This window comes from Ciconia boyciana, chromosome 9 (assembly GCF_034638445.1).
Source record: "Ciconia boyciana chromosome 9, ASM3463844v1, whole genome shotgun sequence".
Taxonomy (NCBI): domain Eukaryota; kingdom Metazoa; phylum Chordata; class Aves; order Ciconiiformes; family Ciconiidae; genus Ciconia; species Ciconia boyciana.
Genome location: NC_132942.1, coordinates 25,217,143 through 25,504,188, shown reverse-complemented (window position 1 = coordinate 25,504,188; position 287,046 = coordinate 25,217,143). Strand labels below are relative to the sequence as shown.

General features: G+C 47.7%; 4 protein-coding genes across 6 annotated transcripts; 2 read left to right on the top strand and 2 right to left on the bottom strand.

Annotated features, from left to right (window-relative positions):
* The first annotated feature begins 78,687 nt into the window (after positions 1 to 78,687).
* Positions 78,688 to 225,575, top strand: GNAO1 (G protein subunit alpha o1). Of its 2 annotated transcripts, none has more exons than XM_072872415.1 (8): positions 78,688 to 79,363; positions 79,459 to 79,501; positions 129,635 to 129,776; positions 175,708 to 175,868; positions 199,918 to 200,046; positions 200,753 to 200,882; positions 223,255 to 223,408; positions 225,341 to 225,575. In XM_072872415.1, the coding sequence occupies exons 1-8, from the start codon at positions 79,246 to 79,248 to the stop codon at positions 225,526 to 225,528; spliced, it is 1,065 nt and encodes a 354-aa protein (XP_072728516.1). In that variant the 5' UTR covers positions 78,688 to 79,245; the 3' UTR covers positions 225,529 to 225,575. The 2 variants fall into 2 exon arrangements, with proteins under 2 accessions (XP_072728516.1, XP_072728515.1); XM_072872414.1 differs by lacking the exons at positions 223,255 to 223,408; positions 225,341 to 225,575 and adding exons at positions 208,910 to 209,063; positions 213,043 to 220,280.
* A 4,137-nt stretch (positions 225,576 to 229,712) lies between these two features.
* AMFR (autocrine motility factor receptor) lies at positions 229,713 to 266,933 on the bottom strand. 2 transcript variants are annotated; one of them, XM_072872231.1, is made up of 14 exons: positions 266,611 to 266,931; positions 264,865 to 264,957; positions 262,790 to 262,954; positions 260,820 to 260,972; positions 249,517 to 249,557; positions 248,585 to 248,717; positions 247,922 to 248,055; positions 246,124 to 246,234; positions 242,912 to 243,102; positions 241,123 to 241,226; positions 238,948 to 239,082; positions 237,803 to 237,886; positions 232,835 to 233,019; positions 229,714 to 231,312 (listed from the first exon to the last, which is right to left on the bottom strand). In XM_072872231.1, the coding sequence occupies exons 1-14, from the start codon at positions 266,848 to 266,850 to the stop codon at positions 231,162 to 231,164; spliced, it is 1,920 nt and encodes a 639-aa protein (XP_072728332.1). In that variant the 5' UTR covers positions 266,851 to 266,931; the 3' UTR covers positions 229,714 to 231,161. The 2 variants fall into 2 exon arrangements, with proteins under 2 accessions (XP_072728333.1, XP_072728332.1); XM_072872232.1 differs by lacking the exon at positions 237,803 to 237,886 and having other exon boundaries at positions 229,713 to 231,312; positions 266,611 to 266,933.
* A 1,652-nt stretch (positions 266,934 to 268,585) lies between these two features.
* NUDT21 (nudix hydrolase 21) lies at positions 268,586 to 276,295 on the bottom strand. Its single transcript, XM_072871870.1, has 7 exons — positions 276,043 to 276,295; positions 273,557 to 273,757; positions 272,208 to 272,271; positions 271,435 to 271,524; positions 270,696 to 270,771; positions 270,201 to 270,315; positions 268,586 to 268,871 (listed from the first exon to the last, which is right to left on the bottom strand). The coding sequence occupies exons 1-7, from the start codon at positions 276,156 to 276,158 to the stop codon at positions 268,850 to 268,852; spliced, it is 684 nt and encodes a 227-aa protein (XP_072727971.1). The 5' UTR covers positions 276,159 to 276,295; the 3' UTR covers positions 268,586 to 268,849.
* A 186-nt stretch (positions 276,296 to 276,481) lies between these two features.
* OGFOD1 (2-oxoglutarate and iron dependent oxygenase domain containing 1) lies at positions 276,482 to 286,815 on the top strand. The gene is made up of 13 exons (XM_072871869.1): positions 276,482 to 276,666; positions 276,758 to 276,903; positions 277,005 to 277,051; positions 277,560 to 277,660; positions 278,514 to 278,630; positions 279,118 to 279,209; positions 281,505 to 281,633; positions 281,996 to 282,109; positions 282,830 to 282,909; positions 283,044 to 283,339; positions 284,674 to 284,796; positions 285,642 to 285,700; positions 286,227 to 286,815. The coding sequence occupies exons 1-13, from the start codon at positions 276,516 to 276,518 to the stop codon at positions 286,386 to 286,388; spliced, it is 1,617 nt and encodes a 538-aa protein (XP_072727970.1). The 5' UTR covers positions 276,482 to 276,515; the 3' UTR covers positions 286,389 to 286,815.
* The last annotated feature ends 231 nt before the right edge of the window (positions 286,816 to 287,046 follow it).

Below are 287,046 nucleotides of genomic sequence, written 5' to 3'. Positions count from 1 at the left end.
AGCAGAACATAAGCTTCAGCCTCATTTTTCTTTCACAGTTTCATTACTCCTGTGGTGTTTTCTTGCAAAGCGTACTGTCCTAGCCCTGAAGGGTTGGCTTGTCAAGCACAGCTTTATCCTGACTTGTAAAGGCAGAAATACTAGATCAAGAGCAGCTGCTTTCTTTACATTGCCAATATGTTTCCAATGACTGGTGCTCATGCTGTGCTCACAAGTACAGCCCTGGTTCAGGAAGACATTTATTCAGCACATGCTAAAAGCCATTGACCTGAATGGACTCAAGCTTGTGCTTCAGATTTGTTCTGAATCAAGGCCTGAAAGACGGGATATTTTTTCTGCTCATTTAAACACTGAAACCTAAGACTGTAACACAGTATATTGAAATGTCCCTCTACCACTGTTCCATCAGCTCATGAATCTTGTGGAAAGGCCATCAGTTACAGGTTGCTGCAACTGTGGTAAAAACTGAACCTTACATTTATCTTTCCACAGCATACATTAGTGACTAAGATGTACGATGTTTTCGTGCTATCAGATTTAGAAAAGTCTTGGAAGCTTGTCGCATATGATGGACTCTTAGAAGTGTTTTCCTTGGATTGAATATCAGGTTGCATTTTGATTAGGAGAAATATATACCAGAGGAAGGCAGGCAGTGATGAATTAACAATTTCCTATCGCTTTCTCAGGCTTACTATTCATTTTAGGTGGAACAAATTTGTGTCAATTGAATAATTCCATAGAGGCATTGATTTAGTTGGAATTTAAAGGTATAGTAAAATAAACATTCAAAGTCTTAATCATGAAGAGTATAGTTTTGATTAACCCTAGGATTTTAAAAAAGGACCAATTATTTTCCAAGCTGTGGCAATTTCCAAAAAGCTTTCTGTTTATATCAACAGTTTAGGTTGAGGCATGTTGTTTCTAAAAACCAGAACAGCACTTTTTGGGTTTCTACCATGCAGCACTAACACCAAACTAGCCTCATCTGTCATGTTCTGTTGCCATTTGCCTATGGGCATTTCTAATTAAAATAATCATAAAGGGGCCAACATTGGACCCCACCCACACCAAAGTGGGGAAGCTTAAGACAAACACAAAGTTACCCACTGGAACAAGTGCTTGCTTCCCTGATAGCTATTACCCTCTCAATAAGGTTTTGGAAAATGCAGCTTACAATAAAATTCTTCATCACTCTAAGGGAAAAACAACTGGTCTATATTTAGGATGAAAAATTAAACAGTAGTAACACCAGTGAATTAAGCAAGCCTGACAGTTGTGCTCAGAGGAATATAGCCACAGATGAAGGGTCATGCCAGTGGTCTGCCTGTGCTGGGCACTGTCATGAAGATGTCCGAGCAGGCTGGTACCCACAACCACATTTCCAACACCAGAAAAGCACAAGCAAAAGCCCCAGTGGTGCTGACAGTGTCTCGCTCTTTGGAGGTACTAACCCAGCTGAAGCCATGCGTTCAGTCGCATGGAGGGGATGATTTACAGCCTGAGCTGTTTTAGGGGCTGGCTGCTGGAGACTATCTCCTGCAGGGCAGGGGGCTGAGAGAAGGGAGCTGTGACCCTCTATGGGGGCAGAGAACTGCTGCTTCCAACAATGCTCCAGCCTGTTCCCAAGCCCATGCAATGAGACACCCAACCACCACCCGCTGCACCTGTGCCACAGCATCTGCACATGCCAGACCTCTGGAAACTTGGAGTCACTCTCCCAAATGGTGTAAAACCCACTGGTGACTCACAGCCATCCTGAAGTAATTCAAAGTTCAGACTAATGCTATGTTCAAACTAATGTATGTATTCCCATACACTACCAGCAAACAGATATGCAGGAACACAAATTTAAATGAGGAAAGGGGTTGTGAATCTTTTAGATTTAAATGAAGAATTGAATCATGTGTGATAATTACAGCCTTTGCAGGCAGCAAATGCTTCAGTCAAGTTCACGCTCCTTTAGTTAAAAGGGCTATATCTCCTTCCTTGTTAAATATCCTCATCTAAATAATAAGGTTTCAATACACACTACCCAGTAAATAGTGCCTCCAAATTGCATATTTAGTATCTTCAATAAATAAGGCTATAATTTCAACTACTAGCTAGTTATGAATAGCAGTTTAAAATAACAAAGCAACCATTCAAATGGGAAGTTAAAATGGCATTTCAAGTTCTAAAATTGTTTGAAATTGTCACTAACAGGAGCTATTCTCCTCCAGTCAGCAGCCTGTTATCACAGTGCTGGATGCCCCAGAGAATCCTACCTCTTCATCAAGCTAGGCTCAACTTGGCCCTTGGGCTCAAGCTAATTGGAGCAGGCAATGGACAGCCAGAGCACCACCTCTTCAGCTTTGTTTACAGAGAAGGCTCTTCTCATTAGATAGCTGGACAGGTCTGCACATTGCTGGGAGACAAATATATGCACTTTCACTTGTAGGTCAGCAGTTCAGATTTGATGGGGATGAGTAATGACAAGCTAATTGATCTCAGATGGCCGTTTGGTGGTCTCTGCAAAATGAATTTGGTGGTCTGGGTTCAGGTCTCAGGGGACAAACATCCATGTCAGAAAAACTGGCACTGCACAGCTCCTCTGCAGGGGCAAGGTCTGGAAGAAGACATGAAAAACACCCTCTTTTCTCATTCTTAGAGGGGGTCCCTTCACAGCAGGGCTGGAGCACGCTGACAGCTGGAGTTGAAAATTTGGCTCTTGCTGAGAAACTTCACAGGGGCTCTGAAGAGATGGGCTGCGTTTTCTCAGCCCACTCCTCTGCTCCCAGCAGAGGAGACGAAGGTTTGCTAACAGCCCCTCTGCGTGCCATGGAACTTGATGCCCATGCCTAATTGGAGAAACACTGACAATATTCTCTTCTAATCAGAAACTACTGTTTTCATGATGGCTCTCTAATAATATATCCTCTGTCCTTCCAGCATACGAGGAAAAACATGACCCTTTGCAACTCATCTGCTGGCTAAAATTAGTGATTTTCAGCAGTAATGCATTTCTTAAGTTATGTCCAGTGGGGCAGAAAGAGCCTCAAAAAAATCCTTCTCTCAGGAGGGTCATTTATTCTGACAGAAATGCTAGAGCATATATCTTTCTGTCACAGCTCTGGCCCTCAGAAGAATTTCTAGATACAGTATTGCTTTTTTTATTTCTTTCGTTTAAACATTATTAATTGCCTCCCCAGCCCTCTTCACTGAAAACAATTGTCTGGGGTCAGACTTGAGGGCTGTTGTTTCCATTCCTGCTATGCACAAAGGACCACTTCATTACAGAGCCTTTCTGGAGGAGCTGCAGACAGACTGATCCTGCTCTCCCACTGCTTAATCCTGGACTAGCTGTTTTAATACCAAAGTTGCTCAGCAGGTTTGCTCCTGATTTGCAGGGACAGGCAACCCTCAGCCTCTCCAACAGGATTGACCTAAAGCCAGTGGTACCAAGGCTGAGGTGTGCCTCCCAAAAGGGCTCCAGAACAAGGGGAGGGTCAGTGCATCCCCCATTTTATAGCTGGGCTCCTCAGAGGCAGCAGTTCCACCAGGTAAATGAGAACACCTCCTCCCCAGTGCCCACGGCCAGCTCCACGGGTGTTTCTGCTTGGCTTGTCCCCATGGGAAGCTGCCTTGGAAAAATGGTAAATACTCCAAGGAGGAAGTCTGCTCGGGTCGGCAGGGAGGTGAAGCACCAGCTTTGTTCTCCATCCCAGACAGCGTGTGGCCTCAGGCAAGCCCATGAGCCCCAGGGTTCCCACGCAGCCATGCAGGCAGGTGTGGGCACTGGCTCTGCCCACACACAGCCCCAGGTGCCCAGGCAGGTCCGGCCAGGCAGACACAGGGATGGAGACACCCAGCACTGCTGGCACCTGCAGCAGGGATAGGATGGCACAAGCTGCCCTTCTGCCCACCAAGACCTTTGCACCCCAAAATGTGCAGAACCACCACCAGTTTGTTAGCGGTGGGAAAATACAGGGAGGCGCTCAGAAGGAAAGCACTAGAGAACCAGAAAGTACTGTATTTGCATGTATAATGGCCATGTTTGCTGCTCCCTCCCCTACTCCCCCTCACCTTCCCCTCCCTGCTTCTGCTGCCATAAATTAGGGAACAGGCAGGAGGTGCGCCTGTGCTCATCTGCTGGTAATTTGATTGAGGCAGGGCGTAGCTGCAGCATGCAAATGCGCTCCTGCTTCCTCTTCTGCCTCGAAGAGGGCACCTTTGCACCCAGCTCTGCTGGCGAGGCCTGCAGCGGGGAGCTACATGCCCAGTGCCAGATGCTGCGCCCTGGCCACCGTGATTCCTCGTGGCTGACCTCGGCTGGGACAAAGCCAGCTGAGGAGGATCCTCTGGTGGCATCAGGCCAACATACCAGGTCCTGTGTTGCTTCCCATCCCGTGGCAAGCGCACTGGGGCTTCCCAACAGCTCCTGCTCCTCCAGGAGGGTACTGGCAGGATTTCACTATTCACATAATTTTGGCCTGCTTTAGATTAGGAGGAGGGCCTGGCTGGGGCACAGTGTGGGAGCACTGAGGCCATTCCTCCCAGTGCTTCCTGAGCCTCCCCGCCTGCTTTTGGGGCACACAGGGACAAACAGGAGGGCGGCCCCACACTCAAGTCACAAGCTGCCCAGCTCTCAGCCCACTTCCCTCAGGTGGTCAGGGCCACCACACTCCCTGTGTGTATGCTTGGTTCCCATGCCAGCTCTGCACAGGATTTACACTGGAAGCAGCTTATTCTGAGTTAGAAAACCTCATGCTTTCTAGGAGGGTGCCAGCACAGCTCTCAGCAGGGGGAGGACTAACCAAGCCCAGGCATCAGCACATAGCCCTGCAGATCTCATTGCAGTGGCTGTGCCCAGGTAGGACCAGGACCCTTTTGGGGGGTGCAGCAGGCTGCAAGGACCAGGCAGAGGAGACCCAAGCTCCCAGCAGGCAGCAGGCACAAAAAGCAATGCAGGGAGTGGTAATCACTCTCTAGATCTACTACCACAGCTCCTCGCCTTCCTGCTGCTGTGGTTGTTGTTGTATTCAAATCAAGACACGACATCAAAAATAACCACGGCTAATGCCACTTGGTCCTCCTCAGCCCTTTTGGCGTATTTGTTTCAGCCAGCAGAGACCACATCCCCCCCAGGCACCCCACAGGCTATGGTCTAAGCAAGGACCCTCTCCTGAGCTGCTGCACCCTCCTCCTGGGTGCACCAGCCTCATGCAGCTGGTGCTGGGGTCAAGCAGAGCCTCAGCCTTTTCTCTTCTCTTTCCAGCATGCAAGGGGTGAGTTGGACTAACTCCCAAACAGCCTGGCAGGGGAATATTAAATTTGTTTCCCCTCAACCCCCCCAGACAAACCCTCCTGTAACAGTGGCTCTTCAGTCCCCCATCCCAAAGCACCCAGCAGCACACATGGGGAGACCATCTGCAACATCTATGATGTCTAGTAGGAGAGAGCATATAGACATACATGCTCTTTACTCTCCTACCTTTCTGTAAAATGCACAGCCTTCCTGCGAGGCCATGTTCACTCACCTCAGTGTCGCTGGCGAGCTTGTGGTGCAGCAGCACACGTGGTTCACCACATGAAGAGGAAGATGCATGCCTGGTCCTCCTCCATGGCAGGAGGGGAGTTTGAAGAGGTGTTTGATAACCCACAGGGTTTGTGGCTCTCAAAACCCCCACAAATCTCAGCTGAGAGTCTGCCAGTGCATTTGCTCCAGTGTTGGCTTCAGGACCAAAAGCTTTTACCCCATCCCTTTCATGCAACATCTTGTACTCCTTCCACCAAAGCTTGTCTCTCAGAGCCCCTGGTTCAGCACCAGGTGACACCAGTCAGTGAAGAGCTGCCCTCTGGTTTCAAAACCTTTCTCTACACACACGCTCTTGCATTCGTGCTTCCAGGCCCTGCTCACCCCTGCAATCAAACAACACATTTCTAAAATATTAGAGAGCAGAGTTGCATTTAACTCTTAGCAAAGCCTCCACACACAGACCCCAGGGACTCCTCAGACAACTCTGTCACTACCTCCAGGCTTCTGGACCAGAAAGAAAATCCTCCCTCTAAGATCCATAAGTGACACCTGCAGTTGCTGAGAGCCCCAGCTTCCTTTTTCCCAGGAGACACTCCTGTTTTAACATCTCCCTGCTCCTTGCTTTGACACCCAGATCCACATCACAGCCCCACAGAGCAGAACACCCCACAGGAAGCAATGCCCCCCCCACTGCTTCATATTTACCTGTTTTGCAGCATTTCTTCTGTTTCTGCAAGGAGCAGAGGCTCAAGCAGCTCCCCAGCCTGAAATCAGGTGTACAAACCCTTTCTCTTTACAGGAGCATCATAAACACCCCTATAAGGGCATACTGAGCCTGGCTGCAGCCTTTTATAGTCCTGTAGGCAAATGCCTGATGCTCCTCAGGTGTGGGGCTCCACAGGTGGCTAGGACGAGCCCTTCCCCATGCTGTTTCCTGGGGCCAGGAGGGGGTCCCGCCTGCCTCTCCAGAACCAAACCCATGGGCCACCCTCCCACTGCCCACCTCCCTGTTCCCAAAGGGACCCCGCCCCCCTGCCACATCCCACTGTCCCTTCCCACCTCATTCTCTTTGGCCTCAGCGGCCCCATCTGTAAAATGGGGCTGTTGTAGCTCCCTTGCGGAGCTGGATGCGGCCCCAGGGCATGCCAAGAGGCTTACCGCCAGCCTGCCTGCCTCCGTGACCCTGCGCCCAAGCCCACTGCCCTGCTGGTCAGGAGGGCAGGACCCCCGAGGAGATGCCCCTGGGGGCTGCACGTCCCCTGGGGGAGGATTCAAGGGTTGATTTTCCCCTTGAGTATGGGAAGCTCTGGGTTTGGTACGAGGGAAAAGGGTGCCCACATGAGCAGGGTTAGCCTCGTGTTTGAAGGAAAGCCATTGTCTGGAAAATAAATATAATACAATAAGCAGGTTTACTATTTTTGTACTATACATTTTTCGTAATAAATCCAGGGGTACATTTTCCATGCATTGTAGAGAGGCAGATTTTGAGATCTGATGTTTGGAGACATTGAAAACTTACACTTCTCAAGAGAAGGTGGGAATTTCTGTGGTGTAAGAGCTCGAGCCCTCCCCGCAGGGCGAGGGAGGGGGCTGGCAAGGTCTTCCCCACACTTCCCAGCAGCTCTTGGAGCTGGTGCCTGCTGGAGCTAACTGGGCAGCTTATGCTCCTTTGGGATGATCAGCATCGGCTCTCCGAAGGCTCATGGGCCAGATCCAGGCTGTCTAACATTAAGCATGTAATGGCGGAGCCTACGTTAGCTGGGTGCCCCGTTTCCCCCCGGAGACATGGGATGCAAGGGAGGAGGGAAAAGGCTCTGTGGGTCACTCCTGCCTCCGATGTTTTCCAACCGCTTTTCCTGCCTGGCCAAATGAAAAGAGCTCGTTTCTAAATGATAACACGTGGCAAATGATCCCGACAACAGATGGGAAGAGCCCAGCGCGATTTTCCACAGGACGCAAGCCTTCTCCAGGTGTTTCCCAGCGATGGAAATATCAGCTTCAGATCAAAAAACCAAACTTGCAGCAGAACGCAACCCAATGGTTGATTTATATCGTGGAAAAGCCAGAGGTGCTCGTCAAAAAACAAACTTATAAATAACATTGTGGTTGATGTTCTCTCAGTTCATAAATATGCCCACTCACTCCACAATCTGGGGGGGGGGCTTTTTTTTTTTTGGAGGGGAGGGGGAAAAATGCAGGAGACAGGGATTGTGAGCTCTCTTTTTGTGTTGAATGCAAGGGGAAAAAAAAAACCAACTCTACATATGGGGCTGCCTGGGCTTAGCTGTTGCAGGAGAAAACAGCTCTGCCCTTTGCTCCAGTGTCGTCGTGCCAGGCTCCTCACAGCTGCCTGCCTTTGCAGGCTCAGCAGCAAGCCCCGGAGCCCATCGCTGTTGCATTTTTCACCAGAGCACTCCCAGAGCAGGCAAGCTGTGCTGGCTCTGCCTGTACTGCATGGTGTGCCCTGGTGTCTGGCTAGGTTTTAGCCCTGGATAAAAATCGATTGTTATTTTATATCAGAAATCCCCTGGGCTGCAGCTCGCCACCTTCCCACGGGCGAAATAAATCACGCCTTAACCTTCCTCGCACGCGTATGGATGCATTTGCACAGCAGGGAGTAAGTCAGAGGAGAAGGTGAGCTGCGTTTGGCCACCGACACATGTGGCCATGGTGTGCTGGCTCCTAAACCACTTGGCACTTCAGGTGCTAACGCACATTACCTTGCTGGGCAGCTGATGGCAATGGCTGCTTGTTTAATTAAGAATAGCAACTGCCTTGTTCCATGCTGGAGAGGAACAAAACAAGGCAAGAAGTCCTGCTTATCATGTGGTGACTTATGTGCTCCCAGACGTACGGGATGGGAGGTCCCCGGGGTGGGCCTGGGGGTGCATGCAGAGCAGCTTTGCCAGTCTGGTAGAGGATCTCAGAAGAAACATAAAAATCTGCATGTGTGACTTGGAAGAAGAGACCCGGTTGCATCACAGCCCAGACCAGCTATGTGTTGTGAAACCGAGCCGTGATTAAAACAACAGACGTGTTTTGGTTTGTCTTTTTTTTTTTTTAAAGCGCTTTAGATCTCTCATTGAGGAAAGCTGGGAGATGACTCACCCTCGGCTTGCAGACCCAGGGGAAAAAAAGAAAGAAAAAAGAAAAAAAAAAACCCAAACCATTTTCTAACCAAATGTTTCAATGCATTTGTTTTCGGCGTGCCCGTGGGCAGGCTGCAAGACCAGCCCTGAGAAGCCTGCCTGCCCGCCCGCCACCGCATGCAGCTTGACTTGAGTTTTGAGTAATCTGCACGGGCTGTATGATGTGGTTGAGCCTGGCATGAAATGGGTTTGATACAGGTGAACGGCTGCGCTCTCTCTTTCTTCCTCTTCTACACAAACTTGCCACCATCTGATGGGCGAGACCTGGGCATCTCACTGCCATGGACCGGGGTAACATGGCCATCCCCGCCGTGAGCCTCAGGGAGGTCAGGATCTGCCCGAGGAGGTCTCTGTAGAGGACAGGTGGATCTTGATGTTGTTTACTGGGAGCTCGGGGAGGCACCTTTGGCGAATGCATGAGTAAACATGTCTAATCGTCGGTTGCAAAGTCCCCCAGAGCACCGTTCACGCTTAGACGGGACGGACCCCGGGCTCCATCTCTGCACAGGCACGCTGGGCACGTCCCTGCCTGTCCCCGTCTCCCTCGTGCTTGGGGGGGACACAGGGTACCCCCCAAAAAGAGCAGCTTCAAATGGGCTGCATGAGAGTTAACACCGAAAGGGAGAGCAGAAAAAAGCTCAGATACTTCAAAAGCCTCTGGAAGGCTTCCGAACATCTTATACCAGTAATCTAATAGAAAATTATAGGAATTACCTCCAGTAATGGGTTGATCTTGGCTTTGACATTGCTTTTAGCCCCAAGCTCTGTATTAAGTAGGCCAAAGCCCACAGAAGCACTCTTAATAGATTATTGCTTAATAAAGCAACCCAATGTATTTTCTCTATAGATTTTGGCGTCCTCGGCTTCAGCCCACATTCCTGGAGAGAGCTGGGGTGTGCGCGGGGCTGCGCGCTTCTGTGGGCAGCCAAGGAGCCCAGTTCTGCGCTCAAACACCCCTTTCCTGCAGTGGAAGTTGGGGTTTTTTTGGATGCACAGGTGGGTTGTACAAGCGGGGGAAAAGGAGGGTTGAGAGGAAATCAAAGCTCTTCGAGGGGTGGGAGCGGATTCTGTGTCTCGTGGTGTTTGACCCACCACCATTCATTAGAAAGTGATTTTGGAGGAGAAAGGTGAGGGCGATGCTCAAGGGTTGCTGAGGGCTGGGGGGAAAAATCATCTTACAAACCCTCCAAACCCCCGAGAGGGTTTTGTGGAGGGAGGAGGTGCCGTGCAGGGCCAGAAATGGGGAATGAGCAGGAACCCCAGCGAGCCAGCATACTGGGGGAACTACCAGCAAGTGAGTGGGATGCTTCACGAGCCAAAATCTTTCTTTTCTACACAAAAAAACACCTCAGAAGCTCTACCCTGCTTCTGAGCCCGATGCCTTTGTGTGCTGGATTGCTATCAGAAAAATATAGCATTCACCCAGGGGTTTTTATTTAGCGTCCCTGCCTTTGTGCCAGCAGACCTTGCATGGCAGGTTCAGTGAGTTTCCATGGGGCCTTAAGAATTCAATTTTGCTTTTAAATTTGCTGCCTCTAGGCAAGATGTAGCAAGTTTTTATGTGCATGGTGCCTCTTTGTCTGTGTAGTGGTCTCATGCATAACAAGGAGAAGAAAAACAAAAAATCTATCTATATAAAGGATGCTATTGTATGAAATTATTAAGTAAACAGGGGAGCTGGGGCGGGATTTGCCCACACCCATGCGCTGTCAGTGACTGGGCTGGCTGCAGCAGAGCTGGGGTGGGCTGCACCGTGAGCTTTAGTCCCCCTTTTCCAGCAACTTCGCTTGCCAGGCCCGCCTTTCACAAGAGTTTATTTTCGGAGTTGCTGCCTCCGAGCAGAGAGGAGCGGGAATGCTCTGGCCCTGCATCCCACTCCCGGCACCATCCACCTTCCCCGCAGGGAGGTTTTGGCATGAGCTACCCAACTCATTTCTCTCTTTACTGCTGCCAGAGACTCAGCCAGCGATAAACAGCAGCGGGTGCCTTTTAATTAACATCCTCATTCAAGGCAACATATTATTTTCATTAAAATCAATAAATAGTCTCTGCTTGGACTTTTTCATATGCCTTATATTTAAAGCAAACCAAACCCTACTCCTGGCATCTGGATCCCATACTTCCTCCACGGGATGCTGCGCCACTGAGGCCGCACCTGAGCAGGCTCCACTCGCGGGACGGGGATTTTCCGGTAGGAAACGCAGCCATGGGTCGGATGCCTTTGGGGATGCTTCTCCCTGGGTGAGGAAATTATTTCAGATACAACAGAGGGCAGAGCCGGTGAGCGATGGAGTGCAGCATCCCTGGCAGCGTCCCGCCCCGGACTGCATCCCTTCCTGCCCCGCATGGACCTTCCTGCCCAGAGTGGACGGACCGGGGCAGCTCCGGACTCGTATGGAAGTGACCCTTTCCTTCTAAAAATGGGTGCTGTTAAACTAGGCTGGCTGAGCCAGGTTAGCTGAACCAGCTTAGGCCAGGCCTAGTTCTGCAGTAGTTTGGGATCTGGGCTGAATAAGTGGTTTAAGTGGAAAATCACCCTGCAAAAAGCAGGCATGGGGTCACCGCGTTGGTGAGAGGTGGGTCCCAGTGTGCTGGGCTGGGTGCGGGGGTGCACGTGGGTGCGGGGGTGCACATATGAGCAGAGGTGTGCATGGGCACAGGACTGTGCATGGGCACAGGGGTGTGCGTAGGGGCAGGGGTACACATGGGTGCAGGGGTGCGTGCATGGATGGGAGCTCTCCTTTGCAAAGCAGAAAAAGGGCTGAGTGGGTTTTTGTCCCACAACAAGCCAGCCAGCACAACTCATCTCTCTCCAACACGCTCGCAATATGTTCCCAGCATTACGTCCCCAGTGTGATCTGGGCAGGCCTGCCCGGGCACAAAGAGGCCTCAGTCCCCTTTCTGTTTCCTACCAGCAATTCTTCAGTCCCTTTTCTCCCCATACTGAAGTCCACTTCTACACACAAAGCCTCAGTTTGACCTCAAAAGTCCCTGGTGCAGAAGCGCTGCTGTCCTTTCCTACAGCCAAGGGGCCAAAGCACCACGCTGAGAGATTTCCCCGGGTTGAGATTAGCACCATGCTAAGAGGTTTCCCATTGCCACGCAGCAAACCGACAGCCACGCTGAGCCGTACCGCTCCCGTCTCCTCCCCGGCTCAGCCCTGACCCCCGGGCTCATCCTTGCCCTCTCCGCTGTGCCGGAGAGAGATGCCTTTGTTGCAGTGGCTTTGGCAACGGCTTTTATCCCAATGACTTTTCCAGGGGAGCTGGTGAATGGGATGTTTGTCTCCCGGTTCTTCACAGTTTATCCAGCCAGGTTTATTCTCAGGGAGTGGCCGGGGTTTGTGCTGCCCGAGCCTGGGAGCCAGCTCGAAGGGATCCAGTTCCCGGGGACAAAATAAATCCATTAGTTGAACATGATCTGTGTGCAATGCAGCACCGTTGGACTCCACCCAGCACAGAATTTTCCTCCAGTTTGGGGCTTTCTTGCAAACCTGTGACAAAGCCTGGATTTGTCGGACGATTAATTTTGACTCCAGTAACAAAAAACCCCAAACACAGAACCCACCCCTGAGCTGATCTACCAGGCAGTCTCAAAGTCCTGCCATGCCGGGGCAGATGTTGGTTTAACGAGGGGACCGCGGTGGTTTGGCATGAGTTGCTTGGGCATTTTGTGGAGGGGAATAAATAAATGCAGGGCACCCGCAGGCTGTCCCCAGGTGACTGCTGCAGCACCTCCGGGTGAAGGCATCCTTCCAGACCTCCCGAAAGGCTTGCGGAGCTGCTCTGTTTAACGGCTGGTAAATGGGAGAAGCCCCTGTCCCTTGTCCCTTGCTGCTGGTGGGGACACGTCCTGCCACCCCTTTCGGCAGGCACGTTCCCAGGAGTGCTGATGGCCTCAGTCTGCCCTCAACAGGTCTGATGTCTTTGAAAAAGGTGTCCCAGAGCCTGCCTTGAGTTACATCCCAAACTTGAGCACATGGGAGCTTATTTTGCCTTTGCTTTCATATTTTGACCAAATCAAAGCTTCAGAGACCTCCAGACCCTGGTAGCTGGAGATGACGGCTCACCGCCATGCTCCAAAACCCAACTGCAAGACCCAACCCACGGCTCCTGCAGAGCCGTGTCCTCCTGCAGCCAGGGCACCCCTGTGCCCAGCACCCTGGGCCGCCATCAGCGACAGAGAGGAGGAAAATCCGGTTGTTTGTCACCGAGCAGCTCAAAAAAATGGATTTTTATTAAGTGCACCCACTCCATTCACAGCCTTGATCAGCAGCCGGCTGCCCGCCTGGGAAATGATGTGCTGTGATAACCATGTTTGCTAGCTTGGATTTAAACCAAATGATCACCTGCATGTAGAAATAATGATCCCAGGACAATCTGGTGCCCCTTAAAAACTCCCAGCTAAAATCAAACCCCGGGAGAGCCCGGCACGCAGAAGTGACACGTCCTGGCTGCGGCTACGCTGGAGGCTGACAGCTGAGCCCCGCAGCTATAAAACACGCCTTGCTGTCAGTTTCTTGGCTGGGCTTTTCTTGAGCAAGGAGTGTCTGAAGTGGGATTTCTCGCTGTGCTATTGTCCCTTGAAAGTCACCATCCAGCCTTAGTCTGGGGACGCCGCTCGCCGGGGCGGGCAGCCCTCACCCCCAGCAGGCAGGGATCTCAAAGCCCTGCCAGACAAGCCCTGCCTGCTTACATGCTCCCCGCTTCCCGCTCGGGGATGAGTGAGGGAAGAGGGATGTCTTCTGGAGCAGCAAACTGAAATGTATCTGATGTTCAAAACAAAGTCTGGAGTTCATTAAAGCAGCAATCCACAGATTGGGAATCGGGCACTTCTAAGGGATCACACAAAGGCGCTTCACGGGGGTGTTAGCTCGCATCGGCGCGTTTTCTTCATGGCCCAAATTATTAGAGGATCCAGATGTGCTCAAAGGCGCATCCGCAGCGCGCGTAAGCCTGAAGGCAGGCTGGGCACCCGCAGAGGCTCCTGATCCCTTTTATAACCCCACTGATGCAACTCACGCCTGCTGTGCAGCCCAGCGCCTGAGCCTTCCTCCTGCCTGAGCCCTGGGGAAAAGCAACAGGACCTGAGGACGCGTCACCTCAGGAGTAAACACTTTTTTGAGCAGAGACAGTCTTCAACCCAGGCTTAAAGTTAAGCCTGTGCTTGAATGTGTCGTGGCCAGGTACCGGCCCTTGGCTGGTGGTGGAGGGGCTGATTCATTGCCTGGCTGCACCCTGCCGCAGGGCTTAATTGAATTACAGCAATTAAGGGACATGAGTGCTGCTGCTCCCAATAGTCCCAAGCTCAGTCCTTCGGCTGGGCGATGGGAACGCTGGTTCCTTCCCAGCAGAAACCCATTTTACGGGCAAGATGGTCTGCACATATGCTGGTCTATGCAAAATCACTACAAGCTGCTGAGCAGCCCTGGAGTCCCCTCCAAAAGAAAGGAGGGACAGCTTCACCTCCAAAGCAGGGCTCCACTTCTCCTCCCATCCTTGGCAAAAAACCCTGACCACCCCATCTGCTCACCGGGCTGCGGCGTCCTTGTGCACCTAATGATGCTTGTATAACGAGGGCCGAACACGTCCCGTCCTTGTCAACAGGTTAAGTCATGAGAAATTTAGTGATGTTGGAAAAAAGCTGCTTGTGAGCAGAGCCCCATCAGATTAGTCCAAACAAAACATATGTGATGGATTAAAAATAAAAATGCTATTAAATTCTTTCAGGATGTGAAATTTAACAAAAGGCCTGTTGTGCGCGGAACGGAGGGAAATGCCGGAGTCAGGACCAGGAACTCACTTAGCAAGGCAGTTTTGGAAGGACCACCTCGGATTTATTTTATCCCGCTATTTTTGGCCTTTGCATGCGGATTTTGTTCATGAGGTGATCTATTAATGCCTCCGTCTCCTCTTCTCAGGTTCCCTCTGCCCCATGCCTCCGCAGCGGGCTGCGGGCGAGCTTGGGCAGCCAGGCTCCCAAATGACAGGGCAGGCTGGGAGCGAAGGGCTGTGTCGGAAAGCAGAGCTCTCCCTCCCTGCCCGGGAAGCCGTGACCTTTCCCAGCAAGCAGAAACAAAACCCGACAAATTCCAGAAAGTTTCAAAATCACAACGGCAAAACCCCAGAGCATCGCCTGGGAGCGGAAAAGCCCTTTTCAGATCAATGCTGGAAGCTTTTTGGCTTTGATTCCCAAATGCTTTGGTCTAAAAATTCACTTTATTTTTCCTTTTTTTCCCCCTCCAAGAGGAAAATTTTAACTCCACCAAAGCCACATGTTGCACAAGGGTTTTGTTAACCATCGCAGCTTAGAAAGCAGGATGGAGATAAGCCATCGCTGCCCCGGCAATTGCTACAGGCCTGCGTTTCTCGCTCCCCCCCGGGGCTGCTTTCTGCCCTTTGCTGCTCTGCGCCCAGCTTGCATAATCCGTGCTTCTTCTGCCGGCCGGCCGAGAAGAGCCTGCCAAGCTGGAGGAGGGCCCGGAGCCCTGGCCCACCGCAGCTAATGCAAAATTTACTGCTGCAGAGCGGTGCTGGAAGCTGCCGAGAATGAGCTGCTTTGTGCGGGGCGGCTGCGGGAGGGTGGGGGTGCCCGGGGGGGCACAGGGGTCCCCCCACCATCCTGCCTGCTTGTGGCATCTGGGGTGAAACCAGGCTTCCCAGGGCACGGTGGACCTCAGACGTGGGCATGGTCTGTAGGTTGGGCAGGGCAGACGTGCACATGAGAGCATCAGTGTGTCCAAAAAGATCCCCCACGGTGCTCCGGGGCCATCTGGGGACACCGGGACAGTCCTTGTGGCCGTGAGGCAGCCTGGTTACTGCTTCTGCCAGGACGGCTGGTCAAATCCTTTCTTTTTGGAAAATTGTCCTGAGGATCTTGATTTGCAGGAACAAGCAACCGTGCAGTGTGCCCTGCTGCAGGTGGGGCTGCTGGGGAGATGGCCCTGCCGCTTGCCGAGAGCCCTGCACATGGGCTGTTTTGGTTAATAAAGTGCCGGTTTTGTGCAACCTCCTGCTTTTTCATCAAGAGAATGGAAAGCACTTTCCAACAGCAGCAGGTAGAACTCTGCAACCCCTACTCTTTCTGGGTAGATTTATTTTATTGACCCATTTTACTGAGAGTTTACCCGCAGGACCGAATCTGGAGCGGCTCCAGTGACCTCCATGGGAGCACCACCAGAGATACCTTTGGCCCCAAGAGCAAAAGCATCGCATTTTCATTGAGGACTCAGCTGCTGATGAGGCTTTGAGCCGGGGAAGGTGCTGGGCTGATGTCCGAGGAAAATCCAGGCTGGCGGAGCCGAGGTGCCTTGGGAAAACCTGGCTGGGACGCATGCTGCTCTTTGCAAACTTGGCATGGTGCTTCTCCAAAAATCTCGCTCCGGGACATATCTGAGGTCAGCCAGGGAGGCAATTATGGAATAGGAAAGGCCATCTCTCCATGGTGTCTCTGGGGCAGGAGGTGTGTGGGGCACGAGGGGGCCGGGCACCTGCAGTGAGATGCTCGTGCGAGAGCTTTGGAGGCGGTGGGACCATCTGCATCCTCGCTGTGGGACGGCTGCATGGGTCAGGCTTCCCATACCCACCGCTTAAGCAGCTGGTTAGTGCCAAACAGTTAAACCTACATGAGAAATAAAGGTGGGTGGTACGGATGGCCGAGCCTCCATCCATATTCTTCTGTGGTCAATGGCTATTATTCCTCATACAATAGCCGCCCTGCTCTGCCCGGAGTAAGAGGGCAGTTAGGCACAGGCAGGGTATTCATTTGCAAAATGATTAACAGTGCGTTAATAATTTAATTCTGCCTCCCAGTCCCCGATTCGCAGGCGTGTTTGCCAGCGGGGCAGGCTGGCCGCTTTAGCCTTTCCAGTTACTTCTGCCGTGGGCGGAGGGGAATGATTTCTCCAGCACAAGTCCATTTGGTGTTAAAAACGGGAAATCAGTTTTCTATCGATTGGCGTTTCTCTTAACGTATTCTCGCAAGTGCTCATTAAATTTTCATTCAATTATCCCAGGCCGCGTTGTATTTTTTTTCCCCCATCCTTTTCAGAGGGAATAGGCGATAATGGACGCATCCATCCCTCCTGCAGAAGCAAGGCGTTCAACGTGCGGCTAATTTAATCGAGGAGAGGCAAATCTTAATAAAGGAGGAGGGAAGAGCAGTACTCGTACCAGGATGGCTGATGGTATAATGACCCGTCTTCTGAAGAAGCAGAGCAGCTGAAGCTCTCCCGGTGCCATTAACGTTCAATATGTCAGAGCTGAAGGTACCAGCAAGAGGAAAACAACATCATTAAGCAGGACACTCTCATGCTGGAAGGGGAGGCACATTTATATTCTGACAGGGAATTATCTAGGCAGCAATAATAATAGCAGGAGTAATAATAATAATAATAAATCATTATTGCTTGGCATTGCTGGCTGTAGTGGGACCCAAGGGTGTGAAATGGCTCCAGTAGAGTTAAAAGGGCGAGTGGTAGACACGAGCATCAGCAAGAGAAGATGGGTTTGCAGGGTGATCTGGGACAAGTCCCTGCCTGCTCCTGCCTCAGTTTTCCCAGCTGCAAAGCCAGGCAGTGATACCTGCTCAGCTGGGTACCACTATTTATTCTTATGCATTTCCATCTGTTCTTCTCTACCAAGACAAAATGGTACAATGTCCACCCAACATCATCATATTTTTGGGGGGGAGAGCTGCAGCCTGAGCTCAGCTCTTGCTGTCATGGCCATCCCCAAGTCCCCCAACCTCTCCCATCTCCAGACAGGGGATATTAAGTCTGGATTTGCCTCTGCTCTGCCCAGAGGAGCTTTTCCCCACAGGAGCATCCTGGCACAGAGGCCCTGAGGATACACCGGCCCTTGCTCAGCCCTTTACACAGGAACAGGAGGGATGATGCCAAATCCAGACCTCATCTGAGCTTGAAGGTGGGCTTGTTCTTGGATCCTTTTCAGATCTTCACATTCAGACTCATGCGAGCATTTGTCGTAAGGCTTGTGACAACAGCTCATCCATCTGCAATGCTGACAAGCCCGGCCACTATCCAAAATATATTCCAGATTTGGCTCCAAATACTGTGTGCTTGACCTGTCTCTGAGGACCATACATCTCAGATAGACGTGTTGTTCCTATAGCACGTTACCAGTGGTAATGTCTGTGTGGCACGGTTGTGCACGTCATTTGCTAATGTGCGAGCAAGTGTTCAGTCTCAGGGAGACACACTTGCTGTTATCACTAGCTTAAGTAGGTAGGGCTCTTGGCAGAGCCGTGCAAGCAGAGGAAAGCTGGGCTCTGGCTAATCTCTCCAGCATGTCTGAGCAGTTATGTGCAAGGTTGGGAGCCTCGCTGCATACGCCACTGTTTATCTGGGTTTCAAGACAGCCTTTGATAAAGAACCACAAGGCAGACAGCGGCGGCAGCTGAAAGGGATTGGGGATCAAGGTAGCGAAGAAAGACCTGGCTCCGAATCAGAAGGATCTCGGTGGCTGTGCTGAGGGGGCCCGCTCCCACTCGGGGTGGGATGGGAATGCTCCCTCCTCTTCAGAGGAGGGGAATGGAAAGGGAGAGGGGGAGCGAGGGCCTGTAATTTAAACCCGGCCGGGGCACAGAGAAAGGCGTGCCATGTGTATCACAGGTGTTAGATGCTGCCCCATTGCCTGACACCCGTGCAGCTCAGCCTCCCCTTTGCCATCACCCTGCACCATCCCAGGTGTGCTCTTGGCAAACGTGTGCCTTTGAAAGGAGGGAAGAGATTCAGAAACTCAGGATGTGCTTAAAGCAAGTAAGTGTATTAGCTGAAGCAATGAGAGCTTGTTTCCTGAGTGCTTGCGGTAAGCTCCATTACAGCCACCGCGCCACGCACCAGGGCTCGATACCTTCGGTGCTGTGCAGTTGGGGAGAAGCGCTCCTTAATGCCAGATTGGAGATGTCTTTCATAATGCAATTATTCCGCAATAATCTTGAAATGGAATACAATTAGGAAAGGAGGGAGGGGAGAGTGTGCAAACGTAGTTGGGAGCTGTAATGCATGGGTTATGCTGGCTCTGTGGGGAAGCTGGACGCAGCCCCTGGCCAGGGCCGTTGGCTGCGGGGCATCCTCTCCCTGCGGAGCTGGCTGAAGCCTTCACCTCAAAAATGAGGAGTAAAGAGGAGGGTTTGGGGATTTTTTTCCTTTTATCTTGAAAAATAATTATTACGCTGAAAAGTGTTTTGGAAGAGGCTCGCAAGCTTTAAATCAAGCTTCTGAAGAGCCTGATCAAAGCAGTGGCATCTCCATCTTCAGAACCCCACCAGGTTACGGGGCTGTGCTGTCGTCCCCGGATAACCCCTCCCAGCCAGAGGGATCCGCGTCCAGGACGCAGGGATGGGGGGGGATGCTCGTTGCAGACAGTCCATACGGGGGTGGAAGTACCCCAACACCCAACAGAGAATTTGCTTCCTAGCACCGACTCTGAAGCCCTTGATGGTCCGTGTGGTCCCTCTCTTGTACCGCTGTAGGCAAAAGGTTTATTTAAACTGATGATTAAATGCAGCCGGTGTCAGGAGCTGAAGGATGACGGGGTGTCTGCAGGGTTTGTGAGGGCTCCAGATCCCTGGGGATGGGTGCAGAGAACACCCCCAGACCCCCTGCTGCCTTTATAGCTTTAGGGCTTTTGCTGTCTGGGGGGGCCCATGGAGCCCCTGGGCGACAGCTGGCTTTGCTTCACCCATTCCTGGACAGACACCCCCCAGACAGACACCCCCCAGACAGACGGCTCACGCATTTCTGGGAACTCTTAGCCATGGAAAAAAAGTTCCCAGCCCTCTGAGTGACTCACAGGGGAGATAATTGAACACAACACTTATTTTTCTTCCTCCTTCTGCCTAAAGAAACCATCATCTCCAGTGCCTGGCACTGGGACACCACGACTTTTGCCATTCCCCTTTGTTTTGTTTGACTTATTCACTCCTGGGGGGGTTTCTCCCACTGCCAGAGACCCCGGCGGTGGAGCAGGGCTGGGGATGTGCCCAGTCCCCAGAGGAGCCACCCCGCTGTGGGGATTCTCCAGTGGCTAGAAAGGGTTGTGCTCGTGGTGCAAGTCCCTCCCTTTACTGCAGCCAGTGATTTCTTGAAACCTGCAGGAGCACAATCACCTCTGGGGCCTGATCCCGTACCCCACTGGGCTGATACCTTGTGCAGAAGTCAGGGCAAGACCCACAAACGCCATACACATTCCTCCCCGTGAAGGCACTGGCCTTATTTTCTGCAGGAATGAGGCTGGAGAAAAAAAATAAAGGCTTTACAAGCAGCCCAGGGCTCACATGTCAACCTCTCCTACCTAGGGGCTCCCTATGGAGAGCCTGGCCCAAGCGCCCTGGCCCGGGCGGGGGCTGTCGCACCCCGGCAGCTCCTGCGGCCCCGGCTCCACCGCATGCCCCGTGCTGTTATAAAAGCTTTGCTGAATCAGATCTAAACCAGGCCTGGAAATTCCTTTGGCATGAGCCAAGCTGGGGATTTCAAACCACATATAGCTTTTTCATTACAACACCTGTGCTTTTATATATATATATATGTATATATAAAAAAAATTTATATGTTTTTGGTTTTGGTTTTTTTGATTTTTGGAGGGCAGGGGGTTTGCTGCTTTCCCAGCCTGCAGGTTTGGTTGGGTCCCCGTCTTGAGGCTGCTCAGCATCCTGGGGCCGCCCTGCTCCCATGCTAAAAGCTTTTGCCTTCCAGCTGCCGGCTCATTAATACAGCTCAATTAACGCTTACTCCCCTATTGTCCAAAGGTATTGGATTTCCACTCCCTTCTCACGAGGGCAGGCCAAGCTGCTGGAGCACTGCCCCTCAGCATGCACGGTGCTGGAGAGCCAGGACCGTCACCCCTCTTTGAGGTTAAAAGTGTTTTTATGGAGATTTTCCCCTTTCTGCCCTGGGGAGGGGGGATTTATTGCAGGTCACTGCGAGCAACACAGCTGCAGAAGGACGAGACGGGGAAATAGAGACACATAACCTTCATCTTGGCTCTATCTCATGACCTGTAGAGGGCATTTAAACATATATCCTGGTTAAGCAAAGAACACAGAGTCGGTCCCACAACCACCACCCTATTTTGCAGGGTAAGACCCTCCCCGTGCTGCCACCGGGGCATGAACCAGCTCCAAAACCATGAGAGATGGAAACTGGGCAGGCAGAATAGTTTTTCCAGGGTGGGATTAAGACAAAACGAGCTCCATCTGAGCCCCTGCCCACCGTGGCTGGGCAGGGCTCCTGTCCCAACCCCTCCATCCCCCTTCCCCTTCCCACCTTCATGGAAAACACCTTCGTGGGGAGATGCTTCAAGCTTTTAATAGAAAATCAGAAGTTTAAGTTGGCACAGCAGCGTCTGAAGCAGTGATTGGAGCCACGCTGTGCTCACAGTTTATTTAACAAAAAAATAAAATAATAATGATGATATTATAGATGCAAAATTGAGCGAGGGAGAAGGGGACTGTTCTAGCAATGTTTTGCGTCTCTGTTTGGGGACACTAAGGAAATGTCGCTCCTGGGCTCAGTGTAGGCAGCACATTTAATGCTTAAATCGCATTTCTTTGCTGTTTGGCTAGCAGAGGTGATTTGGTTTTGGGGACCAGGCAAGGCTTTAGAGGTGGCACTGCTCCCTGAGCTGGGGCCTGGAGAAAACCCAGTGAAAGACCCCAAACCGCGGGGGCTTCTCCAGGATGCTCTGCCACGGCTCTCGGGGCACTGACGTGAAATATTTCACTTCCTCCATGGGGGAAGGTGGCAGGGAGTCCCCAGCAGCAGGATTTATCCCCTTCCCTCATTTCCTAGACTGCCCAGGCAGACTTCTGATACCAGAGGGTTTCTTTTGAACAATTTCTCATTGCACCACCAACAAAAAAGAAGCAAGGGGGATAGAAGGGATGAACTGCTTCATTTGCTTTGCCAGCACAAGGGTTTCCTGGTTGGGGCAGGTTGGAGGCTGGAGAGGTGGCAGGGAAGGATGGGGCTGGGTCCCCCCGCTCTGCGGCGATGCTGGGCACTTTCCTCTGGCAGCCAGCAAGGTCCCGGGCAGAGCAGCGAGCAGCTGTGCTCCCCGTGGAGGTAAAAGAGCCTTCAAAGGGATTTCTTTTGGAAAGGGGGCTATAATTACCTGTTTATGGTTATAATGATTTCCTACCGTCCCTCGCAGCCCTGCCCCAGTGCTAAAGAAAGCATCCCCCCCCCGCCCCGGGCATGGGCTACAAAGTGCCTGGAGGTCTCCATCCCAAATATTTAACATCCAGCCTGTGACCGCTTTTCTGGTAGCAAATTCCTTTCCAAATCTCCCCTGCAATTTGTGGCGGGCAAACCTTGTTTGAGTTTGAGGATTTAGCACATTTTTGCCACACCGTTTTTCACAGGGAGGGCTCGGGGCCGTCCGGGCTGCGTTTTGTGTGGTCTGGCCACCCCCGAGCATGGCATCCCACACCCCGCCTCGCCAGAGGCACACTGGCACCCATCCTGTCCAGCCCCCGGCAGCGGGGGCGCACCGGACCCCCCCACTGAGGGATCGTCCCCACACCCCATTCCCTCCGCCTGCGCCCCTGCACAGCTGGGGCCGCCGCCGAGGCTCAAGGTCGTCGGGCTTTTTTGTTGTTCTTTTTCCATTTTATGTGGTTTGTGGGCACATAATGGAAGGTGGATTCTGGAAGGTTTTGTTCTCTTGCCAGCCTGAATTATTAATCCGGTTGGGCTTCTTTCTTTCTGTTTTTCATTTTTTTTTCTCCTGGATTTTATTTTAGGCAATGGCAAAGTCACCAGCTGGCAATGCCGGCCCTTGCACCAGCCTCCAATAGCATCGCTCACCAAAGCGCAGCCACGCTCTGGCCCGTGGCAGCAAGGAGCTGCGGCCCTGGGAAGCATCCAGGGTCGGCATGGCCAGTGGGGAGGACCCATGGGTGGCCATGTACCGGCGTGTGGCAGCCCTGCGCCTCTGCCCCCGTGTAATCTATAGGGTTTTGCTGGAAGAGTGGATTTAAGGACCACGCTAGCCATCCCCTCTCACCCTCAACATCTGCACTGTGGGGGCTGCGGGTCAGCTGAAGCCTCCTCCTGTGAGGGGAGACGCTGCCCGTGCTGGAGAAGATGGGCACGCAGGGCTGGGCTACCATCCTCACCAAACGGCACAGCGCTGGGGTGGTGAGAAATTAAAAGCCTTGGCTGAGGCGGTTCAGGACCAGAGCATTGGAGGGACCAGCTCCCCGCAGCCTCCATCAGCATCCTCAGCCACCCCTCTGCTCCCCCAGGCAGGTCCCTAAGGGGCTGCAGACCCCCGGGTGCTCCCCACCCTGCACAGGGGGAGCGTGCTTGCTCCCCATCTGCCCCAGTGCAGAGTCGCACTGCCCCGAGCCCGCCGGGGCAGGGACATCCCCGTCCCAGCCCACGTACCCCAAGCTGGAGGGGCCTGCCCCAGCCCTCCCCCACCATGGGCAGCATTGGGGGCCCCCCACCCCCTTGCCTTCGTGGCGGGGCAGTTGCCGGCAGGAGGCAGGTGGGGAGGCAGCATGGCAGCTCTGCTCCCCAGGGCGCTGGTGGCCTTGGCACCCGCCGCGGCGGCTTTGGGTGGCCCTGGCCCACCCAGCCACACCCGGGGCTGCTGCCCGCCCACCAGACACCGTGCTCTGCTTTAATTAGCCGGGTGGTTTAATGAACCACAGCTCGGCTGTGACCGCGGAGCCTTCCTGGCTGAGCAGCTGCGGTTTGTTATGGCTGTGTCTGCTTGTCCCCCTTTACACCCCGTGTGCCTCCTCCTCTTCCTCATGCAGAGCAGGGCACTGGGGAGGAGGCTGCAGTGGGGACCCAACCCTTATTATACATCAGAGAATCCACATCAGAGGGAGCGGGTGGGAGCGCCCTGGCACGCGGGAGCAATGCAAGGGTGCTGGGGATGCCTGGCTTTGCCAGCTCTCTGCTGGAGGCTGCCTGGGTTGCAGCTCCCCCCAAGAGATGCTGCTGTTGGCACCAGCCGAGGGGTCATGGATGCTTCTGGGTTTGCTGCTTTGCCCTCCTGCTGCCCCATCCATGGGCAGGCATTGAGGCATCAAGCTGCTGGCTTGGGACTGGAGGCATTTATTTATACTGGGAAGACCGGGAGAGCGATATTAAATCGAGCATCGCCACATGGCTGCATCTTCCGATGCTCCCTGCCATTGCTGGGGCTGACTTTGCTATTCCCATCACACGGTGCTGGGCGAGCAGTCTCGGCCTTTAGAGGGGGAACATGCCTTCCCATGCTTGTGGCGCTAACAAAGCCCCCGGGAGCTGGGGCAGTGTTCTTGCAAGCGTGCAAGCCTGCAGCAAAGAGACAAAAGCACTTGTTGAAAGGGCCGGCCAGGCGGGAGCAGCCCTGGGCACCTCGCTGTCTCATCACGGCATCACAGCACGGCAGTGGGGTGCTCAGCCACGTGGCACCGCTGGCACCTTGCCGCCTAATTGGTGACCCCCGGCCGGCGGCATCAATTAGAGCCCCAGCCCTCCCCGCCGACAGGGACTCTCATTAACCACCTCCGGCTTCACCCCACAGGGAGTCAGGGCACAAGAGGCTGGGGCTGCGGCGAGCACCACCCTCACTGGAGCAGGAGCAGGGTGACAATTTACAGCTGCACTAATTGGCCTCACTGCTGCTGAGCTGTGCCGAGTGGGGAGCAGGGAGGTCAGTGGATACGGGGTCATCATCCTCCTCTTCCTCCTCCTCCCCCAGAGCGGGCCCCCTGCTTGGAGCAGAGGGTACCCGTCCCCAGGGGCTTCTCCTTTGCTTTTATTCCCTTCCCCAAAGCAGGTTTTGAGGCCAGATACTCACATTTTTGTTTACACTGAAGGCTATTTTACCCCCATCTGGCTTAAGGTTATTTTCCATGCCTTACAGCTAAGCAGAATTGGGATGCAAGTCATTAAAATCACCTTCTGAACCTCTCATTTCATGAGACCTGAAACGGGAAAATCAGTAAAAACCACAAGTGTGGAGACAGCCTCTGTGCATCAGGTTGGGCAGCTGGAGACAGCCTCACCCGCTGCCGGTGCAGAGCTGAGGCTTTGCTGAAAAATAGGGATGTTGGTGTAGAAACCCGGGTCTGTGGGCGGCCAGCAAGGGCCCAGCCCTGAAATTACGGCGCTGATGCAGCGGGCTTGGAAAGCACGGTGAAACACAGCGTCTGTCTGTCCCCTCCACCCAGACATCGAATGGCTCCTCTCGCCAAGATGAGATACCCAGCTCGCCGTGGGAAGCCGGCGGCTGCTGAGGACGGATCCTGGCAGCAAACACAGCATCTTTGATCTTGCCTTGGCCGGCGCTGGCGAGGCTGCCCCGCAGGGTCAGCTGCGAACACGGCGCAGCAGGCTCCCCGCTCCCAGCCTCAAATATCTGTCTGCTCCGCTCCGGCCACAAACCCTCCCCCGGACTAGAAAGAGGGAAAATTACATGCCTCGATTTGCAGATTTGGCGGAGATAAATCCTCCCCAGAAGGCACGGCTGGAGATGCCGGGGCCGATAGCGCTGGGCTGTGCATGCCGCGGGAGCGCCCTGTCTCCCGCTGTGCCTGGTGCCCCGGCACCAGGGCTGCCCCACTCCCAGGGAGAAGCTGGGAAATTCCCTCCTGCCCTGCTCAGGGTGGCAGAGGGCCAGGCTGATCCTGTAAAACCCCGAGGGTGGATCGCTCCATGGGCAAAATCATCTTGGATTAAGCACGGGAGGAAAAGCGGAGCAGTGATGCATATGGGGTGGCCGCTCATGTAGCGAGAAGATTTGGCCTCAGCTGCTGGGGAGGGCAGCCAGGCTCAGCGGCATCCCTTTGCTCTGGAAGGGGCAGAGGGGATGTTGCGGACAGCCAGCTCCCCGGAGACCACCAGCAGGGAGTGATGTGGTGGGTACCGGCCCCTCTGGGATGATGCTGGGAGGGATGCTGGGCGGAAGGGCCGCTGGCTCTTGCAGGAGGTGAGCTGAAAGCTGAGAGGAGCCCAGGAAGGGGAAAAAAACCTCCAACATGTGCCATATTTCATAACATGAGATGTGAGACTTTAATGGGCTCTGAGATATCAAAGAGAACAGGAAGCCTAAACCTGTAAGTGGCACGTAAAACCCAACAGCAACACGCAATACGATCACCATGCTCCTTCGACTGCGGCGTCTGCGTGCGGCCCTTGAGGACAGACCCCGCTCGTCCACCGAGCACCAGATTTCTTGCTTAGCTCAAAGACATATCAGTACAAGAGATCCTGACCTGAAGAACTGTGCCAAAGTGGTAAAAAAGTTGTAAATAAAAAGTGATGCTGCCCGAGACTGGGCTCTGGCGGGAGAGGCGAGCTGGGAAAGCATCCCAGCGGTGCGGGGCCGGCAGGTACATCACCGTGAGTTGTGGCCAGCGTCGTATTTCTCTGTTACAAAGTTGAGCAGTAAATCCCGGCCAGGGGATCTCTTGGAGGTACTGAGGGACAGTCACCACCAAAATTTATGGCTTAGAGGCGGCAGAGCGGTGCCATAAATACAAGAGGTGTGCAGAAGAGCTGGCCCCTGCGCTTCCCCAAGGGGAAGTTCATCCCCTTGCCCGTCCTCTCCTGCAGCCCAGTTTTCTCTTGTTTGGTTTCACAGCAAGCACTGTTCATTGCTGTTAAACGTCCTTGTCTCTGGAAGGAGCTGGTACCTGTCTCTGGCAGTGCTGGGGATGGCCATCATGGATAACAACCACCGTGACTCACACCAGCGGCATTAGGAATAAGAGGGAGCCAAGATTTGGGGTGGTCATGTCTGCAAACCCTCTGCTCTGCAGCAGCAACCTCTCCCCATCACCACCACACCACCATCCAGGCTTTGCAGCCGGTGGTCGGCCTCTCCCGGGGTTTAACCCCCCCAGCTGCATCCCACGGGCTCACTCCCCATCGACCTCCACCGGGACTGAACCCTGCGGCTGCTCCCACCTCCTGTTTAAGGCCAGAAAAGATTATTTCAGCTGCACTAGTACTTATTCCGGCTAATAAGTCTGCGGCAGTCACAACTTCTCTGCCAAGTGACGCTGACGGTGGCTGGCCAGGGGGTCTCAGCTGAATGTGCCAGCCCGTGATGGGTGGTGCTGGGATGCAGGCTGGTGGGCTGCGAGCATGCTGGGCTTTCATTGCAGGTAGGGGAAAATTATCATCTGTACTTCTGAACAGCGGCCAAGGAATCAGAGAACATTATAAATGGGCTGGAGAAGGGAAGGGAAAGGTCTCCCGGGAGGATTAACCTGGCATATGATCCCATGGCAATGATTATACCCCAGGTATGCTGAGTCTGCCGGCACGGGAAGAGAGCCCAAAAACAGGGTCAAAGGGACAAGGCAGAAAATCCTGTCAGAAATGTGAAAGAGTAAAAGCAGCCAAAGGGGGAGCTAATAAACATGTATCCAGGAATTAAAAATAATAAACTAATATAATATAAATATTATATTATTCAAATAATACAATTTATTATAGATAAATATAACAAAAATAAAAATATATAATTATATAAATAAATAATATACTATAACATACTATTTTCTAAAATATCAAATAATAAACTAAGGTACTCCCGTTGACTTCACTTTGGGATTTTGCCCTGATGGGGGATTTATAAGCCACGCATCCTTCTCATTTTGGGGAAGGATTTGCCAACCTGTGCCCTTATCCATCACATAAGGCAGCCGTGGGTACCATGCACCTGGCTTTCCTGGGCACGGCTGATGCTTCTGCCTGGAAACTGCATCAGGAGCAAAATCTGCGCCTGGGATGAGAGGTGATCCCGTCCGGTGGGGACAGCCACCGCAGCAGATGGGGCAGCTGCGGCTGTGACCTCGAGCTGACAGCGTGTTGGTGGGGAGAGCGGTGTTTCAGGTAGGAAAGCGCTCCTCCGGCCTGGCCAAGCTCCGGAGGAGAACAGGCAGCCGAGCCCTACTAAGCTCATTACGGCAAACCCATTTTTGTCCAAAGGCGGAGGTTCGTTCTAAGGGGCTGCACATTAGGAGGTCCCAGCGAGGAAGTCAATAAAGACATGGAAGAGTTTCAAAGGAGACTGCAGGCAGGGCTGCCTGCTTTTACTGCAGGGACTGGGAGAAACGCGCGTTTGGCATTTGCAGGCAGCTGTTTACCTCCAGCATTAAAACCTATTTGAGGTAGAAGAGCAGCAGGGCTCCGTTTCCAAAAATGACGAGTATCATCCCCTGGCTGGCAGTGAGAGAAAATACCCCCGGGCAGAGAGAGGCGCAGCCCCCCGGCCCCCTCCCTCTGCCTGCGTCCCGCTCTGCGCCGCCGGGCACAATACAGCCTTCGGGGGGGGGATTAACTGAGCGAATAAAACCAAACACAAAGGCGATTAAGAACCCTCTCCCGCCCCTGCTTTGCCCCGCGGGGGCCGCGGGCCTGGCCCCGTGGCGGCCCCCCCGGCCCCTCCACCCGCGCTGCCCGGCGCGGCCTGGCCTGGCCTGCACCGCGGCGCCCCCTGGCGGCCGCGCGGGGCGGCGGGCGGGCGGGGCGGGGGGGCGGCGTCCCCCCCGGGCGGGGGCAGCTGGGGCCGCGCAGCCCGGAGAGGCCGGAGCTGCCCGCTGCTGATACACGCCGCAGCCCGAGCTCTGAGGAGGCGGGGGCGGTCAGGTTTGCAGCCTGACCCCGCGAATGTCGCATGAAAGGGTAAGGCAAAGGAGGGCATCTGGGCAGGAGAAAGTCCTGCGAAAGTTGCCGGGCTGTCCCAGCTAACTCCATGCTGCAGGAGGCGATGGCCTGCGGCCCCGAGCAAGGTGTCCTCTCCAAATCGCTGTCACCCGCAGCTTTGCTCCCTGCAGTCTGGAGCATTCGATCCAATGGTTTCAAATCCTACTGGGCTTTTAGAAAAGGTGCCGTTTTCTCTTAAATCCCACAGCATTTAAAAGCTATTTAATGTCTGGGCTACTCCCTGCTGAGTTGTAAATAATTTTTTCCAGCACTGAAAGTTGTTTACTAACATTTTATTGAGGCCTTATTTTCCGAAGAGGGGATGCGGCTTGGAAACAAATGGCGAATAGCTCAGTCGGGGCTCCGGTCACATGCAACGGGCTGATCAAAACAATCTTTGAAACTTATTTGCAAAACTCAGAGTGAAACTTTACACAGTTTGGAAACAAAACATTGTCTCCCCTCTGTCTCAACGTTTTATTCACTGTTTTCCTATACTCTATCCCAATTCCATGTACCAACCCCTAATCTATCCAGCTGACCAGGGTTTTGAATCTGGATTTAATGCACACATTGCAATGTATCAATATTTACAGTATTACACATCAGCGTGTCTGCTGGGATGTCTCCAGCCACCTCGGGAGAGTAATAACAGCAGAGGGCTTGGCCCACCGATTTTGTCTGGAAACCCATGACGTGTGAGCCTCCCTGGCCAGGCCCCTCCAGAGAAAAACACTGTAAGACCTGGCGCCAAGCTCACGGACTCCAGCCCAAACCTCTTCCTCCCACCAGTGATTTCTGTATAGGGCCTTGGCTCTGTTATTGAAAACATCCTGCTAGTGCCAACCCTGGAGTCAGGAATGGAAATAAAAGTCCTCCCTGGGAGGGACACCCCATGCAGGGAGCTCTTCTCTGACTACTTATAGCTTTGGCGTTGGAAAATGGCCGGGTGCAGCAGTGTGGGCGTGGGACATGCCAGCCCGTGGTGCATGCAGTGCTGCCAGGTTTTCGAGTGCTCAGCCCGTGGCTGCTGTCGGAGCTGGGAGAAGTGCTGCACCACACACCCGTGTGTTGTCACCCACATTTCTGGGCTAAAACCTCACCAGCGACTGCCCGGGTGTCGCTTCCTCGTACCTCAAGCCAGCCATTTGACATGCTGCCGAGGAGGCGCTGGGCTCTGCAAGTGCAGGCAGGTGGCTGGCGGGGACCTCCGCCTGGGGACCCATGTCACCACCCGCCCGCACACCAATATGACTAAGCCCAGCAGCAGTGCCAAGGCGAGTTCCTCTCTCTGTTCCCTGTTTCAGCTCTGCTCTGCACCTTTCCTGTTTGACTAGAAGTAGTGTCGGGGTGTTCGAGGCCTTTGCAGCACCGAGTGGCTCTGGCAGTGCTGCAACGCAAATGGATGCTCATTTGCATAGAAAGCAATCGCAGACAGGGCAGGTGCCGGCATGAGGTGAAGTTAGAGCAGCTAGAGAGAGGCATCACCCTGCGGCAGGGGTTAGACCCTGTTACACCACCCCTAACCCCCTGCGCTCCTTGGCCTTGCCCTCACTCTTTGAAAGGATCACTGAGATGCTCTGTATGTGGGGCAGGTAAGCAGCTGGATAACAGGGCAGCCAGCAGGGTCAGTGATGCTCATGGTCCACCAAAGGACCTGTGAGAGCCTATCCAAGACACCCATGGTACTGTAGGGAGGAGGATGGGAAAGTATCGAGATACTGCTTTCCAGGAGAGAATGATGTCAGCAAATGATTGGTTTTGAGTGCATTGCACAATGTATACGTAAAATTATCGACTGATTAAAAAGCCCGTGCTAGAGACAGTGCAGAAGCTGGTGGACACGATTGCATACATCGGAAATGCACAGCACGGTGGAGAAAAGGGAGTGGGGGCTCGGGGCTCGGGACTGGACCCTGCTGGGTGGCTGTCTGGTGCCACAACATGCTCTTGTGTCCCACCGAAAGGTGACAGCCAAGGGGCGAGCAGAGCCTGCAGCCGAGCCAGGGCTCAGGTGGGGCCTTAGGCGCACCGCAGCCCCAAAAGCAGACCCTTTGATGAGCAAGCCCTGATGCCTGGAGCAGCCGCATCAGGCTGGGGATTTGGAGATGGCTGGTGGGGACACGGCTGGGGCAGGAGGGGATGGTGGGGAAGGACGTGCTCCCCTGGCCTCCTGGGATCCAGAGAAACCCTCAGGAGGCAAACTGAGTTTTTTCCCTGTGGAAAGCAGAGCCTCGATGCTCAGACACACAAACCCCGGCTGCTGGGGTGGCGTCCGAGAAGTGGCAGGGCTGCAACATGACACTGAGAAATTATACAGTTAACGGAGCTGCTCTAATGAGAAAATGAACCAGACATCATATGGTGCCGATTTAGTGCTCGAATATGAAGAATAGGGAGGAAGAAAGGGAGGAAAATAATGCCAAACAAACCTCAAACCCCCACAAGTTTATAAAGGTGCTTTGTGCAAACATGCTGCTTTTACCCCGAGAAGCAAGCAGCGTTCCTCCCGGTGCTTGTTCAGGGCTGCAATTAATCTGGTTTTGGCAAACCAGAAACAAAGTCCCCAACACTATTAAGAGCCACCTCTTGTGGAGTCTTAAACGTCTGAGCAACTCAATGCTGCTTTGTAAAATGCTGTTGAAGATTAAGAAAATTAAAGCATTGTTCAGGATTACACCATTCAGCTTTTCCCCACAACAGTTTTAATTATGTTTTTATCATTTGAGGCACCTGATCATCTTCCAGAAGTGTGGGCCAGCGTCACCCTTGGAACTCTTTGAAGCCTTCCTGCTGTTTTCGAAAAATTGTGGTTTTGGGATGCGGTGAGAGGTGCTTTTGCTGGGGGATGCTACAGACTGTGACCATCTTTCATGTCCTATGGCTACAAAAACTAAACACCCCTTGTAAGAAGTCCCAGGGCTGGTGTCTAAAGCAAAAATGAAGCCTACCTGGCTTTCTTTTAGAAATCTGAATGCCAGCTGTTAGCAAAGCAAACACACCCCACAGCCAAGCTCCAGGCTGTTAAACCGAAGTAGGTTTCCTGGGTGATGCAACCCCAAATATGCCTCGTATCAGGGTGGCTCTGTGCTCTCCAGGGCTATGGCTGCAAGGAGCTGCAGATGGCTCTGGATTTTAATCAGATGCCCAAGTTTGGACTGAATTACTTTTTGCAAACCACTCTATTAAAAATTTGACACAAATACAAGTCTCCCTTGAAATGCTCTGTGACTAAGGGTGTCCTGCTGCCTGGTCAGCCTGCTTGGGGGAAACGCGGGAGTTCAGCTAAGACCATCCTGTAAACCAAAGCCAATTTAGAAATCTGAGCCATCAGTAGCGTGCGGAGTTTGAATCACCCACATTGAGTCCCCTCAGCGAAGGCAGAGGCAGACCTGTGTTTGGGGAAGACATAATTAGGAGAGATCCCAGACCATTAACTTCATTCACTGCAGCTGTGATTAATAGCAGCAGAAGCAGCATGGAGCATTGCCAGGGAGGATGGATGCAGGATCCTAGCCCGTCGGTGATTTCCCACCTCCAGGAGCTGCTCTCGGTGGCTGAAAAGGGAATCAAAATTAATTTCCAGCCACTGCTCCACAAAGCACATACCTCCAAAAAGCAAGTAGTTCAAGCCTGCATTGGGGCAAGGAGCTGCAGAGCTCCATGGCTTCGTCCCAGGATTGTAGAGTCAATTGAGCGATGCTGGGGATACGGCAGCTTCGAGTCTGGGGCTGTTGGGTTTACGGACACTGCCTGTCTGTACTGCACCATCACCTGTGCTTGCCTACTATAAACACCACTTGATTTACTCCATATAGACAGACATAGCAATGCTTGGTTAGTGTATGAGATGCTCCATCTAATATATGATACCCCAGTAATGTCACATTAATCTGCTTGGGATTTTTTTTTACTTGTTACATAGCTGTGCTGTGTTTGTCACCCACCAACTCTTGGCTGGGACACCAGCGAGCGGCTGCCATTACACAGCTCCTGCTACTCCTGCCGCCGCCGGCGGCTCCTGTTCCCCCTCCCCAGCCCGTGCGTGGCCAAGTGTACGTCCTGATGGGATTTCTTCTTTAATAACTAAATTAACATGCCAGCAGCAAATGCTACTAAGTAATAGTCGGAAGAAGCCGGAGAGCCTGTTCTTTCAGCTGGAGGAGCCAAGTGATGAGGCTGGCTCAGCTACAGGCAGAGCTGGCTCCTCCTGTAAGATGCTGAAGATGGCAGCATGTACCGGCAAAAGCGAACTGGCTAGCAGCAAACCTCTTCTCCCTGCATAAAGAATCATGAATTTATACGTTTTTCTCGCTATAGGCCAGGAGCAAAAATAAATAAACCCCAAAGCTCACAAACTCTGGTCTTACAAACCCTGAGAAAAGCCATGCATGTGCATGTGTATACACTCGTGGGGAAGAGCAGGGTTTGATGCAGCTCATTTATGCCCACACAAGCCATGTGTGGAGCTTGTGTTGATGTTCATCTTCCTACCCTGAAGAGGATATACTTTGGATATACTTTTGCCTCAGAGTATTTCACCTGGACAACTTTCAGACACTTCGCTCTGGACCACACCGTGGTGGCTCCTGGTCAACCCGGCTACTCCCTCCCTTGCACAAGCCTCGTGGGCAGAGGTTTTGGGTGATGAGAGTCTCCCTGAAAGGGAGACCCAGGGAAAGCACCCTACATCCCAGCTGGCAGACAGACAGCCGCATAGCCAATGCCACCAGGGAGCTGCTGCTGGCACGCTGGCTGTGGCTCGGCGGGTGAAGGGGTGAGTGAGGGTAACAAGAAGCGATGCTTCTGGCCCATAGAGCAATCAGGGAGGCAATTAGGCACATAACGAGAGGCACTCATGTCACACCTGCCAGGCTGGCCTGGAAAATGGCCGTGCTGCAAAAGTTATGGAGAATATGGTTTGGGCTTGGAATTGGCTTTTTTTTTTTTTCCCCACAGAGTTAAGTTCAAACCTGGGAGATTTGCTTTGTCAGATGGGAAGCACTTCATTTCAGAAAGAATTGGTTTCAGTTCTGAGCTGTTTAAAGGCATATGTGGAGTTTTAAAGGGGGGAAAAAATAGAAATGAAGGCATCTTGGAGAGCAGAAATGAAGAAAACAAAAAATAGTCATTTCAGAGGCTTATTTCTAAATGAATAATGCACCAGAGCCGACACATTCATTTTTCTTTCTGTTGTTCCCAGAACAAAGTATTTTCCCTGTTGATAAAGTCTCCAAGACTCAGGAATAGGAACCACCCAGGTTGGAAGCAGCAGCAAAGGTGTATAGAAGCCCAGAGTGCGGAGAAAATCAAATGAGCATCACTCAAAATGTGCAAGGGAGGCAGCGTGTCCTGGTGGGCCGTGGCCGGGCACATGCCCAAATCCCGGCTCTTCTGAGTGCTGCAAAATCGCGGAGTATCCTGACTGCAGCAGCCCTGGGGTTCCTGGGACTTGGGAGACCTTGCGACCACCACATACGCAGCAAGGATACTCACTCACAGGGTTTGAACTCCAAGAGATTAAACACCAGCCAACAAAACCTCACCCTAAAATCCAAGTATAATCCAGAGAGCAAGGATTCAGAGGATGGAATCAAACCCATGCAAAAGCCGTCTCTAACCAGTGAAACTGCAGTTTCAAGGTGATCCCAAATGCCTGGGCTTCATGAGGTCATTAAAAATGTTTAGCCTGACTTTCTCCAGGAGCCGGGACTAGGCGGCTAGCAAAGCTGTCCCCTGCCTTTGCACGCACAGCAAGCGCCAGAGGCCAACGCGCAGGGTGGATTTGGTGCTTAACGGTGATTTGGTGGCAGGAGCACACAGGGCTGCTGCAGCGGGTGGGCAATTTTCCCTAAGGAAAGCCTATCTGGTGATTCACAGCAGTAATTTATTGCGAGCTGTCGCAGGCGAGGATGCTTTCTTGAGCCTGAAGATGCAAAACCATGATGGACCATGCGGATGCAAAATCTGGATTCTGTAAAACCAGGGCTCTGCGGTAGGACTTATGAGAGCTGATGGACAAAATGGCTCTTAATTACCAAAAGTTCCATTAGAGCTGGTTACCACCTTCACCCCCTCCTGGGGCCGGTGTGACGCTGGGCAGTGGCGGTGTGCAGGGGACAGCCACGGCCAAGGCTGGGGAAGGTGGGTCCCACCTGCGCCTCTGCATTCACTTACTTTAGCAAAAATAATGATGTCTTTACTGTTTTATTGTTTATCCTCCTGCTTGTAACTTTGGGGGGTAGGGGCAGTTTTGCCTGGGAAGGCACTGCTCCTGTGCCAGCTGCGCAGCCCCCGGCGTGGCCTCGCAGCCACCGCCTGCTGCAGAAGTCCCTGGTACTTCGCAGGGGGGGCCGAAAGTGGATCTAAGGGCAGCTCCACTCACCTCAAAATCATCTGGTTCATCTGGAAAAGGCATTGCAGGTGCCACTTCCCAGCCGGGTCCTTCATCCAGAAATGCTCCTTCCCCCCTGCCCCCAGGGCAGATATTGGGCATTTGTTTGATGCTATAACCACCCTCAGCGATTGTGCAGCACACAATGACGGAGAAAGGGAGGAAGCTGGGCTAAAGAAAATGGAAGCAAATAAGTGGGTTCCTGCAAAGGGACGGGGCTGCTGCTGGAAGGAGAGGCATGGCCTGAGGGCACGACAGGAACACCCCGGGGAGACTGGAGCATCCCCCACGGTCCTGGCTGTCAGCACCGCGGGCTCATGGCAAACGGGAAACACGGAAAGAAATGCAAGGCAGCCGCTAATTTCCCTGACATTGAGTGGCAGAGATGAAGCCATCCTCCTGATTAATTGCAATTGTTTTTGGACAAAGCAGGAGGGAGGGAGAGCAGCGTCTGCCCACTGAAGTGGGAAGCAAGAGCCTCTGGATGGAAATTTGGGTGCTGAAGGAGCTGCAGCTGTGGCTCGGGCTCAGGTGCCGCTGGACCCCAGGGAAGGGGCCGGAGCCAGAGGTGAGGGCTGAGAGACAGGAAGGAACTGGCCGGCACCTCTCACCCCAGCTGGACGCGGGTGGCTGGGGGATGCCCCGCACATTGTTCCCCGGATCCGGCTGGGGCCGCAGGATATCCTGGAGGAGCTGCCAGACGCTGCGGCTGTGGGGATGGGGGGTGGGGGCTGGATTGGGCCCTCCACCAACAGGATGCTTGGTTTTATTTCATCTTGTCCCCGAGAAAAATTGCGTGTAGATGATGCCGAGGTTGCAAGGACATCGTAGCAATTTGGAGTGGAGCGAGGAACCGGCTTTATTTGCTCTCACCCGTTGAAAAGTTAAACCCAAGGAGTTACAGTGACCTGTAATGTTATGTGGGTGTTGGGTGAAGGGGTTGGGTGGAAAAAGCACAGCCAGCAAGCGGCCGGCTGGACGCAGGGGAAGTTTCCCAAGGTCTGATAAGCCCCGGGAATGTGGCGGTCCCGCTCTATCTGCCACACCGATAAACTGGGGCCGGCTGGCGCCTGCTGCACCCTGGCAAGGCCACCCGCCCCTGCCAGCGCCACTGGCCCCCAAGCCCCTGGAAGGTCTTCTGCAGCACCCATGGGTGCCCGGCAGCACCAGCAGCCCTCGGGCTGGAGACGGACCCAGCCTCGCCGCGTGTCGCTTTGGTTTCTTGCCATTTTCCCAGTATCGAGCTGCTAAAAATAATCTGGAGACAGCAAAGAGAAGGCGACAAGTACCCAAGCCTTCACAGCTTTGCTTCACAGCGCTTTTTCATTTTGGCAGATGGGGTTGGATGGGCTGACGTGGCTGCACCCTCGTCCCAAGGGGCTCTGGGAGCCCAGGGGGGGATCTGCCTTTCCCCAGCCGCACCCCAATTAGGGCTAGAGAAGCTCCACTGAGGTTCCAGACCCAGTTTGTTTTCCTCCCATCTGCTTTCCCAGCAATGGGAGACTGCTCACAGCAATGGCTCTGATCCTGCCACTGACTCCCCTAATGGCCCTGGTCCCATCCCTGTACGCTCACTGCCCCCTGCAAACCAGTGGACCCCTTGACTCACGCCAGCAGGTGGGGAGCCGTGAAAACTCTGTCCCCGCCACCTGCATGGTTTCCTTTAGGGTTTTTTTTGTGTTTTTTGGCTTTTTATCAGGGCTCAGGAGGCAGATGGGAGGGGGAGGACCGCAACCCCATGCTCGCGCCTTCGTGCGAGCACCCGCAGTCTGGGTGCGCAGCTCGCGCCTGCCCATGCGCTGGCGAGCTCCCCGCTGGCTCCTGCTCCAGGAGGTGTCACAGCTCCACTGAAACACCGGGATAATATTCCTCGGGTTTTCCTCTATCTCTATCACTGGCTGACTGAAACTGCTGAGAGGTCTCAAATACTGAAAAAGTCCCAGCGAGCACCAGAAATATGTATTTTTATCCTATCTGGGTGATTACTCGGTTGCTCATGTGTTATATTTGCACCCCAAATATACGCACCGGGAGCTGAAGGGAGAGCAGCAACCAGAATGGGTTTCTCCAGACCAAGAAAAACCATCAAGAAAGGAGTTTCTTTTGGGGGAAATGGAGATATAAAAAGTTCAGTTTGGCTTGGTATGAGAAAAGGGCAACTGAATTGGGTGAAATGTTTCATTTTGGTGCCTGAATTACTCCTTTAAACTGCACAGGGGTACATTTGGCAAGGAAATGCCAGCACAGAAAAAGTGTCAAATACTTCTGAGACAACTGGTGTGAAAGAGTCTGACTTGGGAAAAAAAAAAAAGGACTTTTTTTTTCCCTTCCTAAAAAATGTGATGAACAAACCAGGAATTCATGAAATGTTCGACTTGACATGACTCTGCCTATTTCTGTGTGAGAAAAAAAGAGAAAACCCACGACGCTGTGACTCAAAAATGCTGCCCGGTGTCGGCAGCAGCTCCCATGCTGCTCACTGCCAGCGCGCCTGGCTCCACGCCGCCCCAAGCATCGCCAGCGGCTATCGGTCAGGCCACCATCTCCCATGCAGGATGTCTGTCCTGCCGCTCGCCCGGCTCAGCATCACCTGGCGGCACGGCATCAGCCACCGACTCCTGCCAGCAGTAATGGGGATAATACCCAGCTTTTAAGGGATGAAACGCGTTGGGCAGAGGAGCTGGTCCCGGCTGCTGGAGCAATTCCTCGTCAGCATCTGTCAGGGAAGATTAATGCCTAAGTAGGTTGTGGGCTGGCTGCCAGCAGCATTTTTAATAATCAGATGCTGCGTGCTGTTCGAGCAACCCGCAGAAATGAAGTTGGCTCGTTACAAAAAATAAATAAATATGTTGACATGAAGTAGCTCATTTGCTGAGGATGTTAAAGCTGGTGACAACCCCAATTCACGCCTGGGGGCCTGGCACCCCTAAACCCTCTCCCGGGCTGCAGCATTGCCTGTGCTGGCCCCGTGGACTGCAGCTGGACCAGCCGGCTGAGGAGGGCTGTGCAACCAGCACAGCTCCTGAAAAAAATGTAAATAAGGCCCCAAGCTGGCACTTGCAAGGTCTTGCAGATAAAAAAGGGCAAATTCCTGCCTCCCGGGGAAGAAGCTGGACTGGGTTTGGGTTTTGGGGCTGGGAGTCCACGCGCCAGGGTCACACCTTGGGGCATGGCCATGTCTGCGTTGGCACCGCTGGGGGAAGTGTCATCCTGTGCCTCATCGGCGACGTCACCGATCCCCAGCATTTAGGATAGGGTGGAAAACAGCTCTTTTCCATCTGCCGGCACTCAGCGCCAAACTGCTGCCTGATTCTGCCATAAAATCCAGGTTGCTTTGGAGTTTGCACTTCATTTTCCTCTACCTGCAGAGAAAAGTAGTTGTTTTAGGAATAAATTACAGATATATAAATGTACAGTCCTCTTGCACCAGATCATCAGTCCTAATCCTGTGGGTGCTGTACCGCTGGCAGTACAGAGGGGAGGGGAGCAGAGGGGAGGACCTCATGCACCCAGCCAGCCCCACCTAGCCCATGGGGGCTGAAGGGGGTCGGACAGGTCCTGAAGCTTCATCGGGGCTGGCAACCCCGACCAGCTGCCAAACCATCCTCATCCTCATCCTCATCCTCATCCTCATCCTCATCCTCATCCTCATCCTCCTGGAGGCTCACTTGGCGCCAGCCCAGCATTAAGTGGGAGCTTAATCGCCCAGAGAGGCTGGACAGGATAGCGGCGTTATTAATAGAGTTGGGGCGGAGTGTGCCCGAAATAGGCTGCCAAGGCAAGGGGATGCCTGCATGGGAGCTGCCCTTGCGAGGGAGCTCCCTGAAAGGGCAGCGAGGGCAGGGGCCGGCATGGCTGAAGCCGGGATGCACCAGGAGCAGCTGTGGGCACAGGGCAGCTCCGGGCACCATCCCGCTCCCGTCCCGGGGCAGCGGCAGCCAGCAAGCACCGGCGTTCCACTGCTGCAGTGAAAATGCATTTCTCCTCCCCGGCATTACACAAAGGCTCCTACAGGCGACCCAGGCTGACGCCCGTAAGAGGATTACTGGGCTTTTAGCAGATTGGGACCATGGGGAGGATGTTTGGAGAAATTTTCTCTCCCACCCCTTGGGAAGGGATGCTCGCAGTCCCCGGTGGGTGCCTTCCTGCACACAGAGCCGTGGGTGATGCCGGGGCTGCGCTCCCCATCCCTGCCCCTGTCCCTCTGAGCCAAAGGCCACTGGCAGAGATGGGGACAACCACAGGGTGAAGACACCTGGTCAGGCTGCAGCGGGCACTTGGAGCCCTGGATGGGCTCACAGAGACGATTTGTCGAGGTTAGGATTTGCACTGGGCAAGTTGCAATTGCAATTTGCAATTTGCACCAGTGCTGGCCACTGATCGCGGGACACAGCTGGCTCACCCAGGAAGGCTCCTTCCCCTGGAGCTGGAGGGATCCCAAAGACTTACACTTATTTAACCTGAAAACGTAGCAGGGTGGAAAGAAATCCAGGAGCGGTATCGACAGCAAAATCCCATTACTAGCCATGAAATATGCATGCACTGTAACTGCGTGGGAAGGGCATGGGTTGCATCCCCAGCAGCCTCTGCCACTGACCCCTGGCCGAGCATCCTCACCCACTGTTGAGGGCAGGGAGGCAGGCAGCACAGGCAGCTCAGCAGATCCCCATTTTACGTGCCAGGGCACAGAACGAATCCCTCCTTGTGCTCCCGGGGAGTAGCCCCATGCCAACATGCTGTGTTGCAGCACTTATCAGGCTGGCAGAAGCAAAGTGTGCCTAAATATACTCCGTAGTATTTATAATTCAAGGAACAAGTCGAAGCCATGCTGCCTCTGTGCTTGCTATGTGCGATGCCCTTTGCATTTCTTCCCTCGTGTCGCTCCCATCCAGCTCCTGGAATCCCCTTCTTGACCTGTTGATATTTGGGTCATTTGGGGATATTTTCCCATCAGCTTTAAGGGGGAAATTCCAGGTTAATTAACTTTTGCTCACTGGTGCTCCCACCACCAGTTCCCATTGCTCTCAGGAGGGCAAAAATGGAGCTGCAAAGCTGAAAAACCCAGTGAAAATTGTCCCCGGTGGAAAGCCCTCAGGAAGGGTGGGAATACCCCAGAGTGGGCCTTAATTATGGCTCCAATTAATTGTCAGTGGCTGCTGGAATCAGAGCAGGCTCTGCAGGAGCGAGACCTCGGCTGTGAGACCACAGAAATGGAGTGCCCCCTTGCCCAGCCGGCTCCTGCCCCAAAACCGGGGTGCTGCAGGGTTTGCGAGGGGCTGCCTGGCTGTGCTTCTTGCCAGGAGATGGTGCTGCCTGTTCTGCCGGTGCCGCAGAGCTGCCTGCGAGGAGAGGCAGGGGCCCGGGGAGCATCCTGCACACTGCTGCTCAGCATCAGCTCAGAGCGTCCCACCCGGGGTGCAAAGCAAAGCACCTGGCTCCAGCCTGCTGGGGGATTCGCGGCCAGATCCGGCTCCCCACGCCTCCGCCGAAACACATCCCGTGGGATGTTTTGCTGGAATATTGTGGAAATGGTTTGGTTTTACAACCCAGGGGCAGGAGGCTCCTGCCTTGGGTGAGGGTGCAGATAGGGCCCCGCAGGGTACATCAGGCTGCGTCACACGGCCGCTTCGCCTATATTATTTATCACCCCTTTTCTCACCAAGCTGTGCTCCGGCACCAGGCTCAGGCAGCACCAGGCTCAGGCACGTCTCCATCCCTCTTCCCAGCAGCCCTGGTGAGACACTGTGCTGCCAAAACACCCTTTGGGGTAAAACAGACCCCGCCCCAAGCCCAAAGAGGAGAAGTTTCACCCCAAAAGCAGCGCCATCAGCTCAGCGCATCCCAGGAGCCGCTCCACACTCACAAACACATTTTAAATCAGCACCCAGCTAATTACCTCCAGCAATAAGGAAACCCCATGTTTGTCAGGAGTATCTGCTTTAAAATGATGTTTTACACAACATAAAAGGATTATTTTATAATTAGTTGTCTTCTAAACCCTGGCCTATTGAAATTATGATATTAAACCATACACTCTTCTCTGCTTTTTAAATATCATCTGGAAGTTGATTAGTTTTGCATTACTAAAGAGCAACCCATTGAAATATTTAATCATCATTAGACCTTTTTCATATAAATGTTAACATTTGATTTTTTAAAATTTTTTTTCCCCCCAGTAATTACTCTAGCTTTGCTTACACCAAAAAAAAAAAAAAAAAATTGTCAAAGCAATTTTCCCACAACGAAGGGATCAAAATAGTCCTGTGATTAACACCTGGAGCATCCTTCGGTGTTCGTTGCCTGGCACAGCTCCAGGTGGGAGTTAGTTCTGCCGCTGCAAGCTCAGCTACCACCCTTAGGACCAGTGTAATGGCGTGCGATGCCCCAGGGGGGATTTTCCTTTCCCAAGGGATTGACTCTGGCTCTGGGAGGAGTAGATGGGAACAGGGCGGGTGAGATCAGGTGATCTGCCCCAGGTGATGTATGATTTTATACAGGGTGACGAGAGATTAAGACAGACAGGGCTGAACTGCAAACCATGACACCAGGATGCTCAGAGCCTGGGGCAGGGACCCAGCACTTGGCAGTCAGTGAGCTGGAGCATCACCTGCGGACACCCAAAACAGTGTGGGGATGCGGGGCCACGCGGACAGGGACGATGGGAGCTTCTGGGACCTTAGATCCAAAAGGAGAAGCTTTTTGGGGGCTTATTGCCTTTAAAACCACGTAGAAATGCATGTGGACATCAAGGCCTGAAGCGTCATCACATGTGCTCGGGGACAGGCAGGTGCCAAACTGTGCTGCTCCGTGCGGGGACGAGCGCAGGGGACAAACGACCAGACAACCTCATCCCTTCTGGTCGCAAATGCAAAGAAAAGGAGCAAAGCCTGAGCCGGGAGGCCCAGAAGTCGCTGGGAGGAGCAGGATCCATCCCGCAGCTGGGCTCTGCCCCTGGCACGAGGAGCAGCAGGCTCGGCTCGGCTTTCCCGGCCATGTCCGCACCCGCACGGGGAATAAACCATCTGGATTTAGACACACTTGAAATTCAGCTCCTGCTCCATGCCAGTCATCGGAAATGATGCATTTGTTGTGAAATGAAGCCAAGAGAGTAGTATAGAAAGCTTTTTTTCAATATGCCTTAAATAGCCAGAACGTTTATTCTATAGGCAATGAAATTCTTACACGTTTCGGTCAAATAATGAGGATAATGTTTCTGGCTTAAGGAAAACACTCCTAACATCAGCAAAGGGGAAATGCACATTTAAATTTATAATTTTAAGTTACAAATTTGCATGCAAATGTATATTTAGAAATTTGAAAGAGCTAAATCATACATTTTTGGCAGGCTTTTACTTGCAAAAGAAATTTCCAGTGCAGATATGGCATTGTATTAAATTCCATTATGTTGCTTAGAAAAAAGAAACAAAAGCTACAGAAAAGCAAAGAATCTCTGTGAAACGCAGTCGGGCTTTTCCCTACAGCACGTCTCATCGTGCAGCTGCACTGGTGGGACCTGGGAGCATTTGGTCCCTGCCAGAAAAATGGTCCCAAATTGACATTTGTGGATTGGTTTTTGCAGCCTGTGCATGTTGCATTTGCCCCTAGATTTGGGGTTTTTTGGGAGTTGGGGACCCCCAAAACCTCTTTGTAGAAATCAGGCAGAGGTGGGTCCATCTCTCCCTGCCCACGGAGTGGGGTGCATTCCTGGGTTTTTGGGTGGATACCACACTGAAAAGCCCTGAAATATTTGTTTTCTTGCAGTTTGCCTTTCTAAACAATATTGGGAGAGTTTTCTTCATGTTTGACCTAAAGGACCCCAAAAACATTTGTCCTCATCAGACTTTTATTTATTTTCCCCATGGAAAGCATTCACCCCGTGTGACCCAAACCCGCAAAGCATGAAACCACCATTTCCAGCAAAGAGCCACCCTAACCAGTAACGACACATATTTCTGCCCCACCACTGTGAGGAAACTCTCCTCCAAGCAGTGGCACACTTTTAAATAACTTTAAATATGCCTTTAAAATTCTTCCCCTCCTTGTTTAAGTACATAATTGTTTTTACTTGCAGTAATCTTCTCTGAGATGTTCATGGCTGATTTATTGAATAATTCCTCCTGTGCGCATGGACAATCACCCATTAGTCGTGGAGAGCTTGGTGCTCCATTAAGCACCATCATTTTTCCTGCGTTTTGATTTGACATCATCACCCAGCACCCAGCACCCACAGGGCTGGGGAGGGCACTGGCGTATGTTTCCCCATGGTTACACGCTCTCACAAATGCCATTTGTTTTGAAGAACAGGCGGCTTGGGTTGCAAAAGGAGGGCAGTGTGTCTTGGAACCCATTGCAGTGATGTTTGCCTCCAAGCCCTGCCTGCCCCTGGCCGTGCCGTGGACGCGCCAGTGCTGGCCGCCTGCCCGGGTTCTCCTACGCTCCGGGGATGGTGCGTTTCTGTGGCTCAGAGCACAACACGTGAAGGATCCCCCAAAAGAAAAAAAATAATCAGGAATTAGAAACAGCAGTGTTGCTAGGGAACCAGACGTGAGTGCTCAGCTCCTTTTTCTCCTAAAGGAGTCCAAGAGAAATCCCTGAATTTCAGGTCATGTGCAAAGAGATGCTTGGCCGGCGGCTTCTGAGCCTCTGCACGGGTCCTCTGGGATGTCGGTATTTGTTGGAGCCAAGGGCTGCTCCTGCATCCAGGGTGCAACGATGCTGCAATCCCCTACAGCTGCCTGGTGCATGGAGAGGGCAGCAATGGAGGGTGGAGAGGGCAGCAATGGAAGATGGAGAAGGAGATGATGGAGGATGGGAAGGACAACAATGGAGGATGGAGAAGGAGATGATGGAGAATGGGAAGGAGATGATGGAGGATGGGAAGGGAAATGATGGAGAATGGAGTGGACAGTGATGGAGGATGGAGAGGGCAATAAAGGAGGATGGAGAGGGCAGCGGTGGAAGATGGAGAAGGAGATGATGGAGGATGGGAAGGACAGCGATGGATGATGCAGAGCAACTCATCGGGGGTAGCGGAGTTGAGTCAGGAATGACCAAGGGCTGCGGTTGTGGCCACTTGCTCGACCCAGAAGAAAGTTCGTTAAGCTTTAATGCAGTCTTGCACCAGTGGATATTATTTATGAACCTCCAGCATTCCTGTATCATTAGGCTTGAAAAAGGTATAAAATATGAATGATGCTCATGAGCAACACAAGGCTAAGGGCCCTCCAGGCTGCTGGGGAGGAGCGCGCTTCATTGCCCCACTAGCGACCACCCGCGTTTCGCCCATGCGTCCCAGGGTTGCTGCCGGGACCAGGAGCACCGTGTGTCCCCACCACAGCTACTCTGATCCCAAACTTAGTCTGCAAAGCACGGATCCCCCGTCCTCTGCAGGGTGCTCTTCCTTGCGGAGCTTGAAACCAAATCCCGGTGTGCAGCCACGTGTGATTTCAGAGCACTGAAATGACTTTTACCCACATTGTCTTCCAGCTTGGGAGCCAACCGGCTTCTGTTACTAAACATAACTCTGGCTTTTCCTATTTTTTTTTCTGAAAATATTCCAAATATTTTCCAAAGAAAAGACCCAGAGGATGCTATTTTCATCTCCCCAGTGGGCTGAGAAGCTAGCTCATTTTCCACCCACCAAAATAGCCATGATTTTACATGGATTCATCATTTCTTTTCACGTTGCTTCCCATCAGGATCCCCAAGCAGCCAGCGAAAGCAGGCTCCCCCGGTGCTGCCCTGTGCCTGGGCTAACACATCTCAGACTTTATGGAGTTGCTGGTGCACTGCTTTTTTCCCTCTTCCCTGCAAAGATTTTGATTTTCTAAAACTTCTTATTTCTTTAGCATCGACAGTTGCAGAGCTGACAGTCTCATCTTTTCGAGGAATGTCGAACTGAAGGGAGTTTAAAAGACGCAGCCAGGATAACAGGATTGTTGCTAGCGCTGCAAAATGCCACCTGTATCTCTCTCCATGCAAAGTCAGCCGAGAGATTGCAGTATTTCCCAGATTAAGCCATTTTAAAGAATTCAGTGGCACGGGGGATGCTGGCAACAAGCAGTCCTGAGATTCAGCTTGCCATCACCCAGGGTTGCTAGCAAAGGCTGAAATTTCGGGTGTTCTGGTTTAATTCAGAGCAAAAACATTTATTTACGGTCCCCATGGGGTTACTGGCTCCGGAGAAGGCATGGGAGACTTCAGCTCCAGGAGATGGGCGGTGGGCAGAGAAAGAGATGGATGTGCACGCTGGAGGCTGAGCAGGTTGATTTTGGAAGAAGAGCCCTGCTAAAGCAGAGCAGACCTCGCCTTGCACCATCAGGGATATGAAGGATGCTCTTTGCTATGAAACCAGAGTGACAGTGCACTGAGCCCAGCTCCCGGGCTCCCGGCTGCTGCATTAAACATGAGCGGAGAAATCCCCATGAGCAGCCCACCAGCTGCTGCTCATCCTTCAATTTAAGGGCCAAATTCAAACCCTTCAAACTGGGGGGTTTTAATGGGTGGACTGGATTAGGCTGCTGCTAACTGGGAGCTGAAGCCCTCCGCCCTGAGAGCTCTCAAGCAGAGTCATGGGCTATACTGAACCACTGTCTTTTATATTTCTATGGCATTCAGGGCTCGACTTCATTTGCCCACAGTAAAAGCTGTTTTGTTCGAGAGGTGTCTTATCGCAGCTGAGCCCCGTCGGGTGGATGCTCGGAGGGGGATCTGACATCTGGCTAAGACCCAAGGACTTTAAATAAGATTTTCATCTAAAACTCTATGTAATCCTACGATAACATAACCTGAACTTGCTCTCTGAGTCACCCTTTTGCTACTAAACCAACCCAAACTTCACTAATGACCTGTAAGCCCCCTAGACCAGCTCAGTGCTGGGAAAACAAGGGGATGTTTGTACATACCCAGAGCTGCAATTTAATCCTGCCTGGCTGGGGGAAGAGTGCAAGGCACCGGCTTTTCTCGGGAAATATGAACCAGCTCCTTCTTCCTTTGGCATCCCTCTTCTAAATTAGAAGTTGGATAAGTTCAGCCTTTAGGGAGGACAATGCTGGGGAGGACCCCATGTCCAGGTCCCAGCCAGAGACCTGATACACAGGCATCTTCCAGCCCTTTCTACCCACCTTCAGCCCACCATGATCTTCCTCTGAACCAGACCCAAGCTTTCCCACATGGCAGCTTCTACCCCACGATTCATGGTCCACGGGTAGCTTTTGTCATCGGAAAGGGTGAGGGACCCAGATCCCTCTTAGCTACACCAACTCTTTCTCTCCCTCTCCTGCCACAGCCACTTCATTGAATGTCTCCAGCCCTTCTCCAGTCCCAGTGCCCTGTCAGACCCTGCCTCCCTCCCCGTGCCAGGCACCTGCCTGCTCAGACACTGGCTTAGCCCTGCCAAGGGATTAGGATTACACACACTGTCAGGCAAAAACATGCCTGCGGAAGAAAGCACTTAGTGTTGGATAATTTTTTTCCTAAGTAGGTAAATATCCCTGTTGAGTGAAATATGAATATCCATCTTCAGGGTCAGGATGGGATTTGGTGCTATAAATCTCTCTCTGGGCCAGCTCGCTCCATGAGGTTTAACCTGGGGTCACCCAGGCTGGAGCATGAGATCTGTGTCTCAGGTGTGGATGAGGCCATCCCATCTATCCCATCCATCCTGTGCATCACAAAAAGCAAAGGGACTGAAGGGAAGGGAAAAACCTGCTGTGAAACTTGGCTGCTGAACATCAACAAGGTACCGGGTCGGCAGCCACCCCGGGAGCCGCCTGGGCTATTCCGGAGGGTAATTCACGGAACTGTTTCCTATCAGGTGGATAGGAAGGTCAATAGCCACTTCAAGTGCCATTTTATTCATGGGGTATTTAAATGTGCTGATTTTTCAGCATCCCAAAGGGAAAACCAACAAAGCAGCGATGTAGAATAAATAATACAATAAAACAATAAATGCGCCAATGTAGGCAAAGTCCAGGGAACAGCAAGGATTTGGCTCCGGACCTTGCAGTGGCCACGGGGCCATCTCAGATGCTACAGCCATCATCTGTCCCAGGCTTACGAGGCACAAAAAGCAACTAGGCACACAAATAACAACCCGTGCAAAACCCGGGGACACTTAAACTTTGCACTAGCATTTTCCCAAGTGGAAATGTTTGTCTTGGGCAGGGGAAGCTGTGAAAGGCACCCAAAGGCTCGCAGAGCACAGAGGATGGGTGGGGAGCACGCAGGTCAGCGCACAGCACTTTTTAATGTCGCAAGCAGCGGGATTAGTGCTGGGCACACTGATTTCACTGTCGGGGCCGGAGGAGAGGGGCACAATCTGAGCAATAACAGGTCTTGGCAGCAGCCTGGGCAGAGGCCAGGGGATGATGGAGCCAGAAGTGCTGCTACACGCTGCTCACATTCACAAGGTGGTTTGGGTCCGGAAGAAGCAACACATCACTAGTCAAAATTTCTCAGAATCTCCCTTCATTTCATTTCATTTCTGTGGCTATGCATTTGCATCTCAGCTTTAACACTAGTTAATTTTTCTATTTGATTGCTGATCTTACAGTATTTCTTCTTTGGGTTTTTTTTTCTGTCCATTTAAGCTTGACTGCAAAGCCACAAAAACTACAAACATTAAGAAAGGAAGATGAGTAAGATTAGATAATCTTATAAATCACTGGACTCCAGGAGCAAAGGGTTAAAGGAAAAAAAAAACAACCCCAGTCTCCGGAGGATCACAATTCCCACCGCAAAGAGATCCACACCCACGGGGACCCTGCCGCAGGCTCTCTACAGGCTGGGAGGCCCTGTCATGTCAGCCCCACCAGTTTTGTAGGTCTAACTACGGTCCAACATCATGCACTGATCTTCCCTAGTCTCAGCAAAAAGAAATAACCACCTAAATCCCAGCAGAAGTGGTGATGGGGAGATGCATTTTCATGTCATAAAAATGCTCTTCAAATAATTGCTCTTCTTCATTTGCTGACATTTAATGATGGGAAGCCAGAATAAAAATTCATTTCAGGGTGAGCCAATGTGACATTGGGTTTTCAGTTTTTCCACTGAAGTAAAAAAAAAACACCTCCCCTTAGGTGGAGCAAAACAATTCATTCCACACTCAGGACTTTTTGTTTGTTTTTGATATTCAATTGAGGCGAGGTAATTTCATGACCAAAGGTCAGTTCAAGGCCAACATTTGCAGCGTTTCACTTAGAAAATGGTGAAACTAAAGTCTTTGTCATTTTGGGAAGGCGTGTTGCTGGTTTTCCTGCTGCTCTGTGCTAAAGTATTGGTGTGAGAGCCCCCCGCGCCGGGGTCTGCCTCCTCCTGCTCTTCCTAATGGCACGGGTGGCCAAGGCAGCTCCCAGCGGAGGTGCCAGCCTTGCCTGGAACAGGCTGGCACATTAGCCCTCACGCAGAAGAGATTTTATGCCATATTAAGCCCCCCCCAAATGCAGCTTTGATCCCCAGAGCCCAGTTGAGGGTATCTGAGCCTTGCAGCAATGTCTGCACAGAGACATCACTCCAAACCACAGGAAAAAAAAAAGTCTTAACCCTTATTTTCAGCGTAGTCCCCAAAATATCTTCCTCAGTGACTCCTGTTTCACAGGCTGATGATGTGACGGACATCTCCACTTACATTGTGGTGGCTATTCCCAGCAGCATCCTGCTGCCCAGCCTCTGCCCCTTGTCCCCGCGTGCTGGGACAGATGGTCCCCCTTCCCCAGTTCAGAACAGACTACGATGCTATATGGCACTTTTTTTGCCATATACTTTTTTTAAAAGTCTTGTTTAAACTCAAGGGTTTCAAGGCTTGGCGGGGGTTTCCTTCTGAATTAAATTCTCAAACCCCGTGTGCCCAGCAGGACCCTCAGCATGGAGAGCTCAGAATAAAGCCTGCTTATTCCTCAAGAGAGGAAATAGCCACACCGTGCACCCTCTTTTTCTCTCCCTTAATAATATGGTGATAAGAGCGAGCAGGAGAAGCAGGAGAATGCTCCCAAAGAAATCAAACTCTAGGTATACATCGTCACAGCCCCCTTTAGAAAAGAAATCAGCCGGGTATTTGTGCTGGAGATGGGGTCTTCACAATCATAGCAGAGGGCAGCGTCTGATGGCAGTGTCCTCAGTGGGGGACGGGGTCCGTGACAAGCACGTCTAAGGGCCGTCGAGATGCTCCGGCAATGGGCTGGCCACCGGCCACACACAGCGCCCAGCCCTTTGGTGGTGTCCAGCTGCCTCTTGCAGTGTCTGTCCTCCCACTGCCTGACACAGTCTCCTTCCCATCATATATCCAGTTGCCTAAAGTATCCGCTCACCGGAAAAAGGACAACATTTTAGAGGCAATTAATATCCAGGGAATATATATCTTTGCTTCCTATGCTTGTACATTTGTAATCCGAGTCTCTCCGCTCACTTCTTCACCTCCTCTGCAATGCCCTCTGGGGACAGCCGAGGCCACAGGGGGATGCAGGGGGTGCCTGCCCCCTCCCCAGCCCAGCCCCGCGGCTTGGAACCCACGTGTCCTCCTGGGCCCATCCTTGTTGCGGAAGGGCCGACCCCAAAATCTGCCAAAGGCCATGGGCAGCATCCCAGGGAGAGCTGCCTTTCTCCTCCCCGTGGCTTGGTTTTCCCTGGGGAGTTGTGCCTTTGCCTTAAATCTGAAAGGCATTACAAGGGCTGAATCGGGATTAGCTGAGAAACCCAAAAAAGGTCGGGAGATTATGTTTCCATTTAATTAGCCACACGGCTCTGCTTTACCTCCAAAGACAAAACGCACAAGCAACGCCGAGGAGACGCCTGGGCACCACGTGTCCCTCACACTCATTTGAAATAAGTGCATCTCCCACAGCCCATTTCATTACTCCTTGTCTGCTCCGAGCAGGGTGATTAATTTGAGCAGGGGGCTCATCAGAGGTCGCCAGCGTTGCACCCTGGGCTGTACACGGCCTCGAGTGATTTTCCATCCTGAACTCAGAGAAACCCACCAGCAGCTAGGACAGGCAGAGCCAGCTGCCACCTGCGTTCACTTCCATCAAGGTTATTTTCTTCAAAACCCTCCCCTATCCAGCTGTCAGACACCTAAGCCTGCAGTCGCAGCTGATGGAAACCTGGGCACTGAAACTAATGGCCATGAGCAGCAGCGTCCTGGGAATTATGTCAGCGAAGGCTGAGAGATGGTCGAAATCCTCACAGCATCCTCAGGTGGAGAGGAGGAGGAATGAAAAAGTTCTGCTGGAGCTGCGGAAAAGATCCCGTCCCACCCAGAAAATACTTAGAAAAAAATTTCCGTTGAATATGACAGCTACATCATGGTCATCTTTCACAGAACAAGCAAAGCCCCTTCCAGCCTAGCTAACAGCCTTGCAGCTAGGGCACTAAGCAGGGAGGTATTTAAAAGACGTGCAGATGTGGCGCTTAGGGACATGGTTTAGTGGTGGACTTGGAAGTGCTAGGTTAATGGTTGGACTCGATGATCTTAGAGGTCTTTTCCAACCTAAATGATTCTATGATTCTATGATAGGGGAAAACAGTGTTGAGGAGCTTCTGAATCAGGGAGCAGGGGGTGAAGACAAGCACCAATCCGCAACTGAGGCTCTCGGAGGATGAATGCATTGCTGAGCTGGTTCTGGTTCCTGGTCCAAGCACAGGACCAGAGGAGACCCTGGGAAAGGCAGCACTGTGGAGCCAAGAGCATGGCCACAGCCACAGCTTCTCCGTCCCCGCACACCGCGGCCAGCCCAGTGGTGTGCAACACCAGCGCTCCCAGACCTCACCCGCTAAAAGTACTGCCTCTGCACCAACACGTAGTTCAACACTAGCACAGCGCATAGTCCATATTATAACCTTGAAGAGCATCCTCATTAGGTGCTCTCCTTCCTTGCGGACACTGGAGGGTGTCAGAGCAAGTACTGCTCCCTGCAGGCAGGTTTTCCACTGGGAACCAGCAATCCTGGGCAATGGGAGGATCAAGTCCCAGGAAACAGAGAGAGGGGGATGTACAGCACGGGGGGCCAGGAGGAGCCCAGGTTTGTAAGGAAGGGTGGGGAAGCAGCAAGGTCCCTGGGCTGGATGTCATAATGCTTAGGTCCTCCTCCTGGCAGTTTGCTTTCTGGTTTTAGGATGTGATGCACCCATTTGTAGTGTGACTGGGTGCTGTGCTCTGGCCATGTAGGATGGTCATAGGCTCAGCTCAGCTGAATCCCAGTGCCTGAAAGTTGGATTTCTACTCCCAAGCCCTATGGTCCTTTGTAAAGCATATAGCCAGAAGAGAGCCCCAGGCAGCATAAGGTACAGCAGCCACCCTCGCACACCTCTGTCTTCAGATGCGATGATTCACACTGCTTTCCTCCCATGACAATAAAATAAGCCTGAAGTGACTAATCCCAGCCGTGGCCGTTGGCTTCCAGCTGCTGGTGTGGGGGGCCATGGTACCTGTGGGCCGAATCCTGCCTCCCTCCTCCACCAACCCAAGCTGCCTTCTACAAGAGCAGTTCAGCCGCTGCGCCTTGCAGAAGAAATGAGGCAGGAGAAATCCCTTTTTTTGCTACATCTCCCAGATAGTGTTGTCACAGGCAGCTCAAAGCCATTGAGCTAGGGCTGTTGCATCTCCAATAGCTGGATGTCTCACCTGCACCAGGGCTGATGGAGATATCCAGGACGTGGCTCTTGCTACCTGGCTCTGGACGGGATGAATCGCCTCCTGGAGATGCTGTGCTCTCTCCATTGGCCATGGAGAGAAAATTGCAATGCAACTTAATGAAATATTAAAATCTGAGCAGCCCTTAGAAGAAGGAAAAAGAGACACCCTGAAAACCCCATGAAGCAGCCTGGCTTCTCCTCTTCGGTAGCCTGGGAAGCCTGTCTGGGACCCGCTCCAATTTCAGCCAGGGCCTGAGCATCCCCGGGACATGTCAGGGCTTCCCTCTGCATCCCCAGGGTGACCCCCCCACCCCTCTGAAACCCTGTGGCACACCCTGCAATTCCCGAGCACACCCCAGGTGGGGAATAAATCACAGCAACATCCCCCTCCCTCCAGGGCAGCACCCCCAAAGGCATCATGGCGCACCTGCTCCAGAGTGGCTCATCCCAAAGCAGGTTCACGTGTCCCCTCTGTCCTACAGTCCCCCGCCCCGTGCCACTGAAGCGGGGACTAGAGGCCATCCTGCGGTCCACCCTGCCTCACTGGTGGCTTCTCTGTGGAAGCACATCGTTTGCTGGGTTTCCATGGAAACCAGCAATGGTGCCAGCCAGGCCGGGTGGCTCCCATGGGAGATGCCCCATGTCAGACCCCACATCTCCGTGGGCACCTCTCCCCCCCGCCCCAGCTCTGGCATCGCCCCGAGCCCGTCGCTGCTCGTTGTATTTTCTGGCTGGCGGCAGCGGTGAGGAGCGGTGGGGCAGGGAGCAAACCCATCTGCTCCGTAATTGAGAGGATCCTGTGGGCTTACAGCGCGTGCCCACTGGCATGCCTCGCTCTGCGCGATGCGCTTGCAGGTGGCACATTGGAAATGCCTGGCTCCTGGCCTGGGGTGATGCAAAGTAATGCAAGAGATGCATTCCCAACAGAGGAATAAGGTCCACACACGAGGCTTTTTCTTATCGTAACTTGCTGCCTGTGGGTCTCAAACAGATTTCTGGCAAATAATCACAGCCCTACTATCCTCGCCCCGACACTTCTCTCTCCTACATATATCTCCTTGCAGCTCAGCTCCCTGCTTCTTCTCCCAGGCTGTTATTTAACGGCGTCATGCCAGCATCTCAGCTGCGTAAGGAGGGACATGCGCTTCGAGCAGCTCGGGGGAGATGCTGCACCGGCTCTCCTCCGTCCAGCGCTGCGGAAGGGATTGAATTGCTCCATGGAGCCTGGCTTGTGAAAGAGCGAGAGCTTGTTCCCACTGTGCCAGGCTGGCAGGCAGCATGCAGAGCTCTTCTTACTGCTTTCCACCTTCTCTCCTCCAGGACCTGGAAGCTCTGTAGTTCCCCTATGCTATTAAACCCTTTATGAAACAGAAATTCTGACAATTATGCAGTTTATCAAACTAATCGCTCTCTCCCCATCTTTCCAGACACATTGCTCTGGTCACTCTCCTCCGCACCTTCCCCACTATTAAATCACAAATAATTCTGCAAATGCAGGCGAAGCATCCACCACCTTCCCTGGGCTATGACACCTGCCAGACAAAAACCACCACTGAAAAGTGATTTCTTGCCCTTGCCCCTCACTAGCAGTGATGCTCACAGTTAGCAGGACATGTTTACCCAATTCCCACCGCAGGAGCGAGAAGACAAGAGCTCTGCCAGTAAATACAGCCCCAGGAAAAGGAGGAAAGAACAACAGCCCACAGCCAACGGCCACGTGGAGCTGCAGTGATCCCCGGCAGTGATTTGTGGCAGTGTTAGCAGCCGTAGCAATGCTGATAAGGATTTTTAAACCCTCTTACAAATCCTGTGGGTATCCCTGGGTAAGTTATCTCTAAGAAGAACATCCAAATTCAAGAAAGGGCATGAAAAAGGCCATAACACTTTCAAAAAGGAGATATTGTTTCCAGCTACATCCAGCTGTGGGCCTGGTTTCATTTTGAATTTAAATCATGAGGTTATGGTGGGGGATGCAGAAAAGTGGTACTCTTAGGTGATGTATCAACGCATTTACTCATAATAAAAGGCAGGGGGTTTTTTATTTGGTTTGCCAGTTTCTTGACTGGGGAAGGAATTTGGAGACAGCCTCTACTCCCGACACACAACATTTCGTACCCGTGTGTGTTCCCACATCACATCCATGACCAGCACCACCTGAAACTCACTGGCATCAGCGAGACTTGCCCTGTTTGGGCATGGCTGCTCTGCAAATCCCCAGCACCCCACTATTTAAGCAGGTACTTATCCCTAGACATGTGGCTAATACTATTGACTGGAACAAAACTTGGGCAAGTCTCCTTGTCAAGCACGCAGCCAAGTGCTTACTTCCTCTAACACGATCTTGAAAATACTCTGTTTACTAAAGCAAAAGTAGATTTTAATTTTTTTAATGCAGCCTTGAGCTTACAAGCTCCTGAAATCCAGACTTTTTGTGTTGCTTCACTGCTGTCTTTGCTTTCTGGTTGCATACTATGCAGAAAGGATGCCACGTCCTTGTCCCCATGAGCACTGAACCTTGTATTTATCTCCCTAAAATTGCTATGCAATGCGAATTACTCCATTTCCAAGAGTGCCGGACGGATGGAGCACATTTTCAATGCACAGGGCAGAGGATTAGGAACAGCCTCCATCATTCGCAACTGCTCTACGCCAAGCAGGAATAAAAGTTTCATACTGAATTAGAAACATGGCTCCCATGCCTGCATGCAGATTTGTGTTCTGTGAACACAGCCAAAAAGAATGAAAAAAAAAGAAACTTGGCATGCACTCATTCACTTTGAATGAATTTGCTTTGACTGACCGCACGAGGTTTCCACATTTGCAGCCTCGCCAAAAAAATGCTCCGTGCTCGGTCAGCAAGGCAAAGTCCCTGGGGGGCAGCGGGGAAGCCCCAGCACCATGGGGAAGACAAAGCCCCTGGAGAAAAAGTGGGTACCATGATATTCTGGTGCATACAAAATGCCTGGTGATGCTCAGCTGGCCGTGGCACTGAGGATCGTGCTGCATACCTGCATTTTCTGGTGTTCCCTGCTTCTCCATCATGAATCCATCTGTATCCATTGGTTCTCCTGGTTTATACAGGGACTGCAGACTCCATTTCTGAAGCAGTGGGATGCTAATCTATAATCAATGCTCCGGAAACCCAATGCTCTGGGATCTTATCTTAATGCACTGATTGCAATATACTCCTGAGTGATTTCTCTATTTGAACAGCGCTAGTCAAAACACTTCACGTCTTGAATTTCATCTGGTGGATATCGCTAATGAACTTACTTCTGCATTTTCTGTAGTTCAAAAATTGTCTGCTGAAGGGTGAAGGGAATCATAACGTCTTCCCTGCAACCTGCAGAGAGAGAAAAGGAAAGAGCTCTCTCAAATAAATGATTCATTACTCAGCCTTCTCCCAGGCTAGGTGCTCATGTTAGCATCTTAAGAAGCCGTCTCCACATATGGCTTCTCTAATTGCACGGTCAGTGGTGCCCTGCCAGGGCACACAATGCCTTGGGGCTGGCACTGCACGGGCAAGGTGTCCCCCCTGCTGCTGGGGACACCCTCAGTGCCACCGGCTTTGAGGGGAGCAGCACTTCTCCTTAACCTTAAGTAAAAAGCCCTGCTTCTACGAGACACCCCGAAACCCCAATCTCATACCAAGTTAAAGGGACGGGAAGGAGAAACAAATACACATTATATCGCTCCACAGGCCAAATATATGTATTATTGACACCAGCAAGATGCCAGCATCTACTGGTGGGCTGTTGTATGGGTGTTCCTGAAAGAGTAATTATCCCATTGAGTTTCCAGCTCTTGATGACGCAGAGGATGAACAGAAGTTTCCTGTTCGGGGCTTCATAAACACCCTGAGCAGATAAATGCTCATAAGCAAGGGGCTTGGGATGGGGAGGCAACGGGCAGCAATCCTCTTTTCTGAGAAATGAGATTGGAAAAATGGTAATCTCCTAAATGGGCATGGCTGGTGGGCTGATAAACAGAGCTCCTGGTTATTACGGTGATGAGCTCAATAGAAAAAGTGTAATCCCAGCCCAACTGTTCGGGAGATGGCTGCCCAGCCTCTTCCCCCCTCTCCCAAATCATCACATTAGGCTGATGGGAGAAAATAAATGAGATCTCTTTGCGCTAGGTTGTATAACGTCATTGAACAGAAGCATCGAGCTTTGCACTTTTATCTGGGGACATCGGTGACTTCCTACCCTGGATCAGGGAAAAGAGCCTCAATCTCCCTGGGTGCCACTTGTGTCCTCTGGTTCCCTCCTTTCACTGAGCATCTCTGACGGGTCTGGCTCCATCTTCTGCACCGAGCAGCAGTGACCATAGCTCTCTTTCCTGGACCATTTTTGTGGCGTCCGTTTCCACGGCGGAGCTGAGCGCCAGGGCTGCCTGGCTGCCCAGGGCAGGCTGCTGGGCACTGGTACCTTCTGCCTCCCAGCAGCAGCTTCACCGCCAGACAAGCCTCGCCGAGAGGACCAACACCCCCCTTACTGCTGTGTGCAGAGGGAGAGGTGTCAGGGGAAGCCCAAAAGCCATCCTTACAGTTCAAGGATGTAAATCCACAGGTTATGGGGCTTTTTTTCACAGCTCCCTTGGTAGGATCGCAGAGGAAGGCTTTGCATCCCAGTGCATACGGAAACCCTCTCCTGACTGCCAAAACTGCAGGCGGGGACCAAATTAAAGACAAAGGACAAAATGCCATTTGATGTATTTTTGTTTAGTCTTAAAATGGGGGGGGGGGGGAGGGGAAGGCAGGGGAAGGCCACGTAAAAAGCTGTAGGCAGCATGACAATTAGTGACAGGATAATGGCTACCCAGCAGCACCAAAAAGCCGTATGAACATCACAGACGCACAGCACCAGCCACATCAAAGAAATATAAACAGTACTAAATTAAATCAGCCAAACAGCAAATCAAAGCAAAGGGACAAGCTCCCCGTTTCTGGGAACATACCCTCAGTCTTTCCTCCAAGTCTTTGCAAACAAAGAGCTTTCTGCAGTTGACTTGGAAGGTCATAAGGTTTGTGCTAATGCAAGCGGAGTCAGAGGGATGGCAAGCGAAGGGCAAACGCAGACAGTCCGGGGAAGTTAGTTTTTAAGGCGATAGTTTTTAAGAAATAGTTTGGAACACAGAGAACAACAAACAGACCTCAAGCATTCATGGCATTTTTTTTAATGTATTTTACATTAAATGGAAAACTAAAACAACAAGTGGTATATACAGTAACAGTAAACAGTGCAAAAATACAACAAAAAGAGGATTATCATTTCAAATCAGCATGCCCTGCATACACAGCACTTCAAGTGCTAGGGAGCAGATCTGCCCTTATTTCTGCTGTCTGCAAGGCCAGGTATAAAAGATGTCAAATTGCAGATAAAACTGAGTGTGCTGGGATAACGATAAGGTAAAAAGATGAAAAGGAGGTTTCATGTGGCTAAACCCATGATTCACATTCAAGCATTAGGCTCTAAAAATAATCCCAAAAATCGTGTTTGAAAAAAAATTGCTTATTTTTTTTTTTCCCCTTTTCCCCACCTGAACAACTCCCGACTCTGCAGTTGGTTGTGGGGTGGACATGGGTATTTAGGTTCATGATTTACAGACAAGCAGCAGGAAGACGGGATGGTTTTGAGGTCCCCCAGGACAGGTTCTGGCTGATCTCGGGTTACCAGCTGGGAGAGACTGCATGATGCATGGCCATCATCTGCTTGGGAGGTGGTCAAAGACATGGGAAGGTGGAAGGAGTGGGCATGATTCACCCTGGACTTCAGAAAAGCTTTTGATGCCTCAGCACATGAAAGCTTTGCTACAGGAGTAGTAAAATAGGATTAGAAAAGAGCGATTCTTGGAAAGGTAAAAAAGCTGAAAACAGGAGTGCGGATTTCAAAGGCTGCAGGGATCGCACACGCTTCTGTGTGCCAGGGAAACATCGCTGCCACGAATGCTGTGGGCTGCGGGGCAGTGCAGTCTCCGTTGGAAATCTGTAGGCACGGTGGCAATGAAGTTGTCAGCATGGATTTGTAACTACAGGAAAACCTCAACAGGGCTCCGACCCCTGAAACACGGGTCTTTAAGGATCCTGTGCACCATGCAAAAAGCCTCAGCATCCATTTTTCTCCTCTCTCCTGCTTTCCCCAGGAATATCCATCCCTCCTCCCTCCGCCTTTAGCAGAGTACCCCGAGGGGGAGTGGGAAATGTCCCTTGCTGGGAGTCAGGGACAAGGAGTGATCCCCACAGAGCCTTATTCCCCAAAGGAGTGCAAGACGTCTTATTAAGAAACATCAACAAGTTTCAACCCACCAGTCTGATATAACTCAAACATTGTTTGGCTGGTCTGGGAAGGGGAAGGGGTGGGTTTAGAGAAAAAAAATATGATTCTCCATGCATTTAATTGGTTGAGAAAAAGAAAATTCCACATTTTCCCTCCTAGCAGGCAGACCCTTTTCTACAAACATTTTCAGCCCACCACAAGCCCAACACAACACCCAACACCAGAGCCCGTGGCTGTCCGATGGCCACTGCCAGAGCTGGGAAGAGCAGCCACAGCTCCTAAAATAAATGTTCTCCATCCTGCCTCTCCCTGAGGCTTGGAAGAGGTCCCAAGGGCTCTGGTTTGCTCTCTCCCATCCCTGCTCTTCCTCGCTTTGAGTCCATCAGAGGACGTGGGGAGGCAATGCTGCTGGTTGCTCTAAGAGCCGGCCAAGCCTCTCCCCCAGGGCAGGGGCCTGGGGCGCTCCGCAGCGCCGTGGGGTGAGCAGCCAGAATGCTCTGCCGCTCTGCGCTGCTCCCGTCCCGCTCCTTCAAAGCTTTTAAAAAGCATCTAGTAAGAAATGGTATATTTCAAGGACACTTGATGCAAAAAAAAATAAGCCCTTGAAAGCCTGCTCAGTACATGGGGTTGTGTTGGAGGCTTTTATACAGATGCTGAATCCTTTTCGCCTGTTTTTGCGGGGATGAAATGCTGCAAGGACAGTTGGGGAGCCTGAGATGGGTCTGTATGTCTGCACCAGCCTGCACACGGGGTTGTTGTATCACTGTTCTGCCGAATCAGACATGGGAATCATCCCCTCTTCCACTGAAATGCAACCTGTTCTGGGGAAAAAAACTAATTTTAACATATTCTAATTTGGGGGGGATCCTGGATTAAGCCCTGGCTGTGCCCAGTGCTGTACAAAAATTAAAGAAGGTGAGCTTGCCTATTGCAATTGACATATGAGATGGGAGCCGGGGGAGGATGCAGACAGGGGCAGCACGGGACCACACCTCCTAATTTAGGACAAGAAATAGAGTTTTTGCTCCAGCTGGGATCTGGCAGACGGCAAGCCGCGGCTCAAATCCCCTCATATCCCTTCTTGTCTTGCAGGACCTCGCGGTGTCAGAGGCTGTACAAAACCCAGAACAAGCAACAGTCCTTCCTCCGCAGGGCATACCAATAATGATACCCAGTGCTTCCTTCCCGAGGAAGCCGGGAAGCTTCATTAATTGAGAATTTCAAGGATCTTTGAAATCAGCAGCTGAAAGATGCTCCAGAAATACAGAGCAGTTTTATTTTTAGAATGGATGTACAGTAAAATGTCTCCCCTTATTTTCTGAAAAGGGCTTTTTCCCAGTCTGGAAAGGCCAGCTGGACTATGTGAGCAAAACGGCAGTGCAGTGCGAGGAGAGGGAAGGGAAGAAGAGAAAACACAGAAGAATACACCCAAGGTGAGATGGACAAAGGTTTTTTTCTTTTTATTAAGAAGGACGATATTAAAATGCTGAAAAATACTGTCAGGGTACCATAAACCAGAAGGCCACGAGAAGACCTGGATTACTGGAGCGTCTTCTGCCAGGTGAGCAACAGCAAGAGGAGCCGAACCTCTCCGAGCATCCCTGCGCCACACCCCACATGCACTGGCATCGCTGCGGCAGGTACAGCAACGGTGAGCTCCTGCCAAGCACTGTGCCAGCCCTGCGGGGAGCCCAGGTCCTTGCTGGGAGCAGCTGAAGTAGGAGGGCTTTGCTGAAGACGGGTCTTGAAATGAGACGGGTAATCCGGTCAGACCGAGCACCTTCTGGGGATAAGACCGGCCTCCAAGCACAGCCGGAGCAGGAGGGATGCAGCTCTGCCCTGGACGGAGGGTTTATCCCAAGCCTTGCTCTGCTCCAGTCATCACCCCGTCCTCCACAAGGCCATGTGTTTCCCTGGGGAGCTCTGCTCCCTCCAAAAGCCTCTAGAAACGAATACTTACCCCTATAATCTACTTCTGCTCATCATTTCCATTGACCTATTGCATTCTCTTTTCAGGGTATAATTTAGATCTGGTTTATTCATAGAGGGATGAAAGGAAGCAACACAAAGAAGAAAGATAAAATGGGCTGAACAGAGCACAAATGAGATCTGTTTGGCCTTCAGAAAGGTACAATTCCTGTTACAGATGGGACTGAATAACTGTTTGGACATATTTGAAAGGGACTAAAACTATTTCCTGTAAACCTGAGATTAAGCAAAGCTTAGGTGCCAAATGATGAGCCAGGCTGAGTCCTGCATAAAACCTCTACCAGCCAGACACAGCCAGGATTCATCCGTCATTCATTCAGCACTTTTGAAGTCATTTGTGTTTATCTCTCCTTTTCCATAAGACACAAAAGCCTTGGAAGAACATCTTCTCCAAAACACCCATTTCTACATAACCGGAGCCTAAAAATAGGGAGCTATCAAAGTGAGATGCTTTGGTCAGGGCATCCAAGCATGCTTTGCCCAGATGTTGCCACAACTTAGCATGTCACCTGGGGATTAGTTTCGGAAGGTAGCAGTGGATTTTGGGTGCCCAATGGATGTAAGGACAGGCAGAGGAGAGAGCAGGGAGGGAGCATCTCTCCCCTCCTCTGCAGCCTTACTGTTCCTCGTAAATGGCTGCCGTGGCAGGATGGAGAGAGGGGTGTGCCAAAAATGGGGCGAAGCAGCACCTGGGAGCTGAACCCTTCATCCCACAGCCAGTGGATCCCACTCCCTCACTGGTGTGGGACCGGGAAGGAAGGAAGCGCGGCCGAACAATGAGCTGCAGGAAGCGGCAGTGGCCGCCCCGACCGAAACCAAGGGCCTGACTCAGCAAACATCGACTCGAGATGAAGCTCCTGCCAGCCAAGGCAGCGGCCTCGGGGAGCTGCAGCCTGTGGTTCCCCTCGTGGCGATGCCCAGGGCTGAGCTGGGTGGGGGGGGCTCGGCCACGATGCACCCGGTCCATCTTCCTCGTGGGAGACGTGCCCTCCGCATCCAGCACGTGAACAAAAAGGTCCTGCGACAGCAGCCTGAGGGGTCAGATCCCACCCTCAGCCATAGAGCAAGTGCATGTCATGCCCTGGATGTTGGGGTTTTAGCTCAGAGACAGATAGGAAGAAAATGGCTTTTTAAAACACCCAGGTCTGAGGAAGGTGGTGCAGAAACGGGTGTCTTCTCGGCTCTCATCCAGGGGGTGTTTTCCTCCCATCCTGGCTTTCCATCTGTGCAGCTTCCAGTGGCTCACTGGGCTGCTCAAATGCCATCTCCGCTCCGGGACTTTGGGAAAGTTCCCTTTTTTTCACTTTCCTTTAAAATTTGGCTTTTGGCTCCGAGAGCGTTCAGGAGAGCCCTGCGCTGAGGCACGCAGCTGGGACCCAGCCCTTAGCAAAGCACAGCACACAGCGCACGTCCCCACACTGACCCACGTACTGACATGGGAACCAACCAGAAATATAAAGAAATAATAAATTATTACTAAATTATTACTAAATAATGCCTTTTTCCTGTCTTCTTGTGCTTGCTCCATGCTCAACTGCTAAGTGATCTGGAGGTCCTTGGATTATAGGTGCCCTCATGTACAAATAGAGGATCATTCTGATTTTTATTAACTGCCTAAAATGTTATTCCATTGCAACCCAGTGGCCACGTATTGCCCTGTGTGCCGGTCCCCCTGCGGGAGCCTTGCAGTGTCCCTGGGGTCCTGGGTTACAGCATCCCCTCCTCAGGGGCTGCCGGGTGGCCAGAGCACCCCTGTCTGCTGCCGGAGCACCAGTCACGGGGACAGCGGTGGGGTTCGGAGCATGGGAGGAGGAGAGAAGATGGGGAGAAAGCCGGCTCCCACCGCTCAGCTGCTGCCGTTGAGCTGCTGCCTGCATGGTGCCCGCTGCTGCAGTGCACGAGCACACACCTTCCAACAGCTTGCCTGGGAGGGAAAAAAAGCCAAGCTCATCTGCTGCCAACCAACACCCTCTCTCCTCTCTTTAAAAAAGCCATTTGCTGTATTAATGCTGATAGCCCAGTCCCCCTCTGCGCACCTTTTCCGCTCCCCTGCCCCAAAAGGCAGACGTTGGTTCTAGGAGATCAACGCTGCCTTCAGGGAGCTTCACCTCTCAGGCTGGACCCAGCCCCGGTGCTGTGCGGCAGCGCTCGTCCAGGGCTGCGGTTCACAGGGCAGAGCCCGTCCTGCTAAGCCTCTTCAGAAGCTCACCGCTGGGGCCCTGAATTGTTTAGCTCCAAAAGGCAGAAATAGCATTTTTCTATTCTGTGAATTTTCCCTGTGGATTCATCTGACTGATTCCTTTGCTTTGCCAGCCCGATACCAGGATTTCCAGGAGGAAGGAAGTCTCATTCCCAGTGAGAGTAATCAAGCATCTCACCGGCAAAGGCACAAAGCGGCCATTCACATGCCCAGAGCATCGCACCAGCTCCACGTGAGCAGAGGTGCCTCCCCTGCTCCCTCCGGCCACGCTCCCTGCACCCGTCTTAAGGGCTTCAGCACAACAAGTCAGGCCCCCACGTAGACAAGACAACCTTGATTTTGCAGGGCGTTACTGCAAACCCAGCAATGACCTGTGCCTGTTCCCGTGCCGAAAGGCAAAGCTGCAGGCTAGCCTGGATCTCTGTTACCCATCCCGAGTTTATGGGGAAACACAGACAGCAAAGCAGCATGTGAGAAGCAGCTGTTCACCCCCGACAGGATGGTTCACTCACATCCACATACAGAAGTTGTTGCCCTCTGAAACAGAGCAGAGCCTGGCTCAAGGGGCAGGTTTAGCTCTTAAAACTCAGTACCACTGGGCCAGGAAAGGCAAGAATTTGCACTTAGTCACCCATGCCAAAATCATCGTATGCCCAAGGCCATGCTTCTGTTTGGGGCAGGACAGTGTCTCAAGGTAATGCCTTCCACATGGAGAACTTCTTCACCACCTTCCAACATGAAATCTGTCCCCAGCTAGCCCCCTATATCGACAGACACATGGCTCAAATATGGCATCAATTAAAGCAGTGGGCGACAAGGTCCTAAGCAGCCACTTCTTTACAGTGGATCTAAAAAGTCAGAGGCAGAAGAGGCTGGAAGAAGACAGCGCTAAGGAGATGTGGATTCAGGAGACCTGCAAGCAAAATACAGCTGCAGCTTAGAGGCTGCAACAGCAAATGTGGGGCAATAAATTTATAGAGTGAAAGCAACTTGAACATTGATCAAAAGTACAGAGAAAGCATCAGGGAGATGGGGAAAAAACAGAAACTTTAATTCAGGATCCTACCTGCCAGTGCAATAAATATTAATGGAATAAGTTGGAGAAAGGGGAGGCTTCCTTGGAAAAGCAATAGCAAAAACACTGAGATTGATTTCCCATCAAACAATACTTGACAAAGTAAAGCAATTAAAGGCTGAGAAACAAAATCTAATTTTAGGGGGGTGATAGGCAGGATAAATGTGTTTCCAAAGAACCAATAACCAAAGCTTTCGACTTCACTTCAGGCCCACTGACGCTGGCTTGAATTAAAGTGCCCAGCACTTCTTTGGGCTGTACCCTTTGAGCACCCTCTGTCCAGAGGGTCTCTCCTGCTGTTCAAGAATCAACAAAACACATTTCTAACCTCAAGGCTCTCTTGGCCCATAAAACTCAGAGCCATCCACAGAATTGACTTGCACTCCATATAATGAGCCACATCCACATGTTGAGCACTGCCATCAGCCTCCTGTCCCACAGCCACCAGCTCCAGAGACAAAAGCAGTGAGGAAATACAACTGTCCTCTTCTTTTTGGCCTCATGGGCCACTGGAAACTATTCCCGTTCCCCACCGGTTCCTCTGGCAGGATAGGTACCTAAAAATGTTCCTTCTTAGCCTTGACACATGTCCATGCACATACTCCCAAGCCATCGTATAAGCCTGAGGACTGCTGCTCTTCCAGTTACCTTGGCCAGTTTTTGTCCAATTTACACTAGGAGATATGCACAATGGTCTGAAGGCACCACTGAAAACGGCCCTGGATCTTTCTCTTTCAGAGAAGCTCATTGTTGCCCATGAAAAATCTCCTCCCGTTGATTCCCAGTGAGCTTATCTGAGTGGGGAAACTGGGAGGCTTCTGCCTAGTTGGATGGTTGATGATGTGAGTCCCTCCTGTGAGAGACTCCCTGGGACTCCCACTGGCATCAATAATGTTGCAAGTAATGAGTTCATTCAGTGCCTCAAGCCAACTTTTTACTCCAACAGAAACTTGCTATTGCTTGTTATCTTCAGCTTTCCAAGTGCTGGTAAATCACCAGCATACAAATTCATGTGGGGTCTTCCACTGCCGGGATGAGAGCCCTCCTCTCCATACCTTTGGTGGTCCCTCAGCGAGGCAGAAAGCAAAGCCCCTTTGTCAATTCACCACCCACCACATGCAAACCTTGCTGAGCAGTCTCTGCCATGCCATGCACTGCAAGAGGAGCTCATCAAAGCAGCCTTTTAATTGCTACAGTAATGATTTAGACGTACAAAAATTCCAGTGAAATTTGCATGACTAATTAAATATACACAGCCTGACAACTGAGGAACACAATCACACATCTGAAAATCAAAAACACCTCCTAAGCATCAGCAGCAAGAAATAGGAAGGGATTCACCACCCTGTGCATCCCGTCAGCGAGACTTGCTGACGGTTTGTGCCACTTTGATGAGAGACCACGCGTAAGTAACGGCACCACCATTCTCTGATGAAGCCTTTGATCTCTGCCCACAGCGTTGCTGAATCCTGAGCTCAAGTTAGCAGCCGCATCATTAAAGCAAGGCTAAATCTGGCCGTGCTGCTGATGCTGGTGGAGCGAGGACTGGGTGCTGCATGCAGCTCTGTGAAGACCCCTGTGTAGGGTCTGCTAGCCCAGCCTTCAGTGGAAAACGTTCGAGGCTGCACACCATGATACTGGTCAGCCTTGGTGTGCTGACCCAGCACCCCATTGTGAACCTGGTATGGAAAAGGCCAGACTCGTGTCTCATCTCCCACGCACCTCTCAAATTTAACTTCAGTCTTCAGCAAAAACCAAATCCCACTCCCTCCAGCCACATGTACTGGACCCAAAGGGTTAAACAGTGTCCTTTTCCAGCAAGGAGAAGGTGATCTATCCCACCTCCTTCAGCCCCACTTTTTCAAGCAAGCTTATAAAACCCACTTAAAATATTAATACGGAGATGGTCAGAACTGCACAGGCTAAAGGGGAATTTGAAAAGATTAATTCTCTATTACAATCCGAGCCTTGATTTCATAACCTTAGAAAGCAGATTCCCTGAGACTCTCCTGGGCTGCAGCACAGCATCCCGCCAGGACACCGGGTTTGACAACACCAAGACCTGACAGAAGCCAGAATCTGACATACTTTTAATTCTTAAAAAAAGAGCAGCAGCAACACGGGTTTGAGGAAGGAGGGAGAGGAGACGGGAAATCCAGCCCTAACGGAAAGGCCTGGGACGCTGCCAATATTATACATTCTTCGTGACACAGTTTGCTGCTGGCTCCATTGCCTGATGTGATTAGTGCGAGAAAAAATTGGCTGGTGCCTTCCCAGACCAGTGCTGTCAAGGTGGCTCTTGATTCCCACTCCACCCACAGCCAGTGTCCTTGCAGCCACCAGGAGCCCTGCAAGCCCTTGGGTACCCATGCGGGAAGTTCATTATTTCTTTCATCTGCATTTGGTGATATTATCTGGAAGAGCACCAGCACACTTTCAGTCCAGATCTTATCGACACACAGACACAGAAGGGAAAAATATCTTCCTAGAGGAGTAGAGAAGGTCTAACATGCATTTTAGTTCTAGAATAGCTCTGCTAAATGATTGCACCTTGCAGCACTGGCCACTAGAAGAGCAAAGTACTTCCTGCCTATCCCCAGCTTCTCACAAACCCTGCACCAGGTTAACAGAAACTCTTCTGAGTCAACATGGTTAAACTAGTGCAAAACCTCTACATGCCCAACCTTGCATATGTTTCCACCATGCTTATATAAAATGATTAGTGATAAACTGATAAAAATCCAGTGCGTGGATGAAGCGAAATAACTGGATGAGCCCATCACAGGGCTCCGCTGGAGCAGCTGTACTGCGCACACCAAATGTAGAGCAGCTCCTTGCCACTGAAAGCTGAGAATCAAACCAGAAAATCACATTGATTTCTCCCTGCCCCAGCATTTGAAACTAAACCCTCTCCCCTGGGCTTGCTGCTAAATGCCAGGTCCTAGAGCTGAGCATGCATGAGCCTGCTGTGCTGCTCTGGGGGGGGGAAGATTGCACAGCCTGGGTTATCCATGGCAAGAACAGATCCCCCAAATGGCAGCACTGCTATAAATGGTGATGGTGCCATTGGCTTGCCTCTTTGCTAACTGTGCAAATAATTTCTGTGCAGTGGAAGTGTAAGTAAATAGATGAGAAACATAGAAGAGAATGTATTTCTCTAATATACTGAAGTAGCTGAGAAGCATCAGGGCAATTTTTAAAAACTGCTCAAGCAATCGGGCGCTTAAATTCTGTCTGTCTCTAAAAAGTTTATTATTTCTGGCTGTATTTACAAATCCGGGTAAGAGACTATCTAGAAAAGCAGATCCATTCAGCCTCTGTAGCAGAACTGTATTGGGGACTCAGAGCACATAGTGGGGACCCAGAGCAACCATGCTACTGCATTTGCCATAGTTCAGAGTGCATCACGTCACCAAGCCCAGATGTCCAAAAATGTAAAAAAGCACCCAAAACCAGGCCCAGAGAAACAAGTTTCCCACATCTGTGCTGCACTGGCACAACGAGAGCTCTTGTTTGCTGAATAATTGTAAAAAACACTGCTCATTTTTCATGTCTCTGAGCAATTTAATAAATTTGGCCCCAGAAGATGGCGTTGGAAAAGCCAGGACCCTTTGAACCACGCAGAAACCCGTGCTCAGGTTCCCTGACGCATGCTCAAGCAATACTCCACTGCTAGAGCTGCTGGCAGGGCTGGCTCCAGCCTCTATTTTCTCAGCACCTCAGTTTGTTGATTTGTAAAGCTGGTAAATAAAGACCCACCTCCAGGCTTGCAGAGCTCCTGCGTGGCTTAACCATTTGTCATATCAGTGATGTCGGAGCTGCGATGGGCTAAGGGTACAAGAGAGACCAATAGAGGAGAGCTACAGCCACAAAGGCAACGATTGCTGTGTTAATAATTAGCATCTGTTGCCATCAGAGCCTGTAAGGCAGATCCAAGCAGGGATGAAAATGCTGTGCGCTGAGCCAGCACCTCCAGAGGGTTTGTGGCTGGTCACTGAGACTCTCCAGCTTCCCAGCACCCGCAGGGACTGGTGCAGCCTCTTGGAGACAGTGAAAATTGTGTGTTTAGAGCAGGGTCTATATGTCTGGCAACAGGAGCTGGTCCTCTTTCTTGCCAGATGAGAGCCCAGAGACTTTGCTCAGCCCTTTTGCACAAACCTATTTTGGAAAAGAGAGAAAAACACCACCCCGCAATGAAACCTCGTGCTTCTTGCACTGAAAAGCACTTTGTTCCCAAAGCACAAAGCTAAACACAGCCTGCACTGGCTCCTGAAGAAGACCTCGCTCAGTTGATTCACTGAGCAATGTACACACTTGCTGCCTGAGGGATTTCCAGCACCTGCCTGAGCAATGGGCTCTGGGACGTGGTTACACTCCTGCTGCTTCGGGGGCTGGTGTTTTCCACCTGCACCTTGAAAAGCCCTCCCTTGCCATCACTCCTTGCAGCTCAGGAGCTGAGCTGGGCAGCGGCTTTCATAGGGGCCCCAGCACACGCCTGCCAAATCACCCTGATGTCTGCCTAAACGGTGGCGATGAATAGCAACGCTCCCACCCTGGTCCTCTCATATTTTAATGAACGCATAACATCTCAGTGAACCTTAGAAAACATGCTCTGGAGTCACCTTCGCCACCAGGAATCTTTTTCCATCTCAGTGGTCCCCTGACAATCCGGCCAGGATTCCAGATCCAGCTGCAAAGGTGCCTTCCCCCACAGCCAGCCCCTTCCTCACCACCTCTTCCCTCGGCAGACGGAGCAGCGCCGGGCAGGAGGTTTGCAGAGAAACCAGGAGTTCCGAAGCGTAATCCCGAACAGATGGCAGCTCTAGCCGTGCTGCCTCAGAAGGGCACTTTTAAAAGTAAATAGCAACAAATGTTTTGGTGTGTAATGCGTTGAAATCTTGATCTCACACAGAGCTTCTTTTCTTTTTTTTTTCCCTCTCCCAGCAGTGGCAAATGGCTGAGGACAAACGCTACTGAAAAGAAAGAAGAAGGAAAAAAACCTCAATCAATTAAATGTTTTAGAAACAATTGTGTTTCAAAATCAAAAAGAAGAATTCATGAAAATCAATCCTAATTCAAGAGGGCTGTACTGATTTTTTCATCCTTCTCTTTCCCTGCCTAAGCAACCAAAGCAATAAAAATGATAGCTCCATCTCAGGCAAGGAAGCAATTGAAACTTCAAAAATGTTCAACATCGGCTGATGAAGCTTGATGCAGTCTCCATGGCCTGAAAGCTAAATATTCTGCAAGAGAAGCAATGTACTAGGCGGGTGAGTGGGAGTTTCAGATAACTCCTACCCCTTCAGCTTCTTTCTCTCAACAAAGCCGAGCAAACCAAGGTAAGATTGTCCTGCCACAGGGGAAAAGCAAAACTGTTTGTATCAGCAAAGGCACTGCACAGACGGGAGCTGCCTCAGTTGCTCTTTGCCAGTAGGAAACGGCCGCTCCGCTCTTACACAGTGCCCACCCAGGGCCACCACCACAGGGACGGCAACAGGGCAAATCTCCTGACGAGGAAATGTAGGACTTGCAATGCAGCTGCTGCTACGCCTTCCCAAAACGCCACAGCCACAGGAACACAGTCAGCATGCCACAAACCTGCAGTTCTTCATCTCATTGCACAACGGTGGCCCAGAGGACAGGCTTCTCAGGAAACCCAAAGTGGGGGGTTTGGGCACCTTGGGGAGCTGCTGCTCCCCAGACCTGGTCCCACCTCAGTGTCACACAAGCAGAAAGGCACTTTTCAGGATGTCACCCTGGCAGGGAGGGTCCCTGGGAGATCACTATGAGATGTGACAATGTTGCCCCAAATAAATGACATTTCCACCAGAATTTTCCACTCGAACATGGGGTGGGGGGACATGTCCCTCTGCCAGTGTTTGCCCTGCTCTAAGCTGACCTGAAGTCATGTGAATGTGATTCCCGCAGCACCCAGCCTTGTGCAAATAAACTGTGTCTAACCACCTTCACACAGCTTCCTGGCAGTGCAGAAAGCAAGCAGAACTGGAGCAGGGCACTGGCACCCGCACTCACGTCATCTTGCCTTGGCATCACTGACAACATCTACTGAGTTTTGTCGTGAGGCAGGCAAACTCAGACTCAAGCGTGGTTTTGAAGCTATTTGGAAGATAAAAGCTTTCTAGATAGCAAGGACACACTCACAAAGGAGGGTTTCTGTTTAACAGGCAGCGACAGTACCCCGTGTCACTGCGTTGCAAGAGCTGAAATAGTTACTCGCAGTGGAGATTGTTTATCTGTGGGTCGCAGACATCTTCCCAGCTATCCCCAAAGCTCTCTAAAGGGGAGCAGGAATTTGAGCCAGAAAACAAACCTGGGAATAACAGTGTGGAATGAAATGAGGAAAGGGAGTGAGGAGAGAAAACCTGGGGACAAAACATAGCAGGAAGAAAAGAGGAAATGTAAAACACAGTCTGGAGAAGGATCTCAGACATCTGAGATTTGCACAGGTTAAGATTTCCTTCAGACAAGGCCTTTCCAGTTCTCTCTATAAAGTAACGAATTTTGTTAGACTTCCATCTGCCCAGGACAATCACAAAAGTTACTCAGAGACACTCCATCCTTCTTCCTACATGTCTAGTTGAACCAGACCTGACAGATTTTAGGAGGGAGCCAGTAGGGTCTTATATGTCCTGCTATGGTCATAACGGAAGGGATTTAGACACCACTTGATAACTCTGTATATGCTTAAGGATTCAGTGTCCTATTCTGCTATTTCCTGCAATGTATTCTCATTACTGCACCTTGAGCAAATGCTTCTTTGAGGACTTGGCATGTATTTCTCTGTAGCACTGAAACAGAAATTGTAAAGAATATTTTAGGGAAGCAGCCCCTTTCAAGACAGCACCCAGGATTTGGGGTTCTCTTTGTCACCCTCCTGGCAGTAAGGTACAGCTCAATTTCCTTTTTGTCCTCTGTTCCATGGGAAAACACACTGCAGTTTCACTGTGGCTCAGCAGAGGCCAGGGTCCAAGAATTAAGACATGGGGCTGAAGTTCTTACAAGGAAAGAGAAAAACAGGCAGAGCTTTATGCTCTGCCAGCCACTGCCTGGACCAGCCCAGTGACACAAGCATGTGTTTGTACTGCTGTTCAGTGCTGGCATCACCCAGCAACCAACGATGCCATTCACTCGCCAGAGAAGGTGCAAGAAGGTGACCGAGTACCCCAGGATGGTCTCCTGCCAGGATGGCAGGATGGCCTCCCGGGGCTGTTCCTGCCATGGTGCAATCAAGGGGTGCATCATCGGCACAGCCTAGCCCTGATTGACTGAAGGGTCGCCGTCAGAGTTGGCTGGCTCACCTGGGCACACGGGAACGGTCCTGCCTGTTGCATTGAGCCTTGTCCTGGGTCAGAGGGTGAGCAGAGCAACCCATTTACCCAGCAGCGTACCCACATTTGCAAGCAGATCTTTCCTTCCTCAAATATATCCATTATATCTGTTCATTTAGCTGGGATTCACTAGGAATGATTTGCTGTAGGCTTCGGTAAGAGATTAAAACTATTTATTCCTGAGCCAGACAGTCATATGACCCATTTGCTACAATGGATAGAGGAATTACATGACCTCACTATTTTTTTATGTCAAAACTGCCCAGGATATATCCTCAGCTGCTTGTTGGGCTTTGGTTTGATTATTTTGTAATCACATGCTAAGGTACACAAGGCTGATGTGAGGGCAAGGCACGCTTTATTTGCCTGACACCACTTCTGGAGCTGAGCAGCCAGAGATCCCTCCTGAACCACCCTCCTCTTGCTAGGAGTACAGGTGCAACTGTGATCTGGCTTCTGAGATATACATGCCTCCAGTGTTAAGTTCATGCAGGTCAGGGCTGCCCCGGGACAGAGAAGATCTATGGTTGTCACATTAATCTCCAAACCCTCCACAATCACTGATTATTATCAAGAAGAAGAAATGGCTGCTAAGACCCTTAGTGTCTGCCTTAGAGAAAACACATTTTAATTCTACCTTGGCATCAGCCTGTTGAAGGCAGTGGACTTACATCCAGCCTGAATTTTCTCTCGGTACCTTCATCCAAACAAGCTCCAGCTTTGCACACAGAGGTTAAATCTTACCACATTTATCTTCAGTACTTAAGTACTTAAAAAGCCCTCTCATTGACCTCTTTTGTTCTTCATATCAAGCAAAGCAAAGGACAGAGGGTAGAAAGAAACATCATTCTTGTGTATATGCTAAGGGATCATCTACCTTTTTCCAAAGGTGGTCTACTCAAAAATCAAGAACCTGTTAATATCTGACATTTACACAATGCTGTTCATCCCAAATATGAACACTAAACTATAGGACTATCTGTGTCTCATGTCACCTCCTGCTGAAAGATGGAATAGGGCAGGTATTTAATTAGTCAGTGTAATTGTCCCCAACAGTGTACGAGGTGAAGAAAAGAACACGACATTCCACGAAGAATTCAAGGACAGAGAAAGCAAGGGGCAGCCAGCTTAATACTCACGTGAGCTATCGATGCAGGTTGCCAGAGATCCCACCCCAGCATCCAAAGCTCCTGGAAACAATTTTGTTGGGAGATCAGGGAATCCATGCAGTACATTTGAAAAACACTTCTTCAGCCACAGAATAAGCATTTTCAGCCAAACCTGGGATCTTCTGGTCCAGGCAGCAGTCAAATATATCTCAGATAAGCTGGACTACTAAAGTCTGGATTCCTCATGCTATGACGATGCATTTTTCAATATTTTAATCATTAATGCAGAACTCTCTTGAGCTGGCCAGGTGCTCAGTTTCTGACACCACTGAAATCAAGGGGAGTTTCGCTGCTGCCTGGTGAAGCCATGAGGAACAGCCAACAGCAGCCCTCTAGGGAAATGCACTCCTCTTGGTCAGTTTGGTGTTTCCCAGCTGTGGTCAAACTTGGCAGGTAAGTATGGCTACACCAGGCTGGACCGATGGGCTGCCCAGCCCAGTCTCCTCGATTCTCACCGAGGCCAATGGAAGCTGCGGTAGGAGGGTATATGAGTAAGGCACGCGTACAGCAGCCCTCTCCTCTCGCACTCGCAGCTCCTGACAGCCTGTCACCTGGGGACATTTTTAGCCAGAGGCACTAATTTTGTGTATTTAATAATATTTGATGGATCTTTTCTTCATGACTTTTTTCTTCCTGCTTTTTGAACCTGGATCAGGTTTACCATCCAGACAGTATTTTGATATTAACTGAGTGCACTGATACTCCAAATATGGAGTTTGCTTCAGGTACTGTTTCATCCTTGAATAAGATGTCATTTCCCCCAATATGACCTTCTCAGAATAACACTGCCTCTTTCACACGTGCAGAATTTGTTCTCCCCCATTCCCTCCCAGTGAAAGCAAGTCCTTGGCTTAGAGCATTGTGAGGGATGCCCATGAAGGTTAACTTCAGCCAAGGACAGCCAGTCTCTACAGGCTCTCTTCAAAATCAAAGGTGAGAGATGATTCCCATTATTCATTCTCCGCTGGAGGAGTGTCTCTTTTCCTACACTGATCTGTCAGCTAAAGCTCGCCTTCGGGAATCACATCAGCACTCACAATCAGGAAGTGCTGCATGACACTGAAATAACACTTGATAAAGCTGATGCTTATTTTAAATATTCTAACACGTATTTCTAATAGAAGAACAATGTGATAATTCCGTACAAAAAAACACTGAAAGGTTTTTGCAGAGAAAAAGAGCAGGAGTTGTATGTAACTAATGGTATATTTGTACTTGGAGTTAGCTTCTGAGAGCTGTGAAGTAAGTATACACTTGTATTTTCAGGGACTGAATTAGCATTCCTCAAAAAGATCACTCATCAGGACTACTTGTGTGAATGAGAGCTGCAAGGCTTCTGGATAGCATTTATATAAAAACAGGAATGTTCCTGAAGTGCTGTAAATGGAGCTGCTTAAATTGTCTGTCCAAATCTTGCATCTGATGACAGTAGCTGAATGAAGTGACACTTGTATGCAACCAGTTGCATGTTTGAGCTTGAATGCCTAATGCAGAAGGTTAAGCATGGTTTCACCAGTGGCTGATTTTCCTACACAGAGGAATCAAGACTATGCCTCTAACCAGCGTTCCTGGATCGTGGCAGGAATTGTTTCATTCCTACTAAATCATCACCCTTGATACTGGGGAAACAGGAATGGTAAAGTGCTGATGGGGTCCTTGTCCTCCTTAAGCCCCAAGCCAAGGTCAGCTACCCTGTCTCATTTTTGGCACTATCTCACCCTTGCCTGAAGGACAAGATTGTATAGCTTCAGTTTCGTGGCTTTTCAAGGTTACTAGTGCACCTGCTGAATCATTCATGCTATTATATGCTTCTTACTGGAGAAAGTGGATAGAAATAAGCTTCTTCCCCACTTCCAGTTCTGTTCCATTTAGGTTCTCTCATCACCACCGAAGTATGGATATCCATGCTACCATACAAGCAGAAATTGGATCGGATGAAGGGACAGAAAATAGTGCATCTTTATGTAAACCTGTCCCCAACAACGAAAATGCCCACAAGGGAATCTGTACTGATTTCCTCTCAATGACCAGCAGCAAAATAGTTAATCATTTAGCTTCTGATTTTTTTTGTAGTCCTACAAGCCTTTCTCTTTATCTGCCATGTGTCCCTGAACCACTAGAAAATGGAAAACATTGACACTGAAAAGTCTCCTTAGAGCTGGGAGTTGAAAGTCACTGCAGAAAAGGGAGAGGAGTTCACACCTCATTAAGGATTATTGACAAGCTCTTTCTCACTTTGAGAAACCATAACTCAGGGCCCTCTGCAGACTTAGGTAATGTCCTATTTCAGGCCACACAATAAATTTCTTTTCACAATAAGTAGTAGAAACCTTTAATTTTATATTAAAAAACCCTTTATTGTGCAGAAATGGATGTGGATCCTTGGGAAATCGTTGGTGCAAACCACAGTACTGAGCAGTACTTTCACTCAGCTGCTGTCTTCTGCGGCTGGTAGACAGACCCGCTCCAAGAGCTCCTCCAGCCCTGGTACATGCAATTCTCCTCAGCTTCCCCGGCAGATCTTCTATCTGGCATTTGTTACTGTCCCCTGAATACATCCTGATCTCTCTCTGTTCTCCTCTCTGTGGCATGAGAGACTTGAACACAAAACTTTCTAAGGTTAGTTCTAAGTACTTTGAAGACAATCTGTTGTATCTCTCTGTCATGCAAATGTTAACCACTGCCACTCCAGATGGCAAACATTTCTAGCCCCATAACCCCTAGCCCAAAAACTTCACCTAATTCCAAGACAGGAGCTGTCAGTGACTCCCAGGTCCTGTAGTTATCCTTGTCCACCCAGATAGCCATGAAAAACTAATAACAAAAGTAGGATTTTCAGCATTTCTCTAAACTTGGTCAGGCTGTCCAACCTCTTGACGCCAAGTATATTGCAGGTCATATTCTTAACCACAGGGGTTTTTTTTGTTGTTTTTTTTTTTAAATATTGATATCTCGTTCTTGTTTTGATGCCAATTTTCCATACAGTAAACCCACCCCACGCCTTCTCTTCCCTTAATACTGGTCTCTACTTCTCCAAGTCACTAGTCAAATTCTAAGGTGCTTCCTCATTTGATTTGCTGGAGTAGAACATATTTGTGGGGTATGGAGTGAGTAAGAGTGAAGTAAGAATATTTGCAATTTGACCTAGTAGCTGTGCATTTCATTAATCCTTCCTCCATCAACCACTTAACCTTTATGGGCGTTCTTATTGCCTCTCATTGTATTGATTTCTGTCCATTTCTCCAATTTAGTGAGATCATTCAGTATTTTAAACCTGTCTTCCACTGCATAACTAGGTTTAGCTGGGGGGTAATTGACATCAATTTAAAGAATGAAAAATTAGGCTGAATATCTGGGGAAAACTTCCTAATGGTGAGACCTGCTAGAATGCATTGCTGTCTCTCCACGGGATTGGTGGCCGTTCCATTAGTATGTGCATTAAAACCGTACTGAAGGAATATAAGATTATAGATTGGACAGAACAATCCTGAGTAGGAAGGGAAAGACAAGCTGCAAAGCATTGCAGCTTGCCTCCTATGGTCATCTCATCCTGGATTTGCCCCACTCTCTCTTCACACCACCCACCAGTTCACTGAGGATATGCTGAACCAGCAATATCAGCTAATTATGGGGACAGGATCCAATGTGCTGCTCCCTCCGATATTAATGCAATTTCATTTGTGGTGGTGGGAGTGTTGAGGTAGCTGCGGGACTTTAAGTCAAAAATTCATCTTTCCTAAGGCCCACTGGATAGTTTCCCGCCCACTGTTTTATCACCTCCTGGCAAGCTGTGAGGCATGCACTGGGGCTTCCAAGAACACATGCTGGCATCGGTGGCAGGGGTTTGCAACTGCTCCCCGAGGCCGTGTCTGGACTGTGAGACCCAGATGGGCTTCCCAAGCCCTGGGTCCAGATGTAGTCCCTGGCTCCCACCTCATCCCACCACCTCCTACGTTTCTTTCTACGAAAGAAAACAAGATGCCTGGGCTGGAAGAAAGCCAGAGCACTCTACAAACCCCTGACCTGGGTAGTCAAGAGACTGAGACGGTGAGGTGGGATGGAGTGCAAATCTCTCCCCAGTCTGGATGTAGCCAGGAGAATCATTAGAGATACCCATCACGAGCAAGAAGACAACACACCTGAGATCACAAAGTCATAATCTATCCCATAACATCACTTTGGCACAGTCTGTTTCAAGGGCATCCATCAGTTCTGTTACCATCCTTCACTTCTTAAAGAAATTACTGTATCTGATTAATTTTTCTAGCAGAATGGTTGCAAACTGATTGCAGAAAGAAGCCTGTTTGTGCCGAGGCACAGGAGAATAAGGACTTTGGTTTAAAATACACTGCTGACTCTTAGGTTTGTAAAGATAACAGTCCAAGCAGAAACAAGTGTGTTCTTTATGCACCTCGAGTGAAATAGTTTAATTGCAGGAATGGCCAGAAAAAAGGTTCTCCTCCCCACCTTTTATGGAGAGGTTCTGTCATATTTAAGAAAAAAAAAAAAGCCTATTTTCATCTGAGGTTGTTACTGCCACCAACCACTTTTTATTAAAAGACGACTTCTGTCAGCTCCTGAAAAATGGAAACATCATTTTCAGCAACAAAACCCAACATATTTATCTCAAAAGCCAAGTAGGCTGATATGTATTTTGATTGTTTGGTGGGGGAGGCAGGCTTTTTTCTTTTCAGGTTCTTGAAATTCGTCTGCCATGAATAAGCAGATTTTTCAAAAAATGAAATTTTCCTCTAAGAAAATTTCAGAGGAAACATTTCCATCAGCTCCGCTCAATTAGCAGCAGCATAAAAATGGCTCAAAAATGGCTCAATTTCACAGCTGCTCCCCTGAATCTTTCTGAGAGGTGAGAGAGCAAGGAGAAGACTTGCCCATTTCTGATTTTCCCTTAAGAAAGAAATTAGCAGATATTTGTGTAGTGACGGGGATGTACATGGGACAAAGGGCTGAGTGCAGACTCTGCACTGGTCAAGCAGAAGAGAAATCATTTTCTCCATGGCAGGAGGTGCAGGCTACAAATTTGTCAGATAACAAGTAGTCAGAGGCTGATACAAAAGACTAATTCTCTTAGTAAAACCCTTGGAGAGTATCCCAATATGACTCCGAGGCTGGCAAGCTGCTGGAGAAGATGGGAAGTAAATGCAGCCATCTCATGAGGACACTGCCTCTGGATTTCTTGATTGTGCTTTTCCTATACAGCACTTTTCATAATGCCCTCTGGCTAGAACCATTGAAATGAAACTTATTGATTGAAATTCTGATCCTATTGATTTTACACAAGAGATTTGCGTGAGTATGAAAGAGCAGGAACTGCTCTGCAACCACTCCCATCTCCATTTATTCCCTGCTGAACACATGCGGTAGGCTTGCTTGTCCATCTCAGTCCCCTGAGCTTCCAGAAATAAATTACCCAAAACTCAAATATACAGTACCTATTAGCTCACAAATGTGCGGTAAATATTACTGGTCCCTGAATACACTAACCTTATTTATGAGTTTCCTTTTGCTTTCTTTTGTCTGCTTCTGCCTCACCCCCTTCGTTTCAGAGGTGTGGAGGGAAAATGGGAAGAACATGTTCTGGGAGGACGGCGGTATGGGAAACAGTGCTGAGAGGAGATGATGTTTGGTTGGAAGGAAAGCGCCAGGGAAGTCATGCTTAAAATACTGTAGGTGCTATTAGAAATTGTATTTCTACCCCTAATTGAATGGTCCTGGATATAGGAACCGCAGAACTCAGGGCAGCAGGTCAGAAGATCCCAGAAGAGGCCATGAACGGAGGTCCTAAGTGGAAGACCAGCACAGCGTGAGCACACAGTCACCCACATCCAACACCACAAATGGCAGCCCGCTGCCTTCCCCAAGCCCCTGCGAGGCAGCCCCAGTGCAGCCTGGACCCAGCATTTCCTTCCCACAACACGGGATGTTCCTGTCAAGCCTCCTGTAGCCATTTGCTTTTTGGCAGGGAGGTGGAATGGGCTTTACAGGCAAAATCAGCTGCCTCGCCTTTCACATCTACTTCCTAAGAACCAAACCTCCCTTTGCAGACTTTGTTAATTGGAAGTGGTGGGTGTCCTTTCTATGTATCAGGCAGTGGTCCTTGGTTGTGTTCATTTTAGTTTGATGCATTTTAGCTTGCTGTGCTCAATGCTTCATTCTTTCCTCTCCAGATCTTTTTATAGTGAGACTGTCACATATCAATCAATGTTATGGATTAAAGTTGAATATATCGTGACTTGTCTGGGCCAGTAGGAAAGCATTTTGAACAAAGTCCTATTTATTTTATTTTCCCCATTGACATTTGTTTTCTTCTCTATTTCCAACCTTGCGAAATGGCAAAACCCGCCAGGAAAATTGCAGGATTTTAACACGCTAGAATTCCTAAATAATTGTTAGATGTTGTGGAATGGTTATGACAAGAAGGCAGGTCATCTGGTGAGAAGAGATCTGTGATTGCACTGCAACACAAAAAAACCCCCCAACCTTGTTAATTACAGATGGGAAACATAATCCAAAATGGTGGTGAAACTTGATGCCTTGCATCAAGCATGTAAATGATTCGCATTGCAAGTGCCTGTCGAAATGATTTAACTGCGAAGAGCTCGAGAAGGGCTCCCCGCAGGCTACACACGCCGCACCGTGGGGCGGATGCAAGCGCAGTGCACGGGCGCAGAAGCTGCGGAGGACCCGCAAGGCACGCGGGGAGCCAGGGCCTCCACACTGCGTGGGGCTGGGGTACGGCAGCCCGGGCCTTCGGGGAGCCCAACGCCCACATAAACAAGCTGCTGTTGCCCGACCCGAGCTGCACCGCACTGCTGGGCCATGGCTGACCCCAGCCCCGAGTGACCGGGAAGGCGGAGGCAGAAGCCCGAGTCACGGCCTCTCCCGTCCGACTGCGGGCAGCGGCCCGGGGGAAGGCGCGGGACACTGGGTCACGGCCTCCCCCTGACCCGGGGCGAGGGGGGCGGGCACCCAGGCCGCGACCTCTCTCCCTGCCGGGCACGGGCAGGGTGCGCAGCCCGGGCCTGACCCGGTCGCGGCGCCTCCCCTCAGGAGAGCCGCGGAGGGGCCACGGGCCCAGGCGCGCCCTCGCCGGGACCCCGCTCCGGCGGCGCCTCGCGGGCAGCGGCGCCCAGGCTCGGCCGCGGGGAACAGAGCGGCCGGCGGGGCCGGGCCGGGGCCGGGGCCGAGGCGGGGGCCGCGCCGCGGCCGCCGCGAGCATGCGCGAGCCGCGCGCGTCACGGGAGCGGGCGAGGCCGGCGGGAGCGCGGAGCCCCGGCGCGCCCCCTCCCTCTCGCCGCCGCCGCCGCCGCTCCCGCGCCTCCATTCGGCTCCGCCGAGCGCTGCCAGCGCGCCCCGCCGCCGCCGCCCGTTGGAGACCCGCCGCAGAGGGGAGAGCGCGACAGCCGGGAGCACGGGAGAGGGAAGGACCCTCCCCCCGCCGCGAACCCTCTTCCTCCTCCTCCTCCTCCTCCTCCTCCTCCTCCTCCCCCGCCTCCGCCTCCCGGCCGGGAAGAGCTCGCCGTGCCCGCAGCAGCCCCGCTGGATGCACTGAGCGCTCGGGCGCGGGGAGAGGGGCAGGAGGGAGCCGGGAGCCCCGCCGCGGAGGCGCTGCGCTGCCCGGAGGCTCACGGCCATCTGCTTTAATTCTTTTATTCCCCCCCCCCCGCCCGCCGGTGGCTGGCTTTGCCCCTGCCTCCTCCTCTCTGCCCGCGGAAGCCAGCCGAGGCGGCGGCGGCGGGGGCTGCATTTTTTTACCCCCCCCTTTTTTTTATATTTTTTTTTTTTTAATTTTCGTCGCCGCCATGGGATGTACCCTGAGCGCCGAGGAAAGAGCCGCCCTGGAGCGGAGCAAGGCCATCGAGAAGAACCTGAAGGAGGACGGGATCAGCGCCGCCAAAGACGTGAAACTCCTCCTGCTCGGTGAGAACCCGCCGGTGGCCCGGTCGCCCCCCCCTGCCCCGCGCCCCCTTATCCGCCTCCCCCGCGCTTATCCCCCCTCATCTCTCTTTCAACAGGGGCCGGAGAGTCGGGGAAAAGCACCATCGTGAAGCAAATGAAGTAAGTCCCGCGGGGGAACCGGGGGGGGGGGGGCGAGTAAACGGCGTTAATGGGAGGGAGAACGGGGCGGGGGCTCGCTGAGGTGAGTGAGGGCCGCGGGCGCCATGTTTACCTGAGGGGACCGCGAGGGCGGGAAGGCAAACGGCGGGGGGAAGGCCCCGCCGCCGCCGCTCCCGCTGCTGTTCAGGGCCGATGTGGTGCTGAAGTGTCGCCCGGCGGCCTCGCCCCGCGGCGGGGGGAGGTGGGCCGCTCGCAGCCCACCTTCCTCCCCCCCGCCGCAGGGCGAGGCCGCGCAGATGTCCCCGTGAAGCGGACCGCTGTCAGTTAAGCTTAATGTCGGTGTGTTATGTGCCGGCTCTGCGGATTTAAATCAAGGCTCCCTACCACTCGAAGCCCCTTTTATGGAGATTTTAGCCTCTCCTTTTCATTAATGAAAGACGAGCTTGGCCGCCCAGCACCAATTAAACTCAAACCCCTCCTGGCCAACCGCTGCGCTGGGGTCCGGGTCTCCCGAGGCTGCCCAACAGGGACCGAGGCGGCCTCCAGAGCGCCGGGCTGCCCCTCGCTGGGGCGCCCCTACACACCCTCTCCCTGTGCTTCATTAGACATTACTGTGCGATAAACAGCCGTGAAACCCCCCCCGCACGGTCTCTTCCAACGCGTCTCCGTGGCTGGAGTAATTGCATCCCATAGGAAAGCAGGTGCAGGGGAAGGCTAATGAAGGGGTGGAAGTACTCCCGGGGCAGGGTTATTCTTTTTTTTTTTCCTTCCTCCTTTTTAATTAAAATACAATGAAATACCCCGGTCTCCCACCGAAACAGACATGACGGGCAGGTTCGAGGCGGGCGCCATCACGGAACAAGCCCGGGCGCTGGTTCAGGATCTGGTTTTCAGTGAGGGACAGGCACGGAGCGGTTGCTGCTTCGCGATGCCGGTGGTTGCAGAGGGAGCCGTGGCTGGGAGGGGCCCCCCGGGGACCGGGGTTGCTTAGCGAAGGGGAGAGGCAGCAGAGCTGGGTGTGGATGGGGTGCAGGGAGGGGGGTGCAGGCTGCGCTCCGCAGTCCCGGGAGCGGGTGCCTTTGCCGGGGGCCCAGGCGGTGAGCTGGCCGCCACGGGGGCAGGGGCCGTGCCGGCCGGCGGGCAGGTCCCGGCGCGGCGCGGCTGCGGCTTTCAGGCGGTTCGCGTGGTGGACAGCGCCCAGCGGGGACTCGAACCGCCGGCAGCGCTGCCGCTTCGGCACCGCTCGGCTCCTCCCGGCGGCGGCCGAGCGCCGCGCTCGGCTGCCTTCGGAGAGCGCTCGGAGGCGATCGGGGAGAAGCCGAACGGGCTCGGAAATAGCCGAAGGGGCTTGTCGCCGCTCGGCAATCTGTTGCCCTGCACTCCCGTAGCCGCCCCGGGTGTGCGTGTGGGGGAGTGTGCGAGTGAGTGCGCGGGCGCCAGGGTGGCAGATCCGGGCCTTCAGCTCAGCTCCTCTCCAGCCAGAGTGGCTTTGCGGGTGACCCGGATATTTCTGTATCAACTCTGTGGCCGCTGTGTCCAGCCCTCGGGGGCTCACAGGGGACTAAACTATGATCTCCGCCTGAGGCAATGCTTTTCCGAAGGCAATGCGGGTCCGGGAGGTCTCACTGCGAGGAGGCTCGCCTCCAGTGCACGGCAGTCTCCACAGCTTTTCCCACCGACATTTGTCTACCCTACTTCTGTAAAGCCTCCGAGCTTCCCCTTTCACGGTTTGAAAGGGGGCTTTCCACCCCGACAGTTTGATTTGGGGCTGGGGTAGGGTGGGTTTGGTTTGTACTTGTTTGTGTGCGAAAGGTGGATCAGGGGATATGTTACTGCAGATGAACACCAATAAATTATTTAATCTCTAGGAACTGCTTCTGCAGAAGCATGCTGGAATGGTGGGCGATGGGGTTTGGTTGAAGGGAGAGGCTGTAGGTACGACAATAGCAGTGCAGCAGTGCATACACACAGAGCCCATTGGCGGGAGGGCAGGCGGTGACCACGCTGGCTTACACAATTAGTGTACAGTGACTCTTGTTTTCCAAAGAGCAGAGCTCTTGTTTTTTTGAAGCAAATTGCATCAAGTTAATACCCTGTTCGCTGGGTGAGGATCAGTATATTGAGGACTGAAATATACCCTGTTATAGATATATATTTTTTATTTTTATATATAGATATATGCGTTTATATATATTTTCCATGAAGCAGTCTTAAAGTAACGCATGCTAGGCTTGCAGCTTTGTACCTGACTTGAAAATGCCAAGAAGGCTGCTATAGTGAAAGGGCTCATAGTGTCGGAAACTGGGAGGCATCCGTCAGTGTGGAAACTCCAGTGAACTGTGCGGAGGCTGGGGTGGGGACAGTGGTGTTGCTATGAGCACGACAGCAGGCATCTGGAGAGAGCCGCGCAGCCGCGGGTACCGGGGAGAGTGATGTGCAGGGAACAACTCAGGGAAATTAACATTTCTGAAAATTAATTTAAATATAATGTAGGCATTAGCATTTCACCTGGTCAAGCTCCATTAGACAGGCTTGCTGAGAACCTAATGAATTCTTAATAAAGATTAAATCGCATGTTCATTAGATTTTGATGAAAGAGACTGCTATTTTATTTTTATAATACTGTGTTATTGGTGTGCTTCTAGATAATAAATCTCATCCTCATGAATGGCTAAAGCAGCTTCACACTTGGATATTTCCTTGAAAAGAAGCACAGGAATCTGTAGACAGATGAGAAAACGCTAAGACAAAGGAACAGAGAGCAGATATTGTTACAGAGGACTAAGAAGAGGTTACATGCTGTCCAGTTAATCCTTGAAATATTAGGTAGCAGGAGAAGAAGTGACAGGTAGAAATTACAATCATTTGAGAGTGTAGCCAGGATAGGGATTAGGATTTGTAAAATTAATTAAGGATGTTTTAGTGAAATATTTGGAGATACCTTTCAGCTGGTGAGCAGGGAGTTATCCAGCAAAGAAAGAGATACTGGTGGATGGCAGAGAGGTGGAACTGGAGGCCAGTGTGTACATCTCAAACAGTGGCAACACAGGCTAGGAATGGCACTTTTCTTGGCACACAAGGTCATTCTGACACCCTTAAACCTTGCACTTTGACTGCACTCATCATGGCTGATTAGGTTTGCTTGTTATTTTTTCACAACCAGTCCTGCAGTCCAGATACTTTCACCCATGCCTCAAAATGCAGGGTCAGGGCCAAGCTAGCCAGGGGAACAGTCCCGAAAGGCGCTGTTGTGCCATGCAAGCCAATGAGACTCCAGAGTGTGCCACAGTGTTTGGAATCAGGCTGTGACCGGGTTCTATTTTCACTCAGCTTAAACTAAAAACCAGCTTTAACCAAGCAAATCTGGAGCCTCCTTTGAAGATCCAAGCCAGAGGGTGAGACTTACCGGACGAGAGAAATTCATCTTCCGCTCCCACCACCCCATCTCAGCAAATTCACTTTGATGTAAGACTGCAATGGATGTCAACATTTTTCAGATCTTATATCTTGAAATAAATGTTGAGCACATGCAGAATTTGGAATATGTGATCTTCTTTTCTGGAATACCTGGATTGTAGCATGGAATCAAGACTGCTGTTATTCTAGGATATTTTTGTGGGGACTTATAACTCTAGTAAATGTGTTTGCTCATTAAAAGCCCCAGCCTAGGAAGACACCAAGCATGTGTCTGTCCATTACTGCTCAGCAGAATACTTAAATACATGCAACGGTCCAGTGGTGAGCAGGGGTGGACTACTTGGGTGGGGACACCATCCGCTGCCATCAGCATGAAGCTTCTAGGGAATTCAGTGTTTAATCACGCTAACGCAGAGAGGCTGAGTTAGCTGGCGTGGCTTCAAAAACAGGGTCCTGCCACCTACTCAGCAGCAGCCGTTCTGGATGGTGAGCTGGGGCAACACTGCACCTTCCCAAACAAGGAGTTAGTGGTGGCTGTGGCATTCAGGAGAAGACATGGCTTCACCTGCCCACAGGAAAAATCTTGGGTTTGGGGGTTTTGTTTTGGACTTTGCCTCTGCAGAAGCAGCAGTTTCTGTCCCTTGCTGAGCTGGGAGCAGAGAGCTGGGTCCGACTCCCTTTCACAAGATGCCGGAGCTTCCAGCCCTGCATGTCCTCCAAAACAGCCATGTCTCACCTCACCAGCAATGCTGGCAGTACCTCAGTCGATAGGCTGCTTTGCTGTGCCGTTTTTTGCAAAACGTTTTTATGTTATGTATGAGAAGGATGGGAATATGCAATCAGGAGAAAAATACAGTAGTGTACAGTGCTTATCTTTAAATATCTACTATCTTCTCCCCAACAGCCATCAGTCCCAATAGCCGTCCACTATATTGTTTTGACCTTTTTCAAAAAGCCCCTCAAAACAGCTCCAGGCTCTACTTGCTCTCTGTGTAACTGAATTACTTATAATCTAATGAACTTCCTCAGAGTGAGAAGCAGTCCCCGCCCACTGGTTTTACAGCCCATCTCAGCAATTTGATGGTAAATGCCACTGAAACGAAACGATGTGTTGTGAACACCCACTTGAGTGCTCTTTGCCGCATGTCTGTGTCTCAAAGCTGTAGCGATTTCACACTTGCAGCCCCTTCCCCCGGGAATACCTCGCCCCATGGGGGCTTATAGCGTGGGGCTGCTTCGCCTCTGCGGCGTGTTCCTGGGGAGACAACTGCAGACTGCATCTTCGTGGTCTGTCCCACTCCTCAGCGCAGCTTTTCTGCCCTGCGGCACTGGGTGTGGACCCTCACTCGGCCCCACTGCCTTGCTCCCATCTGGGAACTCTTTGATCACGGTGTGAGCTGGCAGCCCAGAGGCACAAACCTCACTAGAGCATCAGGTCAGGCAGAGCCATCCTTATCTTTACTTGTCTCCTGCTGTTTTCCAGGATTTCTGTGACTTAAGGCCCAAAGTAGGGCAGTGACAGGCTGTGCCTGGGCAGTATTTGAAGTGGGTTTCAATAAGCAGGGGAAAGAGCTGCAGCCTTTCTGATGAAGTTGTGTGATTCTCCCAAGACCTGCTCCAGCGCACTCTGCCCTGGGTGTGGATTTGGCACAGTACGTATGGCATACTGTTGCTCTTCAGACCCCAGCAGAGAGGCAACTCTGGTGGGGCTGTTTTGGCAGTGAAACCTGTATCTGGTAGTAAACCACCTGCTGTGGCAGTTCTGGGGTGTAGGGATGGCAGCTAATCAGTGCATTGCCTGCCTTGAGGAAGGCAGAGTCTCCTGCCAGGGCATGAGCAATCATCCCAGTGGGAGTCTGCTGCAGGAGGGAGCTTTCCCTTGCTGCAGCTTTTTTCCCCACCTCCTTCCCAGATGCTTTCTTGCATCCCTGGATACTGTGGGTACCACTTTCCATGCCTTGCAATGGCACAGTGCAGGGAGATTGCCTCTGAACCAGGCAGCAATAAGACCTGGGAACAGAGGAAAGTGAGGCTGTTCATTTTGGCTTGTAATTGCAAAGGGTAATCATGTTTTCAGCACTTATTTCCTTCCTTTTGGATTATTAATTGTGCTTATAAGCCAAAACATTAACAACCGTAGTTAGTTCTTTTATACTTAAGGTTCTTGTCATTAGACTGAGAGAGGTTTCAGAGAAAAGCAGTAACAATATTAGGAGGCAAGATGGAATACATTTTGGGTTTGGGATTTTTCTTTTTCCTTGACAGTTCTTAATTTGTTTCTTGTTTTAGGGACACATAAAAGTAAAAATATCTTTCAGTGACAACAGTGAACTGCATAGCTTCTCTTTCAACCTAGTTTTAAAACCTTAAAAGAAATTTGCCTGTCATATTCTGACATGACACATCTAGTCCTGTTGGAAATGTTTTAGCAATCTAATGAGATGAAAGCGGTTCTTTTAATGAGCTCTGAAGAAAGAGACAAATCTGCTGCACAAATGTAACCAGGGATCTGTTTTGTTTTATGGCTTGGCTAACCCAGAAGTTGTAAGAGACATTAGATTGAGTCATGACAAATGAAAAAGGTTATGGTTTTCCTCTTTGGTCTGTCCTTTTCCATCTGCCTGGGATACAACTTCACATCCAATATGAGTTCTCCACTATGCTTACCTGAGGAATATGGGGAAGATAATCAAAATGGGGGAGGAATGAGAAGGAGACAAATAATGGAGTTAGAGGCACTTTGTTGGCTCTTCTGCTTGGTCTGGTCAAGAGAAAACGTGAAATTAAGAAATGCTTCACTGCTGGCTGAGGCAGGAGCAGGTTGCTGGTCACCTGGGGAATAAGAGCCAGGCGGTCAGTAATGTCTTACAGACTCATAATTATCTACCTGTGGTAGAGCTAGTTTTCTTCAGCCACTTTGCAGAGTTACAGCCTGCCCCTGTAAGTATCAAGGTCCCCTGGTTTCTCCTGGATTTGCAGGATACAAAATCACAAATGAGTGTTGAAGCTGGTGGATTTGCAGCCGGAAAGCCTGATGCAAGTGCAGGGTCTAAGAGCTCGATTTTGCAAACTTCTGAGTTCATTCACCTCCTGCTCAAGCTGTGAGGAAGGTAAAAAGCTTTTCTTATGAGCCAGCAGCAGTTCACAGTGCACAGAAGGACCTATGCTCTATACTCTGAAGTCCATGGTTAAACCCTGAGTGCAACTGACTGCGGAAGACAGGATTTGGTCCTTTATTTATTATGAGAGCGTGAAGGAAGAGAAGCTCTGGCACTAGAAAATTGGCAAAACCTTCTCAAATTCAGGTGGCCAGGGTATTTAAGAGTCTTGTCACTCTTCCTGGTGCAATTGCAAATCTCATGAGATTTGCAGTTTTCTGTAGAGCCTGAAATTGCTTCTGTGGAGCCTGGACTCGCATGATGACCGGGTGAGCTCTGTTTTCAGGGGTTCTTTGCTTAGTTCTCTGTTTTGTTTTTGAAAGAAAACTTCCAGCTCTCCTCACTTCAGAGAAAAGTTAAAAAGTAAATGTCCTTATTCTAGCCTAAGAATTGTGAGCAAAATAAAAACCAGCCCAAATGAAGACATGGAAACCATCTCAATTGCTTGGTTATTTTTGAAGCCTGATTCCTATTTTTTATTTTACATTAGCAAGATTGAAACCAGCAACCTCACTTATTTCGAGTCAATTTGAATGCTACTGACCCCAAATCCTCTCTTTGACCTCACTGGACTTTGGACCAAATTCTTCCTACACTCAAGATGATGTCAATTCAATGTACAATTCTTATGAGAGCTGGTGAATTTCAAATGTTTGCATGGCACTTCGTGGGATACTGGAAATGGCTAAGTTTCATTCACAAAAACAAAACCAGGAAACAGAAAGGTCTGGAAATCACATGATAAAAAGCATTGGCACATTAAACCCAAGGCCATTTTTCTTGCCTCAGAAATTCTTTTATTTCATTCTTAGAGAGAAATACTAATGATTTTTGCATGATTTTCCTAATGCTGAAGAAATGCTCTGCCTAATGTAAAGATCCCCCTAAACTATTAATTGAATAATTCTCATTTTATTTTTAAGACCATTCATGCAAATGGCTGATGTGGGGAGGTTGGAGGATTACAGTCCTGATTATAAGATGCTGTTAGGATTCTGCCTAAAATCAGAAAATGCAAAAGCCTGAAAAATGCTACTGGATAACACAAAGCAAAGGAACCGATGGTTTTCTAGTGCTGAGCAAAAGGGAGAAAAAAGTCCTTTAATCCAAAGCTCAATCATTCTGTGCTTATTGCGATAATAAAATAAAACTCTTGATGGAGGCATTTCTTAGCTTACCAATAAAAATGCTTACCCTCCCCAGCTTTCAAGTTAATTGAGAAAGAACTGAGGAGCGCGCTTTCAGAAGGGAGCCCACGGAGCTGTGTAGTAAGCCAACATCACGCCTATTTTCAAATTGCTAATCAATAATATTTTTGACATTGAAAGAGAAGGATTGGCAGAACTGAAATAGCTTTGTTTTTCTTTATTCTTGGGCATGTCCTGCTCTACTTGGTCACCAAAAATTGTATCGGTTCATCAGCAGACCTTTCATCCCAGTATAAAACCTGTAAGCTTAAAACAAAGGAGCTGAAATACACCAGCTTGAGAGAGAGAGAAAAGAGGTGTGGGTGACACGGGGTCCTCCCATGCCTTAACAAGCTTGGGCCATGGCTGTTAGTAAGCCCCCTCTTCCCCATCAGGCCATCCTGTGGGATTTTGTGTCCTCAGGAACCAAAGACAATTTATTGTATATTCTATTTGATACAGGATAATTTGTGCAATCTTTCAACATAAATTCTGCTTGGTTAACATTGCAGAAGTTGCTTTTGGGGAAAAGTTGGGAGACGCCGATCCTAGTAAGTGCGTTGAGGTGCTAGCTGCCATTCTCTGAGAAAGCGTAAAGGCATTGGACTGACTGTTTAGGATTATGGTGTTCAGGGAAAACTGGGAGCAGGTTTTGGCAGCAGCAGGATCCAATGCTGGTAGGAAATACAGGGTTTAATAACAAGGAGAGGGATTTTCTTCTCTTTGGCATGTGGCAGGCTACTTTGCATAGAAATGCAGTGTTTTGCATCAGGAGGCCATGAGGGGTGTCTCCAGGAGCTGCTTTAGTGAGCAGAGAGGGGCTCAGCAGCTTTCACAGGTCCAGAAGAACACCCTACTCCAGAAATACCCTATTCAGAGAATTCATCACCCCAGTGTTGGCACCTTGGCAGGGAGGCCGGGAATGGATGTTTCACCTCTTTGCATGTCCCTTCTCTGAAATATCAACCCCCCAGTGCTTAAAACAGTCTGAAAGGCAGAGCAGTGACTCAACATGCTTTGGGGCTCTCCAGCAACTTCAGACTTGTATTAAATGCTCTTGTCTACAAGAGTATCATCAACAGCAACTTGTACACACCGTAACAGTCTGGTACAAGACTTGGAACATTTCAGGATGCGCTGGGAATCGTTACAGAAGGGGATGAGATAAGAACAGGCTTGTCTTGAGGAAAATATAACTTAAATGATAAAAATGTATACTATCTCCTAGCAGAATTTGGTGATTTATCCTCTCCCTGTTAGAGCTGATTAGAGTTGGTAGCTACAATTTTAAAGCAATAAGCAAAAGTGCATAGGAAGGGCTGAGCGCACAAAATGGATGTTAGGCAGAATAATCTAGATAACAAATGAGAGGTTTTATTGCTGGATTTCTGGAGCTGTGGTATGTAGTAGCTTGCAGTGATGTAGTGATGTTTCCTCACTGCCAGTACAGTGCTCCTTATTCATTACAGCCCTGTTCTTCACTGCCTCGGTAGCATGAGCCTTGCTGTAATCCAGCTCCTGCCTTTGCAGCAAAGGTGGTGGAGTTATCTCATTTTGATGGCTGTCAATGAAATAGTATCATGTTTGTATTTCTGGAGGACTTTTGTGTGAAACTGATGCTGGCCAGCTCTGGGTCTCCCCAAAGTTCTTGGTGAGAGATTTTCAAATCACTTCTGGGACATCACAACGTGGATCTGTGTGTCCTAATTTGAGATTGCGATAGCTAAGCCTGTATGAATTAGTCATCCTCTCTTGTGCTTCTCCATGGCTGGCATGGCAGGGCATGTGCTTCTCCACAGCATGGAAGTTTCTGCTCAGCTTCTTCCACAGGAGGGACATACCATCCTCATAATGAGTTTTGAATGTAACAAAATCAGGTAGGCTACTTAAGTATTGCAGAACTGAGTCGTTGATTCAGTGTATTTTGGGAATCTGTTCTTATTTACTCATGGCCTTTTTACATCTATAAGCAGTACAAAAGGGTATTACAGGAGCGGCAGTTAGAGCTTGCTGCAGCTAAAACAGCTCTTTCCACTGGCCAAATAGATCTCTTTCCACATGGCCCTTGTGAGAATGAGATATTAGTCACTTGTTGGCAGGTTGGTAAGGTGCACTGATGCCCATGGGGTAGATGCTCCTTTCCAAGGTTAGGTGGGGGCCCCATCTCATTGCCTACAAATTCTAAAATAGGCAGATATTTATCACCGTAATGTACATACCCCCACCGCGGATGTTGCAGAGCCTTTATCATCACAACTCATCAGTAACACTAGCACAAATCACTGGGATGAAAGAAAATTGCCATGATGAACATACACCTCAGAACGTCATCATACTGTTCATTAATCACCAGTCACCCTTTGGTGATTAATTATTTAGCCAAATTGGACAAATTTTTCCACATGAATGGGAAGATGTTTATTTAGTAAATCAAAAAGCTCCTAGTAGCATGCCCTTGTTTTCCTCAATTTAGCTGTACGATAAATTTACATTCTCCTGATTTACAGCTCAGCAAAAAACCCAAAGAAGTGCTGTATCAACTTGTTACTTTCAAGGTGGTTGCTGCCCAGCCAGTTCTTCAGCAGGAAACCTGATGCTGCTCAATGTATGCATTTAAGATGTTTAAATTGAATGGTAGATTTATGAGCTGATAGTCCTTGGTTTGTTATCTGCATCTCTCTGCGTGCACTGAGCCCTCGTGAAACACTTGTAAGGAGGAACAGGAGAGTGCTTTGCCAAATCCCAGCTCCAGGGCTGGCATTTCTCCAACATTGACTGATGGCATCGGGGTCATGTTAGAAAAGAGGAAGGGCCCCTGAGACCTCCATCCTGCCAGCAGCCTTGTGCTTGACAGGAATTCCCCTGCAAGCGTGTTGCTGCGTTGCTGGGATCAGCCAGGTCTTACCTCTGCAGTGAGGTGGGATGTGCAGGAGAGACAAAAGCTGGTGTTGGCACTGGGGGATCCAGGTACTGATAGTGAATCAAAGTCTTGGTATGTTCCTTGATGATATTGATGTCTGTTCAGTGTCTTTCACTGTAGCTAATTATTAAAAGAAAACAACAACAACAACAACAAAACATATGAAGAGGATAGAAATACCAAGGGAGAGGCCATAAATGATAAAGAATTAGAAATTAGTAATTTTCATATGGTTCAGTAAATAATTCAGAATTTAGGCTTTATTTATCTACTTTTTTATTTATCTACTTCTTCTGTTTACTGATCCTTTCAAGAAATAAGTTTATTTTTAATTCATATTTGGTTAACCAAATTGTAATGTTTTTCCTACATGACAGAGCATGAAAATTGAATTATTACATTGGTACTTTTAGTTCTGATCAGAGACATCATATTGTACTGTTTTTTCCCATTTGTGATCAAATAGGTGAGGCCTTCTGGTATAAACACATACTCAGGTTTAAATTTACTTTCTGATTTTTTTAAGTACTCTTGCATAGGACTTTGAATAGGTTTTTGGAGTTTCCAGTAAAAAGTAGAAAAATTTTTTATGAAGTGTCCATAACAGTGATACAAACCCAGCCAAAGTGGTATATTTAAATTCCACAGTAACTGGATGAATATACTGAGATTTTTAAAATAACCAAGGTCATAACATTTTTATTGGCTCCTTCATTAACTTGGGCACAAACCATGCAGCACAGAGCCTGTCTGAAGCTCTCTAACACATCCTGCTCTGTCTGTTCTCCAGGAGAATCCTCCTCATTCAGCAGAATGATTGTCTTGATCCTCTCAAAGACTTGCTCAGTGCTTAACTCTCCGCTGTCAGTTTTCAGAAGCGCTGAGCCCCACAGCTGGCTGATTTCAAGACAGTAACAACTGCTCAGTACTGCTGACAGTGAGGCCACAGCACTTGTGGTGCTGCCAAATTAGAGATGCTACTAATCTGTATGTAGTTAAGTCCCAGCATTAGACATAGCTCATGTTTCATTCACGCTTAGATCCCAAACCCCAGAACAATTGAGTTTTCTAATAATGTGCCCATCAACATCAATGGGCTTGAACAGAACTGGGTTATTGCACACAAATAGGTTTGCGTGCACCTAAGCTTTGTTGAAGACCACATCATCTCTGCTTGTGCTGATTGCCACCCAATTTTAGTGTCACTTTGTTTATCCAACCTTTGTCCAAATATTCATGCTGTTTTTTGTACCTCTTGGAAAACAGAGATCAGGGGAAAAAAAAGATTCTTGTGTTGCATCCTTTTTCATGCCACCCTTGTTTCCTTTTTGCCTCAGGTGCTCTCAGGTACCAGCTCTCAAATTTATTTCAGTTACAGTTATTTGCCATGTTACTTGCATCAGGAGAAGAAAAAATACTGTCTGGTTTTAGGAAGTGTGGGTTTAACTGTAGCATTTTATATATGTATTTAATGACTTCAAGAAATGAGGTTGTGTGAAATGGTTTGTGACTAAATCTTGCCTATTCCCCCCTGCTTGGTACTCACAAAGCTGCATCTGAAATGTGGTGTTCAGTTTTGGGTCTCCTAAACCAAGGGGTAAACCACTGGTAAACTGGGGCCACCAAGGTGTTCGGGGCTGGTGCACAGGTTGAGTGAAGGGAGGCTGAGGGAGCTGGAGAAGAGAAAGCTGAGGGAGATCTTACTGCTCTCTTCCACCACCCAAAGAGGGCTAGAGACAAGATGAAGCCAGACTTTTCTTAGAGATACACAGTGAAAGGACGAGAAGCAACAGGCACGTGTTTCATGGAAATTGAGATAGAATATAAGGAAAAAATGCTTCATGGGGAGGTTGATGCAAAGTGGAACTAGGCCCAGGGAAGGGAAGAATCGTCATCCCTGGGGTTTTCAAAACTCAACAGGACAAGGACCTGCGCAGCCTGACCTATCTGAGACGGTAGCTCTGCTCTGGGCAGGGACCTCTAGCCCAAGTTATTCAATGATTCTATGACAAGAAAATCCAAATGAGTCTCCTTATTCAATGTTCCTAACTTCTGTTTTAACTAAAGAACTACCCCTCTATTTGGAAACCAGTTAAAGGACAATGCTGTGCAGCGTTACCAGAGTTTTCCCTTAGAATGCATAAAAAGCGAGGCTTAGCTGGGAGTATTTGCTTACTGTTTTTAATTCCCCTTCATACCACTTTGGTTTGTGTCTTTGCTTCTAGGTGTTGTTTTCTTGGATTTATTCCATGCAGCATTTCACAGGCAGCCTTCTGAAATCCTAAGCTGGGGTTTGATTAACATCTCTTTTTGTTGGTGGTGTGGGTTTAAGTCACCTCTGTCTGTCCCTGCTCAGCTATGGTAGTATGGTGATGCTTATATGGTGATGTATTGCAGTGCAGTGAACCAGACTCTGGCGCTGATCTGGGTTAATATAACTCAAAAAAACCCCAAACTCAACCCCCAGGAAGAAATGGCCATCAAATGCTCCCATGAGGCAGCAGTGTACAGAAGGTTGAGATGTGAGATTGTATTGAAATATTCAGGCACTCCTGGCTAGCTCTGTGTGTTAAGGTTTAATTTTTGAGGGTAAATCAGTCACATTCAAAGACTTTGAAAAGTAGTTTTCAAAAGTCTTTCTGTACCTTTAACCATTTAAATAACAGGTGATTTTTTTCCAAACAAGCCTTATTTTCTCCTATTAGTTCCTGTAAAAGAAATGCATATCTTTCACTGGCTTGAAATTTCTGTGTTGTTTTAAATAAATTTCCTGTGATCCACAACGCAGTGAAAAGGGAGGTGCAGCCGTTTGTTGCTGTTTCAGTGTATTTAGACCATCTTTTATGCTTGTGGAGGTCAAATCAATTTAATCTGGTTATGCTTTTTCAATCACATTTACATTTTTAATGCAAAGCCCAGGTTTGCTTCACACTAGAATGATCTCTCTGGTTTTGTAACAAGCTTTAGTTGTCCTGGGCTTTGGAGACTTCTCTCTTTTATTTCCCCTCAGTCTTAGACAGAGTCTTTGTAATTTATAAGGTACCTTTCCTCCACTGGGTTGCCAAAATGCTGCAGAATCCTGATTACACAAGTGGTGAACAACATTTTGAAATTCCGTTTTACTGGGAGCAAATTTTGAAGCCTGCATTAAAAGCCTGGTATTGCTGTGGTTAGCTTAACAGTGGTGCCTGAGGTGGTTTGCATAGGTCTCTGCTGCCTTTTAAAGGGAAGAGCACTGCATGCAGAATCACCATCTTCACCCAGTATCCCATTCAGACAGTGAGCTATCCCAATGCTCCCCTTGCCTCACAAGGGCTCACCAGTTCACAGCTCCAGTAAGACACCTTTTGTGCTCTTACTGTAAGTAAACCAGGCTAGAAAGTCCTTCTTGTGAAAGACACTTGTCACATTCGTAGCCTCGCAAAAGCTCCAGAAGGAGGGTGCCCCATCTCCCTTTCCTCCATAAGTCTTGTGTTTCCTCTTTTCCTTAAAAGAAGCTTTCACACAATAAGCCTTTTTCCCAAGAAGAAGATGCTATGTGTTAAGTAACTTAGGAAATAACAAGAAAACACACCAGACAGTTTAGCATTTTCTGAAGCCCCATTTGCTTCTGAATTTTAACAAACCACCTCTCCCATTGCCTTTTGCACCTTCCAGCTTCAACTAAGTTCCTGCATTGTCCCTTGAGGGAATGGGAATTAAGGCCCCAAATACTTATTTTGTTGACTTGTAACCACTTATAAACAAGCAGGAGAGAAATGGCCAGCCTGGCAGAGGTTTGGCACCACCAGTCAAAATGAGAACTTAGTGCAGACAGTGAAATGCAGACAAGAGGCAGAAAGAGCCAGAGCTTGATCTTTAAAAGAAGGATTCATATGAGGAATCATGATCAAGTTCAGGCTCTGGATAACAAAATGAGGTTGTTTCCTAAGCAGTCATCCAGAAGACTGACAACGGCTTTATACAACAATGCATGGACTGGACACTGACACCTTTATGTGAACCTTGCTCAAAGCAAGTGCCAAGAATAAGTGGATCAGAGTTGTCAGAGCTGTTAAGAAGGGCAAAGGCTGGCAGGAGAAATGGCAGCCCCCCATTTGCAGTGTTAGATGCGCATGGTAGGATGTGACAATAAGAGAATGCCAACAACAAGAGAGAACCTAGCAAGCCCCCTTTTCATGGTAAAAGTCTTGAAGACTAATTACCTACATGAGACTGCAGAAGCAGGACCCAAAACTCTGCAAGCTAAAAGACAAAATTATAACCATGTGCTTTTCCTTTCTTAAAATACATCTTTCCATAACCAACACTAAAGCACAGAGGAAAGGGAGAGAAACTGTTTCAATTCAGCTTCAGTTACAAGCAAGCCTTCTCTAATCTCTGATCTATTCTCTCCTAGATCTCCTTAATATAAGTTATCATGAGTAGTGGTCCTGACAGTAAGTGGAGAGACACTGGACCATTTCCCCAAAGCTCATGCAGTATATATCCAACAGCAGTGTGATGAGTGTAAAAATAAATGCAAACTTACATAGGAACAGAAGCAGATCTCATATCCAATAGCAAAGTCATGCTTAATTATTAATGACTGAAGTGCTGTAGTCTTTCACTTAGTAGCAAAACATACCCTGAATGTCTCTTAGGTTATGTCAGATTGACAGAGCACCACTGTCAAAGACAATGTCAACTTTTTAGTGATGGATCAAATGCTGTGTATAAGAGCAAAAAAGGTGAATAGTCAAATGAGAATCTTGGTTTCCTCTGATAAAGAGCCAGGAATTCCAGGTTCAAGAACTGATTGATGGAAGTTGCCCTTGTCATGGACAAAATGGTAAACAGCTTCAGAATAATGAATTACAAGCAGAAATTGTACTAGTCAGTGATGGAGTAGGTCATGGAAAGGTCATTTTGTCCAGCTCTGTCCTAATGCAGAACTCTTCTTGATCACATATTCCTCAGTGTTCTGTGTGATTTACTTGTAAATGACCTAAAGACACCAAGATTTTCACAATTGTGTGTCACTCCTAACTGCAGATAGATTTCGCATTAAATAACGTTCTCCAATAGCCTGAAATTTTTGTCTGAAATTTCCTTTTGCTTCTCCTAATCACTTCTCAGCTCAGAAGATCTCTTAACAGTATCAGCTGTTGGAGTAGAAATACGAACTGGTAAATCTCTGGGCTGAACTGTATCTTTCATAGCCTTTTTACCAAAGTTTGGATGGAGAAGTTGGTGAGGCTTTCCTTTTCCCATACTGAAGATGTCCGGTGCAAGAGAGGCTGTCCTCAACCACAGACAGGAATTGTTCAGTCCCCACAATGGAAGGAAGTGGTTGGAGGAAGTGGTACCAGTTCAAGGTGGAAGGTTTCAGTGGCTACATCTCAGATCCCTCTTAGTGAATTTGTAATAGGCTGTGTCAGAGAAAGCAAACTCAAAGCTGAAAGAAAGATTACGCTGATGGCAAATGAATCTTAAGTAGAGAGGTCATGGCGAGACTGCATTTTGAGTGCTGGCCTGCCAGGAGCTCAAGGTAGCTTTTGGGGAGCGTGGAGGAGAAATCTAGAAGTGATTCTTTTTAATGCTATTTCAAAGTCCTGGCTGGCTAGGCTGACCCAGCAAAACAGAGACTGTAAACCCACACATGGCATTTTGTCTTCTGCATTGACAAATGCATAGCTCTGCAGTCCTCCATGTCTTACATGTGTTTCAGAGAGAGCAGTAGAGTTAATAAAGGGACTGGTCTTTCTGAAAAGCAGGCTTCGAGCTTCACAGAACAAGCACGGGTGTTATTTGGCCTCTTGGTGGTTTTCTAAAAGTAGAAGATGCCCAAGAACTCGCTGTATCTGCAGCTGGTGCTTGCCAGAAACGCTTGTATGATCTATATGGATGAGTGGAGAAAAGGGGGGCGTGAGGAAGAAAGGCCTGGGAGGGGGAAAAGCCTTGGAGGGGAAACAGCTGAGGAGATACAAATGAAAATTCAATTAAACAGAAGACAAGGAAAATTCAAACTAGCATTGATGCCCTGCTCAAGGCTGCTGACGAGTTTTGATTTCATCTCTAAACCTAGCGAACGAAGAAGGCAACAGTGAAGAAGATAAATGACCACCCTGGAAGGAGCTAAATTAGTTGACCAGGAAGATAAAAACATTCAAATAAGGATCTTCTTTTATGATATGCCTAGGGCTTGTAACAAATTCAACCAGACCAATAGATCTTGGGCTTGTAACCATTCCAAAGCTTGTCCTTTGTACGAGAATTTTTTTTCCTAAAGGACTGAGTTTATTTGCCAACTGGAAGGCTTGAAATGGACAATGAACATAATCCCCTGTTGCTTTCCACCCTATGTAGCCATCAGAATGATGCTAATTGGATATATTAAAATCATAATGGTGGCATTTTGCACTCATCTTACCTTCTGCCCTCAGTTATGCTGGTATGGGATATAGAAAGTGATCCGTTGTGGTTGTTCTGGTAGCTACTGGTTTCCTGTTTTGTGGGAGAGTTGTGCAAATGCTCGGTGTCATAAGCTGTTGTAGCAGAGAAGCTGAATAGTCTTTTCTCTCTTAAGATAAACTGTAATTCCTCCAGAAAGTGGTCATCATCTATTTATTTCAGCTTTATTTTGCTCTTTGCCAGCTGTGTGAGGAGCATGTTCAATATAACCAGTCATTCCAATAGCTTAATTTCTCCCAAAAGTATTTTGCTTCTGTTGGGGTGTCAGCACAATCCCATTTAAAAGCCTGCTAATAGTAATTGAAAGCCATTTTAAGCTTGCATGTAGTATCAGGGTTTGAGCTGTGTTTTATTTCTGTAAAACAGAAATAATAGTTAGCTATGACAGATACTAGGAAGCTAAACAACAGCCAGGGCTACCACACTTTTGGAAACCTACACTGCTAGAAGAAACTCACAGTATCTAGGCTTGATCCAGAACCCAGTGAAATTAATGTGAATCTTCCCAAGGAAGATTCAGTGCGCTTTCAATCATGTTCTGAGTGCAAAGTGTGATCAGCAATGGCCAGAAAGAAGTTAGGCACAAAATAATCAGGAACTTTGCCTTTGCAAAGAGAGTGCCTTGGTCTTCAGCCTGTGTTTAAGAGGGATGTTGTTGACCCTTCTACAGAAAGCAAAGGGGAACAGAAATGAAAGGGTGCTGGCTGGGTTGGACTAATGGGTGTTTAGATCAAGTGGTCTTCTAGACCACTTGCAAAAGGATACCAGCTTTGTTGGGAAGGAGAAGTTGGCTGATGCTCTCTGTTCAATTCCTTGTTCTTAATTATTTTAGCTGATATCATCTATATGCTAAGTCAATCCCAATGAATGGCATTTGAAACATCCAGACCGAAGTCATTACATTATCACATTCAGGCCAGGCTTTAAGTAAAAGAGATTTGCCTTGTTCTTTACACTGCTTGGCCCCTGTCCCGAATGTACTGCCATTATAACGGAGGATTATCTGCACTGGAGGTTTTCTTCATTTCCATTAGGAGAAAAAATTTCATTCAGTACAGCAAGGGCAGCCTGAGATGGCAGGAGGAGATTGACTGCATGCTGACGCCTTTGTTATCCGCCGAGCAGAGCCTGACATCCCCTGACACTGCTGGGGGCTTGGCGAGAGGCTGTTATTTATTTCAGTGTGTGGAACACATTGTTTTCCGAAAGGGAGGAGAATCGGCTCTTTATTGAACAGGAGTCACTGGGCAGCGTAGTCACCATCACGGAGCTGCAGTAGCTGGGGTTTGTTGATATAGTTGGCTTTTCAGCAATCGCCTTTGTTGGGCTTATCTTTTCTTTTAGTTTGCATCTCTTTGGTGGCGTTTAAGGTGGATCTAGGCTCTCCCTGTCTTTCCCAACCTGCCTTTTCTAACATAAAAACACAGGGATAGAAACAGAGGGACTCATATTTTTCAGGCTTAGGGATCTCCGTAAGGCCCCTTCCCTGAGATACTTAACAAACTTCTCATAGAGATACTATCTGTCCTGCCATGGGTTGCCTTAGTTCAGTGGGTCTCTCCAGTCAATTTGCAGTCCGCCAATTGCCCGTACTGCTCTGGTAGGCACTGTAAGCTGGTTTCAAGATTGCACTACACCCACGCAAAAAGGGCTGCTGCTTGCTCGTTTACACCAAAGCTGCAGCAAAGCAACTGTGGCCTCTTCTTCATCACGTAACCCCTTGTAACAACCCCCGTGACACATTTGCATTAAAGTGGAAGCCAGCCGGTGTAGTAGCCTCACATCTTCCTAGAGCCTAGACACTGCACACATGGTCCCCCCTTGAGAGACACTGTATGAACATAGGACAAACTATGGGAACACTTTGTAGCAGAGACCAGTCTACACTGAATTCACTTAAAAGTTGAGAAAAATCAGGCTTTCGGTTGTGGCGTTGAGCACCGAACCAGTGGCAGTGTAGGTGTGGAAACCAGGAGGAGTTTTTCTCTCTGGTATCAGGGAAGCATTAACCTAGCCTTGTGTGACAGATTTATTGTACAATCATCCCAACTTGGCCCAAGGGGAGCATTTTTCAGGGGCTTGATCGTCCCAGAAAAGTCTTCAGTTTGGGAATATAAACCCAGAGGTGAATCAAGAGACACTAGTCTCAGACTCCGCTCTGGACCAGTGCCTTACAGGGCAGTTCCTCCAAGATACAAACCCAAAAGGGAAGAACAACTGCTTTTCTCTCCAAATAAATGGAAACCTGGCTACAAGAGTCCTCCAGTGACCCTACACACACAGCCGCCTGCCCTTCCCCATGCTTGCTCATGTCATTGCTGCAAGACTCCAGGTGCAGCCAGTCTGTGGATCAGCCCTCAGGACCAAATGTGCTCTGCAAACCTGCACCACGCTTCATAGTAGGATTTGGCACATGCATTGTTCATGCTCAAGACTAAATTAAGGTTGCTATCTTGTTAGGGTGGCTGCTAGAGTAAAGATTCAGAGGGCCAGGTAACTCACCAACCAGTTCACCAAGTGTTTGGAGTTCTTCAGCTAAGAGGTTCTGCTATAAATAAATTTTTGCATGGAGGGGAAAATACATAAGCATGCAGATTGCTTTTACTTATCTTTTTTAATCCTAGAAACATGTCAACAATAAAGCAGAAGGGGCAGAGTGTTTTGTCATGTGTCCGTAAGGAATAACAGTAAAATGCTGTTTGCTGACCAGGATGGAAGTGTGACTTCAAACCCAAAATGAGAGAACTTATGGTCTGTAGATTTGTGCTAAGACAACTGATTCAGTGCTTGACATCTCTAGGAACCTAGTAGATAAATATGCCGTCTCACAGATACCCAAACCAATTTCATCTGATATTGAACTTTCCATTTCCCGTTGATTTCTTACATTATGAATCTTTTAAGCAAAACTATCTGTGGGTACTGCAAAACATGGGGAAGCAGAGCTCTTATCACAGCTGGGGGAGGAGAATAACCTGGTTTTTTAATGCCTGCACAGAACAAACTGAAAGCATCCTAGACCTGTCCAGCCTAGCTGAGGTGTGGAGGGCTCCTTTGGTCAGTCCAGGAATGGGAAGGGGAGTCTGTCCCAAAGGCCAGAAGTGTGCCAGTGCACAGCCCTGCGCTCAGGAGTCAGCTGCAGACATGGAGATGCAATCAGGCTGTGTAAGACAAAGCATATTCCACACTCCGGGAAAGCCAGGTTGGGGTCCAGCAGCTCAGCAAATTCATGAAGTCTCAAGGAAGATTTTATCCAAAGGTGCTGTTGGATTATTTGTTTGCTTTGTTGCCATAATAGTAAACATGGTACATGTGAAACTCGGGGCCATGAGCCAGTATAAAGGGATAAGATAATGGATATTGCTTGAGCCTTTTACCGTCTTTGTAGTTAGAGCAGTTATTGGAAGGCACTAATCCCTCTCTGCTGATTATCGACTGTTGAATGAATCCTCATACACTCTTCAGCAGCAAAATTTGTGTGTTTTCAGGCTCAGTAAAGCTCAATGGAACCAAGACCTTGTCATTTATTTTCACTGTTACTATTATTTTTCTATTTCAAAGCACAGTTTTCTGCTGCGAATTCCCCACTGTTTGATCACAAAAGCAAGCAAGGGAAATTGTTATTTTTCATCCTGAACCTTTTGTCCTTTTTATTTTTATAATCCACGTGAGGCGACTTTGCTGGTCATTAGCTGAGTTAGTAAAGCAAGCTTTCTTTGTTGGGCAATAGCAGAGAAACATCAAATGTCTGGTTCCATGGTAGCAATTTGCTCTTGAAATAAAGCAAGCGTTGATAAGTTGCTACCCTCAGCTATATTTGTCCTAGTAAATAAACATCATCAGGATTTGAGCACAAATACACGTTGTTTTGCCCTGTTTAGCTATTCTGAGATTGTGTCAGGCTAACAAAATTTCCTCTGCATCAGATATACTTGTTGCATCACTCTCTCGTTCTGCAGATGATGTGTGTTTCTGCATACCTAGTCAAGGGTGTATTTTTTTAGGCCTTGATCAGCACAGCAAATACCCCTGGAAAGGCATCCCATTAATGCAAAGTGGTGTGTGCTTTTGATGGGTTTGCTTTTTAGAGGCCAAGGTTTCTATGAGTGGAATGATTTGCCTCTGTGGTGCCTTGGAACGGTGGATTTGCTTAGAGGGAACTGTGGTTTGCCAGTACAGGGCACGCAGGGGACATCACACCCTCGGTGCCCACACTGCCTAGCCAATATAAGGACAGCAATTGATATGTGCTGGCTTAAGCAGGCCATAAAAAGCCCTGAAGATCTGTCTTTGAGAGAAAGATTCAGTTTTCCAGGATACCCATAAAAAAGGTCATTAACCGTTTGGCAATGGGCTGTTCAGCTTAAAAGTGAAATTCCTCATTAGAACCTCACAAAATCAGGATTGTGCTTCTTCCCTGACAGGCAGCAGGACCCAAAATAAAACAAAGCAGCAGCAGGAGGCCAAGCGAAACATGACAGTGACATTTGTTCCACTTGGAGCAGCAGAGCCACCACTAATTTGGGCTGGAGGATCGGAGCATGTGGCAAGAGGTGGTTTGATGGGTTCAGTAGATAAACACATTGGGTCAGCCCTGGGCTGCAGGTGCCGCATGCTTTGCAGTGAGGTGAATCACAGCAGAAATAGGCAAATTCTGTCCCTTCATCATCACTAAATTTCCCATAGCCCTTCCTAGAAAATTCAAAGGGATTACACAGCTTCCAGACCAAATCCTGGCATTTAATGGGGGTTTCAGCTGTTTTGACATGCTGCAGGATTTGCAGTGTGCATCGCTCTCCCTGCTTGCTTAAACAAATGGATGTCTGTACTCAACAAGTTGGCTGCCCCACCTGCTGCACACCTCAGACCTTTGAAAAATGCCTTTCTTCACACTTCTGATTAGCAGTAATTAGAGTAGGGAAGTTCGTAGTAATGGAGAAAGTCTCTCCTCTGTGGAGGACCATCCTGTGGAAGTTAGTAAGGGAGCAGGACAGCTCTATTACTGTGATTAACTCAGGGTTTTGCCAGAGCACATGCAATCTGTAACCTGAGCAAGATCCCATTGTGCTAGGAACTGTACATCCAGCACGGGAAGATGGTCCCCACTGCAGAGAGGCATATGTTCTGGCTGATGCTCCCCTCTCCTTTTAAACCTCCAGATTAATCAAATCATGCCTTGAGCAGCAGAAATGGTGAGTTCCAGCTTCAGGGAGTAAGCACTCAAGAGTAAGCACTGGTCTGGTTCCTCAGGGGTATGTGCCTGTCCCTGAGTGAGGGAACGGAGAGGGTTTCTCTCCTCTACTGTGCCTTGCATTTTCATAGCGCTTCTAGGACCTCTGCCTTTGAGGCCTCCACCAGATTTGGCAAAATTGGCCAAGAAACTGAAAAATTACTGAAACAGGGGCAGGAGGATCCTGCAGGAGCACATGGGCGGACATGCAGCAAGTGATGCAGTAACTTGGTGATGCACTAACTTGGGGACCTTGAAGAGCAGTCTGAGAAACACGTCAGGGGAACCTGTCGCCCAGGTTTCCAAAACCACTGGGCAAATATTAAACCTAATTACTTGTAGGCAAGTAGACATACTAAAGCCTGGAAACTCTGGAAACATTCTCCACTGAAACATTTTTTTGACAAGGAAAAACTAATTCTGGGCTTATTAACCAGTTTCAATAAATAGAATCACACTGATGAACAGACACTGCTTAATTACCTTCTGTAACACAGCTGGGGAACTAGAAAACAGGAGCTGAAACTCCAGGCTCACAGCCCCCTTCTTAGCACCTCCCCCTCTGTTTTCCCTGAAAAACAACAAAAAAGATCAGATCCACCTTCTGGCAGAGATCACTTACATACTGCTTTTTAGCAGAGTTTCAGTATGTTATTCTCCAATTTAGGCCAAATTCAGAAGTGAATCTGAAGATGGTTAAGATGCATGTCAGAAGGAAATTGGTCAGAAAATGGATGTTGGGTGGGCGTGAGTAGCACGGCACAGTGTAACTCGCAACACTTCGGCACTCAGTGGGAGAGCAAAATTGGTTTAAGTGAGAATAACTTACACGGATTTGGGGCGGGGGTGGATGTAGAAGTACAAACTCTGAAAATGGCCTTTTTCTTAGAGGAGAAGAAAAGGAGAGGCTGGGAAGGGATCTGTTTGTGGTGAGAAGCGGGTACCAGCCCCCAGGAACAAAGGGCCCTGTTTGCAGGATGTGCCCTGAGGAAAATGCAGATCTGTTCCAATCTCCCAGAGCTCCCTCTTTCTACTTGTGTCCTGTGAGCCACCTCCCTGCCAGCCCCACACTCAAGCAGAGTGCAGAAGGATTCACTTAGGGTTTGTTGATTAAAACAAAGCCACGGAAGAGCGTTGCCAAAGCTGGAGGTGACTGGCAGCCCCCAGCCCATGCAATTTCATTTTGTAGTTTCCTAAGAGGGGAATAATGTTCAGTGCTGATTGCTTTGGGGTAAAGAAAAAAGAATTGCTGTAGTAACAGAAAAATGCGGAGCTTAGGTTTTGCGTAGATGGCTTATTAGGTCAGAATTGGAACGCGCTTTGATTTGTATTCCTGATGATTGTACATGGGCACTAATTGGCCAAAGAAGCAAGAGATCTTTGTTGCTTTTGTAGTTTAATGAGGAAAATATTGTGTAATGTGATGATTATTTTCTAATCAAAAAGCAGAGGAGCAGAATGGGAAAGAAAACCTATGGGTGAATAAAGACTGTAGTTTTAATTCATATTTCCTTATGCTAGTCAGTTTCTCTGTTTTATAACCAGTTGTTAGCCCTAAATATGCCCTAATGTTATATAAATTAATATTTAATATCCTACTATGCTTAATAATATAGAAATATTTCCTTTAATATGCTACGCATTTTGCCTATGCATACTTTTACTCACATGTATGGGCCCATTTAAGACAACAGGACTGCTCAGGGACTAAAATGAGGCATTTATGTTTGCAGGATTGGGGTCTTTTGTGTCCTGTGCTTGAATATGGGCAAATCATTGCTTATGTTTGTAAAAGCAATATATAGTCTCTCTATGGGAGAGCCTTGCATTCTGGAAGGTGAGGCAGAGACATTTGCTGAGCCAATTTGGAGCCGGATTCTGTCCTCACTTACATCCAGCAGTGCAATTCCCCGCAATCCAGTGGGATTACCCCACTACCCAATGGTAGGATATTTTGTTTAACGAGTGATTTGCTTTGTTGTGGCAAGACTAGATGGATAGATGAGAATAATACCTGTCCAGAGCATTTTTATTAGCAAATCTCAAAGCACTTCACAAGGTGAGACCAATATCATTGCTCCATTTTACAGGTGGGGAAGCTGAGGTGGGACGAGGTTGAGGGACTGGCCTGTGCATCTGGCAGCATGTTGCCCAAGCCAGAGGTCAAACCCAGAGGGTCTCTCATCCCCTCCCTCCTCTGCATCCTAACTGCTAGTCCTCAATTCCCAAAATATGTCCCCTTTCAGCAAGCTCAAGGTACATGCTCATGTCTTCACACTCAATGGCTCTTGGAGAGGACCTTTGTAGCTCTCAGCAACTGGCCCTTTTGTCCCACAGAAAAGCAGAGCTGTTTGCAAAGCTGAGCCTAAGGAAGAGAGGGAGTAGGATGCCCGACACACCACTGTATTTTAAACAAAGAAGCGTGAAGGATCAGAAGCAATAAAATGCCAGTGATCCCTGCAGCATTTGGAAGAACAGGTTGGTGCCTCTCTGGATTGGAAGGACTGTTTGTCATGGCCACTTATGTTCTCAGGAAATATTCAGGATGACTCTTTGCTACTTTTGGGTCTTGGAGGAAATGAATCTGATTCACTGAGCTTTCACATTACATACTACTGCGGAGCTGTGGCTGGCCTCAGAGCCTCTTAGCTGATTACCTGCTGGATTTTAAGTAACAAAAAAACCCCAGTCCCTCTTTGAAGCATAATCTAAGCAAATATTATTTGAAACGAAGAAGTAGCAGGGTTGGTCATCTTTAAAAGAGGCGCAAGAGATTATGCATTTCAGTTTGACAGCCAAAATTTTGGAGCAGTCAGTGAACATAACTGGACCTTTACTTTAGTAAATAATTGTGTATAATAATCAATTTGAGCTTGGTGATTTGTTTCTTTAAAAAAAATAAATTGTAATGTTAAGATTCTGTAGCTCTACTCTCATAATTTCAGTGCTCACTGTGCTCAGAAGCCACTGCAGGGTTCCCGCTCCTGCTCTTCTTGCAAGTCTCCTTAAAGTCTCTCTTGCAAGATTTTCCTTAAAAGCCCCTGAAGGCACGTGAATTTGAGAGACCTCAGTTCCAGGATTTTTTGGAGAAAAAAAAAATCTCATCCTCTGTAGCAGCATAGAAGTTGAAAGTGGATCCACAAACCTTGAAAATCCAAATACAACTAGAAAGAAGTATGTGTTTTCATTATACTTTAAAATAAGAGATTCGAAAAATGCAATTCTTATATGCTCTGGAGCAGCAATTTCATATTTGTCATCTCTTTAAACACCTGAAAATCTGCAAAACATCTAATAATCAAAATTTTTTTTTTTTTTGACTTGTGTATGTACTATTACCAGTGACCATGGCTGCATGGTCATTAGGTGTCTCATCCCTCCCTGAAAGTCTTTTACCTTGAGCTGGCATATATCTGGGGGAAAAGGGCTCTGGTAATCCTGCTCAAGGCAAGAGATCCCTCTTTCTGGCTTTTTGCTCTCTTGGTCTGGAGGTTGCAAAATTTAATTTGTGGCCCTAAAAATCAGCAGACCAGAGCCTGCACACCCCACAGGAACAGAGCTGTTGCTTAAACATGCACCATTTGCAGACAGATACTTTTTGAAATTGCTCTTTCAGAGTATGATTTCTTCCCTGTAGCCCTTAAATCACTGAAGTGGGAGTGGTGCCTGCCAAAAAAAAATGTTTTAAAAAATAACAGAGGGGAAGAAACATCACTCCCTTTGCTGGCATTTCATAGAGGGCATGCCCTCTAAGAGGCAGAGCCATGGCCGGGACTGCTTACACTAACAGAATGGGGCCAACTGCCCCCCACGTTCTTTGCAACAACACAGTATTTTCCTTATAAAATTGCAGAAGTGTTAATTATCTGGATTCAGTAATAGCAATAGTTATTTATTGAGGCTTGCTGCTTTCCCGCATGAGCAGGGTCTGGATCCCCAGTGGAACCATTCATCAGCAGGTTTGACAATGACAGTCCGCCGCGGGTCTTTCAGAGCACAACAAAGATTTCTTCACAGCTCCGAGCGACCAGAGCTGGCTCCCACTATAGTACAGATTTGACAAAGGCAAAAGGAAACAGAGTCACTCACTAATACACATTTCTCTTTCTGTAGTGTATTTCTTTCTCTGTACTTCTCATAGCACTTCATACGAGATAGAAAAGTGGTGTTGCCTGCATTTTATAGAGGGGAAACTAGGCCCAGAAGGGGAAACCAACTTGTACAAACTTTTTCGGCTGATGACTGTCAGAACAAGGAGCTGGAGCATTGGCCAAGTCCTAATTCCCTGGCAAACCCATGCATTCATCCAGCTATAGTGAAAGCCACTCTATTTCTGTGCACTTGAACTGTGAGTTATAGGCAGAGGGGGAAATACAGAGAGTAATGCAAAATTTTATACCTCTGTTTCAGTATCCGCTGAACCTCCACTTTATTCCTCCTTCACTATATAATTTACTTTGGGGACAGGCTGCACACATGCCAATACAGTGTACCTTGGGCTCCATGCATATTCATACTAGCCAGGCTCCAGTTTCACTTCACACAGGCTTTTCTCGAAGCAATTTTTTCTGCTGTTGTTCTTGTTGCAAAACATTTTAATTAATCAGGAATTTTAATTAATTGTAACCCTGCTGAAAATGCCAAGACAAAAGCACAAATATAAGGACACAGTTGCTCAGGTCAGAGCAGCCCGTCTTCAGCTAGCTGTGCTCGCTCTGAGATCATACAGTGTAATTACAGACATGGGCACAGGGAAAACACTGAAGTCTGAACGGCATTTTAATGTCGTGGAGAAAGACGATGGTGTTTTTATCAAGTCAGGAAGTCTGTTTTGAAGCTCTGATGGTGGCACTGGGTTGGCATAATGTTAACTGGAAAGCCGCATCCCAAAAGGATTACAGTGACATTTTTTCTAGTTCTTCAACTGCTTCAAAAAATCAGTTTCAACAAAGGACTTAAAATATTGTATGTTTTTATGAAGCTGAAAATCAGATTTCTAGACTGATTTCACTTGCAATGAATGAATTAGCATGGCTGCATAGTTCCACCTTTGGCTGGGCTAGTTCCCAGGGACACGTTGTATGCCTTGGGATGTTAATGGCTGACACAGATCCCCTTCTTGCTCAACATGTCTGGAAAAGAAAAAATCTCATTCTGGCCTTGTTACTTGTCATCTGACCACAATGCCCAGCAAATTGTGGCTCCTTTGGTAGTGAAGTAATTGAGGTTCCTCTGTCCAGTGATACAAAGGCCTGGACCAGCTCTCAGCACACAAACTGATTCAACTTTCTGAGCCTGAAAGTAATATTCTACCCTCTTAAAATGCTTACATGCCTTGGTGCACAGTCTGGACAACCCCAGCACACCATGAATAATAGATTACAAAAATCTGTAAAAGCTTTATTTATTTAAACACCTAAATATTTAGAATTTGTTCGTATCATTGGCATATATACCCCATTTTCCCTGCAGTAAAAGGTCTCAAAAGGGTTTCCACCTTGTAAACCTTCTGCGAGCAGTATTTACAGTCTGTTGGCTGATGTGCTTTTAAGGTCCATAGTGAAGCAAACAGGGTTTCACCCTCGGTGAGTTTGCAGCCATGCCCCTTCTCTTTCTGAAGAGCTAGTGGGATGGGTTGCATTTTTCATCATAGGAGCTCCTCTTTAGAAACGTAATGACAAAGCCACAAGGGTTTTCATGATCTTTGCTCACAAAACAACTTCATTCCCCAGTTTTCTTCCAAACGTTACCGTGGGGCTCATGTGAACTAGGGCAGAGCATGGAGGTCTGGATTCGGCTTGCACTTTTTCCCCTAACACTCTGCTGCTTTTTCTCACCATTTCCCCTCCCACCACGGCACGTGCTGTGTCCTGCTGGAAAGCAAGCTCATCTGCGCAGGGAGAGCCTCTCACTGCGTGCTTGGGTTGTGCTCTCTTGATTGTGGCTGCCTTTTCCAGGCTCGGCTCGGGCCTAGTGGTGAGCAATTTGGAGGCTTAGCAATAAGCAGGTGCAAGATTCCAGTGACTCGCTAAAGCAGAGGGGACAGGTGGGAGGAGAGGAACTGTGCCCCATCCCAGGGCTTTCTTTCTCTACAATACCTCCATTTTCTTCTGAGCTGTGTGCTGGCTTGTGGGGCACAGCAGGCCGGGTCAGCTGCATCCCTGGCTACATCTGAGAGCTTTGAGATGAACTTCAGCAGGAGCAGGCCCAGAACATTTTCATGTGCTGAGATGATTTCTTCTCTCACTATTACTAATGTAAATCCTCAGAGCTCCACTGACCTCAGCAGTGCTGCTTTGGAGGGTGAAACCAAGGATAGCCACACGCTATAGCCTGGGGCTGATGGTTTGCTCAAATTGATGAGCTCCTTGTGAAGATAGCTCTAAGTGACTCAGCTCTCAATCTGTTTAGACCAACTTCATGGACTGAGGTAGAAATTGAGCCTGGGTAAAGTTACTCCTCATCCCCTAGGTTATGCCTGGAAAGCAACACTTCGCCTGTGCACATTTCTTTGTCACAACTGGTGCCTTAATGGCAAAACCCTCTTGCTCAAAACCGCTCAGTTAATAATTTCCATCGTCTGATGGCAAGGCTGTGCACTTCAGGGTTTTCCTGTACTTACCGGGTTATTCTGCAGACCACAGTTACTGCATGGTATCCTTAGCTGAGCCAATTCCTCCCAAGACAGCCCATGTGAGAGGATCTACACCACCAGGGCTGTCGCTGCCTTCAGCAGCGGGAGAGGCAGCTCGTTGGTTTAGCTGTGCATTACATGGGCACAGGCAGCAGCTGAAGCTGAGCTCACTTTGCCTTCTCCTCCGCCCCGTGTGCCACAGATTCAGGCAGAGAGGGAGCTAAGTGTGTGTCAGCAATGGGATCCCTGGGAAAAGGTGTCTAACTGCAGGATTAGTCACAACAGAAATTGCTGTGCTAAGTAGCACTTGGCTCTGCAGATCTTTAGCTTGATGGTAGAGATGTAGGGGAGAGGCTGGAGCTGGTATTGTGACTGGGGAGCAAGCTAGCAGGCGATTTCCCCCGGACAATGGGTGCAGGTACCCTTTCCAAGCAGGTACAATAATGTACAGTCATGTTTAAGATGCTATTAAACAGCAGAACACTTCTCATGTATAGGGAGCACCAAGGGGAAACGCAAAGGATGTCTGCAAAAGGAATGGCGACACTAAAAGCTTAGTCCTGAAGAGCTGAGGGAGAGGAGAGGGGACAAGATGCTCTTGCTACAGGATCTGTTAGAGGTGCAGAGGACGGACACAAAAGGCTGGTTTAGGTAGTGCAGACTGCAGAGGTTCCTGTACTGGCAGGGGGAGATAAGGAGAAACGTAAGCAGGAAACCAACTGTGACCACCCCTTCTACCTGGCAGAGGAACAAGCTGAGTTAGAGAGCAGACTGCAAGGGCTGGTGTTCGAGGTACCCACCCAGTCCTGTGTTTCTAGGGTGCCTAAGGCACAGAGCTGTTTTTTTCTAAGGAAAGTGCTTTACATGTAGAGACACTCCTGGCTTTAAGGGGAGTTCCCTGTGCAGCACAGCTTCCAGAACTGGGGGCGTTTGCTTTTTTAGGTATGACAAATACAAGCTAGTCCCTGGAACCCCCCAGCCACAAAGGTGATTCTAGTTTCTGACTCTTGGACAGTCAGGCTCACCTTGTGCCAGGTGTGATTCACTGTGCAGGTCCAGCGGATGTCCTGCGAAGTCATGCTGTTCAAACACAGCTCTTGCTCTATACTGGGGAAAGCTGGTCATTGTATTTTCCTATGGTCACTTCTCTTCTTCCTTTTCCCCCATGTAATCTCCACTCATTGTCTCTTCATATATCACTTTCTCAATCTTTATGTTTTCTGTAAACAGTTTCCCCCCCCCATACTTGACTATTTTCTTCCTCTAAAACCTACCTTTCGTTTTTCTAAATGTTTTGGGGTTTCTAATATTTTTCCTCATTAACAGATTTTTTTTTTCCTTTCTTTCCTCCTTCCTGTTTTCTTTAGCCACAGGTTCTCGCAGCTCTTACAGCTCCATTATCTTCTCCCAGCCTTCCTGGGAGGGCGCTGGAGCATACATCCCACTTGCCTTCCAAATGTTGACAAGACTGTTTTGGAGGATGAGTGACTGACAGACAAACACCAGCCTCAGATATTCTGAATGCTCTAATAGCTTTATTCTTGTCAACACAGTAGGCAAAATAACCTTTGAAAGGGATAGGCCATATTTTTAGCCAACTTTAAACTCAGCTTCTAAAAAATAGCTTTATGCTCAGCTGTCTGTCTCACTCCCTAGATTCGTGTTCCCCAAGCAGATATTTAGAGGACTGCTTTTTATTTTGACCTGGTAGGGATGCGTAATTAGACTCTTGGAAGGGACTTTTCTTCAGCCACCTCGCAATGCTGCATAGGTGGGGCCCTGCAGCTGACCCACAGCTTGTAGCTGAGTAGGAGGTAAGAGGCAGGAGGTGCTCATCTGGGGCTTTGCTGCATGTTTGGTCCCATGACTTGGACTTGCGCAAAGGAACCAAATGGGGTGAAATTTGAACGCCACCAAAAAGAATTAATTGATAACAGAGTGCCGGGGTTTTCCCACCAGTCGCAGTCACCACCAAATTCAAATCTTGATTATTTCAATATATCTTGAAGGAGTTAAAATTTAGAACAGCTTAGGGAAGATAAATAAGGATGTTTCTGTGCTGGCCTCAGATGTGCATGACCTTGCCTTCCTCTCCTGTTGGTCTTAGGACAAGCCAGATTAAGGAGTGATGTCTTCCAAACAGTCTTCAGTTTGTTAAGCTTGTAAACAACAGCAAGGGTGGAAACCATTGTAAGATGGGTAAAGCTTAGAAACGCCGGCTGAGATTTCCCTGTGATGTGCCTGTAAGGAATGTGTTCTAGTTAACAGGACTAGTTAACATTGTGTGACATTTGTCTCCCGGTTCTCCATGCAGTTCCTCTTCCAGCCTGGTTGCTCAGGTCCCCTATTGCTTGCCAAGGCCACCACAGCCTTCAAAAAGCAGGTTCCCCATGGGACATTAGTGGGGACAAGGAGGGGGACCTTCCCCTGGGAGGAGGCACAGGGGCTCAGCTTCTGTAGTCCCAGCCCAGCTGTGAAAGCCCAGCAGTGTCCTTTCAGCCAGGCATGCTATGCTACCTGCCCTTGTGGCAAATGAGCTCCAAGCAGCACTTTGTCACCCAGCCAAAACGACAGCATTTCAGCTTTGCTGTAGTCTGTCTTCGTACAGCACTTCATGTCAACACATCCTTTGCTTGAGCGGTGGAGGATCGGAGGCAGCATGCTCAGCAAGGGCTTTGTGCTCGCTGCTCTTTTAGGCTGGAAAGAAGCCAGGGATCATCAGGGTTGGGGGGCTGGTTTGTTGCTGGTCTGTTTGGGATTTTTTTCCCTGCTCCCTCACTAGCGACACAAACCAAAAAGACATTTGCAGTGGCAGCATTAGAGGCTGCTGCGTTTGAAGTGCTCTTATGCATTTGTAAGGGATGGCTTGTTTATGGCAAAACAGCTCTGAAGCAGTTATTACAATACAAATGGAGAGGTACACCTTTTTCTTTTATGGATTACCTCTGAAGCTCAGTACAGGGGCAAAAAAGCGAGACCACTAGCTTAGGAAAACAAAGAGAGATTACAGAAGTGAATGTTGCTGTACCTGGACTTAGTAATGAGGGATGCCATAAAAAATTAACAAGCAGCCTTATAAACAGCACCATGTAATACATGGTGTTGAGCATAGAGTGAGCGTGCAGTGGGCTGCTAAGTGCCCACATTGTTTTTATTGGCTTTCAGACTGAGGGGATGTTTTTCCTGACATGATCTGGTCCTGCTCCCAGTGCTATGCAGTATTCTCATTCATGTTTGGGGTAGCACTATTAGAAGAGTACACATGATATGGAAAATCCAGCCCAGCTGCAGATTTTAAGACATTGTTTTACGACAAGACCTGTCGGGAGGAATGAGGCATTTTGGTGGCAAGTCGCTTATGCTGTGACTGTCACATGCGCACAGGAGAGGCTATGTTTGCCTTTGTGCCTGCTGTCCTTTCTGTATCTGGAAAAACAAGAGCCAGTGCAGTGTTTTCCTTTGGCCATTCAACATTGAGTGTACCAATAATAACACAGTCACATAGTCAGATTTTAGGGGAAGGGACTGTGTCTTCTTCACAAGGGATGAGGCCCTAGCACTCTGGGGACAATGCTGCTACTCACATAATGAACAGAAAGTGACGGTCCTCAGCAAGTTTCTCCAGTTGCCTTTGCTCTTGGCATAAAGCTTTGGTGTCCTTGGTACCTGTGATATGGGAATGTAAATGTGAAAGGCAGGTCAGAATTCATATGCAAGAGCTTCCTCTAGTTTAAGAGGAAAGGTCAGAACAAGTTTCTTCAGCCTTCAGGAGAGTGGTGGGGTGAGGGACAGCCAGCTCTAGCCTGTGGTAGTAGGCAAGTGGCTCTAGTTGGAAGCCAGCTCTGCAGAATTAAGACACCCTCCCTCCCCCAAATCAAGGAGAGGTTGAAGAAAAGCTTTTGGAGGACAGGGTGAGATGCATATAGACTTCACAGGTCAGATCGGTTCATGACGTGATGTAATTGATTGCATTGCATGAAGTGGTTTGGGAAGCCCCATCACTCTTGAATCTTGCAAGGAATAAAATCCCAAACCCCACACCTGGCCACAAGAATCCCTGTTTTCCTGTCTCACGGGACACCCGTCCTGTTTGCAGTGCTTGCATGAGGACAGGACACGTTGCCCAGACCATTAAAGAAAAGGAAGTTATATAGGAGGATGGTAGGGCCAAATTCTTTGCTAAAACTTGACCAACATCTGTGCTGCAGACCTGCAGCCAAATTCTCTGCTGAAGGACTGCCAGTTTCAGCAAATATATGGAACCAGGTCTGTATACAGGTGTGAGTGAGCATGAGTCCTCTGAAGCCAAATGATGGAAGTTCACCTAGCTGGAGATTTTTGCCACCATGTTTCTTCAGTGGATTCTTACTCGCCACAGGTTTTTTTTATTTCTCTGACCACTCTCTGGTTTTCACCCCCATTTTCTATATATTCCCCATCTGTTCCCTCCCCCTGTTGTTTTCCTGAGCATTTTCTAAGCCTGCTGCAAATCCAATAGCCCTCAAGTTCTTGTTGAACTTCTGAACCCACCCTGTTCAAGTGGGTGCTAAATCAGGCAGGACAAGTCAAGCCAGCTCTAATTCTGATGATAGCAGTTGCGCTTTTGGAAAATAATTGACAAACATTCTGCATTTAGACGAAGCTCGTCTAAGGGAGAGAGAATGCTTATATTCTGCAACTCTGGTCTGCAGAGCACCAGTGTTCAAGTAGGACATTTTAATAACATCCTTCATGGACAAGTGTTTTGCTTGGAACCCTTTTTTCCTCCCTCCACTCAGACAATTGTCAGCGAAGGGACTCACAGGGAACAAAATGGAATTAAATCTATTCAGAAAATTAGAACAATCTGCATTTCTTTCTTTCTGTGCTGGATTCATTACTAGTGGGGCTATAATCTGCAATTTTTTGCCTGAGGCACACTCCCACTCTTACCTCTTCACAGCCATGCTGCTATTCTCACAGATAAACAGGTCCTCCCTGAAAGGGTTATAGCTCTCAGACGAAGGCAGGCTGATGACAAGGGAAAAACAAACAAATGCATTCCCAGGGCCCAATCCAACTCTTTGGGAAGAAAATAGAAACCCTCATGGTTTTCAGTAGAGTTTCTATCCAGCCCTTAACAGTCCCTTTGCTGACGGCTAATTGCACGGGACACAGGAAATTTGGGTTGTAAGGACTTGCACCGAGTACGATGTGTCGAGTACGTTGTGTCTTTCCACCACCCAGCAGGCAGTTCAGGGAGCTCGAGCCCATGGTACCCCCCCGACAGCCGCACTACCAACTGGCTTCATTTGAACTCGGACAGTTTTGCTTTCCATGTGATGTAATTCCTTCAGCTGCCACAGATTTGCAAGGTTTTATGAAACTATGAGTGCCTGGTTGGACAAACTGACCAAAGGAAGGACCCAAATTGCCAAAGGCAGTGGCCAAAGGGAACAGGTTAGTGAGGGGTGACACTGAACCAAGACTGGCATTAATATTCATGCGCCAAGAAAAGGAGTGTGAGTAAAATAATGAAATGAGGGGCAACTGAAGGAAAAATAAGCCAGAAATATGTATGTTGAGATAGGAAGCTACTAGTGAGGGGAGAAGGGAGGTCTGAATTGAATGATCAGGACATCGTGTTGGTTTTGAGGTGGACATAATCCTCTGAGAGGAGGCTGTTCCCCCCCCCCCCGAGCCCCAGCTGGAGGGTCTGCCTCGCTCCTGCCTGCCTCCTGCTCATGCACCCATTTATCTGTGCCACTTCTGCTACTTCTGGTACATCTTTCCATCCTAGCTACTTCAACAGCTAGTTTCTTTTTATTTCTCCCACTCAATTCTTGCATGCTTCTACAGCTGGGGACCAGTGCTTTCAGTGGTAATAGGCTCACTATTGCTTTGAATTAGGAGGACTTTTATCAGCCCACTGTTCCTGTAATTTACCGAGGTGTAGAACGATAATGAGGATTTGGGTATGTAAAGAAGCCCTAAAGTACACATGGAAATCAACACAAGGGAGTGCAACTCTGAGCCTTGGGCATTAGTGACTATGAATGGGTGAGTGAGTGCTTAGCACAGGAAACCAAAACAGGGGAAGACAAAAGCCACACATAATCTTCCTGGGCTGGCAAATGCTGTTTATCCTATTTGTTTAAATGCCTGGAGAACAGAAAGCTTTGCTTTCCTTTTGTTGCTCTGTAGCTGTGTTACAGTTTAGCCTCAGCTGTGCACAGTTGCTTGCATGACTATGGCAAGGAAGCCATCCTGGACTGGCCCAGTATGGGACTGAGAGGTGGTCTGGAAAGTCCAGGAACCATGGGCATGAGTCCATCGCCCCACCACAGAAACCAAAAGAATCGAAGGACTCCTTTCGGTCTTATTATGTCTGAAGAACCACAAATAAAAAACAAGGGGAGGGGAAGTTCTTTAAGATTAATGTTCTTTTTGGGTAAAAAATGTGAAATGCTTCCTTGCCAGGGATAGTTTCTAGCAACAAACATCAACTGTGGTCACAAATAATCCTGCCAGTGGATATGCGCCTGCTTTGAGTGGACAGCAGCATAACTGCCTGTGCAAGTGAGGTGGAAGTGTGTTGGTTTGCTACCAGACTCCATGGCAGTGCAAATCGTTTGTAGCATTCTTGGCACTCAGTTCGTGCTCACATCTATTATTTCAGAAGCCTCATTCTAAAGGGGGGGGGAGAAATACATCAGACCTGTTATTTCTGCTGGCAACGCTGGTACTAAAAATAACTATGTGAATGACATTATGGAAGCTGTATTTGAGTTTGTCAATAGATAAATTTTGACTGGACAGCAGGAAATACTTCTAATGATGAAATGTGTTACACTGTGGATTATTATTCCTGGAGAAGAGGTGAAAGCCTCATTGCCCAGGAGCTTTTAAAGGGAGGATTTAGGAATGAGGAGGAGGGAACAATCTTGCATCATGCCCTGATATTCTGAGTGTTTGGGGTTCCCTGAGAGGTATCAGTGAAGAACGACCATAGAAATCTCACTCCCATCAGCCAGATGAGGCAGCCCCACAGCTGGGTCTGGTTCCCGGGGTTGGCAGTGGCAGACTGGCTCTCCAGGGCCCAGATACCCCCTTCAGAGGGCCAAATCCTGACCACTCGCGGGTGCGCATGGGCTGCCTGCTGCCACACGTTTCCTGGCAGGAGTTGCTGCGGCCCCAACACCCCCAGGCCGACAGCTTGGTTGGGCTGCGGTGGTGTTGCACGAGCTGCTGCAGAGACCAACCAGATAACTTGTCCTGCCCATGAGAGATGCTCCTGGCTGGCCTGGAGGTGTCTGGACAGATATGTCTGCCATCCGCCCCCTGAAAGGTACGGCACCTCCACGCTGAGATCCCACGTGGCTTAGGCTCCAGGGTGTGAGTTGTGGGATGGGACCCCTCAGGACGTCACAGCCTGCACCTTCGAGACTTCCCTCACGCTGTGGTTTGGTTCCTGGAGGGCATGTTGGAGCGGTTTCAGCATGTACCACCTCGTAGAAGTCCCCAAGAGGCCAGGACACCAAGGGAAGAGAGCAGCTGTGCCCCAGCCGTACCTGGTCCTTGGAGATGCTCACAGAACGTTTTTCCCAGGGGACACCTGCTCGGTTCATCAGTCTCTTTCCCATCTTCCCCATTCCCTTGTCCCTTTCTCAGGCTCTTGTTTTGGTATTAGTTGGGATAAATATGAGTTCCAGCTCTCCACTCCGGCTCCCAAGCAGAGGCAGTCCTGCTCAAGTGGGGACGGACTCGTTCGCCCAGGCTGCCTTCCCCAGCCCTGCCTGCACCCTTCCAGGGCAGCCAAGCAGCATTTAGCATGAGTTATTCCATTTAACTTTATCAATTGATTGGTTAATGAGCCACTTGTTTGCCTTAGGTTACTCAGCACTATTGCCTCTGCTTATAGATTAGGTGCTGCTTTTTATCACACGTTTCCCCATATCCTGTAGGTTGTAAATCTATTATATAGATATTAGTAAGCTACACTCATCACTGGTTAAAGAGAACACTGGCAGTGCTATTAAGTGCCAAATCAACACTCCCTTACCTATGTTTCCCAAGTCCAGATGATCTTTGTGTTTGTTTTCTTCCCACCAACATCCCACAAAGGGCAGAGGTGTTCCCAGCAGCTTGCCTTCCCAGACCTCACAGCAGCAAAGCTGCGGGCTGTTCTTGTTCATGGGTCTGCAGGTGAAGGGAGGGAAGCCAGGCCAGAGAGGAAAGGGAGGGTGTGTGCTGTTTGGAAAATTTGAAAGCTTTGAGAAACTAATGAGATGTTCAAACTTTCCTAGATACGTTCTGGAAAAGCTGAAGCCTACCCCATCAAAATGGTGCATCATCCAAATGCCAGCAGTGCACCCACAATGTGGGTGGCAAGAGACAGTCAAAGTAGTCTACGCTAATTAAACCTCAGCCTCTATGAATCCAACCAAACCTCTCCAGAAGGCAGGAATGTTTTACACCAGGGACGGTTAAATAATACTAGAGATAAGCTTAAACTCTGATGTGGAGTGAATTTATTACGATGCAGATTTACCAAATCTTGCTGGATGCTTTATAATGCAGTTCAGACAGTCACTTTGAACTGCGATGCATCTTCTTCTCAGATACTCTTGGGAAAGACTTATAGGCATTTGCAAATTAAATCAATAAGGAATTTCTCAATTGAAGATGAGGACATGGGGGATGACAAAGACTGATGAAAGTAGTAGGAGGAACATACTCATTTTCTGAGATGTTTGTCACAGCAGTCGCTTCCCAACATAATGGGCAAACACATTTACACATCCATTTAAATGCAGTTCTGCTCTTAGTTATTTTGTCTACCTAGAAAGCTGGTGGTGGCTTGCTGAACCAGAACTAGTCCATACCCCAGTGGCAACTACTTGCACCATGGCACCTGCTGCCTCTGCTGGGGTCTGGTGGCCATCACCCAGTGCAAAAGGGGATGGGGATGAGGTGCCAAGCATGCTCTCTGATGGCTGTCCTGAGAGGCTCACTTCCCAGCAGTCTCCATGTTGTTTCTTGGTAGTGCGGTGCTTCTGGGGCTTCCATTAACAGAATATGGGCCTGGCAAGGCGAACTTAAGTGCCAGCCTGGCTCTAAGCCAGGCTTTCAGATGCAAGAGAGCATCTGGCCAGGGTACCCCAGACACTTGATTCTTGATCACTCCTTTCTCTGCTGGCAGGAGCTGCTGTGCCAAAAGCTGACATGAAGCTCTAGGAAAGTGCAGGGACCCGTGCCTCACCCAGCGAGCGTGGGAGAGGCTGCCTCTAGCCCTCAGTGTGCCTGGGGGACAGGGGCACCCTAAGGATCCCATCAGGCTGGCTGAGTCACCCAGGGACACAGGGGAGCTCTTCTGCTTTCTACCAGTGGCCAGTCCTTGGTCCATTGATTTTAAAGGAACTCTCCCAGTTAGAGCCACGTCATTCTCTCCTGCTGCCACTGAGAGGTCTTGGGACAGTTCTTGGATCTGGTTACAAAGCCCCAGCTCACTCCTGCAGAGCAAGGACAAATAATTATTTGTGGTCTTTTGGCAGTGGGTACATTCATTGTGGCATGTATTGGTATTCTTCCACTACTCAGTAGAGGCATGGGAATATTTGGCAGCTCACTGGCTCCCAGTTCCATCCAGTGCCCCAGCAGCCTCACAGGGAGGCATTGACCGGCTGTCCTGGCTCAGAGAGACAGGGGCAGAGAGAGGCACACAGCGGGACCCCAGAGCAGAGCCCTTGGTGTCCTCCGTGCCAGGAAATGCCACAAGACACTGAGGATGCCCGAGGTCTTCAAATCCTTTTTCAAACAGTATTGCGTTGGAATAGCTTGGCTGAAAAGCTTGGGGAAACACTGGGCAAAAATTGTTCCTTTGTCCTTCTCAAGGGAGTTGTAGGTGGGAGACTTGGAGCTGAGGCAGGGCTTTCCCCCACTGCCATGGATAAGGTACCTCTCTCTGGATGTGTGTGCCGAGTTAGAGTAATGAAGGTCTTGTCCCCTATTGATATTTTGTAAACATCAGCTGCATTTGAGAATCCCTGAAGGGTTAACGTTATTTGACTGAATCCTTGTGGCAGGTGTCAGGGAAAAGCTGTGCATTTGTCTTCCCTTCAGATAACCTGTTCTCTGAGTACAAGTGTAGAAGTTATGATTTAAATATATCCAAATGCATGTAATTAATCACAAGTGCAACATACCTCCTTCCTGCTGCGAAACCTTATTAACAGTGTGGGCGGAATCCTAAAATACCGTATCTGCCACGTTTCAGCTCAAACTCTTCAGCTTGGAAAGCCTCAACCCAGCCAGCAGACCTGAGCAGCCAGGCTGCAAGAGTTCAGACCCATCACCTGGTGTTACTGAGCACAGGGGCCCAAAGCAAGCTTTCACCACCTCCTATTTGGAGAGGTGTCTACCTCTGCTCCATCCGAGCCATATTTCAGTAGGCAGAGACTTCCATGAGGCTCCAGTAAGTACTGCCAGCAGAAACTTTGCAGCCCCACTGCAAGAAATACCACAGTTGGGAAGGCAAGGTTTGGTTTTATCCTGCCTGCAGCAGCAGGAGCAACAGGCCAAACTGCTGTTCCTCTGCCCAGGACTTTTATCACATCTACACCAGGCCTCCCCATTTTGATTGCAAAATTTTCCATCAATGGAGGATCCATTGCAGTCTTTGGGGATTTTTTCCCAGCAGCCAGATACTCTCCCCTGGACTGTGATCTGTGGGGTGTGGTGCTTGATTATATCCTCTAACGGAAAGGCAGCACATTGCAGAACTGGGAACACCATGACTCAAAAGATCTCTGAACTGAGGTTAGTGGAGGCTAATGCCAGCTTGGCAGCACACCCAGGGGTTTGTGGCAAGCACACTGCTCGGAGATGGAGCCCCTGGGCTGTAATTGTGCCAGGGAAGATGGACAGGATACAAGGAATGGTATAATCGCTCTCTCCAGAATTGATTCCTTCTCAGCTTAACATGTTAAAACATTAGAAGTACTGGAAAAAACCCCATCTGCTACCAGAGCTAATCAAACACATCAATTATTGCTTCAGAAAGACAGTTGCTGCTAGATTTGATATCCCAAAAAAGCAAAGCTGCTTTAAAGCATCTTTTTATTTTAGCTGAGTGTTTTCATGACAGCACACAATTCCTAATGAGTGCTAATACAGCTAGGACACACAGAAAAATATGTCAACTGTGCAAAGATCAGCACTAGACACAGGGGAAGTAACTCTGAATCCCAATGGATTTCAGTAGAATGGGGGGCTTTGGAAGCTGGGTTTGTCGCATGAGGGCTAGGAACCGGGTACATCCTACCGAAGCCTTGCTTTGATACACTGAGGGAGTTGTGCACTGACCCTTAATACCTGGGTAAAATACACAAGGTTGCTCTATTCTTATTGTGGGATTTGGTGGTGGTACGTGATTGTGAAGACGATACGCACAGGGTGATGAAGAGGCTGTGTATGTCCCTTGTTTACTCTATTGTCCACAGAATATTTGGTTATGGAGAGCAACAACTGAAAAGGGTTTGAAAGGCAAAGTCACCTTCTAGCTATCAAAACACTTCAGATGAGGCAGATGGGAAACCAAAAATATTATTTAGGTTTGGGCAGTAAAACTGACATTGAACCCATTTGCCTCATTTTTCAGGCTTTGATGGTAGTTAATGACAGCTTACAGAAGTTGTAAATGATCTAAAAAAGCCATAAAAAGCTGCTTTGTGTCCTTGTTCAGGGGATGAATTTAACAAAACCATTACGGGGCTTTAAAACACTGTTTTGACTTTCTAGAACCAGCTGTGGGATGATCCAGCTGCAGTTGGATCCCCCTTGCATCTAAGAGAACATTTAAGAGGATTAATCCCAATAATTTTAATTCAACAAAATGACCTTATGTAACATTACCGAGGAATTAATGAGAATTCTCTCATGTGGGTCATCACCAGCCCGGTGGATTTTTTTTCCCCAAGGGATCTCATTGGTCTCAGGCAGAGTGTGGACACAGTAGATTGACTATGTACCACATTGCATGGGATTCAGAAGATAAGTCACTCAGAGCAGGAACCCTTGTTCCTTCACTGAATTATTATTTGGGAACGCACAAAGAAGAATGCAGCTGTCAGCCTCCACTGGTGCTATTTGAAACCCTTTTGGCTCTGAGGCTTTTTCCACAGAAAAATGCAATCTCATCTAATGCAAATGCTGCTGCAGGAATCTGTGTCGTCCAGCTGTCTTTTTTTAATCGAAAAAATCCTGATCTAATTGTTTTTGATTGTGTTTCTTTGCTGTTCTTACTGAGCTGAGCAGGATGCATATTAAAGATAATTAGGTGCATGTAGGGTATTCTATGTCAGGGTATTTGATCTTAATATTAAAGGCCCTAAGATAGGGCACATTATCAAAGTTACACAACTGCAAATTTTAGTAAAGCCAAACTATGCCAGTGGCCTGACATTGCATAAAACCCAAGTCTGTGCCACTCCCTGCTTGCTGCAGGATGTGGGTGTCTGGGGCAGCGTCCGCCTGCATCCCTGCTTGCGCCTTTTGCTTCCCATTTGGGCAGATTTGGCTTTTGGGAGCATAAGAAACTGATTTGGGGCAGCAAGAAAGAGGGTCTGTTGTATTGCTTCTGTATCAGCAAGTCCGATGGATTTTTTCTCCCCTGACTGCACCCCTATGCCATTATCCCCTATCTCTGTGCTTTAGGGGAAGGGTCTGAGGTTTGGTTTTGGTACGGAGCCAGCACTGGGGGTCAGATCCTCAGCATGTGTGTATCAACCTACCTCCACCAGCCAGCACAGTCTGACCTTCATGGGAACCAGCAGCTCCCTATAAATGAGGTGCTCATTTATACTGTCATTAGCACTTGGGAGCAGGATAGTGCATCTGGGTACCGTGACTCCTCTGGGGACCAGTGGCCAGTGGTCTCCGTCGGAACAAAGCTATCATTAGGGTGACTCAGGTGGGTAAGACCACTTCTATGGTTGACTCTGTGTACAGTTAGGCTCAGTGTGGATAATGCTTATTCTCATGTGTAGGCCACGGGATGCTTCATTTTCCTGACGTTGTGTTGTTAAATTTCAAAGGATTACTACATCCCTATCGAGTTTGGGTGGAGTACTAGCACAGTAGCTGGATTTGCTCTGCCTGCCCAGCCTTGCCTTCTTTTGAAATATCAGTAGCAGTATCTTTCATTTATCAACAGTAATTAATTGCTTTCAGGATGCCGTAGACTGTTTATGCTCTTAAACTTGTTTTATACACACACTTAAAAACAGAGTATTTCACTCCACTGCTTCCTGTTAGAAAATGTAAATGCTGAAACAGTCCTCACAGAGCAAAGATGAGAAGGGTTGTTGGTGCATCCCCAATGCAGGGTACAAAAACTAACCCAGACCCCTCCAGTCTGATGAAGGACACGTGGCAGGGAACTGAGCATGCAGTCCAGGAAATCATCTCTCCTCTCAGCTACAGTGTGCAACCAAAGTGGGGATCACCCCTCAAGACAGCCCAAAGCCAAAATTAAGCATTGATGTAGAACTCAATTAAAAAATAATAGACTAGGAGCTGCTTCCAAAAAGCCACAGGACTGCAGGGACACAGCACCACATTGGGAGTTTTCTTTAGTGCACTTGTTTCTGGTTTTGGTCTGTATTAAACTGGAAATGAAGAGAATTCTGCATATATTTTATACACCTGAAAACAAGCCAAATCAAAGGTTTTCAGGAAGATGCAGTATCTGGACCCTACATGTCTAGAAGCTCATCATCATTAGCTCAATAGCTGCTCATCTACAGGCAAAAAATAAGGTGGTAGCAACATCCATTCTGAGTATACACAAGTCAGTTTCTTATAACATCATTTTCTAGCTTTTTGGCCAGCAGTTAAGGTGCAGAAGCATATGCCTAGCTTTAACTAGACCTCATGAAGGCATCAGTTATTTACAGGCGTTGATATTAGGCACAAATTTAGGTGCCTTAGAAGAGCAAGAATGTTTCTGCCCTGTACAGGTCCATGAAACTTTTGCAATTGATTTGAATAAGCTCGACCATTTCCAGGGCTGTAGATTTTGGCAGCATTTCAATGGCCTGATGGATTTGCTTATTTTTTAACATGAACCAGCTGGTTAGTTAGAATAACGTCTTTGCATGCAAGAAATACTTTGGTGGTAAGAATTCAGTTTTGAGTGACCCAAAGGTATTTCCTCCAGAAAGGAGATTTCCCCCAGCTGGGAGTCTATCACAGGGCTCCATCAGTATTTCTTGGACTGGTGTTAAAAATCCAGGTTGAAAAAATTATGCTTTTTAAAATGAGCTCTGTTTGCAGTTTTTAGGTGACCCTGACTAAGGAAGCTGTTTTTCTTTTCAAAAACATGGGCATGTAGGCAAACAGTCATCTTAATCTCCATCTTGAAGAATTTCTTGTGGGAATAGGATGTACAATGTGTCATTCAAGCACAGCCAGAGTGGAAGAAGAATGAGAGTTTTGAAAGATTTTCACTCTGTCACGGAGATCTGAACTATGCCTTTGCAGTCTTTGAAACACAAGGTCAAGGGCATCTGTGTTGATTTAGTTTAACATAATCCAGGAGCTTTTAATCACATTTCAGGCTATTAAATGAGTGAGAAGAGAATCACTGGAATTTAGATTCATAATTCCCCTGTAAACAAAATTTTTAACCTCATATCAAGATAAAAATAAATGTAAAAGTACCTGATCACCTCTAGCAGAAGATTTTCCATCAAAATTTGATCAACCCCTTCCTTTCCCTACATATTAAAGTCAGATTTTTGCATTATTATTTTTCCCCATTTGCAAACAAAGCTTACAGAGTTTTCTTCAATATCAGGTTTTTTTCTTTTGACTCAAGCTCTGCCCAGTCTCACCAGAATAACCTGCTTGTTTCTGGTATGAAACAGAAAGGATTATTTTGAAAGAAAAAGAGGGGAAGAAGGAGGAAAAAAATCAGAAAAGTTTGCTGAGCAAAAATAGATTTGTATGTGTGTTCATTCCAAAATTCTTCATGTAAAATCCGCCTTGGATCAGTCTATACCCTAAACATACGTATCAATGGGAGTCTCAACAGCCTGAGCACAAATGCATTGGTGGGCAAATGCCAGTTGTCCCTCTCATGCCACCTCCCTTCTGCCATGGCCCAAGTGATCTCCTGCAGTTGCAAGCAGCACTTTACACCCTGTAGCATCTCACACTCTTTGCATCAGCTGGGAGGCTTTCCCTGCACACGTGGTCCATGTGGACTTCAGGAGCTCCCCATACAGAGCATTTGGGAGACCTGAGCTTTCCTGATGTGGACAGAAATGCCTCAGAGGAGCACACAGGCTGAAGCGGAGCTGCAGGTGCTACACAGGGTACCACTGCCAGCCAAAACCACGTCAGCTTCCTAGAGCTCCGAGAGGTGACACTCATCGCTGTGGCACAAGGCTCTGTACGAAAGCTGTGCAGTGACCTTTAAGTATCTTAATTTGTCCAGATGAAGGTGAGGAGCGAGGACTGCTCTTATAGGAACTGGACCGTTCATTTGCTTGTGATACACTTCGAGTGTAATAATCTCCTGGTGATTTCTTGCCTGGTTTTATTCAAGCAAATCACTGTAATTTTAGGAATGTGCATTGATATGGGAAAACTTCATTCAGCTGGAAACATCTTGCTGATTGAAAGTAAATCACCTTTGGTAAAACAGAAACAGTATGGGATTTATTTTCTCTGGTAGGCAATTGGAAGTCTCCACGTATGTCTTTTACAGTGATGCAGCCAGTTTGAAGGCACACGAATTTCCCTGAATTTAGCAGGAAAGATTTCAGAGGCATTGGCTTGAGGTTTTGGGGTGATGACAAAGTGCAGGAGATGAGGCAGGGCTGTGTCAGTCCGGAAAAGAGAACCTGCATGCAAAGCTGTGAAAGGGACAGAGGATACCAAGCGCTATAAGGAAGAGGGGGAGCAGGGGTGTCCATAACAGGCTCCACTGCTGAGCACTGCCATCTCTCTCCCTCTGGCACAAGAAGGGCAAGTTTTGTAAGATTAAATGTCTTCAGACCAGCCGTGTTTAAGGAACTTCTTACTACATACTTACAGGCTCTGCTGGCGGCATCTCAGAAATACAAACACTTCTCCTTGAGAGCTCTTGGAGGGCAGGTGAGGTACCAGAAGACAGGGAAAAAATGTAAACATGGTGTATATCTCTAAGTATAGAGGGAGAAAAGAGGAGTAAGAATTATAGATCAGTCAACTTCTAGAAGCTTTGAAGAGAATTGAACTATCAGTCAGACAATTTGCAAGCACCTAGGAGATAAAAAGGGAGATGAGTGACATCCAGCATGGATTATGCAAAAATGAGGCATGTTACACTAATCTCATTTGATTTCTTGGCAGAAGTAGGAAAGGAATAGTTGGTGCCATATCTAGATTTTAGGAAAGGTTTGACACGGTCCCACTTGACTTTCACAAAATGACCTGGAAAAACAGTCCAGATAAAACTACTTCAGATCTTACACAAAAATGGATGAGTAGCCCAACTCATTCCCAAAGAATACAGTTACCGGTGGCTCATGGTCAGATCAGAGAACTCTCTCAACCAGGACTCTGCAGGGTCTGGCAGGGGTTGATTTTCTTCAAAATTTTCATCAGTGAACTGGATGACAATACATAATTACCCCTGGCAGTGACATGGAGCTGGGAGAGGTACTTCAGCACGTCAGAGGATAAGCTTTACAGCTTAAAATGATCTTGGCAGGTTAGGGAAGTGAGGACTGAATCTAGTCTGGGGCACTGTGCCTCAATAAGGAGGAGGACCCAGTTGGAGAAGGTGTAGGGAAGAGTCATTGCAGTTACTGAACCTGGCTTAGGTTGGAAGGGCTGGAAGGAAAGCGCCAGAATAGCTTGTCTGGAACTGGAGCAGGGAGGGGAGGAAATGGTAATCTCTGCTCCAGGACGTTTTTGGGATAGATGGACAAGTATTCCCCCCAGGAGTGACCTAGGGAAAGTGGCTCCTTGCTTGGATCAGCCCAGGCTGAGATCCAGCCCTACCGTGCTGGAGCTGTCATGTGCTTTGTTCAAAGCTGCCGTTTCACAACCGCTGGGGCAGTGCGTGTCAGCAGGGACATATGGCAAAATTATCTTTGGCTTTGCCTTTTTAATACATTCGTTTTGTAGTGAAAGGCTGAAGGCATGTAAGTGCTTTGTTGAATGGAAGCCAAAGCAAGCTGCTATACAGAATGCATCCCCCGTTTCCAAGTATTTCATTTATTTTGTAATTAAGCAATAATCGCTGAGGCACTGGGCACTTCTTCAGAATTAATGACTTGCTGGGGGATGGCAGAAGATCTGATCTGCAGTGGAGCCATTTTCCCCAGCAAATACCTGTCTGTTAATGCCATTCTAAAATGAGTATGACAACATAACACGCAAACATATGGGTTTTGCTGTTAGCAGCTGAGGGACCAGAGAGCAGGCATTAATAGGGACATTAGACAAGTCAGGTTGCTTCAGTTGTCTCTCACCATTCCATTCAGAGCACGGTGTTTCATTAGTCACTTGGTGAATGAAATGGCTTTTTAATTGCTCAGAATCACTTTTAAAAATGACAGCATTGTCTCCCCCCTCCACAGCCCCTGGGGATCCTCTTAAATCCCTTTTCTTCCTTTGCCCTGGAGGGAACCAGCTCTAGTGTGGCAAAGAGGAACCTGCCTGCAGCAGTTTCCTTTGTATTTCAAACACAGGAAAAAATACAAGCCATTTAGAAAACAGAGGATTCACATTTTTAGTGCTGAAAGCCCTCTGTTCCCATTAATTTGTGGGTTGCTTAAGGACTAGCCCACCCTGCCTGAACCTTTAAAGACTTCCCAGTCTTGACACACTGCTCACTTCTATTAGTTCCTAGACACTGTGCATTTTTAATGGTCACAGCTCACTACAGTATCCAAACCCCACTGCTTCTTGTGTCCTGCAGCACACAAGCTGGCTCAAGCCATCCCCCTAACAATATACCTCCCAAGAGTGTTGTTGGAGCTTTAGATGTCCTCTAGGCAGTAAAGCACAATAGCAGGCAAGAAGAAAGGTATATCCCAAATGGGTGAGTGGCAGCATGAACATTTCCAAAGGACTGTGGAAAAAGCTGCCACGGGAGTTCAGCTATCAGATTGCCAAGGCAAGCAAGAGGAGAAACATTTGCTAAAAGCATATAGGACAATAAACCAGTTCACGGTGTCCTAGCAGGCTTTGGAACAGCACTAGTCAGTGGGGATTTGCTCGCTCAAATATTAGGTAATGTGCTAACTGCATGATTGATTAATCCATAGGTACTTCCTACAGCAAAACTTCAATACTGGCATCGGCAGTGCGGCTTTCAGTCGCCGTGGCTGCCTTCCCGGGAAGATTTCACAGAAGAACAATCGGGGTGTTTTTTTCTCCACGCTCTTTTCTGCCCCCTTTAAAAGTAACGCTTTTATGTCTGCACATTGAATGATGTCAGCGTGTTGCCCAGTCAGCAGTATGTTTGCTGAGGGATACCAGAACCACTCTCCATCGCTTAATTCTGCCCCTTCAACACAAGGAGCCCTGTTACTTGATAGGTAGCTTACTGTCTTGGAGTATTTAGAAACACTGAGTATTTAGAAGTGAAAATGTCAGGCAACAACTTAATGGTGCAAGGCCAGAGACAGTTTAAACTCTGAAGAAGACCAAAGCTCACCTCTTTCCCTCTACAGCTGTTCAGCCCTCTTTTTGCCATGTCAAGTCCCTAGCTGATGCCTGTCAGTGAAAGGCAGAAACAAAGCCAGCCCAAGGTGCGGGCACCACTCTGATCTCCACCAGCATGGTCACCGGCTGGACCAAATGAATTTCAGCTGCATCCTCTTGCGCTCCTTACACTGCCCCTTGTGCCTGTTCCTCTTCTCACCCCTTTCATATCCCCCTCTTACATTTCCTTCTCTTAGTTGCCCCAGAACCAACATTTAGTCCCCTCTGCCCCAAAATCCAACCCTGAGCCAACCAACCAGAAAGAATGAATTATTTCTGGTGATGCTTTTGCTAACCGCCTGCCTGCCTCCCACAGGACCCCTGCTCTGCCGAGCTTCTTGCTGTCGTGCTCATAGCTGGGAGGAACCAGTGATGTACAGTCTCTCTTGAATTCAGAGGGGATTGATGCAGATCCTTGTGCTTTGTGCCAGCCATAACTCTTCGGGTTTGACTGCAACTTTTGACAAAGAACACATTTCCCAGAAGTTCAGCAACTTCTCTGAGTAACAGTAAATGATCCATGAGATCCAGTGCCGACACACGGCTCTGCTGGCCCCCCTCCTTCCCCGTTACTCAGATGCTGCTGTTCCAAACCTCGGCACAAACACTGGATTCACACAATATAAAAGCTACAGAGTACAAGGTCTGCTATTGCCCATAACGCTTCATCAAAATCAAAACTAGCTATAGAAAATATTTTGACAAAGTGACAAGTCTGAATTTACTAAGTCAGAAAGGTTTTCATCCGCCCCTGCTCTTCTCAGCCTAGGCGAGACAAACCAGCAGCCCCTCATGCTGTTTCCAGCACGCCAGCACCATTTCCCCTTCCTGGAGCTGCAGTACCCAAGCAGGGGGCTCTGCCCAGTTCCTCGGATCAGTAGCTTAAAAATTTCTTGGACACCAATTAATTTGAACTACTGCCTGTCTTGGGCTGTCTTTGCTTGTAGTCATATTTTCCAGGACTCAGAGGGTGTTGGAGCAGCTTCTCCCAGGAGCTCAGTGTTCAGTGATGAGCGAGCAAAGGTTGTGGTGGGGAGAGCAGAGAGTCAGTCATTTGCATTAGAAAACCTTTCTGTGAGCTTCACGTCATGGGAAGTAGATCTGTGTCTTTGTCAACATGTTTCTATCAATCAGCCTTGTTCTTCATGTAGCATCTGTTAATAACACAGGGCTGGCATCCAGCCCCGTTCTCCACTGCCATCCCAGCACTGTGTCTATTGCAAGCTCACTGTGATCCCCAATAGCGCTCCCTCTCCCCAGGGGGATGCCAGCAATGGTCAGGATCTTGGTTTGTGTGTATCCTATTTAGAAAAAAAGGAAACAAAAATCCTGTTATAGACAAGGTGCTAGGTTTTATCAGTGACCAGATCTGTTACTGAAGGACTCTCTGTTGTCCAGTGAGATCTGAGGATGAGCAAGCAAGGACTTCATTTCTGCTAAGCAGATCATCCTCTCCGGCAATATTTAAGAGACGTGATCATAATTTATGTCTTCACTGGGAAGAATTATTGTCAAACACAATTAGCTCTGCAAATCCTAGCTGTTTTCTAGACACACCCGGGCTTAGTTTTTGAGTTACTTAGAGATGAAGAAATTATAGGGGTCAGTCTTCTGATCTGAGCAAGGGACTGCAAGAACTCGCTCCGTCAAATAGTTCCTTTTGCAGAGTTTAATAGGGACTAACGGACAGAGCATCCAGCATGCAGAGCTGATAGGACTGGGTCTCATTCCCACATTGCTTTAGGAAGGGATAACTTATCATGCCTTTAGGCAGAAAAACTTCCAGCACTGTTTTTAAAGGAGGGAGGAGGTGTGAAGGTTTGTAAATACTTTAAGTGCTACACAACTAAGTCACTTCCCCTATCCATGCCTGTGTCCCCATGCATGCAGGGATATTTCGACTCTGGTTTCTTTTGTAGGGCACCCCAGGAGTTACTATGAAAAGGACTAGACAAGAACTAGGGTTTTCTACCACTTGTTTCAGTGGCTAAGATCTGATCTGATGGTCATTGAAAGCATTGAACATACTTCCATAGACCTTGACAGGAAAGATAATGTAGGACCTAGAAACCTCCCCCTGTGACCGGTAAGCATACGAGCACAAGGCTGTCCAGGCTCCAGCCTCCAGCATTCACGTTTTGGTTGGGAGGGAGGTACCGTATGCACCGACCCTGCACAAAACCTTGAGAGAGAGCAAAAGGGATGCTAATTCCAGGCACTGAGCTCAGACACACTGCTGGTGAACAACCAGAAAGGTTTAAAAAGAAATGCTGACTAAATTAAGTGAATCAAGCTAGCAGATGTGCTCTTCAAAAGAGCACAGCTCTCTTTTAAACATCTCCCCCATTGAAATGACATTCTCAAGAGGTTTTTGTCCTTTGCATTTTCTTCAGGATCATCCACGAGGATGGCTTCTCTGGAGAAGACGTGAAGCAGTACAAGCCAGTGGTCTACAGCAACACTATACAGTCACTGGCAGCTATTGTACGTGCCATGGATACCTTGGGCATCGAATACGGTGATAAGGAACGACGGGTAAGTTAAAAGTCACCACTGCTTGGGTACAGAGAACTGAGCACCTGGAGACTCCAGAGCACAAACAGGAGGCGTTTGTACAGTCCGAATACCTTGGAGGGAAAAGGAGGGAGTGGGGAAGGTTTACATCACCATTGTATGCCTATTGCACATGCAGTTTGTGCAACAAACAGAGGCATAGGCACAATTGTATATGACATGCCACTTGTATACACCTGTGCTAGGAAGTGTAGCCCTGGGGACCTCTGTGTCACAACAGCCACAATCTCTCATGCACTGGCACTAGCCAGGACAGTACAAAATAAATTCTGTTATCTGGGAACAGCCTAGACAGAAGTACTGACAGACTTGGGGAAGCAGTGAGAACGTATCCTGTCTACTGTGCATGTGCTGGAAACACAGGCTGCAAGGAGAAATGTCTCGGGGAGAAGTCTTGCTGCTGTTCAAATCCTTTCCAGCAGCCTGCTAATATAGGAAAGCTTTTAGGATTAACTTGACTTTTGCAGGGGCTTGACTGGCTTTTACTTATACATCCCTCATTCAAGTGTACTCAACCAGCAATTTTGCTTGCAAACAAGAGGATATATTACTTCATTGAGGTTCATATGGACAGGGTCTTAGGCAGCAGTGTTAGCATGTGTCTTATCAGAATAACTATGTGATGTCTGGCAGCCTTCTCATGCCACACACCTAAACCAGCTTGTCCTTTTACAGTTGCTATTCTGTTGTTACTTTAACCGTCTCCCTATTTTTAAACAGTGGCTCCTCTGTGAGGTGCCCCTGCCAGCCTCTGCCTTTCCTTTTTGCATTTCTGGCTCAGACCAAGCCCACACAGAGAAACTCAGAGCCCTAGAGAACTCAAGACCACCCTTTTTGCATGCTCCCATCCCAGAGAAAGTAAAACTACTTGGTTTCTCTGGAAATAAAATAATTTCAGATTAAAGACCTAGTAAAGGCAAAGTCCTGTATGCCACTGAGTTTATCATGACTATTTTTAGATAACTATTGAATGACAGATGTACAACATACCCCAAACTCCTTATCTGAGGGTTGATAATAAAAGCATTCACTAGAAAGGATGCCAAAATTCTGCTCTGCTCTTACTGTACGAAGAGGTACCTTATGTCTCCCAGTCGCAAAGGGGTATTTTGATTTCTTTGCATCTAGGGATTTTTCCCACAGGAACTCTAAATCCTTGAGACATTTCCATCCCAAATGTAGAGATGATACCATAATGGAGTTCTTGTGAGCTTGCCGAGAACTAATGCTGATGGCTTTTGAACTGAATACATTAATCTGTTGATTGCTTGGTGGGTGACTCAGCTCTCAGCAAGGCAACGTATCTTGTCTCAGCTAAAAACCTATGCCCAGGAAAACAGAAACAAATCATTCTCCGTGTCTGATAAATAGTGTGTGGCAGACAGCTTTAAAATGTAAAATTTCTTTTCTTTTTTAATGCCTAAAGTCCTAATTTGAGAAGGGAAACTCAGCACTGCTTTAGTGCCAGGCCTGGCAAAGTACGGGGTGTGGAGGGGGAGAGCTGTTATTAGGACTGCCAGGAATGAGAGGTGGAGTACTGGGCTGCACGAATGTTGCGTCTGTTCATATTCCTGTGGAAAATATGCCAAATGTTCCTAGGATCATATGATAACTTGGGCTGGAAAGAAGCTCAGGAGGCATCTAGCACAACCTCCTGGTCAAGCAAGGTCAGCTCTGGGGTCAAACCAGGTTGCTTAGGGCTTTATCCAGTCGGGTCTGAAATCCTCCAAGGATGGAGACTGCACAGCCTCTTTGGGCAACCTGGTCCACTGCTTTACTCTCCTCACAGTGAAAAGCTTTCTCCCTATGTCTACTGTGAACCACTTGTTTCAATTTATGCTTTATGGCAGTAGGGATCCTGAGTTATGCCTTGCAAAGTAAAAAGCAAGTTAGATTAAGTTCTCCCCAGCCTAGTTTCCCCTAAGGTATTTAGTCCTAGAGGAGTTACTCCTGTCTTACAATAGTGTCATGCTGACTCTGTACAGACAAGCCTGCAACAAACCACTACAAACCAAACAACAGTCTGGGAGGGCTTATTCAGAGTATCTTCTCCCTTCGTAGATGGGAGTAATATTCCTTCATCCAGCAGTAGACGGAGGGGAAAGAAACCAAGTCTCTCAGGCCGTGGTCTTCCACTTGCTCCTTTCTCTTAGTCTACCTCCACAGAAAGTTGCTGGTATTAGTATGAAATAGTATTTATTTTAATCTTACAAAAAAGCACATGGCTTCTGCTACCCCGCTTTATTAATGCACAGCTGCTATAAAGAGAGGCCATTAAACAGGCGATTTGTTATTATGCTACATGGTTCATCCCTTTTCAAGCAAAGCTTTTCTATTTTAAAAGTCATTCCTCAGCCAACGGTTTCCAATGCAAATCTTTTAGTGGGGGATTTTCCCCTACTCATCACTTAAGCCCCCAAGAGAAGAGAACTCGGGAAGGGGAGCCAGGGCTGCGGCTGCTCGAGCCTGATTCAGCAGCAGGGGAGGAGGGGGCACGGGCCCAGGACAGGTTTTCCCCAGGGACTGCTTAGCTATTACAGCTTGCCCCACCCCGACTTCATTGGAGATGCGTCTGCCCCTGTATCCCTTCCAAATGGCACCCTGACAATGTTCAGAGCAAAAAAACCCCCTCCCCTACTTAATAAATGTGAATTAGATGGTTTTTGGTTTTGTTATGGAGGTAGAATAACCAAATCCTCTCTCACTGTTCTCATTTTTCTCCTGCCCATAATTGCACCTCCAGTATTTAGTCTAATAAAAGCAAAAGACTGAGGGAAGAGTCCAGACTAAACCCCTTAGCTTTTTTCAGTCAAAGTGAGATCAGTGTAAGAAATACGAGCTAAAAAGACAAAATAAATCACAAAAAGCAGATGCTCCAGGTCTTGCTGACCCTCTCTGCTGATACGGACCTGTCCCCAGGTTAAGAACAAAACAGTCTTCATGTAGGATTTCACTTTTATATGTGCTTCTTGTTCAGGGGAGTGGGTTTTCTTGCAGGTGTGCCTGGCTCACGAAAAGTTCATGGCCTGCAGGCAGCACCTAGGTCCTTGTTTCGTATCCTTCAGCACAGGGAGGCAGGACCACATCCTGACAGCTCATGGCATGTTATCGCCATGCACAGCCTGGAAGGTCTGTCTGAAACTCCAGAAAAGCTGTGCAAGTGCAAAGTCACAAATCCTTTACATGTTGCAAGAGGGCAGGTGAAAAAGAAGCAGTCAGTGCAGAGACAGGAGCCAGTTGCATGAGGAGCAGCATCCGTGGGTGTTCCTCATCTCCAGGGCCACCACTGCCCTAGGTCTGGATCCCCGACTAGCCAAGAGCAAGGGGTTACACGAAGGAAGAGGGGCAGAGGCTTGGTCTTGCCTGGCTACTCAAGACCCTCCAGCTGGCCCATAGGGCACTACTCAGTCCTTACCTTTATAATCAGATTAACAGGCAGGAAAGAGTCAGGCCATAACATGTAGCCTCTGGATTAAACGGTTCTCTAAAGTGCAAATATATTAATAAAGCAAGCTCCTCACTGATTCCCTTTCTGTGTACCCAGGTGGAACAAACGGGAAATGGAGATTTAAAGCCAGGAATCTAGAAGTCAGTACAAGTGTTTGGATCTGATCAAGCAGGAAGGGCAGGGAAGTGATGGATTTTCATCCCTCTGTTTGAAGAGCCGGTTCCAAAGTCCAGCTTCAGAAATGCCAACCAGAAGAAGCATAAAGTCTCTTCCTTAGCGGGTCAATGCTGACCTCAGAAGCTGCTTGGAAATGCAGCACCTACAATCCCACTCGGGCGAAATGCCAGAGCTGCAGCTAGGCTGGGGGGTCTGGGGGTGTCAGCAGCTTGGAGTGGTCCCAGGCTGCAATGAGCCTGCCCAGGCAAGCACGCTGCCCTGTGCAGGCTAGTATGAAAACAGCTGTAGAGAGTGCTCATATTAGCATAAACCAGACAGAAGCAGGCTGAAATTGTTCAGAAATTACTCAGCAGAGAATCCCCATATCAGTCATGTGGCTCAGATACAAGTGTCTGAGGTGGCAGAGTCACAGGTCCCCAGTTCTTGGGGTCCGGGGGTGGCAGGTGGTGACCTTCAAATTGAACTTTTTTTCCCAGTGGGAGTCTGGAAATGTCTCTGCTTCAACTGTGAAAGGGAAAACTAGAAAGCGGCTAAAGTGTCAAAAAATTTTGATAGGGAATTTTTTCTTTCAGGCTTTGTAGCAAAATATGTCTGTGGTGACCTTATGCTGTATACAGTGTGTCACTCCTGAACTGTGAGCTAAACAAAGATGTACCTGGGACATTTTAAAATATTGGCTAGTAATATTTAAAAAAAATCTGTTTAGTGTAATTGAACAGCCCACCCGAGGCGGCTAGCAAAGGGGGCCACATGCACTGGAGCTGCGTCTAACCTGCTTCTGAACAGCAGGGTGCATGCAGAAACCTGGTGCCTCCAGCCCCGTCCCCTCTGCACGTGCCAAAGGCAGTGACAAGACCAAAGGCAGTGGCAGGACCATGGACACGGCTGCTGTCACCTGGTGCCTTCCAGTCGCTGGAAGGGAGCAGTTTCTGGGAGCAGCTCTCTTTCGTAAGACCTGCTCCTGTGTAACTGGCCTTTTCTACTTGTCAGCTCAAGATATTTGTGGATTTTACTTCATTTCAGGCAGGTGTCTGTTTAAACCAGCTGGCTCCTGCTGCATGTCCCTAACCCAAGGTCTGTGAGAAATGCAAAAAAGCTGCTAATAACTTTGGCAAGGGCAGGCAAGGTTAATCAGGCACCTCCCACTGGTAGGAAGCCTCCATTTGCTGACTGGTAGCTAATGAGGTTATCTGGGGATGGATGTAGGATTCCTGGGTTTCTGCCGCTGCGGTGGGGATATGGCCAACTCTTGCTGGTCTGCTGTTGTAAGGCGATGGGAACTTCACCATGGTGAAGCGTAACTTAGGGCTGCTTTGTAGAGGAGCAGGATGGAGTGGGAGAAAAGGGAAAATGGAATAAGGGGGTCATTAGCCACCCCATTTTTGCCTGGTGTCAGCATTTGTCTGGATGTCCAGCTGCAGCTGAAGTCTGCTTGCTTGCTGCATGCAATAGGCACAACATGCATATAACCATTCCTGCTGTACTGGATCTACTGGGTTCATCACTGTAACAGCGCCAGACAAATGTATCAGCCTGCCCTTTGCTAAGGTGTAAAGATCTGTCACTCTTTTCCGTTAAGACCAAAGCCATCTTTCTCGCTCACCTCCCTCTTCGTCCCTCCACAAGGTGCATTTCAGTTACCATCATTCATGTTTTTGAGCAGTGGAGACAAATAAAAGGCAGGGCATTTCTTGAGAAGTGGGAAACATAAAACAGAAAAGAAAGCACTTGTTGTTTTCACAGCCTGCCTTGTTGCCGGGGAGATGGTTGGCTCATTCAAGAAAGGCTTGTTGCTGGCTGAGATGGCCAATGTATTGGGAATCATTGCTGCAAAACAAGGGTGCAGGAGAAAGAGATTGCAAAGAAGGGAAAGCCCAGAGTAAGCTCTGCCTGCATGGTCATGGTGCATGACCTACAAGCCCCACTGTGCCGATTCTGGAGTCTCTCTAACCAAAAGCTGCACCTTCCACATCCCACTGATGTATTTTCCTCCTTGGGAAATCCCTTGAGCCCCTGAAAATACAAAATCTTTGTCTAATAAATTATCACAGTAAAGTAACAGCAGAGCATGAAGACAGTTTATGATAGCCCTTTGCACCAACTAAAAGAGCCTGAACCAGTCTACTTCCATGAGTTTGCTCTACCTCTTAGGGAGAGTCAAACTCACTCATCACCAGGAAAGATCCCAGCCAAGTTGGCTGAGACCTGCGGCCGGACCCAGGAGACCTTGCTTTGCTGCAGCAGCAACAGCACAGCTTGGCTCTGCGCTCCTGCAAAGCGGAAGTCGTGGTCATCAAGTCAATGACATACAATGATCTTGCATATAGCAAAAAAGATCGCCCCAGAACGGTGTTTAGTTCACTGTAGTCATGCTACTAATAAAGATAGCATTTAGAAGGGAGACAAAATAAGCTTGTGTCATGGCTATAAAACACATCATGGCTTGCTCTCACAGACAGAATTCGGTCTAGAAGAGCCATCCAATTAAGTAAGCAGGTTGTAGGGTGGGAGGTTGCCAAGTCTTCATGTAGTTTTACATGTAGAGTTTTACTTGGGCTAAGTTCGTCAATCTGTCCTCCTTTCCAACCTGGGTAATTACAACAGAAAACTGGCTATTCATTTAGGGCTAAAATGGGATCTTAGCTCTGGCACCACATGGATTACAGCTATTTATAGGGCAGCAGTAGTGGTGATGCACAACAGTCAGAATCCCAGTCTTCTGCAAACATGTAACAGTGCTTGTGGGCAGGAAGAAATCCTGAGTTTGTGAATGAGGGAGATGATACTGGCCCTGAGGAGAAGGGGAGGAATGGGGACTCAAATAGAAATAGCCTAGAAAATGTAATAGCAGTGGAAACAGCTAGGTGCTCTAGGCAAGCGACTGAATTGCATGGACATCGCTGCACCCAGAGGCAGTATCAGCTAACCTTTCTTCCAGCAGAAGACTATCAATCACTGACAGCTCTAAAACCTGAAACTTCCCCAGGGTGGCCCAATGTACCCATTTTTAGTTAAAATTCGTAGAGAGTGAAAAAAGGCCGTGTGAAAGGGAGCCGAAAGGAGGCAGGGGAGAGTGGGCGGCAGTCGCGTAGCAAGTTGGAAATGCATGCTGTGTGGAAGGCTGCTCTCTGGAAGGTGCCACCTTACTGAGCTGTTGATGTGCCAACGTGATGTTTTTCACTTTGGTCCTGCTTCAGGATGATATCTATGGTGTTGGCATGGCAACGCTTTAATCCTCACTCAAAAGTAAACACTGGGTCTGCTTTTTGGGTTCTCCCGGACGCCGTGGGCTGGTGGTGAATGGGCAGCAGTCGGGTGGGATAGAAGTTCACCTGGTCTTCCAGTCCTTCTGCGCAGTCAGAAACCTGTTCCTAAGAAACACATTTCTAGGGAAAAAAAGTATTTTGATGCACTTCAGCATCATATCTAAGTGAGCCAGATGAGAATCACACCTCAAAATGCCACTCAGATCTGTTTCTCCGGTGAGCGCTTGGCGTCGGCCAGGCACTGTAGATTGGTGACACTTGCCGTCCATGCCACCTTCCCAATCCTGAGATTAGCTTTATAGCTAACCATCCTATAAAAACACTGACCAGAACATATGCCATCAATTAAAATTAGCCTTTTAATTTTCTTTTGAAGAAAAACAGAGGGGGGAAAGAGATGTCTCAGGGGATCGTTGATAAGAGAGAGACCACAGTCACCTACCTCCAACTCCAAGCTCCAGACTGAATCTAATCACATCTTTCACCACCTAAAGAGGGCTTTAAAGAAGATGCTGCCTGAGCGTCCCCAGAGAGACACAGTGAGAGGACAAGACAGCGATCACTGGTGCCAGGAAAGGGAATTCCAGCCGGACACAGGCTCGGGCTCGTAGCACTTTCCCTCTTCTCTCCATGCCATGAGGAGAGATCAGGACAACCCACTCTTGAAGGGCCACCCAGCCCTTTGGGCATTAGAACTGTGGAGGGATAAGAGAGGCCTGAGGATGTTTGTGTACGGGAGGACCAGTGAAAACAGGAAATACCCAAAAGGTGATTTTGAAATTATTATTGCCTTCCTCTTCAGCTAGCTGCCAGGAGACAGGCTTGTCAGATGAATTCTCCTAGCATTGTTTGCTCCCTGGCTGGTGGAAAGCACAACCTCTTCAGGTGCAAATCCATCTTTAGAGCTGCTTTTTTTTTCTGGTGTCTCTGCTTTCATCTGCCATTTCAGGCTTGATTTCTGAGTAATGAACAACAGTAGTCCTCCAAAGGATCCTTGAAAAGGATCCCCACCTCCCCCAAAACTCTCCAACATCCCTGTTCACCTGTGAAAATGCAGACCCTGTGCTGTAGGGAGGATAGTCCTTGCTTGCAAGCCCTCTCTTTTCACTGAGAGGGGGATGTATTTTTCCTCCACAAGATTTATGTGTTTGATACTGGTTTTTTGGATTATGCAGGGAGTATTTTTAGTTTGAAAAGAAGAAAAAAAAACCAACCTGTTCCCTTGGAAGAAGAGCTGCCTGCCTTCCCCTGTGAGATTTGTTATTCAAATGCAGCTGCAGTTAGGGCTGCCAGGGAGGTGGTGTGACAGGGAAGCACTCAGCACACAGGGGAGAGCAAAGCAGCCACCAGACTGTGACATTAGCGTTGAATTAGTGAGAGGTGGGGTGGTGCTTTCCATTCCCCCAAGATACTGGTGGAAGATGGCTTCTCTGGGAGCCCCTGGAAAGTGCCAGAGCAGGACAACACAAAAGGTGTTCAAAAATATTTGGCAGAAGAGCACAGCTGGAGCAGAGCCCCGAGAAGCTGAAAGCCTCCCCGCTGCCCACAAAGGGGCTTCCTGGCAGCTCCTGGCCCCGGGGTGGGATGCAGGTCAGGCGAGGGCCAGCTCTGCACCACCACCCGCTCCTTCCTGGAGGGCAGCACAGCCTGGCCAAGGTGGATTTCAGCCCATCCGATGGGGCTCGGTGCAGCCACTCCCCGCAGAGCAGACAGCGGTGGCCTTGCCCTGGGTAGCATCTGGTCTCAGTGAACACAGTCAGATACTGTTTGTCCTTCTCTGGAGCCTTTCTGTCCATAGAGGGATTGAAAGACCCATAAGCCAGAACAAAAAATACGTCTAGTTATTTGATGTACTGCGCAACTGAGGCACTAAGGTTAAACACACACCATGGCAGAGGCTTCAAAGATGCTTATATGTGTTTCTGACTATATGGGTGATCGGGCACTCGCTAAAATCCTTCCAGAAAGCCATCACCATGTTTGAGACTGAAGTTCAGGTTGCATCTGCCAGCAGCCTGATGCAGGCAGGGTGCTGTCTTCAGGTATGATTGCAAGTCAGCTCTCCCAGCAGCAATTGCAGATAACTACAAACTACTCAGCACATTTCAAATACATGTCAGTTATTAAGTGGATTTATTTCTGTCTCTTCTGGGAGGTGTTGGGAAGTGCTGCTGAGTCACGCTGCTTACTCACCGGTTTTAGGAGTGCCATTTAAAATATTTGTTTTCCAAATGCCTTCTATGATGTTCCTATTATTTGAATGTCTCCAGATGTAAAATGAAAACATTTATACAGGGCATCCCTGGCCTTAAACAGATCTCTGGTGTGTAACTCACAAAAAGGCATAAAACAAATGTCTTGGGAAGGGACCTCTCCCTTGGCTCTGTCTTTTGATGTTTATTGAGGGATTGCAGCGAGGGGTAGTGCAGGCTTTGCTCAGAAACAGCAAAAGCGCAGGCAGGCTGGGCTTGGGACAGCTTGGGAGGGAGGAAGGAGAGCTGGGACAGCTGCCTTGCTGTGCCTGGGCACGGGAGAGAGGAGGGATGGGGAACATGGTCCTTGTTTACACCGGGTGCTAATAAACTTAGGACACAATGTTATCCTGCTGTGGTCCACTCTGGCCACAGACACAAAAGCAATTCAGCCCCCCAGTAGACACAACATCAGGTGCCCTTGCAAGAGCACCGGGTCCAAGGCCACAGCTGAACCCAGGTGCTCGGCCGCCTTGGGCTCTGCACAGAGCAGGTTTCCTTGACAGCTCCAGTGGGGAGGCACGCGGAGGCCTCACTGACAGCGCAGTCCCTTCGCACACTGAAATTAGCCCGGACAGGGGAACGGACTGGAGTGGAGGAGCCATTTCGTGGCCTGTGAAGTACCATCCTTCCAAAAGGGGAATTGTGCTGAGCTGCTGAGGCAAGGAGGCAGAGGCTCCCAGCTGATACACTGTCCTTGCGGAAATTAAAACATGCCGATGCTGCGCCCGAGCCCCACGCCACCCTGCTCCTCCTAAGGGGAAACCTGTCCCTCCATAGCGAGCGGCTGCTCCTCATAGCCTGGGTAAGTCAGACAGGGAGGGAGCTTTTGCAGCCACCGTGGGGACGGCTGCCTTCCCCCAAGCAGAGGCACAGTGAGACGGCAGTACCTCGAATGTGTCCCTTGTACTGCATCAATCATGGGGATGGCAGAAGATCTGCCACATATGAGGAGTTCATTACCAGAATACAGGTTTTACTGAGGCTTTTAATCAGTATTGTGTACATTGGTAATAACTGATTAAAGATACCACATGGTAACTCACTTAACAGCTACGATTACTGCTTTGACATCAGCCTCACCTACTGACTGGGGCGTGAGGATGTCTACTGGTGCAGCAGGGACCAGCCTCACATAGGGCAGCAGGAGCCCAAAGATGCTGTTCACCCAGGTCAGGACTGCTGCAGTGGGAGGCCAGGCAGGAGTTCCCGGAGTTTCATTCAAAGGAAGGAAAAAATCAAGCTTCAGATGAAGATTGGAAACAACAAAGCCTCAAGAGCTGCTGTAAAACAGTATCATTTTGCATTGTGGCAATGTTTAGCCTTGTGGTCAAAAACAGAGAGACAAAACGTGCAGAAAAAAAGTGCAGGACATGCGAATCAGCCTGTGTCTGGTTTAGGGGTTTTGTTAGATAGCCGCTGGGGGCCCCAGGACGCCTCATCCTTCCCCGGCATAGACCCACATCCGTGGCACGTCTCCCCGGAATCGCTCCAGGCAGCGTAGTGCATCCCTCCCAAGTGTCAAAACCCACTCAGGAGCCAAAGAAAATCTCTCCCACAGGCTTTGAACAAATATCTTCCTTTCTGCTGTGCTCTTCATTTTCCAGGGCTTTAGGAGTTTCTGGTTTGCAGCATATTATATCTGTGTTGATGGCATGACTGTTGCTAGATACTTTTCCCTTGATAAGAAATAATTCCCCTAGGTTGGCTATTTATAATTAACTCTTAATTTTTCTACAGGCTGGTTTAAGACTAGATTAACTCCATTGATTAGAGGGGAATTACTCTTGATTTATGCTGAGGTCATGGGAATGGAGAATCAAGTAACACATAGGAACAGTCCCACAGTAGACTTAACATGTCCCAGTTAGCTATATGGTTGTCGTCTGCTTGTGATCCCACCTCTCTGCAGTTTGAAACTATTCCTGAGATCCATTTGCTCCTTTGTGGGAAGGGGGTTTGCTATCCCGATTTTACTTGCTGGATATACATTACAAATGTCTGGTTGGGTTTCTAGGCTGTTGGGTCACGTGTTGCATACAACCAGTTACTTTTTAGTTAGGCTCACAGCAAAACAGGAGCAAGACTCTGTCCTCCAGAGAAATTACTTCCAATTTTAGGAGGTATTACAAGTAGGGTTGGGAGGGGAATATATTGCACAGAGGAAGCGAGCATCTGTTAACCAGAGGAGACGCAAGCAGACTTACAGCTCCAAAATAGGTCTTCGCAGCTAATAGTTTGGGAAGCAAAAAGGGTCCCATCCTGTTCCCTCCTACCTGCCGGCAGCGGCTGTGCTCCAGAGGAGGAAGCCTCCTTGCCAAGCCTTCCTCGGGAAGGGCACAGCAGGACCCAGCTATGCTCACACCCCTGGGAACGCAGCTCAAACCAGCTCCCACCCGTATCTGTCCGTTTGATCAAAGCCAAGCAACAGGAGGCAGCAGCAGAGAAGTAGAGAACATTTTCTGAGGCCAGAAGAATGTTTGGCTTGCCAATTTTATTGAGGTTTTATTTAAAATTATGGGAGTTTTAGTGCTGGTAGATAATATTCCAGTCAACAAATGAAAATTTTTCTGAGAAGAAGGACATCCCAGTAGTCACCATCCAGTGAGTTTGAGTTAGTTCCGTAAAGTTAAGATTTAGTTTCTTCCAAGTGAGAACCAGGTCTCATCTCCATTCCTCCCTTCTACATGTCATCACATTTGTGTACTTTTTTTTCTTTTATGCAGGGCAGGTTTTGGCAACACAACCTGTCTGGAGGCGCAGTGTGACATTTCTGTGGATGCCACAGACAGGGGAATTTTAGGCTAGTTTTTCCTCACCACCTCACCAGCACCTTAGCCAAAGGTCTCAAATCCATTTTTCTTCCAGCTTTTATTCTCTTTAATTACTGTTATTGGTACTATAAGCTTAGGAAAGCTTTTCTCTTGCCAAGTTCCACTGCCATATTTATGAGGCATGCAAAGGTTTCTAACTGGTGATATTTGTGCTGTCCTTGTTCGAGTCCCTTACTTTTAAACAGACTTTTGTTTTACTACAATTTTCCCTCAATGCGCATTGCAGGCAACCCCTCCCAAGGCACACAGCTTTTTGCCAGCGAGTTCAAGTTCTGCTTCTCTTAGCTGCCATGGCACACACCTGTCTTCCCTTGCTCACTTCCACTGGTGAGATCCTTCACCTGGGAAACGGCATGGGGTTAAATCTGCTGTCTGTGGCTGGTGTACACATGCCGCTATTTCAGGCTTCTTTATTTAATTTACTCCAGAGGCAAAAGACATACCAAGGCTGAAAAGACCATATTCAGCATTACAGTGGATCATGAGCCAAGTTCAGGCTGGTCTTGTGACAAGTGAGTAGGCAAAAATCCTTATTTTCTCAACTTTTTCTCCAAGAACAAAACCTCAGGGAAGGCTATAGGACAATTTGTAGCAGCACGCAAGGCTCTGCAGGGCTGAGCTTTTGGCTCAGCTGATCTTTATGTCATTGCGGACTAAGAAACGAGCATCTACAATTTCTTGTTGGTGATCCAAGCAAAAAATGTACATGCACAAAACAATCCCAACCCTAAAGCCCTGAACTGCGTACCAGGAGGAGGAAGGCTATCCCCCCAGCATGAGGACTCTGAGCAATTTCAGCATCAAGGCTCTCGGGCCATGAGGTTTCAGAAACCAAGAGGAGCTGAACCCAGACTACACCTCTACTTATTTCACAGTCATGGGCTGTATGCACAGACATTTTACCATGTCGAATCACCTTCAAAACCACCTCTTGGGCAGACACTCCTTTTCTGTCTCCCCTCTTCCCATTCCTGAAGGAGCTGTAGGGTGCAAAGCCTGGCCCTGTTCAGGCAGTTGCTGCGCTCATCCCCAGCAGCCTGCAACCACAAGCCAGCCACGCCACTGCACACAGACATCTCCAATGGTCCTTCCCTGCGCACCACTGCACGGTAAAGCCAAGGAGCAAGCTATGCCCAGCACATTTTGAACCAGAAAGCATGATCAGCTGATACATTTATTTGGAAGAAGAAGAAAGAAGATGAGTACAGAGCTGCTAATAGTAATCCACACAGGCAGCAGCTCTGAGCTGCCTTTCCACCACTAATCATCTGTCCCCTAAAATCCTGCGCAGGCGAGACCCCAGTTCTGGGGTCATGCTGCTTGTCAGCATGCATTTTCAGCTTCATTTCTCTGGGCAGATCCAAGAGCACAAAGGATGGAGGGAGTGGACAGGCTATTGCGCCATGTCCCTTTCTCCTTTGCCATCAACTTTGCAAAGAAAGAGTGGGCAGCAAATAAACAGCAAGGGCTGATGGGGAGGGGAAGCCTATCACTCCACACTATCATTATCTGGCTTGCTTTGAAATCCTCCAAGAGATCGCCAGGAATTAGTTCCAGTGCTAGTGAGTCTTCAGTGACCCTTTAGGAGGAGAACTGAGCTCAGGGGCTGATCCACCGCAAAGCACCAGCTTTCTGCAAATTAAATTCCAGATGTAAACAGATGTTCTCCCCAGCAGCCCTTACAAACCCTTATTATACGCATCAGGCAGCACCAGCACACCGTGTGGTTATAAGCCCTTTTCCATAAGAAGCTGTAGGGTGTCGCCTGGGATCAGGAAGAATTATTCCAGCAAGTTCCTCGAGCCAGAAAAATCTGATTTCCCTTCATGCTGATTATGCAGTTCCTTGTTCAGACCAGGAGTTACTGATCAGATTGCTACACTCAACACTGTGAAGGAGGTTTAATAGTGCCAGGACAGTTTCCTATCCCACTCACCGGCACTGAACTGGCTTCTTCTATTGGCTGTTCTAGCAGAGGGGTGATCATAGAATCATTTAGGTTGGAAAAGACCTTTAAGATCATCGAGTCCATCTTCTCAGGTGGGCAGGGGCAGTGCTGAGTTTGCTCTGTTTCTTCCTCGCTGAGCCAGACAGCTCCTCTCCTCTGGGGCAGAAGCTGGGGGAGGTATCAGTGCTTCCTTCCAAGGTGAGTGTCAGGATTCGAGTGAGCTTCACTCAAGGACCCTCTGCAAACAGCAGCCCAAGTCCAAGCATGCCACAGGGAGACACCGACTTAATTTCTGTTTCCTCTCAGTTGGCCTGGAAGAGGAGGCAGCTAATGAAAAGTGCCCATTAATGCTTGCGGTAAAGGTGTTAGCTGTGAGAGGTTAAATTCTTCCAAAGCCACAGAGACCCAGCCCTTGGTCTCTATTGTGGGTTACCATAATACTGGGTTTGAACCAGACATCAGGACGTTGTGTGAAGCAACGAGCTGAACTGCCAGCACCTTGGTGCACACACACAAAATTACAGCTATAAATCCAGGGCATCTGAAGCAGTGTCTAGCACCTAAATCTGGATAGACGTATTCTAGAAGCAGTCAGAAATAAAGCACTTGATGTGCAGAAGGAAAGGAGATCCAATTTCACGTGCAGGACCAGCAGCAAAGCTTCTCAGATGGTTGTTACCAGTGCTTACAGGAAAGAAAGGGGCAGTAGGGTCTAGCTGAATGCTAAACAGGATATCAAGTAGTGGAGTTATAAAATTAGCATCTCCATAACTGTAAAAGGTTGTTCTAAAGGTCAGATCTGCATGTACTCTCCTAGCTCTGTGAATAGCTATTCCTTTCATCCACAAGTTGAGCTTTTGACTAGGACAGGCTGAAATAAACAGGGCTAAAGCTGTCCCATCCATTATCGCTGGGAATGGCTTGTCTCCAAGAGCAGGCTCGGCCTCTGCAGATACGACACACAACGTGGCAGAGAGCAACCCAAGAGGGCAGATGGCTCACATGTACCATCCTCACCACCAGGCCTTCATCCCCAGGCTTCAAAATGCCACAGTGCCCTCTGCGGAGAGACAGCGATGCCGTTGCGCTCACTGCCAACACACCCTGAGCACACACCTCCTGGTCAACGCCACTCTGAAAGCATGGGCAGAAGCCAGAAGCCTTTCGTTCTTTATACACTGCCCAAGACTCTTTATCTGGAGTTAGGCTTCCTTTTCCACCCCCTAAGGTGAGATGTCAGGAAAGAAACCCTAGCAATCCTGCCTGTATGTTTTCTGTCTCTCATACCAAGTCAAAACAGAAGGGCCCCACAGCCCTGATGGCACAGACGGACAGACTGACAGAGGCACTCTGCACAGAGGGGGCAGACGAGGCTCTGATGTTTTTGCCACCTGAGTTCCTGGGGGTAACGCAACCCTGCTCTTCCCATGCTTTTATTGATGTCCTTCTGTTGCCATGGCAACAAGCCAGTTTAATTGGCGAGTAAGAAACAAAATGAAAAACAAAGCAGTTTATTAAATGTCAAACGAAGTCGGTGTGTCTCACAAGAAATGCCCCCAGGGCACCAAGACAGGAGCACAGTGACTCTCAGGGCATTCATTCGGGAGCTGGACTCCTCCAGCAAATAGACAGCAGTGCCAGAGGGGAAAGGGACAGTTCCTCTGGGTCTGCACATTGCCATCATGTCTCCAAAGGAGCCATCCTGCCTTCTTCACACATCAGGCCAGGCCCTGAGATACCTATCTCAGCAAAGTCATTCCTACGTCCACGTATAAGTGGAGGAAGGCAGATAGCTTTGCAGGCTATGCTAAACCTCTGCAGCCTGCACAGTGAGGTCCTGCTGCTACCACCATCTCCACGTGCCCCAGAGGGAAAGTCCTCAAGCAGGTGGTGGAGCCATGCCTGTTATGAGCAAAGCATCTGGTCCAGAAGCCCTCTGTATCAGCAGCCCTATCTGCTAGGCTGATATAGGTGAAGTAGGTTGGGAGATGATCTCTCAGTGAAAGCAGCTCATCTTCAACAAAAACTTTAAAAATGTTGTCAATGACCCCTTAGTCTATGCCCAGAAGAAAACATAAGCAGAAAGACCTAATTCTTGCTTGTGGGACTAGAGAAACTAATCTTTGCTATCCTGGGAAACAGCCATCCCAGGTTTGAGGCAGGAAGACCTTAAAGTGCTCTGGTTTCTGGTGAGAGAGCTGATCCTGTAATGCTCTTTTGCATCACCAGATTTCAAGAAGCAACTTCTTGTTGGTCTATCCATCTGTCCTATTTATAACCAGCTTATATATTATAAAAAGTGTATAATTCACAGTGCTTTCTAATTACATCTTGTAACTACAATCCTATTTCACGCCACTCTAATTTGCTTCATCACAGTATTTTAAAGTTCTGTATTAACTATATCATGCAGGGCAAACTCTTCAAGGGTTTGAAATCAGCAATTATGTGTTGCTTTGATTTGTTCATAAAGCTGATGTGAGCTCACATGGCAACATCCCATCATGACGTCTGAAAACCTAGGATTAAAAGACACTGTTAAAGCTTTGTCCAAAGTCAAGGGTGACTTAGTCCAAAGCATGGCAACTCAGAGCAAGCTTGCCAGGCTAGAAGAGATTTTGCAATCCCAATCACTTCTGACCTTTCCAAAAGTACTGAATTTTCAAGAGTCCATATTTGGTAGATCTCCAGAGGAATCTACATCCAAGTTTGTGGCTGAGTTTCAAATATCTAAAAATGGAAATGGGCCTTCACCACTTGAACTTGAAGATTATTCATTGTAGAGGGAAAGATCTTGGGAGTAACTGGGCTAATGTGGTTATGCAAACATGACTGGATTAGCAAAGGGCAGGATTAGACATTACCCATTAACACACTGGCATGTGCAATAGCAGAAGAGGTGGGGGCTGATTCTGTATGTTATTATAAGTGAGTAGTGCATACAATTGCTCACCTTGTTTGTGCAGATCAGATATCCACTTTGACTCATTAAGAGACTCCTTAGTAGGTGTGAACACCGAAGATTTGCTAAATGCACTGGCAAAATTAGCTGTAGAAGGTTTTCCCATGCATGTTTTAACCTTGGTGCTCTGGTATACTCTTTGCAAGTGTTTATTAGAAAAAAAAAAAAGAACCAAACACCAAGAACCAAACAATTTCCCAGGTATTCACAGAGTGAAAAAACACAGTACGACTGTAGCGTCCCTGTGGTATTTTCAAGGAGCTATCTGTTTAGCTTAAGAGCTCCAATTTGGGAAAACTAACAGTTTCTAAAAGTGCTCTATATCTGTCTTTGCCTCCACCTCTATCTTAAAGACCGAAACCTTTGAAATCCTGCAGATGTGTGTTAACACAGCAGAATTGGTCTTGCCAAGCTTTTACATTAAAGAGAATAGCAGCACTAGGTTAGGGCCTTCCTTAGCTGAGCTGTTGGAAGAGAAGACAACAGTGAGAAGTTGCCAGGGGATCGTCTCTCCCTCTCCCCCCTCTTCCCCCAGCCCTCCCTGCTCCAGCCACGCCAGGCACAAGCATCCTCGTGCAGGGGGCAGATCCGCAGCCTGTGCGCATCCAGCTCCGTTGAAGTCAATCTGGCCCCAAGGCTTGTTTTGCTATTTTACAACAGAACAAATAGAGCAACATTTCATAACGTCCTAATGAGGCACATTGAAGAATGCCCAGGAGACAGAGACAATATCAGTATTCCTTGGCACAGAGAGAAAATCAAAGGCATTTGTTTGTTATCTGAAATGTCAATCTCTATTCCTTTCAGTGGTGGGCAGACATTTTTATAGTGTAGGTTCCTGGAAATACTCAGATGTCACTGTTAGTGCATTCCAAGAGCACTATTTATTTTCAGATATACCCATAAAAACTGAGACTGAAACAAGGAAATATTTGAAGCTGTTATGGGGTTATTAAGCTTTAAGTAGCGCTTTGCACTCTGTATGGCCCCAAAAGACCTAACACTTGTGGACCCATTCTTCTTCCCATTGAATGGGAATTATATTATTGACTTGAGAAAACCCTAGTAAGAGAGGGGTCTTTGCCCACTAAATCACCCAGGGTGGAACCTAACAGCACCCCAGCGAAGACTGAATTGAAAAGACTCCAACTACATCTGGCCAGGACATTAAGAGAACCCTTTCTGTCCTGTAAGAGTGGGCATTTGGGAGCAGCTGATCTTGGTCTCTGCTTCGTATGTCAGAATTGAAACCAGTGCCACGAAGAGACATCGCTGCAGCCATGCACATCCTGCTACATTACAATACAAGACAGGTCACGAGCATGGGATCTGCCAGTGTCAGCCCCTTCCCGGGTGCTGGCAGGGTCCAAGTCCAACAGCCAAGGCCAGCTCTCCAAGCACTGTAATCACCCTCTTGCCTGCAGAAAAGACAGCGGTACCTCTGCGTCATGACAGCTGCTAAAGTCTCACCTACGATCCTGATGGTGCCTTTAGAGAACATGCTGTTCGTTCTGTCAAGCTTGCTGCTTTTTTTAAAGTTTCAACACTTGCTAAACATCTTCCGCTTCTCTAGCCTTGGTAACCAGAAGACATATCCCAAAGGCAAAAATACCAATATCAAAATACCTTTTGAGTCCGGCTCAGGCTCATGCTGGGACAGGGACTAGGACTAGTATTAGATGCATTTGCTGGGAGGAGCTGACAGCAGGTGACCTCAGATGAACCACTTCAGGTTTGGGCTCAGAAGGCTCTTGAGATCTGCCTCTCAAGAAAGCGGCAGAGACAGACTGAGCTCTGTCTCCTCACCCACGCTGGCGAAGGGGTATTTGTCAGCCTGGTGTAGCTGCAGTTACAGGTGATAATGGGAGAGTTTGCTGCGGTGCAAGTCTCAAAGGGGACTTGCTGCAGGATGTGCACATCCAGGTAGGCTGATCAGAGGGAAGAGTAGAAGCCCAGGGAAGGTGAGCTGAGATGATCATTCTTTAGAACAACTAAAAACATCCTCTTTAAACCCCTGAACAGCAAAGGCTGCTGTATTATTAAGAAGCCAGGCGATTGGAAGGTATCCCATTAAAGAAACTATGTCTCCTGCAAAAAGTGTTTCCTAAGGAAGCAATGCTGTTCTGCTAAGGTTGACCTTGACAGAGATTTCTCCATTCTCAGTTGGATCTGGGAAGCAAGTATGTTAATAAACTCGCTGCCGAGCAATTTAATGTTATTCTGTGCACTCTACTCACTTTGGAAGCCCAATTAAGCATAAGAGAACAATTAATTTTTGCTTATTTAATAACGTTTTTTCTGAATGTCGCTATTTAAAAAACCCAGAAGATGAAATAGACCCCCACCCCTCACACCCCCCACCAAAGCCAAAATTATCTCAACTAGGTCAGATATGATCATTGTGGTTTCTCCCGTTAAAAAGCTATCATTCATTAGGATTGTAATCATCCATCTATCAGGACTGTATCAGCCATCCAGCTTGTAAAAACGAACACTCTTCTCTTATTTTTGAGGACACACAGGCTGTTCCACAAGATCAGCTTGTGCCCACTATTTCAGAATGCCTCTGCAAGAGATTGAAAAAAGGAGAGGAGTGGTTAAAAAAAGCAATTCAGACATTAACAATGTCATGGCAACAGCAAATTAGAGCCTCAAAAGCAGAGCTCAGCTCACTAAAGGTTTAGGGAGTCACTGCACTGCAGGACTGAATGAAATATTCAGCACATAAAAGAGGTCCCCAAATGTTTTTTGTATTTGTGATAATGACGCCAAGCCAACTGCTATTTATGTGCATTTTTGCCTAGCCATGGATTTCTTTCCCCTGCAAAAGATTTTAAAATAGTATACTTGTCAGGTAAACGTGGGTCTATTTTGATTCTTGGGGAACTTTGGCATTTGCAAACGTAATCATAAACATCAACTTCTGCTTATGCGGAAAGCTACTGTCATAGCAAAAACTGATAGAAGGAGAAATTGTGCATTTTGGGAAAAGTTACCCAGTGAGAGATTTTGTATGTTGAGTAAGATGATCTAACATGAGGTGACAGCCTGACCTGTAACCAACAGTGAGGTATGCAATCTCAAATTCTGTGTTTTCACCTAATGCTATGCATGTGTACAAGCAGACAATAAACCTCCTTTGCTATTTCTTTCCCCTCTCTGCCCTATAGCTTCTGTTCTAGGTTTCTCAGCCTTTTTCTTCCCAATGAGGTCAATTATGTCAAGCTGTCCAAGTATCCAGTGGCCATTCCCACCTCCCATAAGCTTTGCTTGCCTGATCTTTACTTCAAGCTTCATTCTAGAGCTTAGTCTCTTGATTATATTAGCTACCCATGGCTGATACCAGTAATGGGATGGGATCAGGGAAAAAAAAAACTGCATTGCAAAAAATATCCTCTAGTTTTAATTTGGGCTTATGCCAGGCTGGCAGGGAGAGAAAAACTCCAGCAGAGTTTGTTCCTTACACTAAAGAGGATTCAGAAGTGAGACTACTCAACTCTGACTTATCTTGTGTTTGTATCCTTCTTTCTGCCTTTTATCCTCCACACCTCACAACTTTTACCTTCCCCGTCTTTGCTATACTAGCTTGGGAACTTGAAGCAAGGTTTGAAAGACCTTGGGACTTTCTGTGCATGTAAGTGGTCTTTCATGGAGCACTCCATGCTGGTGATCTACAAGGTCACTGCTAATGTTTTCACACTCATCTGCCTGATACTGGATGGGAAAGTCTCTGGGCATCTGAGGTTGTTGCAATATTTGCCCATGCAATTGCCACGTCCTGAGATTCTCCTGCCTTTGACGATGCTGGGTGTCTTTTAGCTAAGTCTCTACTTCCCATTACTCCTTAAACTCTTTCAAGTCATTTTTCACAATGCTGGAATCTTCTGGTTTTGAACTTGACTGTAAAGTTAAATTTTATATAGTGCTTACACACACACACCCCGAGTCATAGGGTCAAGTCAGTTTGGAGCTGTGAACTTTCCCAGTATGTTTCAGACCAAGTTCTGCCTCCCAGTGACTCACTACCAACAAGTCTTCAAGCCTCGCACCATTGATACACAGGCATTAGAAAGAGAGCAGCCTAGCAGACTTTAAAAGTTACAAGCTTTTATGGTTTGCCGTCTGGGAGCTCCTGATACCTGGATCCAAATCCACCATCCTCTGTACTGCTGGAGGGGCTGGGAAGCACTTAAGCTTTGAATCAATCTACCAGAGCTGCAATTGAGCAAGGGTAGAAGCTTTTAGTGTTTTGTGCAATTAAGCTTAAGTGAGATAAAGAGGGCTTTCAGCCTGTAAAAACCCCTTAAGTTAGGGCACAGTAGAGTTCAAAGTCTGCTGTTTCTTGCACGCTCTCTGTAGCACTTATCATTGGCACTCTCGGGCACCGTCATGGGGTTATCTGAGGAGGGGCTTTTGGCTAGGTCTGCCCAGTGGGTTGCTGAACAGCCTTAGGCTGACAAGACAGCTTTGCATTTCCAGAAGATGAGCAGGGAAATTGCATATACACAAAGCAAGATCTGAATAGTGTAACTAAGAGCAAAACCTTAGCTGCAAAGAGAAATAAAAGGTGTTCAGAAATCAAAGTCTGAGGAGTTCCCAAGGGTCCAGCCTCCAGTTTATGATACAGTTTGCCATTTTCCCCTTCTTTAGGAACTTTAAAAAAAGCAATACTAGGGCTTGGATTTCATACTTCTCGGATTTCCCTCTCCTCCCCGTCTGAGCTCCTGATGCTCTCAGTTACAGGAACCCTAAAACCAGAATTACCTCCTACATTGCTGCAATGCCCAAGCAGTTGAGCCAGAGCCCAGAAAAGCCTTTATTGTGAAGGTGATAGAGATTATTTATCTCCCAAAGAAAAGTATCTAAGACTTAGTTTCTTAGTCTCAAAGCCATGGCCGGGGTCCCACTCTGCTTTCGGAGAGGACACAAAGCTGCCTCCAGACAAACAGCTGGCTGGAGAAGAGCAGTCAGGTTGCAGGCAGAATTGACTGGGGGCAGATAGCTTAGAAAATGGACATTTTTTCCTCTCCAGATTTAGAGAGGTGACTATTTTGGAGGATCTATTGCATGCAGATAGAGTCTAAAAGGGTTAGAAGAGAAGGGTGATAGTGAAGGGAAAGAGAGAAGACATCAGCTGTATCCCTCCAACTTTTAACTTGGTTGCCTATCAACAGCTCCATCTTAAAGAAAGGAACTCTGCTGTCAGGTGCTTCAGAGCCCCTCTGTACTCTGCTAATCTCCTATTATTTCTTGTCAGAAGCCCCTTAAAGCAGAGTATGGATTTTCTAACAGAAGCCCTAATTGCTACATTTGAACATGACTTATCCTCTCGAGTACATAGAGCCCTTGAGTTATCTGAGACAGCAAGAGAGGTGTACCCTGAGCGTTCCCTAGCACCTGCTCACCTCTCCAACATCCTGCACTCCTCAGTCCCCCAGAGCAAAAGCCTTTCTAATGCACCCGTCTCCCCATTTATATGGCTCTGCTAACCATCATTAGCAGATGAGTAGTACTGGCTGTGTAATCACCTGATGAAGAGTTCCCTGATGAGGCTGGGCCCAAAATATTTGACAGAGCATCTTTAGGCTGAGACTAGCTGTAGCTGTCACTGGTTGTGAGCACAGGGGCTGCTCCCCAGCCTGCCTGACTCCGATGTGCGCTTGCCCACAGCGGTTCCTAAATCCCACACCTCTCTGTCCAGCTTGCTTGTGCTGTTACAGGAAATATCTGTCGGTTTTGTTAACCCTTGTTCATCTGCCTTTCCCATTGCTATTCCTTCCAATAAACCTGCACGGTGCTGGAAAGCGGGTTTGGTGCTTTATTTTTATGCAAGGCATGTATTTGCATGAGGCTCCTGCAGCCTTTGTTCCTGCGTGTGTGTGCCCTGTGGAGATGCACGCAGTAGTGCTCCCCTGTGTATGTGCTACCCGATAACTTAGGAGAGTTTATCAGGCTCCCCGGGGAATGTATGAGGAATGAATGCAACTTAGGCCATCACAGCGGTATGTTCCCCTGACATTTTCTTGGAAAGGCATGGTTGCTGTGTGAACTGCATGGGGGAAGAGCTGGCTCTGGGTACAGATACATGCCTGGTGCTGCCCAGGGTGTGATGTTACACATATCACTCTGGAAAGTAATGTGCTGTTGGGAGCACCCTTTCCCTCTGCCACTTCTTCATCATCGCCTCCAAACCACCTACTTCTCCATAGCTTTCACCTACCTTTTGAAACTTCCTCTCAGGCTAGATTTCCATCAGCGCTTTCGAGAAGAAGGGGCTGCCAGCCTCGCTGTCGCCTCACATGTGTCTCGGAGCTATACAACCACCCCTTCCCTCCCACAACGCCTGTTACCAACAGTGGCCAGGCCCAAGAGCTCTCCTGGCCCTACACCTTGGCTCCCCCCTTTGAGGATGCTGCGGACTTAAACCACTATAGTTAAACCACTATAGTTAAACCACTATAGAGCCTTTTCATTTTGCCCATCCCACACCTGAAATGCAGTAGATGGAGAAAGTATGAGGAAAGGGGAACGTGTTTTCTTTCCAGTGACGTGCTAGGTAGCATCACCATTGCAATACCAAAGGATGAAGCCGGGGATTGCTTCCTATCCCCACAGCAAGACCACACAGGTGCTACGGTTGGTTCTTCACCATCAGGGCAAGAGTACCTGAGATACTTGTTGCTACTGAAATGCATGCTATCAGCAAAAGCTGCCTGATGGATCATTTAGCACAGAATTTCTGGTCTTCTTAGCAGAAGGAGCTATTAATAAGCAGTTACCTACAGGTTTATGAATCTGCAGATGAATGTGGCCACAATCTCTGTAAGCCTTTAACCTTGACACAGCGGTTGTGCATGGGGTGGGAATGACGACCAAGCCCAGCAGCGGCAAGCAGCTGGAGGTAGCTGGTTTCATAGTCTTCTGTCACTGTTCAAGGATAAACTTTCCTTCTTGCTGTCTGACATGGACACACTCTGAATGATGGACAGGAAACTTATATTTTTGGATGTTTTAATTATCAAATCAAATCAGAGCCATTTTTTCCTGCACATCCAAGTGAATGAATTTAAAAACAACTCCCTTTCCCGTAGATGGAAGGAGCTGAGCTAATGCCAGCACATGCACTCTATCCAATTTTATTTATTTCCCTGGAAGTAATTTTTTGTCTAAAAATGCAGCTTTCTCAAAATCCCACAATTTTCAGGGAAAGAGTTTCTGCTGGAATTCTTGACAGTGAAAAGCTGAACAGAACAGTTTGAATGTCTTAATTTTTGCTACATAGCAATGGCAACGCTTAGCTGATAAGTGGGAGTGAGAGGAAAATTAAAATTAAAGGAAAAAATTAAAAGAGGATATTTTGTTATTATTCTAATGTAAACATTTGATACTGCTGAAGTGAGAGAACTTGATACTATCTGAACGTGCCATGGAGAGAACCACCTGCCAAAATCTGTTGGCACATTTGTTTTGCAAACACCAGTGTAACTTCTTGTCATGGCACAGAGGACGAACCCCAGCATCCAGCTGGCTCTGGCGGACACGGGATTGGCAAAGCCGAATAGACATCTACTGTCAAAAAAGAAAAAAAGAAGCCTGAATTAGCGTGAACATCATCTCTCCCTCCGCACCTAAACTGATGAGAGCGATGAGTGATCACCTTCTTTGCAAGTGTTGACTACAGTTCCTTGAAGAGGCTGGTGGCACCTTAGCCAGGCGCCCACGGTAGGTAGTGTGAAAACAGCCCCTGCTCCCCTCCTCTGCAGGAGGGGGTCCTGGACGCAGTTTGTGGTTGGCACTGCTTGTTTCTCCAGGAAAGCAGATCCTTCATCTGGCACCTGAGCCTCTCGGAGCAGGCTGCAGGCATGCTTCCTACCAAGCATCTGTCTCCTAGTCCTGCAGATGGGCACGCTCCAACCATTTCACACACTCCTGTTGCCTTCGCTTGATGGAAGAAGGTATCACACAGGCACAGGAGGAGCGGAGGAGCAGGCTCATGGTCTCTGACTCTCCTCTCTTGTATGTTAGCACAAACAGGAGCAATTTCACCAAGCCACTGGAGTTGCAAACTGTGAGAGAGAGGAAACAGGACCCCTCCATCTATATACTTTTCAGGGTTGGAGATGTTCACCTTCAATTAGAGAGATGGGGAACAAGAGGGGAAGGTGGAAAGTGTCAGTGAAGAGACAAGAAACATACTTGGGAGGAAAGAGAGAAAAATTAAACAAGGACTGAAAGCAGGCATTTATTGTACTTCTGGAAACACTTCTGAGCTTGAAAGCATCTGAAGGACAGGAAAAACTGAGTGGTGCTGTCATGGTCCCAGGAGAGAGGGGCACAGTTCTTAAAGTATGTGAACTTCAGAGAAACGCAGTCATCTGTTACAGCTATGAGGCCTCTATTTTATTTTATTTTTAATTAAAAAGATGTTTTGAATTTTTCCCACTAGCTGTTTCATTTTATTCTCTGATCTAGTCAGAAATCAACTTCTAAGAAGGACTGGACCTGGAGAATAACTCAATGGGAAAACACTAATGAACCTCTGAAATAAAGCTCTTTGTCGGAGACATGGGACAAATACAACACACAGGGACTTCAGTGCAGTGGAGACGCACCCAGTGGGGCACAAGACATCTCTGCAATGGGCAAGTTACTTCCCACTCCCTACTTGGGTACTTGGAAGATACCCTGAGTGTGTCTTCCAGGAGGGAAAAGCCTGGCATTTCTCTTTTCTGCATGAAATGCCGTCTGGTCCATGGGGCCCGCTGGGGGCAGCATGCCTATGCTGAGACATCACTAGCTTTCCACTTCAGGTCCATGAACACGATTCCTGTGCATAACTGTCTGAGCATCTTTACTCTCTGAAGATCTCTGTGATTTCAGCCGCTTCCTTTGACGATATAAATAATATGGTCTATTCTTAGCGCTCCGGCAGTATATTCAAGTCTTTATCTAAATTCTGCAGAATTTTCCATTTCAGATGTTTGGGCTTCCAGAGGCAGACTGCTGCTTATCCCATGCATGGCATTATTCCTTTGATACATGATCTGAAAATTCAATTATCAGACCAATTACTGATTTTTCTGAAATTTACAAGGAAAACATTAAAGTTTGATTAAGTGAGAATTCCCACTGGACTGATCAGCAACGAGACCAAAATTAAATTGTGTTTTTAATAGCTTTGCCATGTTGCAAAGCATGAGGAGTATCTGAATGTGAAAGCCCATTGCCAAAAATCAAAACTCTGAACACCGAGTAGTGAAAGATTTATTTCACTCGTCGTAAAAATGAATACGTGCTGCTCTAGCGCCAGAGCGTGGCCAGGCCAGGTGCTGTCAAAGGTACCTTTCCAGTGGCAGCACTGGGAGTAAGCACTTCACATTAATTATACATGCAGCTGAACTTAAGTGGAAACAAGATGGGGTCCTAACCCTTCGGTGTTACAAGGTGCTGAACAGCATCACGTGGAGGAGCAAAGCAACAGGAAAATAACCACTGCTTATCTGGAGCTGGATCAACAGCAAAATGATATGGCATTGTCATCCCTTGGTAACCCAAGAGACCTGGGCTGCTCCAGGCATCAGTCTCAGATGCCTTGCACCAGAACTAGGAGAACGATGTCCGTTTTGGGTGTCTCTGAAATGCAAGTGGGGGTTACTGGTTGTGAGGCACATGCACCTAAGACACTTTTACAGGGTATAAAGGTTTATCCCTTATAGCTAACTGTAGTATGAACCCAACTCATTATGGGCAGATAAGCATCTGCCTAATTATGCCCTCCCAAAGATCAGACTGACATCTTAAAATACAACACTTGCGCAGGCAGTTCATTTGCTTCTGCAATTTGCAGGTGTAAAAAAAGCAAATTCATTTTAAACATTTGCTTGGGGAACAGATGAATCAGTAAAGAGTAAAGGACAGAGATGCAGATATATACAGTTGCATCATCAATTAAATGACTGAAAACAGCTTAGAAACTCAGAGCTCTGTCAGCTGCTGGTTTACAAGCTTAGTAAGAAGGTGCAGTGCCTGTGCAAGGTCTCTCTTGGGACCTTGTGCCTTCTCTGAGTCCTTGCAGTACCCAGAACTACATTTCTAACAGGGCTGAAGATGAGGATTTGGGTGCTTTCATGTACTGATGACACAAAACTGTTCAGAGAAAGTAGGGAATTTACTAAAGGGGGGTTGAAATGTTTGAATTTGGTAAGAGATGGTAACATCAGGGGAGCACACATCCTTCAGGAACCGAGAAGCTCTTTCCATTTGCACTGTGGCAATCCACGTCTGGGCACAGGAACTACCATTCTCACAATTTTCCCCACCCCCACAGCATCGCTCCATCTTCCAGCGTGACACCAAGGAGTAAGGAAAAGCACAGAAATGCCTTTTAACCTTCAGCCTCCATCAAATCAGGACTTCTTGACACGGTGCACTAGTGCATAATGCATAAGCACTTAGGGCACTCCCACCTCTTCCTCGCATGGAGAGGTTAATGAGTGAAACAAATTGTGTCGGGGGGGGGGGGGGGGGGGGCTGGATTCCTTTGGAAAGCTCCTCCCCCCTTCCAGAGCCTCTGGATTCGTCTTTCTTAAATAAACACACTTCAGAAATCTTTTGGAGTGTAAATAAGTCAGGGCAGCAGCAAGAAAGCAATTGCCAGTGAATAATTTGTAGAGCTGCTTGCAGCTGGCCCGTCCTCCTGGGGCCAGACCTGCTGGTTGGCAGTGCCCTGTTTATACCTTGTTGATCTCAGCGCATAAGCTCCTTCATTTAAAGAGGTTTCCATGATCCCCACTCATTTTTTTCCTCCACCCTCCCTCCCCTTTTTTGAGCTGTAATAGCCAAGACACTGTTGACTGCGAGTACTTCAAACAATAACCTTCTGAATGATTTAGCAACACAGCTCCTTCAATAACATGTTCCTCTTGGATGAAATACAGTCATATTTATGTAGGACAGAGGTTTTGGAATGCTATTAAATATACATGGCGAGCTGGCAGAGCAGCCATCTTCATCCGATATGGAGAGAGGGAAAAACAGCCTCTTCACAGCAGCAGGGAAATATTTACGAACACAGAAAAATCCTGCCAGTGTTCATTACCCCAGCTGGGGGATGAGGACAGCTAACATGAAAACGGAAAAGCTTATTAAATTACAAGTCCACCAGGCTGGCCTGGCAGGGTGGGATGGAGACTTTGGTGGTGTAGGTTATGCATGGGGTTTTTTCACTTGTTTCACAAGCCTCTAATGTTGGAGGCAGTTTTGTGTGGCTTCTCACAGAAATGAAGAAGGAAGAAGAGGAAAAAAACTTGCTGAGGTGCAGTGACAGTGGGTAGAGATATCACATCACACAAACTCTGTTTTGGGGATGGATGGGCAGGTGAAAGTAGCATGACTAAGGGTGAGGAGGGGGGAATTGGCACTCCCACGGAGGAAGCAAAGCTCGGTCCAGTGCATGGAAGTCGGGCAGAGAAGGGGACCAGCACCTGACACTGCAGCCCCAGAAGGATGCTCGCTGCAGAACGCGGTGCCTTAGGAATTTCTTATCCCTAACGCAGCAACGTGCAAAGCTTGCAGATGGATTTTGAAAGCAAGACCCACCAGACCCATGACAATAAACAGAAATCGGGTTGACACAACATTGTCCCCTGTAGACCATGACCCCTTTGGCTGAGACTCTAGAGGGAGGAGACAGACTCATCTCTTGGGACTTCAGCAGAGCATTAGCTACAGATGCAGCCAGATGATTCCTAGTCCAGCCAGACAGCAGAAGAGCTTTGCATGGAGCTAAAGAATGAGCCAAAACACAGGCAGCATGGGGCCCTGCTGCAGTGCCGGGATGATGGGCTGTGATGGAGGGGGACATGGGCCCACAAGTGGCATGTCCCCACTTTACCTCCCATGTCAAGGCTGGGAGCAGAGCTGCTAGAAAGCTCTTGTGCCACTTCCACATCACAGAGGGGCACGATTGCTGAAGACACGGCACCTTGGCACTGAAGGTTCGATAGCAGGTAACCATGAGAGTGCGTTCAGCATGAGCAAAAGGTCCAACAGGAGCAGCTGTGCTGACTCCTCTGCAATGTGGCACCAACGCAGTCACTGACAACCACCAGCCCTGTGTGTATTTGCTGTGCCTGGGGCCGGGGGAGCACTCCGCTGCCCTCCCTCCAGCTCGGCCGTGCTCTCCTGCACCACGGCACCATTCCCTGGCTCGTGAGCACTGGCAAGCCAGTGCTTCAGCTACACCACTAGCCTGGTGTCATTTGAAATGGCGGTGCCAAGGGTTGCCCTCTCCTCCAGCAATTTGGGCCAAGCCAGGATCAGTGTGTGCAAGGACAGATTGCTCAGGCGGGCTTTCCAGCAAGGAAGGAGAGCATCAGAGGAGGGATACAGGGCTGCTGAGCACACAGCATCCTTCCCCACCTCGGGGCTGACCTACTTTTCCCTTTGGTGAGAGGGGCCCAGTGCTGGCAGGAGAGATGCAACCCCGAGCAGCTGAGCACCCACAACCTTTGAAGGGCCCGTGGCACTTTTTTATGAGAGCAGAGAGGCATTTACAGCAGAGCCATAGCTGACCTCCAAAGTGTGCAAATTACTTTTTGCCTCCTTTAATATTCTTTGCGGTGTCCATGAGCTCTAGAAATGCCAAAAGCGCTGGAGTAGCTCCAGCTGAAACAGATAACTTGGTGTTATTCATTTGGCAAAGCAACCTTTTCACCTCCTGTCCTAAACTGTTATGCCTGGTATCCGGGCTGTTCAATAGCCTCTGCGTTTAACCCCAGCGGCAGCTGCCTCCCAGCTGTTTGCACGGTGGTGGCTCCATGGTAAATAAGTAGTTTGCACAAAGTTATTTGGGATCTGAAGCAGTAAGGAAACATACAATCTCTTTATTAAACTCACTGGGCTCTAGGTGGCAAATAACTTCAGCAATTCCCAAATGGCCTCAAAACGTAGAGGCTGCAGAGAGGCAAATTAGTCATTTTATGCTCTAAATACTTAATGTCAGTGCTAAAAATGAAGAGGTGGAAGAATGTCCTGAAGAAGCAGATCAGCATGCAGCCAAAAACAAACCCATCCTCATCTGGTGTAAATCGGCGCAGAGCAGCAGCAGAGCCAGCACAGCGATGCCGGTTTACACCCACTGCCCTGCCCAGAGCATCGCTGACCGAGCAGCGTTACAGGAGAGTGACCCATACGATGCTTGAAATGTTTATACTGAAAACCAACAGTCTCCTCTCGTTTCTGAACAAGCAGAGTTTGAAATGGAGGCAAAAAAGATGACTTCAAACATGCTGCCCGCTGACGGGCCCGGGGGACGTGAAAGACACAGCATGAGGCTTTTCTCCTTGGTGTGGGAAATAAGGAGGGGAGAGATAGGAAGCTGGCATTGCGGAAAGGAATTTAAAAAAAAAAATAAAGGACTGATGAGTACAGGCCTTGTACAGCCTTGAGAAGGATCAATGCGGCAGCTTTTCGACATGGGCTAACTGAGACAGCAGTAATGCGGACCGGGAACAGTGGAGCCCGCAGCTCTTGCCCTGGGATGGGCAAAGCAGGAGCTGCTCGGAGCCGACCAGTCCAGCCGGTGGGTATTGTACCCGTGAGCTTTGAGCTGGGAATGGAGCCTGGCACCAGGGCTCTTTTATTCGTTTGATTAGCTCCTTTTCCTTTGGCAGCTGAAAGGACGCTTGGCAGCACGAGGGCTTCGCATCTTGTTGAGCTGAATAGGAGGGAGCACGGTTTTGGCAGGGACAAAAGAACATACCACTGCTCCATCAATGGCCTCATTACTGAACGCTGAGGCTCGCAAGGAGCGGCAAAGAGCGATGGAGATCTTTCTTCTGGTAGACAAACACAGGTTGGAAATGCATTTCCAGCTTGACCTATTACTCTGAAGATATCAGCTCAAAGGGAAGTTGAAAGCTTGACAATTTTTATCTGTGGAGGAGATGTGAGCACATATTGTCTATCCCTGGGCTGTGGGTCTGGAAGCCAGCTTGTGTGTCTGTGTCTGTCGAGAGCAAGCAAGTGAGCTAAGCCATCTGAAGCAGAAGGGTGGCACAGAAAATTAAGGGGCAGGCAGGTTTTCAGGAAGGGGTTGGAGTGCCCTGGACTGCTCAACGGGTGCTCAGCACCTGATCATGTTAGGACCAAGGGTAGCAGCTGTATTGTCTCCTGTTCATGCCTCTTGAAAAACTAAAACAACACAAGAAATCAGCCAACGAATACTCTGAAGAGGTAGCTGGTCACCCAGCTGGCTGTATTTTAGCTCTCATTTATTCTGTAAATTTATTATAGTATAAATCAATACTATTTATTCATTCAGACATAATGACAAGACTGTCCATGCAGATGCTGTTAATAACCTGAGCAGATACATTTTTAAAGACATCTAGGTGAGAATTTTTAAGAAGCCGATAATAATGTATCCTGCAAAGTCTATTTTCTCTATTGTTAAGTCCAAGTGATGGGATTTTCAGGAACTTTCGTTGTTCCCTGTTGATAACAATCTACAGCCGAGCCTGGAGTGAATCAGGTTAGGTCAATACCAAGTGCTTTGGAAAATCCTAACCCCTGTATTAGTATTATGAACTATTTTGAGAGCCAGTTGTACAGAGGGTGGCACAAACCACACAATATATGTCATGTTGAAGTCGGGCTGAGCGCTTTGAAAGAGTATTTGCAAGTGAAAACTTGATGTGGTCTGTGGGAATCACTTCATGTAGAAGTGAAGTTCAGCCATGTAAGGATGAAGGTTACAGCAGTGGAAGGTGATCCAGGAACACCACAAAGGAGTTTAGGGCAGAAAATTATCAAGCGTGTGATACGCTCGGTGGGTACTTGTAAGAAGGAAGAACTGGGGACAAGAAGGTAAAATTGCTGTACTGGTTTTGATGCAAACATCCAAGTCCCCCGCTTTCCTGATTCTTAAAATCAAGTGTCGTCCCTGCTGGTCCATCCCCAAGCCCCAGGAGCTCCCAGTTGTCCGGGCTTGTCCCCACCGAGTGTCCCCTGGGAAGAGGGGGAGCAGAGTGACACATCAGCCTGGTCGTCCCCAGCTTTTCCAACAGCCCGTGCTTCCCTGCCCTCCGCTCTGCCGCTGGTGACTGCAGGCAGGCTGCCTGTTCACTCAGGCAGCATCTTCTCACGAGTCAAGGGAGGGTGACAAGCTGGCGATGCCTGTCGCATGCCCAGTTGGGCTTCGGCTCTGGGTGGGGAAGATGTGGTGGCAGCAGCCAGGTCTGCTGTACTTCCCCGCAGGCAGACTTCACGTGGTTGGCAACAGAAGCAGCCGTCCATCTCGGTGCCCAGGACATGGCAATGGGGGCCAAATTCCAGCCTTGCTCCGCTGTGGCAATTTGGGAGGAATTCCCTGGAGTTAAGATAAATTAAAACCATTTCAAGGAGGGGGAGTGAGAAGCAAACATCTTCATCTCAAAACTTGCTCAGACAGAGCTCTGCGTAGCATACCAAGATGAATAATAAATAGCAGTTGTCCGTCCACATGGATGGATTTGCTCTGCCCACAGCAGAGGGTACAAAAAAGAAGTGCGAGGGGAGCATTTCCCAGCAGCTCTTCCTCTGCAAACCTCTTGCTCACATGGTATTGATTGAGAAAAGGTACAAAGGAAAGACATTAGTTAAATAAAATGTTTTAACATCAGGCAGGATGTCAACGGCTGAGTTGTTCATCATCCCAAATAGTCTCTGAGGAAAAGGAGAGGGAGAAGCGCAAGCCCGAGGCTGGTTCCAGCCCAGGGCAGAGATCAGCACCAACACACACCGATGTCCTCTGTCCCTCCTGGCCACCCCAGGGGAATGCCCGGGCTCCTTCCCCTCCCCATGTCGGGAGCCCGCCCCTGGCATGGTGGAGCTCCGTGTCAGTCATGCTGCCGAGGAGCTGGGAGCCAGTTCCAGAGTAGCTCCTGACCCAACGCCTGTCAGGTTCCCAGGGCATCCGTGCCGCCTCCTGGGACATGGAGGCTGACTTGGCATCACGATCCCAAGCTTTTAGGCCTTCCCCTGAGACGCAAGGGAAAGGAAAAGCAGGGTGTCTGCAGGCAAGCGTCTCGGCTGGCTCTGGGGAGCCTCTCCCCTCCCAGTCTGATATCAACCCCATAAATGATCTCGGGGGCATTTTACTGCAGCAGTCACTTACATAAGGGCAACATGCACGTTAAATAGCACCGCGGTGGAGCCACAGACCTGCCCGCCTGCCCTTTTCAAGGGAGGGTGCTTTCAGACAGGGGCCACGGGTGTCAGCGGTGGGATGTGGGGGGCAGAGGGGTCTTTGCTTTCCCTGTGCCCAAAGCCTCAGGTCTGCTATCCAGGCAGCTAGCTTGAAGGGTCGTAAGGACGAAACCATCCTTGCAGCCATAGCGAAAAACTGATTCTGCAGCTTGGCTTGCACAGATATTCACATACCGCACAGCTCTGGAAACGTTAAAAAATAGTGAAAACATGTTTCTTTCTTAATGGGAAAGGCCAGAGGGTTGCTCCCGTGCTCTGGCACCTCCTGCCTCACTGCCCTAGCGTGTGGAGGGGAGGAGGCCGCTCCGGCAGTGGGAACCTGGCGTGGCTGAAATCAATAGCGTGCTGCAGCCCTGGCTGAAAAGCTCCTGGGACCCAGGAAGGCTCTGCCTCGGACAATGGATTATTTTTAACTAGCTCGAATCTTCAAACGCTGTAGCTTAAAAGAAGGGGAAAAGAAAAGAATAGCTGATTTGTGCAAGCTCCCCTGCTCCCATTAAGTCAGTCGAAGTGGTGCTGTGCATTTCAATGGGGGCAGGACTGTGCTTCTCATGAGATAAATTGCACCCTGTGCCTTTGCATGCTCCGTGCAGCTAGTCCTGGCTTGCTCAGCTTTGCTCTTTCCTGGCCCCCCTACAGACACCCTCCCTCCCTGATACGCTCCCCAGCAGATTTTTTTGTTGTTGTTGTCATTGAGCTATTCATTTTCCATAGGCTGCCTCCATTCCCGTGGCCTTTTGCAGCTAGGAGACAAGATGTTGCCTTGGAAACAAAGCCCCTTAGATGTTTGGAGTCTCTGGGATTGCTCTGTCTGCTCCCGAGTACTTTTAGGTTATTTTTATTAACCACACAAAGATGCAGCAGGCTCGTAGCCAAGGCAGAAAGTAGCCTTGGGAGGTGGAGGGAAGGCGAGCGTCTTACTGGCATCTCTCACTCCGCCGGGGATATTTTTTTGCAATGCACCACGGGCTGAACGCCTGTGAGAGAAATGGCATCTCCAGAGAGTGCTGCGCACACAGGGCTGTTCCTGGGGCTGGGGATGGCTGCAGGCAGGCAGGCAGGCAGAGCCGCAGTAGTGCCAGGGACAGAGAGGATCGCCGGGAGAGAAAAAGCAAAAGTAACAGAGAAGGGAAAGAAAAGAGGAACTAAGAATGGCAGACATTCGGGTTTGTGGGGGTTTCTCACTTTCCGACCGACCAACCAACCATGCTATGGAGGGACCACTGTGCACGCCGCTGCCAAGATGTACACGGTGGCTATAGGCCCGGCCTACTTATTTTACAGGAAATCAGATTTCCAGACCCATTAGACAACTGTGAAAATCTCTGCTCTGAGGTTTTATCAGCAATTCTGCTGTGTGCCGCAGAGCGCGTCGGGGGCAGCATAAACAGACCCCCAGGCTGGGCGGCTGGAGCACGCCAGCTCCTCCTGCCCCAAATCTGTCTGCGGGAGAAGTCTGACCCCTTCTGCAGGGGGGCTTTGGGAGGTGGTGAGAGGCTGCACTGTTCCCGTTTCCCCTTATCCGGAGGCATCACTGCGTGACACCACCAAATCCCGATTTCTCCGTGGAGAACATTTCGGAGTAGGCTTTTACTCCTTATTCTGCAAAGATGTAAAAAAAGAAACAAAACAAAAGCTGGTTAAAAGAAGCTCCCTAATCCCCTGCTGGTACTTGAAATACTTCCAAGCCAGGAAAAGCATTCCAGAAAAAAGTGAATATACATTATTTTCCAGAAAATAATCAGTACAGTATTAAGCCTGTGCCTTGTTACTCATGTCAACACAGTCCCCTGTACAACCATGAGGGAGGGATTCCAGCTGCAGTGGCTGCATGACTTGCAGAGCCAGGGAGGCTGGCACCAAGAGAGGGGGAGCAGCAGAGGGGAAGGGAGGAAAGCACTGAAATAGGCTGGGCCTGAGAGACAGCGGGTGAGGACTGGCAGCATCACACCCGCAGAGGTGAACACCACCAGGTCACAGCCGCGGAGAGGTTCAACCATGGTGCTTGAGATGTTGCAGCTATTTCCCTTCCCAACTACAGACAGGCGCTGGTGCCATCCCCACCATTTTGTGGGGCTCAAGGTGCTCTGCAATGGCAGCAAAATGTTTTAGGGTGGGACCTGCCCTATAATCCCATATGTATCACATAGGATTACACACAAGGGAGAGACTGCTGTTTTGTGGCATTTTCCATTATAGCTGAGATTCACAGATGCCCAGGCTAGCAAGATGCTCACAGATTTTCTTATCCCTTCTGGTGTATCCTCACCAGAGCAAGGAAGTGTGCCTCATCCTCGCAAGTGTCATAAGTCCCAGGCACTTTTTTTCCCATTGTTGCTGATTTTCATTGTCAATACTATGGGATGCCATGGTTACAGAGATGTAGGACTCATTCAGCTAACAGCAGGTTATGGGCTTTTTGTTTTTGACATTCTTTGATGCTATATTTGTGGCAGAAGAATAAATAATAAATACACACAACAGCATCAAAGATTTCTTCCAGGCCCCCAGCCTATTTCTGCCTATCCTTGTTAAGCCGTTATAAAGATATTTCTCTGCCAGCCTCTTATTTTACGGACTATCCTGTCCTCCAATGCTGCACCTGAGGTCCCATATATCCACTGTCTCTGAAAAGGGCAGTTAATAAAAGAAAGTTCCTGTTAATAGCCCTGAGAACGGCTTCCCCTGGAATGGCAATACTCACTTCCAACCCACCAGATTCCCCCTCCCTCCCCTCCCTCCTCTCTCACTTTCCCTCTTCTCCTTCCTCCTCCCATCCCCAACTCACCAAAGGGTTGGGGAACTTTCTTGACACTGTTGTAAGGAAAATATAGGACAATTTTTCTCTGCAGCAACCTGAAACAATATATAAGCAAATCTGTTAGTGTGTGAAGTGCCTCAGCTCTGGTAAGGAGGAACTTGCTGGGGGTTAGCCTCTGTAATCCCCGCTGATCAAAGGAAGAGATCCTCCAAGCCTGTTACAAGCACCTGAGTCTTGATTTTTCTGGAGATACAGCAGCACAGGAGAGATTTAGCAACAAATTTATCTTTCATCCACGCTGAACTCTTTCTAGGCAGCCGCAGATACCTCGAAGAACACTCTCATCCTCAGCCCCATCAGATGCAGCTTCCACTCCCAGCAGGACCTCAGCCAAATGCTCCTCCACCCCAAGTCTTAGAAATCCTGGTCCTCCCTGCAGAGAAGGGTTCACAGGCAGATGGAAATTAAGAGGGAGGAAAGCTAAACGAAGGTTGTAGTAATAATAAGTCATGGGCAAAACTTTGCTAACCAGCCACTCAATGAATCACATCTCATTTCAGCCCATCCCGTTCATGGCGTTAGTACGATGCCTCCTGAGACCACACACACCTCTGGGGTCACCCTGCGGCTCCGTCGCTGGTTGTGTGCAGCTGCAGACCAAAAAGCAAAAAGTTATCAAACCAGTGCAGGTGAAGGCAGTAAGCATATGCATTACTCAGGCAGCTTTCTTGAGTACCTGCGTTGGAACTGCTGCCAGTGACAATCCTAAAACGACCTCAGGTTTGCACACTTCCATTTGCACACTTCCGTTATCTCTTTTTATAGAGGTTCCGCAGAAAATATCAATGTGCAAGAGAGAAAGCTGGGTAAAGCAAAGCACTGCCATCTTTTCTGAGGTCCCTGTTCCCAACGTGCCCTCTCTGCCTGATGCAATGCTCCATTAGTTAATATTTAGCCAATTGCCGGGACAGCTCTTAAACCACAGTGCCAGCATGTCCTCTTCCCTGAGTACCTGTATTCAGGTCGTGTAGGTGTTGGACTTTATGTGCCTTGTTTTTTGCTCCTTTAAAGTCCAAGTCAAACCTAGGGAAAACCCCTTCATCTGCACTCAGCAGTGGTCATCCTGTAAGACATTTGGTGAAAGAGTACAGGACTGAAAACCAGAAAATTTGAGGTGGTGAGAATCCAAATTAAAACAGCAAATAAGCGATGAATGAAGGACTCCTGATAAGAAAGTTCTTGTTGTACTTATTACTAGACCTGGACAGAAATGTTTGATGAATTTGCTAAAAAACACAGTCTAAAAGAAACCAAAAACATTTGTAAAACCCAGACAAAATCTACAGGTAGTCATGGCCAAGAGGAAATTATGTGAAAATTTAGAGAATTTTTCAAAAGGATTTTGCATTCCTGAAAGGCCAAAGTGTTTTGTTTTCATTCATTTTTCCAATTTTTCATTTGGAAACAAATTTTTTGTTTGAAAATTGACCTACATTTAAAATAATAATATTGAGCCCCCAAATAACTTGAAACAAACCAAAATATTTTGGTAGAGCTCAAGGCAAGTGCTTTGGCTGGATGTGAAATGAAATTTTTCAGAGGATTTTGGGTCCACAGAAGAATGCAGGGGAACATGTTTGATCCAAGCTGATTTTTCACACCACCTAATTTTGCAGTTCTGCCACCAACTGGAAAATCCAGTATTCTTTGGCTACTGCGATACCTGCTCTCACACCAGCAATGCAAGAAATAATTTTGAGACACCCTGTCAGGCAGAAGGCTTGGGTATGGACACCAAACCCACCGACTGCTGTAGCTGTTTCAGTGGAGAGCAGTAAGAAATCCCTACCCAGATATCCCAATTATGGGTTACAGAGAAGAGAAGAAGCAACAGGGAACTGAAATTTAGCATGATTGGGGGGGGTGGGGTGGTGGTGGTGTGGTGTGTCCTCTCTACCTTGTCCTTTAAGTGTATATCTTCAACACAGATCACCAAGTAAAATAGGACCATAAAATGAAACAAGGCTCTTTCTGATTGAAACACCGTTGCTTTCTTCAGGGACAGATGACTGTAACCCACAGACTTAGTCCTTTGTCATACGAGGCTCTGATAAATCTGCTAGATTAATTGCAGAGTGGAGATTAGCACCCACCGTTCAGCATCAAGCTCCGAGCATTAAACTAATTATTAGGTTCCAGCGCTGCACGGCTTCCCAGCAGGAAGGCGCTGCCCTATAAATCATCATACACGAGCAGCATTTAGCCAGAGATGTTAAAAAAAATCTGGCTTTGTCCTGGGAATACTCCCACTATAGGGGCTGGTTTCCCTTTCTGTTCCAAAGACAAAACCCGTTTCCCCCACTGTGGTGGGAAAACTTGGAACGAAACCGTGTCCCCTCTGCCCTGCCACCCTTACGCAGTCACCCAGAGGGATGTCGGTGTGGAAAAATCTTAAAGACATTTGAAGAGTGGAAGATGTGCAGGCTAAAGCCATTGGGAATTCCCAAACCTGGAGTGGGTTCCTGGAGAATCGCCATCACTCCCACTCAGCTCGTCCTCAGCTATCCACTTTGCAATGAAGGTAAAATAGCCATTTATTTTACAAATGCCCGAAGTTGATGCAGCTTCCCCACCTGCTCTCCCACTGTGGGATATCAGGCATTTCCCTGCCGTTTACTGCAACACAAACACTCTAGTGCTGTTCCATTTTATGGACTTTTACCCAACAGACAGGATTTTACAGAGAGGAGAAGGGCAGTAGACTGCAAGGATTTTGTTCTCTCATCTTTACGTGTTTCCAGCCTCCTCCTCAGCACCGCGGCAGAGCACTTCCCTGCAGAGCATGAAGCCATGCGGCTAATGTCCCCCATCTGTGACTCTCTCTCTCATTCCCTCCCTGGTGGGCAGTGCTGTCTGTGCCTGCATGGCCTGAAAGTCGTCAGCGAGGGATGACGTTTGGGCTTGCAGGTCCTGTACCTAGCCCTTTTGCTCGGTGCTTGTAGGACAGAGGACCCATCAAAGCATCCTGCCCTCAGAGGGACGCTGGTGGAGTTTGCACTCGGTCTCTCAGGGATGCCATCTTCTTGAATTAGAAGTGACTGGGACAGAGTGCCATTTTCTCACCTTCCATTGCAGCTAGGGGGTCAGGACCTATTTTGAGACCATTTAATACGTGCTTTCTGGCTTTCCCGTCCATGCTTGGAAAAATCAGGTCAGCTATCCACCATGTTTGTCTCACCCAGAGCTCCTCAAGAACAGGGAGGACCCTCCCCAAGAACTAGGGGAGGATTTCCTAGAACAAAGCAAATTTTGGAAATTACTTGCCCTTCAGTGGCACCCCTCTTGCAGGTTGAGTTCTGTGTTGTTGGGTAGTGGGTTTTTTCCGCCTCTCTGGTGAGTGGAGTGCTATTTTCTACAGGACATAGGGCTGTAGGAACTCTTATGATGGTGGTGGCCAACTGGCAGCCCAGGGTCTTCATCCAGTCCATGCATTAGCCAGTCCCTGGATTGCCATAGTCAGTAGTCCAAGCAAACAGGAAATACTATTGTATGTGTGTTTCAGGAGGGGAAAAGAAGTTTATACCCACATAAGAGCTAGCAAATTTTATTTGCTCAGCTGCAGTATCATACGGAATGGGTAGGAATAAAAGTAGTATCAAACACAAAGCAATTGGCCTGCTTCAGAGCCATAATAATCTATAATATCAGTCCTGCTCAACATCTCCCCAAATAGGAAGCAGCAGACAGAAACTCAGCAGTAACAAGGTTTCAGGATAGAGATCCTAGACCAAGTACCAGACGCACAGAAGTTGTTTGGCCAAGACAGTCAGAGGTGATAGGACCATCTTGGCTCCAGAAGGATATGAAAACCAGGGCTTTACTAATTGCTAGCCAGACAGCACAACCTTGGGAGGAGAGATCTGCACGTCACCATGGCTGTCAGGTTATGTCGTCTGTACAAAATTGTCTGTCTGCCCGGAGACAGACAGCAGCCCTTTGGCATAGTACCCAAGTCAACCCACCTTTTTGTGAGCTGTTTTACACGAGCAGGGTAGAAGATGGCTAGCGTGACACTGTGGAAAGTCAACCATCTCTAACTTAATTTAACCATCTCTAACTTAGGCTTAGCTTTGCTGTATGATACAAATTGCTAGAGAGCACTATGCTGAGCTTTGCATTGGTGTAAAGCCTCTTTCCCAGACCACAGGGATCTGTGTCAGGAGCTTTCCAGATCCGCCGCTGATTAACGAGTGCAGACAGAGTGGATGTAGTCTGGGTGCCCACCTCGTGGTGTTCTCTAAAGGGATAGATTTGAATAAGTCACCAGATAAATAGTTTTTTACTAGCTCAGCACCTTCCAGGGTCTCTCAGATTGCATGCCCAGCAAGCCAAATGCCAAGCAGAGGTGGAGGGCCTCGGTTAAATGTTCTGAAGGTGGATGGAAGAGTGGAGGAGGACGGGAGAAGGTTGTCTCTGCTGTGATGCACAGCAGCTGCATCATGCCAGACAGATTTCCACAGATTTGGAGGTCAGCTCTGAAACACAGATGTGTGAGAAAGAGAGGGTGAGTGAGGGGGAGAGTCATATGTGTAGCTATTTATTCAGCATCTACAAAAACTCCTGTGGACTTGGAGCTGGGCCCTGGATGTCTCTGGAAGAGGCGTATTCACCAGCTCTGCTTTGTTTCCAGAATTCATTCAGGCTGCAAATGCCATGAAAATAATTGGCTTTTGCTGTGATGCAGCCACACTTCAGCTGTGAAGCAGGGTCCAGGTTTCTGAGATGCTCTCTAAGGAGGAGGAGGAGGTTTTCAGTTCACGAGCCATGTTCTGCCCCCAAGTTACGGGACCTTGTTTCTCACTGAAGTAGCAGAGGCACGTACCGCTCTGCCTCGAGGTCAGGATCTGGGTCCCCCAAGAAGGTCCCCCTCCAGGGACATCCTTTGTGGATGCTGGATGCTTTCAAGACATAAGTTTCCCCCCAGGTTCCTGGCTGGTGATGGCCGCTACTCTTTTCAGCTGTGCACTAGTTGATACAAGGTTGGCTTGCTGATAACTAGTACTGTGCCTCTGATTTGTCTTGCACCACCAGCAAAATGCAATGCTTGTCTTTTCCCCCCACTGCATAGATTTTCTGAAATGTTCTGGGATGCAGCTTTGAGTACAACCAGCAACCAAAGGAAATTGCCCCAGTGTTAACCTTTGAGATAGGCAGAGTGACAAGTATGATTAATCAGAGTAAATAACAGCAAAAATGATATTTACTGGGATTTAGTTTACCAAAAGGAAAGCACGGTACAATATGGCACACTGGGTCAGCTCTCCTGTGGGTGTAAGTGCAGCTCTATAGGAGTTAGCAGATTTGTACCACATAGCTTCACATAAGGTTTTGTCTTTCCTTTAAATTCTCCTCTTCCAGAAAACGATTCCTTTTTGAAAAAAGAAAAAAAGTCCCTTAATTAAGGTCCAGGCAACTTCAAGGGATCAGAGCCAGGATTTACCCTGGGATGGTCAGAGAGATGGGGACCCGAGTCCCACTCCAGTGCCACTCTACAGCAGACAGGGCAGGAGCAGCTCTGCTGGTACCTTCGTGGGCACAGATGATGGCTGGTGGTGAGGAACAAATAATTAGGGGTGATCTATATCTGCATGATGAAAACAACTAGCTTGCAGAGACAAACGTGACTGCCAGTAATGTCAGGCTGCTAGGAAGAGCCCCTCTCCCTTCTAGCAAGCTAACAAATTAATTTGGCTATCTGGCTGTTACAAGCAAAGTCACAAGTTTGCTTGCTGAGCGCAGCCTGTGTGCTTGGTGACAGTGACATATGGGAGACAATTAAATAACTGCGGTTATGTTCAGGTTAGTGAGAAAACAGATCCCCTTATGAACTGGATTTATACCATGTGTCTGGTGCAAAGATAGACACGAAACCCAGGGTTAGAAAAGAGACACGCTGACTTCCTGCTAAGTTTACAAGCTTCTTGTTCACATCTGCCTATGGATTTCACTATCCTATAAAACCCCACCCTGCCCTGGCCACTGTCATATAAAACCCCACAGAGCCCTCTCCATTCCCGACAGGCGTGGAGATTTCTTCTTTAACAAAGGGTTTTTGGTCTGTTGGCTTGATGGCTAAAGCCTGGATGTGTAATTTGCCATCCCAGGGTTTCTGAGCTCAGCTGCTTCCCCAAGCCAAGGCAAGCCCAGCCAGCCAGCTCCAATTCCCCTGCTGTAGGTGGACACATTCAGTATTCAGGAGTGACACAGAGCTGAACAAATTCCGCTCTCGGTAACAAACAGCCCAAAGGCTATCAGCTCGGGGGTTAGGGTTTGACCCGCTATGGAAAATGCAAGCCATTGGGAAGTGGCAGTGGGACGCATGGGCAAGCTGCGGGGATGGGCTGGGATGCTCCTACCAGATAAGAACCAGCCTGAAGGAGACCAGGCCAGCCCCTTGCCTTCCTCCCAGCCAGCTTGCACCGAGGGGACGGACGGGAGACAGAGCAGCTGGGGAAAGGCAGAGGCAGCAATGGAGGAAGCAGCCCTGCACCATTTTGTGGGTCCTTTCAGCAGTCCCAGGGGCAGAGCGCTGCCTATTTTTAGCTCCCGAGGTAGCTGAAATACCATCGTGATATTCATTAACGAAAACCCTGTCGGATGGGAACTGCAAGGCGGGGGGGTGCGGGGGCTGGTTGGTCTGGTTTGTTTTGCTTTATTTAATTGCTGGCTTGAGTACAGAGGCAGAGCGTGGCAGGAGGCTCGTCTCCTCTCACCTCGGGAAAAGCGGGAGCGCCAGACCGGGGGAGGCGGGAAGGGAAAAGTCAATCAGGCAGTATTTAAAAATCTACCTGCTGGGCCCAGGGGGGGCTGGAGATTTTAATGTCATTCCCAGCTTGAGATGCAGCCTGGAGAGTGAGAAAAGAAAGGGGTATCTTCTCTTCTTGGATCCTTAATTGCTCGTTAAATCGTCTAACAAATGCCTAAACTCCTGGATGGCCCCATGCTCCTTGACAGAGGGGCTTCATCCTTGGCAGGGGGAAGGAGTATTTGTAAAAATACTCATTTCACCTGCTTTTTCTGGGTCTATAAAATTGGGACTTCAATGCTGCATTCTGCAAAATAAAACTAAGTCTGGAATATTTTTATTAACATTGAGCAGGAGCAATAAACTTTCCTATGAGCCATTCCCCTGCTCCAGCCTGTCGACTCTCGGTCTGCCCTGCAGCCAGCCTGCACTGAGGGAGGGCAGCCTCTCCCATCCACAACAGGGACCTCTGGTGACTGCAGAGGAGCATGTACCAAAACAATCCCCTGCCCTACGAGCTCAGCCCCACTTCTGGCCCAAGCAGACCTGATAACCACAGCCAGAGATGTCTGTCCCTGGTCACTCCCGTTCTGCACTGTCATCACTGTTCATCTATGTCTTCTGCTCAAACCCTTTTGCGTTGGGTCTTGAATCACAGGGGACTGTCACAAGTCTCAGTAGTGGAAAAGGTGAGGCAGCTATTTCCCAGCACACAAAATGTGATGACTGTGCTGTTCCCTCTGATGCTTTGCAGAAAGCAACATGCGGTTAAATCCATAAAGCTCAGAAGACCAGACCCTGCCCATAACAGCTGGAGAGCTTCAAATGTGCTTTGCCATCACAGACAGATGGACAGATCTGTGACTTACACCTATAATCCCTGCCCAGTAGTCAAGATAACATACGAAAGACCTCCTTCCTACCTGACTGAAAGCATGGATGCTTTTTCTGCACCACCCATGCACAAATAATGGAGCCACGCCAGACCACAGCCCCAAGCAGACTGGCCATTAGCAGGTTTTGCGTTATTTAGAGTCTGTGAAAAGAGCAGAATTACAGCTCCAGCAGGGCAGGCAAACCGTACTGATGATTTATGGATATTCACTGAGCTCACAAAGCACTCCGGGGCAGAAAACAAGCTTTTGAAATTAACTGAACTCTTCAAGGTTCTTCGTTTGTCTTGGCCTTGAGGTGTGAGTCACCAATACTATTTCTCCAAAATGAGCAGAGTCTGTACGGAGGGCTGGGAGGATTCCTTGGCACTAAAATATGAAGTTTGGTATTCTGCAAGAAAGGCTTTATGTTCATAAAGTCTTGAAAGCATAGAGACTCCACGCCATTAAGTTTTATGGGACAGTGTCTTCATACAGCACTGAGACTTCTTCAGCCTGTAAAGACTAGATGTTCAGGGGACTTGAGGCTCTTTCTCTGAGCATTGAAATCTCCACCAGCTTCAGTCTCCAGTGCTAGCGGCTTGGTGCCCTGCGATTTTTCAACAATTTCAGTGTTCAATACAGAGAGGCTGCAGAGCAGTTTTGATCCTGGCCATGCAGGCCATGTCATATACTTTGTCATTCCCACCCATGCAATTAGGTTATTGTGGTGCTCTGCAACATTGGCGCTCCTCCACTTCTAATTGTACCCATGACCTAAGAAATAATCTGCTTGCTTTGCCACAAAACCTGTAACACCTTGTCCCCAGTGCTCAGGCAGTATCCAGGGAGAGCAACCCATTCAGCAGTTGGGCTGTTCCCATCATAGCTGCTAAATCTGAACATCAGACAGGATCATCAGCACCACCTGGCAGGGCAGACAAACAGGTCAGAGCCTGTTGTAGCCAGGAAGGATGTAGGAGCTCCTCTGGCAGGCAATGTGCAGGCTCCCCAGGACCTGCACACCCAACTGTGGGTGGCTTCGTGCTCATGAGACAGGTTGCTGTGATGGACAGGGGTTGTTTGTCCATGGGACAGTGACAGCAAAGTGTGGGCACTGCCTGCACTCCCCATTGCGAGACTCATGTTTCTGGTCAGTGTTTGCTGATTTAGACCAAACACCCTGGAAGACAAAGACTTCCACCTGTGTTTGTGCAAGAATGAGTTCTATCTAGCAGACGAGAGAAAAGGTAATAGAGCAAGGAGGTTATCTTCACTAGTTTGCTGTAAGCACACATAAGGAATAAGAGCTCCTCTTTTCCAATTAATTATAGCAATAATAATTGGTTTTCTTTCATCTGGTAGAAATATGAGACTTTTCCAAAATTTTCAAAGCAGTGAAAGAAAAGCTCTGCAGATTAGCCAACACCCCTGGGGTTTCAGGAGTCTGTGGGGGGTGTGGGAGATCCACTTACTGCAAAGCAAGCAGAGAGGGGTCATGAATTTGGGTGTCCTGCTTCACAAATGAGTGAAGCATCAGCCACTGTGGACCATTACAGTAGAGCTGAACTCAGCTATTCCAAGGCCGTCTAGACGTTCCCATCCCAAATCTGAGACACCTTCCGGACCCGAGTTGTGTCAAAACACTATCCTCCAGGAAAAGTTGCTGTTCCAGCGAATCACCAAAAATGATTCCATCTGAAAATGGCCAGCTGGCCCTGCCCTCACTGCCATACTCCTTAACCGTGGGAGATTCCTCTCCCTCTGAGTCAGAAAGCACAACAGCCAGCCAAGATGGTCTGTGTTAACATGAATTAGCCCCTGTAGCAGGGGCTCAGCAAAGAACAAGAATTCAGGAAAAGCAATAAACCAGAATCTGAAAATAATTGTTTCTGGAGCCCTTCTGCTGTCCTTTCTGATACAAACTGCCCCTACTTCAGCAAGGTTACACACTCAGTTAAAACAGGTATTGTTGCAGGATACGCGTCACTGCTAACAATTTAAAATATACTTGTACATATATGAATTTCCTTCTGTTCCCAAGAAGCTCCACACATACGCAGTGCCAACTGGTTTGTCTGCTGAACAGAAATATTTGTTGACAAGAGGTGGATTGCACAAATAACCTCTTTCCTTGTGGCTTCCTTGCTCCATCCTCCTTTTGCCCTTTCTGCTGGATCATACGGTGTGGATCCTAAAGCCCCATCCTGAGAAATGCAGCCTCTTTACTCCTGACAGTTTGGTAAACTGTTTCTGAAATCTCTGGCTCCCAATTCTGCCCTGAGCATCTATGTGACCTCTTGTTTCTTTCCTCTGCAGGCTGATGCCAAGATGGTCTGCGATGTCGTAAGTCGGATGGAGGACACAGAGCCCTTCTCTCCAGAGCTGCTGTCAGCTATGATGAGACTCTGGGCAGACTCTGGGATCCAAGAATGCTTCAACCGGTCCCGGGAATACCAACTTAATGACTCGGCCCAATAGTGAGTATCCCTGTCCATAGTCTTTTGTGTTAAGAAGCTGCATTTGGGCTTGTTAAAGTTTTAACTAAAGTTAATGACCTCATAGCAGTGGATCTGAACATGGTATTGCTTACAGATTGGGATGCATGTTGTGTCACAGGCTGCTGCAAGGCAGAAAGGATCAGGCAGGACATTCGTGTCCCCTCTAGCCAGCCTGGGGTCAGGTCCATGACCCTAAGGCCAGGTTCCCAAACTCCTCCCAAACTGCTCAAGGTAGGTTTCTACAAACATGGATCTAGTGAGCAGAGGCAGACCAATCCGTGGATGTGGCTGATGGCTTCTTCAGTTGTCTGATAGATTACAGAAGGGTGTGATCACCTGCTTTGTATAGCAATACAGCTCTTGGGTTTGCTTTTTTTGTAGTCATACACTCTACTGATAGGCGGCTGGATTACAACCAAGGGTAACGGACATCTTTGCTTTTACAGTGGCATTGTGTTATTCTCATAATACGGTCGGTGGCATCTCTACCATTAGGGACCACATCCAGATTTTTTTTAATGGTGATTGTCTGAATCTATGGCTTTGGTTCATTCCATCATAAGGACAGGACATCTACCCATTAAACGGCTGCTCTGGCTCTGAAGAAACATTGAGTGCCTCCCCAGTTTCAGTTCAGACCCATTTCTAATGATAATTCATCCAATCTGTTTGCTTCCACCTAGGCAAGGAGGCTAAAGCTTTCCATCCCATAATTTCAATTGCAGCAGCTGTTGCAGTCAGGCAAAATTTCCCCTGGCCCTGTACTGTGTCTTGGGCAGTAGTCGGTAAAACGTGGTTAAGTATACACACAAGGAACAAGCAAACACGGAGTGATCATTTCCTTGGTTATACCCTTGGTGGTCAGGGAAATAGAGGCTTCCCCAAATGGTGACAAGGGAGTGCTATGTCCATGCTTTTGGCTTTCACAATATCCCATGTCAACAAGTTCACCAGCTGACTCATGCACTTCTGGAGTTGTTATTGCGTGTTTGGCGTCTCTACTTAAGCTTTTCCTGGATATCTATCAAAACACAAACCCAAGCACCGGCGTGGCTGATGGTTTTGTCCTGTGTGGTGGGCCTGATTGTCCCCAGTCTGCACCAGCTCCTCCCATCCAAGCTGGCAGGGCATTTAGGGAGTGCAGGATTATTTCTGCTCTTGTGGTGCTGCAGCAGAAGGCGAGTGATGACACATCACTTGGCATTGACCGAAAACCAAATGGGAAACCTGCAGATGTGTGGTTGGTGTCACAGCATTCTATCCAACCATTTCTCACCACGAGCGACTACATCTCAGTGATGATCTTGACATTATGCTGCCTCTTAATCACTACTAGGTGGACATCTATGTTTAATCTACATTTCATTGCCTGTAACAGCAAAATCTGCCTTCTCTTGCCAGCAATGTTTTTTTCACAAAAGAGTTTGATGGCATAAACTTACCTTTAGAGATATAAATTATATAAAATGCTGGTCCTAATTGCATTACAACCTTGTGGAAAATTCTTCAATTGTTTTAGAGCCAATTACCTTGAGGAAAGTAGTTTGATTTTCCTTCCATGCAAGATAGCAATTGAAAATAATAAGCATAGCCCTCCCAATGTGACCAGCTGCTGGGTAATTCATCAGCAAGAGCTCTGAAACCACAAGCAGTTTCTAGACATCAACTGAAGAGTCTCTGTGCTGTGGTATTCACAGCAATATCAACATGTGGTTGCAGCCCAGCAAAATGAATTTTGGTGTCTTTAACAAAATCTCTTGCATCCAGAGGAGGATGCACAATCCTCCTTGCCACGGGAGGGCTGTGCTGCCTCTCTCCTTAGCCACGCTGTGAATTGTGCTGTGGCTGAACACTTGTTTTCTCTGGGCTAGGTCAGATGGTGAAGCTGAAAATAACAAAGTCCTTTGCATTTACGGACCTGCTGCCATTTAGGACCCTCTGGTGGTTCCGTCACCAGGAGCAGAACTGCTGTCACAGGGCAGGGCACTGTAACACATCCTGCTGCACCTCTAGGCCCTGGTGCCATCGCACCAGATGGTGATGCAAGTGAGAGCTCATTTGGCACTTACTCACGCCCAGTGGACTCCCAGTGAAAAGAGGCATATTTCTCATTTAATCCTTAATGCTTTGGGGTTGTTTTCTTCTGCATGAGTGAAAGATTTGAGACAGTTTTCTACTTCCCACCCTCCCCCCCCAGGAAAGGGTTTGTCTTTATTGACACTGATATTGGATTTAAAACACTAGCAACTACAAAATGTGTTTTCATTAGAGCTGAGAAAAATAAATTCCAGACAAGAACTGAATCTGAACTTCCCCAAAGTTTGAAAAACAGTGACGGGCAGTGAGCTGGACTAGCATCGCTCTTATTTCAGGCTTCTCTTGGTGTTAAGCCATAGGGACTAGTGTTTTGCTGGCAGGAGGGAAGTTTGCTGCAGGAGTCAGAGATTGCACTCCATGGCTGCTCAGCACATGTCACAAAGCCTGAAGGCACCAAGTGACCAGGTCCTGTCATGGCCAGCATGGGTGGGACCTTCAGGAGTGGTCTAGGCACTTCCCTTCACCCTAGAAACCACCCACTGAATGCCCTGAATGCTTTTCAGAAACCCCCCTCCACTGCCTGGCTATTTCTAAGGAACCACCACTTGGGCTTCTCCAAATCAGTGCTGCTGTTGTCCTACATTGCTCTTCCAGTGCTTTACCTTGAGTTTTTTTAAATGGCTTGAACAACAGGCCTTCTGTTTCGGCCCCTGGGAGACCAAGTCACAGGCTAATCAACAGCCTGCAAGAGCTAGCAGCATGGCTTTTATTAGTCTATCATTAATTTAACTGAAAATAGATGTAATATTTTGTATTAGCCTAAACAAGAGTGAGTAATAGCTCTTCTCTCCTATCAAAGATGGGCAGGAGCGCATTGCTTTCTACTCTCCTATGCATGCCTGCCTAACGGTGTGGACTTCCCTGTAAAGCTTTGCTTCTTTTAGGCTCTACAGTCAGCCTGTCCTTAGCAAGGATTTCATAGCTACTGTGAAGGAACAGTAGAAAACGGCACTTTTGCAAAGAAAAAACGTGACCGAGGAAGAGGAGACGTTCTGTAATGGGCCTCCTGTGTCTTGGACAGCAAAAAGTAAAACCATAAGGACAGCAAGAGAAGGGAAGAGAGTAAGATGTAGCAGTTGGTTTCATCTTTTTTCATTACTGCATTTTTTCATCGTTCCCTAAGGCAAATTTACGGGTGGGTTGAGTTCCACATTCCTAATCTCTTATGTTTTTATTCCTACATTGTCTCCTCTTCCTTTCTTGTCTCCATGCCCAGGAGCTAAACCTACCTCTGATCATCAAAGAGTCTGGGCTCTGCTGATGTCTTTTTCTTCTCTAGCCAGTTTCTGTCTGTGGAAGCACATCTGTGACTCACATTTTGCTTTCAAAATCAGCAAAATAGAGGTTTCCAGCTGGTTTCCTTAATCTCCTACTTTTGTTCTGATTTTAAAATTGTCTTGTGTTTCCTAGCCTCGAGTTCCTAACTAGCCTGGTCAGTGGAGTACAGTACATAGGGCAAGTGTGATCTTAAGCACCCAGGGATGGCGACCTGCTTTGAATGGCCTCCAAACTTCAGGGGGGGAATGGAGCAGACGGAGCATCCACACGAGCACTGGTTTTCCATGTGCATATCCAAACAGGCACAGGCCCTGCAAGATGTGTAGGCAGAGGCAGTTTGCAAGTACACAGACACAAAAAAGCCAGAATCCATCTCAAGTTATTCTTCTCCTGCTTCCAAGTACATTGAAAGATCATTTGATAATGCCAGGGCTGTGAAACTACCGTGAAAATGCAAAATATTTTAGGCCTGCATTCAACCCATCCATCTTCACACATATCAGAGGTGTCAGGGCTAGGAAGCTTGTTGCATTTGGCTCTCTCCATAGGGAGCGAAGGGAGGGAGAGATGCCTCCGGAGAGGGATACAGAAAGATGCATTTGTGTCTGCTGGTCTACCATAGCTAACTGCAGCCCTGACATCTCAAGTCTGTGCCAAATACCAAGCCCAAACTGGACAACACTTTGGTTGCTCCATCTTCAAGAACTCCTCTGGCAGTGCCTTATAGAAAAGTGGCACCAGACTCAGAATAAAATACCACAGTGCCTTCCTTCTCACCCTATCTCATGTGGGACTATTTTCTGATCTCTTTTCCTTGCAAAAGAATTGTCTTTGCATGATGGTATCACCTTCCCTACTGATAGTTATTGCATTCCACATGCCAACACACACTTTGCATTGAGAAAACAGTTAGGAAAGTAGAGCCAGATGTTGTTGTGATGTGGTGAACGCCTTCCAGCCTGAGCCCCGACAAGGCAGCATTGGAACAGGCTGCCCAGAGAGGCTATAAAATCTCCATCCTTGGAAATAAACACTGAGCTGCTTGAGCTAACTTTCAAACTGAATTTAACTTTGAAGTTGGCCCTACTTTGAACAGGGGGATTGTCCAGATGAACTCCAGAGGTCCAATCCAAACTGGCACTTTTGGGTTTGTCTTTTGGTTTTTCCCCCCTCGCTCTTTCTCTCATGACACTGGGTTGAAAAGGGAGAAGGGGTCTTCAGGGTTGCCTGCAGTCTCCTGTTCCTAGCCATGCAGGACCATGCAGCTCTATGATAATGCCCACATCCCGCAAGTCCCATGGTCTAAACGTTTGCCTTGCTGGTGCCTTTTGCCTTGCCTTGCCTTTGCCTGGCCTTGCCTTTGCCTTGCCTCATCAGCAAAGTGTTTTGCCTTGCCTTGCCTTTGCCTTGCCTCACCAGCAAGGCAAATGTTTAGACCATGGGACTTGTGGGACGTCGGCTTTATGCACGACTGTCAGGACATGGTCCATTTTAATGAGCTGCAATTGTTGCTGGTGCTCTCAGACTGAAGAAAGAAAAATTATAGGTCAAGGTTTTGCATTAATATTCCCATCAGGTGTGTAGATTCCATTTTGTCATCACAGCTTTTGCGTTAGAATATGGTTTTCTGCGCACCCGTCTTACTCGTGCCTGTCACTTGCACTCCCTTGCATTTAATTGGAGGGACTAGCAGCATAAATGGAACAATCCAATTAATTGGGATGACTTGCGTTGTGCCGTTTATTGAAAAACCCACCTTTGTGTCTTGGAGCTGAAGCACCAATAAAGCAGAAAGGGAAAACACATCACAAGCAGAGATGTAGATACATTTGTCTGAATTTATGGTTTAGTTTACCCCTGTAAGTAAATATGCCCACCAGCTTTGAATAATTAAGTTCCCCCTACGATAAGCAAAACAAAACAGCTCATAAAGGCTGGTTGACTGGAATCGCCAGCCTTACTCAGTTCCCACAAATGAGATGCAAATAGATTTCCCAGGAGGAGCAGCTCTGCGACGTCTCGTGGTGCCAGGTCTGGAGTAGGGCTGTTTCTGGTAAGTGCGAGGTGAGGGAGACAGGGGCAGGCTGAGTATCAGCCTGTTAGAGTCTAGCAGGGCTTGGTCTTGGTAGAGGTCTCAGGCTTTGTTATTATCCTCATAAATTAAGGAATCACTATCATTATATGGCTACACCTAGGGCTGAGTGTGAGCTGGAGGAAGGGCATAACAGGAAAGATCTTGTCTTTGAAATCAGGTGGATGTTTTCCAGCATCTCACCCTCAGTCTTCATCCACCTGGAGACCCAATTTCACCAAAACTGGGTGCAGTCTCTCCACAGACTGCCTCCGTTGGCCCAAAGCAGGGTGGAGACCACGTCACAGTATCTCACAGGTGAGTGTTAAGCAATGCTCACCTTCCTATCCCAACAAACACTGCCAGAAGATTTTGAGGACTGAGCTTCCTCACCAGAAAACTCGCTTACAAGCAGAAGAGCGGAGTTCTGCAGGGCTCTCTGCATAGCACAGCTCCATCATAAGACATTGCCACTTCTTACAATGCCCACCCCACTTGGCCCCTCTCAGACACCGGCACAGAGGAGGCACCACCAGACCTGCTCTCTCCTGGGGCACAGCCTCTCCGCAGGGGAGAGGCCACTCAGAAGCTTAGTCCCAGAGCCAAGCTCTTCCCTTTACCCTTTCCAAGCCACACGTGCAAGTCATCGGGGAAAGGGGGAACTGTCTCAAAAGACATTTCCTGGCTGGAGCTCATGCAAACTCTAAAGAAAATGAAGGAGAAGGAAAAGCAGGAGGTCCTGTCCCTTGTGAACACCTGGTTTCTGAAGGACTATATCCCCTCTCAGTCTATGTAAAGGTGTCTGAGATGCCATCACCCGCCCACTTAACTTCTTCCATGAAGAGGCAAAGCTACAGAGCTGGGCTTTAAAGCAGAGCTTGCGGCAGCACCCAGCAACTTGGGAACATCCAGGAAAGCGTTCACCAGCTGAACCAGAGCTCCGGCACTTTGCTCACTGCCTTTCCATCTTAACTAGCAAATTCTGCAGCCAGCTCCACTAAAAACTCAGCACCTCTTTAGATGTGGACCTTGCAGGCAAAAACTGGTGGTATAGTGCTGTCACTTCCCCCCTCCTAATCCTCCTTTCCCCAAAAAAATCTCTCTGACATCTGTCTGAAGAGACCCAGGAGATAACACAGACTGCACTGCAAGGAGGAGCAGAGAAGTTACATAGGTAGTTGATTCCTCGGGGACAAAGACGTAGCAGTACCTGCTACCCCCCTGCCACTTTTCATTGCCATGTTGCATCGTAACAATGTTGTCTTTGGCCTGGGGATTAGTAAAATCTTGACATCTTGACTAAATAAATTGCTATTTAATGACCCACGATACCAATCAGGGCTGTCCCACTTTTGGCAAAGCTCCCATCCAAAGGGGTAGGAGTCAGGCAATAGTTCACATTGCCTGGAGGAGGGGACAATGCCAGAATCTGGGAACAATCTCTTCTCTTTTCACATTTTGCTTAGAGATGAGGAGCAGCCAACACCACTGATAACCACAGCACAGGGCGTTCACCCCAAAGGAAGCCTGCTGAACCGCAGTCTTGAACCCTGGATAATCTGTTCTCATCACCAACGGACAAATCCAACAGGAATTTTTTCCCTGCCTTGCGAAGGGCTGTGGGTGACAGATTCGGTGCAGAAAGATTTTACTTTTTTGGCTGAGTATTTGTGTATTTTTAGGCTGAAATGTCCTTACAAAACCAGCTGGAGCTGGCGGGCTGCCACCAAGGGTTGGGGTTGGGGTTTTTTTTTTTTGGTTCCCTTCAGTTTGTTTTTTCACTGCTACCACTACTGCTGCCTGCAGCCCCCCTCTCCCACCAGCTCTGCCTTTCAGCAGGCAGTGCTCATGCCCTGCAGCTCGCCCATCGCTGCAGTCTCCCACCTTTCACCCCAACTTCTTTCCCATGCTGGGAGACGGCAGTGCCAGGATGCAGTTCCACGGCCGGGGAGTCCAGGCTGTCCTGGGAACCCGCAGCCCCTGCTCCTCCTCTCCTGCAGAGCCAGGGAGCCCAAGCTTCCCTCTCCCTTTCTGCACCTTGCAGTTTGACGTACTGTGTGCCCCCAGCTCCACCGTCACAGCCTGCCCGGCAAGACAAACAGCATCACCCCTACGGAGTGAGGACAGGAGATGGGGTGTCTCCTACCAGCGAGGCTCTCGGGGCATCCTATTGCTGTTTGAAGCTCCTTAGGGAATCGGGTAGCTCTAGCAAGGCAGATGTCCCTCTGCATGGGCAATTCCTGCTTTATGCCAGCTAGTCAGCATCCAGCTCATCGCTCACCAGGGGCTGTGAGCCCTGTCCTCCCGCAGCGCATGTGGCCAGGCGGGGACCGGATGGCTGCTCTCAGCCTCGTGGCTCTGCAGTGTGTCTGCAGGCAAAGCTGTCAGGAGACCACCGTGCCGTGGCTCTTCTTCACACGACTGGCGTCAGGTCTGGCACCGTCTGCAATGCTGGGAGGCGAGCGCAGCGGTGGCGCATGGTTTCCTGATGTATTTGCTGTCCATTTGAAATCCTTGAATGGCAGGAACACGGGAATTTCTTTGTAGCCAGGCTCCAGGATGGAGCAAGCCGTCCTCCACTCGGGCCTGCAGGCACCAGTGGTGACGGTGTGACGGGGAGATGCTGCCCCACCCCCCACAGGTCCTATCCCAGAAATCATCCCTGTTTGGAAGGAAAAGTTGCAAAGGGACTTTGCTGCGGTCCGCGGAGCGCATGACTGTGTCAGAAGCTCTTGGGCAGAGCTGCCTGCCACTGGCCATGGGATGAAGAGCTCAGGGGGAGCCACTCCAGCCCAGGACAAGCACTGCCGGGCAGGGCAGATAAGCTCTGTGCACTCAGGATGCAGTTATCTCCCTTTCCCCCTCCTTCGTGTTTTCATGGCCACCAGCCTTTCCCTGACCCAGGTTTCTCAGCACGACGCTCCCCTCCCCTGACCGCAGGAGATGCGATTCCTCCGTCGGTCACCCCGTCCCCCATCCTGCCCCTGCTCAGGGGATGCGCAGTGCTGGGGTGGTGCGATTCATCAGGCCCCGTGGCACAAGAGAGCCCAAAACCCATTTGAGTGACTGCTAGAGGTGTGCAGCTGCTGCCATTCCCCCCTGCACTCTGGGGATCCAGCCCGTGCACACACACACACCCCCCTGCTAGAAGAGGGGGAGCAGTGCAGCATCCCAGCTCTCAGGTGTTTAAGGTTAGGAGTTAAATCCAAAACCAATCATAAGCTTAGCTAAAAAGCCCCCGTTTTTCAATATATATTAAGACAACCATTGGAAAATTGCTTTTATCTGCTGCTTCCTAAGCCCTCTGGCTTATACTTTAAAGCCTTTTGTCTGTGAACAGGAGAGCTGGAAACTCCTTTTTTATTTCCTTAAGCAAATATTCCATCTAATATCCAGCCTTGAGGGGCTGAGGCTTTAAGAGAGAACAAAAATGAAGGGAAAAAAAAAAAGAAATGTAGCAAACATTGTGACACTTGCCATAAAATCACAGGATTTGGCAATGATAGGGATGAAGCACCTGGAGCTGTGCCCACGAAGGGAGAGTGGCATGGCCCCGGTAGGAAGGCAGAGCTCCCTGGGGACCCCGAGAGCCCATGGTGCCCATCGGTCAGCAGGTTGTCTCGGTTCCGCAATGGGGACAATAAACATGCTCCTATTTATGAGACACCGACATTCACAGTGGCGAGAGCAGTGAAGGCAGCAGCAGAGCGAGGCAGGAACCTGTTGGGTTGGGCAGGCGGGCAGAGCATGGCAGGGGGTGTCAGGGTGAGCCCCGCAGGAGCGGAGTCCCAGCTCTCAGCTAAGACAGTCCTGCCGAAATCGGGATTCACCTGGTGGAGCCCCAGGCACTGATCATTTCACAGACTAATTGATGTAATATCTCTAATTAGCCCTGTAGCAAACACCACTTTGTTTCTTGCTTATCCAGGCCAAGAGCTGCGCCAATATTCAACCTCCAGCCATTGATTTCCTACTGCTTTTTAGGTGGGAAAGGGGGAAATACAGGGTTCCTTTCTCAATATAGAAGACGCAGCCAGGGCTCGGCAGCATGGGCACATGTTTGGGCACGGCCGGTGCCGTGCATATGGTGTGTACATGGGGTGCCTCGGAGGAGATCTGGCACTGGGGGTGTTTGGCCGCAGACAACGTGGCCGGGCGGGCAGGAAGGGCTGTGCTTTTCCTTGGGGTTTTCATCAGCAGCCCTGCGGAGAGCGGCAGGCACGGCTGCACCCCAGCCCGATGCCTCTGGCTCCGCAAAGTCAGCAGGAACAGTGGGGGGACATGTCACCCAGCTGTAGCCCGCTCTGGGGCTGGGTCAGTGCCAGGGATGGCCTTCCTGTCTCCTCCCTCTTTTGGAGACCTGACAAGGGGTTCGTACGTGTTTTTTCCCAACACACATGCTGATGAGATGATCATTGATTTGGGCAGGGGAACCAAAGGCAGACAAACATGACACCACTGCATTACTGCCTCATGTGCCACTCTCCTGTACAAGCCGGGCATGAGCCCAGCCAGCACAGTGAGCCAGATACACTTTGGGCTGATTTTTGACCTTTTCTTATTATTATCTTTTTTCTTTTTCTTTTTCTTTTTTCCCCTGCGACACACAGAGCTAGTGCTAGGTCCGTATCAGTTCGTTCATCTGTACCTTTTACACTGACTATCTATGAGAGTAAAAACAACACTGAGGCTGTCTATAAACTACTATTTCAGCTTCTTCAGATCTGTTCCTTGCCTTCAGACCACTGGCGTAACACACAGATCCAAACCTACAACTCCTATTTTGCCAGCCCCCATCAGAAAACCCTCTAATTTCCCGCATGCCTCTGACCTCCCCAGCAGCCCGTGCTCAGGCTCTCGGGGTAATTCTGCGTGGGCTGTTGTGGATGGGCACACACTCACTCTGCTCTGCGGGCGCAGGCTCTGGGCAGGGCTGCTTAGTTCGGTGGCGACAGCACAGTTCAGAGCAGAAGGAGGCTGGAGTACAGCAGAGCAAACGCCCGTCCTTGTGCCAAAATCCTCATGCTTACACCTTCCCCACCTCCTGTACATCTAAAGCATGTAAGTGCTTGAGTACCGGGAGAAGGCACCTCCTCCGAGGTCCCTGGGGGTTTCTTCTGGGGCTGAATTTATTTGGAAAAAAGAGGAGAAATGGTGCTGAGCCTGGATTTTAGGCAGCATCTTCTCCATGCTGCTGGGAGGGGAAGAGATACAGGGGAGAAAGAAACCAGGCACAAACCGCACCATGGAGCCACGCCAAGGAAGTGTCAGCTCGGGTTTTGGCACTTAGTCCAAGCCTTACTGGGGATTTATGATGCACTTTGCCTCGCTGTAACCCCTTCCCTGCTGGGCTACATTGAGCACCAGCATTGAAAAGAAATTCAGTGCTCCAAAACGGTGAGCCCAGACTATGAAACACCCCGCGAGCAGTCACTGTAGCTCTGAGGCTCTGACAGCACTTTTAATGGCATAAATCAGCATTTCCCAATCCCTCAGTATTGCTCTTGGTACGTAAGGTTTGACGATAGCGTAAGAACCATTTCCAAATCCTCGTTCAGGAAAATACCAACCAGTACATCCTACCGAGCAGTGTTAATGTAAGTTTAAACATTTTCAGTCAAACAGCTCCATGGTCTTGCAGTCCCCAACATGAGAAATATTGCACCAGGGAGCGTGCTGAACAGTGAGGCCACATCTGCAATGGGCAGAAATAGGAGAAAGAAAGAGAAAGGAGGCTGACACTAGCTAGCAGCTGCTGAGAGCTGGGAATTGGTAACTGGGTTCAAAATCTTTGCTTAAATTAAACTAACGTTGGAAGGAGCAACTATGCATTAAGAAATCCCGAGGAGTACCTCATTGAACAGAAATACGTAAGCAAAGAAATGACACAAATATAGAAGTTACAAATAAACTCAGGAAAAAAGGCTACACATTTCTACCCAGAAGCTCAACTACCTGTATCCTGCCAAGGGGACCACCCTTAAGGATGTAAGGGCCTCTTCCCCACCTATGATGAAGAGCTGCATCTCGTGACCCAAAGTCTCAACTGGCTCCCACCTGCATGCAGTGGTGGCAGTGCCAGTCCTGAAGGTGACAGAGGGGAGCTTTCAGCACAGGACACCCTGGGCATACCTCTGGGCAACCTCTTCCCACCTACGGCTGCTCTCTGGGCAGGGCTGGATGGGTTTCCCACTTACCTGTGCTTCCCAGCACCAGTGGAGCTTCCTTTGAAGTGGGGCACACAGGCAGGGCAGCGAGGCTCAATCCTGCTGTGTTCATTCAGACATCTGTGATCACTATGGGAGACTTAAGAGCATCTGCTTAAAATAGTTGGTAGTAAATAGAAAATGTGCTAAATGCACAGAGGTGACATGCATGACCTCTTTATCTTACCAAGAGTTTCTCTGACTTCTGTGCAGGCACCCATCTGAGTGTCTGAAAGAGCTGCCCAAACCCCTGCTCTGCCTGGTTTGGTCCATTCATCCTGCTTTTTATCTTCCCTTGCCCCAGAACAGAGGTACCATTGGAGGCCTGTAGGTTTTGCTTTGACCCTGCTGACTCCGCTTGATGTGTTGCTGCTTTCCACCAGCTTGACGAGAAATCTGGGTGTAGGATTAGCACTGCTACCCTGTCTGAAGTCGGAGCAAAGAGTATCGCAGAGTGGGACTCCCTGGCTCGTCAGGGCATCTCATGGTGACAGTGGGGAGCAACCAGCTTTGCTCCACAGGAAGGGAGAGCTGCTATATGGACGTATAGCCCACATCAACAGAGAAAATCTGAAGAAAAATTGGACAAAATCCAGTATCTGACTTTAAACATGCTACCTTGCATCCCCTGCCATGTGTTCCCATAGAGAGCCACATGACGCACCGTGGTTTCGACTGCAGTCCCCCAGCTGCTCCCTTCACACCGCAGTGTGGCACGTCACCCTGGCTCTCAGCCCGTGCATGGCGAGCCTGATGCCCTCTGGCATGTGGGAAATGATCCTGGGGAACGCTGGCTGCCCGCTCCCTGGCTCCTTCCTCCTCACTGCTCATCCTCCTTTTTCCTCACTTACACCTTAAATCTCATCAATCCGATCCTCAGCCCTAGGGACAAGTGGGTCATGCAGTGAGTGCGTGAAGAAGACCCAATGTGAACAACATTTATGGGTGTGCAAAGGCAAGGCTTAGCATGAGCAGCGGTGCAGATATGACCCAAAGCCATCCTGCAGCCTTCCCTGTATGGACATAAAGGGGCACTCCTGGGCTTCAGGGGGTTATTTTTATTTTCACTTTGCAATGGGAGCCAAAAAGCTCTTTATTTTGAGAGGCTTCAAACATTGATTGGATATGGCTGATCCTTCCATCAGCTGGTGCAGTGCCACCAGATGAATAAATCTTGCATGCATCTGTAATTACTGCTTAGCTTGTGTTTAAATGCAGCGTCATTGATCTGCAGAATTCATCAAAATCCATATAGGAATGCATGAAATTATATTGGACGGAGCAGAAAAGTACATGACAACATCCATTTTCAGCCTTCTTTGTTCACCAAAAAAAAAAAGCATTTATTTATCTCTATGCAAATTCTTGGGTTAACTTACGATTTAATCATCAATTGTAACACCATTTTATAGCCCGCTCTTTATGTAGGGATTATATTTCTTTCTTATAATAGGCCAGCAAATTTCTACCAGCGTTATAGTATCTGCCCCTACATGGGCAAAATCCCTCTTAAAAGCACAGAAGAATATTGCTTAAGGGTTATAAAACTCAGTATGGAAAGGTCTTGTGGTTAAAGCTCCCGACTGTGATTTAGGGACCCCAAACTGACTTCCAAGTGCCACCACGGACTTCCTGTCGTGTCCTCAGGCGAGTCGTCTATCCCCTTAGTACTTATATTCCTCCTAAAGCAAGTGTGATTAATAACAATTCCCTACTCCGGTGGGAGGTTGGGAGGACACATCAGTCATGCTTAGCAAGAGTTGAGGTGCTCCAGCAGCAGAGTGCGCAGAAACACGGGCTGGGCAAGGGTGATGGTTGTGCTAACCAGCCATCTGCTCGAGATGCTCTCCTCCCTTTCTGCAGCCAAGAGGAAGCTCAGCAAAAGCATTTATTGGCAATAAAGTCTGCATTGTCTGGAAGAACTGATATTTTCCAGACCTAATGCTGCTCTGGGCCAGCTCCATCCTCCCACTGGAAGTGAAATGCCTCTGGGTCGGTTCAGACTTCTCCCACCAAGCAGGCAGGGACTCCTGGTCCACCCACCTGGCTTACCGCACACCTTGGCCCGCGGCTCACTCCCAAGAGACGTGGTCACTGGCAGGTCCGTGGGCAGACAGAAGAGGCTGCTTCTGTCAGGGACGTGTCCGCAGGGCACATGGGCAGGTCTCTGCACAACCTCAAGTGCAGAGTAGCTGTGCCCAGCCCTCGTGGAGGAACGTGCCTTGGAGGTGGTGTCCTCAGCTCATCTCCCACAAAGCCACACCAGCTCTGTGGCCAGGCTGTCCCGTATGGAGTATCCCAAGCTGATTTTATCACGTACACATCACTGATGCATCTTCAGCTGAACACAGGGATCAGCCCACTCCTGCAGAGACCTGGAAGCAACCCAAACTGCTATTAGGTGGGCTGCAGGAGCCTAACCTTCCAGGGGTGGTTGTCTGGCGACAGGAGGCTACAATTACAGACCTCTCTGAGGTTGCTCATGCCCATAAGAGAGGCAGAAAGGAAAAGTGGGTGGTCAGCAGGACGTCTCGCCAGACCAGCTTGGCCCAGGTGACAGCCTTCCCTGGTGGGAACCATCGAGCTGTTTTGATACAGGGCAAACAAATCTCCTTCTAACTACGATTCGGCTAAATGTTTTCTAAAGGGATGAGGAACTCCATGAATTTTCCCTTACGTGTCTCTGCTTCTGGACCCAGCCTGGACTGAAACCAAAATGCTGCAATACCACAAGCAAAGCCATTCTTGGAGGAGCCTCAGCCTGACAGCTGCTGAGAAGGACCAGAAAGTCCATTTGCATAGCACAGACTTTACATGCCCTAGAGATCCACCTATGTCTGAGATAACTAAGACATTTTTAGCGTGGAGCCAAGGGTAAAATTTCCAGGTTTTGCTTTTGCTAGCTGTGGGTCATATCGGTCCACGGCAGAGCATTGGCTGGTTTTGGTACCCATGGTTTCTGGCAGAGATGCTTAAATGGGATTTGAAAGCAGAAATCCCTATAGCTTGCTAATAGGTCAGGAAAATGGACAGATGTGAAGATCCAGAAACATGATTCCCACTCCATCACCAGCAACCCGTCTTCCTCAGCACAGTAAGTGTATAAATGAGGCCTCTAATTGAAGTCAGCTCCCGACAGACCCACCCCACTCTTCGTAATTGTGCCGTCATCCAGCTATGGGCATCCTCTATCTACTTGATATGAGAGCACAGATCTCATTAACTAATGCTTTCCTTTGTAGCATTAGATCTAAATCCCTCACCAGTGCTATCCCTGCTGCAGACAGACACCTAGCACTACAAAAACACTGCAGCTATATCTATTTTTTTCCTTCCAGCTTAGAAATTGAGATGTTAATGCTACTTCCCCTACTGCCACAAGTGTGTAAATAGATGTCCTGGGGCTTTGTGCACACCCTGATGAATCTCCCTGGCCAGTGGCTGATCAAAAGGTTAAAGTCTGAGGGACTGGTTTCATCTGTGGTCACAGCTGTCTGCTTTCCAGGATTGGAGTAATTGGCTCACGAGATCGCCTTGGGGCCAAATCGAATCAGCCACCATGGGATGTAAGGAGTGCTGGGGCGAGCGAGCCTTCGTGCCTTTGTCGGCGTGCTCACTGGGGGGACTTGGCTGCGGTGGGCTGGGTTTGTTGATGTCTCGGCCCTGTTTTGGGTTTGTTGATGTCTCTCCCCTGTTTGGGCCGAGCCGCCGAGTGCCGCGCGGGTGAGCCAGCCGCCTCGCACGGACGTGCCAGGAGCTCCGCTGCAGCGCAGAGGCTGATCAGGGCTCCTTCCCAGAACAAGCCCTTCATTATCCCAAACTCCCTGCAGCTTATTTTTAGCCCCTCCTTTTCTTTCCTTTCTTTCTTCTTTTTTTTTTTACAGTATAGAAAGCCCTCAGCTCCACTGTCAGCAGGTTTATAACAACAGTTGTGGAGGGGAAAAAAAAAAGCATCAAACCCACTTACTCTGTTGCATAAAGGTTTAGGCACAGATCCTGCTCGCTTCCAGGGTGCTGAGTCCCACCATGCCTCATCCTTGCTCCAGCTCAGCTACTGTCCTTTGGAGCTGGTCATCAGAAGGAAGCGGAGGCTTACCTAAAGCAAGAGCTTAGACTGGAGCTGTTGAGCCTTCCTCTGCTTCAGCTGAAGTTCGATTCGTGCCTGCATCTGCCCTGGCGTGCAGAGGACACCTGCATGCAGGGCCACCGGGAGAGAAGACCTTGCACAGCCTGAGCCATGCGTCATCCCGGCGGGCTCGGATTTATGTAGCGCCGCTGGAAAGATCCATCCGGCCCCCGTAAAAATCTTTTGCTTATGAAAACAAAGGCGAGGGTGCCCAGTGGTCAGCGGCTCTGTGCTAAACAATTATTTCAGTCACAGAAGCTTTATGTAAACAGCAGTATTGCCCAGATGAGGACACTTCTAAAAGGGACTGCACCACTACTAGCAAACCATATTCACCAGATCTGCCCATGCAGCAGCTCCGAGGGGGCTGGCACTAAACTGTCTGGTTCTCCAAGTAACATCATATTAAGTGGCCATAAAGCAGATGGTTACATACAGAACAAGGCAGTTGTGGCTCCCTCCCTTTCCCCACCTCACATAGGATCCAGGAGATCAGGAAAACCCCTTCCTGGCGTGATGAAAGGCTCTGAAGAGCTTCCATGCAGGAATGTCCTGGGAGCAGAGCAGAGATGCTCTGCAGAGGATGTGTGGAGGACTACAGAGATGTCTACAGAGAAACAAGTGGGGAATAGGGCGGAGAGAGAGGACAGCTGTTCCCATACAATAATTAACAAAGTTAAACTCTGACATGGCAGTTCAAAAACCAGAAAGAGTCAGTTTTTCACAGACAGCATAGCTGAGCTGGGAAATTCTTTGCTGCGGATGTGGCTGTTAGAAGTTTACATTGCTTCAAAAAGCACCTAGACAAATTTCTGGAAGAAAAATCATTGAGGGGTAATAAATATAAAGATGTCACCCTTCTCTTTGAAACTCTATTATCCATATGAAGTATTGGAGGCTGGGAAAACTGTCTGAGTACTGCGTACTGGCCCTGTATTCGTACTCTTCTCTCAACATCTGCTCTTGGACACTCGTTAAGCTAGGTGGATCATTGATCTGATCCAGACACATTGTTTTTCTCTTTTGTAAGGGCTCCAATATGTAAAAAAAATCTTTATCATCCCCTCTTTCATACCATCCAATTTTCAAGTTTCATTGCAGAAAGATGAGCCCACATCTGCTTTCCCAGGGCGGCTCCAAAACCGTTTCTGAGTAGGTTGTTAGCGTTGGCTTTTCCACCTCTCCCCCAGCCAGAGCTGTCTGATCACAAACTCAAACTCTACCACAGTGTCCTTTTATTCCAGCAGTAACAAGACCGTGATATATTGCTGACCAAACCGCCACCCGTGAGCAAAGCCAGCCAGCAGCTTACGCCTGGAGACCCTTTATGTCCTGAAGCACCTTTGTTATATTCTGCTTATCCACATGCAATGCTAAAAATTATTCTGGATCCAGTCATGCCTTGGAAAACTGCAAGTCTAACTAGGACAGCTAAACTCCAACCTGCTTTTGTTCATTCCTCCTGCCTATCATTAGTATTAATACCAACTTGTCAAGCTGATCTTGATGTACAAGCCCTATACAGCCTGCTGCATGACTCCTTTTTTCTTTTCCATGGACGCATCTTGCGCTCAGCAAGGTCTGAGCAAACAGCCTGTGGCCCTGACCAGCAGCAGGGTCCTGCTTCAGTGCAGGGCAAAAAATATACATTTCAATGTAGCATCCCTCTTGTCGAGGTTTGGCACCATCCTTTAATAGCCGGGACCATCCTCCTCATTTCCCAGGGGAGAGCAGTGAAAACTCAGAGCATCCAGCAGTGTTCATTCAGGAACATAACCCCAGTAATCTCTGGGCCTGGTGACCATGACTCCTGCTGTTAGCAGCCTGCAAGAAGCAGGCACCAGAAGTGGCTTGTCACTGCTTGGATTTGGGGGAGGGAAGCTGGGGAGTGTCCATGCGGTATCTCATCTGGTTGGACGTGAGATGAGATTTATCATCAGGAGCAGCGGCAGGACAGCAGAGCCTGCCGTGCAGTTCATGTGATTCCCATCAAGGCAGGACTGGCTGAGCGGGGAACACAGCCAGAAACACAAAACATGTTGCCTAAGTCCAGGAGCAAATTCCCAAGACCTTCCTTCTCTGGGCTGGGCTCAGAAAATGCCAGATGATGCTCTTGCCCTCTTAGCTGAATTACTTATCCCATAGGGTCTCTTCTTCCTGCCTGCCATAACCCACCTGGAAGCGCCCAAGGAGCAGCACGTAACGCCTTCCAGCTTTAGTTAGGAGGACAAGAGGGCTCTGTGCATGCATGTGCACGTCGTGGTCCCTACCCTTAGGTGGGATTGATTTCTGAAGGGACACGATGCCACTGCTTGGCTACGTTTCAAGTCTTTGATGATTATTTAAGACACGTGTTGCATTACTGCTGTGTGTGCTGGATGAGTGCTGGGCTCTGAGAGTGGGCTGAGGGGGGCTTCCCCCTTTCCCTAAAATAATACAGCAGATACGGCTGGGCATGGCATCTGCAGGAAAAATGCTGCAGTGCCACAGCCTCTGGGTGTTTGCCCAGTGCCAGTTGCCCTGGGTAGCCATACCGAGCCGTATCACACCTTCGGGAAGCAGCGTCCACACGGTTTTTCTCTTCTGGTCAAAGATACTACGAGAGTTTACTATGCTGTTGTAGAGTCACTACTGACACTCCCTAAGCTCAGTGCTTATCCTCTGAATTCTTACTCTACAGTCACTAAATATTAAATGGGTTTAATGCTAAATATACATCGAGCTATTTGTTCATCAGTGAAAGAAAGGAAGAAGTTAGGGTACAAGCTAAGATTGGATACAGATAACAGACGTTCGCAATACCCATTTCCATCCATGAACTAGGAAGGAACACTCGGGTGGAGACATCTTCACATAAGCATCTAGAGTTAGATGAGATGACTCCTGCTTGTGACAACCTTGATTAAAAACTCAGCATTTGCCAGGGCACAATGTTGGAGCTGACCCTCGAGCGCCTCTATACATGGAGTAGAAAATAACCGAGCAGTGACTCAGCTGCGTCTGTTGACAAATGGGGATCTGCTTTTTCAATCAAATAAAATGCAAGCCAACAAAACGAGGCTGGGGTATCCCACGCACAGCCTTTCCTTCACGGAGGAGATGTGGACAGAGGCCAGGACCGGCAGGATGGAGGAGCAGCTGGGAAGATGCTGCTGCCTCCAGGCTTGCTCTCCTGAAGTTCCCACTCCCCTGTCTGCAAACCTGCCCCAGACCAAGACCCAAGCTGTGGCTGCCACTACACTGCCACTTCTCGAGCACTGAGGACGTGAGCTTGGCCTCGGCATGGTGTGAGCACCTCGGGTGTGGGCAGTGTGAGCTGGATGCTGCCTGCAAAAAGACTGCCAAGATGTCACCTTTGAGGCAAGAAAAACCCAGCAGATGTTTAACCATTTTATTGCCATTAACCTCAACAGACATGAATGTATGTCTGTGTAAGCCTTCCCACAGGTATCCAGCTCTGACCACAGCCAGCGACCTCAGCTACACTTCTTCATCCAAGAACGCAGCCAGTGGAGCCTTTGGCATAGGCAGTACAACCCTGGGAGAAGGTTCCCATGGTGGCAGAGTGCGTGGGGAGGGGTCCCTGTCCACACGCTGCACGTAGGCTGCTGCCACTGGCCTGTTCCCATGGGATAACTCGGACAACAGTCCTTTCTCCATGCAGTGTCTCCAGTATCAACGGTGATGCTACCACATGCTGTTGGAAACAGCAAATGAAGGTGCAAGAAGCTATATTTACTCCCTATTTTCAATATTACTGTGTGGAGATATTTAATATCAGATAGTCCTTATAGAGTGTCTGACTTTTGTAGCCTCAGTTCCATGAGTTCCTCTCCCTGTATTTGGGAAATGCCATTTCTTGTGCATTTTGCTTTTAGCAGCATAATATAGTCGGGCTTCACCTCCCTGAGCCCGATAAACCGAGTGACTCAGAAACCTGCAATCTGCTTCAAAACAAAGCATTTAAGATAAAAGATATAAGCAGTAATGGAGCTGCTCAGCTCAGGAGTATAAATGCTAGAGGGTTACTCATGTACTCAAAAACCTTCTAACCTTTCTTCAGCTTTTTTTAACCCCTGCAAGCCCTGGGCAAGGCAGGCTGCAAGTAAGAGCCGATGTGTCATTTCAGATATGCTTCCACTCCAGTGTGCAAACCCTGGAGCTGGGAAGTGGAAGGAGCTCTGATGCCGGCACCGTGCAACGAAGATGACGCAGAAGGGGAGAGCCAAGCACTCACTCCGCATCCTCCAAAGTGCTCTTATTTCTGCTGGTTAAACAGATGCCAGCTTCTGAGGGGATTATGTGTCATCAAGCCTGTTGACTGCGACAACTAATTATCTCCAGCAACAGTTTGTCCTTGAGATTTGCGGTTCAAAGGCCATACCAGGAGTGCTGTCATCCAGCACCATGTGTAGCAATTTGTCCCCAGTTGGGTTTCCCTGTTCCCAAAGAGGTGATACCCCCAACACATCCCACCCTCTGCCAGCTCAGGCTTGCACCTGGCAGACCAGCAGGTCCTTCCAGGCAGCATGGGCAGGGAGCACCAGTGCTCTGGTGAAGCCTCAGAGATACCTCCAGCAGGAACTGAGGAGAACAAGCAGCAGCTGAAATCAACTCAGCATCCAAGCAGCAGCCTGCCTGAGCTTCCCATTCCTGCAGCTGGATGTCAGCGTGGCAGCCATGCTGCGGCATGCTCCTCTGGCTGAGCTTCGTGGGGTGCACACGCCAACGGGGTCCAGCTCAGCTGCAACCAAGTCCAGGGGAAAAAAATATCTGCTGCAGCCTGAGATGGGAGAAATTCCAGGGGAGAGCAGCCAGAGGAGTAAACAGTTTTGGAATGCAGCCTTAAAACCAGCACTGAAAATATTGTATACCTTCACATAAATTGATGGCTGACCCCCATCGAGTCTACCAGGAACAGACAAAAAGCAGACCCTGAAAGAATTTAAGTCATTGAGAAACACATGGAGAATGATGGAAAAGACTAGAGGTGAGGAAAGAGATGAAGAGGGGAGTTAATAGAAAAGGCAAAGGGTATGTTGGCAAGCAGGTATTGGAGCTGGGGTGCCCAGCAGCTGGGCTGGGTGCATTAGCATGGGAGTGACCCTGAGGCACCAGGCTCAGGGAGCTCGGCTCACCTGAAGCCAGGACAAGCTGAGTATTGGGGATACTGAGTATTCCTCTGTCACAGCACCACTTAAGCACTGGGAAGCAGTGCCCTCACCCAGACAGATGCTAGAGACCCCCCCAGCCAAGGTTCCTATGGAGATATCCCAACTGGAATTGGAAGCTGTCAGGAAGGAGAGGGTGGATGGGGTGAATCCTGCTTGGCTTTCCTCCCTCTATCGCTATCATCCTGCCCCCTCGAGAGACTGGCAGGCTGCATCAGCTCCCCCAAAACTCTGATCCCCCAGAGTAACTAACTCGGGTGGAGCCAGACACATGAGGCTGCATCACCTCCATGGACAAGGACACGAAGGGAGCGAGGCTTTCCAAGCCTCAGAGCCAGGTTGCATGCAGGATCAGATCAAATCTGGAGCTAATTCGCTGTTAGGCAGCCCAGGGGAATGCTGTGTGGAAGAGCTGTAGGCTGTGCATGCTGGTAGCAAGAGTGAGAACCCCCTGAAGTCCCAGCACACGGCCTGGGGTTTAAAGGATGCTACTGTTCACAAGCAAATCATTGCAGGTTGAAGGCAGTAATTACAGTAACGCACTCCTCCATCACTGTGCTGCTGTGATGCCAAGTCCTTCGGCCAGTTTGCAGTAGATTTCTTCATTTGCTGTACTCCCAGCATTAAAGGAGGATCTCAAAGGCAAGAATAATTAATAGGGAATGTTAAATTGAAGAGAGTTTAATCACAGGGAAATACAGAAAATGAAGATGGAGGACATGATAAAGGTCTTCAGGGTACTGCCAAGAGCTGCAAGCAGGAAAGAAAATCCTTCCCTCTCTTACACCTCCACTTTTTACCATCACCTTGAAATATTCTGTTCCTGAGGACAGAGGAGAGCCTGGGTCTCTGAATAACAGCACTGCAGAGCTGCCTCGGTCTGCAGGGACATGTGAAGAAATGCAGCTGTCTCTTAAATAACAGGAGTTGACACCAGTTGTGAATAGATGAGTGATCGTGGCTTCAGCCATCACAGCAGAGGATCTGATTTCAAATGAAGCCCCATTCATCCATCCAGGGCCCATCATAAGGCTATTAAGGGAGCATCTGTCACAAAACCACAATGGCTTTAAATGCTTGAAAAAGGGCACAATAAAAATAAGCCTGCTTAGCTTATATACTTTTCTCTGGGTGACATGATTCTTGCAATTCTGTAGCAAAAATGAATGATAAAAATGATGGGTAGCCAAAATACATGATGCGAGTGGGGTGAGGTTTGTTTTTCACCTTAGTGTAGAGTTTGGTTGTCTGTCTGTTTTTCCAGGCTAGCAGGGTAGGCATGAAGGCCAGTGGCAATGAGTTTTCTCGGGTGGCAGAGTGCATGGCCCCGGCGCACTAGGCATCCTGCTCCAGAGGCCTGGCTCAGAGCACTCCCTCCAGGACACAGATGGAAAGCCTTTTCATGCTTTCTGATGTAGCAGGGAAAGCATCTCCAGCGGCAGGACAGGGCAGCGCATTCAGACCAAGCGGGATGTGCTTTGGCAAGGCACAGAGGGAAATGTGCTCACCACCAAGTCGGTGTGACCGCGTTACTCATCGGGACTAAACCCACACTCTATGTTAAAAAAAAAATATCACATTTAGCTATACTGAAAGTCAAGCTTAGATATCATGGCTATCTTATGTGAATGGTTTCAGCTCATACCTTCTTGCACACACCGGTAAACTCATACCATCCAGCGACAACAGTGTCTTTTCCTTACCTACAACTGCACAGCTCCTCTTACTGCCCTTTATTTTCTGCCAGCTGCATTGGGCAAAGCTGCCATCCTCTGGCTAAGACTTGAATTGGTAGCCTCCCATCCTGCCCCCAGCATGTCACCTCCTGCCCCACTCCCTCTTTGGGTGACATCCAGGCTGCCAGAAGCACAGAGATCCAAAGGGCAAGACCACTGCTCATGCACAGACCTGCTTTATTATATTCACAGTATATTGAAAGCATCTCATGCGCATTAGATTGATGCTCCTGGGGCTAGAGGTAGGCATTTATGCCCTGTAATGCACATCAGACACTCTTTAAGAGGAACTGGAGTGTCTGTGTGCACCTCAATGGTGGTGAGAAAGACTTTACTGTGTGATGCAGCTCTGTGTTTATAATTCATATTAAACTGTAATCCAACTTCCTCTTTTCTTTATAAATGATATTTAGTTGGGCTGAGTTGGTTTGAAAAATTGTCTTGAATGTGGATGAAAAAATGGATTGTGGTCATATGTGCACAGCTGTTCGGTTCCTCTACAAAAACATTTCACACTGAAAGACGGGACTTCCTACCCAAAGCCTATGGAGGCTTTGCCTATGTTCATAGATTTTAAGTCTACAGCAGAATAAGCGTAAATGTTTTAAAACTATCCAAGTGTTTTAGAAAGCTAAATCTGCCCTCTACCCCCCCAAAAAAACCCAATTTATACTCCCAGATTACCACCATGTGAGCGGGCCCCTGGATTTTGTCCAAGCGCTGCATCTCCCGCAATCACAGCCTTATGCTGGATTTCAGACTGAAGCAGTGACTCACTCGGACAGATTCATCTCCCTTAATTTGAGCTGACTGACGGCAAGGCATCTCGTCAGAGCAAGCTGCCCCGTCTCCCTCCCTTCCCAGCAGAGAGAGAGGCATCTCCCAAAGGTGACTTGACCTGTCTGTTCTGGGAGCGAGACCTATATGCTCCAACCTCTTATCTGAAAAGGCTGTGACGTTTTGAATAAAGCCTTGCAGAAAAGCATGTGTACAGCATCCAGCACAATGGACAGATTGGGACCTTCATCCCTCAGGGAGTAAAAATAGCAAGTAATATTAAAACTGTGTATTTTCACAGATTGCAATCAGGACTCACAACACATGCACACTTAATTTCCTGCTTTCCGTTCACTATCAGATTTTTTGCTTAGGTTAGTGGGGTTTGTTAACATTTCTTTTTCGCCACAATAGGATTTTTTTTTCCTTTAACTACAATACATTCAACCATGAAAAATGAGTTTGAAAAAGATTAATAGGAAGCTGAAGGATTCATGTGAGATTGACAAAGATTAATGTGTGTCTTATTCTTATCTGTTTTCTTTTTCTTTTCCTTCTTCTCTTAGCTACCTAGACAGCTTAGATCGAATTGGAGCTGCAGACTACCAGCCCACGGAGCAGGATATCCTCCGAACCAGGGTCAAAACAACTGGCATCGTAGAAACCCACTTCACATTCAAAAACCTCCACTTCAGGTTAGTCTAAAACTGCACAGTAAATTTTCAGGGCATCTATTTGTCACAGTGTTTGCCCACAGTTCCCAAAGGGGAAATTGTTAAACTGCTGGTTAACACACAGATGGCTCCCACTGCAGAGGACACAGCATTTTGGGGGGTCAGCAATATGCAGTGTTTGGCAATCTTGTCTTGAAAATCACTGCCTTTAAGCTAGGAGCTCACAGTACCTTCTTCTAACCCAAATGACACCTCTTTGTTGGGAGGTATAATATGAGATTGGCCCCAAGTCTGATCAAGCCTCATAAATGTAAAAATATTTGGCCAAATCTTTTCTCTAAACTGGGTCAGTCACATGTGGTTAACGCTATATATTGACCCTCATGATGCCAGCCAGTAGAGAGAAGAGGGCATGAAGACAGAAAGCCGCACACACAGTATTTAGAGCATATAAAACTCAAGAGCATGTGGTCTCCACCTCCTCAGACCCTTTGGGACCCAGCACACTGCTGAGGCTGTCCCACAAATCCCCACATCCCTAGCTGTAACTGCTCCTCCTGGTCCTCCTTGGCTCCAGGCTCTGGAGCAGACCCAGCCAGTGGTTAAAGACCTGTTGCTTCCTATTTGGAGCCTTCCAGGGACCATATAGTCAGAAAATGCCAAGACTGCTAAAGTTTCCTCATAACAAAGAAAGAGCGGGCACTGATGGTCCTCTCCTGTGCCATAGGCTCTTTGATGTCGGGGGCCAGCGGTCAGAACGCAAGAAGTGGATTCACTGCTTTGAGGATGTCACAGCGATCATCTTCTGTGTCGCGCTGAGTGGCTACGACCAGGTGCTCCATGAAGATGAAACCACGGTGAGTCTAACAGGGTCTTGGAGGCCCCGACACTTCTTTATGGGATACTGCGTAGCCAGCAACTGCTCAGACATCACCGAATGCTCACTGGGGTGCTACAGTAATGTGCTGCTGTTAGTCACTCCCCCTTGACTCTGAAATCCTGGGGAGTCCTCCTCTGCACTCTTCAAAATCAAGTCCTGCATGTCCAGGTAACGCTTCCTTGCACCGCTAAAGTCACAGTGTTTTATCTCTCCTTTCTAGCTGACCTGTGTGTTTTCAAAACGTGTTAAGGGGACCATATATCCGGAAAGAGAGGAGATATAGCTAGGTGGGCTTTTAAAACAAATGTAAGGAAGTGGTCACGCTGTGGTGCAGAGGTGCAGGACAGCCGTGCATGCCCGAGGCAGGCTCAGGCTAGGAGTATAACCTATTTCTTCAGGCTACAGAAATTCTTTTTCCTGAGTGAGACTGGAACTGTTTGATTCCTCAGGTAATTTGCTCTAGGAGAGCTTTTATGACTTCCCACTGTGACATTAGGCTCAAAATACCATCTGGAAATAAAGCTAGTGAGGAGCTGTGCGCTCCCTGGTATTAGAGTGCAATTAATACAAGTGAATTAAATACACAGAAAGAAGACTCATTACTGTCTTCTGGCCGTTCATTCAGTGTGGTGGGGATGCATGCTTTCTGGACTAACGATGACTGCGGCAAGCACCCAGTCTAAGCATTGAAAAGGAATTGGAGGCCATACTCAGACTTTGGTAATGATTTAATCTCTGCCCAGTCTGTGGCAGTATGGACAGCTCGCTCCTGCCAGCTGTGTCTCTCTGAGGGTCTTCATTTTCCTACTGGTAAAGATGTCAGGGTTGCAGAAAGCTGTTGATGAGGAAGGAATCGAGGGAAAGCTTGCTGTTAGGTATCAGTTGTCCCTTCCCAAAAAGGGTGGGGCTGTGGTTTCTAGCCTCTTCCAAGCCAGGTTTATGAGCTCTGGCAAACTGTTTGATCAAGTCACCTGGTTGTCTGGGTCGTATTGATGCCAGAATTCAGGGTGATATTAACATCACAACTGTGTCCCTCCAGACTGACTGAGACACCTTACACCCTCTCATGTCTGCTTATTTATAATCCTCAGTTGTCACCTCCCTCTGACCCTGTCCCTGATATGCTCAAGGATGCTCAGTCCTGTAGGATTTACTGGGAAGGAACCAAAATCTCCTGAAGTGATTTGAAAAACTCAGCCATTAGCTCAATGCCATAGAGCTCTGCAGCTGAACAGGGGAAACGCACCCAGGAGATAAAGAAGAATATGCAGGGAGAGGGCAGACCCAGGGGGCAGGGAGCAAAGCTGTGATCTGAGCAGAGAGCAAGGTGCTCTGTAGGTATAACTTGGGCTGTGACACCCAAACTGTGAAGCCAAAGGCAGCCTTTAATACAGGTCACCTTTGGGCACCAGTCTACACAAGGCAGAGCCTGTGATTCAAAGCCACAGAGCACAAAATGGAAGGGCTTGAACGCCAATGCCACTTTTTAAATGTCAGCCTTAACTCAGCTCTTCTGAGATGGAGGTTACAGCCTCTCTCCTGGGGATGCTGTGCTCTGCCAGTGACTGTCCATCACCCAGTACCACCCCAGTGATGAGCAGGGTGCCAGCTCAGCCTCCCCCCTGAAGTGCACCGCTGCAGAAACCGGGATTTGTGCAGCTCCAACTTTGCTCTTGCATCCGGAAAGCAGGCTTGCCTGCTTTCCGGATGCAAGAGCAAAGTTGGAGCTGCACTCCGGCGCAGCGCTGACATTTGCTTGCTATTTCAATCCCTTTTCACAAAGCGTTTCTGGGGGTACTGAGCAACAGGAGGGCAGAGGCAGCTGCTGTTCATTTACACATTGGGTATAAACAGGGAAAGGATTCAGCATCACCACCACTGCGCCTGCAGAATGCCCCCACCTAACCCAAATAAACAACCCTGAGCAAGGTCGATGCAAATAGGAAAAAATGACGGTGTCGGATCTTGTCTGCCCTGTTATGCCCCCAGCACAAATGGCAGGTGGAAACCGCAGCGCCCACAGACTCAGTCCTCTCCCAGCTGAACCCCCAAGCACTCAGTCTCCTCCCTGCTAACGTGGTTCCTCTCCAAAAACTCAGCAGTAAAAGCAGCATCTCTTCAGTCAGCTGATTTGCCGCCTGTCTGCATCCGTCACATCTGCTGCCTTTAATGACGTAAATCAGCTTTTATTGCTTCTCACTTAGAAAACACAAAGAGGAGGCAGCTGAGAGAGTGAGCTGGATGCTGCTCCTCCATCTTCATTTTCTATAGAGATGCTTACTACGGTCCAGGCACTTCCAGCTGTATTAAGCTACTGAAGGTTTGGGGGCTGTACAGATGTCTCTGTGAATATGAAAAGACTTGTAGAGCTTTCATTGCTGGCGTGGAGCCATGAAAGGGAAAGAGCCCTACTGCATCCCAGGTGCCCAAAAAAACGCTTGCAGAGCCAGTGCATGGAGAGAACAGCTTTTCCTCGTGTGCTTGGCACCCTGTTGACAACAATCACAGGATTTCACAGGGTCTTTTTGCAGTTCTCTAAGTCAAACCGCACTTCAGGTGGATTAAACTGCAGTTCAGATAAAGTCAGCCTAACATGGAGCAGGGGCTCGCCTTGTTAAGCTCAATTAGTGCGAGAGCGTTGGGACCAGTGTAGTTGTAGGGTCAGCTTGTCTCACTGAAAGAAGCTCACGGAAAACAGGTTTACTTGAATGCTTTCAAATGAGATCGAGCAAAGAGCTGGCTAAACAAGGCTGGGTGAAATGCCCCCTGACCTGCCCCTGCCCTTAAAATTAAAGCACAGCTCTACACTTGTAAAGTTTTTTTGTGGTTTATTGCGCTTTTTGTTTTAAAAGACTGAGCACCCATCCTCCTGCAGCAGCTAATAAAGGACTGTTGTGTGCAAAGCCATCACTCCCTAAGACCAGGTAGTCTTTTGTAAGGGATATATTTTCTCTCCAATTCCCTGCCACAAAGAGCAATGCAGCGGGAGTTAAGGAAAGCAAGTACTTCTCTATGTCCAGATCAGAAAGACATAAATAAAATAACTTTCTGCATCTGTGATTTCTAGACCCATACACCCATAAAGACCACGCTTTGCATAGAAAGCCCTGGTTAGCACTGGTGCTGTTGAATCCAGCCTCTCCCATTGCCCCAGACACCTTCTTACGCCGCTGTTGGCAGATCTAAATTGCTTCCCTGCGTGCCCGGCTCCCAGGGGAGAGGAACAAACCTACAGGGCAATTCAAGCAGTGCCATGGTTGCCAGCCACAGCCCACAGCTAGAGCTCACAAGGCAAAATTACATCCTCTGCCCAGCCCGTCCAATTCACAAGACACCGTCTTCAAGGTATTACACCTGCCTCTGCGTCTGCCTTTACTGAGTCCATCACAAGGAGTTGCAGAGCTCTCTACTGTATTTGTACACAGTGGGAACATCCTGTTTTAACTGACTGAACAACTCCATGGTTTATGTCTTTGCGTAATGAGGCTATTTTGTCTCATTTGTGACTTATCTTTGTGTTTCATAAGCTGAGGTTACAGGAAGAAAAGCCTCAGATCTGTAACCTGGGAGGAGAGAGGGACAGCAGTCATATTAATTGGTAAAACTGGAGAAGACGATTAACAAAGGTAGATTTGCATTGTTCCTTCTAAATGCAATTCCTAATGGAATTTAAAAAAAGACAGCAATGGCATGGGAACTATTGTGGGAACTGAGACTATCCTCTGTGGTTTTTTCCTCGCAAATTCAAAGGAGTCATGGCAAGAGAGGGAGATGTTCATGCTGCATATTGCCGCCTCTGAAATGAAGATATTTAGGTAATCCATATCTAGCCAAGACATGCGAGTATTGTTCGTGTCCCCATTGCTGAGCATGGGATGGGTTGAAGGCGCTGTCCTGGTGACCCTTGGTGTGCATTAGTGTTGGCCTCTTGGTTTGTGTTTCATTGCATGACCTGGTTAGCATGCTGTCGTTGGGCAAGGAAAATTGAATTGCAGCGCTCAGAAATTGCCTTAGGAGTGACAAAGCAAGTGGAAGTGGCTTGGGCACCTTAGGAAATACAAGCAGGAGGGGGAATATGGAGTTTCTGTGCTTAGGATAACCATCAGTGTCCTTATAGTTAGCATGACAGTTAGCACTTAATCACCAAGAAAAACAAAAAAGATTGAATCGACTGTGTGTTGCAGAAATAACCAGGTCTCCTGCCATGCTCTGGTGAAAAAAAGATGGGGTTTATGAGTGTGTTTCTGCCTGGGCAGAGTCTTGACCGCAGCATCCTTTCTCCCTCACACTCATTAGAAAGCTCCTTGCCCTTCACATCAGTGATGGGAACACAGTTGTGCAAAGACATCTGAACTCAGCTATAAGCAGTTCTGTCTCTTGTCCTGCACAGGAAAAGTTAACTGGACTTTTAATTTGTATGGGCGAGTGGTTATTCCACTGTAATGTGGCTGGTGGGGCTGCTTTCTTTGTTGGGGTGTAAAGCATTTGAAGGTGTAAGGATTTAAAATACTGATTTTGAAATAAGAAGTGACATTGAGAAGCCAATGTTTCAAGAGCCCTTCCCTTAATGATAGACCCAACATAAAGTAGGAAAAAGCGGCAAAATGGGTCCAAAAGCAGGTGAAGTAATTTATATCACTTCATATAAAAGTATGAGAAGTGTGATCTTTAATGCCTCCTAGCAGAGCGGGAGCGTCTGCCCCATTACAGCAGCACGGGTGCTCCTGAGGGGGCCCTGGGAAAGCTTTAAGGGACTAAAAGGGTCTTTCACTATGGATTTACTGGTAGAAGGGGGATTATTTGGGGCCTTAACTTCTCACTCCTCCTTTAGCAGCAGCCTGTCCTTTTACATGTGGTACCCGGAGACTGCCTCCCCATCCTCACATCTCAGCCAAGGCCTGCCTGAGCTGTTGGAGGTCTCCTACAAACATCTATTGAACTAAAACAGTTGGGAAGGGAAAGGAGAGGGAGACAGCGAGGCATTCCCAGTGTTAGCTGGCATCGGGACAGCTTGCGTCCATGTGTGGGCTCCCGGGAGCCCTCCTGGGATGTGACAGCATTTCCCACGTGGCACCAAGGTGCTGCAACAGGAGCATCCGTACCTGCTCATGGGGATATTGCTCTGCACTTTGCCACGCATGGAAAGCAGTTCCTTGCTTTTGAATAATGTCTTGTTCTCTTTAGTGATGGGGAAGGAAAAGGTGGATTTTAAGATCAGAACCTTTCCCAGGTAAATAAGAAGGAGTGGGCAGAGCGGTGGTTATATTTACTCAGCTAACCGGCAGAGCTGGGGGAAAAAGCGACATGTAGAGACCAGAAAGCCGGGTCAGGCAGCCTGAGGAAGCTTTGAAACTTGTTTCTGGAATTTGAAAGGAATAGAGGATTTTTATTGTAACTCTCATTTTCTACAGGGACGTATTGGTTTGTGCTGTGTGTATATTCTGGTTACAACTGGACGCTAAGAGTCACTGTTTCTTGGGAAAACACTCTCATTTCCTAACAGGTATTAACGCAAATTAATCAAACCATATAAGCAAAGCAGAAGGATTTCTGTAGGATTCTTATGTAGTCTTGCTACTGTAGGAAAGTCAGCTTCACCTAGCTGCAAAGCCCAGCTCAGGTGAAGTCCTCAGCTTCTTTTTCTTAACCAGAGCTGATGTCACCCATCGTGCTTCCCGTGCCACCAGGCGCAGTTGCACACTGCTGCTCCCCGCCGGGGCTGCGCAGCGTGGTACGGGGCTGGCGCGGTGCAGCGCGGTAAGTACGGTGACCTCCAGGCTAATGGCTGCTGCAGGTGAGGTATTGGTTTAACCCATGAGCAGCGTTCATGTGTTTCTCCATGCTTTTATTTCAAATCAGCAAGGGTGATAAAAATGTCATTAAAAGTGTTCTGTGAGGGACCCTGCTTAAAAAACAGTAATTGTATTTGCTTTCTCTTCCCCTAACTGCCCTCCGCTTTCTTCTCTCCTCCCAAAGGCTTTGGGTAGCCAAGGATCTCCTGTACAAAACCTTTGCAGGTTTCTACATGGTTACAATTTTGACACCACAAATAGCAAAGAGGAGCTTTGCTCTGGAGCTCCTATACCAGCCAGTACAAACTGGGTTAGCAAAAAGCAGCACACAGACACAGGATGATCCAGATAAGTGAACATCTTGCAACTGAGACCCAATAAGTAAATGCATTTTTACATTTGTACATGATTGCGTCTTCCCCGTGTGTCGGTACAATGCACGGTGGGGAGATGCTTGGTCATTTCAGGTCTGGTAGCAAAGCGTGTGGTGTACGGTACAGCAAATCGCGCGCGTCCTGTTTCACTCTGGGCCGGATCGGATGTTTCCTTCATATACAGAGCCACTGTTATCTAAATAGAACATTCAGCAGCAGCTAAAGTATGTCAATGAAAAGGAAAGCGTTAATCAATAAAGTGCTGGGCTCAATTATGCTGCTAGCGCGGGCATGAAATGGAGCAGGAGAGGGGTGAAAGCCCCCAGCTGTCTCCTGCACCACTCCGAATTTCCAAATCCGGGGGGGACACGCTGCACCCGCCCCAAAAGACCCTCTGGCAACGAGACCATGCAGCCCTGTTCTCTCTAGCGTATCTCCTGTGGTTGCTGTAACCAGGCTCGTATGTGCACTAGCGGGTTTGGGGAGTGCTGTCCCAAGGAGATGCCGCTGGGAAAAGCCGAGGAGCCGGTCTGGTCTGTACCATGCTTTGCCTTTGATAACCCCCTGACTCTTGGGTGTGCTTCGTCCTCACCGCGCCTGCTCTCTCCGCTACCCGGCTCCCGGCTGAGAGATGGCCACGCGACCGGCGTGCACACTCCGGCGTCGGCCTCGCGCGCCAAACGTCGCCAGCCTCAGCACCTTCACAGCTTTTCCTCGGCCGTCTGACCTTATCTAGCCAAACAAAGGCCAAAAAATGAGCATTTGAGAGACCAACCAAATTTGGCAGGTATGAAGCTTCTCTTGAACCGAGAAAAAAAAAAAAACAAACAAAAGAAAGACCGAGTTGAGAGTTGAAAGCAGCAGGGAACATGACACTTGGTTGACTTTGCCGTGAGCTCTTTCCACCACCATAAAACCATGTGGCGGACTTTGCAACTCTCTTAACTGGTCTATTGCTTTCATTCCTCTTATCTCTCTCCTTTCCTGTGTCATTTTTTGCATGACCTAGAACCAAAACACTGACTTCTCACTGTGCATGCATTTGAACGTTTGGCTCTTCTGCTGGCGTGTAGCTAATGTTCTTCTAGAGGCATCAGCTAACATCAGTGGTAGCTGCCTGATTTCTAGTCTGGTTATTCTTAGGTGCCCTTTGCTACGTTTTTGCTTTTTATACTATTTCCTCTTCCTTTTTCACTTTTTTTTCCTCTCTTGCTGTTGAGCCACTTCCAAGAGAACTAAAAAAAAATTAAAAAAATTAAAAGCCCAACAACAGACAACAATACTAAACAAAATAACAAAACCAGGCAAAGGTCACGGCAAGGTCATTTCCAAAATTATGTCACCTTGATGTCTGCTTCCAACTCTAGATTAATTCAAGGATCTACCAGTCCTTGGTTAATGTATCCAACCAGTTGTGTGCCACACACACTCGAGAAAGTAAAAAAAAAATTTTAAAAAGTAATGAAAACGTTTTAGAAAATCTGCATGAGCTGCACCGACACATAAATCTGATCAAAGGGCAAAAGTAACTCCCCATCCATGCATGGTGCATGATGATTTCTGTGAGCTGGGATCCTGTAAATTATACGCTATGCAAAATCAAAACAGCTCTGTATAGTTAAATGCCCTTAAGTTACTAACTGTATGTCAAATGTTATAGGGATTGCATCTGTGTATGTATACGTTCAGTTGTATGTATACATAAATTTATTATGTATATTGTAGCTTTTCTTTTTTTTTGTTTTCCTCCTTAATTTAGTTGTTTTAGATTTCCTTACATGTTGAACATCCCCGAGTCGCTGTCTTTGGCCTGATGTGATCTCTCCTTTCTGTTGCAGAACCGCATGCATGAATCACTGAAGCTTTTTGACAGCATCTGCAACAACAAATGGTTCACAGATACGTCTATCATCCTCTTTCTAAACAAGAAGGACATATTTGAGGAGAAAATTAAGAAATCTCCACTAACTATCTGCTTTCCTGAGTATACAGGTAATGAGAAAGCTGGCTGTACAGGAATGCATAGCAAAGGGATCACAGAGCCTTTCCCACCCAGGCTGATACTGTGGTGTATCGCAGGCAATGAGGCTAAAGATGCATAGCTAGAGCTCCCATTCGCTTCCCTGCAAGTTTTATTTCAATAAATGCCATAGGATCACCCCCACCATGTTTAGTGGTCCACTTAAAGTATGAGGATGACTTAAACCCAAGTTCTTTGCTGGCAAAGGGCTACCACCACTAAGCAGGGTGTTTGATCTCTGCCCCACAGGCAGTTTCGATGCCGAGCCAACACCTGTAGGTGTGGGGCTGGCAGCACACTCCCTGAACCCGTGCCCTGGTTCCCAGCATCACTCAGGAACTGAACCCTCTTGCAGGTCTCTCAGAAAGATGCAGTGAGCTTAACCATTACAAATGGGTAACTGGTTTCTGGGAGACCAATGCATGGGGTTTGTTAGGCTGTCCTCAGCTGGAGTCCAGCTTTGCTGTTTCATAACCCATCATGTTCCCCTGTGGGTCCTGGCTGACCACAACAAGGATCCCTCTGCTGTTCCTGGCCACTACCCTACTGCCAGGCACTGAGGGGCTGCAGGATCAGCCCTCCAGTGTGCAGACAGCACGTCCCACAGCTTGGCTGCTTCAGCTCAAGCTGTAAATTTTTATCACGTTACTTTAGGAGGTCCCCAGTTTCGCTCTCAGGCTTGCTGACATCAAGCATCTGGACATGGAAATGCCTCCAGTTAAATGCAGATAGAAAACAAGGTGCTTGATTTTCTCATGCACTGGCCACCCATACCTCTTAACCCATAGTGCAGACAGAGAAGAGCCACAGCAAGCCATGCCCTGAGCTTGGCTGGGGAGAAGGAGGCCTTAGTGATACTTGGAGATCAGAGCAGAGGCTCTGCAACAGGGCAGCATGCAAGAAGCCCTCGCTTCTACTGGCTGCCTGGCATCTGACCTGCTAATGATGAGAATACATCACCCGTGCAAAGGCTGCAGCTGCACCCTGCCGCTTCCTGCTGCATCTTGCCAGCTTCCACAAACCCTCATTACCATTCCGAGACAGCATAAAAATAAACTTTTATCGTCATGAATTATTTAAGCCCACCGGAGACATCCAGATGAATCAAGACGACAGAGAGAGAAGCAGATCTCTTTGTCAGGAAACGTAGTTGTGAACTGGCAGTACCAAGAGTGTCACATTTCTGGGCAGGCCAACAAATTATTAACCAGAGCTTCCTATCTCTGAGCACTTGCTTTTTCACTGTGAATAGGCAAAAGCAATCCATCATTGCTGCTTTGGGCTGAATGGTCTATGACCATGGAGCTGAACGACTCCATCTGAATTCAGAAGAACATCTGCAGGCTTCCTCTCCAGGGAAGGTTTGGATATTTGTCACTACCGACACATTTCAGCCACCTACTTGTCCACTTGGTCCAGACAGAATCAACATATGCCTGACACGTTTGTCTAAAAAGATCTAATAGTGGAAATTTCACAATCTTTACAGTTGAAAGCTAACAATAATGCCAACCCCAACTTTTTCTGGTTGCAAATTAGATTGCTGCTTGCCATCTTTTGGATGGCTTGTAAAGCAGCTCATCACCATCCTCTTTATAGTAGCGCTTCTATATACTGGAAGATTTTTATCATGCCCTCTTCCTTTTTCCCTTTTCTCCATGAGGCAAACTGCACCTTTCACTCCTTCCTGATTGCATTTTGTGGACCTGGTTTTGTGGATCTTCACTGAAGTCTCCCAGTAACCCCACTCTGCAATAATATTCTTACATAACCCTGATGGCAGAGAGACTAGAACAAGAAGGAATGTCATTTTAGATATAACTTTTCCTTCCCAAGCTCTCCCAGCCCAAGAGAGGAGTTCAGTGGGGGAGGCAGACCCTCATACACACGTAGCTAAGCTCTCAGCAGACTACGCAGAGGAAAACAAATATAGCTTGTTTCTGGAGCACTTCAGCTGCAAGTGAACCAAACCAGTCCTCCCCAAATCTCAGAGTACCCCAAAGATGCTCTAAATTCCTTCGAGGTGCTGTTCTGGAAGCTGGGAGTTATCACAATGCCAGGGACCCTCCACAGACCTCTTGTCTCTCTCGTGCCATCGGAGAGGGCTGGAAGTCTGAAGGCTGAAAGTCCTTCCACTGATCCAACAGGGATCTGAATCAGAGATGAATATCTCACCCCAAGGCGTTCAGCAGTGCCATTAAAAGTTGGAAGTTAGCTTGTGCTAATGTTAAGCCCAGACTTTAGACCCAAGCACATACTTAAGCTTGCTCGCCCCTGCTTTGCTGACCACGGCTCAGAGGATGAAGCCCTTGTGGCCTTGTGAAAAAGCAGCATTATTAGAAAGTTGCCGTGGAGTTAAAAAGAATTATTTGATGAAAGCCTATAAATCAAACAAGCGGACTTTCAACATTACAAGTAGGTTCCACAAAATGCTTTTAATAAAATGAAGTTTCTGATGTCTATTAGTTCTGCTGACACAGAATTATTAGAAGACTGCATCCACAAATTTGCTTGCTGTATGCTGGAGCACTGTTTCCATCCCCTTAATTCACTCATGCTTTTAACTAATCCACAATACTTAGCAAAGCAGCAGCAGAATCCAGGGCATGCTTTAAAGTGAGCTGGCATTAGTGATTCCCTGCTCTCCCAGAAGGAATCTGGCATCTAAATCCTCATGCCTTTGAACAACCAACTTCCCTTTCATAAAATACCCTCCTGGTGGTGCACAGCATGTGGAACTGTTCCCAAATTCTTTACACAGGTCTTCATGCAAGAGCCTGCTCCCAGCAAACATTTTTGCTTGTCTTACTTAGAGCATATTCGCAAGTCTCATGGTCTTCCTGAGCTTGTGTCTTCAACTAGCAATGTATGTACATGTAAGTGCAAGTGATTTCCCAGATCGGTTGCCTTCAACCACAGCAAATCTCAAGCCCAAGTAAGCTTCTCTCTAGCAGATAACATTTCCCATCAGTAAAGCGTCATGGAGGGAGAGGGATCCAAGAGCATTAGCAGTGTTACCGATGCAGAGCCCTCCAGGGCTCGGGGGACACTGGCACTTGGCAGTACCCAGCAGTGCTGCAGGGCTGCACTCCAGGCCAGCCAGAGAAACTGAGTTTATCGGACCTAAGCAGGTGCCCAAGTGGAGCTGTGTGTGGGAGCAATGTCAAGGCTGGCCAAATGAGACAGGATCTGCTCTTTTGCATGACTGCTCTTAAGCTTTTTTAACACAAAGCTGATGGTTACTAAGGTTTGGCACAGACATCTCTGTGCATCAAAACAAGAAACTCCTTGTGGCGCGATTTTAGCCACAGCTCTAGCAGAAGGTGCTGCAATCCTAATTTCTCAAAAAGAGGGACCTTTTGTATTAGCTTTTTTGTATTTTGTTTGAGAAAACCCCACTTTGCTCTGTAACAGAGGCTGGATCTTTTCATGTCCTTTTCTCTTAGTGATTCTGGGAAAGGAGTGCACGGTTACCAATACTGCCCTCAATTCATGGACATTTTAGCTCCTCTTTTCCATCAAAAGCTGAAACTTTAATCAAAAATCTAAAAAAGGAAAAAAGCTAAGCCTTTGCACCAGGTCAAGCACTTACTGCGTTCCTGGCAGGTTTTTTCTCTTTTTTTTGTCAGCATTATGTGGAATTTCTTCTGGTTTTCCCATCATAGCCTGTTTAACATTCAGTTCCCTCATCCATTTCGTCTCTATAGACTATAAACAGCAACTCAGAATAAAAATACAGCTGAGCTGACAGTCAGAGAGCATATCCTCCCTTGCAGCAATCCTGGCTGGTAATAGTGCCCGTCCCTGAGATGGAGACGGGGCGGCTGGGTTGCAGCAGCCCCAGATGAGCTCCCCATGTCCCTACGATGGGGCTCTTGCAGGCACCCTAGGGATTTAGTGTTATGGGATCACTTTAACCCACTTTTTCCTTTCATCTTGGCTCTCTTATAGGCCCCAACTCTTTCACGGAGGCGGTGGCTTACATCCAGGCTCAGTACGAGAGCAAGAACAAGTCCCCCAACAAGGAGATATACACGCACATCACCTGCGCCACCGACACCAACAACATCCAGTTCGTCTTCGATGCCGTCACGGATGTCATCATCGCCAACAACCTGCGAGGATGCGGACTCTACTAAAGCCTTCTCCTCCCATCCTCTCCTCGCGCCTGCTGGGAGCATCCTCCAGTCCCGCGGGCAGGTCCTCTCCCTTTCTTTTTTTTTCCTTCTCAGAAGATGATGAGGAAGAAGTACGTAAACCCCTCCTCCCGTCCCAGAAAACTTTGCAGCAAGTTCTGCTTTCCCCAGCCCCGTTTTATTTTATTTTGGTTTATTTTTGGTTCATTCCCTTGCTGCCTCGTTCTACTCCTCCGTTCCAATTCACAGCGCTGTAGAGGGAGCTAACATGTTTCCCACAAAGTGCATTTCAACTGCCAAAAGACAAAAATACTTCAGTTTTAAAAAAAGAAAAAATCAAAGCCTTAAAATACTGGTCAGCAACAGTGTAGTTTGGAACCGAAACTTTTTTTTCCCTTGAAATTAAGGGATATTTTTAATTCTCCTGGTTATTTATCTTTTTTTAAAAACACTATTCCTTTGGGAAGTGCTAGATACAACATGATCATTTTGAGGGTACCTTGAGGCTCCAGTTCCTACCCCAAAGCTGGAGGGGTCGGTGTTGAACGCAGCCACGCAGCTTGGATTTGTATATTCTCCTTTTTTCCAGACAGCTATTTGAACAAGTAAAACAGCCATATCGAGTTCTGCTGGTGTCTGAGTAAGAGAGACACAGTAACAAAACCTACTAAAAGCATTGTCTAAAAGCATTTGTTACCGGTAACAGTTTTACCTCAAGTTTTTCAAAATTAATGTTAAAATATGTCTAGTGGTTTCAGTAACCCGTTTCTGAGGCGCTTCACTGGATGCCACAGAGCTGCTGGGCTGAGCGGGGTGGTGGCAGCTGGGCTTGGACCCCTGGGGTGTAGGCAGGAAGGATGCCCCGGGGACGGCGTGCTGATGGGACCCTGCGCACGGGGACATCCTGGCAAGGATGCCAGCCTGGATACCCAGTGACCTTTCCCAAAGCACATCCCAGCCTCGTGATTTCAGCACAACTAAAGCTCCTGCAAACACGCAGCATCTCTTTCCAAACTTTGGCCCTAAAACACTGGGGTGCACCAAAAATATTTAGCCCTGGCTTCTTGTAGGCAGGGTTTGACGTTCAAGTGCCTGAAATACAGAGAGGTGCTTTGGGAAACATCACCATGCTTGGGTGACAGCAGGGTGTGCAGGAGCCTCACGGCTCTTTATCGTACCTCGGGCATCTAAATACCCTTGAGAAGCCCAGCCTTGCACTCTGAGCCTCTTTGGCCGAGCAGAAGCAGGTAGCTTGCCTGTGTCATCTCCTGCCTGGGTGTCCAGGAGAGGCAGCTCCAGGTTTGGTGTCTCCAGTCAGAGCATCTCTTTACCAGTATCTAAAGCGAGAGGGATGGTTTATACTGGCCATGTAGTGGCGAGGGAAGGCTCAGGAAGCTGATTTGAGCGAAGTGATGGAGTAGGAAGGAAAAGTGCAAGGAAGAGAGGGAAGGGAGGAAGGAAGGGCAGGGGGAGAGGTGTGGAAAGGGCATGGGTAGCACTCAGCACAGCAAAACGTGGGGGCACAGAGGGGAGGACAAACACAGCTGGGCTCGGGTACGTGTGGCCATCCATCTGCCATCACCAAGCTCTGGGTGCCATTAGGGTGAAGGCAGAGGGGAGTGCGAGGGGTGGGATGTCACCTCTGGGAGCGTGGAGGGACCCTTAGAAGCCCACCCCGAAAGCTTGTTTGCTGTCTGGGTGAGACAGCCACCTCTGAGGTCCCACCCAGCGTGGCACCTGGGGGCAGATAGGCAACGCTGATCCCGGCCTCTTCTCTGCCCCTCTGAAAAGTCCATGATCCTGGAAAACGTGAGTCTTTCCAGGCCAGCCACAAGTTCAGCTGTCCTCTCTTGGGAGCCCGGGCTAGGGGTGTCTTTCAGGTCTCAGGAGATCTGAGTTTTCTCCAGTGCCATGCCTGAGAGGGACAACGTCTCTTTTCTCACTGTGCCCATCTAGGAGAGATGGTGTGAGAGCAGCCCAAAGCAGCACAGCCCAAAGGCAAGGGGAGGCAGGGAAAGGAGCAGGTACAGTGGCATGGGACGGAGAGGACCAGCGGGGGAGGTTTGGGGGGCGCGGTTGGGGACAGAAGTTGCAGAAGGGAGATGAGGCAGGTTGAGGCAGCAGGGAGGATGGGAAGAGAAGGGCACCTAGGAGGTGGAGGACGGTCCCCATCGGAGGTTGTGCTCTGCTGGGACAGCGTTTGTGGGGCATCCATGACAAAACCCCAGCCAGGGATGTGAGCGGGAGCACCCCGGGGCAAACAGGGGAGGCCTGCGGAGGAGAGCAAGGTAGCTTTCGCCCATCTAACCAGCTCACAGCCCAGCTTTGTTGGCAGCTGTGTCAGTAACCCCCTAGATGGCATTAAATTACAAAACTGTATTTAGTATTTTACAGTGGGGACCCACTGCTGCTCTGCTGGACACTAACAGCGATAACACTCGGTCTCTGCCTCCCCTGCTCTGGCCCAAGGGAGTGCCCACCTTTTTCTTCACCATCTCAGTCTTAAAACACCTCCAGCAGCATCAGCTCCCACGAAGACCTGGCTGGTCAGCAAAGCTGGGAGCCCCTCTCTGTTCCTCACACCACATCCCACCCACATGTCTTGTTTTCCCAGGTCCCAGCCCCTCTCCCAGCTCCATTTAATGCTGGCACACTCTGCTGTACAACCATAAACCAAAGGAACACTGACCACAAGGCCTGTGCATTTAATTGTATTCAGTTTAGCTTAGGATTTTCAGAGTCAATGGGAAGGATTTTCAAAGAAAGGATTTTCAGTGGGAAGCACCTGGCCAGTTCTCTGGTTCCTTGGAAGGGAACAGCCGCATGCCCCGACCCTGAAAAGATTTATGTCCGTGTTGAGCTCTAGTCCCTGGAGACTAAAGCCAAGGGAATGACAGTAAAATGCAACCAACCTGTTTGTTTTTGCAGGAAGAGGAGTTTAGTGCATAAATAAGCGATGTGAAAAAGAAATATGCAGGACTCAGATCCACCCCCACCAAACTTCCCCTCAACCCCAAGCCAAGCTTTCTGCTTGCATACCCTCTGCTGATCTGAGAGGTCATTTTACTCCAGGTGAAAGTTGGGCTGCTGTCTGAGGTCATTGAATTAGTCCAGTCCCTCGCTTTGCTTTTCAAGACAGTGCATGATGGCAATGGGATGGTGCTTCTGCCACAGAGGGGCAGGGAATTAGCTGGCAGGATGCAGAGGGATGGGGGTGCTCCTGGAGCTTGTCCCATGACCAAGCAATACTTAGTGTTCAAATGTGCGTTGAGTGTCAAAGTAAGGGCTGAAAAGCTGAATGTTGATTACATTTGGTACGTAAAGTGTACGTAACGACTAGACCCACCGTGAAGCACCAGAGTTGTGTGCAGCGCTGTGCTCATGACTTGTGCTGGCAGCGAAGCAGGTCTTTATTAAGCTGTTTCAGGAGGATTTGATCAGCAGCACTGGAAGTTTGGAGGTTTTCTGTTCCCACCCGTTGCTGTGGGTGACATTTTATCTGAGCAAATAAGTAACAGAAGCTGTTCCCAGTGAAGGCAGCAGCAAGCCAAGGCTTCAGGAATTCCCAGCAAAAAGCACACAGGAATATTTTGGTAAAGACAATTTAAATTAACTCAACCCCAAACTCTACCGAATGCAGCCGAGTCACTGGTGCCAGCTTGGTGCTCTTGTGCCACACTCCAGGTTGGATTCAGGCAACCCACGCCCGGCCATGCCCGCTGGGACGTCCAGACTTGCTCCTGCCCCAGCCCCTCCGCGGCTCCGGCTGGTTCCCTGGCACGTTGGTGATGATCAACAGCTGGTGGTCCACAGGGAGAAAAGGGAGAAAAAGAGGAGGAAATGTTGACAGACGGAGCCTTTTCTTTCATTTTCTTTGGCATATTGTATGTCTAAAGCTTCATTTCAGCTGCTGCTGCTGACATTCCCTCCCTCACAGGAGTGTCGTGAGGATTCACTGACAAAGGCTGGGAACGGTGTTTGGAAGATGAAATGCTTCCAGTGTTAAACACTACTATTTCTCCCGCTTAATGGCCTTGTATAGATTTTAGTCTCCAGAATGCCTGCCAAAGCATTACTCACCACTGGCTTTCTGCATCCTCCCAAGCCTTTTCTGACAGATGTGCCTTCTGCAGGCAATCTTTTGCCCCATGCTTTTTCTAAACACCAGCAATCCTTGCAGCAATTGCTTAGAAAGAAGACCTTGAAATGCATCCCCCACTTTGAAAAGCCCTCTTCTTAATAGCCCTTTGTGCTTTGCAATTGCAACGCTCCAAATCCAGACCCTCAGAGGCCCCGAGCTGTGTTGAATTTGCAGTCACCACATAGCAGGGATGTTGCAACTGGTAGAGCTGCAACAGAAATCATACTGGGGCATGGGGGACATATTTTAAAAGCACAGTGATTCACAGAATTGAAACATCTACGTGTACACCCTGCTGCCCTTTAAAGTTAATGTGGGAATTTGCAAAAGATACCCTTTTTGGGATGCAGGAGGTTTTTAATGACTCGGAGTCACTTGTCCAGCAGCAGCATCTGAGGGGCATCACATTGAAAGCAGTGTTAGCGCTCACGATGAGCTTCAGACAGCAGCAAAAAGAAAGAAGGAAGCCCCCCTGCTTGCTCTGTCGGCAATGAGAGGGTCGGGTGTGTGGAGCCATGAGACAAAAAAAATGCAAATAGCTCCTTTATTTAAACGACAATTTCAATGAAGTAGAGAAACCTGTAGAAGGAAAGCCTTGAAATGAGCCTGTAGGTGAGGCTGCAGGGTTAAGCTGCAGAGCACCATGGCCCCTGGGAGGATGCAGTAGCTGGGCTTGTTAGGAGAACTAGCAATAAACATGCACTGGGAAAGCACACGTTAAAAAACAGCCACATACTTCAAAGGACATTTTTTTTCTTTAGTAAATGGAGTCCACACTCTCATTTTTACATACGGCCAGAGGAGCCCAGCCAAGCGGCAGGGCAGCGGGACCACTCGGCGAGGCCATCTGGCCCCTCCGTCTGCTAGCACTGGCCTGTTCCTGCTGCCCCTGCCCTCCCGCGGGGCCCCAGCCGGGTCTAGCAAGGGGTCAGTCGGCTTCCCACCACCGCCCTCCCAGAAATTCTTCCAACTAAATCTCTCTCAGGAGTTTTGTACAAGAATTAGCTTCTTGCCTTCAGCCAGCTTTCCTGGATGGCCGGCCAGCCTGTCCCTCCACAGAGGAGAGAGCATCCTCAGGAGGAGGCTGCCATGCCTCCTTGGTAGATGTGATTTTGTTTTGCAGGACACTAAAAGTATTAATGAGAGCAGTCTATACTGTAATGTACATTAAAATGTATCTGGTGGTTTTAATCTCTTGTGGCATGAGCCCAGTGCTTGCCTGCAAGGGAACAGACTTTGTTCTCAGGCCAGGAATGCGATCTCCAAGAGGTCAGGATGGGACATAGAAGATGTCCTTTTGCCAAAACATCCTGGTGTGCCCAGTCGCTGCTGTGTAAAGCATCGGGCAGCCCCTCACTGTGCAGCGCGACAAGGCGCGGGTTCAGCTGGGGGTGGCAGACATCCCCACAGGGGACTGTGCAGTCGATGCTGTAAAAGGGACCAACCCTGCACCGTAGCCTGTGCAATGTGTCCGAGTATTTTGTGGCCAAAAAAATCTCCTGGAGCCAGGGAGACATTTGTTGTTGAGTTCCTGGGAACAAGGTTGACCGTTTGTCAAGTTGATTAGAGAAGCTTAGTACTAGTGTGTTTGTGTCTTTGTCACGGGCCAGGTTTGTCTTCAGGCTTACGACCAAAAACTCCACAACCATTTCCAAGGAGACTAAAACACTCATTAATGATCTGACACTGGAAGTGTCAAGGTCAATAGGGGTGGTGCTACTGAGCATCATCCTGAACCACCCAAACCCGTCACACACTTGCATCCCCAACGCATGCATGAGAAAGCAGAGACATGGTCTGGGTGGCACAAAAGAGCGGACCACAGTCTTGCCTCTACCTCCCCAGAGGAAAGAGCAGACAGAAACACTCTCCCAAAGTGCCCCGAGACTTGAGTGTATGTTATCATTTCTGAACTCCTGCAATGACATGAGATAACTGATGCTGACAGATATAGGTACGTGACCTATATAAGATGTTATGCTGAGAACGTGGCTATGGAAAGGGACTTCTCACAGGACCACTTGTGCCCAAATCAGCAGCCCGCGAGCTCTTTATTCATGCTGCAAAGGCTAGCTAGCGAACACGAGCAAGTACCACCCTTAAACACTGGTGTGTTAATAAGAGCAGGAGGACCGAAGCCTCCCAGCTGGCACCCCATGGTGGAAGGAAAGGGGAGGGAGCTGGGTTGGGGACAGGGCAAAAACATCTCCACCTCCCAGGGAGGGCAGCTCAGTTCTCCACAGGCACCGGGTACAGCAGGGATGGGGAGGAGAGACCCAGGGAGGAGGTGGAAGGCTGGGAGCCAGCCCGACACTTGCTGCCCTGGCCCCTCTCCCACCCCGTGTCTTGGAAGTTAATGTCAAGACCAAACCCTGACTGTCCTGTAGTGCAGGCAAACAGCTCCGGGTCTAAACCCCCTGCTCCAGGTGGGGAGAGGAGATCATAGCAGGTAATGACACAATTTTCAGCATTGCCTGAGTCTCACCAGCTTTTCCAGCGCTAGAGCAACTCGGTGGCGCTGGGCAAAGAGGGTTGTTTAAAGAAGAGCCATTGCCCCGTTAAAAAGCCCAGTCCCTAATTTAACATCCTCAGCCCTATTCCCCCACTTCCCTTTCCCCTCTTCAGCTCGACAAGGGAACAGTGACCATCACCCTGCCTCTGGGCTCCCCGCTCCCCACCACATTTCTTCCCAAAGGATCGCCGGAGGCTGCCACAATTTTCCTTTTGCTGGTTTCCCGCTGAATCATTTCTCCTGCATGTTTGATGGCCCAAACTGTATTAACTGTAATTTTGTACGAAGAGTGACTGTCCGTTGGTTTAATAGAGCATTAGTTATTGTAATAATTTATTGGCTGTCAGTAATGTATTTATTAGTTACAAAATGTTAATAAAGTGCCAGCTCTTTTCTAGTGTGAGAGGGTTTTTATTGTGTCTCCCTTGAGCGCGTCCAGCTTCTCAAGCCCATGGTTTACCCTACATCTGCTCCATGCACACACGGGTACGACACGCACCTGCGGTGTCAGTTGTCTGCCACATCCTCGTTCGCCTGGAAATAAGAAATCTGAAAATGATATAACCAAAAGGTATTTAATTTTATGTAAGTATTTGGTGGGAATTTTTTTCCTTTGTTTTTAAGTAGAACAACTTTACCGTGGTCTCTGTTTGTTCCTTGGCTTCTTGAAATTACTCTTCCCCTCCAGAAGTCCCTTGCCCCCGTGCATCTATGTCAGACCATCCATGCTTTTCCTCCGGCGCTGCCAGACCCCACACCGGTGTCTGTCTGTCTGCATCCGGCTGCCCTTTCGGCACCCGTCAGTGGCAATGCTCAGCGCAGCCATCAGCGGGTCAGAGCATCCCTGCTGCCCCATTGCTTCCTCCAATACTTTGGTTGCAAATCTATAACAAGTAGCAAGCTTTGCATTTCTTTTCCACTGTCTCTTCACGCAAGCCTTGCGAGCACAGAGGCAAGAGAGCCATTTCTTGTTCAATTCAATAAATGTCACTTTTTCCTCCTTGCAGTAACACAGTACTTGGAGCACCTCTCCCTCCCTTTAAAATAACACTTGGGACAGTTTGTTCTTTTCTGTTTAAACCAAAGATCTTCCCTTATTTGGGGCATGAAATAGAGGCAAAGAACTTGAAGAAACCAAGAGAAAATTTTAATCTATGTAAACCTCAGCAAAGCAAAATTAACCATTATTCCTATTGACTTCACCAATTTCCAGTGATCTAATTTCAGCTGGACCCATCCTTGGACACATACCCATATGTCCCATCCTGCAGATCAGACAGAATTACGGGCCAGCTCCGAGAAAAACTAATGGCTGAGAGGGAAAGGATTTTTCTTTGTATATTTGTATTGGGGATTTTTAAAGATTTCCTCCAGGATGCCTGCATGGGTGTCCAGGGCTCAGAAGTCACCAGGGTTATTTCCCATACGCTTGGGATTTTCATTCCCCCAGGCACATGCTTTGGTTCAGCTGCTCCTCCACCACCACCATCATCAGTCCTTTATTTAAATGTAATACATATATGGGACAACAAGGAAAAAAACCACGCAGATACTTTCCATGAAAATCTCAAGACCCAGCATTTTTTGCAACAGCCACATCCTTTTGTGGTGGTTTCTGTTTTCCCCATGAATAAGGTGCTTTTTTAAAAAAAAAAAAAGATAAGGATCAAATGAGGTCCCGAAGCTTTGGAAAGCAACTGCTTGGCATCCCTAGCTACTCTTTGTTAAGGAACCGACAGTGTAATCTCAAAGCCTTTCAAGATGAAATCAGACATCTGCTAAATTTTGCATGCAAAGCTACAGTTGAAGTGTAGCTAATAAAATGACTCACTAATAAAACATTCATGGAAGACTCCAAAATGTGTAATTGGGTCATCATTTCATTAGGAGACACGTGTGTCCTTGCAAATCTTCGGCAAGACCAAAGCCCCCCCTTGTTGTGCCTCCAAAAAAGGGGGCTCTGGGGGGGATGTTTGCTGCAGGAGGGTTTTCCCACAGGGTGCTGAGCACCCTTGCTGCCCAGAGCATGCCTCCACGGCTCTCAGGGTCATGCAAGGCTTTTCCAAATAGCTGGGTGTCCCTGTGCGAGGAGCAGCAGGCAGCTGAGCCAGGAACTCAGGGGGCTCAGCCCTAAGAGGGGGTTGCAGAGCAGGGGATGGCAGGGCCAGCAGCTTTGGACTTCACTAAGCCCTGGTTTTGAACCAGAAGCTTTGCAAGTTTGAGTAGTCAACTAGGTGGGTATCAGCAATGAAAAAGGTGCACATACTGCCTAAAATGTCTCCCAAAGTTGTCAGTGGAGCAGCAGGGAATGGCTTTCTGTTTAAGAGCAAGTTAATGATGGAGAAAATTTTTGAGAGCTCCTAGAGAGCCGTATCTGTCCTGTCCAGCGGCACCTTCACACTAACGGCAAGTGCATGTGCCTGCCCACACAGACACCCCGCAGCCGCTCAAGTGAAGCGCTAAAATACTCTGCTTGATGGTGCCCTGCGACAGCTGAGTCGGCACAGGACAACCTCTCCTCCTCCTCCTCCTGTCCTTCTGTCCACTCTCCACTCCTTTCTGATAACTTCTGTAGCATGGGGAAAAAATGGCTTTATATGGCTTTTGTCCACATGTGAAAGGACAATTAATTTTTAAAAAATTACAGCTTTTAGAGATTTGCCTCTATTTATGCTCCTACTAAAACTCTTCCATGCTTAAAGTCTCCCTGGAGCAGCCTGCAAGTCCGGCATGCTCAGGAGAGCTGCGAGGTGGGCTAGCAGAGGCACCGGCATTGCTTTCCTCCATGCAGCACTGCTGGGATTTCTCAGCAACAATGTGGCCACCGCTATTTTCAAAGATGCGCTGAAGATTTTTCCAGGGGCAGACAGGCCCAGCTGGAACAGGACCTGCCCCAGCCTCTGGGCAACCCCTCGGCACTGGCCTTGCCACAGCGGTGCCGCTCGGCACAGGTACCCTTCCAGGCAGGTCCATAGGACCACCCTGAGGTGGCCAAAACTCCCTCCATCTCAGTCCCCATGCCCAGTGCATCCCAGCTGCTGGCTGGTACTGTCTGTCCATCCTTTATTTAGGTTGGGCAAGTGATGAGCAAATGACTTTTCTTTCTGCTTTTCCTCAAAGCTTCGTGTGTCAGTCCTGCTAGAGCAGCCCCATGGGGAGGCAGTGGAAGATCAGCTGCATCCTCCAGCCTGGGAGGAGAGCAACACCCTGTTTCCTCCACCTTTGTAACCATCTTACATTTACCACTGTCTTATTTTAGAGATTTTTTGCTTTCTAACCATTTCAATTCAGAAAAGTGTTCTCCTCTCCTCTAACTCTCTCTTTCTCTTTGCCTTTCTCTCTCCCCTCTCCTCCCTCCATGCTCCCCGTTGCAGAACCGCATGCACGAATCTCTCATGCTCTTCGACTCCATCTGTAACAACAAATTCTTCATCGATACCTCCATCATTCTCTTCCTCAACAAGAAAGACCTATTTGCTGAGAAGATCAAGAAATCGCCTCTGACCATCTGCTTCCCTGAATACACAGGTATGTGCCAGGGCTGACATGGCACAGCCCGGCATAATGTCCGCCACCGCACCGGCAGGGCTGCGTCTCGCCCCAGAGGTGGGCAGGGGGACAGAGGGGACAGGACGCCTTTATGGGGGGGGGGGGGGAGGGGGGGGGGAGCACTGCCCACCTTCGAGATACATGGTGCAGCTCCATCACCCTGCTCTTAGGGTGGGGTCGTGTCCCATGCATGGTCAATTCTTGTGGCAAAGGTGCACGACCAGCCGATGGGACAGAGAGATGGTCAAGATGGGTTGAGACAAATGGAGAAGAGTTTTAATGAGTCTGGCCACAGGGAGATGTGGAAAGGAGAAACCTTGGTGAGAGCTGACTGCCTGCCACTTGAGCCATCCTGTTTGCTGATGGTTCCTGAGAAGCTCCTGCTAGAGGAGCCAAGACACATGGTCCTCCAAGCTGCATCTCCCATTTGCATCCTCCCAGGAGTGCCTTTGCATAGGGTACAGTTGGGGAAGGGAAGAGCCCCTTTACAGCAGAAAGCTATGAAAGCACAAGAGAATCACACATTTTTAAGCGAAACCAACATGGCTTGGGGAAAAGAACAAAAACCAAGAAAATGGGGTAAGAATAGATGTCCATTCTGAATTTTCTAAGGGAAGAAAAAAATTCAGTTCCAATTCAGAGGCTCCAGCATCTCCTACAGATACTTGAATGTCTCTGAATTATTTCATCCAGAGCACACCCACCCTGGACACTGGACCCTGGGGACAAGGGGGTCCCCCATCAAGACAGCACCCATTCCCCTATGGCATAAGCGCACCAGTGTTTCCGCTGGAGGTTTTTAGGCTTCTCCATCGTGAAAGCAGCAGTACTTTTTTCCCAGGCACCTGGTGGGACTTCCCAAACAATCCCACATGGAGTTGTACAGCACATCCCAGCTACCCCGGGGAGAGGGACAGCCCGGTGGCACCAGGCCACCTCCCCTTTTCGTTGGCCACCTGCCACATTGGGAAGGAGGGGAACCAGCAAGCTGGAAAAGGAAAATAAATCTCCAGATAATAGCAGCTCTTGCAAAGACGATTTCAGGGGCGTAATTTAGGCTTCGTGGCTTCCCATGAGGGGCCAGGCGCAGCCACTCTTGGTGCCATAAGCAGCTTAATGCAATAACACACATTTTTCAGCTCAAACATCTGGCCCCTCTCCAGCCCGCCTTACAAAAGCTGAACTCCCCTGGTCCACTGAGCAAGCAGGCAACGGTGCATCGCCGAGGGGCTCCTGCCCCACCGCATCCCCCCCTTGCCCATCCCAGAGCCTGGGACGAGACCCCCACCCAGCCCTACAGCACACAGGGAGGCTCAGCCCCACTAAGGGGATACAGCCAGCACCCGTGGGTGATGCTGGAGTGGCCACCAACCCTCCAAGCCATCCCTCCCCCATCTGCCTGGCCAGGGGGCCACTAAGCCCCCCGGCCTTTCTCCCCACCTGCGCTCCCTCGGGACAGGCGCTGCGGGATGGGACGCGCCGCGGGGACTCACCCGTGATGCCAGGAGGAGCATCCCTCTGGCACAGCCCGGCTAGGCACAGCTAGGGGCTGCTGCCCTTCCCCGGGGGAGAAAAGGGGAGCGGGCAGGGAGGGCAAAGCAGCAACACCTGGGGAGGGAGGAGTCGCCAATAGAGCCCAGGTGCTCTGCGATTTGGGGGAAAAGAGGGGGGAAATGGGGCAGAATGGGGCGGAAAAGGGTAGGTGGGGGGAAAGGAAGGAGATGGGGGAAAAGGGGTAAATGGACCCTGCTGAGGGGTGAACTGGGGGAAAAAATGGAAAATGAAAAGGTTTTGCCTGTTTTCTTAGAAATAAAGCAGTTTGCAAGCAGGAAGGGGCCGGGTGCATGGCGGGAGGGTGGTGGCCCATGGCCCTGACGCCCCCCGCTCTGTCCCCCCCGTCTCCGCCCGCAGGTCCCAACACCTATGAGGACGCGGCCGCCTACATCCAAGCACAATTCGAAAGCAAAAACCGCTCCCCCAACAAGGAGATTTACTGCCACATGACGTGTGCCACAGACACGAACAACATCCAGGTGGTATTTGACGCCGTCACCGACATCATCATTGCCAACAACCTGCGGGGCTGCGGCTTGTACTGACCCCCGCGGCGCAAAGCGACTTCTTTGGTGGCGGTCCCGGCACCAGGAGAGAAAAGAAACAAACAAACAAAAAATAAAATAAACCCAATGCAACCACACACAGACACACACAAACACACGCGTGTGCAGAAAAAAAAAAGGCGAAACACAACTAAAAAAAACCAGATTGAATGAGAGAAAAAAAAAATCGTAATCATAATCATGCAAGTTGGTAAATAAAAAGGCATAAGGAGAAATTATATATATACGTATATATATATATTAAGAAAAAATCCACACCCACCTTTTTAGTTTGTCTGAAGGAGCTGTGGGCAGACCCCATTCCCCTGGCAGGCTCCAGCCCTCCCTCGCACCGTCCCCGGTGTCACAGCTTGGGGGGAAACCCTGCGGGCTGGGGGGGCTCTGCCCAGCCCCACCACCCCAGCAGCTCCCGGGGCTCCCCCCTGCAGGGCGCTGGTCCCCGCCGGGGGCAGAGGGGGCGAAGGGGCATCTCCCGGGGTCGCCTCACGGTGAAACGGGGGCCGGATCCTGCCCATGCCCCCGCCGTGGCCGTGCTGGTGCTCTTGTGCGGGTCAGGGGGGCTTCTCCTCCCGTGAGTAATTTGACCGTGGGGTTTTATTTTTTTATTATTATTATTAATTCTTGTGGGTTGGCTATTATTATTGTTATTGTTATTATTGTTATTATTATTATTTATTTTTATTTCCAGCATGGGGAAGGAGGCCAGGCTGCCCCTGCCTGACCCCAGCCCCGCTGCTGCCCCCAGCCCAGGCGAGCCGCTGCCTCGAGAAACTAAAAGATACATTTTTTTAAAAATAAGGAGGGGAAAAAATCGAAAACTCCCACTGGCCATGTGTCGTAGCTAAAAGGGGAAACAACAACAGCAACAACAAGGTTTTTTCCCATTTCCCATCCTGGCTGTTTTGGGAGGAAGGCTGTGGTGGGAGCATCCTCCTGCCGCTCCCTCTCCGGGGTTTGGGGTTTTTTGGGTTAGATTTTTTTGAATTCCCACCCTGCTTTAGGCCAAAGCCCTCACTAGCCAGGAGCCAGCGGGGTTTTTCCCCCATTTTCACTCCCTCCTGGTTTAACAGCTCCTGCTCCGAGTCACGGCTCACTCTCCAGGTTAGTATCCAAAAGCACAGCTCGGCCACGCCGGACAGGCTTCCCCCCTCACCCCTCCTGCGGGGCCGATCGGGGGGCGTCAGGGAGGGTTATACATATATATATTTTTTATTTTATCTTTTTTTTTGTTTAGGGTATTTTTTTTGTTTGGTTTTTATTCATTTTTAACTCTTTCCAGTGAATGCTTTTTTGTGCTGCTTTTTCTCCCCCCCTCCGCCCCAGTCCTCTCTCCCTTTTAGTGAATGGTGTTTTTTCTCTCTCATGTGGGGATGTTTGTGCTGAAAAAAAAAAAAAAGGAAAAAAAAAGAAAAAAAACTTAAAAAACAAACTTTAAAAAAAAGCAAGAATGAAAATAATTTAAAAATTTTAAAAAACACACACAAAACCACAAAAAATAATTAAAAAAAAAATCGAATGTAGTGTTTACATTGAAGCCACCGTTTTCATGACCAATCCTTCATCATTTCTACTTTGATTAGTAACCAGACGTCTTCACGGTTTCACTTTTACGAGTCACCTTTGCTGAAGAAGAGCAGTCACACCTGTTTAAAACTAAATGAATAAATAAAGAGGAAACTAAAAAAAAATAAAAATATTATATATATATATATATAAAGCGCCAGGTCTTTCTAAGCCTTTCTATTACCAATCAGTGAGGTTTCTGTGATATATTACACACTGCCAATCTCTTTCTCTGACTAATGGAAAAATTCATGTGTAGCTCAATAAAGAGAATGTTTGTCTGTATCCCGGGCTCTCCCCTCCCACGCCTCTGCCTGCTTCTTTCCCCCTGCGCCTGCCTGCCTCCTTCCTAAGGGAGGAAAAAAAAACACCTAAAAAAATCAGGCTGGGGGGGAGGTTGCTGCTGGTAGCTCAGGCAGGAGGGGCTGAGCTAAGAATTGGGTGTAAATCTCGGGAAGGTGGTGTGTGGAAGCCCTGTCAGATGGCTCGGGTGGCTTCAGAACATCACCGGGAGCAAAAAATCCCCCCAAGAAACTCCCCAAGGAAGAAAATACTTTTCTTTCTTTTGGGAATGCAAGGACAGTCATCAGGGCGAGCCCTTTGTTTTGTGGCAAGATCAGAAACCCCACAACATGCAAGTTTTTCCCCCTAAAATATAGAGGAAGGTTCTCCAGGAAAGTTGAGATTTTCTCCCTGCTGCAGGAGCACTTTGGGGTTTGTTTGGGGGTTTTTTTTTCCCCCACAATTTGGGTTTTTCTCGCAGTTTGGGTTTTTTTCCACAATTTGGGGGTTTTTTCCACAATTTGTTTTTTTTTTCACATTCTCCTTCATCCTGGGTCCCCCAGCTCCTGTGCACGCCAGCATCAGACACCATGATTGCAGGCGGGACACTCAAGAGCCAGCTGCCCCTCGGTGCAGCTCTGGCACAGCCTGGGACTGGGCTGGTTTCTCGGCACTGCGCTCGCCATCCCCTCCCGAGCCACAGGAACGCCTCCAAACCCCGCGGGACCACACGGCCCATCTGCAAACCCAGCAAAGGAGCCATAGGGAAGGTTACCCAAATGGCCAGGACCCCCCACCTCAGTGTTACGCTGGGCCACCCATCGAACGTCACACACACCCGGCCCACGCAAGGGAAGGCTGGTTAGAAAAGATGCTCCATCATGCAGCAGCATCTCCTGACCAACATGGTTTCTTCAAGGTTCCTGCTGTTTGAAGTGATTTAGAAGCAGCTCGTATTGGCACCGGGGATGTCAGTAACGCTTCTCCTCGGATGATCCCTTTCCAGGGAGGCAGAGCCAGCCAAGAGGCCACCACTGGTCCGTGTGCTGCTCTGCACAAAGCAGCCTTTCATCGCTGAAGTAGGTCATTTTCCAACGGTGCCACAGGCAAGGATGAGGATGCCATCCAGCGGCTGGCCAGGGCCTGCTCCCAAGGGACCAAAGGGAAGAGCTGCTGGGAAAAGGTCAGGAATCCAACAAGAGGAGGAAAGAAGTCTGGAAAGAATAGCCCAAGAGTCTCTGAAACATCCCCACCCCTCCTTGGTTTAGTTCCAGGAGCCTCCCTCCACCCACGCAAGCTGGGCAGCCCCTCTACTCATCTCTGCTGCAGCCTGAGCGACTGCAGGATCTTGGGCGAGAGGCGTTTACGCAGGACAGGCTCACGGCATCTTCTCCTTCCCCATTGATCTGCTGCTGGGCGAAGGACTGGACTCCACAGCAGGGTCCCCCAACATGCAGAGAGAGGGTTGGTGGCTGAGAAGAGCTGCTTTACCGGTACCTTTCCAGGCCAGTACAAACATAAGAAATCAGGGATTGATTTTTTTTTTTTTTTTTTTGGTAGTGGTGAAATTTGAGGTGGCCAAGATGCCGCACAGCACACAGAGCAGCAGAAGTAGGCAGAGGTGGTTTGTGCAGCGCTGCTGCCCAGCTAATTCCCGGGGAACCAGGGGCTCTTCACCTCCTGTGTTTGAGGAAGGGGAAGGAAACCTCTCCCTGGCACAGCTCTCCCTCCCCAGGAAGGCAGGCAGGCTGGGAGAGGACATGCCAAGGCGGTGGTGATCTTGCAAGCCCAAAGCTAGGTCAAAACCTGTCCTGGCTGCAGGCATCCCCTCTGAGATGAAGCTGGGGTCATTTTGCATCATCACGTACAAAATCCCCCAGAAATGCAGTGAGGAGGAGGAACTCAAGGAAACCCAGAGCCCTGAGAAGGATTTCTGTGCGGTTTTCTCCTCTCTCATCTGCACTCCCAGAGGTACATCGACTCCGCTACTTGAATGAAGACCCAAACTCTGTACTGTTCACACGTACAATAGCTCTCATCCCTTCTGTATGCTGCCAGACAGTTCAAAACCCCACTTTATTTTTACAGTCCCTTGAGACACTACTTCTCTTCCATTTCCATGTTCACAGCATGACTGAATGCCAGTAGCAATTACTGCTCTGCAACCCAAGGCTTGGGAAAACGTTCCTAAACTCGGTGTTAGGCAGCTGTGCTCCCTTTCATCGCGATAGAAAGGGGAAACCAAAGGGGACCAAAGTGCAGGTGCTACATTTACAAACCAAACGCATGCCAGGAACATGGGAAGTCACACTACAGAAATTTTCAAACAGTTTCCAACACTGACCAAGATTTTATTTTTGTTTTTTTTTAACAATAAAAACCAAACAGCTGTGCTCTGAGCAAAACCAAAGATCTCAAAAAAAATTCTTTGAAGTTTACTAATAGCATTGCAAGGTAAGGCTTCCCAAAGAGTTTTATTGAAATAAATTATTTTCACCTAAACATCGATGCAACTCCTCTCATTAAATTCACCTTCAAATGTCCTAAAAACCAACAGTAAAAAAAGTTACCAACAATTCTAGATAATACTGGGCTCCTTCTAAAGGACAGTGATACCAGAACTCATTCTTCAGAATTTTAAAAATTAAGTCACTGCCATGTAAAATTCAACTATGCAAGCTAGCATCGGCGGCTCCAAGTGGATCTCGTGTCGAAAGTTCTTTAGAAAAATCAGAGGTTAGCAGGTTGGGCTGCAGCCCGCCTAAGGTCCAGCTGCCCCAGTTGCTCCAGTCTTTCTGAATAAACTCACGGTGAAGTTGTGGGGTTAAAAAATGAAATAAAAAGCAAGGTATCGGAGCTATCTCCATGAAGTCCCATCCGTGGTGCTCTGGAGTCCAGAATAGGCAGGTTTTTCTATCATACTCCCTTGGCTTATGGTAACACTGAATTGCAAGGGCTGTAACCTCGCCTTACGCCCCCTCTTCTTCACTTGATTCCCCTCAGTCTCTCACTTCTTTCTGGCCATAAAAGGCAAAGGAAAATAATGCAGCCCTGGGGAGCGAACAGAGCCAGACGTCTGCCAGTGCAGAAGAGCCCAGCAACGGTAAACAAACTATTTTATGTTGCTGGAATCGATGTGAATTGGTGCTTCACTGCACAATTCACGATTTCATTTTTTTCTGCATTATGTAGCTAGACAACTTCCATCCAGTCTAAGAACTGACTTTCCAGCAACGCTAACCCAGCCCTTCAAGCCAGCCTACATAACACCCTTCACTGTCAACACGAACAGGAACTAAAGAGTGGGCGCCTGCTCATCTAATGCAGGGTTTGCTGCAAATTTCTAAGCTTTCTTCCCTCTTGGAGTAACTCTCCCTGATCTTGAGCTGAACGTGCCAGTGCCCTCCGCAACCTGCACCCACAGCTGCTAATTCGGAACACACTTTCCCCAGCCTCTGCTGTGCAGTCAGCCTAATACCTCATGCTAGCTGCAGAAATCACGCCCGTGGTTTAGAAACTGCCTTTTGTTTGTGGAGGGGATCAACGTCACATAGAAAATATTACAAAAAAGGTTAATTTGTCAGCTGTCCAAACATTATTAGACCACATGCTTTATACAGCAGAGAGGCAGCCAGCTCACTCAGCAGCACAGCTAGCTGAACTCTGAAGAGATACTTTCCTGCTGGTATAGAAAGCGCAGGGGGGTTTTTTGTACTTAATTTATTTATTCAACATTGCTCACGAGGAGAAAGGAGGGGCAGTGAACGCTAAGAATTTTGCTGCATCTGAAGTCTCCGTTCGGCAGCGGCAGCGAGCGTCCTGCGACGCAGGGTGACGGGATCGGCAGATGCTCCCTCAGGCAGAGGAGAGGGCTTCTCTGTGGTCAACTCCTCATCGGAGGTTTTGTTTAAATAACGCCTGCAAGAGGAAAAAGGAAAAGATGGATGAGAAGAGCCCACCTCATTTTGGCTCTGGAAAATATTTCACTGGTACATCCACGAAGTAAGGGAGGGTGCGCACACTGAAAGCAGGAAAATACCTCGATAAAAGCGCACACAAGCTACGTACTCAAAAAAAAGAAAAAAAGCCTGTATAACCTACGACAGACTTTGCAGAGTTGGCAGAAGCTCTTAGTTTTTGTGCAAGATCCTTGTGCCTGTGGGAGGGAGCCAGTTCTACAGGCGGGGGCTCTACTCAACTCAGAGCAATTCACTGAGACTGCAGGTCAGTCACTGAATCTCTCTGTCCCTGTTATTCCACCACTTGTAAGATGCTGGCAGTGTCCACCACAAGAAGTCACTCCCTGATGATGAGTAAGCCTTTGACAGAAGGGGCACTAGGGCTGCGAAGTGTAAGATAAGGCAAAAATACAAGGAAGCAGCTGCCAGAGTTAACATCCCAAAGAATTTTTACACTTAGGGACAAAATACAGTAGTTTGCAATTCCACAGCTCTTCAACACAGGAAGGGAAGCAGTAAGTCAAAAATACTTTGTCTCCCTAAATGATATTTTTCAAACATAAAGGAAAAATTATTCTAGGAGCAACTCTCTTTACAGACAAACTCTTAAAAGGTGTCATACCCCCAAGTTATTTATATGAAGGCATTTCAGTGTGGGAAAAAAAAAAAGAGCGTAGATAGCCTGATAATACCAAAGGACGCATAACTCAATGGAGTTTTTGTAGACCCTTTCAGTAGTCACCCTGCGATACAAAGGAAGGGACAACATTTGTTAAAAATGCTAAAGAGTTTTCTCTACATCCCTAAGGCACTTTTCCTTCTCTTTTTAATCAGCAACTGGATGCTAGTAAAGTTCACCAACATGACTGGAACACATGTGAAAAAAGTTAAATTCTACCTATGACACCTATGACTAGCTGGGCTAAAAGAAACAAAGTTCATCACTCTCTTTTTAGCAGTGTTGACTTGCTGGTCATGAGCTCCTCTGGCGTGCTTTAGTAAGTGGCCATCTTGTCAACTCTATGCTGCTTCATGCTTAAGACAAGCACTCTGTATTTGGAAAGAGTGGTGCCTGACAGTAATTTCAGCTGTAACAGCACACGCAGCGTGGGCGGACACCTATGCCAGGAGACAAGCTAAAGATGACTAGAGGACTCAACACAAGTAATGTGTTCTCACTTATTACAGGCTCAAACTAAAGCCCATTGAAGCTGGAGAAATAATCCTCTGATTTCAAAGAGCTTTGGAACAACCACTTAGGAAGCTGTGTACACGTTGGGACGCATGACACTGTTTCAGAATTGGGTTTATCAGCGACGGTTGTCTTAAATACAGCATCCTGAGCCTGCTGTAGCACATATATTCGTTCCTCCTACTACTTTTTGCATCAACCCAGGCTCTCAGTGGTCACAATCCATTTGAAACCCATTCTGTGAGACTATAAGCGAGTGGCCAGGCTGGAGTTTTAGGAAGGAACATACTTTCGAGCTTGCTGCAACAAGTCCTCCTTCCGCTGAACCAACATACGCTGCCTTTCATCAGCTGACTTTGAAAAGCGACTTCCCCTGGCCTCAAAATCTTCTGTTTCACTAGGCTCTGCTTCCATTTCACTGAATTCCACCGTTTCTTCCAGTCTTGAGTTGAGTTCAAGTGGCACTCTCTCAGTCTAAGAGAAAAGGAAAAAAGTCGTAAGTCTTTGCAAAATTTGCTAACAGGGCTTCTTTGCATCAAATCAACAAGCTACAAAGCACTGTCATTTTCTGAGGCATTGGAAGAAACTAGACTTTCACCTGCTGTACCCAATTCCCTTGGGCTCCTTTGAAAACCCCAGCCAAAATAGAGAACAAAGCTATTTCAAAACATGTTCAAAGAGCCTGTATTCTATAATGCTGTATCTTTTATGTCATGTGGGAAAGTAATCTCAAACATTAATTACTCATAATTGATGCTCTATGAAAATGGGGCATTCAAAATAGTCAGATTTTGCAGCTGACTTGACAAGCAATGCAACAGTAAAGAGTTTAAAAAGCTGAAATCCATATACTGAGGAAAGAGTAGCAAATCTATTTGCAAAAAGGATGCGTGCTTGAGAAGGGAATTTATGAGGCTTCGGTTCACCAGGTTCTGCAGCATCCAAATTACCATGTATTCGGCTGCCGGAGCACGGCTGGCAATTGTCCCAAGCACGGCATGTCAATAAAAGAAGCTGGCAGCCCCGCACAAGGCACCTCTTCACCCTTGACAGCTGGCCAACAACACTAACGTGAAAATTGAGCTGATGAATGACGACACTGGTGAACTAGTATAGGTGAAACAGCATATCCTGATCACATCCTGTCATATACGATCAGATCAGCTCTGCGATGGAAAAGCAAGATGCTGCTAAGCGTGGTAGTGTCAGGAAACAAATCACCTCAATGAAAGGCTTAAGGGTTTAGCCATCATTTGGTATCCCAGAGGATTACTCAAACAAGTAGGATGCATCAGAGAGGTATTAGCCAAGTCAGCTCCAACCGCCTAGTTTTGGGCCTTTAGTATACCCACTCACTGCAGGAGCCTCGACAGCCAGTGACGCGGGCAGCACAGGGGGACCACTGCCCAAGTCCCAACAGCCTGGACTCAGCAGCATTACAGCGTGCAATGCACAGGTTTCAGCAGCTGATGTGCAAAACAAGCTGAGTCATTCCAAAGCCCTAGAGACATACCAGTAACGCCATCTCCCTGACACAATGCCTTCAGAGAGCAAAAACCAAGACAAATGTCACTTCCCATCAACTAGGTGAACCAAGCAGGAATGCCAGGGCCCAAGCCAGAGCAGTACAAATGCTGCAACCTCAAACACAAGTACGTCTTCAGCTTATTTCAGCAAAACCCATAAATTCCAGTGTGCTGGTGAAGGGCTCCCCGTATCACACACACTAATGCACTGGGATAATGCAATGGGGTACTATTGGACTGCCTCAAAGCAATGCCACATCTGCGAGGAGGAAGCGAGAGCTCCACAGAATGATCTCACAGATTTTACCCAGGGCCAAGACAACCTCGGCAGACCCAGAGGAACAGGAATGGAGAAACCCAACTGCTGCTTCCCATTGCCACACAGGTGGACATGGAAAAGGGGAGCTCTGCTGGGTAAAGCAGTGAGGAGGGCACTCATTATGGTTGATGTTCAGACAGGATCACTTTTTTTTTCCCCTGCGCCATTTGTATCAGAAGATGCAAGTTAGGTCACCTAAGCTTTTTTGGTTTTGTAACATTACAAAGATGCAAAAATCAATACCCAGAGCCTGTTCTTCTATCTTTACACAAAAACAGTTACTGAGGAGGTTTTAGAGATCAAAATATCAAAACTAATTACAGTAAAGGTTATGACAAGCCTCAGTATGACAGCAGATCTCAGATGTGGAAACCTGTCCACTACAGAAACTACTCCTCCTTCAGGCTCCAAGAGAAAAAGAGTTAGTTTCATGAAAGCCACGGGATGCCTCAGAAGCATCTCTGAATAGAGTTACCAAGTACTTAAGCAATGACAATAAACTGGATTCTCGGGGGGGGGGGGGGGGGGGGCGCGGGCCGGACACGGACACAACAAGAGCTGCACCAGGCAAGCTTCAGCTTTATAACAACAACTTACTAGTTAGATCTGAGCAGTCCTACCCAATCTCTATCCAGGATTACAGAAACAGATAAACAAACACACAAAAAAATTTAAAGGATAATCTTTAAATATATTTTAGCACATGAAAATACAAGCTTGCAGAAAGTAGCTATAGCTGCTCTAAGATCTGTTCTTATAGGGAGTAACAGAGTCAGAAAAGAATGGAGGGAGGGCAAATATGATAGAGAGCGAGCATGTAGAGCATTGTGCAAAAAGTTGGAAGCATTAGCATTTCAATGCACAACTGGAGAAAAGTAGGTGCACAGCATCTTGCTAACTGTACAGGCCAGGACTGTTAGAAGCAGTCAATGTTTAGAGCATTAGCTCACAAACCTTTAACATGATTTATACCATGATGATGCTCAGAGATGTCTCTAAACTACCCTTACATTATGTCAGCACTGACACCCCAAACCCATAAGCTACATTTGGAGGGCGGGGAACAGTCATTATCTCTATCTTAAGATCTTTGAATTCTAGATAGAATTAAGTCATAATATGACATATGGCACAGAGGAAAACGTATGCTACTCATGACAAGGGTGCTTTTATTTGAGCACGTTAGCGCCCCTAAGAAATGTTCTTTCCGACAAGCAGAACTCCAATGGGTCTGCCACTTGCTGTTGGAGATCTATAAAGACTCTCAGTGGGTATGTTGATTTAAAAAAAAGAAGAAAAGAGATGGAAAGCTTGTAAAACTTACTCTAAGGCTGCAGCACAAAGCAACTAGAGCTGCCACAGTCTTTCTTAGGGACTGTGTCATAAGGTGTGAAGTTACATCTATCCACTATTTTGAAATTCAAGTCTCACCCAGAGGAGATGATGATGGCTTCTTACATCCCTTCCCACTTGCATTTAAAAAGCTTCTTAAAAATCAAGCACAATCTGCTGAAGTACCTTGTTTGCTGCTAGACCTTTCCAGACAGACAAGAGTTTGACTGACTACAACAACATATTCTTCTGTCAAGAAGAAAGAGAACATCTACAACATGCCAGGTACTCAGTTAAAAACTGAAATCAAAATCAAAGAGACACAAAAGTGACGGGAGTTTCCTAGAGGAAGGATGCCCCTAAGCTCCCAAGTCTTCTCTCCACAACAGAAATATTATGAATAGCAAGGAGGTAAGCAAGCTTGACTCCTAGGTAGATCTCTGTGGCTATGTAACAAGGTGAACAGCTTGTTTGAAGCCAGCGTAAGTTAACACTACAGGCACAAAGCATTTACGAGGCAGGAGGAGGACAGCAGCAACTGGGGCTTCCATGACGCTACCCAGCAGCAAGTTTCTCTCAGTGCATGGCAGCCTCAGTCTCCCACTTCAGCCTTTGCCTATGAATCCCATTTGGCACAGTAAATCTCCATTCAGGAAAACCTGTGCAGAGGCCACCAATTCATCCCACACACACAGCCACCAGCAGCCCCACTTAGCTGCAGGAAATTCACAACTGTTCACGTATCTCCAGGCTATCACTGTGCTATTCTACAAAACGAAAATACATTCTCCATCCAAACCGCCATTCACTCCAACTAAAACGGATCATTTCAGCAAAGTGCTTAGCTGTAACTCAAAGCAAGAAGACATCACCATCAGAGAGCACGTGCTCAACGACATGATGTATGAACACCACTCCCAGGTTTTTCAAGTTCTGCAGAAGGAAGGACAGACACACAGGTAGTGCCAGGCAGGAAGGAAGGCAAACAGCAACACAATCATTCAAAGCAGGATTTGAAGCCAGTACCAAGCTAAGGAAAACTAGTTAGATACCATTTGTAGAAATAGAGGTTTTACTCATAAAGAACAGGGAAAATGCCACCAAAACCTTCAAGTTAACTCAAAAAGTTACTAAAGCATTGCTAGAACCAGATCAAGATTTTCATTCCTGCAGTTCTGCATCTCCTACCCCAGGCTCTTATCAAACACCTGTACCAATCCCCACCACCTCTTCTTCAGCCTCAACTGCGGTATCAAACCAAATGAAAGCTTCTTCTGTCTTGCAACCTGCTAACGAGGGAATGGCCACAGTTCAATTTCAGGTAAGTAACAGGTTGGCTATTTAGGTTATTAAAGGCTGAAAGTCACACACCTCACAAATTCACTCTTTCTAAGTCAGCAGAAAGGGTTTATAAAACAGAAACCCTCACGATTTTGCTACTGCAGTCAGAGAAAACAAAAGTGGAACAAGACCTTATTCTACTCACAGGCTAATTTTTTTTCTTTGTGCCACATTTTAGCTAGCACATGCTGCTTAGTAAAGCCCTTAGTGAAGAACAGCAAACCCCATTATTGTGCTTTATATGTAAAAAAGGGCTGTTATCTCTCAGTCCTGTTCGTATCCCACTCCATTCACGCCAAAGCTCCTCATGTCTCCAAGTGCTTCCTCCAGAACACAAAAGAATTCTTATACACAGAAGAGAAATACTACTCATTTTAAGGGAAGCGTCTGGAGACATACAGAATGGGAATGGGAAGAGGATGGGGAAGAGCAAAGCATCCTGCTCTTCATATTCCACAGATGGGCATGGGCCTGACCAGACGTGAACAGAGACACGATCTTTTTCTGTTCTTCGTATCACTTGAGAGCACTTTCCTTCAAGGAGGAAAAAGAAAAATACACAGATAATTCTTTACAGGAGCATCACGCTGAAGTCTTACTTCAGTTGCCCGACAGTTTTAGTTCCGGTGTGAAATGCAAGGAAGGGCTGCCACCAACCTGACCTGGTACACAACCAAACGCACTTATCTGCCCATACAGCTTCTAATTGTGCTTTTAGCCCATTTTTAAGCCAAATTACCTGGGTGACAGTTTCAGTATCCTCCTGATCAGTACTGTGCCGTTCCACAGAACTGTTCAATGCAGGTCTAATGCTATCTGCACGCTGAAATGCAAACATCAGGGGTTTAATACAGTGTGTGAAATGGCAAAACAAAAATGAGTTCTTTGAACACATTCAAACTCTGCTTTCTACAACGTCATGTGTTATGTTCAATTTAGAAACAGATAAGTTAGCAATAAACAGAATGCACTGTGTTGGAAGAGAATTCTCTGCTTCCCCACACGCAGACTCCAGATAACAGTACTATCTGATGCGCACAGAACCAGAATTCGATATTCTTATTAACAGAATCATTGTCCCCAGACTGCTTTCCTGAAATCTGCCATCACTAATTAAGAACAAGGCATCATTTTGCCGACTACTTTCTTTGCAGAAAACCTTCCTAAGTGGTACAATTCAATTATCTGTCAGCAGAGAAATCAACTGGAAATGTTCTAAAGGCTCTGCACAAGAGCAACCAAGAAGGGCTGCTTTAACTGAGCAACTATTTGTCTCTAGCCTAGCTAGGACATTTTAAATATATTTTTGGCACATGACAGAATATACTGCATTTATAGAGATTTAAACAAACAAAAACCAAATCTCGACTTTTTTTTACTAGAATTTGGCACCATATGATCTGTTTGAGACTGTATAGGCAAGCACTTCATGCATCCTGCAGGCCAATCACATCAATAAGGGGCAAGCTATAGGGCATGGGTGATAGGCTCTGACTTTCCTTCATAAAGAAAATACCCTGTATTACAAATGGATAATGCTAAAGCACACCTGAGACCCATCCTAACACATTAAAAGGTCTTCTTCTAAGGGCCACAGCAAGAAACAGATGCATATACCTCAATCACACACTACTGAGAGACATTCCAATTGAGTCAGATGTTGCAACATGGAGATACAACATACGCTAGACTGCCAAAACGGGTTTGGCGCTTCTGACTGCAACATCCTCATATAGGTAAAATCTGAAGAATAATATTGCATTAAGTTAAGCTGGATTCACCAGTGCTTCAACTTACCTCATTCCCCTCACTCATTACTAACAGGCTCAATTCTGTGCTAAGAAAGAAAGTCAGTCATTTTAGGTGCACCGTCTTATGACTTACCTGTGTGGGGAAAGGTACCTGGATGCGCCCTTCTAGGATGTTGTCAGTGGTGATCTCTACTGAACGAGTTAGCTGTAGATCCTGTAGAACTAAATGATAAGGAACCTGAGGGAACATCTCCTGAATCTGATGGGCCTGGAGAAAACAAGGTTTATAGTCAGTATCAGCAGTACATAAAAGTTAGCTGGTAAGTATCTCAACAGAAAGAAGTAAAGATGAACAGCTCAAAGATGCTGTTTATGATATGATAACCCACACACAGAAAGAAAAACAAAAGAAAGAAAACCCATGCTGGCATTGACTTACAGGGCAATATTTTGACTCCATTGAAGCCAACAGCAAAACTGCAACTCCTATGGAGACACCACATGGTCCTGAAAACTTAGGTTCCTGAACAGTGCTTGTAGATGCACAAAGGCTTCAAAAGCTTCCCAACCCTCTTTTTATGACAGCCTTTTTAATAAAGATTTATACAAAATTGACATGAGTGACTGAAAGTTAGATCAACACTGAAAAAAAAAATAATTTTTTTTTTCTTTGTCCCAAACGGGTTCTAAAATGGTACTGGTAAGGACAAGTGGAATAAGTTTTAATAACCTACTCTCTCCAGCCAGCCTGCCTACAAACCAGTTTAACAGGGTCTGAAAGCTCAAGTAAATTAAACTGAGTTGTCAGGGAACTGTTATTACTGAATTCCAAGTTACTTAAATGATATCCAAATTAAACAGATAAAAGTAAGAGGGCAGACAAATAATATACTTTTAGAGTCCAACAGCTAGACTTCATTAAATATTAAAATCCGTATTTTAACTGATGCTGAAAGTCCCGGGGGGAGGGGGGGGTGGGGGTGGGGTGGAATGAGAACAACAACAATAAGAAAAGAAGGGTGGAAGGAGTTTTGAGAGCAAAGCAAAAACTATGCATCAGCTGACAGTGAGTTCAAACACAAGCAACTACAGCAAACCTAATTCTCCATTCTACTAATTTGTGACCAAAACAACTGATTTAGCATTTCAGCCTCTGACCTTTCCCTTGTAATACTTCCCTAGGTTTTTATTCAGTAACACAAAGGAGAATTTCACTTTTTTTCTACTAAAAATGCATAACACTTTAATAGTTTGCTAACCTGGGCCTTTCCATTAAAGTAGGTATTTTAATATAAGTTGCTACTGTACTTTTAATAATACACAGTGCTAAGAAATCATTACTCATCCTTAACAAAAGCCCGTTTGTGTCACTGAGTGCAGTAAAAGAAAAACTAACCTGACCTTAGGTGGAGAGTTCCTAAATATTTAACTAGTAAATCATCTGCCAAAACCTTACGGCTCCCTGCCTGCCCTGCCTCAAACCCCCTAAACATCGTGGCTTTATTCTGTTGAGGCTTAAACAGTAGTGAAGGCTATGGGAGAGATCTCACACTCAGAAAATTTCATCACTTTCATGAGATACCTCACTGAACATTTATTAACATGCTATAGCACACAGTAGCTTTACGAACTCAAAGGATAACAGCTCTTCTCAAACTAAATGAACTAAGTGTGTTTCATGAGGCCAGATCCTTGTCTTTTTGTACTACATTAGAGTGTTTATGTATGAAGTCAACAAACCTGGGATTTCATCCTCAACACTCCTATCATCATCATGAATCAGCAAGAGTTGACTGTGCTACAGAAAGCCCCATCTTACACTGACAAGACATTCAAACAGAAACAGCTATCTGGGAGCTTAGTGCTATTAAAAATAAATACTAAAAAAATCAAAAGCTATAGAATGGGTTTGATCAGTTACCACTTGACCAACAGCTAAATTATCTGGTTACAGACTCACACCCCTTGCTACTGGAGGTGTGAGTGAAGATAAGTACTGATAAAAAGCTAAAGAAGTTGTACTAAGCAAGCTGAGAAAAAGTCTGCCTATCTACACACAAAGTACATGTAATTTTTCTCCTTCATTTACCTACCTCCAGACCTGTTCTTTTATGTTTGCACATTTGAACCAACATATAGCCTTAACTTCACTAAAATAAAGCTTCTCTCACTCAAAAAAATAGCTTTCATGTAGCATCTAAACACTGTTTTGACTTCCTTCCCCCTTATGTTCTCCATCTACACGTACCTCTTCCCCCCGACAACACAAATAGGAAGGCTGAGATGCAAACTATTAAAGCAGTCTTACCATAGCATTAAGCTGGGAGTTGCTGGCTTGTGCGATACCGAGGATGTTTGTAGTATGCATCACTTCTACTGAAAAACTGGGCAGCCAGCTGGCAATTCGAGAGCCTAAGAATAAGAAATCACCAAGAAAGTCAAGCAAGAATATGAGGTTCTCAGCAGGCGAAGTACTTCTACATGTATTTAACATAAGTCTTCATATTTCCACAAGGTACATATGGGGAGTTCTGCAGTGCAATCCATCCCTAAGGTCTCCCAAACATGGAGATGGCTGGAGTAAATCAGTAACTGCCGATATTCTCTTCAAACACGCTGTCATAGTGGCTTAACAATCTGAGGGCCAGAAGAGGATCAAGAAAACAACACATCCTTTGTTTCTTGTTTTAATGTTCCCATTTAAGGGAAAATTAAAATAATCCAGAGCCAAATTCACTTCTGGAATACATGAATTAACTCCAGCAATTTTACTAAAAAGAAGCCAGCTTCTAAACAGGCTGAATCTGGTCCCAAAATGGGTCAGCTATACATGGCTGGCATCACTGAGAAAATACTACTACAAAGGGACACAGAGTAACCGAACAAAGTGACTGCTGCAACTGTGTGCTTAGGCTTAAGAGAGTAGGGCACATGGCTGGCTCCCTCCTCCTTCTACGTTTCCATTTAAATAAACACAGGGTCTGCTCTATGCCACTTCTCCTCCTGTCTCCACAGTAATTTTGCGGGTCTCCAAGACACAGGACAGCACTGGGGAGGACAGCTGTCAGAAAACAGAGTGGTATTCTAAGTATTCTAAATATAAATGTCCTTTGGAGACCTACAGCACCCCAAAAGTGGGAGCCACGCAAGAAGCTATCAGCCGGTCTCAGTGTACCTAGAAATGCCTGACCCTTCTCTGCCCATTATTCTCCTCCCACAATCTCCAAAGATTGCAAAACCAGCACAGACGAAGAATGGGTCACTGTAAGTTTGCAGCATCTCAGTTACATCATGGGAGCTCCACAAGGACAGACCCCAAAGCTGAGTGTTTGCACTAGTGAAACCTACTGAGAAACAACAAGACTGCCATCAAAAACCTGGGAAACTGTGGAAGACAAGCACACACCGATACCAAAACTAGAAAAAAATCAGGAAGATAAGCAACTGAAATTGTCTCTTTCAGAACAAGTTTGCACAGACAGAACTCATCATGGTCTGAAATCACATCTGCTTCGTGAGTACTTATAACACACCACTGAAAAACAAAAACCCATGTAAAACTGTTCCGGTTACATGATTCCTTCTAAGAATAAGCTTCTGCAGACTCCTGCACCTTCTGGTGTACTGCAAGTTTCTCGTAAATTGAGTGGCAAATGGACTTTTGACAACCTCACATTAGCTAGGGATAGGGGAAAGATCAACTTCTAGTTTGCACCACAGAGTTTTTTTTCCTCTTTGACTGTCACTGATTAACCACCACCTGGTAAAAAATAAGACACATGAATTTCCCATTCTGCTCGTCAACATGGCACGCAATGAATAAATGCCAGCATTAAAGCTGCTAACCACAACAACTCAAGAAAAAGGGAGGACTTGTACAAAATCTTTCAAGAAACCTCTGTAGCTCTGGACAACCTCAGAGACACTTATCTGAGCTCTTGCAAAAGAACCGTAAGAAACATGTATGTGTTTGACAAACGCAAGCAGCAGCATGGTTTAAGTTTCAACTGACACATGGATAGAATTCCCTTCTAGAGAAGGCTGTTCCCTTCATTTATTTGGGCAACAGCATCAGATGTCAAATCTGCTTAGCTCACCATCAAAGTGGAAGAAGTGATTGTGCTGGTTCAAGCGTGGTCTGCCTTCTGCTACTGCCACAGGGACCAGGTTCTCATCCAGATTTTCCCTTTGGTGATCCTCCCTCACATGATGGCTGTCAGTGATATTAAGAGACATTCTGCAGGTGGGGCAAGATGTATCTTGTTCCAGCCAGGACCGCAGGCATGAGCTGACAGGAAAACAGTAATATTATGGTGAGCTTGCAGCATTTTTCCAAGATATCAGTATCACGAGTACCTCAAGCAGCTGTAGTATATTCTGTACAGAACATCAACAAATGCACATGGACTGCTCAGAGATAATTTGTGAGGTATGCTTGATGAGCTCCTGATGACTCTGGCATAGGGTTCTTATTTCTTTCAGCTGAAAATACTCAAGTGTTCACTTTTTATAAACAAGCATGCAGATTTATCATGAACGTAAACACACTCTCCAAGTTTGTTGTCCCTCTAGCTCAGAACAAGCAAGTTTTGCCTGGAAGGCAAACTTCTCTTCTCTCATGGTCCCCAACTGAAAAAGGACAAAAAACAACTGGACAAATATTTAAAATATACTGACACATTTTCATAGCAGTTCTGCCAGTGTGATGTGGCAATGGCACCTCTAAAGTTTTTCAAATATCTTTTCAAAAACATAAATACCCAAATCACCACCAAAGTGAGCACTGCTCTGGGAACTCTCTAAACACATTTATTAATACTAATCAGTGCTGTGCCATTACAATGTTTACTTAATTCTGAACATTTGCTGTCTTGCAGAAAGTGAGAAGTGTTTGAAATGCAGGTTTAAACACTCAGAGCTGTGCCTACTTTTTGATTCAGACTTACATGACCCAATTGCAGTATTTGTTGGCACGTTAAACCTAATTTTCAGTATGGAAGAACTGAATTTCACAGAACTGAACACACTCAATACCACAAAATGTACTTCACGCTTGCAGGGTGGGGTTTTTTCCAGCAGAAGCTCTCAAAACACTTTAGAAAGGTAGAGACATACAAAAAAGTCAAATAAATCTGTTTCCCAAATTGTGTATTTGCAAATGGAGTAAAGGCACAGGTCACAGGTTTGGGCTGACAGAGCAAGGGAAAAGTCCTAATTGCAGGACTACAGCAAAGTCAAGGATACAAGGACCATGCACAATTCCTGAAGCTGTAACGTACAGACATATTGCCAAAATTTTTTCCATCATATTTAAATGGAGGGATGCGCAGTGCTCAGAAATTACAGTGATGGGTTTCCCAGAAACAACCAAAGCACTACAATAAAAATCTACCATCTTCCACCACCTTGGTCATCAGTACAGCCAACACGTTAGCACTGCTGATGCTGTCCAACTTCATCTCCTTTACCACAGCAAAACTACCCTGAACACAGCAAGTTCAAACCTCTGCTAGAGTTGTACTCAAAAGGTCACTTGTGAAACACTCGGAGTGACACAAGCTACCACCACACTGCTGCTCCTCGATGGCTCAACCACTGAGATGCTGGCACGGACACGAACCCCTTTCAGCCTGCATCAGCACCAAGCCCTAAAGGCTTGTAGCAAGCCAGCTGTGGTTATAACCATTTTGTACTGCACAGGCAGAAGGGCTCAGTCACCTACAGCACCTCAGTAGAAGGAGGACTAACAGGTCAAAGTCGGCAACATTTCAGAGCAACAACTTTTTTGAAATTGACTGCTTCCTAAAAGATAAAGGAGAGAGTTTCAACAGAGCCTAAAAGATTCAGACACCCACTCCCATTAAACTTCCTTAATATTTAGGCACAGAGTTGACCTCAGCAACGTGAATCTTCCCTGCCATCTTCTCTTCTAGTCCAAATAAATGCCTATGAAAAAAAATCCCATGTAATTGACAATGGACACAATGTTTAGCCTGTTGGCAAAATCACCAGGCTTTTATGACAAGAGAAACCATTCTTAGGTTGTAAATAGGATTACTAATTACATCTGGTTTTATATGAAAGCTTAAGTCATCCACTGTAACATGTTCCCTCCCTAAATGCACCAAGGAGGTTAAGTGTAACTTAGCTTCAGAAAAAAATACAAAAGGATCCTTTTAGATACAGAGAAAACAACTTTCTGAAGAGAAGACCCTGGGCTTCTCAAGTGCTCAGTAGGTGATTAAATATTCATACGATTCAGTAGCATTGGAAGAGGAGTTTCTGCTACGGAGGCACATTATCTCATTAGAGACTTCTTGGAACATAGATAAATATTTATGGCAAGGTTTGTCATAAATGACAACAAATTAGCACACAGATTATAACCTCTGGTTTGACAGTTACCAGAAAAGTAAAAATCTATTTGCAGAAAGTAACTTGCTCATATGACACCACAGGGACAATTTAACTGACCATGCATGTTAATCGCATGGCACTTCAGAAACTCCTCATTCAATCCCCGTATCTCCTTTCATTTTTAAGCACAAGCATGAAAATGTAAGCACTGCTACAAAAGATCTAAGAAAAGGCACATTTAGCTCAGCATACTGTCTCCACAAGCATTTGCTACTATTTACTACTGAGTGAGTGTAAGAAACAGTATATAGAGAGATCCATTGGCCAAGAGCCTCCCAGTTCCAACTACCAGCTGCTTAGGGACCTCTTCAGCTAATTTGGTTAACCTCTTCTACAGCCCTGATGAACTCATCCCCCCATGAAATCATATAAACAAACCTGGCCTCCACAACTGTCCTGGGGGACTCATCACCATGCACTATATAAAAATATTTCCCATTTTCTCTTTAAAGCTGATATCTGAAAGGTACTTAAGGATCTAACTCCAATTTTTCTTCCTCACCTGAAAATCAGCACACCCTCATGGAAGAGGTGATGCATAGGATAAGGGGGGAAAGAGTGTGCTTTACCACACAGTTACGCAGCAAGGCAGGGTACAGACTTGCAATTGAGATACCGTAACTCAACACTATCTACCCATTAATTGACAAGATGCATACTCTTAGTTTGGGGGGAAAAAAGAATGCACCAGGTGAAACAACTCAAACATTAAAATGACTGAAATGAACATGACTTGTACTTTGTTATTAGCAGACCAAGATGACCCAGGCAGTAAGCATTCACAGCTTTGCTGATAGTTCATTACTTGTTATCCTGCTGAAACTTTCAGACATGCCCATATATCCCTTCCTTTCTACACTCAGGTGCACCCTCTCCAGCCCCAAAAACATACTTGTGGAAGAGATGGCCGCAAGGGAGTTTACGTGCGGATTGCATGGAGTCCCAGCAAATGGCACAGTCATCGTTATTGACTGCTAGCTCCTCTGGTGTTGCAACTGCAAACCTACAAAGAAGAAAAAGGAAGAGACGGAAGTAATGATTACACCGGCTCAGTATGGCCTCTTGTCTAGAGAATCCCGCACTGAGGAAACCTTATCCTCCACGTTAGCTTTCCCTTGGGAGAGGTGAGCCAGCACATTCACTATTTTCTCCGTAACTCGAACTCACACTGCAAAGGAAGACACACACACACGTCCCTCCCATGCCTTCTTGCAGGCACATTTTTTTTGCACATCTCTGCATCCATCCTAGGTTCAAAAAGCTTTGACTTAGTATCTTCCAAGAAGTATGACCATTAGGTTGAGAACCTCAAATTATAACCTGTAGGGATTTTGCTTATGTCATTTTTCTAAATGAGTTTTAATACCTGTACCCATTAAGATGTCTTCTTGGGATCATAAGCATTTATGGCCTGACTAATTCTGGCCTCAGATTTTGCCAACCCCCATTTTTCTTTGACTTTTTTTTTTTTCTTTTTTTAAACTACAGCACCCTGCAAGCAGCTACTACATAGTACCCAAACATGGACAATATAGACATGAGTGGTATAACAATATTTCACAGTACTGCTGGTGTGGAATATACCTAAAAAACAACTACACAAATGCAGGAAGCTTGCTGTCATTGGCAGCTTCAGGAGGAAGCTAGACGTGGTTCTTCCAGAACAATCAGAATGATAAAAACACATCACGTTGCTCAGACAAGAAGTCTAAGACATTTGCAACTCAAACAGCTTTGTGAGCAGCTTAAAGAGGTTTAGCAGCCACATCTTACTGAAAAGAAACAATGCATTGTGGAAGAACTTTATTACACAGCTCTTAATCTGATATTACAGCCATTAAATGACTTCTCACAAAGAAAACCTCGGGAATTTCTAGGTAAGTCAGTCTTCTCCAGTTGGCCTACAGCAGCAAGCATCTGAGCTAGTCAAACCCACTGAAGTTCACAATGAAAATGGTACAGCGATGTACAGAAAGAGTAAAACTCCCTGTTGCTCTTAAAATTATTAAGGACATAGCTGAGTTATGAAAACATTGAATCAGAGATGCAGTAGTATCTGGCACAATACTAGGTTTTTGCAGGCCTCTCAATTTCTCTATATTGCCTCAGTACAGGGGGATGGACTAAAGTAATCCCAAGGCGCTCTCAGCTCGACTACAAGTAGAGTCTGTTTAGAGTTGGCTTCAGGTTTAATAAATACGTACTTAAAGCTGAGCAGGTTTTAATTAATATTTTGATTTCATTTCAGGCAGTAACTGAATAGTATGGCCTAATGAAATAAAGAGCATTTATTTCGATCACAGCCAAAGCCAATATTTGACAACTGAAACAGACAGCGCTGCAGAGAGCTTATGTCACCCCACCGTGGTATTATACAAGAGAATACAGGAGAAGAAATACTGGACAGGGGAGTTCACTTGTTGCCAGTAATATGTTACCAGTAATACTGCTATTATAAAAGTCAATCCTACACATCTGTTAAAAGCAGAAAGGGTGACCCTAGTAACAAATAAAATGGGTAAAAACATACTCTAAGTGTAAAGACTTAAGAGCCAGATTTGCACAATTGCATCTCTCTAGCTTACACCATGCTATCGTGTACCACAGGAACGTAAAAGAATCCCAACTACTTCATCAGGATCCTCTCTCCAAGATCCACATCAAGATCCCAGAGCAAGTAAGAGGCTCACCTAGCTTCCATGTTTCCAACCACACGCAGGTAGTTCTTGTGCCGCCGAATTCTTCGTTGAACCTCATGAAACAGGTAGCGCAGCTGCATAAAAATCACCAGGCTCGCCATTGACAACCAGATATTCCCAAACAGCTTTGGAAAAAAACAGAACAGTGATCAGAAACAAACACCATGGGAAACATGAGGCTGCCACAAGAAACTGCATCAGATCTTAAGAGAAAAAGAAATCAAGAAACCAGCACTGAAGAATCTTTCTTTTGTTGAGACCATTCAGACTAACCACACACGTTCACAGGTGTTACTACGTGTAACATCTTCAGATACAACTGTATTCAGTCCTGTTCATCTTAATGTCCCCTGCTGCCAACGAAAATAATTCAGTCTGATATTACTCAATAACAAAGCTAATTAAACACCTATTAAACAGATAATTACACAGTAGTTAATATTCCATAACAAAGTTATTGGTGAGGACTCCAATTACACAGGAGAAAAGAATGCCAGAACTCCCCACACTACCTTTTCCTCTTTTTAAATAACTTCTCTGTAATATTTGGTTCCTAAAATAAGCAAAGCAAAAAAATAGGTAAAATATGTATACCCAGTACCCTTTATTTTAAGGCCAGTCTATTTGCTCAACATTATGTCCAGTATTTCATACCAGCATATGAATATGATGCATCAAGTCCAGTGAAAGCAAGGTTAGCTCCATGAAAAAATCTGTGTAGTAGACGTAAGTGCCTTTGCCTTCCCACGTTCCTTCATGGTTGAGATCCCAGAGATGAATTACATACCTGCAAGAGCAGGGAAATTAATGTTATTCCATCTTTTTTGTTAAATAGCATGTCTAGCATTCAAACTATTTTATCCATTTTTCAAACAACTCCTGGATATGGATTCTTCGCCCTTCCTAAGCCCACTGCCCATACTGTGTGCTTTCCTGAGGAACTTTTTTTAATTTTACTGGTTTCAAACAGCAACATTTTAAAAAGACAAAAAGCAATCAATGCTTAGCCCACACTAGCATCACATATACCACCAGCTGACGGAGAAGATGTAGCATTTGCTAAAAACTCCTGCATGTACCGAAAGCCAATCTTGGGATCGTAGCAACTACAGACCCACATTTTCAGCACGTGTGGTGTTTCTCAGGTGAGGCATTATAGCTTGGTGACAGACCTGAGATGCCAATAGTGACCTGGACAAAGAGGTTCTATGCTACACGTCATGTCCTACGTATGCATATGCATGTGCATTACAGATACACACGCATGCCACTTTTTCAAAGCAAAAGTTCTAGAGATTAAGATCTTAAAAGAAACACAGTAGGATGATATTAAGTAGTATATATCAATCCTCATACACCAGCACCAATCCATCTTAATCCATGCCTCAAGCTATTAGCACCCACTAAAGCTATCCACACATTGCAGAATTCATGCTTAAAAATAGTATGGGCTAAAGTTAACCACCTTTGCCCATCTCCAAACATGCATTTGCAATTCAACAAGGTCATTACATACACCTCTTAAATCAACATGCTATATGTACTACCTTCTTGAACAACCGTCCTGGAAAATATAAGGTACTCACCGTAAAATCACATGAGCAGTTCTGACTGTCACAAGCAGAGACTGCAAAAGAGGGGAAGAATAAAAAAAAAAAGGTATGTTAACATTCCTTAACATTCTGGCAGGGACAGTGGTACTGAGGCAGAAGCTAAAGGGCTATAACACAAAGCTACATTTATGGTAGCTTAACAGTTCCTGTGAACCAACAGTCACTATAGATGACTGTGTGCACAATACACCTGTGACAAACATGAATCTTATACGTAAATATGGAAGAAACTGTAGTCAAACACACAATGTTCATGGAGCAGCCACTAGCATCACTGTTGTTAAGTCTCACTTTTTCCCCCACTACATAGGACACATTATCTTTTTCCATTCTTATCACTCAGTGAGTGTTGAGACTACAATTCCACCAACTACCTTCAGGTGAAGGTAGCACACCTCTCCTCATCCCACTGCTCAAGAAAAATCTGAACCAGCAAATAGTAGCAGGAATTTGAGGAAGAATCATGGAAGCACTTTCAAATAATTTTTCCCCTTTGCTGAGACGTGAACACTGCAAAAGTAACTTCTCTCTTTAATCATACTTACCTCTCTAGGCTAAGTACAGAGAAAAAAAATGAGTATATCAGAAAGCATAAGCAGATCAGAAGTATAAAGACAAGTCACCAGAAAGGTCTGTTTCCAGAATATCCACCACATTTCCATGGGCTCTTATCATCTAAGAAACATGGCCCCATCACCTCTCTCTAACCTGTCAGGCCCACAGTGCCCTGTCCCTTTGCTGTATCCTCCCAGGGAAAGAAAATGGGACAGGACGAACCCCCTTCAGAGAATGCCCACACTACCCTGTAGTTAGCAGGGGCCAGCTGACACCAATATGCAGGGGATTTATAATGAGCAACTGAAACCGCTTCTGTAAGACTGGTCTGATGGCATGCCTTCAGCATAAGTATTAAAAACAGTACAGAAGAACTATCAAGACCACTAACTTCCCAGTATAGCAATAAAACAGCTGGTTTGAATAATTTTTTCCATTTGTAAAAGCATTCTTAAAATGCTTCAATGCATATTTAACCCTTAGTAATATCCAACATATCTGCCAACTGTTTACTAGATGGATTTAAAACAAGTGTTCCCGTGACTGTTTAAACACCAGTGCAATCTTTTATCCAAATAAGGGCTTCAGAATAAGATGCACACATCATTCAAATAACACAAAAAAGTCAAGAAGGTAACAGCAAGTCATCTAGCATGGTGTTCTGTTCTCATCACAAACATCTTTCATAAAAAAGTTAAATTAGCACACTAGCTGCTCCTGCGAGGCACGTTATGAGACCCTCTTCTGTCTCCTGTTACCCCGCGGGTACCAGAAAGAGACTACACCTTGTTCACATGAGGGTTTTGGCTATGGAGAAACTTCGGGCAGACCACAGAGGAAAAGTAAATACGCCCAAATTCTAACCGTGCAAGTGGTGAAACAGAATGATTACCTGAGCTGCCGGATGGATATACCATTGAGCACAAATTTGTGTCAAAACCAGTACCCATGGCATAAAGTCTCCAATAAGGAAGACGTCTGTCAGGTAGAAATCTGAAGAGTCTAATCTTCGCAACTTTTAAGAAGTTAATGTTGCCAAGACATGATTTATACTTGCTGAGGCAGCAAGAGCATCAAAATGAAAAGGACAAGCTAGTGTAGACTTGGTCAAGGCGCTGGTCTCTGGTTCCTACACTGTTTCCAGAAATGCATTTCAACATTCTGACATGAGAAGTACTTCGCAGAAAGTACAACATTGCATCACAAGTTACACAACTCTGTAACCTCAGGGTCTAAATGTACAGCAGGACATTTTCAGTACCGACACCTCAAGAGCTCTTGCTCTGCTCCGCTACACACATACTTATCCCCCAGTGATAAGTGACTCCGTGATACTGGCAGATATTAGTCATGTAGATTAGCACACAACTGGAAGGCACTCAAACGCTAAGATAACGGATGCAGCATAAGAAGCTATACAGGAAAATATACGATTATCTGTAAGGTACAATTCTAAGATTTTAATATCACTGTCATTATACGGCCTCAACTGAGATACATGAAACAGGATCAGAGGACAGCTGCTATAGGAATGGAGTAATTCCTTCTTACAACAAAAAAGGTGCAAAGATAGACTGGACATTAGTTACTAAACTATAATTCTCAAATACCATACATTAAGGCAAAAAACCTTAATGTTTACTCAAAAATACAGACTGTCCTTATTCAACCTTCTCTGGGCATTTGCACATTTCACATCCATCCTTTGCAGGAAAGAAAATGCTCACAAACAAAACAGAACAAGGGAAAGCCTAAATAAAACCTGAGAAAAACATCCATATTGCTTTACTGAAAACCCTGAGGCATCAAGCTAAATCAATGTTTGCAGAGTCAGGAGAGATGAATAGCTTAATGTAGCTTAATGTAATTAACTACACACTAATGGAATACACTTGGCAGCATCCCTCTCAACCAGCATCACACAAGCCACCACGAGGAAAACATTTTGGTCTGCAAGATTTAATGCTTTTTGTGGAGAGGTTGAGAAATGCCACGAGGTGTCACTGCTAGTAACCGTACAGAAAGAAACCTAAATGTTTTATTCCACTTACACGAGTGCTGGGTATTAAAGTCAGGGAAGCTACTCACAGTGACCCAACCCATATAGGGCATATTTAAAAGGTTCAGGAAAGGGCGAGATATTGGACAATCTCATATGAGGAAAGATTAAACACACTAGAATTCTTTTGCTTGGAGGAAAAGTCAGAAGGGGAACAGGAGAAAGGTCTATAAAATAACAAATGGTGTGAACAAGAGTAAACAGGGAATGATTCTTTGTGGGTTTTCACCATAAATGTCTTAGATGATAGCCAGGGACATTATCAGACAGAAGATTCAGAATAACTGAAAGAGCTCTTCTGTGTACACAAAGCCGAGGTAAATGTGGAATTTGTTGCCTTTGAATATTGCGGAGTCCAAAGTATAAACCAGTTCAATAAACAATCAGACAACTTTCCAGAGTCCATCTGAGGCTATCAAACCCAACAGGCTTGTGCAGCCCTCAGCTCAAGAACATCCTCAAATGCCAGCTTCTGCAAACAAGGGTAGGAGACCCTTTCCTGTATGTTCCTGTCCTGGTTTCAGCTGGGATAGAATTAATCTTCTTCCTAGTAGCTGGTATAGTGCTGTGGTTTGGATTTAGGATGAGAATGATGTTGATAACACACTGATGTTTTAGTCATTGCTAAGTAGTGCTTACACTTAAGTCAAGGACTTTTCAGCTTCTCATGCTCTACCAATTGAGAAGGCTGGAGATGCACAAGAAGCCGGGAGCAGGCACAGCCAGGACAGCTGACCCCAGCTGGCCAAAGGGCTATTCCATACCATATGACGTCATGCTCAGTATATAAACTAGGGGAAAGCTGGCCGGGGGGCCGCTGCTTGGGGACTGGCTGGGCATCAGTCAGCAGGTGGTGAGCAACTGCATTATGAATCACTTATTTTGTATATTCTTTTATTACCATCTTCCCTTCCTTTTCTGTCCTCGTAAACTGTCTTTATCTCAACCAACAAATCTTACTTCCCCCCCCCTTGATTCTCTCCCCCATCCCACTGTGGAGGGGGTGAGTGAGTGGCTGTGTGGTGTTTAGCTGCCTGCCAGGTTAAACAACAACAGTCCCTTTGGCACCCAACATGGGGCTCGATGGGTTGAGATCACGACAAATCTGACCAGAGCGCATTAGAATAAATTTGTTATAAACATTCATTATATTAGTTTAATAGTTGCTGGTCACAATGTTGATTAATTTGCTTGTTCTCAGAGTTGTGTTATGTAACACCTTACATGCAGCATATGTTCCCTGTTGTGCTGTTTATCACTTCTGGGAGCTGGGTCAAGGTTATTGGTTTGCTGTACTTTGTAGAACTAGCTTATGATATGATAAAATGGCTGGTCGTAAGACTAATCTGGTATTTGTACTTAGCACTGCCACCACCTCCGTCCTTCGGGAGCCATCTCTTGGAAACTATTAATAATTACACTTTTTACCTTTTCTCCTCAGAGAGCCAATTTATGGGGGAGACACCTTCCTTCATCTTACCCTTCTCCCCCAGGCTAGTTACAATAGCTCTTGAGAATTTTAAATATCCTTGGAATGTTCAAACCGGCATGTTCCTGTTGCTCCTAGCCCTGAATGTGTTTCATGTCTTGTTTAAGGTTAAACAACTATTTAAGAATACCACCCACAGATCTACCCCAAGGCTGGATAGTTATGAGTGGCAGGGTGTGTGGGATAGTATGGGCAAGTACCTAGGACAGTGGGCATCCCCAGTGTTTTGGAACTTTGCCCCTGAACAAGTGCAGAATCCTGAAAAACTAGTAAGGTATTTGGAAAAAGTATGCTGTCACCCTGGCAATTCCAGAGAGACACAAGTCACTGCAACATGCGGGGCCTGGCCCATGCCTACCAAGCCCTGCTCAACACTATTCAGTATGCTCAAGGGGAAGAGAAGGTCTCTGGATCTGACGACAAAATGACAGGCACCACAGCTACTCCAGTCCTGGTGACAGGCACTGTGGCTACTCCAACCCCAGCGACAGGGACTGCGGCTGAACCAGGGAACCAACCTGTGCTGGTACGAGTCGCCCCTATACACAAGAAGAAATCTTGGAAGCGAAAGTCAGCTTGTTTAATAAGGGAAGATGAAAAAGCAGGGCCATGCAAAGAGGAAGAGGAAGAACTCATAAACGAGATGGTAACCACCTGATCCCTATCCCTGAGTGAGCTGTGAGATATGCAAAAAGATTTCAGCCATCATCCAGGCAAGCACATTGTCACCTGGCTGCTCCGATGCTGGGATAACGGGGCCAGTGGCCTGGAATTAGAGGGTAGGGAAGCCAAGCAGCTGGGATCCCTTTCTAGGGAAGGGGGCATTGACAAAGTGATTGGAAAAGGGGCACAAGCCCTCAGCCTCTGGAGGTGACTCCTGTCAGGCATGAAGGAAAGGTATCCCTTCAAGGAAGATATGTCAGCCAGGCAAGTGGACCACCATGGAGAGAGGTATCAGTACCTGACGGAATTAGCCATGCTGGAGATGATTTATGGTGACCTGGACAACAAGCAGTTATCCAAAGATCCAGATGAAGTCCAGTGCACACAACCCATGTGGCAGAAGTTTGCATAGAGCGCACCAGCGTCGTATGCCAACTCATTGGCAATACTGACCTGGAAAGACGGAGAGGGACAAACAGTGGATGAATTGACTGGCCAGCTCTGGCAATAGGAAGAAAATATTTCTTCCTCCCTCATCTTGGCTGTGGAGAAACTGTCCCAGGAGGTCCAGCAACTCAAAGAGGATAGGTCCTACTCCCCACCTGTACGGACCAGTATCTCAGCTATTAGGAGTCAGCGTTCCTCTGCTCAGGAGAGAGGATACAGAGGGTACACAGCACAGGGCACCCTGTGTTTTTACCTGAGTGACCACAGAGAGGACATGAGGAAGTGGGATGGAAAAATCTATGTTGACCCTAGAGTCACGGGTATGTGAGTTGCAAGGAAAAACAATCACCAAAGGGGGTTCTTCCAGGAAAATTGCTGCTCCAGTTTCCAGTGGGCAGTTCCCCAGACAGAGTAGAAGGGCTGATCTCACTTCTGATCTTAATGAAGGGACTTCTAACTTGTATTTACAAGAAATGAGTAACGAATACTATGACCAGGACTAGAGGGGCCCTGCCTCCAGCCAGGTGGAGGAAAGAGACAATCGGGTTTACTGGACTGTGTGGATTCGATGGCCTGCCTCATCAGACCCACAGGAGTATAAGGCTCTAGTAGACACCGGTGCACAGTGTACCCTAATGCCATCAAGATATATAGGGGCAGAACCCATCTGTATTTCCAGAGTGACAGGGGGATCCCAACAGCTAACTGTATTGGAGGCAGAAATGAGCCTAACTGGGAATGAGTGGCAAAAGCACCCCACTGTGACCGGCCCAGAGGCTCCGTGCATCCTTGGCATAGACTGCCTCAGGAGAGGGTATTTCAAGGACCCAAAAGGGTACCGCTGGGTTTTTGGTATAGCTGCCTTGGAGACAGAGGAAATTAAACAGCTGTCTACCTTGCTTGGTCTCTCAGAAGACCCTTCTATTGTGGGGTTGCTGAGCATCGAAGAACAACAGGTGCCAATTGCCACCACAACAGTGCACCAGAGGCAATATTGCACCAACCGAGACTCCCTGATTCCCATCCATAAACTGATTCGTCAACTGGAGAGCCAAGGAGTGATCAGTAAAACTCCTTCACCTTTTAACAGTCCTATATGGCCAGTGCAAAAGTCTAATGGAGAGTGGAGACTAACAGTAGACTATCGTGGCCTGAATGAAGTCACGCCACTGCTGAGTGCTGCTGTGCCGGACATGCTGGAACTTCAATACAAACTGGAGTCAAAAGCAGCCGAACAGTATGCTACAACTGGTATCGCTAATGTGTTTTTCTCAATCCCTTTGGCAGCAGAGTGCAGGCCACAGTTTGCTTTCACTTGGAGGTAACTAGTGATTGGATGAGAGGAAATAGCCTCAAGTTGCACCAGGGGAGGTTTAGACTGGATATTAGGAAATTTTACTTCACTGAAAGGGTTGTCCAGCATTGGAACAGGCTGCCCAGGGAAGTGGTTGAGTCGCCATCCCTGGAGGTATTTAAAAGACGTTTGGATGAGGTGCTTAGGGACATGGTATAGTGGTGGTCTTGGTAGTGTTAGGTTTATGGTTGGACTTGATGATCTTAAAGGTCTTTTCCAACCTATACGATTCTGTGATTCTGTGATGTTCAGTACACTTGGAATAGAGTGCTGCAGGGGTGGAAACACAGCCCTACCATTTGCCATGGACTGATCCAAACGGCACTGGAACAGGGTGAAGCTCCAGAACATCTGCAATATATTGATGACATTATTGTGTGGGGCAATACAGCAGAAGTTGTTTTTGAGAAAGGGAAGAAAATAGTCCAAATCCTCCTGAAAGCCGGTTTTGCCATAAAACAAAGTAAGGTCAAGGGACCTGCACAGGAGATCCAGTTTTTAGGAATAAAATGGCAAGATGGGCATCGTCAGATCCCAATGGATGTGATTAACAAAATAACAGCCATGTCTCCACCAACTAGCAAAAAGGAAACACAAGCTTTCTTAGGCGTTGTGGGTTTTTGGAGAATGAATATTCCAAATTACAGTCTGATCATAAGCCCTCTCTACCAGGTGACCCAGAAGAAGAACGATTTCAAATGGGGCCCTGAGCAACGACAAGCCTTTGAACAAATTAAAGGGGAGATAGTTCATGCAGTAGCCCTTGGGCCAGTCCAGGCAGGGCAAGACGTAAAAAATGTGCTCTACACCGCAGCCGGGGAGCATGGCCCTACCTGGAGCCTCTGGCAGAAAGCACCAGGGGAGACCAGAGGTCGACCCCTAGGGTTTTGGTGTTGGGGATACAGAGGATCCAAGGCCCACTATACTCCAACTGAGAGATATTGGCAGCATATGAAGGGGTTCAAGCTGCTTCAGAAGTGGTTGGTACTGAAGCACAACTCCTCCTGGCACGCCGACTGCTGGTGCTGGGCTGGATGTTCAAAGGGAGGGTCCCCCATACACACATGCAACTGATGCTACGTGGAGTAAGTGGGTTGCACTGATCATACAAAGGGCTCGAATAGGAAACCCAAGTCGCCCAGGGATCTTGGCAGTAATTATGGACTGGCCAGAAGGCAAAGATTTCAGAGTATCGCCAGAGGAGGAGGTGACGCATGCTGAGGAGGCCCCACTGTACAACAAACTACCAGAAAATGAGAAGCAATATGCCCTCTTCACTAATGGGTCCTGTCGTATTGTAGGAAAACATCGGAGATGGAAAGCTGCTGCATGGAGTCCTATATGACAAGTGGTAGAAACCACTAAAGGAGATGGTGAATCGAGCCAATTTGCAGAAGTAAAGGCCATCCAGTTGGCTTTAGACATTGCTGAACAAGAAAAGTGGCCAGCGCTCTATCTCTATACTGATTCACGGATGGTGGCAAATGCCCTGTGGGGGTGGTTACAGCAATGGAAGCAGAACAATTGGCAGCACAGAGGCAAACCCATCTGGGCTGCTGCACTGTGTCAAGATATTGCTGCCCGGGTAGAGAATCTGGTTGTAAAAGTACATCACGTAGATGCTCATGTACCCAAGAGTCGGGCCACTGAGGAACATCAAAACAACCATCAGGTGGATCAGGCTGCTAAGATGGAAGTGTCTCAGGTGGATCTGGACTGGCAACATAAGGGGGAATTATTTATAGCTCGGTGGGCCCATGACACCTCAGGCCATCAAGGAAGAGATGCAACATAGAGATGGGCTCATGATCGAGGGGTGGACTTGACCATGGACACTATTGCACAGGTTATCCATGAATGTGAGACACGCGCTGCAATTACACAAGCCAAGCGGTTAAAGCCTCTGTGGTACGGAGGATGATGGCTGAAATATAAATATGGGGAGGCCTGGCAGACTGATTATATCACACTCCCACAAACCCGCCAAGGCAAGCGCTATGTGCTTACAATGGTGGAAGCAACCACCGGATGGCTGGAAACATATCCTGTGCCCCATGCCACTGCCCGGAACACTATCCTGGGCCTTGAAAAGCAAGTCTTACAGCGACATGGATGCCAAAAAGAATTGAGTCAGACAACGGGACTCATTTTCGAAACAACCTCATAGACACCTGGGCCAAAGAGCACAGCATTGAGTGGATATATCACATCCCCTATCATGCACCAGGCTCCAGGAAAATGGAATGATACAATGGGCTGTTACAAACTACACTGCGAGCAACTTGTGGTGGGACATCTAAACATTGGAATACACATTTAGCAAAAGACACCTGGTTAGTCAACACTAGGGGATCTGCCAATTGGGCTGGCCCTGCCCAGTCAAAAGTCTTACGTACTGTAGAAGGGGATAAAGTCCCTGTAATGCACATAAAAAATATGCTGGGGAAGACAGTCTGGGTTATTTCTGCCTCGGGTAAAGGCAAATCCATCTGTGGGATTGCTTTTGCTCAAGGACCTAGGTGCACTGGGTGGGTGGTGCAGGAGGATGGGGAAGTCCGCTGTGTACCTCAAAGGGATTTGATTTTGGGTGAAAATAGCCAATGAACGGAATGGTATGATGTTAATTGCTATATAACATTGTATAACGTCACTTCTATGATGGCTATATGCCATATCAATGGTATTACAGTAAGAATCACCCAGATTAATGAATAATGAACTTTGATGAAAACCGAGCAAAGCACAGCGATAATGGAACCAGAACTGGCTTCAGCATGCAATAATCCAACACCACACACCATCTCTCCTGCCCTGAAGGACTGTTGTGACAGATGGAGCCCAAAGTCATGGACTAAATGAACCCAAAGGACATTTTACAGGGAATGATATCTGTGTGTATATATCAAAAGACAGGAAAGGTGGTGGTGATTAATTGGAAAGTATTGGAAAGTGTGGGACCTGGGCATGATGTAGATGGTATAGAATAAGGGGCGGATACTGTCCTGGTTTCGGCTGGGATAGAGTTAATCTTCTTCCTAGTAGCTGGTATAGTGCTGTGGTTTGGATTTAGGATGAGAATAATGTTGATAACACACTGATGTTTTAGTCGTTGCTAAGTAGTGCTTACACTAAGTCAAGGACTTTTCAGCTTCTCATGCTCTACCAATTGAGAAGGCTGGAGATGCACAAGAAGCCGGGAGCAGGCACAGCCAGGACAGCTGACCCCAGCTGGCCAAAGGGCTATTCCATACCATATGATGTCATGCTCAGTATATAAACTAGGGGAAAGCTGGCCGGGGGGCCGCTGCTTGGGGACTGGCTGGGCATCGGTCGGCAGGTGGTGAGCAACTGCACTGTGAATCACTTATTTTGTATATTATTATTATTTTCCCTTCCTTTTCTGTCCTATTAAACTGCCTTTATCTCAACCCACGAATTTTACTTTCCCCCCTCCATCCCACTGTGTGGAGGGTAAGCAAGTGGCTGTGTGGTGTTTAGCTATGCCTGCCAGGTTAAACCACGACAGTTCCCCACAAACCTCCTCTGCTGTCCACCAGCAGCACAGCAGGCTGCGTGGATCCACGGCTTGGCTGAGGACCATATACTTATGCTGGCTGAGCCACTCCTGTGTTAATAAGCAGACAGAACAGCTCCCACTGAAATGAATAGCCCTTCCTGCAACCCAAAACACATACACCACCACATGGTGTAGCGCTAACGAGGCAACACTTCGGCACTGTAACACTCCCTGATAAACCTACCCCACGAGTCTGATACACCCTTCTGCCAAGCCAAGGTAAGAGACACAACACCAACGAGACCTCACCTGTTAGAGACACTGACAAATCTTCAATACCTTTCCACTATGTAATTACAAATCTGGCCTTGCATATTCTCATATTGAGGGAAAAGTAAACCAACATGTTAAATAACTGAACTGTGGTGTGACCAGCACCACATTCTACTACTGTCAGCTGACTGTTTTCTTTCCTCCTCACTAACTCCAAGTATGAATTCAAGACAGGAGAAGAAAAATAAACCGTACATGCTACTTGTTATCTGAACTAAGGATGTGTTAACGTGACTTACTTGCAATTATATTGGTTACCTCCCCTTTGTTTAAGATTATCACTTCCTCAGGCAGAGGCAACAACCCACCATAACATCAAAAACATACTGATGTTCACTCCACAAACACACTGATGTTTACTCCACACTGCAATGGGTTCAGGAGTGCACAAACATAAGCGAATCCCATGAGTATGCCTTAAGGAAAGGATGTTAGTCTCACTCCTTTTTTGGAGAAATTAGATAGAAAATACAACCTCAAAGAAAACGGTCTGAGGTGCACATTACACTTTCATATACACTCTCTTCCTCTCTCTAGCGGCCATTTCAACTAACCCTTCTTGCAATGCTCATGAAACACAACCATTATTTTTTCATAGGCTGCCATTTGATTTCAGCATCATCTTACTAATTTATGCTCTCATTCTCTTCTTCAGACAAAGATTTTTTGCAGGCTTAATCTCTAAAGAGAGAAAGCATGCAGATCTGGGAACTACTCTAAAACAGGGGAGGGCTTGTTTACATCTTCGGAGTTTCTTCCTTGTGGGAAACTAAAAGAAAGCCCACCGCATGCCAAGATACCCCCAAGTGAGGGGTGAAAAGCAAAGCGGAAACCACGACACATATGAAGGAAGTCTCACCTCTGCTGCCATGAAAGCCAACGTGTGCATGCCATGGGTGTAGCCAATAATACCACAGACAACTGCTAATCCACAGCAGGACAGGAGCATGGCTATGAGCAGGGTCAGGACTCTGATGTGGCTGCTCATGGGTGTGGTAGGAGAAAAGGAAAGCTGCAACACAAATACATAAATACATAACAGGTTTAAAGGAGTACTCCATTCACCCTGCCTTCCATAGTCACCTCACCAAACAAGTCCTCATTCAGGAAAATCTTTTGCTTTCTAGAATAAAACCTATTTCACAACCTCAACCATGCAATATTGTAATAAATGATACAGAATAAAGCTAAAACCACATACCATCCCAAAGTCTCGTTCATCTCGCTGTCATTTACATTAACCAGGCTGTTAAAGCCAGAAGGGATCATTAAGCTTATTTGAGCGAATGTTTAAATCACCTGTGCAAGAAAGCCACGGACACTTTCTCACATGGTAGTTTCTGCATCAAATCCACAGCATCTGCTTCGGATGAACACGTGTTTTAGAAAGACACCTAACCTTAATATACAGTCTTTGAGCAATGAGAATAATTGTTCTGCCAATTTTTCACCTCACAGCTGATCTGAATTTTTCCAGCTTTATCTTCCAGCCTCTAGTTATTCGAAAGTCATTTTCTTCCGGAAGAAAGAGACACCTCCCCCCAAAATTTAACTTGCAGCTAGAGACTGCTGGACAGAGTCTACTGAAAATAGTTGTCTTACTCAATAGCATATAGGGCGTATTCTCTAAACTCTAATATAGCTTATTCTCTAAACTACCTTAACAGTAAGCTACACCTACGCTGTCTAAATCAAAGATGACACAAGAGGCAAAGTATTTAGGTGGTCCATTCCCTTATTTTCAGGGCAGGAAGGGGAAGAACAGGACAAGGAAAGAAGGAGTTGCCCAAAGCTTCATTCTGGTCTGATTGATGAAGTTGACTTCCACGTTTTGTTTTTAAATTGGTTCTTTCTTCCTTGTTCTATCGGGTTCAGTTCCACATCCCCCTGAGTTTGCAAGGCAGATCACACAAGTACCATTTGTCCAAGTAAAGAATTACAATACATACTTTGAATGCAGAAGGAATACAATAAGGATTTCTTCCCACATGAGCTCTGTTCTTTTACAGTTTTCTGAACAACACTAAAAATACCAGACGACTGCCTTGTTCACTTCTATCTCAATTTTCCTAACCCCAACCCATCTAGTTTCAAGCTTACTGCTTAGCTACTTGTGAATTAATAGGCCTTACTGGGTATTAATAAAAAAATATTGCAAAGTACAGAGCTACCAAAAGGAAATTAATTGATTCAATTTAGTTCAAACTTTTATTCCAGGACAGAGGAGCTGAGGAAAATGCATGTCCATTATAGATGTTTAAAGGGCAAGATTTACTGTTCAAATTCCAGTTCCTTCTTCTTTGCCTAGCCTCCAATTTCTGCACCTCTACTGAATTTATTCCTGGTATTAACAGAAACTGGGATATAGCTTATGGAAAAGTTGCACTGTATATTGTAAAGACGTTGGCAGTCAACATTTGGTAGATGTAAACGAGCCTGAAACCTGAGCCCAGAGCAGAAACAGGCTTTACGGACCAATACCAAAGGGTACCAATCTAAGGGATGTTCTGTTGTCAAGGTTTCCTCGCTAAGGAGAGCTATGAAGACATCTCACGGAGTTATATAATAGTCATTACAGGGCACATATAAGGAGCAATTTATCAAAGAATATAAGTATCTTCAGCTCCATTTGTCTGATGGAAAACTAAAGGAGTAAGATTGACATTACACTTTAAAGCAAGTATTCAAAGCTACTGGGAGGTGTACGTGTCCAGCACCGCACGGTGAGGAACAGGTCTAAATGATCTGTTTGTAACCTATCATGAGCCAGTGCCCGAACCAGAAACAGAATTTGCATGTCCCAAAAGACAGCTCTTAATCAAAACTTACATATTCAAAGCGATCCTTGCAGAGCTGAATCATAAGATGAAGAAACACAAGTCCAGAGAACCAGAGGCACCACATCACCACTTCTTCCACTGTCTGAACATTCAGCACGCCAAAAATGAAGATGAACTTGTAGAAAATGAAATTCCAGAATTTATCCTTGAGATGCTGTAAAGGAAGACGTTTGGTTACTGTAGTGAAAGCACTGACAATCCACACGCAGGGGAGAAAAGGAGGGAAAAAGAAAGAAAAAGAAAAGATGGAAGTAGAAATGCAACATTACGTTAGCAAAAGCCTGCTGCATCCACATCTTGAATGGAATTTGTTACCCTTACTGAATTAAAAACATATTAGAAATATTAGTGGTCCTCAGTATCTATTTAGTCTTTTGTACCACCGCAGCACAACTGTGCAACACAGCGGACAACATAGTTTCCTGCCATAATTCTAAAACAGTGCTTAGCACAAACCAAGTTTGATCTCAGTTTGATTCTCCATGCCCAAGCAGGACAGCTACTGTGTCATCTTTGCTAGAACTGCCACAGGTAGTTAGACAAGATGCCCAAATAGCCTAGCACCTTGCTTCCAAAAACCTGTCAAAAAGTACAGATGATTAAGAAAAGATGACAAAGTCTGCTCTTAAAAAGCATAATGCCTACAGTGGAGAATGAGATGGATGAACAATGAAAAAAAAATTCCCACGCACATGCAGTATGAAAGAAACAATATGATGGTCTCAAGCAGTAGATAGCAAGCCAGCTTGTTGAGGATAAAAAAAATTATGAAATAAAATGTTTTGTTAAAGAACACTATGAAATCACCAGGAGTTTAGTTAAGACAGGCCCAGAACTCCTTCATGATGCTGCCATTTTTGGCTCACCAATAACCAGCTTTCCTTTATGTGAGAACTGAAGCATACTCCAACTGTCCAAATGCACATGGATCCACACTGTTACTGCTTTTCACTTCAGTTTTTAAGAGAGTAGAGAACATCCTGGAAACTACCACTAGTTAAAGTTCCACATCCTTATAGTCAACATGGACTAGAAAGAAAATCTGGCCCAATGCAGTCCGAGTGCACCTTGTTTTTAATATACTTCACTCAGAGGCTCTGTGGAGTGTTAATCACAAATACAACAGGCTTTGAGAGATCCATGGCTATTAATGAAGCTTTAGGTGTCTCAGTTCTGCATGTCAAAAATCCTCATTTTTCCTAAAGAACTGCATTTACACACTTTTTTTTTTTAAATATATGAACACACTTCAAATCACTGCTACTGCATTTACACAGACCAACTTATACATTTGTCTTTTTTTATAAAAAAAATATATACAGATACTATTCAAACCACTGCTGATGCTTTTATCTTCTGCAGGATCCTGTTTTCAAAAAGTCTGGGCTTTAATAGTCCTCTTGCTGAACTTTTAAGAACATTCTCACCTAGCCCAAGAGCAGGACTAAACAGCTTGAGTTTTCAGCCCTGCTTACCTCCCTTCTCTGGGCACATGCTTGCCTACTCCCTCTTAAACCTGAAGGTAGATAAACCGTCCAGTGTCTGAGGATGGAAAGCACTTCTCCAGCAGTCAAGGCACAAAACAAGGCACAAGAGGGAACTCAGACTGGCAGTGCTAATAACCAACTACGAAATGCAACGGCGAAATGCTGCCAAATGCAAACTGAATAGAGAAGAACACTTTATAAATATTCTGAAGTGAGGGTGCACTTGTAAGAAACCTGACAAAGTTCATTAAGGAAGCAGGATTTTCAAGTTGACCACAGGCTTATAAAATACAATAGCAACAATGAAAAAGAAAAGTTCCCTTCAGAAATAAACTGGAAGCTTGTGGCTGTGGATATCCTAGCTAACCATGAAGGGTTTCTTGGGCAGACTGTTTTCTACATGGATTTATTGGACAGCAGTTTCAAAGGCGAGAAGTATAATGGTAAGACTTAAGTTGTTATAAAATTTACTTTTCTTGTGTACTTTCAAGCAATTCCATATAGAACACCACACCAGTTGTAGACCAAGAAATTATGAAACACCACAGATATCCAAGGCAACAAATGGCTGTCTTACCTGCCTCTCACTGACACGAAGAGGACCGAACACCATACACTGTATTAGCTTAGCAACCAACATCAGAAAACAGCAGACAGTGTTCACTAGTACCTGCAAAGAAATAAAGCAGTCAGCGACAAATACTTTTGCCCTATTTAGAAAGGGAGAGAGAGAAAGGGAAAGAACGAGTCTAACAAAACCTACCATTGTTCGCAGAACAGTTTTAGTTGCCCTTTTTTTTTTTTGTGAAATTTAAGCCTGGCCTCTTCCAAAAACACATACAGTAGCTGATAAGTCACTTAACTTTTTTCTAGAAATACTAACACGGCCAGTTTCATACACCAGTATATCCAACAAACAAACCTACCTCTTCGGGATAAATTGTTCTATATAGATTAGCAAATCTTAGCACCAAGGAACATGGAGACAAAACCTACAGATCACCGAGATGCTAATTTTGTTTAACATATGGCAGATGAGAAAACTCCAGTTTGAATCTGTTGTTACAGGAACAAGATTCAGACATTATCTTGAAACATACTGGATAACACACACCCCTTCTGTAACAACACTGCTTAAATCCTTCTTGGGACACTGCTTTAAAGCAAAGCTGCAAGGAACAGAATACACAGGCCTGGGAAAACGGCTTCTCACATTTGACAAAGGCACTTGTAATTAACTTTTGACCTACGCAGAACACTAAAAAGGGGAGAGGGGATGATGAAGTAGCCTTACCCTGTCATTTCTAAGGGACATACAATAAGCTTTTCCAGCGCTCTTAATTTAAGGTCCTGAGACCACGTTTCGACAGGCTGAATGTGTTTGGTATATTCAAAAATCAGCACCTCAGCCAAGCGAGCATGTTGTAAAGCAGATATCCAATTAATACCACTTTTGACTGACAGACACGTGAAAGTTCAACAGCAACAGGTCAGCTAGGCTTTTGATACCCCGCTGTTGAGCCTTTATTTCAGCTACAGAAATTACTGAGCCAAGATTCATATACCATTGCCAGGCTAGGGTTTCAAGAGCTACAGAAAATTATCTTCATTTTTTTCTTAAATGGCAAGAATACTTCCTCTTACCTGCGTGACTTCAAATGTTATTTTCAAAAAAGAAGGTAAAGCTTGGGCTTGAATACCTGATGGTCTTTTACAAAGATTTCTAGCTGAGCAGGACATGCAGTGCTTCGAGAAGTGCAAGTGCAGCACCCACTAGGCACCGCAGCAAAACACTCCCAAGAGCTTCACCCAAAACCCCACGGCGAGAGGGGGACGCTCAAGGACAAGCACAAGACCCAAGCTGAACTTTCACGGCGCTCGCCTTCAACGCAGCCCTACCACCCCGCCCAGGGAAGGAAGGAAAGCGGCTGCGGCAGCGGCCCGGGGAGGGCAGGCGGTGCATCCCCGGCCCCGAGCGGGCAGCTGAGCCGGCGGCACCCACCTCCCCGCCCCGCGGAGCCGCCTTTCCTCACCCAGCTCTCCGGGAGCCCCCTCTGTATTCCGGGAGCAGTTCTCAAACAATAACGAACAACCCCTCCGAAGCCCGGCGGGGGGGGGGTGCCGCCCGCCCGCCTTGTCCCCCCCAGCCGCGGTGAGGTGCCGGCAGAGGCCGCGCCGCCCGCCCCCGGCTCCGTCCCCGTCTCGCAGGCCGCGGGGCCCGCAGCGTCTCTCCGCCGGGCTCAGCCGCCACCCGCCCGGCCGGGCCCGCAGGCCCCGCCGCCGCCCGCCCCGCAGGCCCCGCCGCCGCCCGCCCCGGGCTCACCCAGACGCAGAGGCTGTCGGAGAGCAGGTAGTAGGCGACGTCCAGGGCCCGCGGCCCGCCGCGGCGCGGGGGCTCGGCCAGCTCGGTGCCCGCCGCCCCGCCGTCCGGCTGGGCGCCGCCGGGGGCCTGGCTGAGGGCGCGGTAGGCGCTGAGGCCGGTGCCCAGTAGGGCCAGGACGCTGAGCGCCGTGTAGGTGCGGAGGCTGGGCCAGGGGAAGCGCTCCAGGAACAGCAGCGGCATCGCGGAGCCCTCGCCGCCGCCCGGCCACCGCCTCGGCCCCGGCCCGCCGCGCTCCCCCGGCTCCTGCGGCCTAGCGCCCGCCCCTCCGCCGCCCCTCCCCGGGGCCGGCCCCCGCTGGAGGCCGGGGGAGGGAATAGGCCCACACCCCCCGCCCCGGCTCCGAGCGCCGCGTCCGCCCGCCCCGTCACGGGCCGCTTCCCAGCGCGCTGAGTCACGGCCGGGGCGGCGCTTCCACCCGGCCCCGGCGCTGCGGGAAGCGCCGGATCCCCCGGCCCTGCAGCGCGGGGGGGAGGCTCCGCACCCCGGCAGCCTGCCCGCTCCCGGGGCAGCCTCTGCACAACCAAAGTTTGGGGGGTTTGCGGGAAATCAGAGGGGCTCTCCTTCAGTAGCCCCAAAAACCTACAGGCACCTAGTCAAAGGAGAAAGCAGAGAGCTGATACAGCACCTGCAGCGCTCTTTCAGAGGTAGCTTGGAACAAAAATTAGTCTGACTCAAACGAGCATGCAGCAATGGAAGATGAAGGATGCTGTTAAATGCCAGGCCTCGACAGCAGCGCTCTTGCGCTGCTTCTTGTTCTTGTAGTGTCTCCACCTTCCCTCACTTCCCCATGCAAGAGCTGTTCTGTTCTACAGACCCCTGCTAGCTTTATTTTCCCCATCTGGCAGTTGCCTAAGAAACCATACATTTTGCTAATCATATGTCCAGGCCTTCCATCCACAGGACCATTAAATTTTCCAGTATTGATCCCATACTGCATAGCTTCCATTTGACTGAAGCATCAAGCTGTCGCAATTGTTCTGCACATAGCTCAGCAGTACAACTGGCAATAGAACCAAGTGCTTTGGCAAGTTCCAGTTCTCTTGGCAGCATGCACTCTCCAACAATGCCTTCATGAAACAGGACAGCGCACAAGCAACAGTGCATCTTCTGGTCAGAGGCAGAATTTGGAAACAAGTCTTTAAAAGAGTTAAGCAAAACTATGGAAGGCTAAAGGCATTAGGAAGTGACACATCCACTGGAATTTATGTTTAGCCAAGCATGTAAAAAAACCAGAACTATAAAGGTTGATATTTACTACCTGCAAGAGACTGAAATGTTGAGAAGAAGCAGAAGTACGAGTATCCCTTGCAGGATGACACAGCACACTGGTCTACTACAACAGCTCAGCGTAACATGGAACCACTTGCATATGGCATTGGCAAAACATTTCACATGACCCAAATTCTGTCCAGTAGCTATAGAAAAATATACAAAATTAATTTCATATTTTAACTGGATCTCAGGCCAGTCCAACAGAATTTGTTGGGTTGTTATTTTCTTAAGGGGGCACAGAGGGAGAAGATACATGTTACATCTCCTCCAAGCCCTGTACAAACAGTAATGCTTCCAGATCAGTTCTAATAAGCTTTAAACAAAGGCTACACTTGCCTTTAAGAACTCATACTCCCTCAAAACAGCAATTCTGTTCTCCAAGTTAAGACGACTCAAAATCATATTACACCTACTTATACTGTTTCATTTCTCCTTCAGACTAATTTCCTGCTCAGGGATGCAGATCAGAGCATCCGAATGGTCCCTGAATGGGTTAGGTCCTCCTCTTGTTTCCAAGATCCTCCGGTATTGCTGAAGGAACATAATAAAGTTTAAAATACATACCTAAATGTAGGAGAAAACTAAAGCAAAAAAAAAAACCAACCCAACAAAACACAAAAAACCAAACCCAAGACAAACAGAATCTTAACCATTTTGTTTAATGTTGTACAAAAAAAAATTTGGTGAGTATTACAATGAAAAGCAATTAAAACACTGATATCACATTGCCATCCCACTACCTAAACAGCTGAGATTCACTTCTCTATTCATACAATAGAAAGTTCAGTGGCCTTCAGGAAAAGAATGACATAAAAATCCTTGCATCACACGTATTTTTTTCTCTACATTTTAAAGCTGTGCTCACAGAGACGGCTTCTTCTATCAGACTCTTCAGGTATATGAGAATTCAGTTGTAAATAAAGTTGAACCTAAAATTAAAAGAATTATACCAAGTGAGGGATTTTCATTGTTTTTATTTAAGTGACATTTTGGAATGAAGAAGCAAATGTTTTGTTTCTGCTCTTGATAAGCCTCCATTTGACAGAACAAAAGTGCATTTCTTACTAAGACAGCTTTATAGTATAACAGAAAGCATCATTTTTAACAGCCAATCTTGCGCTAGCATTGTGCAACAGTCTCTTAAGGTTGCAGAAGAACTAATTATTAACATTTCATCTCTTAAAAGAGCTTCATAAATATGAAGATACCAGTGAGAGTTACATACCCCCATCAGCAACTCTGTCGCAGCATTTCTGCTATCAGGGCCAAACACTCCAAGGGTAACAGATGGACATACTCAACAGAACAGCTAATTCTTCTCAACTAAGTTTCACAACACACAGCGTTCACACAGTGAAAGCAAGCATCCATCTCAACTTCCAGATGTTCATCCTTTGGATGTGTCTGTTGCACTGGTACCAAACTGGCAGCTGGCTGCATAATAGCCAGTGTTTTGCTGGTACTCAGGAGAAAGTATCTGCTGTCTTTAGAGCAGGGGGAGGGGGAAGCCCCCATAGCTACAACTGCCAAAATTGGGACTCGATAGAGAAAAAAAAAACATAGCACGATACAAGCCTGTTATGGGCAATACCAGTGTTGCCATTCTGCTAACAGACTTTTTTCATCAAAGTAGGTGGATGACAGAACTACTTCCCCTAGTAACAGCTGACAGGCTGTGGGATGCCTGGCATTCCTGAACATTTGCTGAAGTAAAAGAAACCAGTGAGACTAGTGAGCTCTGGACACCCGAAGTACAAGCCATTTTCAGGTAAGAAAGACAAAGAGAGTGTACATTGGGAAAAGGAAGGAAAAAATACAGCTGTCCCTACAGATAACTATGTTAAAGATGCTACATGTCATAAACTCTGCTACAGAGTCTAAAAAAACCCACCACATCTAATCAGCACAAAGCTGTGATAACATGCACACCTAATTCAGTGCCTCAAACATGGATCTTGGCTGTTACTCTCATGCTGTCCCTAACACTTGCAAGAAGCTGTTCCTTAGCCTGTGCACAGCTTCATCCTCACTATCTTTCAACATTTTCCTTTGCTACAACTGCTAGATAGGACTTCGGTGCTAGCAAGCTGCGATCAGTGCCTCTAAATTGTCCGTTACATCTTGTCTGAGGTAGATTCTAAGCTCTTTGGGCTTGCTGCAACCTTTTCACAGCTGCTTTCTGTAGTGTCTAGCCTTGCTCTGGTGTCCCACAGCAGATGTGTTCCCAAGAATTATAGTACAAATAAATTATAATATACCTGCTCAAAAGTTGAGGAAGGCTGGAAATAATGGGTCCATATCCTGGTGCATTGTCATAGAGCTCAAACAATGGTGCAGCAACCAGCTTGTAATTTTTCGGGACTGCAAACAAAGCTAAAAACAAACACAAGCTGATTAATAAGAAAAACCACCACACATTCAGCCACGGTATCACCACCCCCCACACACCTCAAAACAAGATCACTACAGATAGCACTATAGTACTAGAGTAGGCTTATTCCTTTTCTAGTTAAATATGAGGTTTGTATGCTGTACATATACTGATGCAGGAGCAGGAACGAGCATTTACTAGGAACTTATATTCAAAGGATCACCTACCTTGAAAACTGGAAACAGCATTTAACTTTTCTAGTGATCAACTATGAACAACTGCAAGCATATGAACACAAACTTGCTACCACATTTCCTTGCATGAAATGCAAGCATTTAGACACTGTTATAAATACAATCCTTTGTTGCAAACAAACACTTACCCTTTTCTTGAAGCTGGACCAAGAAAAGCTTTTTGTGCTCTTTTGGTTTTGTAATATGAGCTGGGATATAGGGATACTGGAAGAAAAAAAAAATTGGTTGTACAGAGCTTTGAAAATATTGTGCAATCTTAAGTGCGACTTTATAAATTATCAAGCACTGTGCAAGCTTTCAATGTGTCGTATATTGTTCTTTCATGGCATCAAATAATGAAAACCACTTTTATAAGAAAGTACTCAGAAAGAAATGCTGTTGCTGTCACAACTATTGACAGGATCTAAAGAGGCACCAGTACTCATGAGCGGTTAAAACAACCCAGCAAGACAGAAATGCATAACAGCAAACTGAGCAACTATTTTCAGTATTAAAGCATTTAGAAATAGGGTAGCGAGTGAGACTATTTTATTCACAGGGCATCTGTTCCATATGCAGCAGTGCAAGAGTTTCCATTGTGGCTAAAACAGGAATTTAAATGATGCATCTGGCTCAGCACAGGACTGGAAGCTATTACATCCAGTGGTTTCTCATCCATCAGGACGGGTGTGAGGAGGGAGGGGGGAGTTGCCAGAAGAAAAAGTGTGTAGTTTCTCCTCAGCCACAGGAAGGAGATGAAATAGGTAAAAAAAAAAGAAAAACTAATTGCTCATGCAGCAAGTACTCAAAAAGCCCAACTGGTAGGTTGAAGGCTTTTGGAAGATCAATACTTGATGGAAGAAGATGAAAGTCAACATGAGTACTCACCTGTGGAGGTTCAAAGTTCGGTCTCCACCAGTTACCAATGCAGTCATCAATCACCCAGTCTTGCTGAACACCATCCTGACGACCCAGTATCTACCAAAAATCCAGTTACAGTCAAAACTCTAACTACCCCAAGTCAATTTTTTTAGAAAACATACACTGGAAGCATGAAGACTTGCTGTAATAAGGGTCTGATGTAGTTCAGAACTGCTCTGGAACAGCTTTTAATAGCATTTTAGAGTATTTTTGTATAAAGTGACTTTTTTTAGTAAAAGCCTCACCTGACAGGACAAGGACACTTTCAAGAGCATTTGAAATTCCATGCTGTATTCAGTTGAACTGAGTCCCGTCAGACCAATGGGAAGAATGAAATGCACTGTTACACTACCTGACAGAAGTAATTTAGGTTACTTGGAAAGCATGGAAGGTTAATTAGTGCATTGGGAACACTATCTCAAAAACCTCATCAGTTGTGCTCTGCAATTTATTTTATTGCCCATCTGCATGCTCACTTGCCTGAAGCCAGCCAAAAAGCAAAGCTGCAAATAAACACAGGACTTGAGCAGCAGGTAGGGGTTCAGCCACTAGACCACTCTGTCACACACATGATGCAGATAAATGAAAACTTACTGCTTTATTTGTTAACTACCTGAGAACACCACAGAAGCACCAAAAACCAGAAGCGATAAGGAGACTACTCTAATGCTTTGGCTTATTCTGTTAACTCTAAAATAATCCAACATTCTGGTATAGCAACGTAACGAAAGAAAACAGACCTCTGTCATTAAGCGTTTGAGCCCTTCTACCTCATCTTCTCCTGGATTGAGTTCACCACCAGGTCTGTTAAAATAATCAATGATGAAAGCTAAAGTTATGTTTTATTGTATTTACAGACTTTCACAGGTAAGTTTGGATGTACTTCCAGGCAGGGAGTTACAAATTCACACAAGGCCCTTAAGTCAGAAGTTCCAAATCTAATTTTGCTGAACTTGAAGACAGTAGGATAGCTTTCACCAAAACCATGACTAAAATGGCTACTCTATGCCCCTTAAAAAAAACAACCCACCCATTATATAAAATACTTTAACTTCAGCAGTATAAACAATATTGTTATATTGTTAACTTCAAAGTATAACAATATACATGGTAATAACTGGGACACTTAGAAGGTAAAGTTTTAACAGTCATATAAAAGCACCAGAAGTTGAAGAAAGTTGTAAATACTGACCATATTTGTTCCTATCTCAAAAACAGCACTCACTGAAGCACACAGGAAGCAGAAACTAAAATTCATGTGGGGAACCATCCTGCATTTGATGCAAGGTTAATGAAAAAAACCACTAAAAATACATTTTCATTATTACAGAGTTTAGCAAAACTTTTAGAGTCTAGCCTATTTTGCCCACAAACATCCCCCAAATCAAGATGTCAAAAAGAATCTGGATATAAAATTAGATTTCACATACACACATACAAAATTGGGAACAAACAATATAAATGTTAAAAACATAAGAGCAAGCACACAAGCAGGATAACTTGAGACAAGTCAAGCCCATCCAGATTAAAAAAGAAAACAAGCACCACCACCATCACCACGACCATATGATCCAAACACTAAAATTTCACTCCAGCAGTGATAACTATGAGATGAACTGAAACCATTTTCTCAAATTCAGATGCCTACCTTTCTTGCTGTCCCCAGCTCACCCAGTAGTTTGTAAACAGATATCATTCTGCATTTACTGGGGTTTATTCCTTGAGCTCCACTTTACTATTTTTGTGGCCATAGCATAAGGATATTTAAGCATAACAGCTTTCACAATGTAAGAACAACATACTAACTACTGATAATGAGTTTTAAACAGGATTTTACCATAGTGACGTACCATAACTAAGATTTCCAGTTGGTTCAAAACTGTCACCCCACTCATGAGCAGAGTCAGACAAACACATTTTAGATGAAAACTCCACCATTCAAAAAAGTTTTCCCAGGCTAAGTCCTTGCAAGAAATGGATCACATTCAAAACATCTATCAGTTAGCCACTTTAACCTCTAGCCCGCATGTTTAGGGGTCTGTGACAATAAAGTTAAACTAAAAGTTACATTCAAGAAACAGACACTTACAGCTTGAAAAAAGTTGTACCCAGCTGCAGTAACAGCACGTGGGGCAGCCTGTGCTCATGTACAATCAGAACCCCTTCCACTGTCCGCCTCATGCCAATCTTGTCAAACTCTTCCCTCATGCGCTGAAACCGAGCTGCCACAGAACTGTCCTTCTCATACAGGGGTTCCTTTGTACCAAATGTGTAATTTGTCAGAGGATACCTGTAAGGGGAAGAAAATATGTTACTACATAACAAGAAATCTAAATTTAAATCACTATGACACAGCATCTATGCCGAGGCAGAACCTTCTGTGCTTGACAGAACAGTAACTCATTCATAGCGCTAGTCTAGAAGTTCTTCTTTGTGACGTAAAGGGCCCCTATCACCCAAAGATCTGCACTACGATACGCACAAGTGCAGAAGGTCCTGCTGCTCGACACACTAGCATGGTGCTAATTCAAAAGAAGGAAAGAAGCCCAGATGAACCGGCAGCAACTGTTATTTAACAGCCACCCTCTTTGATCTCCACACCGCAGAGAAAAGGTAGCTGAGGCTCTGAGAGGAGCTGGGAAAGGGACAGGACAGAAAAGCTCTGCTGGGAAGGATGGAAGCTGCACAGGACAGCGGGGATTTTTTTCTGCAGAAGTAATAAAGAGTCTGAGAACTAAACTGTTAGAATTGGTTTTGTTTCGAAGTGGAAAATCAGACATCTGGGTCACAGAAGAGGAGAAATGCCGAGTGTCTAAGTGCAGGGCCAGGAGCCCAGGGTAAGATCAAGTTTGAGCAGATCACTCTGTTGGGTTAGTTGCTGGACCTCTGCATTCTCTAGTGACAGTATAGTAGAAACTCGAGAGATTTCTCCAGGTAAGAGGGACTGAGAAGAGTCAGAAGAGAAAGGAAAGCTTAGGCAAGAAATTGGTCAGTCCTAGAGAGCACAGAAGGCAACAGGAAAATGCTACCGTACAACAAAATCCAAGTAACACAGAGATCTGACAGCACGAGGCCTGGAGGGAAGACAGGATCATCGGCCTGTCAAAAAGTGAGAGGAAAATGGGTTCTGGGCAGAGCAGTAGCAAGTTATCACCATGGTTGTATTGACTTACGGCATACAGCAACTGAATTAATGGAATAAATTACTGATTTCACAGGGAATGTTTTCTTTGAGACGCATCTCATCGTGTATTCTTTCCCCAGTACTTAAGCATATCAAACTTGAGTAGTATACACTCTTCCCTCCACTCAAATTTCTCCCCCCCCCCCCCAAGTTCTCCTCATTTTTTATAGCGGAGAAATCACAAGCCAGCAGCAGTAGTTAGAGCCCTTTCTCATGTACACAAGTGAGACGAAACAACCAGTTTCCTAACTGCAGATACATTTAATAGCAAGCTCCCCCCCTCCCTTTCACTTATAGTTTAGAATAATTTCCATTTTTAGATACACAGATAGCTTTATTAATAATCTACTATGCTAATCCATACTACACTACTATGGGTACATTAGTCTGTACCTCAAAACCCTTAGCCTATACCTTAAAAAAAATTATGGTGATAACACAGCTTCCTGATGAGTTTTTTCTTCAGAAACACTATAAAAATATACCAATCTCTGAAGTTCATATTTGAACTTCCACAAGCCTCTAACTGTGAATAAACTCAGCTATACAAAAAAAAATACATATGAGCCTGTCATTAATAGCCAAAATTGAATATTGACTGTTACAGTTAACATTTGCTGTTTCTGCAACTTGACAGATGTACTTAACAAAGAACACATCCATCAGAGTTTACTGGAAGAAGCTAAAGTATATGGCTTCTCATATAAAGTAAGTAAATATTTATTAGCAAATCGTTTGTATCTATGACAGAAGTAAAGTCTTCTCTGGTAGCAACGACTCTGAATTTAAATTGAAATACCTGCACCGGACAATCAGCAAACACCAGGCACACCTAACCACAACCTATGCACTATGCAGGGCGAGCCCACATCCCATCGAGGCCAATGGCCTATTTCTCTCTCTGCCGCCAAAGGCAGATGCCTATGAAAGAGCATACCAGAAGAGAAGCATATATGATGTTCACCACATCTAAATACTCCCTAACACTGTTACGTGGGTTTCACACTTTCCGAGTCAAATGCTGTTTCTATATACTAAAGCAGATATACTAAATGCTCCCCATTCCCCTGGTCGCTGGCAAGCTTTCAGTACTCACAATACCCTACAGTGTGGCGTTTCACAGCTTAACAGCACGCCCTCGTAGAGGGGAGCAAAACACTCGCCGGCAGCCGGGCTCTTCCGCCGCTTTCCCCTCAGCTCCCCGGCCGGCGGAGGACCCCGGGCGGGCCGGGCGGCCCTTGCGCGGCGGCTACTGAGGGAAATCCTCCCGCAGGCTGCCCAAGGGCGGCCCTGGGGCTGTTGACGGAGCGGGGAAGGGCTCGCTAGCGGAACGGGACGGGGCGGGGCGGGGGCAGGGGCGCGGGCCCGGGGAGGCCCGAGACGGCGCTCACAGGTTGATGGTCCTCTCCAGCGTGAGCGGCTTCGTCTGCTGGATGTACTTGTTCCCGAACTGGTTCACCCCGCGGGGCCAGCCGGTCTGCGAACGGTTGGGCGGCACCACGGACATGGCGGCGCGGCGGGAGGCGACGAGGGAGCGGTCAGTACTTAGCGGCGGGAACGGCGTCCGCCATTAACCTCCCCGCCAGGCCGCACACCCTCCGCGCGCCGCCTCGCCGGAACCGCCCGCCACACTTCCGGCGCGACCATAGAGAGGAGCCACTCTGCCTCCCCCAGCCCCTCCGCACGGTGGAGGGGGATGTGAGGGCAGCCGCCCTCTCTGGCATTTGGCGCCGCGCTCCGCCCTTCCCCCTCTCTCATTGGTCAGAGGAGCGGGGCTCCGCCCCCCGCGTGATCCGATTGGCTCGGCGGCCGGCGCGCGGCCCGCCGGGAGCTGTAGTCTGGAAGGCTGTCCGAGGGAGGCGCCATGGGCGCCAAGCGGCGCGGGGCCGCGGCGCCGCCGGGAAAGAAGCGCGGGAAGCGGGAGGCGCGCGCCGAGCTCTGTGCCGCCCTCAGGGACGCGGCGCTGCTGGAGCGGGCGGCGGCGGCCTGGGGCCGCGGGGAGCCGCTCCGCCACGGTACGGCCCCCTTTCCCGCGGCCCGGCCCGGCCCGGCCCGCGCGGTGGCGACGGGCCTCCTCCTCCCTCACCGGCGGCGTTTCCCTTGCAGAGGCGGCGGCGGTGGAGCCGGCCCCGTTCCGGCACGGCGTCATCCCCGGCTTCTTGGCGGGCCCAGCCTTCGCGGACGCGCTGCGCGACGAGCTGCTGGGCCTCGGCTTCCGCGGGCGACGCAACGACCTCCTCTCGCTGCGGCAGGTGGGCCCCGGGCCGGGCCGGGCCGCGCCGCGCCGAGCCGAGCCGAACCGGGCCTGTCGCCCTAATCCCCGTCCCTTCTTCTCTTCCATGGGCCGCCGCAGTCCGAGGAGCTGGGGGGAAGGCCGGAGCCCCACGTCGCCGCGCTGAGGTAAAGCGCCGGCTCGGGGCTTTGCCAGCTCCGGGTGCGCCCGCTCGGGGAGGGGAAAAGCCCTGTCTGGCTCCCCTGGGAAGGCGAGGGGCTGCGGGGTGGGCCAGGCAGTGCTCGGCCACCTTCTGCCACGGTGGTCAGGCCAGAAATCGGCCCTGAAGAGCTGAATCTGCTTTATGCAGGTCGTGGCCCTGAAGTCAGTTAACCGTTTTCCTCCGAGCGGTGCAATCTGATTCAGCGCTTGTGTATCTGTCGCTTCTGAAATGCTTACCTGTTCCCCTTACAACTAATTTCACACTCGCTGCTGGTTGTTGTTGGCAATGCTGGGAGTGCTGGGCTGTTTTCCTGGCCAGCTCCTGTGTGGCTCTACAGGAATACAGTGTCTCTGGCAGCAACAGCACCTTTAACTGTTTAAATAGTTGGAAGGCAGATAATACATTAGTTTAGGCTATGGTGATATGTTTTATAATAAGGGAGGACACTTACCTTGTGCTTGTCTTCTTCTCAGGCATGCTCTGTGTGAAGAATTCCGAGCATGGCTTTCTGCTGTAACCCAGATAGAGCTGGAGCCAACTATTGACATCTCCTGTGCTAAATATGAATATACTGGTCAGTCTATAAGTGATCCTTTCCCCAAAGCTTCTATGGGTGTATAGGAAACTACAGAATAACTAATTACATAACCCACCACAGCCCGTTTCTATTTCCAGAGGGTTCTAGAAGCTATCAGCAGCAAATCAAAGTCTCAGAAAATGAAGTCCCAATTACGGAAAAACTGTTGTAGGCATGTTGCTGATGGCTTTAACTGGGCCCAGTGTTGTTGCAAGTCCCCACCTTTTTGGAGATGTGCAGCCCATGTTTGCATGCCTGCTTCCATGCAAAAGGGTGATATGTTCAGCTTCCAAATGCCACAGTTGAGTTTGTGAAGTCTGATGCTAAAATGTCACCTTGGTGAGTCTAGGGTACAACTGCTCCTAGCCTTTTAGTCATGAAAAATCACTGTAGGAAGGGGAAAACTTTTACTGCTGTCAACTCTACTTTTTAAAAATCTTTTGTGCAACCAATTGTTCATCCAGCTTTTCTGTTCCCAGGGCTCCCCCTTCCCTCTATTCCAGCAACAAACCTACTCAAAGGGCAGTTCCATATTTAAAAGAGCTTTAATCATTCTTTAAGTTGGAAATCTCTGTCCACTGTGCCCAGTGACAGCTGTGGAGGGGTGGATGATGAGTTATAACTGCCTATACCTTCAGAGTGGGCTAATCTGCTGATTGTAGTGCAATCCCACAAAAATTAATCTTGCAAATCTTGGGCTGGTGATGCTGATGAGTGAAAATGCAGTTCTTGGAAAGGGCATGTTTTTTCTTGTTGTATCCTTGCGGGGACAAAGCTGGGAAGCAGCCATTGGAATGAATCATGCGTGTACTGGAAAGATGCTACGGCAGCAAAACGTGTGTAATTGCAGATGTCTTGCTGTGCCACGATGATGAGCTGGAAGGTCGGAGAATTGCTTTCATCCTGTACCTTGTGCCACCCTGGGAGAAAAGCGACGGGGGAACGCTGGACCTGTATAGCACAGATGGTAAGCACTCGGAGCTCAGCCTCAGGTGGCTGAAAAAGATGAAGCTTATGCGCCCCTTGCAGCAACTCTCTCCTCAGACAGTACAAGGAAGGTAAAGAGTTTCTCCTTAGTCCAGGGAAGCTGATGTACAGGTAAAATGTGCACCTTAGAGATGGGCTATAGCAGTCTTTGCTAATGCAATGCTAATGGGTGACAGTAGAGAAAAAGGAGAAGCTAAAGAAGAGGGGAATCTTCCCCCCCCCCCTTTTTTGCAAGGGCCAAGAGTGGAGGCAGGATGGAGGTGATGCTTGGAACTCTAAAGCGATGCAGATAACTTCCCTTTCCAGCAACAGAAGTCCACTGATTCCTCACCAAACGCTTGCTCTGAGCTCCATCCCTTATATCCAGGTGTCTTGCCAATCGCAATGTCATGAAGTCAGAGAGAAATGGCAATTTCTAGCAAGTTCCAGTCCATATCTTAACCAGAGTATGTTTTCTTCCTCCTCAGAACACTTTCAGCCACAGCAAATCATCAAGTCATTAATGCCTTCATGGAACACGCTGGTTTTCTTTGAAGTGTCTCCAGTCTCTTTCCACCAGGCAAGGAGCTGTCTTTTTGTTCATTTTTTGATTCTCATTGTTGTGGTTATTCAGTCTGCGTGTTATTACAATCCTGATGGGGAGGGAGAAGGGAAAGGGAGAAGTGTGAAGGGAAGGAAGAATGGATCCTCATGCTAAGTGCTGTGTGTTAAAGGCAGGACTTCAAGGAGGACAAGAACTGACAAGGCCAACTTAAACTGTCAGTCTGGCTTCATCATCTCGGGGGAAGAAATATTTCCTTTTCTATTTTGTGTTGCTCTCCTGGCAAGCCACTGCTGTGGATTTGGCTGTGGTGATGAGAGATTCTTGTTTGTTTGCTTGTTTTAAACTAGCTTACATTCTTCACGTGGATGCCATGACTTTGCTCCAGAAGAGCTCCTCAGCACATCACCTTGCCAATAGGGCGCTGTGCAGATATGGCTTTACCCCCTCTGTAACATAGATGTAGTGTGGTACCCTGCAGTAGAAATACTGGTACAGTTAAGTAGCACTTCATGGCACTTATCAGGAAGATGGCTGGAAACAGGATGAATAATCTGTGGAACTGCATGATACAAACAGCTGGCTGAAATCTGAAACTCCTGTGTACTTGAGAATACCAGGGACTGTAACAAACAGGGCCAAAGAGCAGAAGGTTGGAAAGGAAGAAGATCAGTGATATAGGTCAGGCATGTCCTACAGGGTTTTACTTTTCTGTTATTTATGTCTTACAATTAATTAATTAACAGAAATATCTATTTGGTCACTGCCCTAATTGTTTTCAGGTAGTGATTTAATCTTCTCATAAAAATCCATGTTCCACTTAGCCTTGTGACTGCCTCCTACTGACCTAAACTTAATCCCACACATTAGCACTGTTCAAGAGTCCTGTGCACTGTCTCTGATACTGTTTACACAGGCAATAAACTCAGCTTAAATAATAGACTTATTTTTACAATAAGCATTAAGCCTAACTGAGAGTGCTGTGAATCAAAGCCTCCCAGATCTGGACCTCACTGGTTGTGCCCAGAGTATTTGCTGAAGCACTGAATAATTTGTTTGCCCCTTCAGTCAGTAAAGCGTAGAGCCTGCAAATTACTGCTAGAGGACTGTGTAAGGCTCAGACTGATACGAAGCCTTCACAGCACACGCCAGCCTTAAAGCCCTCTCAGACATTGGGCAAAGAGCATCTAGTCAGTACTTCCTATTAGATCTTCAGGTTTTGGACTTCATGGTGTACCCTTCTTCGGGAGATGACAAATAAAGCTGTGGGTGTTTGCTGAGCAGAGCGGGTCCATGAGCTTCCAATGGCAGGCAGTTTTCTGGTTTCCTTTTTCCAAGTGATTTAGGATTCAGTAGCCATTCAAAATAACCTAGAACACGTCTAAGTCATGCAAGAAAAGGATCACTACAGCTCTGTAACAATCAATAAGAGCCAAAACCTTTTTGGAACAGACTGTGTTTCTTCTTCCTCTTCCATCAGACTGTTGTAAAAAACAAAACAAACAAAAAAACCCAGTGCAAAGTCTTTATGTGCTATTCAAAAATTCACAGTTTGTGGCTTGCAACCACTCACAAGGGGATGGCTTTCTCTTCACGCTGCCATTACAGTACAGCACCCTAGGATGTGAAATTGTTCAATTTAGCCCAGTTTACCTCCGTGCACAATCTGATTAAATCAAGATTTAATGGTGGCCATTACTGTGCAAAAACCAATGGTCTCCACAGACCAGGTTAAATGCCAGGATAGAGGGGTTGCTCTTAGTCTGACAGATAGGTAGACCTTTAATCCAGAGACAAAAGCATCAGGCAAATGCCCTTCATGATGGCTTGCATTACAGCATTTCTTAAAAATTAGAAGAAAAAAGTAGACCGATACAGTCTGCTGTGGCCCACAGATGCTTAGTGTTTTCTGAGTTTCCAGATTAAGCTGTGAAAGCTAATTTTTGCAGCCTATGATAGCTCATTCTTCAACAGAACAAACGGTAGAAAACTAAAATACCATTATTTTTAATAACAATGACTCAAAGCTCTCAGCGAGAGGGAAAGGATTCTGCTGGGAGCTTGGAGTAAAAGCTTAGACTGGGATTCTGGAAACCTACAATGGACTTGAGCATCAAAGTTTGCTTTAAGCCCTCTTTCTGTAAGCCAAGAATAATCCAGCCTGGTCTAGCCCTTGTTTGACTTCTCTGTGTATGCAGTAGGCTCTCCGGAGTCAGGTCTATCTCCTGTGACGAGTCTGTGTGCTGCCTGTTACAGCTGGTCTGTAAATGTTTTGTAGTCTAAACAGTAACGTGCTGCTCAATGTTGTTCCAGGTGTCAGAAGTTCTGTCTGAGGAGAAGTGCCGTTTGTCAGTGAGTGGCTGGTTTCACGGCCCATCGATAGTCAGACCTGCACGCCACATGGAAGCTCCCTTGCCCAGGAGCCCACACATCCCCTATGATGTGAGTGACAAGCCTACATCTGCTTATCTGCATTTCTATTTCTTTCATGTCCCTGGAATACCTGTTACAGGATGCACTGATGCTTGGGGATGCTTTAACTTATCCCATTCTCTTTTTTTGTTTCCTTTCCATGTATTCGTAGCTGTCTTCTTTCTTGTATATCTTTCTTGACTCTGTATGTTTTGCATACCTACAACAGTGCAGAGAATGCAGCAAATACTCATGGTGGAATTAAAAAAAAAAAAGAAAGGAACGGAGTGTGTGTGGGGAGGAATCCAGCCCTGTGGCCAGCTGGGTAAGGGGGAATTGAGGAATCCTTTTTACTTTTGCAAATTCAGCATTCAAATCCATTTCCCTTCCAGCATGAAATCTTGTATGAATGGATTAATCTAGTTTATTTGGACATGGACTCCCAAGCTCAAATCCAGGAGGAATTTGAGGAGCGATCAGAAATTCTCCTGAAAGATTTTCTTAAGGTGAGCCCAGTGGTTCAATCTGATGTGGTCTGCTAGAGCAGGTCACAGGGCTGGTGGGTACCACATCATGCAGGCTGGGAAAGGCCTTGTTTGTTTGGCTCTCAACTAAAACGCCTTATAGTTTCACTCCCTAAAGGGGAATGGACCAGATGACCTCCAGAGGTCCCTTCCAACCTCAACCATGCTGTGATTCTGTGGGTGGATCCCCTCTGCCTGCCTGCATACTGCTGCATAGGGACTCAAAAATCAAACACTTTGCTTCAACATTCTTGTTTCCTGCAAGAAGCAAAGCAGAAGGATGGAAACACATAGTCCTTCTGCTTCCTAGCCTTGTGGTGACCAGAGTGGCCTTCCTTGTCCCTCAGCTCTCACAGCTTAGCACTTGGGGAACTCGACCTGTGTGTGAAACAAATGACCCATAATGGTTTTGTCTTACTTGAAAGGCTTTTCTCCTCAAGGCTGATTTACCTCTGGTTTACTGGGCATCCATATCTCAGTGAACTGCGTTCTCACCCAGCAGACAATCAAGTAGCATTTGATACCTGTTGGTCACTGGCATTGAAAAGACATGATGCCCACCCAGACTATGCCTCTCAATTCAGCAGTCCTTAGGCACCTCAAACAAGTTAGAGTGCCTTATCTCAGAGTAGACAATGGCTGCTTCTAGCACACCAAGGGAGACCTAAATGTTAACGTTTCTGCATTATCGTTCTCTCCTAGAAAGAGAAATACCAACTACTGTGTGAGGCTTTGGAGAACAAAGACATCCAGTGGAGTAGCCGGGGGCCTGCCAATAAAAGGTGGGGAATGACAGCGTCCTGCACCTATTGATCAGGCCAAGCAGGAACTGCCATGAGGCTGCACTGGTTGATGCTGCCCCCATGGACATGGTCCTTGTTGGTTCTCCACTGCTGATACCTCTGCTGTCTTTCAGACTCTATGAGACAGCAGAGGAAGACAGCCTCCCTGACATCCTGAAGAAATTCCTGCAGTTCTTACACTCTGAGGCCTTGTTTTTACTGCTTTCCAACTTCACTGGCCTAAAGCTGCACTTCCTGGCTCCCTCTGATGAGGATGAAGATGCTGGGGAAGGAAGAGCAGCAGACACTGTTGGGCACAACAGTCCCAAACCTGAGCAGGAAGAGACTGAACGACACGCTGATCGCAATCCCCATCAGCCAGACCAGCCTGACAACATCCTTGAAGCACAAGACAGTGAGATGCAGAATGGTAAGTTGAGCAGCAGCAGTGTGAAAGGACTTGAGCAGAGTCCTGATGTTAAGGATGTTGGCAGCAGAATTCCCAATGATTTTCATGGAACTAGCATTTCACCTTGTACTGCAGCCAGCACAAGGCACCAGCACAAACATGGGACTTGAAGTATGTCAGACTGGGTATCCAAAATAAGTGACCATTGCAAAAGAACTTGGAATAAAGTAATGACTAGCTTGAAGATACCATTTTAAACAGACTTAAGTCTTAAGGGTGGGACTTCTGTAGGAGTTAAGGCATGGGTGAGGAGGGGGGGTGTTAATTAATTGCCCAAAACCTTTTGCTAATAGTTACACTCCTGCTTCATATAGATTCTTGTATGAGACCAAATCAAAAGGAAGAAAATTAACAGATCAGAAGTAAAAATAATTAGAATTAGAAAACCAATACCTAAAACTAGGATTTAACCTTTCAGAAAATGCTGCCAGCCTAAATAACCACTTAGTTGTCAGCAGTGAGATATCATTCCTATAAAAGATTAGATTAATTTTGGATTCATGGGTTGGTGCTGTTTATTTAAAACAGTGGCTTTGAAGTTTAAGGGTAGAATTTTTGAAAATGCTCATCTTGCACTGAGTCAGGCAAGTTAGTGGACACTGGAATAAAAGGTAATAACCCAAGTCCTCCTGAAAATCCCACCAGAACACTTACCTGGTACAAAGGCTTTGTTTTTCTGATTTCCACAGCTAGTCATTTTGCCTCTTCTATCTGCCATGTTCCTGCTGTGTGATTTTTAAACTCACATATGAGGAGGGCATAGTTTGGGGCTGCATGGATTGAAAACTGAGCTAGAGCAATGAGGAAAAGAAAAGGCTTCTGCAAATTCTGATGTACCTCCTGGGATGGCACATGAAGAGTGAGTTCAGAGCAGTATCCTTCTTCAGTGAAGCATCTGGTAGTTTCAGTACTTCAATAACAGATAGGTTGCTTGCTCTTGAAGTTAGTGCACTACTGTAAATCTTGGGGGCAAAAAAACCCCCAAAACAAAACAAAACAAAAGGAGGAACTGGTTAAACCAAAGCACATCGCAGCTTGGCCCCTTTCAAAGAGCAAATCTTGGCCTTCCTCCTCCACATTGGTCTAAGGACATTACTTAGAACCACCTCTAGAAAATAAGTTAACATGAGATCTGTGGTTTTATTTTTTCTTCCCTTTACACTTTGCTGGGGATGGCAAAGGCAGCTCCACAGCAGCATGGCAGCACAGGGGCTTGTCCCCTACATGCCTTGAGCTCAGCAGGCATCGGCTATTGTACAGCTTCATTGTTTTCCCTTGCTTGTTCCCCCTTCTAGGCTCAGGTACCCCTGTGTGTGCAGGGGAGCTGAGGCGCTGGACCCATGGGCACTATACTCTAGTCCATGACACTCAAGCAACAGAATTTGCTCTCGACCTGCTCTTTTTCTGTGGCTGTGAGGGTAAGTGGACAAAAGAGAGATCTCAGACTCTCCTTACAAGGTTTGTGTAAAAGGAAGAACTTCTGAATTCTCAGCAGTGCTGCAGCAGCCAAAATTTCCCTGCTTTTTCCTACATAGAAGGACTCTGTAGACTTTTTCATAGTCCTTGTTTCTGCATAAGCCCTGGTTTCAGTAGTCCTAACACAAAGATTTGGGATTATGGCCTTAGGATCAGTTTTGCCCTTTCCTGCTGGAGCCAGGAGGTGGCGCTTGGGCAGAGGGAAAAGCTGCATCTCCCAGGCCGTTCCTCTCATTAAGCAGTGGCTCTGGGCATGGTGGAGGGTCAGGTGGCCATAATACCCACTAAAAGTGTTCCATTTCACTCCTCTTCTCATCAAAATTATCACTGCACCTCCAATTCACGAAGCCCAGGGTTTTCAAAAGTTACTTTAGGCATGTCTAGGCATTTTAAGTTGATTGCTAGTTAGATAGTGGTGAAAACAAAAATCTAAACATAAGCATTTTGGACCAGCTGAGCCCAGAATGCACAGCTGAAACCACCTGGCACATGCCAGTAATTATACTGAAAACCTTTTGCATATCTGCTAAGGCAAAACTGCTCTATGTGTGAGGAGCAGAGCGCCAAGCAACCTTAAATGGCCCATCTGTGGTAAAAGGCAAATCTGGTACATTTGCTTCAAGTTGTTTCTGATTTGAAAAAAAAAAATAGACTACCAGGAGGTAAACTGGGGATCATCCTGTATCCAGTAACTGGGGAGGGGGGTGGAAAAACAGCATCTCCAGGAAGGCTGTATGGAGCCTGGACAGTATTGAACTTTCTAAGAATCTTTCTTTTCTATTTTAAGACTGGGATCCAGAGTGTGGTGGCTTTACTTCCTACATTGCTAAAGGTGAAGATGAAGAGGTAAGGACCTCAGCTGCTAGCTGCAAATTAGATAAAATTGTTTAGGGTGGAGAGCCATAATTACACTTTGTCATAACACTAACATAATCCTGAGGGTGCTCAGTATTGCACTGGAGCCTTCCTGCCTGAATTACAGCTCATGGGCCTAGCTCTGCCTTCAGCTTCAAGAGGCTAGCGTTCACCGTAAAGCTTAAGACTCAGGCCCTGACAGTGCCTAATACTACCTGCACCTGGATGATGCTTTTCCAAGGAGGTGCTGTTTACTATGGTCACATTCAGTATAGTACTAGTGAGAGTGCTGAACAGTCATACTAGTGAGTCCAGAATCCCTTCAGATGAACCTTGCTGTCTAATAAATGCTTCAGGTTAAGGGGTATTAAAATGAAAATAGTGACATAGTTCATTTTCTAACACCAGACCTTTGTTCTGACTAGTTTTTGAAACCATTTTGTTTGTTTCTTCCTAGGAATGATATCAAAGCCATTTTTGTGAAACTAATTTCCTCCCTTATTTTCATATCTTCTAGCTGTTGACAGTGAATCCAGAGGACAACTGCTTGGCCTTAGTTTACAGAGACAAAGAAACGATGAAGTTTGTGAAATACATCAATCACCGTAGCTTGGCACGCTTGAAAAAGCATCCAAACAGAACAGGATTTTGGGATTTTTCCTTTGTCTATTACGAGTGATGGTGCAGAGTGTGACCATCGTCACACAGAAAATAGTGGTGGTGGTAGGCGGGGGGCAGGTTTCTACCCAGGCGTTCAGCTGGGGCCTGTCTAAGCCCAGACAAACTTAGTTGATGCTAACTTCATCACACTGTGTATGAGCTGCTACCAGGTGGGGCCCAGGTGACTTTTTTAACTGCGCAAATGGAAATCCAGTCTTCTCCTGAGACCATGGTAACGCGCTCTCGACTGCTTTTAATGCTATGTGGAGGGGATCATTGTCACACAACTGACAGCTGCTCTGTCAGCTTCCCAGCTGTTCGTTCATGGAAGCAGCCCAGTGGGATGCATCTCTAATCTGTCAGGGTGAAAATTACAACTGTGCATTGTCCCAAGCTGATGACTGATTGTTATTAAAAAAAAAATAAATAGGTCAGTTAAATGCTTCAAACTCCAGTTGGGCAAGTTTTGTTACAAAATACCCAAGATATTTTCTGGGGCTTAACTGTGTTCACTGTTTGTAGAGGCAGAAATAAAGGAGCTGCCATGGGAAATAGGAGGTTTTTCCAGCTCCACAACTCTCTGGAGTTGGGAAGGAAGACAGTGAGGCTATAAAACTGCTGGCATTGAGAAGGACCTGGCACTGTAACAAGGAGCAGGACTTCATTATGGTAAATGC

Bases quoted from the DNA above. Each gene is read 5' to 3' on its own strand.
- NUDT21 (XM_072871870.1), bottom strand. From the start codon at position 276,158: ATGTCCGTGGTGCCGCCCAACCGTTCGCAGACCGGCTGGCCCCGCGGG. The intron at 273,758-276,042 runs GTGAGCGCCGTC...TTCCCCTTACAG, and splicing joins CTGGAGAGGACCATCAACCT to GTATCCTCTGACAAATTACA. The intron at 270,772-271,434 runs GTGAGTACTCAT...TTTTTCTTCCAG, and splicing joins CGAACTTTGAACCTCCACAG to TATCCCTATATCCCAGCTCA.
- GNAO1 (XM_072872415.1), top strand. From the start codon at position 79,246: ATGGGATGTACCCTGAGCGCCGAGGAAAGAGCCGCCCTGGAGCGGAGC. The intron at 175,869-199,917 runs GTGAGTATCCCT...TTCTTCTCTTAG, and splicing joins CTTAATGACTCGGCCCAATA to CTACCTAGACAGCTTAGATC. The intron at 223,409-225,340 runs GTATGTGCCAGG...CTCCGCCCGCAG, and splicing joins CTGCTTCCCTGAATACACAG to GTCCCAACACCTATGAGGAC.
- OGFOD1 (XM_072871869.1), top strand. From the start codon at position 276,516: ATGGGCGCCAAGCGGCGCGGGGCCGCGGCGCCGCCGGGAAAGAAGCGC. The intron at 276,667-276,757 runs GTACGGCCCCCT...TTTCCCTTGCAG, and splicing joins CGGGGAGCCGCTCCGCCACG to AGGCGGCGGCGGTGGAGCCG. The intron at 276,904-277,004 runs GTGGGCCCCGGG...GGGCCGCCGCAG, and splicing joins ACCTCCTCTCGCTGCGGCAG to TCCGAGGAGCTGGGGGGAAG.
- AMFR (XM_072872231.1), bottom strand. From the start codon at position 266,850: ATGCCGCTGCTGTTCCTGGAGCGCTTCCCCTGGCCCAGCCTCCGCACC. The intron at 239,083-241,122 runs GTAAGACTGCTT...TGTTTTCTCCAG, and splicing joins ACTCCCAGCTTAATGCTATG to GCCCATCAGATTCAGGAGAT. The intron at 233,020-237,802 runs GTAATTTGGCTT...CTTTTCTCTTAG, and splicing joins ATACTGAAACTGTCACCCAG to ACTGAGAGAGTGCCACTTGA.